At 39.8% G+C, this 274233-nt stretch overlaps 6 protein-coding genes across 20 annotated transcripts in view; 2 read left to right on the top strand and 4 right to left on the bottom strand.

The window, feature by feature from the left end:
- Positions 1-2453, top strand: part of LOC131356851 (uncharacterized protein C9orf152-like) — a 6767-nt gene extending 4314 nt beyond the window's left edge. Inside the window, exon 2 of the mRNA XM_058396076.1 lies at positions 1280-2453. Within this exon, the coding sequence (XP_058252059.1) occupies positions 1280-1797 (518 nt within the window). The 3' untranslated portion in view covers positions 1798-2453. The remainder of the gene's footprint in view (positions 1-1279) is intronic.
- A 1916-nt stretch (positions 2454-4369) lies between these two features.
- nub1 (negative regulator of ubiquitin-like proteins 1) lies at positions 4370-16362 on the top strand. 6 transcript variants are annotated; one of them, XM_058396049.1, is made up of 16 exons: positions 4513-4670; positions 4758-4919; positions 8142-8309; positions 8395-8459; positions 8565-8629; positions 9218-9385; positions 9975-10063; positions 10294-10400; positions 10520-10706; positions 12138-12245; positions 12347-12499; positions 13333-13479; positions 13603-13680; positions 13815-13998; positions 15451-15647; positions 15794-16362. In XM_058396049.1, the coding sequence occupies exons 2-15, from the start codon at positions 4803-4805 to the stop codon at positions 15609-15611; spliced, it is 1797 nt and encodes a 598-aa protein (XP_058252032.1). In that variant the 5' UTR covers positions 4513-4670; positions 4758-4802; the 3' UTR covers positions 15612-15647; positions 15794-16362. The 6 variants fall into 6 exon arrangements, with proteins under 6 accessions (XP_058252042.1, XP_058252044.1, XP_058252032.1 ...); XM_058396059.1 differs by lacking the exon at positions 4513-4670 and adding an exon at positions 4370-4506 and having other exon boundaries at positions 15451-16362; XM_058396061.1 differs by lacking the exon at positions 4513-4670 and adding an exon at positions 4478-4502 and having other exon boundaries at positions 15451-16362.
- crygn2 (crystallin, gamma N2) lies at positions 16360-19097 on the bottom strand. The gene is made up of 3 exons (XM_058396089.1): positions 17663-19097; positions 17359-17504; positions 16360-16565 (listed from the first exon to the last, which is right to left on the bottom strand). Exons 1-3 carry the CDS (start codon positions 17951-17953, stop codon positions 16430-16432), a joined length of 573 nt encoding a protein of 190 aa, XP_058252072.1. The 5' UTR covers positions 17954-19097; the 3' UTR covers positions 16360-16429.
- A 1587-nt stretch (positions 19098-20684) lies between these two features.
- On the bottom strand, positions 20685-45441 carry rheb (Ras homolog, mTORC1 binding). Its single transcript, XM_058392371.1, has 8 exons — positions 45164-45441; positions 35769-35840; positions 30997-31064; positions 30138-30220; positions 28171-28227; positions 28019-28066; positions 23904-23985; positions 20685-21490 (listed from the first exon to the last, which is right to left on the bottom strand). The coding sequence occupies exons 1-8, from the start codon at positions 45213-45215 to the stop codon at positions 21398-21400; spliced, it is 555 nt and encodes a 184-aa protein (XP_058248354.1). The 5' UTR covers positions 45216-45441; the 3' UTR covers positions 20685-21397.
- A 9558-nt stretch (positions 45442-54999) lies between these two features.
- ptprma (protein tyrosine phosphatase receptor type Ma) lies at positions 55000-250182 on the bottom strand. Of its 10 annotated transcripts, XM_058394863.1 has the most exons (34): positions 249677-250182; positions 205553-205675; positions 177266-177540; positions 171523-171601; positions 167086-167207; positions 165989-166163; positions 157035-157328; positions 130842-131150; positions 129894-130003; positions 125392-125593; positions 125153-125255; positions 116243-116516; positions 112463-112499; positions 109825-109899; positions 104757-104892; positions 103053-103082; positions 90532-90686; positions 88495-88569; positions 86915-86941; positions 84654-84847; positions 78329-78416; positions 77539-77615; positions 72865-72901; positions 69770-69867; positions 66840-66956; positions 66245-66399; positions 65924-66059; positions 63428-63577; positions 63136-63309; positions 61896-62027; positions 59984-60109; positions 59715-59878; positions 57666-57801; positions 55000-56185 (listed from the first exon to the last, which is right to left on the bottom strand). In XM_058394863.1, exons 1-34 carry the CDS (start codon positions 249747-249749, stop codon positions 56132-56134), a joined length of 4512 nt encoding a protein of 1503 aa, XP_058250846.1. In that variant the 5' UTR covers positions 249750-250182; the 3' UTR covers positions 55000-56131. The 10 variants fall into 10 exon arrangements, with proteins under 10 accessions (XP_058250846.1, XP_058250855.1, XP_058250865.1 ...); XM_058394872.1 differs by lacking the exon at positions 86915-86941; XM_058394882.1 differs by lacking the exon at positions 103053-103082.
- An 11292-nt stretch (positions 250183-261474) lies between these two features.
- Positions 261475-263145, bottom strand: lrrc30a (leucine rich repeat containing 30a). The gene is made up of 2 exons (XM_058395890.1): positions 262045-263145; positions 261475-261613 (listed from the first exon to the last, which is right to left on the bottom strand). Exon 1 carries the CDS (start codon positions 262925-262927, stop codon positions 262049-262051), a length of 879 nt encoding a protein of 292 aa, XP_058251873.1. The 5' UTR covers positions 262928-263145; the 3' UTR covers positions 261475-261613; positions 262045-262048.
- Positions 263146-274233: the final 11088 nt, after the last annotated feature.

The following is a 274233-nucleotide window of genomic DNA, read 5'->3' as shown; positions in this document are numbered from 1 at the left end:
TGTATGATTATTACATTTTGAACACGAGTATGAATGTGACTGGTTGATTCAGAGCACAGTCACGTGTCCCGTTATAAAAGGGTGTGCAGGCATATACAACCAGATTATGGTAAGTTCCTGTTTGTTTTTCACTTGAATTTTGTTGGTTGCTACATGAGAATAAAGGTGGGAAAAGATCTGACATGACTGATCGTGACTTAAATTAACCTTTCATATTTACATGGGTCTGTATACATTTTTATATCCGCCGTATGAACAATGTCACTATAGAAATGACAAACATTTTTTTTTCATATTTTTATTTTATTTATATATTTTATTTTATTATTTTTTAATTATTTTTGTCTCACACAGTACGACGTGCAGTGAAATGCCTTTTCTGACTGTCAGTGGCAAAAATAGAATTTACATTGTATTACATATTTACTTGTATATAATTAGAAAAAGGAAAAATATAATATAAAAGACAGATGGCATCAACAGTATGTATTATATGTGAAGTAAAATGCAGATTGTGTAGTTGTATATGCATTGTCGGGCTAAGGTATATAAATATCAACTGCATGTATGTTACAGTTGATGTACAATTGTGTTGCATGTTTATTCGTATTAAGGATCAGTTGTGTGTGTATAGAAGTAAGGAACACCGTGAAGGAACAGGAGCGGGGAAAACACTGGCCGACGAAAATATTGACCAAATATAGAAGGACATATAACCTACAGGGCACAAAACATCCTGGAAGAAATTCAGTGAAAATCTATTTCAGTCGATCTACAAAACAAAAACCTTCATTTAACTCTGTTTTCCAAACTATTCAACTGCAGCCTGAATGTTACACCAAATGAGTCTAAATGTGCAGTTATGCTTATGAGTAAGCTCAAAAATGTGCATGCTCAGCTTAATTTTTGTCTCATTAAACTGTTAAATGACTTTAGTACAGTTGTATTCTGTTTATGGTGACTCATTTTAAGACACAAAATGTGCAGTCACAAACTTTTATGCAGCTGAGTTAAATATCAGTGGGATTATGGGGGTAGAAAAAGGACCGAAAATATCATTTTAAAACCAGAGCTTAAAACAACTAATAGAAAAAATCATATACAGACCTAAAAACCTCTTATTTGCCATGATGAACTGCAAGTTTTACAGATGTTTCTTTGATTTTAAGTATGTTATGCAAACTTGCACTGTATTATTTAATCTGTCAGGACAATTTCTTGTTGCTATTGTAAGATTTCTAGCTAATTACATCTTCCTATAATCTGTTGTACAATCCAGCATCATCTACCAATGAGGAGATCTCTGGGAAGTCCTTGGTCAACGTGGTTCCCATGCGACAGGTCCAACATGCCCTTGTGAGGCAGGCATCTGTGAAAGAAACTCAGTTTGACTTTGTCAGGGACCCAGACAATGCCACGTGGCGCACACACCTAGGAATGTACCGCAGGACCTGCTCGATTCGACTGTACAACCACAAGACCAGCAACGGAGACTCAACATCAACCTCTACAGATAACACAGTGCACAGTGTGGAGGTCACAGATTCAAGTGATCAGTTATCTGAGCACTGTGAAGGTTATAACAATAAACATCATCTGTGTAATGAAGTGCAGGAAGATTGTGGATCTGAGGGTTTCAGGAAGTTCTCTGCACCTGCTGTGCTGTCCAGACAGTTGAGCTGTGGGAGCTACCGGTCCACTCATACCCCTGTGAGCCCGTATTACCCCTTCCCACAGCTCAAATGTCCTAAGAAGTCTGAGGCGGCACGCAGGCTTGGGCTTTACTCTTCATTCTGACAAATTAGTTTAAATGCAAAACCAAAACACCAAGGGCTGTGCAATATTGCTTTCCTACTTATTCATTTACAATATTGATTTCCCTGCAGCAATAAAGTGGTGATAGCAGTGAATTCTGTTTACTTAGTTTCAGCCATTTTGGTGAATGCATCAAATCATAGAAATGTGTTAAGTCCAGGTTTCATGAGTGATCTAGATGTGTCTTTTTTGAATATTCTGTAATACAGTAGTGGCTTAAAAGACCCAGTGTCCAGCATTTGTATTGTTTGTATTGTTATATATACATTCATATTATTAATTTTATTATTATTAGAAAAATTATAGCACTCTAAAAAGCTGCTCTGTCTGTGTAGTGTGTGAGTCTGTGAGTGTGATTTACTCAAATAACTGCACACTTGGTCAGTATTCTCATGCTTTAGTTTCATAATTAAAGTAAATGTGGAATTGTGGAAAAACAGATGCAAGAGGAGCATGAAAAATTACAACACCTTCACCTCCTGTTGTTTTGAAGGGAAAAAAAAGAGAGTTGTATTTCTTGTATACTTGTTCATCACAATTTTTACAGGTAAAGTTTTTATTTTTTGCATTCCTTCCATCAAGCCTTAGACATCCTTTAACTGTACACATGCTGTGAAAATAAACATGTTTTACATATTGTTTGCTCTTTTGCCTCAACGCAGTTAATATTAACTGGATGTAGCCTGTAGCGTTTCACAGAGCTGCTTTTAGTGAAGGTCACCGTCAACTGAATATTGGTTACACAGTATTCAAGTTATAGCCCATACAATTATGGAAATACAGTAACTGTAGTGTCCTGTGTATGTCCACAGATCTGCCAGCATAATTATTTTAAAACCTGAATCAGTTGGTTCCAACACATTTGGTTTTCCTTCTAGGCAAGTAATCACATATTTCTCAATACTTCAAGTTTCAGTTCAGTGCTGGGAATAAAGGGGAGTACTGTGACCTATGACAATTTGTACATAAATTATGTTACATTTGGGTTGTACTAAATAGAAATTTATGCATAGCATAGTATTGCATACTACATGATAACTCAGCAAATTAGAAAAGATGTAAATGTTAAACGTTACTGTGGAAATGGGTCATTTAATTATCTATTTTTTCCTTTTTCTTCTTATTATTACTACTACTACAACACCATTTTACATTGAATCTGACTTTTTTAATTCCAACTTGGCCAGTATCAAATTTATATAGCTGTATATAGCTATATTATTTATGTGATAGAACGTAACCTCAATCTGAGCAGCCTGCTCAACTCTGTAGATTGGTATGTATAAATATTTTGGTAGATGTTAAAATCTGAATAAGTCTAGTCTTGTAGGCATCAGGATTTGAATCTGAATGCAGGACATCTACATCATGTGAAGGCATGTTGGCATGCAGACACCATATGCGAAGGTCTTGATCTCAATCGCCTGATGTAAAGAGCATTTAATGCAATTTATTTGTATAGCGCCTTTTAAAACGGACCTCATCTCAAAGCCGCTTTACGAAATTAGATAAACGGGGAGAAAATTATTAATATAATATTAAACTATTATCCCTATTTTTTCCCTAATGAGCAAGCCTGTGGCGACGGAGGCCAGGAAAAACTCCCTTTGATGATATGAGGAAGAAACCTTGAGAGGAACCAGGCTCAGAAGGGAACCTCATTCTCATTTGGGTGACACTGGACAGTAAATAACAGTGGTGGGCTGTCAGGCCCAGCAAGGCCTTCTCTGCTGGCCTAAACAGCAGTGATCTGAATCACTGACTTGCATTTTAATATATTTAACATATTTTTCCATTATTCCCAATAGTCTATTCTCTACATTTCGCTTCTTGGTTGCGCTGCTTCCAGTAGTGTATATTTATGATAAGAGTAGTTATCCAATCATATTTCAGCCAGTGGCTAACAGCATGTTAGCATGTGTTGCCAGAGTAAAAGAAATCTGCCTTAAGGCCTTCAGTATTAATAGTCCAGGCGCCCGAAGCTTAAACTAAGTGGCAATGAAACTGTTACATTAACCAATCAGATTTCGAGTTGGCGTCACTAGGCAGGCATCTAGCAGGCATACACAATTTCCTGTCCTTTGATTGGATAATTGGAGTAGTCAGAGGCAGCGAACTGCACAAACTATAAAAATATAAATTTTTTAACTCGCAATGGCTGACAGGAGAACAAATCGATTTGGTCGCAGACATCCTTACAAATGCATTTTCAAGGCAGACTGTAATAAAATTGACTATTCCTTGTGAGGTGTGAAATACTGTAGCCTAATTTCTTTTTCACTTTGCTATTTAATGGTTGATTAGTATCCACTGCCGTGGCATCATAATGATGCTATAGAGGTGGCTTAATTCAGGAAGGACGCCAGTGAAGGCCTAGGTGTGAAATGCACGGCCCGCCACTGGTAAATAATGTAACTGTAACTAACTGATGTCCTTTCTACAACAGCAATCAATGTTAAATGTTTTCATGTTTGTGTAAAGACTTTAACAAAGTGTGTACAGGCATCTTAAAGCGGCCACAAGACATGCATTTAGCGGATCGTGCTGCGCAGTCTTGTCTCTTTCATGAACACACCTAAAAGTGCAGGGAATCTGCGCAGACACGAGGGTGTGCGCGCGAGCTCGGAACACATCCAGGAAGTGGAGAACAGGGACAACAAAAGTCACGTGACGCAGAGAGAGCGTTGGTAGGTAGGTCGAGAAAAACAGCACTGAAAAACAAGCGTTAGAAATAACAGGAGACGACAGGTGAAGATCCACAGTGTGAAATGACAATAAAATAACAACGCATTATTAACAAACAAATTAATAATGAATGGCGGGTAAAAATCCCCTCACAGAGTGACTCAGCAACGGTATTTGAGCTAATTATTGAGCTAGTTAGACTAGGAATTCCCCTGCACTGGCTCTCACTGTAACTCTTCCTTTCGTTTTCGTTACAGTTTATAAATTAAAGCTGCTTTAATACCACAATCTCAGTGTGAACAATGGCCGAGCAACACATCCAGTCGAAGCTCATTACTATGCTCAAACAGGACAAAATTCAGCTCTGGACTCCTCCGTATACAACAGATACTAATGACGCTGGTCATAAAGACTTACAGGTAAGATCATGAAGATCATTTCTAGAAAAATCCATTTACCAGCATCTGTTCAGGTTCATTTCCTGATTGAACATGTTTTATCCACACTCGAGTTTCTATCAGCTAATTCTGCCTTGATCCTAAAATCAGGATATAATGTAAACCAGGGGTTTTCCAAAAGGACCACGTGAGAAATTGGAATGGGTTTTAGAGGGCCGGAATATATATATAATATATTTAGTATATACTTATTGCTTATAATATACATAAGTGTAAGTTCCAATATATATGATGTCCCACTATAAGAAACAGTAAATGAAACAGTGAGAAAATATGGAAGATAGAATTATATATATATATATATATATATATATATATATATATATATATATATATATGTATAGGTGTTTGGACACACCTTTTAATTCAGTGTTTTTTGTTTAGGGATTTATTTTCTACATTCTAGAACAATACTGGAGATTTCAAAACTATGAAATAACACACATGGACTTAAGTAATCCATATGTAATGACAACAAAAAACAGTCAGTTGTTATTTTAAGACACGAAGGTCAGGTGTTCTGGAATAGTTCTTGCAAGAACAGTATTGTCAAGTGCATTTGCAAAACCCATCAAGCACCATGATGAAACTGGCTCACATGAAGACCATCCCAGTAAAGCAAGACCAAAACTTACCTCTGCTGCAGAGGAGAAGTTCATTTAGAGTGACCAGCCTCAGAAATCACCAATTAACAGCACCTCAGATTAGAGCCGTTATGAAGGCTTTACAGAGCATCAGTAGCAGACATATCTCAATATCAACTGTTCAAAGGACATTATTGTGTATTTCGGCCGCCTTCAGCATTGTTTTACAATGTAGAAGGAAATAAACATCAGGAAAGACCAGGAAAGACCAAAAGTGTCCAAACTTTTGACTGGTAGTGTATATATATATTTAATGAATAATCACAAAAACAGTTTAGAAAATTTCAACTTTTGCAATGTTTAAAAAACTAGTATAATAACTTAACGTGAAATAGCAGCATCAACTCACATTGATAAAGAACAGTGAAACAAATATGTCCCGCAGTCAATCAAAGGTTAATAAAGAAAAACAAGTGGCCTTCAAAATAAAAGCCATGCAATTGTATTTTGTGCACCTATCACAAATTAATAGGCGTCACTGTTACACCTTTACTACAAACTCACGCGGGACAGTCAAGGGTAGTCAGTGGGCCGGATGTGGCCCGCGGACAGTAAAATGCCCAGGTCTGATGTAAACAGTACAATGAGTGACTACTATGTTTCCTATTCATCACCGTCTCTAACGACGGCTGAAGACCAACTTCTTCCTGAAACACTGAAACTTTCCTTGTTTTTTTTATGTATTATTATATGTTGTATGTTACATATAACTCAGTTTTTAGGCTGATGGTATCCTAAGTCTGTGACCTATTGAACCAGTGTTAATGTTTTCATTGATAGAGACTTTTGTATGTCTCTCTGGATAAGAGCGTCTGCCAAATGCCAGAAATGTAAATGTCCCCTTTCTGGAAAAGGACCTCATTTCCAGACCGAATAAACTATTTTCTAGTGTTTTTTTTTTTTTTATCTATGATTAAAAGCCAGAATGTTATCTGACTAGTATAACCTCACAGTTGTTGACAGTCTTTCTGTTTGAGTCATTCCCTCACCATCTGAGACAAAACAGTTCTAACACTGAATCTTCCAGCCTGTCTAGATCACAATACAATGCTTTGACTTGAACCTCTTGCTTGGGAACATTCAACAAAGATAAAGCAATAAGTAAGCCTGGCACAATGCTCTCTGTCCTACTCCCATATTAAGGTAAATAAACCCCATCTTCCATACAGCAAACATGTTGCTGGAAAGTTTCTGGAGAATGTCCAGAGCGAGGATATTGATAGAATTCGAGTTATATTGACACAGCTGTGCTGTTGGGGATTTTGTACACTGGACACGGTGTGTACTAACTTTAATAGACACGCCTCCTTTTGTTAAAACACCTTGTCGGTGTGCAGAGACTGTACCTTCTGCATTCATTGGAAGTACACTGATATATTGCTACCTCAAAGATCTTGGTTTAATTCACACTTAATTGGCCCCTGGTTATGAATTTATATGTGAATATGTGTAAATGGTGCCTTGTGATGGCCTGGCATCATTATGCGACACGTATTCCTGCATTGCTCCATCTATTCTTGTAATGGGCTGTAAACCCACTATGATCCTGACCAAGATAAGTCGCTTACTGACGATGAATGAATTTTCATTAATTGGACTCTACTAACCACACAGCCACTGGTATTGGCTGGATCGTGACCACAATTCTGTTGTATATGGTTGTGTACAAACACATTACTCATGAAAATCAGAGGTCCTAAAGTGTCCATTAATCGACAGGAAAGAGAGGGGTGACTGGCATAGTGCATAGAGTCAGTCTGTAATTATATACACTATATTGTGAAATGTTTTGGGACATCTGCGTTTACATGCACATGAATGTAATATGGAGTTGGCCTGCTCTTTGCAGCTATAACAGTTTCAACTCTTCTGAGAAGGCTTTCCCTAAGGTTTAGGAGTGTGTTTATGGAAATTTTTGATCATTCCTGTAGAAGCGCATTTGTGAGGTCAAGCACTGATGTTGGACGAGAAGGTCTGGCTCGCAGTCTCCACTCTAATTCATTCTTAAGGTGTTCTGTCGGGTTGACGTGCAGGTCAGTCAAGTTCCTCAACACCAAACTCACTCATCCATGTCTTTATGGACCTTGCTTTGTGCACTGGTGTACAGTCATATTGGAACAGGAAGGGGTCATCCCCAAACTGTTCCCACAAAGTTTGGGAGCATGAAATTGTCCAAAATGTCTTGGTAAGCTGAAGCATTAAGAGTTCCTTTAACTGGTACTAAGAGGCCAAGCATAACTCCTGGAAAAACAACACCTGAATTCAATGATTTGGAGGGGTGTCCCAAAACTTTTGCCAATGTAGTGTATGTACAGCTTGCTCCTATAAAGTACATTCCAGTTTAAAGAGTCAATGGGAATAAAGTTTTTTAGTACCTCAATACTAACCACCAAGAGTACAAATTTTTACTTGTGCTCTATTTGTATTTATTAATTTTCCTGTGTATTAGTCATTGCTTGAAAGAGCCATACAAAGTGAGTTCTTAATGATGTTATACTGTGGTACTGGACCATCACATGCTTATGTTATGTTTTTTTAGGAGCTAGCTGGTCGATATTCCCAAATGGTGGGATTCCCCCAGGTTGATGTGGAGATTGCTCTGGAAGCCATAAGATCACAGGCAGTCAAGAAAGGGAAAGGAAACAAAACCTACAGGGAGACAAATGTTGCAACTCTGGAGCTCCATCTACCAAAGGAAATTATAAAGGTATAAACAATATAAAGTGTGTGTTGTACTTGAAATAACATCCCATATGTTACAATATACAATATTCCTGTGTGTCACTGCATAGAGTAATAGTAGGAAACAGGATTTCGAAACAAAACTGGATATTACCACTCAGGAACTGATGGATAGGTAAGTACAGCTTTCTTTTTAAAAGTGCTTTATCATAATATTTAATTGCTATAATCGTCACCATTTGTGTGTGTCCTGATGTATCTTGTGCTTTTCATCTTTTAGGATCACAGAGAAATTTGAGCTCAAATATATCAAGCTGATTTTGAATGGAAGAATCCTAAGGCCAGGTGTGTGTAGCGTTTGTCTCATAAATACACCGATCAGCCATAACATTATGACCACCTGCCTAATATTGTGTTGGTTCCTCTTTTGCTGCCAAAACATCGAGGCATGGACTCCACTAGATCCCTGAAAGTGTGCTGTGGTATCTGGCAGCAGATCCTTTAAATCTTGTAAGTTGGGAGGTAGGGCCTCTATGGGCCCCACCTCGCAACTTACAGGACTTAAAGGATACTTTTAATAGATACTGACCACTGTAGACCAGGAACACCCCACAAGAGCTGCAGTTTTGGAGATGCCCTGATCCAGTGGTCTTGCCATCACAATTTGTTGCTTGTCAAACTCGCCCAAATCCTTACACTTGCCCATTTTTCCTGCTTCTAACACATCAACTTTGAGGACAAAATGTTCACTTGCTGCCTAATATATCCCACCCACTAACAGGTGCCATGATGAGGAGATAATCAGTGTTATTCACTTCAGCTCTCAGTGCTCATAATGTTATAGCTGATCGGTGTATATGAACCTTGATGTGTGAGTATTAGGGAATTTTGGAGAATATGTTTTTGCACCACTCTGCATCCTGCTTCTTTCAGATAAGCGACTTGATGAACAGAACGTAAAGAACAACAGTAAAGTCATGGTGATGAAGTTGAGTGAACCGGAAAAGAAGAAAGAGATGATGGAGAAAGAGAAATTGCAGCGTTTCCATCAAGAAAGTATGCAAAGAACTCAAAAAGGTTTCGAGATCCTCTCAGAAAGAGGTGAGAGCGAATGAGCAGTTGGTATTACATTATTATCCATGAAGCATCATGGGTCATGTGGAGTCAGCAGTTGCATTAATATGAATGTGGCAAAATGTAAAGATGTTATATATATTGTATGATTGTAGTTATAAGCTTGATTGGCAGTCTGGTCACTTAAATTGTAAATGTTTATATTGAAGACAGAGAAACTATTGTGAAATTGTCATTTCAATTAAGAAAAATAAGCATAATTCCTCCCACCTTGAATATTATTACAATATTAATGAAAGTGATAATAGTGCTGTTAATGTTATATAATCCTCTATGTCCTATGGGCAGAAAGTAACCTGTAAATTTTCAATTAAATGAATACGAAGGTACAGTTTTGTCTAAGTACCTATTAGGTAAATTTATAAGTATTCGTATTTATAAAAGGGTCAGTGGATTGTTCCCCTTAAAAACTGTCTAATAATAAATAAAGCTTACCTTATGGATGCATTGCATCAAAGTGTACTTTATGGTAAAATGTTCTTTCTGACTTTTGCTTGTAGGAGGGTATTATTTCTGTACAGTCCAATAACATACATGGCTTCTTGGCACTTTTCAGATGGTAGTGAGGATCCAGCCACCACTCCGTTTCTGGAGATTGCAGATCAGAAAGGCAACCCCATCCAGATCCCAATCATTGAGAAAAAGGTGACAACTGTGCCGTGTTTTCTGTGAGGGTGTGCACAAATACATTTGGCAATACTCTTACTGACAAAAAAATATGGTCAGATCCCTCCTGCTAACTGTATAAACATTGTTGTAATTTATCCAGGTTCAGAAACTTTAGCTAGTTACTCAAGGAAGGAGTGAAACATGCATGTCCTTTTCCGTTGTGCCCTAATCTGCTTTGTGTGTGTGTTTCTTTGGGGATGATTTAGGCACTTGTCCTAGCCATGGGCTTCCATGAGAAGGGCAGAGCCTTAATGAAGAAGAAGGAATATGATGCAGCTCTCTGTCACCTGCTTCTAGCAGATGATCAGTTCAGGTACTGCTAACTACAGCTGCTTTACAGGGAAGGAAATCTAGATAGTGTTAGTGTTATGACTGACAAATGGATCCTGTGTTTTTATAGAAATTATTATTATATATATATTTTTTTTTTAGTAAATGTGACTCTGCGCTGTTGAACACGGTGGATAACTATGCAGTGCTGCAGCTGGACATCGTGTGGTGTTACGCTGCTCTGGAGCAGCTGCCCTGTCTGCAGGATAGCAGACAGAGACTGCAGCAAGCTGAGAACTGCTTCCTCAAGTGTTATGGAGAAAAGCAGCAGAGACTGCAGACAATCAAGGTTTTTACCTTTAATCATCTTTACAGTGTATTATCTATCAAAAGTGGTCCAAGGGGAACACATGGCACCCAGATGCACTATGGGAAGAAGGCAAGCAGGATAACACTGTAAATATAGAATATAAAGCAATTTCAAACTGACAACAGGCTCATTGAATCAGTCTAATATAATTGAACACAAGGCACTTACATGAGGTTTTGTAGTTACCATGTACGATTACAGCATTTGTGTGTCCTCACTGCTCTGCGCCCTTACCTGTTCAGTAATGACTGTAAAGCATGACTTCTTGGGGCGTATTGCTCTAACTGCAAAATTTTCCAAAACTGTCATGTCTGACAGCAGGAATTTATCTGAAATTACACATACTGATGAATCTCTAAAAGTATTCAATAAAATTGTTTCACATAAAATTAAATTTACTGCACCATTACAAGTAAAATGTGAATAAGCAGTTTTTTAACCTTCTTTTCTCACTACAGAGAAATGTCTTAAAATTATTGTCCGAAGTTATTGCACAAACATGTTTGAAAACATTTGGAGTATTTCTTAAAAAATAAACATTTTACTTACTACTTTTCACTCACATGGAAAGATGTCAATTACTGTCATAGTGCTATGAGCGATAATGATTTTCTTCATATGATATATTAATTTCCAGCAATATATTAATTCCCAGCTAGCGCTAATTTGAAGATTGTGACAAATCATTTTCCATATAGAACATATTGTTATAGATATTATAGTTTTGTTCATTTCTCCCATATCTAAATCTTGTTTAATGTCTCGATAAGTGAGTGTATTCTCTATTTTTTTATATTAATGTCTAATCCAGGGGTGACAAACATACGGCCGGCAGCACAATAATGGTTCTCGTCTGGCCCGCTAAATTGAATTGAAAGTGTTTAAAAAAACAGCTCTGTTATTCCACTAGGGAGCATAATAGAGCAAACATTAAAACATTATTTTATTGCGGAGCTGAAAATACTTGATGCTACAACCATGTCTCTTGCTAAAATGATGAGTTTCAGTAACAGGTGAATAGTTATGCAATTACATCTTGTAAGTTTTTAATTTGTATATAATTTCCCCCGTTTCAGTATTATGTGCTCTTTTGTGGAGATTGTTACATGTTAAAATTCCATTTTAAGGGGCGTGGAAACCATAATATGAAATTGTACATTGTGAATTGCAGTGTTTTTATCTGTTTTGTGGGTGATTATAATATATTATCTAATAATATATCATATCTATTAATAATACAACTGTCAGAGGAGTTGTTGCTATTATTGATCACTAAACTGATTTTTTTTTTTGTCCAGCTCACTGGACATTGGACTAAGTTAATATGGCCTGTAACCTAGAATGTGTTTGACATCCTTCACTGAATTATCTGGTAATATTTCCTGCTTATTGAATGTTTCTGATTGTCAGGGGAATACAGGTGGAGAGGATGTTCTGTTTCTCAGGCTGTATCTCCTTCAGAGTCTGTTGGCATACGCGGATGGCAAAGAGCATCAAGCGTCTCAGAAACTCAAGCAGGTGTTTTAACAGTTCACACATCATTGTCTCTGCTAACATGCTGGGTAGCTGTTTATCTCACAGAAGCTGTGCTGATCACTGTTCTTTCCTCTTTCTGGTAGGGTGAGGAGCTCTACAATCAACTGTTCCTGAACCCAGAGAAGATGACCCAGCTGCTGAGTATTGGCTTCACAGAGCAGGACGCTCGTCTGGGCCTGAGAGCCTGCAGAGGCAATGTGGAGGCTGCTGCGTTGCACATCGCTCAGAGGATAAAGGTCAGAGATGCACACCAAAAAATCAGGTTGAACGTCCACTGTATTCACAGCAGTGGGAAACTCCCGGCAATTCAGTTCAACCTTTGATTTCATTTTAGGGAGACGCTATGAAATTGTTAAACAATTTTTATGCATCTTGAAGCTTCCCATTTGTAGGGCTTACATAAAGATTTTTTCCAGCACAATTATTTGCTGCTCCTAAGACATAATGATACCATTTTCATCCATCATGATAATAATTAAATATGTGGCCTCCTGGTGGTCCAGCGGCAGGATCCTGTGCTCTCATTGCCGCGGCCCGGGTTCGATTCCTGGGCAGGGCGCCACCCCAGCCACTGAAGAGTTAACTCTCAGTGCCGGTCCCAAGCCCAGATAAAAATGGGAGGGTGGTGACAGGAAGGGCATCCGGCGTAAAACCTGTGCCAAATCATGTACAGCGGACCCTGCCATTGCGCGGGAATAATGCTAGGATAGAAAAAAAAGATAATAATTAAATATATCTTATGCATAAGATATTAAGATAAGATTTTATGTATAAAGGTTAGACTGTCACTGCAAACAGAATTCCTGTAATAACACACTTCTGTTTGAAACCACTGATCATGATCATTTGAACAGTCAACTTTTATTCATCTCAACAGCCTACTTTAGCCAAAATATTTTATAAATGCACTGCTATATGTATATTGCCCCCATTCATAAACAAAACTCTGCCAAAGGTTGGCTTTTAAGGCACTAACACCTATAGTAGGACCAGCTGTCACTATTTTGTACACATTATAGTTAAGGACGCTAACTGTAAATTAATACTTAATTATGGTGCACTCTACTAGGAGCGGGATGAGATAAAGCAGAAGGAGAGAAATAAGAGAAGGCAGCGTCTGGAAGCCATAAACACCCTCGTCGAGCTTGGCTACAACAAGAAGGCAGCAGCCGAGGCCCTTCATAAGACAAGAGGAGACGTGGATGAAGCCTACAGGGTGAGCTGTCATCATATTATATTTTTAACATGGCAAAACCTACACCTTCTGTGCATTTTGTAAAAAATAATAGCAGTTCCATTAAAATTTATGTTTCTTCGCCTATTTTGTTTTCCCTTATAGGTTCTCCTGGATTCATCTGAACCCAGCAGCTCTGGGATCCCTCAGCCAGACACAGACAGACAGACCAAAGTGGATCAGGTAAAGAGCATCTCATAAAGAAAAGATTAAAGACTGCTTACTAATGGCTACAGTCATTCTTTACTCTGTCAGTTTTTTGTTACATTTTTTTCCGCGTGTTTCATTTCCTGCCCTTACTGTTTGTGCAAGCGTAGCTTGCATACCTGGGTTTCCAGAGGGAGGAAGTGGAGTTGGCTCTGAGTTTGGTTGGAGATGATGAAGCTCAGGCCACTCAGTTGCTCATAGATAATCAGGGGGTTATTCCGTCAGAGCTACGCTCCCCATCAGCACCATCCTCCTCGTCAGAAGAGCCCAGCACCTCATCAGATGACCTCACAGGTGAGGACCATTGATCGATTTATGGATTGAATGGTTTCAAGACGTTGATTAGTGTCTTAAAGTTGTTAAAAGAATGCTTCAGAGCATCAAGTCTAATTCCTTCCTCACATTTATGGTATGTGCAATTATTTAAAAAAGTAGTCCTATTTTTGAAAGGAGGAACAATACGAATTTTCTTTAAACAAAGCATTTATTACTGGATCAGATAAGAGTCATTATATTTGACCCGGTACACTTGCATAAATTTGTCTTGGTAGCGTTCGTGCTACGTTCTTTCCTCTTCTTTAAGTACTTTATCCTGGTCAGGGTTGGAGGAATTCTGGACCATATCCTAGAAATACTTTGTGTGAGGTGGAAATACACCTTGGACAGCATTTACACACACATTCATACCTGGAGAAAATGAGCATGGAAGAAAACCCTATATAGATATGAGGAGGACAGACAGAATGCTACAGACAGTAACCTAAGCTCAGGATCAAACCACACTTTTTTTTAAAATCATGTAGACAGATAAACATGTATTAACTGCTTTACCATGTATTTAAGTGTTCTTCTGTTGTTTTGATTAAAAAGGTAAAGATGTTAAAACTAGGAAAGAATATTGAGCTACTCAGTTACGTGTTTGTTTGAATTGTTTTACGTAGGAAAAATATTACGGTTATAATCATTAGTGAAAGCCGCAGTAAGATCTTTGTGATTTATATATTCTGTGATCTCCCAAGTGCCACATTGACACCCGGTTACTTGGAGATCACTTTAATTCCAGACGAAGCCTGATTCACACAATAATGTTTAAACGTACAGGTCCACTAGTGCTGGGCAATCTGAAAAAAAATATCATATCATGATATTTGGACATTTCTACAATTTCTATAATACACAGTATTTACTGTATATGTTTGCTAGAAGAGGTAGTGTTGCATGAATAGCATAAGTGCTTGTATTAAATTAAATTTAAAGATTTCTTTAATATACAAAAATGTATTTAACACTGAAAATTGATCTTATTAATTTTTAAAATTAACATAAATTCAGCTGCTTCCAAATTCCATTCAGTTTGTAATAATTGTGCTAATACAATACACAAAAAAGTTATATCACAAAACCTATGATATCCCAGAAAAGTATAGTGTGACAATTTAATTTTTGTATAGCATTTTCTACATTGTCACAAATCAGCTTTAATATAATATAAATATTATATATAATATAATATTTATATATTATAATATGATATAAAATATAAATATAAAAATTCAGAATAAAAATTATTAGGTTTAAAATGAAAATTTATATTTATCCTTTTTTTGTCAATTGTCACAATATCAATATCATGTCATCATATTTTAGTAACTAATTTTATTTAATTTCATTTAGTTGTATTAAACACACCAGATTTGTTTAGTTAATCTGTTAAAACTGCATCAAAAACCCTGTGGTTGTGTTCAGCATCCGGCTCGAGCCTCCCTGATACTGAGCTGGTGAATGAGGTGTTGGAGTACATCCCCAGTCACGAAGAAGATTATCTGGACGTGACTCTGGAGGAGGAGGGTCAGCTCATCGGTCGAATGAAGTCTCTTCTAGAGAAGAGATCTACACACTCCCACTGAAGAGCTGCTCATATGTGATTTCTACAGTCATGTGAGGTCAGTTTAGAGTGTTAGGACATCATTAGCCCCTGGATCTGAGCCTGGACCAGCACTTGGCTACAAGGCAATAACTAACAGCATTTTCAAATGTACTTTGAGCTTTGATTTTATCCCTTAATTTTTTCTTCTTCTTTGCATTACAGTAACAGCTTAAGTCTGACATGGATGCTGGAAGAAAAAGTGCAAATCGTATTTGTTTATACAGATTCAAACTTATTTTGAATGAAGCTTTGCTCTTTAAAACATTATCACCAGCAGATATTTGGTTTGAGTTTTCTGTTGTAATCTGAAGTAGATTTTCAGTCCTTTATATTACGGTGTACCTTAAAATCTTCATCTGTGTTCATTTTTCTTTTAGTTCAAACTCTTTTAAAATAAATGTCATTAATGAAACCAATTAGTGATCTGTTATTAATGTCCTGAGTCCATTTATAACATAGTTATAATAATTTCTGACACATTTCTGATTTATATGATTGTTATTGTTTTTTTTTTTCGCAAATTCCTAATCAGTTTGGTGTTCGAAGTCTATTTATTCTGACTGTACGTAGTGTTATGTAATGTATTCGTATGAACTAATGGTATTTGTATGGAACAGCTCATAGATTCTCATTTAGTTCAGCGTAATGAGACACAGACACACATTTAATAAAATTGTTGTCTTTTTGTTGTAGCACTCAGTCATTTATTTTACATTATGTGAGTGGGAATAGTAACAGTCTGTGGCCTGGTAGAAGGAGGTATGAATGAGAAGGGGACAGGAAAAGAGAGATGGAGGTTTAGAAGTAGTTAACAATCCTGCGGATGGACTGGATGTTGGGGGTCTGGGCCTGCCACTCGTTGTGGCTGCAGTAGTATCCTCTCTCCACAATGTACATACGGCCACGGAAGTTAGGCTCTTCGTACATCACCCAGCTTCAAACAGGAAACATACATTATAAGCCTGAACTGCTCAGTTAAATGAAAACATATCAAATATAGAAATCTGGTTAAATATAATATAAAAATATATATATATAAAACTTGTTAAAGAAAAGACTAAAGAAACACTTCTGTTTTTCTTGTAGCAAAATAAAAGTGAAGGAAATGAATCTTTTTTTGCTCTGTGTCTACACTACCGGTCAGAAATATGGACAATGAATTGCATATATATAAAACGTCATGGTTTGTTTTTACAGTCTATACAAATAGTGAAATTAATGAGCATGTATAACTTTAAAGTTTTTCTTTTGAAGTAGTGATGAGCTCAGCCTCAACCTTTTTGTGTGTGTGTGTGTGTAAAAGCTCCCTGAAGCTGAGGGAGTGTGTAATGCTTCATCAGGAACATCGTGAAAAATTTCAAACCTAAAATAGTTTTGATTTGTGCCGTAAAACTTCATTTCTATTCTAAAATGCTGAAAAATAATAATCTCTATCATGTGATTAAATAGAAATATAAATGTAATCAAAGCGTTGGGATGGCTTACACGATAAAGTAATCACTAGCTTCCGTTATTTACTTTACTTATTGATTATTTACTGCATCTGGCTGTAAGACTGTAATGGAGTATTATGTATTCCATCTATTTAGAGATAATGGTTTAAAAAAAAAAAACATTACAGTAGCCTAGTGCATTCACTTACAAAACAAATAGAGAGGTTTTCAGATTTTTAGCGTATGTGAAAGATGATGAGATCGTCGAAGCGTGTGTTTTTAAGTGGCACTTACGCTCCATCTCCGAATACCCTGACAGAGTTGACGCAGGGCCTGCCATAGCCACAGCTCTGCAGGAAGGGACAGTCATCACACAGCTCCATACAGTGACCTGAGTAGTTGCCTCCATCGTACAGCTCGATCCTGTAGTGCTCTCCGTGCTGTGGAGCAGAAACAATGTGTTGCTAATGGTAATCCTTCTTTAAACACAATTTGCCATTTGAACTCTTGTACAGCAAACTAGTTTTAGGTCAAGGTCAGCATATTCATTTTCGATGATATAATTTAATGAATTTCAGTTCAAATTACAGCATCTCACCATCCTGACAGGCTTGCAGGAGCCCATGTGGTCATTGTGGGAGTTCCAGCGCTGGAACTCGGGGTACTCTCCACGCTCCAGGATGTACTGCTGGCCCTTAAAGTCAGGGTGGTCATAACAGATCCAAGCTCCGCTCTCCACACGGATAGAGTTCACCCTGTTCATGAAGCCACGGTCCTGGAAGTTATCGCAGTCTCCGTAGACCTCCAGCTTCCTGCCGGTGAAGCATCTTCCCTCATAAAATATAATCTGAGAGGAAGGAGCAGCAGGTAGGACAGGTTTCAGTATCATTTTATATTAATTTACGGCATTTGGCAGACTAGCAAGGTTAAACAGTCAAGGAGTGGACAGGAAAATGTATCGTATATTCGATCAGATCTTATAGAAAAGAGATTAATCTCACTGTGCAACATGTAACAACATAATAGCTGGACAATACCTTATAGGACTACTGTGACACTTTGCTGGTTTTTTTGTTTTTTTTAGCTGAATCCCAAATATACAGAGTGCAAATATATTGCAGTCATGCCTGAAAAGTTCCAAAAGGCTTGTCACAGCAATCAAAACCTCAGTTACGTCAAATTCTTTTAGTCTTCTTAATAAAACACAACGGAAAATCGGCTGTTTTTCAGTTTGTTTTCTATTTTTAGATCTTCAATTTTGTGATAATGATGACGTGAAAAGTGTCAATCATTTCAGGAACCATTCAGCCATCTCCAAATTCCCAGCAGTGCTCCTGTGGATGCTGTGTGAGACTGCATTCTGATGACATGTGATGATGTATGTGCTCCTAATTGGCCTGGATGCTTACCTTTCCAGAATACTGTGACATTTTTCCACTGGAGATTGTCCGACCTGACCCACACGAAAGAAAGTGTGACAGTGAAAAATTTGGACACCCCAATATATATGGGTTGTCGTGTGCCTCGCTGTATCGCAATGTTTGCCCAACAAAGGCTCCACAATAGAGAGCTTATGGCTTTTGCTTGCTGGACATTTTCTGTTCACTCTTAGCACTGCTGATTCTGGGATTTGGCTCAGAGCAAGATGAACAATAGATTTTGCTTTGCTTGACGTTGTGCCATGTGCGCAGGCCAACACTGCTCTTTACAGCATTCAATACAGAGTGCTGTATCCTATATGATATTGCTTGCTGTTTGCCCTTTGTGAGGGGCTTGTGTACGGTCCCCGTGTAACCATGGAAACCAGGTGAAGGGACGTTAAAAAGGTGTTAACAGAAGGAGAAACAGAAAAGCTCAAAGCTCTAATTGCCATGACCTTTCTTCTCTCTTCGACTTTGTTCTGCCTGTAATACACTCGTAAGCTATACAGGTGCAGGAACACAGATTCTGTGTATTTGGAGTTTTCCTTTTTAAGGAAAAGATCACGTGCTAAAACAGATGGTCCATTCGAAAATTATGCTCTATTCAAAATAATAAAATAATATTTTGACATTCCATATACCTTATATATTATAGTACCACTATTTCATTCTACTGTGTATATATATATATATATATATATATATATATATATATATATATATATATATATATATACATATAAATATATATATATATATATATATATATATATATATATATATATATTTGTATATCAGTCATAACATTATGACCACTGACAGGTGAAGTGAATAACACTGATGATCTCCTCATCATGGCACCTGTTAGTGGGTGGGATATATTAGGCAGCAAGTGAACATTTTGTCCTCAAAGTTGATGTGTTAGAAGCAGGAAAAATGGGCAAGCGTAAGGATTTGAGCGAGTTTGACAAGGACCAAATTGTGATGGCTAGACCGCTGGATCAGAGCATCTCCAAAACTGCAGCTCTTGTGGGGTGTTCCCGGTCTGCAGTGGTCAGTATCTATCAAAAGTGGTCCAAGGAAGGAACAGTGGTGAACCGACGACAGGGTCATGGGCGGCCAAGGATGCACGTGGGGAGCAAAGGCTGGCCTGTGTGATCCGATCCATCAGACGTTGCTCAAATTGCTGGAGAAGTTAATGCTGGTTCTGATAGAAAGGTGTTAGAATACACAGTGCAGGACGGGTCAGGGCTTTTGGCAGCAAAAGGAGGACCAACACAATATTAGGCAGGTGGTCATAATGTTATGCCTATAGTCATCATTATTCCATGACTATTATTCAATGTATAATCTGTTATTATTATTATTATTATTATTATTATTATTGTAATAATCAGTATTATTTGTGGTATAGTTCCCATGATCTTTAACTAGGCCAAGGTAAAAAAGCTGATTTAAATATAACTCATTTATTCATTCAAGTTCAGTAACTGCATTATCATGCTTAAGGTCGTAGTAGAGCCATCAGCTGGTAATAAACCCTGTATGGGATGCAGCATACTGTGCACACACACACACTCCTCATAAATAAATGCTAGTAGTTATCCTAGTATAGCATCGTGGTATGAAACTACACACCACTGCAGTGTGTGCACGTGTGAGGGGTGGGGTAGGGTGGACAGGACTCCCTTGCACTCTGGGTGAACACTAGCTGCTGTGCACTGCAGTGTCTTATTGAATTACACATGCTTAAAGTGAAAAAGCCAATGTGCTGTATCAGGTTCCAGGGCAGAGGTTTTTGCTCCAGCAGTATTCAGACATTTATTGGTGGTGGTGATTTTTCAAAATGGAAATCTTATTAAATCAATCTAACCGAAAATATCGGAACATCCCCAAATTGGGTTTTAGTCACTGAGTGTTTCATGTAAATGTCGACGCTAAATACTGTGCATCTTCAGATGATTCCTACACCTTCCTAACACCACAGTCACTTTAGCACCTTACATACTCAAATATGTTATTGCTTATTACACCCCCCCATCTCAGTCTACTATCAGAACACTGAAAAATGTATATCTATAGTATATATACCATGCTATTAGATTATAACAGTACATCTGCATTAGATTTTAATTTTACTGATTAAAATCTGTAAAATTGTTTATGAAAGACCAGCAGAGGAAAGAACTCGAGATGTAGTGAAACAAAATGCTGCATTTAATGATTACAATCAAAAAAAGTTAAACATCATTCATTACATAGGAGAATGAATGCTGGAAACTTTATTGGCCATTATTACTGTTTAAGAAATACAATATACAAATTGATAATGATTTGGGAGTAAAGAGAAGGGTAGAAAAGAGATGAGGGGAGATGAGCGGTGAGAAAGTAAGGCTCAGTATTTCATAGGGGTTTGCTTGTAGTGGAGAAGAAGGGATGGCTGGAGGGAGAGAGAAAGAGAGAGATGAAGAGAGGAGTGCAGCTGAGGAGTCAGTGTATTTTCCAAAAGAATATTAAAAAAAAAAAATAGACAACAAAAATTAAAATGAAATGAAGTATAAAAAAGAAGGTTAAAAAGAAAAGTCAACATTTTGATGGAGGAAAACAGGCAGTTAGCCACTTCAAGTAGAGGGATTTCCCAGTGTCCAGTGTTGTGGTAAGGAGGTGGGGGTTGTGGGGAGTTCGGGTGGGGTAGTGGACTCCAAACAGACTTTTCTGGTGAACATTTATCATTAGCTGTGCTTAACTCTAACTGTTAAACCCAATCCAAACCCTCAAGCTGAACCCTGACACCTCGCCCTGACCCAAGCCAAAAATTCAAGTGTTCCCTTAACTAAAGGACTGATAGAAAGCGTTCTCCAGAAAGGTCCGTGTGTGTCCTCCAGTGGTCAGGACAGGCAGGGAGTGCGAATCTACATCAGCGAGCAGGGTGTCCGGCCCGGAGGGGCTCCCCCATCTATCTTCTCGGCTTCCAGGATTATCCTCTTGAACACCTCTACTGCAGTCTGACGAGAGGGACCGAGAGAGAAGCGGTTAGTCATGTCTTTAGGATTTAACTAAAGATAATGAATAAATAAGATTATACTATATATGATTGCACTACATCATTAGATATTTTTTAATGGACACAAAATGTGATGCGCCATGTGACTGGAGAGCAGGACCACTTCTGTTTCACTCCAAGCAGGCTAGAGGCAATACAGGTCAAAAAAATTCATAAAAACGTCCAAGATCTTCATTCAATCTTCTTTCATCCAAAATATGTCATCAAACACAATCAAACATAACTTTAACAAAACCATTTATGATGTAGTTTCATTATAGATAGAAAATTCTAATTAAAGGCATATTAATTTATCTCTTCCATGTCACTCATGTTAGACCTTTCTCCCCGAGGCAATCTCAATAAAAATATCTTACAGTCTATGGCCTTCAATTACTAATCATCCCTGCAAAGGGAGATTTTAGGTATCTTAAAAGGGAACCAATTATCTTTATTAAATAGGCCAAAAATAAAACTAGTGGTTTTTTTTTTGGTCTGTCTTGTGGACAGCCGGCTCGGAGAGAAAGTAGCCGTGTCCTCATCTTGGAGTTGGATGGAAACTGGGGATCTGATATTCAATTAGGAGCTTCCACACTGTCTGCCTCTGTGGAGTTAGTGGATCTCCAGGGAGATGCTGCAGCTCAGAATGATGCCCGTGTGGACAGGAGGAGAGCACTACAGATGACCGCCTCTGCTTATATGTTTGAGCTTTTGTAATGCCACAGGGCCAAAGGGCAAACTGAGATTAAGGCACTGTCACTCTTATGCAACTGGAAAGATGTCAGGGGAACTGTCATAATGAAAAAAAGTCCAAACTAATTTTCTTTTCTTTTAACATAGCTCAACAGTGTTAAGTTCTAAGACTCGTCAAAAGCACAGGATATTACGTGTATAATATCTGAACTGCAGGGCTGGCAAATCCCTTTAAGTGCAGATATTAATGGATATTAATTATACTAACCACAAACACAGCAAATCATAGCAGTAGCATTAAACTAGGCACTTAGACCACATACTTTCAATCAACAAGGAACGGCAACATAATTGTTTTTTCTCCCTAAATTATACACTATATGACCAAGATACATATGACCATCATACCCACATGCTTGTTGAACATCCAGTTCTGAAAGCATGCTCATTAATATTGAATCGATTTGATCTTCTAGGAAAGCTTCCCACTAGAGATTTTAGAGCGTGGCTGTGGGGATTTGTGTTCATTCAGCCATATGAACATTAGTGAGATTGGTGCTGATGTTGGATGAAGAGGTCTGGGTGCAGTAAAGTGTTCCAGTTCATCTCAAAGGTTTTCAGAGTGGGTTGAGGTCAGGGTTGTGGTCAGGACCCTTGAGCTCTTCCACAACAACCATGGAAAACCATGTCATGCTGGAACAGGTTTGGGCCTGTTAGTTCCAGTGAAGGGAAACAATCTGCCATCTTCAACTCATCTTCACGCACAATCTTCTTTATTATTTTAAATGATATGTGCACTAACAAAAACGGTGAAGTTACAGAACCTAAATAAGGCTTTATAAATAAAACACTATTTGAAATTTAGACACAAAAAAAAAAGTGAGATCCCAAAACGTCATGGTAATGTCATCTTGTATCAGTATTAGGAATATAAAACAAATGTGATTTATTTATACAGAACTAATTTGACTACATCAAAAACAAACAGACAAAAAAAACAATGTCAGCTAAAGAAAAAGAGTATCAATTATTATTATTATGGCTTTGCGTATACAATGTAATTCTGAATAGTATTTGACCAGTGAAATATGTTCAGACAACCATGCCATGCTTATTAAACCACACAGACTCTGATAGTAAAATAATACGAGAAACCTGAGCACTCAGTCACATGACCATCCATACTCTCATCCGTAGATCATAATCTCATCCATACGTCCATACTCTCCACTCCAGGTACTCGTTCTCCCTCCGCAGTGCATCTCATAATGCCAACACATGACCTCATTGCCATGGCAACTGTGTCGCAACCAATCCTTGCCCTACAAACTGACTCAGATAGCTCATATGCCCGAGAGTCACATACCACAGGAAGGGCTGATGCAGCCGTTAAGCACAGAGGAATAAACTCACTCTGGTTGAGAATCAGAAAAATCAGGAGTTCTTGCCTCCATTTGCTGAACTCGGTCCGGTAGAGCTATGTGCTCAGCAGGGGAGTGTGTGTCTTTTGAGTCAACAGTAAAAGATGAAGTTGAAACTGAGTTCAACTTTAAGCTGAATGTCTTCTAAAGATCATTAAAAGAACTTGAGTCCTGCCAGAGACCGCAGTATCTGAGAAAAGCACTACATCACTGAACGACAATGTAATATAGAGCATATGTGTGCTGAGGATAGCTTGTTACCTGGTTCTCTTTTGCAGAGGACTCCATGAACGCTGCATTCCATGATTCTGCCAACGCTTTGCCTTCTTCACAGCTGATGACACTAAAGGAGAAAAGTGTATATAATGTTAAGAGATTGTGATACTTATTGAACACTTTTCTGGCCACAAGCTTCTTGTGAAGGTTGTAATCAGGCTACAGACATTTCCGTGAATGTGTGCTTAAGCTTTCTGGAGAAAGATGGATTGGAAACTAGTTCCTGGAATCAGATTTTTAAAAGAACATTTTGAGTTTGGATATCAAGCAATATTAAACACAATAAATGAGCCAACATGATGCAAGCTTTTCTGGTCAGGCTCTGTCCAAAAATTTGTAGTAGTTGATTGTAAAATTAGCTAGAAGTCTTGGCACACTGGTCTTAGTCTTATGGCACACTGGAATAAGCCATTTTGTTGAACTATATAAAACTTGTACATGGTTGATTAACAATAAAGCTCTGTAATATCTAAGCATAATGCAGAGTTGTAGAACAGATCAGTTTTCTCTTACAGCATATGTACTGATAAATGACGCAAATATACATGTTTTTATACCGACTTTCTCTAAAAAAGAAAAAGGCATTCTTCTAAATTAATCAGTAGGCGTCAAGGAGCTGTAAAGCCACAGGGAACCTAAATTGTTGATTCCTACTAATGAGATCCTGTAAAAGATGTTAAATCAAGCCTGCTCATCAGAATACTAATTATGGTCAGGCAGTTCTGAGATCAGACTGATCAGCACTGTCAAATGGGTTTAAGCATTTCCATCTATTTTTATTTTATCTACATTGGGTTAAATGTGATCGTTATGCGATTTACTACATACCCAGCAACCTGCATGTGTATTCCACAAAAGGGACTATTTTATCATAGTAAAATGTAATATATTAATAATGAAATAAGAAGCTACACTATATTGCCAAAAGTTTTCGGACATCTGCATTTACATGTGCATGAATCTAATACAGAGTTGGCCAGCCGTTTGCAGCTATAACAGTTTCAACTCTTCTGGGAAGGCTTTCCACAAGGTTTAGGAATGTGTTTATGGGAATTTTTGACCAGTCCACTAGAATTGCATTTGTGAGGTCAGGCACTGATGTTGGATGAGAAGGCCCAGCTCACAGTCTCTGCTCTAATTCATCCCAAAAGTGTTCTATCAGGTTGAGATCAGGACTCTGTGCAGGTGAGTCAAGTTCCTCCACACCAAACTCACTCATCCATGTCTTTATGGACCTTGCTTTGTGCACTGGTGTACAGTCATGTTGGAACAGGAAGGAGTCATCCCCAAACTGTTCCCACAAAATTGGGAGCATGAAATTGTCCAAAATGTCTTGGTATGCATTAAGAGTTCCTTTCACTGGAACTAAGGGGCCGAGCCTAACCCCTGAATTCATTGATTTGGAGGGGTGTCCCAAAACTTTTGGCAATATAATGTATGTTTTTCAACATCTCTGCTATTGCTGTGAGTGTAGAAGTGGCTACTGTTCATGTTCCTACACTTCCTCAGCTGGGAGGCTGGTCTGCAGATTGGAGAGCAGATAAAGCTGAATGTACCAGTCAGTATGGGAGAGTGCCTATGCCTATTGACAGAACTCTAATGGAAGTATTGATCCTCTACGGCTTCTAGACTTCACACACACACACACAAAGATTTACACTACTGCTGACCTGCAGATGGACTGAGTTCACTAATCAGCAGCATATTACCATAACCTTTTCTGCTGTACACCATTTCTAGTACATTTAAGAAATAAACAGATCAGGCATAACATTACAAGCAGTGACAGGTGAAGTGAATAACACTGATTATCTCCTCATCACGGCACCTGTTAGTGGGTGGGATATATTAGGCAGCAAGTGAACATTTTGTCCTCAAAGTTGATGTGTTAGAAGCAGGAAAAATGGGCAAGTGTAAAGATTTGAGCGAGTTTGACAAGGGCCAGATTGTGATGGCTAGACCACTGGATCAGAGCATCTCCAAAACCGCAGCTCTTGTGGGGTGTTCCCGGTCTGCAGTGGTCAGTATCTATCAAAAGTGGTCCAAGGAAGGAACAGTGGTGAACCGGTGACAGGGTCATGGGCGGCCAAGGCTCATTGATGTACGTGGGGAGTGAAGGCTGGCCCGTGTGATCCGATCCAACAGACGAGCTACTGTTGCTCAAATTGCTGAAGAAGTTAATGCTGGTTCTGATAGAAAGGTGTCAGAATACACATGTGCATGACAGCTCCCCTGTTTTGGCAGCAAAAGGGGGACCAACGCAATATTAGTCAGGTGGTCATAATGTTATGCCTGGTTGATGTAACCTGAAGTATACAAATAAAAAAAAAAGAAAAAAAGAAAAGAAAATCAAGCGATGGACTACAAGATCAGAGTTAATCAGGATAAGCTCAACATTATTCCATTGTATGTATAACATAATGAAAAAACGATAGAAGGAGGGCTTTTCTATCCAAGGTTATAAAGACATGAGTGTCCCCTCAGAGCAACACTTTATCTGGTGTGACACTACAAACTTTGGGCATCTTTGCTCCAAGCCAGTAGTGTGACGGTGTTTCTCAGTCCATTTACAGCATCCTGAGAGACCTATTTAAACAGATAAACCACTCTGTCCTGTTCACTCATGCTGAACTGTATCCATGTGCACAAAGGGAAGCAAAGCATTGTCAGCTCTCCAAGCCTTTTACTTCCTACTCTAGTGCAAGAACCTAAACATTACATACTTATTCATATCGTTTGAATTTTAAAGTATAGCTTTTATATTTCTATGAATGTCAAGTGAGCAGACATTTTCATACCCTACATTCAACTTAAAAGTGCCTTTCACAGCATGCTGCCTTGAACTGCGGTAAGAAACCCCAGGCATTATGCAAAATGATCTAAATAGGCCTCTCTCTCTTTCTAACCGCCTCTGATCTCTTTATGCCAAAATAACTTGAAATTTGTTTTTGAACCCATTTCACCAAACAAACCCTTTTGCACATCACAATTTTTTTTTTTTTACACATCAGCTGTAAATGTACGGAGCCCTGCATTGATGTTAGGTAAAAGGATGGCTACAAATACTGAGAGCCAGGATATTATGTCTCTAGGGTGTTGCTGCTACACCATAGTAAGAACTATTTTCTCCTAAATAAACCATTCTTACAGATCTCTAGGTTACAGTAACAGCTTTACACACCTCTACTGTAAGCACCGCAAGCACTGTGTGCGTGAGAAAAAGAAATTCGAAGCACTGGTGCAGAATGTAAATTAGCCTTTACAACAGACTATCACAGGCTTCGCTAGAATAGGAATCACAGGCAGTTGTGCTCAGGGCAAACCAGCATGTGGGGCTTTATTGAAACGAGCTGTGTGATTTTCATAAGAGCATAAATGGAGAGGAAAAAATTTGGATGACTCAACTTGGTAAAGCACACCCTGTATTCTTTAATGTGGGGGAAATTTTCACCCATGCTTTCATATCCTGTGGAAAAGCATGCCTGGCCAAAGCACCATCAATTCTATTTCCTGTTTGTGTCTCTGTTGTAGTTCAGCTCTATGGAATGTTCAATAGTATGTCCCCTGAAGCATGACAATAACCCTTTCTGTAGTAAGGTTCTACTGTACACAAAGGTCTGCAAAAGTCTTATTCTCTAATAGATGGACCGCTGCAAACCTTTTCTCATCTGATTGCGTACCATCACAGTGTGTGTTCTGAGAGCTGACGACGTGACTTAGATTGACCCATTTATCCTCCTTGTTCTCTGCTGCTCACATCTCTACCCCTCCTATATGGCTCTGTGTGCTGATGACAAACTGAATCGCTAAGCTGGAGGACTGGAGTGATGCGAGGGTGATCTGGGAAAACAAGCTTGCTCTCACGGGGTTGCGCGAGTTGCAGCTCATCACATGCATTCATGATTGCAGCTCATCGTTTTTGCCACCAGATTGCAGTTACTTTACTACGCGTATTGTGTATTAGACAAGCTTAGTGTCCACTCATCACGTGAGAACATGTCACAGGTTCTTTAGAGAAGGCCATTTGAGCTGGCAGTGAGGAGAATATCTCCTAAAGAATAACGGTTTATCCTCTCTCATGTTTCACATGCATCACTTACCGCTCCATGTGGAGATCTTTTTTATTTCCCACCAGCATTATTGGTACTCTGTGTAACAGACAGAAAATGGCATGACCTCAGTTGGAAAAAAAGCACTAATCAGTCTCCATGTTGTCAAAATGTCCCTTTAAAGATGTGCAAAATATACTTACTGTACTTTCCCCACCATATCCAGCAATTTTTCATGAATAACTTTTACTACTTCGAAACTGCAAGAGAAAGAAAAAACGATTTAGTAAGAGCAGCTAGTGAAAATTCCTTCCAAACATTTAATGCTTCAATATTATTGAACAATACAAAATAATCCCTTGCATGTTTAATGGCACAATGGGGGGGTGGTCCAATTCTCTATTTGGTGCATGCCAATCTGCACTAATATGCAAGAAATTGAGCTTATTATGTCTAACTGGCATCAATAAAATCGAGCACATCTGAAAAAGTGTATGTTATTTAGTGTTGGTCAATCTATATAAACATCATATTGTAAATCCCACAATAAGCTCAAGCAGAAGGCGGGAGGCTTATATGATTCAGTGGGGGTCATTCAAGCGATTAATGTGTAGTAAATGGCAAAATGTCTGCAATCCCATTCGCTCCCATTAAAAATAATTCCACAGAGATCTCCATTTAGTTTGACGTTTCGCTTCTTTAATAGAGTTCAGATGCTCATATAACAGCGTGCTGTAAACGTTTCCTCCAGAGAGAATTTTGACTTCACTATAAAGCCTAGGGGACTGGGATATGTGACAGTTTTATGTGGAATGCAGTCGTGCCAGAGACTAGAAGTCTTTTCCAAACATGTGGCATTGGAAGAAATCTCTTCAGAGCTAGAGAACCAGTTTAAAGAAGCTTGTGTGAAGTTGTGATGACTGTGTCCTGTATCTTTCAGTACTGTCACCCAGACCATTTTGTGATTCAGCTACGGACAACTAATTTCGTACTCCAATACCTCCGCTAGCCACTGGATGAGAAGCCCAGCAGGAAGTGACATCTTCATCTGGTGCCCACTGGAAATAGTGCTGTTGCTACTCAGGTGGTTGGCGGTGCTGATCCGAGCTTGTTTTATTACATTTTATCATCGAGTTTGGGAGCTAGGTTTGAGAAGCCTGAAAGAGTCTGACTGGGAAAGCTATTCACTGAGGCTTCACTAAGTGCTTTGATTAAATCAGTGTCTTGAGAAAGTTTGATTCTCTATTAGTGGTGATAATGAAGGGTGGATACAGGAGAGGGTGATTGAAATAAGAGCAAAGAGGAGGTGAAAGAGGGATAGAGAAAGACGGAGAGGCAAGACATCTGTGCAGCAATACACTTCTACTTAATCTTAAAAACATATCCATGTCCTTCTTCCTATAGCATAATGTCTTGAGTAGCCCAAGAGTGGACAGATTATAAACACCTTAGCTATCCCTCCAGGCAATCTCTAATGTATGGGTTATCACATTTTAATTACCTTAAGCTGTATTAACTAGGTAAAAAGCAGCAATTAACATAGTATTTGACTCAACAAATGCAAGACTACCAGCGTCGGTGTCATATAGGAGGTTTTTGCACTGCACTCTATATTTTTTTGCCAATTTCCACGTTGGTCTTGAAACATGAGAATAATACATGAATAGAACTATATGGAGAATAATACATGGAGAAGAATACATGAATGGAAATATATGGAGCAACTGGAATGGGTTATGATTAAATAAACATCAAAAGAAAAGTTATTTTTTGTGAAAGAATTTCTCTCCTGGCTGTCTGAAGACTGAAGAAATGAGGCGCTTGTGACTTCTATCTGCAGCATACTGAACCTTCTTCCTTCTTCTTCCTACTGAACCTCCGGGCAACAAGGAGTTAAAAGAAAAATCCTAACAGTAAAATAAACCAGACACAGAATCTGCCTATCCCCTGCACTAGTGATGTGGCTATCGATTTGTCCACCCATGTAGTCCATTCAATAAGCCACTGCTTAAAAAGAAATAGAGGGATAAAATACTGAAAAGAAAATACTAATCAGGTAAAAGAAATTAACGTTCACATACAGGGTCAGGATTTGACAGCTTCACTAAACTGTACATGTTTCATTTTACACAGCAGTTAAGGTCTAAAAATCAATAACATGTCAACCTACCTTTTATTTGACGTAACAGAGTACACCAAAATGTAACCGTTGATGTCTATGGAATAGGTCTGAGGAAAAATGGAGTACTCATCCTGTGGAGGAAAACAAAATTAAGACAAATGAAAAAGGACAAGAACAGCTATCATATAAAGCCATCATATAAACCGAATGATTTATAAAATTATAACAAAAGGTTATATCTCTTTATAACCTAACACTATATAACAATCTTTCAACATAAATCCTCTGTATCTTACTAATACAACTGGTGTAAGAAGCAAAAGCCTGGATAAAGATGTGGTTGAGAAAACACAGACATCATTGTACAAGATGGAGGACAGGATTCAGACGCTCCATCCTCCCTCTTTGCAGTGCACTGCATATGCACAGAGCTTGTACACATCAAGCCATTTTCTTCCCAGCTCCGTCACTGGCTACTGCCTGCGTCACTGATTGTCTCTACAATGTGTGTGTGTGTGTGTGATTTGAGTTAGCAAATCAAACGTATCTGGACACCCTAATCATTCAGCAAGGCATTCAGAAAGCGTAAACTGGACCGATGTGCAATTTGGCATCATCTGATCACAGAGAACTGCAAATTCACTTCAAATTCTGAAAGGGCAAATAAAAAATAAAAATCATAATGAACTCCTGATTTTAAATGAAGCTGTGCATCATGGATAATCAGCTGAAGCATTCAGTCTGAATGCAGGAGTCACAGAGTGCACTTGCTATCAGAGCTTAATAACAGCAGTGTGACTCGCTCACTTGTGCTACTTCTATTCCAGCTCAACCACGCCTAATGGTATGTGTGTGTAGGTGTGAGTGTATATCTATTTATATATATGTATGTGTGTGTGTGTTCTACCTGCCCTGCTGTGTCGACCAGCTGCAGATGATACTCTTGGCCATTGACTGTGATCATTTTAGTAAACGCTGCAAGGGAAAGAAAAAAACAATAACGTTAAAGGAAGCCGGGGGAAAAAAAGTGCGTGTGAGTGAATGAGAGGTTTATACATGCTGCAGTCCTCAGCTTCTACTCCGTGGAGAATCGATACAAGGACAAATGGGGGTGGGAGGGTGGTGTGGTAGCAGGGAACAGAGAACAGTACCAGACCAGCGGCTTTTCAAAACATTCACTTCCTTTATAAGCTCTCTGTAACTGGCGTCTAAACTCACAACACAGTCGTGTCGTTCTTCATCACTGCAGCTGCCACAGAAACCTAGAATCGGAGGCAGACAGACGGTGATGCTAATTTTTTAGGACGTCGGTCTTAAGTCGAAGATGATGCCGTAGTACAGAAACCTAGATTTCACAAAATGGATGTGAGACCGAGCTAAATACAAGATTGGCATTGATACACACTAACATTGAGGTATTTGTAAGCCAAGGAGTACAGCTAATACATCAGCAGCACCTCACTGCAGCCTTGAAACTGTGTGGCCGAGATCTCATGGGGCTAAAAATCTAAGACACAGTCACACACAGCAATTTGAGGACGTGGAAGATCCCCGGGGACATGGGGAGCCGCCGAGCCGAGAAAGAAAATAGCTCAGCGTGGAGCCGGCACGCCTAGCACTATTACTCAAGCATTCAGACGCATTGAGAGCACAGTGCCTCTCCTACCACCCTCCTCCTTCTTCTTCTTCTTCTCCTCCTCCTCTTCCAAAGTCAAACAAGCAAGTAAAATCACCAAGGTAGGAGAGGAGAGGAGGAGGTCATTCGTCAGCAATAATAAAGTCACACTGTCGTCCAAATAAGCGAGGAATGAGCAGGGAGAGTGTTTCACGGCTTGAGGGCATGGAAAAGATAATCACATCTAGCTAAAGGACAATTAACTGCTTCACACTAGGTGCGTTTCCATCCGATGTTTGCCAAAGAGCACCAGCCACACGTTAGGGCTGGAAATCTTTAGAACCACTAAGATTCAATTTACACACGGATATTACCGGTAAATAATTTTCCCATCTAAATGCTTGCCAGAGGTGGGCAAAAAACAACTACACCTTCATGATTACAGAAAACAAGAATCATGCAAAATTTGACCAGGGACTTGAAATAATAACAAGATAATATTTAATTTGAGATTGTGTTTTAAACATTTTTAATGGACAATCTTTAAAGACATGCCAAATATTGCCAAGATGGAGGTCTGCCAAATATTACTCAGATGATCTTCAGAAGTGTCTCACGAGGCAGTGCTGGATAAGAAATCTTTTACCTCTGGCCTAGTAAAATTACTTAAGTGCCTTTTGTATGCTGGAGTCATTTCAGCCACTTTAACACCACACCTAATGCAGGTCAACTGGATAATTACAGTATCTGGGCATTTGCGTCAATTTTGTTGAACATACTGTAGAAAATACAGCAGTCGGTAGTTGATTGGCGGCAGGGGGTGGTGCCAAACCTGATCTTTCTGGGACTGGGAATGAAAAAATATATATAATATCACAACATTAAAGGTACAATTTGCAATATTTAAAAGTGGTCATTTTTATAATCGCACATTGCAATTGTATTTAGTTAATATATTGAATGCACTAAACACTGGTGTCGTTATTTCATTTCAGGGTTGTTTACATAGTTCTGGTCTAAGAATAAGCTCCACCCACACATAAAACAGAGCAGCTCAGTTTTCTCCCTTTTCCTTGAAAAGCAATTTGGATGCATACAGACTTTCCACCAAGGTCAATTTTGTAGAAAAGTAAGAGTAATTAATCCAGCAGCATTTGCCTTATGAGCTGCAAACGGCTCTAAAAATGACACTTTGCTCCTTTAACACAACTGTGATAGGCCTTTTTCTTAACTTGTTCCCTCCATCACCAAAGGCTACACCGAGCCGATTAGAAAGAAAGAATTCGATGTTCGGACTTCGGAGACAAAAGCTCAGGTTACGTTAAGCTGTTCGTGTGCGTGACACAGTTTCTAGCAGAGATTTCTGTGTCCTCTGTGCACCAGAGAGTCTCCGAGCTGAGCTGAACCTCGCTACGAAAACTGCAGCCTGCATGCTTCACTAACACACAGAGAAACCGATTAAATTACAGCAAGACATACTCCACAGCAGTCTAATATTCTACATACATCTAAGATCCCGGCCATACACTCTGCAAAAAATAACGTTCATATTTGAGATATATTACTCATTTATTGACGTATTGTTTACATGCTACCGCCTTCACAGTGATCTGGACTGAACCTAACTGAACACCCACAGGAGACTCTGAACAGCTAGCTGAAGTTTGCCTGATAGTTTGTTGTTTGGGATTGATACGAGACATACTGACTAATCTTTGCAGACTACCACATACAGCTATCATTAAACAGAATATTATTAAAAGGAAAACGTAATCCCAGCCCTGCTCATGTTTTCTATTGCAAGCTTCCATGATTGGCGGATAAAAATGAATTTGGCACAAATCTAAAGTGGAGAAGGTAGACATGCAAATAATCAAAATTATGATTATTATTATCCCATCATTTTTCCACAATTCCCACACACCAACTCAGAGAGGTGTGCAGTCAGCCAACCAGACCTTTTCAAACTGCCCATGCTGTCTTACAGCTCGACTTCTGTTAAACTCCACATGCTACTCTTGAGAGATCAGTGATCCTAACCTGTTCTGCTTTCTGGACCTGCCTAATCCACCCTGATGCCCTACTTCTGAATGGAGTTCTCATCCCTCGCTGCTGTTGAGGATGGCCTCACTGATGGACAGCCTAAAAATAAATGGGATTGCTGTGGATGATTCAACTTAAAAACCATGAAAATGATTTCGAACTGCAACTGGCACGAAACGGTTTTGCACTCAAGTCTCCAGCAGTGACTAGTTGATAACTTCAACAAGATTTTAACAAGACTTCAAGTCTTTTTTTGACATTTCAGTACACAGTTATAGAAGGAAAAGTATTTATAATCACACTTTTGGGCTGGTGGTAGCTCAAGTGGTAAAGGTTCTGGGTTGTTGATCGGGGTTCAATTCCCAGCACCGCCAAGCTGCCACTGCTGGGCAACTGTGCAAGGCCCTTAACCCTCTGTGCTCAAGGGGCACTGTATCATAGCTGCCCCTGCACTCTGACCCCCAACTTCCTTAGCTTGGACATGCAAAGAAAAGAATTCCACTGTGCTATAATGTATGTGTAGCGATAAAAAAGGCTTCTATCTGGCATCACACAGATGAGGTTTAGTTTCCCTTCTCAGTCTGGTTCCTCTCAAGGTTTCCTCTCCTAATATTAGGAAGTGCTACTGCTATTCACAAGGCAGACAGAATTAATTAATAATAATTCAATTCAATTCAATAATTTCTACACATCATGTCTATGTCATTCTTGGGCTTTTTTTATGATAAATGTTCAGGATGACCGCTACTTGGACGTCACTCTCTAAAGCCATCAGCACATCATTACCAAAAGGAATATCTGTCATGCTTCCTATACATTTCCAGAGACTTGCAGAATCTGTTCCATTTGAGCTGGTCTGGTGGGAAATAATGGTCCAACACTTCAGTAAGATAGCTGTTTTTTTTTTCTTATATATTTCCAAATGGAGCTCTCTTTATGGGGTTTGTGCGTAATATGCAACCACATACAGTTGGCACATTTACCTATAAAGCTAGGTTTCATTTCCATCAATCTATACTGAGTCCATGGTCTCCTAAGTGCAAGCGGTGTGTGTTTTTCCATTTCTGTTAAGATATAAAGGCTCTGAGTACTGACCAACACCTGATACTGATCTGATACTGACATCATTTAAGTAACTGACATCACCATGAGTGAAGTTCTGGTGCTGAGCATTAGTCTGAAGACAGTTTCTGTCCTGTAATGACATACAAGATCCATGATGAGTCAGTCAGCATGACATTAATGGTAAATAAAAAAATAAATAAATAGGTAAAGCTTTGAAATGAAAAATGTGTCAAATCTGATATAGGTCCTACCAGTATCTTTTAGAGCTTGTGAGAAAGTCTGAACAAAAAGCTCCTAAGGTTTGTATGATTTACTTGCAAAGGATGTGTTAATAAAACAAATAAATCAGTAGCTAAATATGGCCTGATTTTACCACTCACATTTTTCCATTTGGAGGAAGCCTAAAGAAACTGCACTACTCGTATCAAGTATCTCAGCACAAAAAGCTGGAGGCTCTCGGTTTCACTGTCTGGTATGTTTCGGTTGTTCTATGCTGGATAAAAATGTCATTGAGTAGACGGTGCCTGTGGCATAGGTAGATATGAGATGCCTCTTAAAAGTCGAGGTGTCAGCAATGAACAGTGCTTTGGCAGGCCCTTGCTGTACCGCTGCTGCCGAATCGCATGCAAAGAGCCGGCTGTGTAAGCGTCCTCTCTGCTCCCTAATGAGAAGTGGAAGTGCTGATTTTGAACAGAGTGTCACACTGCCATCACATTCACACTACAGCTTTCACTGAGGAACAGAGAACTGAAATCTACCTGGTGCCTCTCCAAAGATTCTCACACACAATCACATCATACAGCTGAAGGAGAGAAATGAGGTCTAATTGTCTAATTCTACTAATAGCCACACACACACACACACACACACAATGAAGCAGAGTGCAGTTACTTGACAGGGCCTCTCTCTGTCCCGGACTCCATCTCAGTCTGCTAGATTAATTGAATTGCACTTACTGTTTTCTATAGTCGGGTCATACGAGTCCACAAACTGGCCTTCCACAAACTGTATTGTCAAAGAGGACTTCCCTGCAATAAAAAAAAAAAAGAGAAATGTGAGAATGATAGACAGCATTATATTAACCGCATGCATCTATTACAGCACACTGCATTCACACATGGCCTAGAGAGAAACTATTTACAGCTCAACACATAAAATGTCAAGCATTCCTTAAAGACATCAGCATTAGTGACCCACTTCTTATTACTCCCTAGTAATTTTTCCATACAGACTCAACGTGCCGTTAATAGGCCAAAAGACGCAATTCACCTTAGATTTTTCCCCGTTTCAGGAGATCTATGATAAGTGGACTTTAAATATTTATTTACTATGTACGGAATAAAATACAATGGGAAAATGCTGTTATGGGGTGGTGGTAGCTGAAGTTGTTAAGACTCTGGGTTGTTGAAAGGAAGATCAGGGCTCAAGCCCCAGCACCGCCAAGCTGTCACCGTCAGGCCCTTGAGCAAGGCCCCCAGTCCATCCTGCTCCATGGCTGACCCTGTGCTCTGACCCCAGACCCCAAACCCCAAGGAATTTCACGGTGCAGTAATGTATGTGACAAATAAAGACAATTTAACTTAAAGCAGAGTTACTGTTGCCCCTTGAAAATATAACACCTCAATAACACCCCCCCAAAATGTTTTATTTCTCTTACACCAAAGCAATGTGCCATTTCTTATTTATTATGATAACATTAGCATACTTTATCTGTCTTGTGTCTAGGTTTTAAACAAAAATGTCCGTTAAATACGGTCATAACAAACACCACATATATTCTATAGCTGTTTAAAACGTTATATTTCTGAGTTCAGGGGTTCTGATTTTAGGTACAGATATCAACAAGGACAACCTCTGTGTGTGTGTAGTAGAGAAGTGTAGAACTGGAGTAGCAGCAGCACGAGATGTCCGAGCGCGTGGGCAGCCATGTACCGCAGCCTGTTGCTATAACAACCGCTCAATCCCGCCAGCATGTGTAAAATGCGAGCCCTCATTCAGAGGGAAAAGCCCAAAGGACGACGTGACTACTCGCACAGGAACACACAGCTCAGTGAGAGATGAAGCTAATTTTTACACTGCGCCTGAATGGATGCTGCTGGAATCTATTATCAGGTTATGTAACCACGATCGACCTCCAGATATTTCAGAGCTGAAAGACACAATGTTCTATAGAGTGTGAAGAGAATTCTAACAGAATGGAAAAATGGTGTCATGATATTTTTTTGAAGAATATATCGAATACAAGAAAGACAAATGAATGATTGTGGCTGTAATGATGGGATAATTGTTGAGAGATGGTGGAACTAGTTGAGCAGAGCTTAAAGATCTGAGTGAACATAGTACACTGCTGTGAGTGATGAGAGCTTTGAGGTAAGTGGGTGCTGGTCTGTTTTTGGCTTTGTAGGCAAGCATCAGTGATTTAAACCTGATGTGGGCAGCTACCAGAATCTGGTGGAGTGAGTACAGCAATGGAGTGGTGTGGGAATTGAACTTAAGAAGGTTCAAAACAAGTCGTGTAGCTGCATTTTGGATCGTATGTAGTTGGACTGCACTCAGAAGAAGACCTGCCAGAAGCGAGTTGCAGTAGTCCATAAAGAAAGTGACAAGAGGCTGAACAAGCACCTGAGTGGCCTGTGTGGATAAAAATGGCTGAATCTTTCTGATATTGTTACTGACAGGAGCATGTCAAGTTAGCAACATGTAAAGAAATGGTCAGCTGATTGTCTGTGGTTACCCCGAAAATTGTGCGCAGTGGCCAAAGGGAAGATCAGCGAGTTGTCCAGGGAGCTCACAAGATACTGACATGAAGATGAATCACCTGGCATGACCAACAGTTCAGTTTGTGATTATGTTTCAGCTAATGAGCTGCCCGCCATGATGATGTCTGCCAGAGATGCTGAAATCCGAGCTAAAGCAGTGGCGTCTGGAGGCGAGAGGGAGAAGATAATCTGAGTGTCACAGCATGGCAGTGGTATAAGAACCCATGTGAGGATTTCCAAAAGAACGAATATAGAGGGAGAAAAGAAGAGGACCAATTACTGAGCCATGTGGGACACCAGTAGAGAGTCACCTGATATGAACGACCTTCCAGGTAGGGACTACTGCCATACTGCTCCACGAATTCCAAGACTCATGAGGGTGGACAAAAGAGTCTTGTGGTTCACTGTGTCAAACACTACTAAAAGGTCAAGAAAGACGAGTATGATCTAGCATTATGTAGTGTCTCAGCGACAGCCAAAAGGGCAGCCTCTGTGGAATGTGCCACTTGAAAGCCAGACTGGTTGGGACCTTGGAGGTTGGAGAGATGGAGTGACAGTTGATTAGTGACAGCACATTCAGGGATTTTAGAAAGAAGGAAGTGATACCGGTCTAAAGTTGCTGATGTCTGAGGGTTCCAGAGCAGGTTTTTTTAGGATGGGAATAGCTCTAGCTTTCTTCAAGGTAGTTGGTACATGGTCTTGTAAGATGGTCTGGAGGTATTGTGGAAGAGATTGGACCCAGTGTCCAGGTAGTAAGATGCCAGGACAAGATGACTTGGAAAAATGTGCCAGTAAAAGAGAAGAGAATGTGTAATGTAAAGGTAATTGAGATAGAAGAGAAGGTCTGGTAGGTCTTTTAAATCTCCTTGTCATAGAAGCAGCAACGTCTTCTGCAGTCAGTGAGGACAGAGCAGGGGGAGCTGGAGGGTCAAGTATTGAAGAGAAGATGTGGAGCTTATGAGGACCTTCTGCAGAAATTTCCTTGTAGAAGGCAGTCTAAGCAGAAGTCACTTCTGAGGAGAATTTGGACAAGAGTGTGCGGGAAGATGCAAGAACTATGTCAAGTAATAATTTCTTTCACTTTCTCTATGCTGATCTTAATCCTCTCTGATTGCTGTGCAGCACATCCGATAGCCAAGAAACAAGGCAAGTAGACAGTTAGGAGAACTGGGTTCCCTTTTGAGTCTGGTTCCTCTCAAGGTTTCTTCCTCATACAATCTAAGGGAGTTTTTGCTTGCCACAGTCGCCTCAGGCTTGTTCACTAGGGATGATTTTGTCTTTTTGCACTATGTTTTTTGTTTCTTATGTTCTGTAAAGCTGCTTTGAGACAATGTTCATTGTTAAAAGTGCTATACAAAAATAAATTGAATTGAAATTGAATTGAGGAGACAGAGGACAGAGGAGAGCCATGGTTGAGGAAAGAGATGGAAGTGTGTGTAACCAAGTTCAAGGGTAGGGAGGAAAGGGAGTCAGGGTCAGGAAGAGACAAAAGGGTGCAGGAAGCTACAGAGGAAGGAGAGATAGAGTGGAAGTTATGATGGGCTAGAGAGAGATGTTGGGTGTAGGCAGGACAGGGAGAGTGATTCTGAAGAATACCAGGTGATGATTGGCGATGTGAAGTGGGGTATCAGTCATGTCTGTAGCTGGACAAGGACGAATGAAAACCAGATCCAGGGCATTTCCTCCCTCGTGTGTGGGAGAGCAGCCATTGAAGAGGAATGAAATTCAGAAGATGCAGAATGCAGGATGACACCAAATGTAAGACAGGTATGGGAAATAGGTAACATTTTCCACAATTGTGATTCACCTGGCAGGAAGAAAAGGTCTTTAAAAATGACACACTGCTCCTTTAATAGAAAGTATGAATCATACTCTACAATTCTGTATGACACTACAGTTGCTTCATTTATATAACGCCTTCTGAGACCGAAAGGTTTTGCAAGATAGCTTTACACAACATAAACAAGGAATATAGACGTCTGCAGGAGCTTTCCCGAACCCTCTTGGCTTTAATGAAGACGCATGGAAATTAAAGTATGGTACCAGCTATAAATAGGCACAGCGACAGAGTGGGTAGGGAGGATCACAGAGCTCTGAATGCACAGTGCAGGAAAAAGAGCAGATGTGTGAGCGAGATTACACAAAAGAACACACAATAAAATAAACACACATGGAGCTAACGATGCTGAGATTCCTAAAACAAGTGAAACTTGCCTGAATTTCAAGAATCTCTAAAACAATCGATTGGTACAAACTTGATAGAATTCCTGAAAAGAGATCAGACAGCAGTCCATATTACAGCGCCAAAAGATGATTCATTTAGAAGAGCAAGTGGAAAAAAAATCAGAAAAGCTAGGTGGTCCTAAAACAGCATGTGCATGGTGAATTAATATATTCACACAAAAACAAAACTGACCACTGACGTTGGAGATGATATGGACAGGGTGGACCTACTGGCAGGAAAGCACATGCTTCTGAATGTGTGTGGTGGGAAAATCCATCAGACATGACAGTGATTATATTCCAAAAATTGGTTTCTCTGCCGATATCCGACTTCTCAGCTTTAACTAATAATCATCTCAACTTAATGCCATACATTTGAGGTCATATTTAATATATTTCATTTTTATTCACCTTATAGTTTCACATATATGGACTATATTATAGTCTTATATAATATTCTTCCTGCAAAAATCATGCTGGGAACCAGTTTAACAAACAAACAATTTAACAAACACTGAGGTGAAAGTCAAAGATGGGCTCAGATTGTTATTAAGAATGACCGGCCAGATACTGTGGCACTATAAGGTCAAAAGTGTGTGGACATCTGACCATCACAATCATGTGAGCTCGTTGAACATCCCATTACAGATTTAATTCCCCTATGCTGTCATAATAACGTCCACTCTTCTGAGAAGGCTTTCCACTAGATTTTGGAACAGTTGTGTAGAGTTGTTCATTCAGCCACAAGAGCATTGGTGAGATCAGGCACAGATGTTGAGTGAGGAGGTCTGGGTTGCAGTCGGTCTTCCAGTTCATCCCAAAGCGGTTGAGGTCAAGGTTCTGTGCAGGTCAGGGCTCTGTGGAATTCTTCCACACCAACCTTGGCAAACCATGTCTTCATGGACCTTGCTTTGTCAAACGGAAACTGTAAAGCTATAAAAGGACATTCTGTACAATTGTGCAATGTGTATTTCACACTATGACTCAACAGTTTAGGGAAGAGCCACAAATGGGTGTGATTATTAGATGACCACATACTTTCAGACAAAGACACAGAATTCCCAGAACTGACCAAAAGGTATGTGCCTTATTTATTTATTTATTTATTTTACTATGACTGGAATCTCACAGGGCAGCACTGTGGCTTAGTGGTTAGCACTGTTGCCTCACAGCAAAAAGGTCCTGGGTTCAAGTCCCGGGTTCGAACAGGCAGGGGCCTTTCTGTGTGGAGTTTGCATGTTCTCCCAGTGCCTGCGTGGGTGTACTCCGGTTTCCTCCCACAGTCCAAAAACACGTACATCAGGTTGATTGGTAATTCTAAATTGCCCATAGGATTGTCTGTCTATATGTGGCGACCTGTCCAGGGTGAACCCCTGCCTTTCACCCTATGTGTGCTGAGAGGCTCCAGCAGACCCCCGTGACCCTAATTAGGAATAAAGCAGGTATAGACAATGGATGTCATCTCACAGTGTCATGGTATTTTAAACAACAGCCCTGAATTAAAAAAAAAAAGAGTGCTATAAGTAAATACATTTAATTCATGGCTTACTGTTAAGCACTGATAGTATATCGATCCACTGAGCCGTTAATCCTGATATGGATATGAGATTGGCAACTCAGAACATTGCTTGTAAAGCTCATTAAGGTAATTGAGTATTTTTTTTTATGTTGGGTCTATGTGGACGTAAACAATTTGACAGAGCTCATAAAGCACAAAATCTGAAAAGAAATTCAAACAAGGAAACATATAAGGCAACTCCAGGTAAAATACTAAACTACAGAATTCCAGCAGTTATCTAGCACAAATAAAGTATTAAATACTTTCACTTTAGTCATGACTTCTTCAGCTTTTGGACTTGGATATTGACTGTCAGCCAAATATGTATTTCCATATTAAGAAAATGTCAACATTTCCCAATGTGCAGGGTTTTCCCAGACAACCCCACACTCGGCAAGACTCCCAGCTCCACTGTCTTCAGTTCGACCCTGAGCTGGTGTTACTGTCTGTGTGGAGTTTTATAGGTTCTTCCTGTGGGTTTTTTCCCTTTCTTCTCAATTCCCAAAAATATGCTGGAAGCCGGACTGACTATTCTAAATTGGCCACAGGTGTAAAGGAGTGTGTGAATGTGTATGCGAATGGCACGCTATTATCCACCTTACACTCAGCGTTACTAGGATACTGACCAGGATGCAGTGTGACACTTTCTAAATGTGTTGTTGAATGCATATGGATGAAAATGTTCCACTTTACAGGATGGCAGAGGCCAACAGTAACTGCACCTTGCAGAGAACCGAAATCAAGCTTCTATAACAGCTACATATCAATGTCGCAGATTCAACAGTGCTATTTTAAAAAAGGAGCATGGTAATAAAGCTTGTGATTTTTTCAGCAGACATTGGTACCGGTCCTCCGCTTTATATGATTCTCCAGCTCACATCACATACACTATATTACCAAAAGTATTCGCTCACCTGCCTTGACTCACATATGAACTTAAGTGACATCCCATTCCTAATCCATAGGGTTCAATATGACGTCGGTCCACCCTTTGCAGCTATAACAGCTTCAACTCTTCTGGGAAGGCTGTCCACAAGGTTTAGGAGTGTGTTTATGGGAATTTTTGACCATTCTTCCAGAAGTGCATTTGTGAGGTCACACACTGATGTTGGACGAGAAGGCCTGGCTCTCAGTCTCCGCTCTAATTCATCCCAAAGGTGTTCTATCGGGTTGAGGTCAGGACTCTGTGCAGGCCAGTCAAGTTCATCCACACCAGACTCTGTCATCCATGTCTTTATGGACCTTGCTTTGTGCACTGGAGCACAGTCATGTTGGAAGAGGAAGGGGCCAGCTCCAAACTGTTCCCACAAAGTTGGGAGCATGGAATTCTCCAAAATGTCTTGGTATGCTGAAGCATTCAGAGTTCCTTTCACTGGAACTAAGGGGCCAAGCCCAACCCCTGAAAAACAACCCCACACCATAATCCCCCCTCCACCAAACTTTACACTTGGCACAATGCAGTCAGACAAGTACCGTTCTCCTGGCAACCGCCAAACCCAGACTCGTCCATCAGATTGCCAGATGGAGAAGCGCGATTGGTCACTCCAGAGAACGCGTCTCCACTGCTCTAGAGTCCAGTGGCGGCGTGCTTTACACCACTGCATCCGACGCTTTGCATTGCACTTGGTGATGTATGGCTTGGATGCAGCTGCTCGGCCATGGAAACCCATTCCATGAAGCTCTCTGCGCACTGTTCTTCAGCTAATCTGAAGGCCACATGAAGTTTGGAGGTCTGTAGCGATTGACTCTGCAGAAAGTTGGCGACCTCTTCGCACTATGCGCCTCAGCATCCGCTGACCCCGCTCCGTCAGTTTACGTGGCCTACCACTTCGTGGCTGAGTTGCTGTCGTTCCCAAACACTTCCACGTTCTTATAATACAGCTGACAGTTGACTGTGGAATATTTAGGAGCGAGGAAATTTCACGACTGGATTTGTTGCACAGGTGGCATCCTATCACAGTTCCACGCTGGAATTCACTGAGCTCCTGAGAGCGACCCATTCTTTCACAAATGTTTGTAAAAACAGTCTGCATGCCTAGGTGCTTGATTTTATACACCTGTGGCCATGGAAGTGATTGGAACACCTGATTCTGATTATTTGGATGGGTGAGCGAATACTTTTGGCAATATAGTGTATCTTGGTTTAGTCAATTTATACTTCTGTGCTTGTATGTTCCAATGACTGATCCCCATTATTTACTGTGACCATTTTTTTTGCTTGCTGATTCACTCCCTATCCCTTTTCTGTAAATTTCCCTTTGGGATGAATAAAGTATCTATCTATCTATCTATCTATCTATCTATCTATCTATCAATCACATCTGGACACAGCAGGAGAATTCACCTTGGATAGTACACCAGTCCACTGCCATTCGGTTATACCTAGGACAACCTAGCATAGCCAATCCACCTCCCTGCCTCTTTATGGAAATCCATTCAGGGAAGAATGTGAGAACGTCCAAAACCAGGACTCTGGAGCTGCGACACAGTCATTCTACCCACCTCACCACCATGACACTTCTTTGAACTCTGTAACACCTACACAGGGTCACAGGGAGCCTGGAGCATATCCCTGGGGATAACCCCAATCTATTGTAGAATCACATCTACACTCATGCCAATCATCCTACAACATGTCTTTGGAGTGTGGGAGGAAACCGGCGTACAACCCCTAAAGCAGAAGGAGAACAACCCCTATAGAGAAGGTTTGATTCCCACCTCATGCACCAGGTTGCAGAGGTGGGAATCGAACCCCAGCGACCCAGAGGCGCTAGGCAATCATGCTAACCACCACCATGCCAACGATTATTTCCCAAATAACTATCATCGAGTGCTTTATTATTAGTGCGTGTTCTTGATAGTAATTTTAGTTTGCAAATAGTACAGCGCCACCACCAGGTACGCATTTCTTTAAGAATATCATTGTCTCTATAAATGATAAAATTGCATTCGTTTTGATATGCAAATGAGCGCGACAACGTCATGAATATGCAAATGACGTCACCTGGCGACTCCTTACAACTTTTCGAGCAGGATCGGAATCTATTTAATCTCACTGAAACACTGCTCCTCACTCCCTGGGCAAATCTCACGCATTCAGTAGGCTAAAATCTGATCTGATCACACCTTTATACACCAGTTCAACACCGAGAGATCCGAGAACATCTCCTGCTTGACAAGCAGCATTAGCACTACTTGCACCTGATGCCTTCTGCAGGAGTGATGAATGAAGATTTACGTCATGCTACTTTTATTGTCTTATTATTTTTTGGGTATATTCTACGTATTAAATAAACATACAAAAGAAGAGGAATGAAACACACACATTTCCACGCAAGGTCACGAGCATCATCGCATCCCAAGTTATTTTAGGAATGTACCATTTCTTCACTCTCTCTCTCTCTCTCTCTCTCTCTCTCACTCTCTCTCTCTCTCTCTCTCCCTCCCTCCCTCTCTCTCTCTCACACACACACACACACACACACACTAAGGCAAAACTAGCCACAATAGCCATAATCCCTAATAGTAGCTATAACCATTACATCAAAAATCATTTCAATGCTTGATATATACATATAGAAGTTTGTTTATCTCTTTAGCTCTGTCTGGAGGCAGTGAACTCTTCAATGAGATGACACAGACACACACACACTGCAGACATGATTTAACCGTGCGTAAGCCGACGTTAGCAAAACATAAGTGACACTTAGCCACGTTCCCCATCCAGCTAGCCCAGGTGCAGAGTCAGAGTCAGAGTCAGGCCGGATATCCGACCCTCATCAGCAGCAGCAGTGAGCTCGTCTCCACTTACCCACGGATCTGTAACCCAGCACGGCGATTTTTCGAGATTTGGGCTGCGGCATCTTTATTTTCCCCTAATCAACGACACCACACCAAAATCGACATAAAGAAGCGCTTTCGCTTGACCAGCACACGCTTTTACATTTACTCGAGCTGACACGTCGATGCGAAGCCTCGCGATAAAGAAATAAACGTGCGGTTCGTCCAAACTGCGCGAATTTCTAACAATTTAACGGGAAAAGTAGTCGAGCATCTGTATCCCTCTCTGCGTCACTGCCCAAAGCAATCCAGTGTGAATTATTCAGGAATGCCGTTCTGTGATTGGTTGGGCGAACCCTGAGAGGCGGGACTTAGCCCTTTCTTCGCATTACGATTGGAGCAGGTTCTCTCCTCGTTTCCATTAACGATTCATTCATTGGCTACTCGGAGTTGTCATTGATACACTACAGTGGTCTGTACATCAATAAACGTACACAGGGAGTAACTTATCTATTTTTTTTAAAAATATATATTTTTATTATTGATTAAACTAGGATCGAGTATTTTTTTTTCTTTTTTCACATTTGATTTTATAGCAAAGATTAAAATGTGAAAAAAAAATCCCACATAATATAAAATTAACCGTGAATCCTGTCCACCGTAAAAGGGTCATTGAGTACAGTGTTTTTAACCCTTTAGTGTACAGACTGGTAGAATAACGTTATAGCGGATTGTACAAAGCTTTTATTTCGCATTCATTTTTTTGTGTGTTTATTACTGAGTTTATTTACTGAGCTTATTGTACCCCCCAAAATAACATCAAGCACGTCGAAAAAAATACATTTATTTATGCTGCAGTGTATAGTACACCAAAACCAATAATTTAATATATAAATCTTTAAAAGATGTCGTTTAGAATGTGAACTGGTGTCTGCTGCCATCTAGTGGATGTTGTCTAACATTTATTTCTTTTTCAGGTGATAGATAGATAGATAGATAGATAGATAGATAGACTTATATATATATATAATATATATATATATATATATATATATATATATATATATATATATATACACACCGGCCAGGCATAACATTATGGCCACCTGCCTAATATTGTGTTGGTCCCCCTTTTTCTGCCAAAACAGCCCTGACCCGTCATGCACTGTGTATTCTGACACCTTTCTATCAGAACCAGCATTAACTTCTTCAGCAATTTGAGCAACAGTAACTTGTCTGTTGGATCGGATCACACAGACTAGCCTTCACTCCCCACGTGCATCAATGAGCCTTGGCCGTCCATGACCCTGTCGCCGGTTTACCACGGTTCCTTCCTTGGACCACTTTTGATAGATACTGACCACTAAAAGCTGCAGTTTTGGAGATGCTCTGATCCAGTGGTCTAGCCATCACAATTTGGTCCTTGTCAAACTCGGTCAAATCCTTACGCTTGCCCATTTTTCCTGCTTCTAACACATCAACTCTGAGGACAAAATGTTCACTTGCTGTATAATATATCCCACCCACTAACAGGTGCCATGATGAGGAGATAATCAGTGTTATTCACTTCACCTCTCAGTGCTCATAGTGTTATGCCTGTTCGGGATATATATATATACACTATATTGCCAAAAGTATTCGCTCACCCATCCAAATAATCAGAATCAGGTGTTCCAATCACTTCCATGGCCACAGGTGTATAAAATCAAGCACCTAGGCATGCAGACTGTGATAGGATGCCACCTGTGCAACAAATCCAGTCGTGAAATTTCCTCACTCCTAAATATTCCACAGTCAACTGTCAGCTGTATTATAAGAACGTGGAAGTGTTTGGGAACGACAGCAACTCAGCCACGAAGTGGTAGGCCACGTAAACTGATGGAGCGGGGTCAGCGGATGCTGAGGCGCATAGTGCGAAGAGGTCGCCAACTTTCTGCAGAGTCAATCGCTACAGACCTCCAAACTTCATGTGGCCTTCAGATTAGCTGAAGAACAGTGCGCAGAGAGCTTCATGGAATGGGTTTCCATGGCCGAGCAGCTGCATCCAAGCCATACATCACCAACTGCAACGCAAAGCGTCGGATGCAGTGGTGTAAAGCACGCCGCCACTGGACTCTAGAGCAGTGGAGACGCGTTCTCTGGAGTGACGAATCGCGCTTCTTCATCTGGCAATCTGATGGACGAGTCTGGGTTTGGCGGTTGCCAGGAGAACGGTACTTGTCTGACTGCATTGTGCCAAGTGTAAAGTTTGGTGGAGGGGGGATTATGGTGTGGGGTTGTTTTTCAGGAGCTGGGCTTGGCCCCTTAGTTCCAGTGAAAGGAACTCTGAATGCTTCAGCATACCAAGACATTTTGGACAATTCCATGCTCCCAACTTTGTGGGAACAGTTTGGAGCTGGCCCCTTCCTCTTCCAACATGACTGTGCACCAGTGCACAAAGCAAGGTCCATAAAGACATGGATGACAGAGTCTGGTGTGGATGAACTTGACTGGCCTGCACAGAGTCCTGACCTCAACCCCATAGAACACCTTTGGGATGAATTAGAGCGGAGACTGAGAGCCAGGCCTTCTCGTCCAACATCAGTGTGTGACCTCACAAATGCGCTTCTGGAAGAATGGTCAAAAATTCCCATAAACACACTCCTAAACCTTGTGGACAGCCTTCCCAGAAGAGTTGAAGCTGTTATAGCTGCAAAGGGTGGACCGACGTCATATTGAACCCTATGGATTAGGAATGGGATGTCACTTAAGTTCATATGCGAGTCAAGGCAGGTGAGCGAATACTTTTGGCAATATAGTGTGTATATATATATATATATATATAATTGGAATTTACCAGTAGAGGTTGGTTGCAGAGGGTTTGCTGGGCAGCCCTTGGGCTGCTGGGGATTGGGGGGATGGCCAGGAGACAGCTGGTAGGCAAGGTCACTGAACAGGCCGAAAAAGCATCTCAGTGGATTTGGATACAGCGGGAGGTGCAGTGGCAGAGCCAACCTGTAGAAGGATGAATTATGATATAGAGTTGGGTGGTGGTCAGCAGGGGTGTCATGGCCTTAAATCGATGAAACACCAAGGAAGGGGGGGTGCCCATCTGATGACCGGCTGTAACTACCAACCCTGTACAGTTGAGGGAAGTAGCCAACTTTGATCTGGTGCTTGAAAGGAGGAGAGAAGGAAAGGAGAAGCGAAGCCACTGGATCACAGGGTTGAGTACCTGTAAAGGTGGGCCAGTTTGCGATGGTCCCATCGTAATTTGCATATATATATAAAATAAGAAAGCACTGCAAAATAATCAGTTTCTTATGTTTTTTTTCTTCCAGGTGCATGTATTGGTGAGATGAACAGATTTGTTTCATTTTTTGTGAACTGCTGACAATATTTCTAAATTTTAATTTTAAATTATAATTTAAATTTAATTTGAATTATAAATTCAAAATATAATTTAGAGTGTATATTTAAAGGAAATGACAACACATCAAAATAACCCAAGATCATGCAGTATTTGCAGAGCTTTAAAAACTCAAATAAAACAAAATACAAATAATTTGTAAACAAATTATTATTATTATTAACAAATTACTTTTGCTAAATAACATTAAGAAATCAGTATTTGGTGGAATAACCCCGATTTGCATAAGTTTTGGCTCCATGCTCTCCACCAGTTTTTCCACATTGCTGTTCGGTAGATCAGCTTTGCTTGATGGTTTGTGACCATCCATCTTCCTCTTGGTGACATTCCAGAGGTTTTCAATAGGGTTCAAATCTGGAGAGTGGGTACTGGTCTCTTATTTTTTCCAGAGCTGTATATATATATATATATATATATAGATATATATATATATATATATATATATATATATTACATACTTTACTGTGCAGTAACGTAATGTGGTGTGGAAGAAGATCTCAAACCCTCTGAACACATTTGGGATAAACTGAAATGAAACTGTAGCCCAGACCTTCTCACCCAACATCAGTGCCTGATCTTACTAAAGATCTTGTGGCTGAATGAACACAAATCCCTGCAGACACACTCCAAAATCTAGTGTAAAGACGTAAGTAAGTAAGTAATAATAATAAGTAATTATAAGAGGAAGACAAAATCTGGAATGAGATGTTGAAAAAGCATACTAGGTGTCCATATACTGTATATTTGGCCATAGTGTGTACTGCAATGCAATATACAGAAGAAGGATATCAAAGTGTAGAGTTTTGTTCTAACACCAGATGTTTTGTTAGTATTCCCCATTACAGTCCACATAATACAAAGTGTTATTACTGCTTTGCTAAAGTTGTGATTCTTGCGTTGATGCAGTTATAATGCAATAAGCAACGCTTATTATTAGAGAAATATACACATCCTTTAGTTCAGTTTCACACCTAAACATGACTCAGTGAAAGTCCTCATGTATATATCAAATTGGTTTACAGTGATCACTGCAGTTGTGGTGAGCAATTTTATATACAGTAGATACAGGCCTAAAGTGCATGTTTAGGAGTATTTTTATGTGTACAGTCACCAGTTTATATGCTTATTGATGCCTCAAATACATCAAAATAAATCTCATAACTCAGTAGAAATAATATAACCTAGTTATGTAGGTCAGAAAGTTTTATGCCATTATTTTTAAAGAAAAATTTAAAGAATAGCTGAAATCATTTATATTTGTGTTTGTCTCCATCTGCTGGTCAGACTCAATCCTCTAAAATGCACTAACCTAGTTTGCCTCCAACTATTCCTGATCTTTCAGGAAACTTGAAAGCTCTCTTGGTAGAGAGAAAATACCAGGTGGGACTCAAACTCTTCTTATTAATACACCCAGCCACAAGTGTTAACAATAGCCATTAATTATGATTAACAAGATGCTCTCTGTCTCTATCTGGTGGCAGAAGCTAGTGTTACACTGATTCTAGTGTCTCTCTGTCTCTCCCTACTGATGGCACAAGGCCGAGCCAGCTGTTTCATCACAATTTAAAGACTGTGAATGTCAGGGTTTTCCAGAATCTAAATATCAAACCTTTCTCATGTTCTTGTCAAAGCTGATGTGGATCTGGAGCCTATCCTGGGAACTCTGGGATAAGGCTGGAATAAATGGCATTCTATCACAAGACACCACACACACACACACACACACACACACACATCTAGTGGCAATTTAGCGATAGTTTAGCGATGTTTTCAGGAGTTTGGAGGAAACTGAAGTACTAAGACATGCACAGACTCTCCATACAGAAAGTAACCGAAGCTGGGAGCATGGAGATGTGATATAGTTATGTTAATACTGTGCTACTATACACATATTACAATAACAATGTGTGTTAAAATAGGAATAGTTTGATCCTGAGCTCAGCTTACTCCTTAAAACATGCATGTAGATGGACTGGATAGACTAAATCACTCCAAGTGTGAATGAACTGTCACCCTGACCAAGAGAAAGCAGCTACTGCAGATGAATGAATGAATGAATGAATGAATAAGGGAAACCTATTTGATCTAGAACACTGTTGACTGTGCAAGAGTGGGATTAAACCAAATATAATGTAAGTCTCCATGGAAAATGCCTCCATTTACAGGATAACATGCAAGTTGTGTAATTCAGTGTTTATTTCAGTTAAAGGATATGGTAATGATTTGAATACAGGAAACTTGTGTTTACTCAAACATTTCTTTTTGGATGTTTGAATTGTAGAATTCATGCCAGATATGTCAACAGGATTCTCTGGCTTCCTCCCAACCCCAAACACATGCTGACAGGAGCTTTGATGACTCCATAAAAGCTCCTGTCAAAATAGCCCATAGATATGAATATGTGCATTGAGTAGTTTGCAATCCTGATGTAAAATTTACAGTTTAAAGTATTTTATGAGTGAACACTCTGGGAATTGAACTTGGAGCTGGTGGAAGTTTCTTTCTAACCCTTTGCTAATCTAAGAAAAGTTGGCAGCAGATGGTAGACACATAAATAGAGCCACTGTTGAGAAACTGAGCAAGTGTGGACTGTATCAAACTTCACTTGCAAGTTGTTTTAAGTAAAAGCGTCCGCTTTAAGCTTTATAAATAGTTTTGCTTATTTTCCCAAAACTGTTACAGCCAAAATTGGTCGATTTGAAAGGTGGCCAAAACACACTGCTGTCTTTTCTGTATACACTATATATAGCCAAAACTTTGTGGACACCTGACCATCACACCCATATGTGACTCATATAGCCAGTCCAGATTTAATCAGCTCACTCGATTTTGGAGTGTGACTGTGGGGATTAGTGAGTTCAGGTGCTGATTCATCCCAAATTCATCTCGAAAGTGATCAGTGGGGTTTAGAACAAGCCACTGGGTTCTTCGCTAAACCATGTCTTTAAAAATCTTGCTTTTTTGCTGGAGTAGGTTTGAACCCTTTAGGTCAAATGAAGGACAATCTTAAAGTGACAGCATACAAATACAATCTATTGAATTGTGTGATTCCAACAATGCAGCAACAGTTTGGAAAAGACCCACAAATGGGTGTGATAGTCAGGTGTACACATACTTTTGGCCATACAGTGCATTTCTGTATTATTATACTGTTTGTCAGACACAAGAAACACTGTACTGCTTTTCTGCTCTTCCAACACCACCTAGAAATGTAGCTATAATATCAAAACCATGATATCCACTATTCCTCTTGGTGCTATATTTAACCAGTCTGCCAGGGGGAATATGAAAGCAACATCCATGTTCAGTCTGAAAAAAAGAAACAAGCACACACACACACACACACACACACACACAAAATACCAAGATATAAAACTGGAATTGCTCTGTTGGTTTTGGTGTTTTATATTATACTGTTGCTCAGCATGCACTCTGACAGGAAGCAGCTGAGAAGGTTGTGAGACATTCAGCTTGGATGAGGAAACAGTTATCACATGCTGATTTTCAAACTATTGATTTTTCTCCAACCTTTTTGACAATAGCATTGTTATGTTCTCCCATGCAGTGCCCTCAAATGGCTTTTGAATAAAATGCCATGTGGAATTCAAGCTTTATACAGGAAACTTTAGTATCTTCTCTGAAGTTCTGATTCATAAACTGGTCATGATGGATTGAACAATTCGGCTAGTCCTACTGCAACGTTTAATAACCCTACTTATACTACTACACTATGGAATACCCTAGATTGATTGGTCAATCAGGCTTTAATTAAGGTCGCAAGATTTAGATAACATTATTCCCTCATACCAGCTTAGCCAGGGACTTATATGGTGCACAGTCACATAACTAGTTAAAAATGTGCAATTCTTAATATTATGGAAATTTATGTGTGTTAAAAATATTCATTTTGATGTTTTGGAAGTAGTCTCATACAGACACCCCCCCATCTACATCAACGGGTCTGAAGTAGAGCATGTCTCCAGCTTTAAGTTCCTGGGCATCCACATCTCTGTGGATCTTTTTCTTTTTTTTTGGCATCAGAACACCTCTACTCTGGTTAGGAAGGCACAACAGTGTCTTTACTTCCTGAGAAGACTAAAAAAAAAGTTCACCTACCCCCCAGGATCCTGACCAACACCGCCGCATCATTGAGAGCATCTTGATGAATCACAAACTGTTCAACCTCCTTCCATCCAGGAAGAGATACAGGAACCAGGAAAAGATATCGCTCTATATCTTTGTTACTGTTGTACACTCAATATACATAATGCACACATACTGCACAAATATATAATTTTATTTTTCTTTACAAATTATGTGCTGTAAATACAGTATGTACATACTTTTCTATGCACATATTCACTGACATTATTTATTGATTTGCACTTCTGGTAAATCGATCGATCTATCTATCTATCTATCTATCTATCTATCTATCTATCTATCTATCTATCTATCTATCTATCTATCTATCTATCTATCTATCTATCTATCTATCTATATTTCAGAACTGTGTAAAACTGTAACTTCATGTTTATGGAGACAGGAACATGTCAGTATGAAGTGCTTTGTATTCATCAGCATTGACAAACTCCTGTGGTGTAAGAGAAATAGAATACATGTTATTGGAAAATAATCACTCTTGGGATGGGAGATGCATCACACCACCTTGTCGTCTGTTATTCCTTATTTAATGAATGCAGATTGGAGGTCAGTACTTCTAACATTATAAACCAATGACCTCTACCATGCTTTTATTCAAGGTCAGTTATATCCTCTTTAGAATGTCACTTAAATAACCAACCCCAAGAAACAGCAGAATTGAAACCTTGATATTACCCATGTTCCTTTAAAGACATTCTCTTTATTTTCTCTTCACTTACCTTGCATTGATAAGACATTTGCATTACTTCATAGGTTGATTTGATTTATTTGGATGATTTATGGCTTTCCTTAACTGACTTTCATTCGTACAGAACCTGAGCCTTTTATGTACTGCACTGTTTATAATAAAAACAGTGGCCTCTTTGACCACATCTAGCACTGAACATTATTTAGGTTCAAATATTCATATCTATCTTAGAAGTTAAAGCTGAAGTTTAAATCTAAGGTTTTTTCTGTGTGTAGACAGTTATTATATCATGCTCTCACAGTCATCATTTTTGTTTGTACCTGTTCATGATATTTTGTACCTAGCAGCCTAATTTACATTACTGTGACCCTGATAAGAAGGTTACTAATGAGTGCTGTAAATGCATCGCTCACACTATAAAACAACTAAAAGTGCACCTCTTAACATCTGTATTTGTTTCAAATACAATTATTTTTTTAATATATGTATATGTATATATATTATATATATGTATTATGTACATATATATATATATGTATTTAATATATGTATTTCTATATTCAGTTCAGACAAGGAATGTCACTCATCCCACATTCTTTAGGTTTAATGACAGAAAGGATCTTTTTTGTAAGATGAAGTTCAAGACCATGTCTTTTGAAGGCTGAAGTTGAGAAGTTTGTGTAAGCTGGAATTCTACAGTAGGTCCATTCTAATCCTTATTTCCGGATAAGACCGCACACCCCTATTCTACAGGTTTCATTCTATGGCTGTTTGCAGTCACTGCAACCCACACACCTCACCTGGTAATGGCAGCGTTTTATGATGTTTTAGATCCTTTCTATCAGGTTAATCTGTCCACTTATCTCTTCTTCTTCTTCTTCTTTCGGCTTTTCCCTTCAGGGGTCGCCACAACGAATCATCTCTCTCCACCTATCCCTATCTTCTGCATCCTCAACACTTACACCCACTAGCTTCATATCCTCAATTATTACATCCTCTTTGGCCTTCCTCTTTGCCTCCTGCCTGGCAGCTCCATGTCCAACATTCTCCTACCAATATACTCACTCTCCCTCCTCTGAACATGTCCAAACCATCTTAATCTGTCCTCCCTAACTTTGTCCAACATGAGCTGTCCCTCTGATGTACTCGTTCCTGTTCACTTATCTCTTAAGCTTTTTAAATGTACTTTCTCCTATGTTCTTTCAGTTCTCTTAGTTTTTTAACACTTTCCTTTATACATAGCTCTCGAATCAACAGTTTTTGTATCATGATTTAAGGTACCTTGGTACGGCTTTATCTTTATAGTTTGCAAGACTATTTTATTATTTTAATCTCTTGATTTTCTACACTTCGTTTGTTTCCAGTTTCATCATGACCTGCTGTTTTACTCTCTCAAATATGAACAAATACCCAAGAAACATCTAAGCAGGCAGTTGTCCTGTGACTAATAGTCCTCGAATTAATGGTTAACCTCGAATTAAAACTATTTTTTATAACCAGTATGCTGGAGTTAGAAAGGAAAAAATACAAAACAAACCACTTACAGACTAAACTGATCCATAGTATATCCAGCTCTGGGGCATAAAAAGTAGAAAGAACCAGTAGCTCAGTATAGATATGTATGTATTTGTAATTTTTTTTCCATATAAGATAAATAAAAACATAACATCACATCCTGGTCACCATTATTATGCCAAGCCTGACAAAAGAGAAAATAATAATGACCAAATAAAAACATGATTGTCACTCAATGTGCTTCACAAAAATAAAATAAAATAAAATAAAAACAAAACAAAAATAAAAATAAAAATAAAAACAAAAGCAAAACAACAACAACAACAAAAGAACAAAAATAAACAAAAACAAAAAAAACCCTTCAATGAATAAATAATCTGCCAACCTTCAAGTATTTACAGTATTAACAAATGGTCACAAATATAAGCTTTGGATCTTTTGACATGACATTAAGCTTGCTTGTGGATCGCTTCAACAATTAACACAACAACATATCACAAGCAATCACAATAATGCCAATGCAACCTTTAGGATCCGTGCTCTTAATGCCATTTTGAACTTCAGCTACACGTCATTCTGCCTCGAATTTCATTTACAACAAAAAAAAAAAAATCGAATAAAAAAATCAGTGATTAAAAATAAACACAGCCACATTAGCCATATATCGCATTCTCCACAAAAATGGAAATGACAGCTATCATCCACCGAGGATAAAAAGGCAAGACAGAGGTGTCACAGGCAAGAGGAGGGACCATAAAAAATACAAAAAAAAAAAAAGAAGAAGAAGAAGAAAAAAATTCCGAAACATGTAAAGCAGCAGTGAGACGTGGACAACGGGGAATAAAGTACATCGGTGTGCTTGTGGAATAGAAGATGCATCACGTGAGTGCGGGAGTGTGTGATCTGTCCAACTCACGCTGAAATGTACATACAGAGAGCAGAAGGGACAAGCGAGGGAATAGGGTTAGAGTTCAAAGTTCAACTGTGGACAGTTCAGCCGGGCAGTGCAAGCGTGCGGTCCTCTGGTTCGACCCCGAAAACCGTTTTCTGGCCACGTTCAGCCAACAACATGGCCACAGTGGTCCAAGCAGCACACCTCCTCACATTTCCAGTCCAGCACTTCAACATTCATGTGTGAATAGTCTCTATAGTCTCTATCCGAGGAAAGAAGGGGCCGGGGGAACAGCGAGGGACGGGAAGGGGGGCAGCAGCATCTGGAAAACTTAGCCTGAATTCAAGTACTCCAGTGCCACTTCATAGCAGAATTTATACTGATCCTGAAAATACAGAACACAATGATCAGTGGAAATATAAGTAGTCATGAGTCGATAGATTTATTTATTACACACACAAAAATATTTCATATTTAGAGAAAAGGTTGACTGAATAGACATTATTGCTACAAGGATTTCATCCTGTTTTAATACAAAAGCATGGAGTCATCCACAGGTGATGGGACAGTGTGTGTGTGTGTGTGACAGTGTGTCTCAATCTAAACATTTCCTCTGCTTGTACTCATGATAATTGTGCACATGCACGTAATGAGTGAATTATTCTAAGAAAGAAAGAACAGTTGATGAAGTGTCTGAGATTGAGACAAACCTACTGTTATCAATAATTCTTCCAAACTTAAAATAATAATATAATAAAAGCATCAAGCCTTATAGATAAATCCCTGAGTGGCTAAAAAGCAACAGGCCTACAAAAAATCTTCGCGTCAAAGCTTACAGTCAGCTACAGAATTATTGGCACAGTGTTTAAATAAGACTACTATGAAATGTCTTTGTCTTTTAATCTCGCGCTGAAAAGTAGCTCTATAGATCTACTTGATAGAGCTAACCTTTGATTGAAGTAATTAAATTTTATTCTAGGAAAATCTGAAACCCTCATCAAAGATTTATGTTGGAGCAAAGTCATAATTGTGTGTCATAATTATTGTAGCCAGAAATTCTTAAAAAGAAGGAGGTTTAGAGAAATAAGCTCTGTAACGTTCTGGTGCTGGTTTTTCACCAAAGTCCCTAAAAACCTAAGGATTCGGATACATGACATTATGGACAAAATGCAGTATTAGAAGAGTTTGAATGAATATCTGGCTGTCTCTGGGGTCAGAAAAGATATAAAGCAAAAAAATGGAATCAAGCTTTTGAGTCTCCTGACCTACACTCCACTGAAAACCCATGAGGTGAGCCGAAAAGGAGAACAGAAGAAAGGACTGAGGATCTTAAGATATGGTGTATTGAGTAGTGCCTCAGATTCCTTACTCTGTATTCTACAATTTACAAAAAACTAAATGCAGGGTGCCGATATTTGTGACATATGTTTTGCTGAAAACAAAACGTCAATCAAAGGATAGACTCCACTCACATTTTCAGTGTGGGATGAACCACAAAGGCATTTTTCTATAACAATTTTACCCATATTATATACCAAGGGTGCCATTAATTACAGAACTAACTGTTTACCAATCCTGACAAAAAAGGACAAGACTAAATGGGAAAAAAATCTGTTATCTGTTATATTTTTCACAAAAAGATTTCAAATCCATATCTTTTACATCCTGTCCTTTTCGTGTGTATCTTACCACTCCTTTATTTAAAGCATGAGGGAGGAATATGGTGTCCTGAGACTAGTAATTCCTACATCAGAACCATTTTTTGTGATCTGTCTGTCATCTGTATACAGGATAATGAGCTGGAGATGTGTGAATTGAAGCAGTTCTGCATAAAATCTGCACTGGTCCCCAGTGATGGCGCTTACCAAGAGATCTACCATGTTGGGCTTGTTGTTCCTCAGTGTTTTGACAGCGTGGAACACATCCACAGAGCGCTGGTGCCGTAGCATCTCACACACAATACTGATTGCACAGAAAGTCCCACTTCGTCCACCTCCGTTCCTAAAGAGAGACAGAGAAAAGAAAGAAAGAAAGAAAGAAAGAAAGAAAGGTTACCTACATTACATCTTCCATGTACTCACACACATTTGCTCATTTCAGTCAAAATGACATGAAATTGAGACAGGAGAGCATTTATGGCTTAAAGTCTCAATCACAGCAGCTTGGTGATGTTGGGATTTGAACATACAACCTTCAGAGGAGTAGCTCAAAGCCTTAAACACTGAAGATAAAATACTCAAATGTTTAGGTACATCTGAACATTTTATATAATAGTTCTGGGCTTAGTGGTTAGCACGTTTGCCTCACACCTCCAGCGTCCTGGGTTCGAGAAAGGACTATTATTTGCAGGTCTAATGAACGTGTCTCAGAGCTCAGAGCTTCATCAACATACAGTACTAACAAGTTCCTTGGGGTGACCTCTAGGTGGTGCTCTTCTCCCTCTGATCTCCTGCTCTTGTGCAAATCCTCAAAGCTCTGACACACAGCAAGTTAAAAGCTTCAGTGGGACTGTTTCCTGTTTCCTATTACATGCCAGAGCTCAAGTTTCCATGCCTCAGAAGTTAGGAGTACAGATACTGGCTTTCAATAAGCATTACCATTTAACTTGTGTAGCCTATTGTAATCCCCAACGACCATGAAATGTTGTAGATTGTGGTTTAATCTGGTCCCACATGGACAGAACGAACATTTCAGTATGGAGTGTTAGAGCAAGCAGCACTAATTGGGTCAAAAAGCATTAGTTTGCTAATGACTTGCACTTCTGTCGAAGGTAAAGTGCACAACATCTTGCTGTGTTTCTGCTGTGTGAATGTAGGAATAAAAACGTGTATGTGTGTGTGAGAGGTTTCTGAGATTGGAATTTGGCCGGGAATCTAATGAGAGTCACATGGATCCTCTTTTGGTGGTGGTTCAGTGGATGGGAAGGGAATGGAGGCCTGGTCTCAGGAGTGCTGGGCCAGATTAGCTCCACCTCAGCCCAGTCCACACACACCACACACTCTCTGTCGAGCTAGCTGATCTCATTTCCTACCTAGGCAGGGCCTCGGGGAGGCAGGGTTCCACTGAATTTCCCTACTATACTGATCCCTATGAAATGGGAGGCGAGATAAGGTAGTGGTGTGATTGCACACACACACACACACACACAAAGCCAAGCCTGAGGGAACAACTTACAGGAGAGGCTTGGGCTAAATCTGGAGAATAAGGTTTGATTTGAATTTATGTAGTAACTCCACCACATGACCTAAGAGCAACTCTGCCACGTGCCATCCTATAGCACACTGTGATTCTGTCACATATTTGGACTAATCTGATTTTGGGATGATTCTGGAATTGTCATTTATAAAGGACTGAGTAAAAAATATTACATTACTATTACATTAACAGATCTTACAATGACAGACACAAAACACTCACTAAAGCTAGGTTTGAGCTGTATTTGTGATTTTTTAATCCAGTTCCAATCTGCAATTCAGTCCCTTAGTCTGAAAAATCCAACGACTATAATTACAACGTAAATGATCTTGGGTAATACGCTGAACACACGGCTCTCTCTGATAATAATCTTGTTCAAATCAATCTCACGGTAATATAATCACTAAAGCGGGTAATAGACATGGCTGTGCACCGTGTTATTACTGTTATTGAGTGTTATGCCTGTCTTGTAACCCTGACATGTACATCTGGGCTAAAATGTGGCAATTTGGCAAATTACACAGATACTTACACAGATATCATCTCCAAATCACACAGTCAAATCCCTTATAGCTACATTAGCAAACCTCCTACAGCTCAAACAGGGCTATAGATGAGTTTCATAATTATATTTGAGTATGTAATTGTCCCCTTCGATATGTCCCGCTCTGTGTGTGAACGTGTCCGGTTATGTGTGACAGAAATTGATAAAGACTCACAGGCAGTGCACCACAGTGCGTCCCTCTCCTCCATCGTACTCCTCCTGCCACTTGTCCACCTGCCGGATTAATTTGAGGAATGAACGCTTGGACACAGGTGTGTCTCTGTACATGGGCCAACCCAGGAACTGAAACTGCTGGACCATGCGGTAGCCATCCTGTGGCTGACAACAACAAAACACTGAGATCAACAACTGTCACATACGTCAAGCATTAAGCAAATCGATATTATCGGTCATGAATGTGTATGTATTTGTTAGTGCATGTACCCGAGCAGCGTTATAGATGCGGAATATCCTACTAATAATATCCTCTTCTAAATCGGCAGATACAAACTCCACCTGGATAGGTCCGTGTCTGTGTACACCGTTCTCAGGCCAGTACTGTGGACACAGCTGCACAAAAACATGCACATTAGCCTCATCATAATACAATCATACTTTTATGATAGCAACACAACAATGCAGCATACACTCTATAATTGTTGAGAGAACAAAGCTTTTAGACAATGCCATTACACAGGAGGATGTGGTAGCTTAGTGCTTAAGGCTACTGAACAGGAGGTTCTGAATCCTAGGTCTACTAAGCTACCACTACTGGGCCCACTCAACTGCTCAGTTGTATAAATTGATATAAAATCTGGTCTGCCAGAAATGTAAGTGGATGTTATAAGCTGAGGAACAAAAGGATGCTGTTATGCTGAGTGGAAGGTTTCTGAAGAAAACTCACATCATGTAACTTGGATCTAAATTTTATCCAGAAAATTTTATGAATGCTCTGTCATCCAGGAACTCCTTTTCCCAGAATTCCCTGCCAGCAGCAACACCCACTATTGCTTCCCAGTAGTAATTCTTGCTCAAGCGCTGAGCTGAGTTCCTTTTCACTGAGTCAGATTATTTGGCTCAGCTCGGCGAGAAGAGCCGACCCTTTCGGCTCCCGAATGCGATTTTCCGTGTTCCAGTTTATAACTCTGACTGAAATTGCTTCATAAAATCTTACTCTACCATCTAATTAACAAAACAACATCACTTTGCATTGTATTTTATACGATCATTTTGAATAAATGTAAAATCAGCAAGACGCTACAAGCATCCCTGCGTTCGTGTTATGGTGCTCGCTGTGTCCCTGCTTCATTTCCATTAACACTGATACACTTGATTACATACAGTACATCTTTAACAAGCAGCAGTGCAGTGGATCATCTGTCATGCTGCCTCGTACACACAGCTGAGAGTCAAACACACGTCTCACTATTCATGCTAACAAACTGCTCATAGAAGCATTTTAATTAAATTTCCCTGCAAGACAAAGATTGTTTCTATCCTCAAACATAAGGAATGAAAATAAGAGAACAAAATCATTTTCAAGTCCACTAACACAAATCATGAACACATATCTTTGACTCATTCACTTTAATTTATCCCTCCTATTGCTAAGTTCGCTGGTCATCACCGACCTCATTTTGAGTTTTTAATTTCTGTGCTATGTTTGATCTCTGTCTTCTTCCTGTTCTTCCATCTTGTGTCGCCCTTTTTACAAACACTGAGCCACCACATGTGCACATTTACATATGAAATCAAATATGTCTCTGTTATCCAGTCTGAAATTGGATAGCTGCATTAGGCATTCTTATACACATTTGATTCTTACACTTGACCACGATCCTCCTGTTGTTTGCAATATCACCACATCAAAAATTGTGAATTTGCATGTTTTTAGTTTCCTTGAAGGTCCGCTAGTCATGAAAGCAGATTACAGTTATCAAATGCAGCATGGAGGGATGTGGCTGCGACGTGGCTGAAGTGCCAACTTCTCGGGCTTGATGAAATAGTTCAAGCCATTAGATTTAAATCTGCTCTGAAAACATCTTTATGTAAATGGTTGCTCTCCAGGTTGGATCCACATGCTTGAATGCTGAAATAACAGCGTGTAAACAGGACTATAATCTCTTTATAGACATTAGTGTTCATGATGTAGTGGGAGAGGAAACTGAAAGGCTCTCCCTGATAGTGCAATGTGGATTAGGTGTGAGTTTGGACTTTGATCCTGACCAGATTGTCCCTTGGCTTTCCATAATGAAGTGAGAGAACACCCCAAGACAGAATGTAACAGATGTACATGTAGATGTACATGTAAATGTACAAAAAAAGCAAACGAAACAAACAAAAAAACACACTGTACCTGGGCAGGATCCACATCATTCAGCATTACTATAGATGTGCAGTGGTAGTCCAGGACCAGCCTCCAGAAGTCTTTTACAGTGTTGGGCAAAGGATGCTGGGTAACGATGAAAGCAGATGGTTGCTTGTAGCTCTGAAGAGTGATCCAGAGACAGAAAAGGAGGAGCACATGAAGAAAAGGAGAGTGTGTGTGAAAAATAGAGTGTGTGTCAGCACTTTTTCCTGCAAGATTTGCTGTACGCTGAGAATATGAATGTCTTTAGTTAACTAATTGATGTAAGAGGCTTTTCATTTCCTGATGTTTTTGCTTGTTATGCCCTTATTCCGTGCTACAGCTACTGACATTTCCATTTGCTCTAATGAAAATAAATGCTCTGTTACTGGTCTTTGAACATATTTTCCATAAAAGCAATCTAGATGAAGTTGTATGGTGGAAAAAAAAAACAAAAAAAACATCCACGCTTGTGAATTCGTTTTATGCATTTGCATGACAGTGGAATAAATCAAATCCATCTGTTTTTTAATCATTCTCAATAAGCACATAATTGTGCATGGCATATTGAGCGAAGTAGTTCCCATTTATCATCTTTGCCCCCCCCCTCAACACCCCCCACCCCCACTGATCTGCTTTGGCTTCTCGGAAAAAAAATACAAGTGATTATTATAGGGATGAATGTGCAATTTATTGTCCCACATGGACAAGCGAGTACTGCTGAATTGAAGAATCTGATATGTCCACTGCTCTCTCTCGCTTTCTCCATATGCCTCTCTCACTGGCTTCCTTTGCTTTCTATTCAAATCTTTTTGCTGTAATCTTTTCCATTCCCTGCTCTCCTTTTTTCATGCTCTTTGGTGTTGTAAGATCACATTAAAAGCATCCCGGTGAATAAATGCACTTTCGTTGCCACTATACTCTATTACTGTTACTGGTAACACTTTCTTAATGTTGATGCAAAGGAACACATGATAGTGACACCCTGTCAACACTGTAGGTGTCTTGGTAAGGTTGCCTGTGTTTCAATCATGTTCATAAAAGCTCAGTGTTTCACCTTTTTCACTCTTGCCTGTGCCTACCAGTGTCTTGCCCTTGCCTATGATTTTCTCCAAACTTCCCCAACATTCAATATATGCATACAAAAACCCCTAAGGTAAACTTTTTCTTATTAACTCATCAGACTTCCAGACTAGGGAATCACTCTTATTTTAGCTGCAGCAGGTTGTAGCAGTGTTTGTGTACTTACATCCATCAGGGCAGCGTTGATGTAGTTGCTGCTCTCACCATCGATGGTGATAAGGAATGGCAGGCAGCGGTCAGGTGGTAGCACATCCATGCACCGGTTCTTCTCATGGTTCCTCGGCAGCAGAGCGATGCTGCAGTCCTCCACACGCAGCGTCGGCGTGACCATGTTCAGAGTCTGCGTAACAACACAAGCCAACATTCACACTATTATTAACACTGTGACCTTTCAATACGCTTTAGCATGTTGTCATACTCACTGGTGCTGACATGAAGTCGAACACAAACACACTTACTCTGAACTCCTCTTTAATTTGGCTGGAGTTGGTCTGAGGATCCAGACGGTTCATATCATAATACACTGAACGCAGCTGATTGGCTGGAATGGTGGTGTCACCGCACAAACACGCCTCCAAGATGGCGTCATGGATGAACACGTACTGCTCCTGAACACGAAACAAAACAAAACACGAGTAAAAAATGATGGGAATATTCATTTAAATAAAAAAAAAATAAAAACCAGACATTTAATAATTCTGATTATAATAATTAAATGTAATAACATTATATAAACAATAATATAGAGAACAGAACATAATGGGGCATAATGTTACCACCTCCAGGTGGATTATTTTACAAAAACAGCTCACCCCAAAGTGTTTTATTTGTCTTATGACAGTCAACTGTTACAATTTATAAATAAATGATGCCATTGTTAACAAGTGTAAAAGTTGCATTTAATTGTAATGCCCATGTTATTTCCTGTTGTCATAACAGATATAAACATTACTCCCTCACCAGCCTCTCTTTCTACTCTCTCTGAATAGTGCAACTTCCTGTCCTGAAAACATTCCCATGGTAGAAACCTCTGATCATTGCAAATCAATGCCAATGGAGTCTCCTTCCTTACAGAAACTTCCATGACATACAGCAAGTCTCTGTATATAGACTGTTACTATAGAAACGATACGATATTAAACTGAGTGCATTCATATAAAAATATCAGTAGAATTATAGGCTGAACCGCTATCAGAGAACATCCTCTGTCCAACATCACTGTGATATACTGGAAATCTGCGGTCTCACATGAGCAAGAGTGGTGTTGTATTGATTATGAGCATGGCTTAGATTACCTGGAATATTCAGTGCAACAGCACAACTGCGAGAGTGATATTGATTTATACAACAATTTAAGTAAGTGACACTTCAGACACAATGGCAAAATATTTCTTCTGCTTTTCTTTGTGAACAGAAAATAGTTAAGGGCTGAATAGGGGATGTGGTAGCTTAGTGGTTAAGGTGTTACTGATCAGCAGGGTGTGAGTTTGAATCCCAGGTCCACTAAGCTGCTAATGCTGGGCCCCTGAGCAAGGCCCTTAACCCTACATTGCTCCGTCATATAAAAATGAGATAAAATGTAAGTCGCTCTGGATAAGGGTGTCTGCCAAATGGCGTAAATATAAACAGATTGTCGTGAGTTGCCCTGCAATACACAGACTGGCTTACAGAATATGATAACTACAGGAAGTGATTTGTTGTGTAAATGAATATGTGATTATTTATCAATATATTTGAACGTCTTTTATCTGTAATTCGATCCAACATTTCCAACAATTTCCGAGTGCTACAGTGCTGGTTTGGATGATCACCACAGGGTCATCAGTCACTCCTCCATCTTACTGCCTTTCTCAGACCTGGCTGCCTGAAGTTAATCTTTCATGAAGTGACATTTGTGAAAATGTCTTGAGATGTCCTTTTTGACAAAAGTCCAGGCACCAGGGTCAGACGAGTCTAGTGTAGCATCACCGCTGACTCTCCTGTCCTTGGCACGGATTATCGGTCAGAACTGATTCCGAGTTTGCTCATATTGAGAAATCCATGTGTAATACCTGCTGTTCTGGTTTTAGAGAAAAGCACAGATCTCTTCCCTCAAGTACCTTTCTAATTTAATGATATTTAGTAAATTATTTAATTGCGCCTTGGGTGTTTCAACACTCTGGGAAAATGGCAAATTTCCTTAATTTTTTTAATATAAACTAATACATATGCACCACAAATCACTTTAGTAGTTTCTGAAACTACTTTGTATTTGTATTTACCCATCTGCTTCCATTAGCAAAACTAATTAAAAACTAATAGAGTTTTATATGCTGTCAAGTAATTAATTTGTTTTTATTATTTAATTCATCTAGGCTGGGGCATACACAGATTTAACAAAATAAGCACTTCCTTGCTTACCAACGTACCAACCGACTATAAGCTACCAGCTTTTATGCTCCATTTCTGCACAACCTGTGACATGCAACGAGAAATCATATTTGTAAGACGAAATGCCACTGCACTACTGATTAAATGAGAAAGCACAAGTCTTAATTGCAAAGATTATACTTGGGAATCAGTTGGCAGCTGGCCAGCTGTTCGTGGATTGGGGAAATAAGTAAAAAGCCCGGATACAGAGCAAGCACATGACCGTGTGTAGCTCGGTCCAGGACAACATGTGAAAGTGGATTAAATCTAATTTGGGCAAAGATTTTATTTAAGCCAGGTTGAATCTTGCTTCCTTTTTACACTGATAGCATCTTGGATCATCTCTTCAAACAAAATAGGTGAAATAAAAATTTTGACTCTAAAACAAATACATAAATAGCACCACATTATTGCAGAGTGACTGGGAAATTGCAGTTTGAAATGCTGGGTGTTTCTGTGTCTAATGAGTTCTAAAGAAATATGAATGTATTAGTGTGTGTTCATTTTCAGGGTGGAGTGAGCATGAGGTCATTTGGCTGTAGTACCTCTGTCTGGACCATGTTGACCCTGCGTGAGCGGAGCTCTCGCACGCAGTTATAGATGTCCACCACACCCTCACGCTCAGCCATGTCCAACATGATGTCGATGACAATAAAGCAGCCGGTACGGCCAGCACCAGCACTGCATGCCAGAAGGAGGATGTGTGTGTGTCAGAAAACCATTCACATTCAAGGACAAATGAATCATACAGAATAACATGGGATTTTGAGGAGCATAATACAGTAATGGACTTCTGTTCATCTACTGATTAAATGCATGTGTGAGATCCACACAGCTATGGAACGGCTGTATCGTTAACTTCTGACCTGCAGTGGACAACCATCGGGCCGGCATTAGCTGGGCTCTTGGATTTGACTCTGCGAATGAAGCCCAGCAGGCCTGTAGCGTGGTACGGTACTCCATGGTCCGGCCAACCAGTGAAATGGAACTGCCTGATCTCCCTGATCTCATGAGCTCCTCGCTGCAGTGAACAAACAAGCAAACACACACACACACACACACACACCAAGAGAGCTTAAGACTGAGGTCTGTTGGCACACTATTCCATTCAAACTCCCACAAGTATCATCTCTAAGCATCTGTGCTGTTTGTGTGTGTCAGTATGTGTGTGTGTGTCTTAAGGTTTGTGCAATTGTGGGAGGATGAGAAGGAGTGAAACACAGCTAGAGGAAAGAAGGCCAGTGATTCACACCCTCACACACATACACACACTGTCACACACCTACACAGGCCCTCTGGAATATAGTTACGCAAAAAAACAGGAGCTGAATGCAAAACTGGACAGATGTAACAACAACAACAACAACAACAAAATGTTTGTCTTGTTTTAAACTCATCATGGAACTCCAAGCATTTCATTTCACTGCAGTCTTCTAATATAATAAGTTTCCAAGACCGTACCTTTTCCACAGCGAAGGTTCGAATGACATATTCTGAGAGCAGCTGTGTCTCGATCAGTGTCACCTTCATGTCCCGGTAGATCTCTGTGTCATCTGGCCAGTACTTGCAACACTTAACCTGAAAAACACCACGCACACACACACACACACACAGACAAATTCACGTTAGTAATTCTCCATTAACCAGCTTCCAGTCGCTGCCAAATTACTCAATGGTCCGGTAATATCAGCTCAGAGAACCAGTTACTCTACGGTGAATAGAGATGCATACTCCAGAACTCATATGCAGGATTCAGTATCTTAAAGATTTGTAGATATTTTGAACGCAGAATTTACTGAGATCTTTAAAGAGGTAAACTATGAAGCACAAAAAAATGGCTTTGTTTCCTTTTGGCAAGCCAGCGCTCCCATCTTGAGTGCCCCAGATACGTGAAAGCTCTGAGCCTGATGATCCCCTGACTAATTACCCCCAGTGGCTCGCTCTTGAACTCTCTCATTACCTGGTCCACACTCACAGGACCTGAACAAGACTGCTATAAATCAGGCCAGGCTTTTTCACTATGAGAAAAACAAAGAGCACAGTTTTATACCACAGCACATTGTCTGTATTATTTCCTTGATGTTGCAATGATCAATACCATTTTGCCCCGAATGCTTTTGGGAGCCTTGGGACCGATTCCCTTGCTTTCTTTCTGTTTGATCATTTACTGCCCTCTTTTCTCATTCACTCACATTATGCTACACTTCCCTTTCTTCTTTATTTGCCTCTGACACTATTATCATTTCCTTGCCCCTCCATCGTCTTTACTACATTTTCCTTCTTTATGGCCTTATTAAGACTGGACTAATTGGTGAAATAATTATGGTTTAATGGGTGGTTGGAAACAGCTGTAGTCATGCTAGCCTACCGGACAGATCTTATCTGAAAAACCCCGGCAGTGAGATTATATCTGCATTTCTGTAACTGTCAAAATATGAGATTATGTCTGGAGAATCTTCTAAAAGAGGAAGCATTATTCTGGTAATAATTCATGCTCGTGGCTGTCAGATAATGCAGCACAGTTTAGGCTTGTCCATGCTGAACGTCTTTTAACCTCTACACAGTTGCATATGAGGACCAAAGGACCTTCGGAACAAACTCTCACACGTAAACTCTTTAACACGTGCATGTTTTTTCATCACGAGTGAAGTGGTCTACTATTTATCAGCGCTTAAACTAAAATTCACTCTGATTTCAAAAGCATTATCGTTCTGTTTGCACATTAATAACTTATTAATGAGTTAAATGCGATGCTGTGCCGAGCCCGGCGGAGGCCCCTTTTGTTCTTGTCAGATATTGAGATGGGGTTTTAGAAATCCCATTAGTTCCAAGCCACAGATTTCCACTGGGAATGTTAGGGATTAGTCTTCCACTTGCCATGGGCATCCTAAAGCACAATGATATCACTGTGGTTCAGTCCCACAGTGGATTTCAGCTCCTTTAGCAGCCACCAGATATGCTAACGTCGACAAACCAGGGATAAACAAGAGGAAACCAATATCCTGGATTAAAGCATTAGGTATAAACCAAGGATGGCTAGATTCTGTGGCTAACAGTGTAATGTAGGATAAACCGTTGCGAACAATCCAAAAAAAATTACCTAGAGTAAGTATGCTAGTGCTGACACTTCCATGGTTAATAATCCTCACATTTAATCAGCAATCTGCATGTAATGCAGTTTAAGACTACATGTCTAGTATTAGCATGATCACAGAAAACATGAGCAGGCACTATAAGATGAAAGCACGAGCAGATGCGTTGTGTAGTATTAAACCACAGACCTTCAGAGTGCTTGATTCTGATTGGCCAGAAAAAGTTGATCAACTCTACATAATAGTGTTTATCAGTAATAGAACAAGATGTGTTTTTCACTTTAAAAGTGAGAAAAAAGTGCTGCCATGTCATGTGATAACAAGATAACAAGTTTCATTGACATTGAACACAAAACATGGTTATGAACTGATAAAGCGTATGATGTATAATCATAAATCACGGATAATCACTGACTATCACATTTATAATTTGCCCCTATCAGCCTTAATGATTACCCATATCAGCCATAATGAGCTCCGGGGAGGTCTAAATTGCGTTATGTATGTGTACACACTGTGTAGAGATATGTGTCGGATATATGAATAAGCTTAAGAAGCTCATTAATGAGGTTAACAAAAATGATTGCTTCTCTCTTCCGGTTGCATGAGGTGTTTGTGCGTTTGAAGGAGTAGAAAGAAACTGTCCAGCTGATAAGCAGCTTGGTGTGAATATGGAGGACATGGAGAGGGCCGAGCCCAAATCCCAGAGTTCATCAGCAATGAGACACAGCAGATGGTGGCAATGATGAAAAGGGAGGGACGTGATTCGCTGCTGCCGAGACGGATGGCTACTCAGTTAGGCTTGATAAAGAATGCAACAGTCTGCTGGGATATTAGGCACAGCATTTTAAACAACAGAAGCAGGGGACCAGATGTGAAGCCAGTGAAGAGTGGCAGAAAATTTGAGAAATGCACTCAGATTTTAACTATGGCAGAGTCTGAACATTGTTAGATCCCGAGGGATCTTCAACAGTATAAAGTTGGATAGATCTGTTTGTCTGGCACTGTAGTTGGTAAATGATGCACACGGATACTTATAGTTGTCATAAATAACAAATACACACAGGGAGATGTGAGCAGTATGTAGTTAACAGTATGTTCAATCAATCTAAAACACTAATGCTTATTATAGACTACAGCGTTCTTAATTTTGCTTATAGATAGAGCTCACTGGTGGCTAAAATGATGATCATGATTATATGAAATCATACATTTTAGACAGCTTTTTAATAGCGGTAATGCAAGAAAAAAAAAACAGCTTTTCTATTTAGTAGATAGGGACGCTACTGATTAACTTACCCTGCCAACTTCCACCAGGTTAGTCACCATGACGATGGTTGCCGTGTTTTCTTGCCACACCATTCTCCAAAAGTCATAGACTGTTTCTTGCATGGGTCCTGATACCGAGAAGCCAAGACAGAAGAAAAGATGAGAACAAAACATCTAATGCACTTACAATGCTTATATAAAAGAGATCAGACATTCCTGCATCTACACCAGGTGACTCATCTACAGCACGTTACTCAGAGCACGAGGACTTTAAATGGACATATTGTGTATCATCACACCTAGATCCACGCAAATGAACGCTGACAAGCTTGTGTATCTACATTTCCATTAAGCTCCAAAACACCTTAATAGACCAACAACCCGCAATAAGGACGCAGTGCAAGGAATTAAAATCACACAGTTAATTAATTCTAATTAGCATTGTTTTTAATCAACAGGCGCATTACAAAATGACTTCTGACGAGCTAATTAGCTCATGCAAATCTGTGTGCGCTTCCTCTACTGCTGATGCTCTACCTCCAAGCCAAACTAAATTACATCCACCAGAAAGAAATTGAGGGAAAAGAGATTTGACGTTTTCAGATCCACAATCCCCCCCCCCCCCCCCAAAAAAAACAAAAAAACATCTGCATTACCAAACCCTAGGCTTGCTCTGAAAGCATCCGAAATTATTACTTGTTCCAGAGAGTTTTTCCTCATTATTGGACTTGTCTGATGTTGTTTATGACATGTATTTACAGCATGAGGTGATTTCACTCTTTAATTGCAGAATATATTATACATCATTACACACTGTGTTTAATCGTTTTTAATATATCGCTCATTCAAGTGTACTGTAGGTGGAATTTCTGTATGCTTACAAAGAACACCAGGAGACACTGACAGTGCAAACACACGCACACACACACACATCCTGTATACACACTCTTTACACAATCTTGACACGTGAAAAGCACAGGGTGCAGGCCAGCCAGAAACAGCAGGGACAACCTGACAAATGCTGCTATAATGTGCCGATACACTAAAAAAGCCCCGTTCACCTATAAGTGAAGTCAGGCTTCCCCAATTAGACTGGGAAAGTTCCTCTAGCATACAGGAAGGGAAGCACTACAGCAGAGAATGTGATGGCCTGTCAGACAGCTGCTCTGTCACCACAGGAAGAATGTTCCACTCAACAAGACTTCAGAGACAGTGTGCAAAAATCTCCCATTCTTATAAAGGAATTTCATACCGTGGGACTAAACTGTTGGAGGAGACTCTTATTTCCCAGTCTACATGCACGTAATTAGTGTACACCGCCACGTATGTGACTGCCTCTGTGACTCGTGTGAGACAAAAATATCACCTTGGGTGTGTGGTTTGAAATCTATTCTCCCTGTTGTTGCTGAATGCAGAATAAATTTACTACAACAGAAGCCCTAAAGATAGCGACTTGAACCCCAGGTTAATCACACAGGGTTTGGACATTCCATGTCAATTTATTAAACACGTGCTTATGTGTTGGTTTTGGGACATTTTCTGAGAGGAGACATTTATTTATGGAAGGAGTCTCCAGTCTCAGCAGTTTGTAACAAAGGTAAGGCTGGAATGTTGGAATTTTCCAGATAAAGAGCTTTGTGGTTTTTCAGTAATGTCTTATTAACTTCACATGAAGAGAGAGAGAGAGAGAGAGAGAGAGAGAGAAGAGAGGCTGGTGTGGGATCTACAGTTGCTATAACGTTAGTGACAAGGGGAATTGTTTCATGGATGATCTTCAACATGAAAAACAACAACAGAAAATGACACTCTTTAATAAACAAAATGTTGTTTAATTGCTGGGGTATAAGAAGAATAAAACACTTTGGGATGCACTGTTATAGGAAAATAGTGGGTGGTAATGGCCCCATCACCTCACCCCATCACTGATTATTTCCTTTAACAGTACATCCTGTCGTGTTTTCTCTCCCTTCTTGTGTCACTATTTATGTATTCTGTACTTTATCTACTCCGCACAGTCATTATTTATTATCACAGCTATGATACCCTCTGATAATCTCTGATGTTCCATCAGTGATTGCAAGTTGGAAAAAAAAACCGGGAGAAATAATGGACACAATTAAGCTTCTTTAGATTGAACTTATGGTCGGGAAAGAGGGAGGATGTGCTGTGAAGCCTGAAGAAAATGTGTCTTTGATCTAAAAAACTTCTGAGCTTTTTAACTTCTTTCCCCACCATAAAAAAGCCTTTCTTGTGAAATCTGCCCACATTGAATACAAAGAGTGTCATCAGTGGATGGGTCTTTAGTTCACACCACAAGTTGTGTTTTTCACATCTTTGCATTTTTTCACTTCAACGAAAGCTGTAAAATGTCCAGACATACATTCACAACATGTATACATATTTTACTGTTCAAGCTGTTAAGACCTCTCACGATAAATGCTCTTTGTCATATACAAATGCTGATACAAATGCAACTCCACACTTTGCTGGCTGGGGATCGGCTTGGAAATGAAGTCGGGAGAAAGCGTAGAAGGGTGAGGACTAAGCAGAGAGAGAACTTAAGAGGCCATTTAGACACGGAGCCGTCTCTGTGGACAGGCCAGGCAACGCTCCAATAAACAGGTAATTATGCAACTCCCAGTGCCACTATACCAGCTTGTGAGTCTATTAAGAGAAGTGATTGCGTTCGGCGCTGTTTCCCGTCACTGTAGCACCTCCACAAGCCGCCAGCATGCGGGAAAAACACGGCCTCCAAGAAGCTCACAACAATTAACTATCAATCAAACACTGCCTCCAGGGGCTGCTGGGAGAGCGGGCACTGACCGCCAGATTAACTGAGCAACAGAGTGCGCAAGTACGTACCGACTAATCCATTTATTTATTACTCACATCCTTTAACAGCCATCCCACTCCACCGCCTCTGCCAACACTAAGGCTGATTAATTGTTCCAAGACGCTGCTTCAGCACAAGATGGCTCAATGAGTCTGAGTGTGTGTATGTGAGTGTGTGTAAATATAAAGCAAGAAGTCTGAGATGAAGCCATCCAAGAACTCCACTATACATCAAGGGTCATTTAGACAGCATAAGATAAGATAGGACAAGATAAAAGAATGTGTATTCTTACCTTGGGTAGCAATGTAGTGATTCGGTCGATGGTATCCCTGTAATTCAAAAAACGAGAGAAATTAAAGTTATACAATTAAATTACGGTAAAAGATTCAGGAACTTTACAAGAACTTTTTCTTGTATAATGTAAGGTATCCTGTTCTCACAGATGCTGCATTAGGAAATAGAAATTTAAATCAAAGCAAATAAAATAATGAAGAAAATAATAAAGAGAGCCTTTCCAATTGTTTCAAATTCTCTGCAATGCACTGAGGGACAAAATCCAAACAAAATTATAACTTAAATTACTATTAGAAAATGAAAAACTGCAGTTGAGCTAGGTTTTGTTTCTACGCTAATAAAATCTTGCATTTCCTAAAAAATAAACAACCACAGCGTTTAGGTAATGATACATTCTGATATGAACACACACACACACACACCATTCCACACTACTGTTTACTACTGCTGTAATGGTTTTGATATAGATTGTGGAATTATATTATGGAATAGGCTCAATCTCTGTGGGATTACGCTAATCCCCTCATTTCATTTGTCGAGCATGGTGTGTCCTAGCAAGGGCTCAGTGTGCAGAAACTGAATGTTAACGAAAAAAAAACTGTAGCTTCCACTCGTTCACAGTCTCCATTGTTGCCGTCAGCTTGTTCTTGAATTCTTATATTCTTATCTACGCCATATTTAATGCAGAAAATCGTCTGTAATTAAAGTTCCGAGCTGGAATAAAAGGCCTGACAGAGTTTAGGAGACATCCGCCGGTTCATCATCAGTGTTCCCAGGTTTTGTAATGACTTCTTTATCTTTGTGCATGCTGCCATGAAACATGTTTATAGCCACCCTGCATTTTGGTCTAGGGTGATTGGATATGTGCTGAGCTATTGGGCCATATCAAGCAGCTTAAATGGTTGAGCAGCTACTATTTAATAAACATGGGAGAACTACTGCATAAGAAAAACTAGTTTACCACCAGGCAAGGTTCTGTAGGCAAAGTAGACAATTTTGCTTAAATTAACAAATATAATAGAATAAAAGATAATAATACGAAGAAAAAAAAAGGAAACTTCAGGTTCAGGAAAGATCTTCAGGTTTAGACACTCAGCCCAGTGACTACCTCATACCATTGACCTAACCTAATGTGACCTAACAACTACTGGCAATTAAATAATGAAAATACAATTGTTCAATTAAATACCCAAATCTTTAGAATACAGGCTTTCCTCTTTTCAAATCGTCTTAGTTGCATGCTCTTTGAAAGGCTTGCTTGGTTAAGAGTTACTATAAATCTGAAGATATGGTTTTTAATATAATTATATTAATCAGTGTAATGACAACTCTAACACATAAATACCTAACTGGAGTGATCCAGGTCAGCCTTTTCCAATTTGATTTGGATTTAAATGATTTAACTTCAACCTATTTATTGACATTTTAACCAAATGTATGAATACATGGTATTCAAAAACTTTTAACTGGCCTTTTAATGTATTGTAATACATTTAGGGTAAAGTATTTTAATATTATACTAGCTAACTAAGAAGGAATTCTGAAGTCATGATAGTCTGGATAGCACTTTTCATTAGTGTGGTATCTTAAGTGGTTAAGGCTCTGGATCGTTGACCGGAAGATGGGAGCTCAAGCCCCAGTGCTGCCAACCAGCCAAAGTTGGGCCCAACCCACCCAGCATATCTGACCCTGCACACTGACCGCAAGGATGGGATATGTGAAGAAAGAATTTCACTGTGCAGTAGTGTACATGAGACATATAAAGACAACTTAACTTAAATAAATATATATCAGAAACTTCTTTTAACATATTTCCATTATTTGAATGTTGAGAACTTCTTATAATAAGATATTTTATAGTTGTCAGCACCCATAAGACAAGCAGAACTCCTCCACCTCATAAATATCAATTAAACACTTGTCCTAGAATGGGCAGGAGTGGGTCAGAAGTGGTAACTCAGTCACTACAATCAGATGGTTAGGGGTTCAAGCCCAAGCTGCCAATGTTTATCCCATAAGCAGTGCTCTTAACCCTGTCTGCCCCAGGGGTGCAATATCCTGGCAGACCCTGTGCTCTGACCTTACTAACAATCTTTACTGTATTGTAAAGTATATGGGACAAATAAAAGCTTTCAAATGGGTGTCAATAGCAACAATTTTGTAAAGTGTTTATTAGACTCCTCTATACAGTATTGACAAGCCCGAAAAGAATCAATCCGAATTGCTACATGTTGTTTAACTTGACTGCTCACTTTAGCCTGCCATGAATGTTGACTCAAATCAAGGGAAAAGTCTTGTCCTCATTATAGTTAAGTTGAGACCCTCAGGTGGCAGAAACAAAAACCAAGATGTCTTTGTCTTGATATAAAGTTCGCCTCATTCCAGGTAAGTGGATGCACAAATACCACACAGTTTGACACCTATTACCTGGGCTCTGTGTCCTATCTACGGTAAGTCAATACTGCTTTGTTTCAGTACTAAACAAAACTGCAAATTGTTAGTGTGGCTGAAATGGCACAATAAATGTTGTAAAGCATGAATAAATCACTTTTAAGAGGGCTGGAATAGAGCAGACATGCAAGATTAAACCTCCTTCACATATCGCTCCTTTGCGCACGCACAATATAATAATGGTGTCTGACAACGAGACATGCTTTCACTAATCGTCCTTTGAGATGCAAAGTGTCTTGACTGTATCGCGGCATGTGCTAAAAGCTGGCCAGGTAAATAATTCAGCATGTGAAGAGCTTGTTCCTTCTGCTTCGAGCATCCACGGATCTGTTTGAAGGCAAGCGTAAAGTGTCCTAATGACAAGTGAAAAGGCATGCTAAAGAGGGGAAATAGAGATGGAAAAGAGAGTGGGAGGAGAGGAGGCGATCAGTATGTGTAGGGGCTGGTAGGGCATGTTGATCCGAAGTGGGTGGCTGACAGGAGGTGAAAATAACATTTACTTGGTCCACAGCTTCAGATGGAAGTGGAAACATTAGAACGATTTTTTTCAGGGGGTTGGGTCCAACCGGGAGATAACCCAACACACCGACAGACAAGCACAGACAGGTGGCAATGATTATTCTTTTTATCCGTTGACTCTCATGACAACAACAACACCCAAAAAAAAATCGACAACAGTTCAGTAAACATTCAAAGTCACTCCAGGTCGCTGTGCTCCTCCAATGAGACCGGACGCTGAGAGCAGCCCCGAGCAACCGTGAGACTACAGCATGCCTCTATTATTCAAAACAACTTCCTTTGAAGTGTACCCACTTTGCTCTGTCAGTGAAATTACTTTAAAAAAAAAGCCCAATGGAAAGAACAAGGACAATGGTCTATGCTACTCTACATGTGACCAATTTCATTAGACAGTGTTTGTTTGATGGGAGCAAAGACATGACAGAGGTCCTTTATACTGAAGCAAAGGGAAAAAAAAGACACGCTCGGGTGTTTAGTCATGTTTAACCATGCCTTTGTCTCTAAACGCTAAAACCATGACTGTATCTGAAATACAAGATTGCCTTGATGCTCTGTTGCCTATGCTGGCTCATGTCAGTTGTCTTATAAGACAGCATTTCAACAGAAGCTACCAGTAAGGAAATGGCTTGGGGCTTCTGAGGCAGCATACTAAAGAAAATAACTGATGTACACTAACCCTGAAATGTGAAAAGGTGAAATGAAATAAAGTAGAGAAAACAGAACAATATTCTATGACTACTGCAAAAAAAAAATAATAATAAAGTGTTAAGACAATAACGATTGCACAAATGGCTCCCTCGCTCCTCAGTGGTTTTTACCACGATTTTTGCACGCTGGATGCCTCACAGGGTGACAGCAAAGATACATGTATGCCAGATACATGAGAAGGCACCGTTCTATGCAAATATTCAAAGCCTACTGTCTTTGAATAAAACCTTAGCTAGCTGCATGTTTTCCCCCCTGAATAGAATGCAGAAGAGACATATTTTAGGATAAATATAAATTTAGGGATAAATATCAAATTTAAATTTTAAATGTTCTGAATTTTTATACTCCCATAAACCTGTTTGCAAAAATGCCTGGCGCTATACAAACACAATTGAACTGTACTGAATAGAATCGAATGGGTTTTCACAACAGGGTCACAATTTGTGTGAAAAATTAGAAAGTTTAAAGTTTATCTACAAAAATAGTGTTAGTGTTACCAGGTATTTTTCATCCAAATGAAATCAAACAATGAACATTAAACAACCCCCTCCATTATTAGAATTAGTATGAATTTCTCTTGAGGTTGGTTTTCGGACTAATCCCAGCGTTAATGACTACATCAGTACTGTATACAAAAGCTTCATCCTCTTCATATCCACTGAATCCACAACGCTTCCTCAACGACAGACAAGCAAGAAACGTATACTGGCTTCGCGTTAACTAGACTAAATTACGATTCACTTAATTAGCCTAGCTAAGAGCTCAAGTAATGAAAGGATTTTTGTCTAGTCTAGAAAATCTATGCTAAATCTGTCAGCACTGTGTGGATCAATGACTGATTTTCCTTAGAATAGTGGGAGGGGTATAGAAGGGAGGAGGGGGGTGTAATCCTTAACCACTTCCATTAGACTGTAGAGAATCACATTTATACACAAGCACAATGACCGTACACACTGACCTTTGTGTTTAAGCCTTGACAAGTGTGCATACTTACATCAATATAATTTGCATTAATATAATCTGAGCTTTGCTCCCCCTCTATGGCTTGCAGTCGGACACGGGAGTGGTCATCTGGGGACGAAAAGAAGAGAATGAAAGAACGTGAGAAATAAACAATAAGTCATTACTAGTCATTAATGCTGGATATGAGCTTGTAAATGTTATATTAGCGCTTAAGAGCTAAAGATGAATTTTAAAATATGTAATGTTTTTTTTTTCAGCTTATAAATATGCAACCCTTATGAGATCTCACAATGTTTACAACGGCATTGCCACTTTATGTCAGAAGATAATAACCCATAACTGTCGCTCTGCCAGCTGCTACTATAACTAACTAAAACCAATCCATGTGTTGCAGCTTTTCGTTGCTATTCGTATCGGAGATACTAGGTTGTTGTGAAGGATTTCCACTATGCAACTCTGCCAGTCCTTTGGGAGTGTTCTCTCTATCAGGTCTAACATGGCCTAGGGCTCATGCTCGCCTGGGATTGGCTGGTGCCTCATTAGCCAGAAACAGGAAGTGTGTGGAGCCAAACAGAGTGAGCTGTTTCCTCTCAGAGGGAGTAACGGTTTGTAATGAGTGTGGTAGAAGTGGGAAAGGTAACTGATGTAGAACTCCGGTGAAGGAAAAAAAGAAAAAAAAGAAGAAGAAGCGACTGTTGCACCGAAGGTCTCATCGTGAACAGCATCCTGTAAATTCTAACACTTTAGTAGCATGTGTATGTGTATGTATCACAGTAAAATGCTGTTAGCGAGACCAAATTCAGATTATTATCATTACATACATGCTATGATGTTTCCGTAACGGTTCTTCATCCTGTTCTCGTCTTTCTTTGCAGAGTCCCAGGGTGCAGCCTGCCCTTCGAAGAAACTCTGTAGAGAGAAATCAAAACAAGCAGAGACAAGTGTTAAGAAGCAAAAGCAGAGAAGGCACAAAAAGGTCAAAGGTTACCATCTTAAATGATGGCTGAGTTTGGACTTCAAACAGAATCAGTGGAAAAGAAGACAGTTGAACTAACTAGATTCACATCATTATTTGACATCAAGGGACAGGAGCAAGGAACCCCGGGAGCAGAGTCAGAACTAAGGGCTATTAGAGGTGCTTCGGCTCAGAGTTTGCAGCTGAGACAAAAACGACTTCGCTGCCTGTCTCTCTGACACCACTAAAGGGCTTCGAATGGTAGAAATTAAAGTGTAAAAAAAAAAAGAAGCAGTCGGCGACAGAATTAAAGCTGACACCCTTCTGAACAGTAACTGATGATGAAATATTAATGCAGTGTGGGGAATCTGCCCATTCAAAACTACTCAGCCACACAATTAAAGCTAATTATGAAGACAAACTTCAAAAGCAGATCTAGTTTGTTAACGGGGGTGGGTGGGTGTTGGAGTGCTCATGCTCGCAGACTTGTCTGCTCATAGTAGCTTCTTAATGCTGCCAGCTGCCTGCTTCCCTCTCGATAAAGTGCGGCTCTGAGGTATAAATAGAGCATAATGATGCATTATTATCCACAAACGGCCGCATAGACAATTGATATGATTGCTGGTGATTGCAAGTGACTACTGCTCTTTCTGTTAGGGAAGCGGAACATCTTTTGGCTGTGAATGTGATGATGACACTGGATTTGTCTGAAGAACAAAGTGCCTTGATCAGCCTCAGCATGGTTAATGACACCGGCAGAGTGATGACTCCCGCTTTCTGCCGAAGTTCCCCACAGAGAAAGCAGAAGGCAGGAGGGAGCACCTGGGGATGGGAGGCATGCTGTAGCCCTGTCTCCTGCTGAATGGGTGCAGCTAAAAAATTTTTTTTATTATGAACATGGTTTAAATGACTTGGCTTAACTTGAGTTCCCATTCACTAGGGAAAATGGGTTCCAAATAGATTCCAAATGTCAGATGTAGTTAGTAGCTGGTTTTAGGCCTTTCCTGGCACATCATTTAACAGTATGAAGTAAAGAAAATTCGACACTATTACTGTTTGCAAGGTTCAGAAATGAGCTCTGATACTGGCAAACCTTCTTAATAGATTAATAGAATGCCGTTTATCACATGACCTTTCTGCTGACCAGGCAGGGTCTTGAGATAGGTCAGTGAGGGACACTTTGAAGGGCAGGCATATTTAATGCAGATTGCCTTCCTTTCCGACGCATCCATTGAAGGAGGGTTAATACATATTGACAACAATGTGAAGACTTGGCTTCTCTCTCTCTATCTGTCTCTCTCTCCCTCTCTCTCTCTCTACACAGAAACAGTTTAAATTTTCAAAAGCGATGCTGGTTTGTTATTCATCGCAGCTTTGTGTCTTTGGAGACAGCTGTCCTTTCATGTCGGGTGAGTGACAGCGAGCCATGGCGTCTCTGAGCCTTTGGAGGGAGGGGGGGAATGACGAACACCTTTAGATGCTTGGTGTGTTTGGCAGGCAGTAATGAGATGCAGAGTCCAACAGTGGGACCGCAGTAGGGGAGAATAATGAGAGCACAGACGAACTAGTTCAGACACGTGTCGAACTTCTTACTGTGCCATGTCAGCTGGAAAAAAAAAGCCAGCAGAGATATTCATATATTCAAAACAGTATAAGCAGACACCTTAAAGACTGTTTATAAAGTACGAATTCTGTCAAACAAATACAGAATTTTTATTTATTTTTTTTTATGATTGCTCAATGCTTTACACGCCATGCAAAAATATAACGAATCCTACATTTGAATAGAAAACATTCTGAGCAGAATGAAGGGATAATCTCAGTACCGCTTGACTGATTTTTTTTTTTTTTTTTAAATAATGATTTCCAGACTTTGCTGCACGGGAAAAAATGATTGTAAGTATAAATATATGGAGAGAATCATTAAGATCCAGTGCAGCCTTGCAGCAGATGGAGACAGAATAAAAAGTCTAATGGCTGAGAGGGAGCTCCAGGCTGCAGCTGTCCCTCTAGGCCACTGAATACTATTGGTTAGGCCTTAAAAACTCAGTCAATAAGCTAACACCTAATTGGTGGGCTATAAATAATGAGTCCAAACATGTATACGGCTGTGTGCATATTCAAAAAGTCAAACACAGGTGATTTTTTACACTGGATTACTCCAGGAAAAAATCAGATGGCTGCATCAAGGGACCACATCAAACTCCAAGCACAAACAATAATTACAGATTCATCACTGCCATGCCTCAAAGCAACTTTTCAATAGATAATAATACTCAGTTTCTTGCACACATTTGACAAGCCCCCTTGTTATGTCTCACAACTTTGTGTGTTTTGTCTCACTGCCTTGGAGGGTTAAAGGGAAGGGTGGTTATTAAAAACCAGTCATCTGTTTCAGACAAAGCATTGTAATCTGCACCTGTACTTTCGGCAAAACACAAAGCCTTTGGAGTCTTTGAAACGTATCAAGTCAATGCAAACAAAGTAATAAAATGACAATAATAAATGCATCACAACAGCTAATGAAAGATTTCTTAAGTAGGACATGTTCCAGGATCAGCATCACTTTGTTGTTAGTGGAATATCATTTCTTTTAACAAATCATCACTGCCGTCACAAATAAAGTGTACCTCCTTTTTCTCTCTCACAAAAGTAAATTAAACATCTTCTGAAAATATACACCAACCAGGCATAAGATTATGACCACCTGCCTAATATTGTGCTGCTTCCAAAACAGCCCTGACCCATCATGCACTGTGTATTCTGACACCTTTCTATCAGAACCAGCATTAACTTCTTCAGCAGTTTGAGCAACAGTAGCTCATCTGTTTGATCGGATCACACGGACCAGCCTTCACTCACCACGTACATCAATGAGCCTTGGCCGCCCATGACCCTGTCACCGGTTCACCACTGTTCCTTCCTTGGACCACTTTTGGTACATATTGACCACTGCAGACCAGGAACACCCCACAAGAGCTGCAGTTTTGGAGATTCTTTGATCCAGTCATCTAGCCATCACAATTCGGCCAACTTGCTCAAATCCTTACGCTTGGCCGTTTTTCCTGCTTCTAACACATCAACTTTGAGGACAAAATGTTCACTTGCTGCCTAATATATCCCACCCATTAACAGGTGCCATGATGAGGAGATAATCAGGGTTATTCACTTTACCTCTCAGTGCTCATAATGTTATGGCTGATCAGTGTATGTCTTCCAAATCAGAGAGCTATTGTGTAACTCAACATTTCACTTGTTTTTATTTATTTATTTATTTATTTATTTATTTATTTTTAAGATAATGGTGCCACACCAGTTTCTTCATTTCATTAAATAATGTTCACAGCAGCAAGCAACAATCTGTTCATGTTGCTTGTAGATAGTTTGACCACTTAAATGAGAATTTATTGCAGGTAGGAACTACAAAAAAATAAAAAATATCAAGATCTGTCTGATCATGCACACCACCACAGACTTGGGCATCAGAATCATTTAAAGCCAATCAGTTGGATTTGTACTTCACTGCGTCATATCTAATTTGCAAAGAATTGAGAAAATTGAGGGGAAATTGAGGTCAGTCTTGTTGCACTGTTGCTTTGTTTCTTGCTGCTGTTGCTGAAATCGATGCTTCGTGTTGCACGCATACACAGTAAATGAATCTAAACCTGGCGCTTTTTCATTTGACAGTGTATACACTTTGTATGTATAGCTATCGGGCCTGCAGAGCTAGGTATTACAGTGCATGGCTAAACTAATGTTAGAAACGCTTTTCGGGGTGGGTACACTTAAATAAAATAAGGTTTCAATGCTTACTATAAATACAAAAATTTTGCGTTAGAAACTTTAAGAATGTCATTAATTGAAATGCCGAGAAAACCCAACATTGAACAGTGTATTCGAGAGAATTGTAGTTGGACGCATGCACATTGATCCTGAAACAAATCCTACTTAATGAAATCATGGTCATTATCAGTGCACATCCTGATTTTGCTGAATGACAGTTGCCTCTGAGTATAGGTGGAGCTTAAGTTAAATTTCATTAGCTAAAAGTTGATCCCAAATCTTAAGCACAAAGTTGATCATATGACATCACTGGAACATTTCACCTTATGCTAACTAAATTCCATATCCAATCATGACCCTGACCAGAATGGAACAATTACTAAAGATGAATGGATGAATGTTATCCAGACTGGTTATCAAATTTGGCTCCTAGGTTTTAATACACAATATAATAATTTGTGTATAGCTATACAGCATGTTAGCAGATTGGTTAGCTAGTTTAACATTAGGTAGCTGACTGGATTAGTACCTTGTGAATTGAAATAAGAATTTTGCTAGGCAGTATGTCACCTTGAAAAAGATGAAAATAAATGCCACTGGTGATATCATATAAACAAGCCTGTGGCTGGATGATAACATTTAACTTAAACTCCTTGTCAATCGACACAGTAAGTGACACACTGCAAAAGACGACATTCTGAACTCCAACACAACCTCCTGCATGCTGGTATGGCATGGTTAGCATGTACAGCTGTTAGTATGTATGGTTGCAGTGGATCTTCACAGCGAAGCATGACATGGTGTCCAGAAACAAACTGGCATAGTGTGCATTAGCATGAGTGACAAAAAGGTCCATAAGCAAGGCTGTTATTCAAAGTTATAACGATATAACTGTGACTTTCTTAAAATATAAACCTCCTTGTAATTTGGTTACTATAATGTAATCTATATCTCAATTCGTGATTTACATCTGGAGTATAACAAAGTGCTATAGGTTCCATGTGATTTGAGCTTGAATTTGTTATTTTGGAAAAAAAAGAGATTAATAATAATAATAAAGATAGGAATGAACTGCATTGAAATTACAGACAACATTGTACACGGTGAATTGTCACACATCCTCTACAGCCACAATATAGGACCTAAATGACAAGCTACTGGACAGTTTTAAGCTGGCAAGTTCTGGCAAGTCATAGTGCAACTAGCAAGCAGCTATAACAACTTATAATCACATCCAAAAATGTCTGCTTACCTCATTTAGCTTCCCAATGTTAATGTATGGAATAACAAGAAGCATGGATCAGGGAAAAGATAAGTTAAGAGTTTAGTACTCAGTTTTTAGACCTTATCAGCGCTAACGTTAATTTATCTAAGACAGGTGAGTGAAGACAGCAAACGAAAGCATACTACAATGACCTTGTGTTTTTCCAGCTTAATGGGCATTCAGAATGGAAGATAAAAAGAAAACATTTATACCAAGAAGAAGGAAGGTGGTGGGGGGGTAAAAGGGGGGGGGGGGTTGGTCGGTTGGATGCATCAATTATTTTTCAGACTGTATTTTTAACCTGCATAGCATAGCTCCTGAGCTACCTCTGCCCTAAAAAATCTTTATCCATAATGAATTGAGCCCTCAGGGTAGCCTGGAATGAGGGCTGAATGGGAGTATTTAAGCTGAAAAATTTATTTCATTCTGGTCTTATTTAACAATGAAGTGGCAGGTGGAGGAGAAGAGCATGAAACAAGGTTTGGTTAGAACTCCGCTAAAGGTGAATCGGTTCTCGGTTTATATAGAAAGCGGAAGATGAGATGGACAGAAAGCGCATGCACACATTCAAACGGTTGAGACAGTGGATGATGAGAGTGTGTGTTGAAAGAGCCGTTTGTTTAACGAGGAGAGTCTGTGGGCTCAAACTCGGGCGCTTGGCACCGCTGACATCTCTTAGCTGTCTTAGCTGTTAACAAATAGTCTCAGTCGATGAATCCCCATAGCGTGTCTGCCAGCGAGCGGGAACAGGGGACTTTCAGATTTAAGAGCTAATTTTTCCACCAAGATAATTTAGGGTTTGCTAGGTAGTTAAACAGATTCCTGTCTTAAAGAGCTAAGCAGGGTGGCATGGAGTCAACAAACTGCAGAAGCATGAACACAGAACTAGGGGAGTGGAACGATGACACAGGCACTAAGTGCAAGGACATAAATTTGTGCTTTTTGCATATTAAGCGCTCATGAAAAGTCCATTAGAGAGATAGAAAACACATTTATGCACTCCATGCACAACAACTAAATAGGAGACACAGGGTGAGGAAGAAAAAGAAACGAAAAGGGGGAGACTGTAGTAATAGATCAACTTAGACTGCAAAAAGAAAGATAAAAACAAAACAAAGAAAGAAAAATAAAGGCAGTCTCTCACCTCATACTCTTCCTTGAAACCGTAGCCCTCAGCACATTTCATCTGGGTGATGTGCTGAAGCAGATCTGCCACGCGGATGGCCGGGTGGAGCTGCCCTGTTTGGTAGGGCACATCCACTGCTTCCCTTTTCTTAAAGGAATGAGTGTGGGATTGAACCAAGCTGCTGGTCTCACTGGTCATCGTGTGGTTCTCATCTGCAGGAGGTCAGAGAAACAGGGGGCCAGAGGGAACTGGTCAGGCCTGAAGTAACATGCACATATCTGCCCAAAATTCCAACAACCCATCAGAGAAATGGATGAATACAGGATTTTACGATCGAGTTACAACATGAGATAAACATGAGGAAATGAGCATTAGTACGCATCACAGTAAGTACAGTACTTTGCAAAAGTCTTAGGCGCATGATAAAAAGATGATCTAAACCCCTTTCAAATATCAAAAGGAAAATTCTGCATGTAAAAAACTACCTAAGAAAGGTTAACAGTAAAAAAAGTCAATATTTAGTGTGTCTTATCTGAATGCAACATCTGTCTGAGTTCAGTTTTATAAGGACATTGGCTGGTTGGATTTTCCTACATTTTGGAGATGCTGATACAGTTCTCCTGGAGACTTTGATTGTTGCACTTATTTCTCCTCCCTTAGGGTTTTATGTGAAAATTGTTCCATTACTTCTCTATCATTTAATTTTCATGGAAGACATAATAAAAAAAACCCCTCTAAAACCAAAGAATGTTGCACAGTACTGTAAATGTAAGGCTAATAATACAATATGCACATAGAGCAGATTTAAAGTGAAATGTCGAATAGATTACCTGTTTAGATTTATTTCTAAAAAGCACAGTGTTATAATACAATCCTGTTCTGATAAGCTACCTGACAACTCAGTTCTCTACACAAACTTGCTATGCAGAGTTAGATCAATGGCAAAATGGTTGCACAGATGGTGAAAATGGTGAACGTCTGTGGTTCTCCATGACACATGGAATAAAAGAGGGTGACCTTAGCGATTACAATGACAATGTCAATGTCAGATGAGACACCTTCACAACAAAGTGACTGGGGTGTGGGAGTGAAACCAAAGAGTAGAATAATAGGGTGCAGGTGGGAGGGGGGGATGTCACATTGTCCACGTATGCATGAAGAGGACGCCCACGGGTGACGGCCATGCTAACTAATGGCTGCACAGGTGGACAGGGGAGGGCGAGATGCTACGCAAGGCCATGCGAGGCAACACAGTTTGGGGGAGAAGGTCCCTTCGGCATGACCCACATACATCTCCACCCCCAAAAACACAGGGCAGACTGGCAACTTACCATTAATTGGCACTTTTTAAGAGGATACATAACAGGTTAAATGTGAAGAAAAAAAGGAGAAGAGAAAGGAAACAGGGTATAAGCAACAAGATAGTTGAAACAAGAGCACCTAGACATATTTTGACTCTTGTCCATAGAAGGAGCCTATTCTGAAATGCTGGCTGGGTTGACCTACCATTTAAAATAGAGTCATGACAATTAAGTGTTGCCTTACTGTAAAACCAGAACTGCTTGGCCAAATTAATGAATTAAAAATTCATACTGAGTCAAAAAGCAATGTGTAGAGCTGCTCTGCTAAAGCATGTGTATTCCAGTCCTCTTCTAGCATAGTGGAATTGTGCCAAATGTCTGATTTGATGACACACTGTGAACGACAATGTTAAGATTTGCTTAAAACAAATTAATGCATTTTTTTTTTTTTGGTTCTCGAAACATTAATATAGAATATTTTTTTAAGGAAGCCTATGAGACGCATAATATTGAAGTAAGTTCTTCAAACTGCGCTATCTGGGCTTTGTACACTGTCATTAAGAGATGTCTAGATGGCCGTGGGCTGTTGTTTTTTTATGTGTTTGTTCATTTGTTTACTGCACCACACTGTCACCCCCCCTCATCCAGTCCACATTATCTGTCCATGCACATGAGAGGTCATAGACATACGTGACGTCACACGCACGACACGGAATGCGGATGGGATGGGGTGAAGCCAACCTGAGCTCGGGGAGAAAAAGACCCTCGCCTCACAGAGAAGAGGAAAGCAGGCAGGTATGGATGTGAGGAAGCCATCATCACTAACAAAAATAAATCTCTCTATTCCTTTCCTCTCTCGCTTACTGTCCATTATCCTGATGTGTCTCTTAAAAGCTATCACAGAAATGCACATGTAACAGCTCACATGACATAAAGCTAGGTATTGGAGAAACAGGAAGTGGAATAATAATGTCTCACCTAAGATAGCAGTTGGCACAAAGGGGTCTGCTCAAAACCAGTGCAGATTTTTGAAGGTTATAAAGAAGAGAAAAAAGCGGGAAGGTGAATAAAGACAGAAATCAGCAGCAGAGCACATGACAGTTAGAAGTGCAATTAAATAGAAGACATTTTTGTCTAAAAAGGAAGAACAATGCATATCTAATGAAATCTAAGAACAGGTGTCAAACTCGGTTTCTGAAGGGTCACAAATGCAACTAGTTTATTTACTTATTGATTGATTTTTAATAATATTACAAGTATATCTATTCTCTAGTCGGGTTGTGGTCATGATTCAGTTCATCATAGTTCATAACGATGACATCATTTGCATTTGTTCATACCACGACTGTAGTAGTAGTGAAAAAGCCATACAGAATAATCTTCACTAAGAGTACACCTATGCTCAGTCTCTAACCTATGCTGGGTGTGTTATGTAGTGTATGCGTCACATACACTACAGATAACTCTGCAAGTTGTCTGCAAAATGTAAAACCCATGTCTCCTATTGCTTTTGGCTCTACTTGCGTCCATAACAAAGCATTAAAATGCCACACTATGATTTTCCACACAGATTAGCTAATGTTGCTGTCCTTCGGCTGCTCCCTGTTCACGGTCGCCACAGCTGATCATCCGATCTGCATATTTAATTGTGGCGCAGATTTTGCACCGGGTGCCTTTCCTGAAACAACTCTCTTATTTTATCCAGGATTGGGACCGACACAAGGATTTAACCCCTCACGTGGCTGGGTTGGTTCCCTGCCCGGGAAGTGAAACCCAAACCACAGCAGTGGGAGAGTAGGATCCTGCCGCTGAACCACCAAGGACATCAATATGCAGTATCATGTTTTCACGTTAGTTTTATTGTAAATACAGCAGGCTCAGGGCTGACTGTCCCTGTCAGGTAGTCTGCTTTATAATAGTGAAGCTTGATGTTGTGCTGCTGGTGCAGACAAAAACATGTGAGCTGTGGGCTTGACTGACACTATACACTAGGTAGTAGTGCATTATGGGTGTTTCAATATATTCGTTTTTACTTTGTGTAGACTGAATGAAATGGAGGCCTTGAGTTTGACACCTGTGCTTTAGAAAGAAAGAGTATAAAATAACCAGTGCTTTGTGCACTATTTCCACATTAATCATCATATTCTGAACACTGCAAAAACATCTAAACAGGTGAAAATATTTAACACAAAAAAATGTAATATTTCTCAATATAAGATAAAAGACAAACAAACGAATCTAATATTAATTTTAATCTTAGGCAAATTTTAAAAATAAGTAAAAAAGAAATAAATAAATAGTGAAATAGAATTATTTTAATGCAGTTTTATAATCCACATACATAATGCTGTTATTGTAAACCTTAACGATTGGACATGGTTCTTCCTTATAGACGGCAGATTAATCTTAGCTGCGAAGCACAAAATACTGAATACAAGCTTTCTAGTACTTCTTTTTTTTTATTCCAAGCACAGAAAGATTATTTTCCTGACACAGACACATAATAAAATTAAGAGCGAGAGCATGGTGGAGGTCAGAGAGGTCAGAGCTGAGGTTACCTGGATAATAGGTGTTGGGCACCGAAGTGCTGAGTGTGTTAGTCTTCATGGTAAATGATGACGGTGAGGAAACAGCTTTTAATCAAAGAAAAAAAGAGAAAGAGAAGTAAATTTACTTGGGGAAAAAAAACACATTCCTGAATTTCTTTGTCAAATATCCCATGACCTCTTTAAAGTAAATGACATTTTCATATACCAAACATGGCTGTGTGCCTTCCTCTGTGTGTTATTTTAAGACTTAAGACATCCATAATTCCCCTGACTGTCAGTTTAATTCAGTCTAAGGTTGTCTAATTTGCCCTAAAATACTACTGTGACGTGAATGAAGAATAGCTCAAATATTTTATAGACAGCAAAAATAAAATAAACCCCTCCCTGAACAGCCATGCAAAGCCATGTGTGGTCAGAATGGAGACGTAACGTGTTCATAAGCCTGTAGGTGGTGAAGAGCTGAATGAGCAGCTGACAGTGAGGTTGGGCAGGTAGGTTCTGGCTCTGTGACAGCTGCCAGAAGGCACTGTCTGATGTGACCTGCCTGTCAATCACAGCTATGGTGGCTGACAGCAGGATAAGGTCACGCATGAACTACCCTGGCGTCCGCTGCACTTCTGTCCCGGTCGCTAAGAGCGCATGTTTATTTATTTATCCTTGTTTGCTGGCCACTTCGCTGGGTCACACATCAGCCATGTTGAGCGGAAAAGAAGGTGCAGCCTGATTGAAATATTAACTATCACTATAAAGAAGCGACTGCTGTTTCTGCTCCATTTTCTTATTCCCTGACAGACACATAGCTGCATGAGACTACTTATACACATGCCTCACAGCTTTATTCTACACTAAAACACACAGATTACAATCATCACTAACTAATTGTAATAATGCTTATCATAATTTGTGAATGAAATGGCCTGTGCTCTCATGACATTCCTGTGATATTCACTAATTGTGGACCTTATGATTATAAAGAAGAGGGCAGTTAGTGCTTTCCACTGCTGACATTGTACATGCAGCATGTGCAACAGGAAATTTTGGAGAAACAATTATATAAAATTAATACATTAAAAGGTGTACCATGTTCAGTGCTCCTTCCAAAGTGACCAACCAAATCCCGACTAGACTGAAGCGCCTGAAAGGTAACACTAGGGAGAGCTTTCTAAATGTACATGATGGACAGGTGGACCTATCTGTTCTGATTTGTTGGATATCAGGGGTCCACATCATATGTTTCACTTCCTGCTTTCAAAACCTGGACATCACAGAGGTCAGACACATTTTATTGATAGCTGTCAAAATGTCAGAAGAATGGACTATCCTGACATAGAAGAACTAGAGTCTGAGACTGTGTGGCAAGTAGACAGCATGGACTGATCTTCTAATCTGTATCTTCTGGACTACTGCAATCCATTTAAATGATAAGATAAGTAGATAGATGCAGATCCAGGAGCTGCTGATCCACCAATCTCTACCAGAGAACTACTGATGAATCCTATTTAGGGTTAGAAAAGTTCTAGTTTGAGAACAGAGACACAAAAAGCTTGAAGATCAGTACAAGGAGTGAAGCCCAGAGACTCCCAGACTCTCAGAGCTCTTTAGATCTGTTAAAGGGTCTACTCTTTAGACATTTTAACCACTTAGACGTCCAGATTATGATTCTGTTGTTCATTAAAAGCACATTATTTAGTTAGAACTACAAATGATTCAGTCACTAGAGAGAAACTAATAGTATACAGGTGTGAGAGGGAAAAATCTAAGTCTGGGATTATCAGTTGGTCCTGAGAGATAGCAGCAGCACCACTGTTTATTGTCACATATACAATACAGCACAGTGGAACTTTTTTCACATATCCCAGCTTGTTAGCATCAGAGCACAGGGCCACCTATGATACAGCACCCCTGGAGAAGATAAGGGCCTTGCTCAAGGGCCCAAAAGTGACAGCTTGGCAGTACTGAGGATTGAAATCAAACTTTCTGATCAGTAACCCAGAATTTTAAACATGGAGTCAACACGTGTATGATTTTCATCAGTAAACAACTCACTTCTTCCATTGAGATTGTGCGTGTCCATGAAGGAGATGGCCTCGTCACAGTTGGTGCCCTGCTCTGTGTAGCTTTTATCCATGGAGTTCACCATCACTGTCATCTCCTGCCTTGTGCTGCTGCTCAGGGTCTCCTTACGCTTCTTTGCAAGTTTCCTTTATTCAAATACAAAGAAATCATACAATAACTTATATAACTTTGGCATAGATTAAAGATGAAAGAATTATTAAAATGGATGAATGGATAAAAAAATACACAAATGAATGTTTTACAATTGCTGCTTTCATACAATTATTAAGGTAAAAATTTTTAAAGTTTTTTAAATAAAACCAAGTCGGCATACATCATGTTGTGTTTGCTGGCTGAAAATATGCTAATAAAACCACCAGACAGAATCCTGTTCTCCTTTCACATAATAGGACTGGTGATTCCTGACTAACACAAATATGCTCACATTATACGTCAAACAAGACCAGCACTCCTCCAGTGCTCAGAGCAGGAAAGTCATGGCCTTAAATACCTGCACAATGACTGCCACCGTCTCACTAATGCACCCTCCTGAGACATGTTGTCACTACGAAGAAGAACACACTCTATCTCCTTGACGAGAGATAGAGAATATGCTGATGAAGAAAAGAAACAGTTTCTGCGAAGAGCATTTCGCCTCAGGCTATGTGACGCTGCCAGGCTTGACTTAAGAGTTTTGAAGGGCACGAATGTGCACACAGCTAACTCGAACAACTCCACTCGTTCGGTGTCTCTGCTTTTTCATTTTTAATTGAAGGAGTCAGTAAAGCGTGATGTGGCAGCTTTGCTTATGATGACACATGGTTGCTGTGGGAATTGATGCAATGTTAGTCCTTATCTCCAGTAACCTTGCCAAGGTGTTGGTTCAGATGCAGCTCCATTCTGCGGGGCTGCCTCAAAGCTAGAGGCACGCATTAAGACTACAGACGTCTTTAAACCCTTCGGAAAACATTAAGCTTCAATTAGTCTGCTGGTCCATGAGCAGAAGGATAACAAGCCTGTTGTTCTACCCAAAACATATTGTCTGGTTGGAGCTAAAATATAATCAACTCTGGTGTTGCCAGGTTGGATGCTGCATGTCCATTGTTTTGTCTGACACAAGATATGAACCAAAGACCCTTTAAAAACTCAATCAGTCAACCTGGTAAACCAAACTTTTAATATTTGGCTCCAGTGTCAAAAAACAATAGCAGATTTGTTTCTCCCACTAGTGTAAAATTTTCACCTGCCACTGTTAATAACAGCCATGGAACAGCGAGATAAGTATGTCTCTTAGCTATTTCAACAAACTCAGGCAGCAACATAGGGATATCTACAGGCCTAAACACGGCAGCCAAACATTCTGTTGTGTAAATGAAGCTACACTGCCATTCTCTGCAAATGAAGGCTGCAAACATGATTAGCAGGCTGGTGAATATCCCAAATGCCCTCCAGGGCAATCACACTCTCCAGCATGTAGGTCCAGGAGCTGGAGGCCATTTTCATGCAGACAGTGCTGCTTGCCATAGCTGCCACCACCTGGCTGTTACCAGTACCTGACTGGGGACATGGTCTTATCACTAATGGAGGTCCCTCCACAGAATCTGATGGATCCTGCTCAGCATTAAGTGGTCTTAAAAAAGGGACATCAGCAGACAGCCAAACATGGCCCTGTAGTCTGCACATTAAACATAAATAAATGAAAGTAAAGCCATCTCTCTCTTTTCTCTTCACCTTCAAGCGTTTAGCAGCTGAAGGTCAGAGAAATTGGGGCTTTTTACAAATGGAAAAAAGAGAAAAGCTCTCCAATAGCCTGAGGGGATTTTTGGGTAAAATGCATCTCTCCCCTGCCATCTCATCTCATGGCTCCCTGCTCTGAATGTTAACTTTCCTGTAGCCCTTTTCCATCAAAGCGAAGTTCTACATTATACAACTCTGCTCAGTTCTACCATACGGCTAAGCTGTTGTTTTGAAACACCATTCGCTCATCTTCAATAAACCCTTTACCCTGTACAGGGTCGTGATTCTTAAACACCACGTTATCCTATATTTTGGTGTCTGGTGTATTCTGGCGACCTACATCGATAAGACACCCTACAGAAGTAGATAAATGATTAGCTGATGCTGATGTTATCACAGTGTGACTGTGGTGCTTGACCTGCACCTTCCTCCCTATGTACTGCATGGCATTTCTTATTGTCTGTTTAGATTACATCATATTAACCCAGCTGTTGTGCTGTAGCACTGCTGACCTACTCAGCACAAATACTCCCCTTTGGGAACTGCAGGCCTTCGATAAACTCTTACAAACCCTTTTAAGTCTTGTTATAACAATCTTTTATGCATTAATATCTGACAGATTAATAGAACTATTTTCTGACTTTAGCCAGAGTGCTTTATTCTGCCTTCCAAAAGACACCTGCGATATACATATGCTTGTCACGGCATCCACGGTAATTGATTTGATATCGGTTAAATCACGCATAAACCTCCAGCAGAAATTTACTACAACAGTCGAGCTGACAAACAGCATCAAGCCATTAAATCTAATGCGAAGTGTTTGTACTTGCAAAAACAACTCAGACCGGATGCATATAAATGATGCTTTGCTGTTTAAATGGCCATTTCTCAACTGTATGCTAATTTACATTTCCAATTAATCAAATCTGATTTACTACAGGGGAATTTCCAAGGTAGTAACACTTCAGTTACAAGTACAGAAAAGCTCTCTTTAACCGGCGACGCTTAAATCTCCCTTGCAGCACTTTACAAATACCGGCTTAAAATTTACAGGCTCTTGTCCTCATCAAAATCAGCATCTCGTCTCAGATCCTTGCACTGGCAAAGATTTGTCACCACGCAGTCATTCTCCTGCTGCACGTAAAAACAAATTAAAGTGTCTGCAGAAAGTGCTGGAAAATTACAGTGAGCATGATAATCACAAAGATGGCAGAGCTGAGCTCATTTCAAAGCATTCATGTACAGGGAAATAATCAGAGCTGTTAAATTGGGGACAAATTCCAGCTTGCACAACACTAATGACTCAAGAGACAGACGCAAGCTTAAGCGCTACACAGCAAACACAAAGAGTAGCAAACAATACAGAGTCCTGCCGTTTAAAATTAAGAAAACAAGAACAATATGAGCTTATTGCACATTTCTGTCATGATTCCTCCTCCCTTTCATCTCTTCCAAGAGAATGGAAAATATCACTACGCTGAATGACAGCAGGAGTTTAAATGCGAGGCCTTGTGATTCCACTGAAAGCCTGTGGTACATTTGATGGGTATAATTGTATCTCATGCCGTTACTGCAACAATTGAAAGGAGAAAAGCGGCAGGTGACCTTTAAACACAGCAGCACATAGTCCCCGCTAATAGACGGCCGTGAGCTAATGAAGCTCTCCCACAGTCACCCACTCTACGTAGGTCTCTGGTATTCGGTTCGCTTCCAGATGGCCGCCAGCACCCTTCACTCTCCCGACATTTCTACAAGTGGGGGACTCTACAGGAAGCTAATAGTTTAACTGTTTCTCTAAATTTGTTTGTTGCCGAAGTGACACTTAACGTACATTGTCATCTAATGTGTAATCTGTAATTTGGTGCCTGGGAATTAGTTCTATTAACACTATAAATACAAAAGGCACCCGAGGGGGAGACACATGAGTTCACAGAATTTACTGAGTCTCATTTAGACTCGGATTTACACAGCATGTTTAATGGTTCGATAGAATGCTAGTACCTCCTTAAAAAAAAAAACAACATTACCACCACAAATAAAAATGCCGTCAAAAAAATCCCTTAATGTCTTAGAGGACACAGGCCAACACTGCACTGATTATTTACATTATACACAACTACCTCTGTATTGCCCCCACTGCACTGCTACCTTATGTGTTCCAGGTGGTAGAGAGTAAAATAAAAATCAGGCCCTGTTTGAGTCCCAGAATGCACCAGCAGCAATCCAGACTTGAATCACGCGACTTACATTTATTCATTTGGTTGTTGCATTGGTTTATCCAAAGCAATTTACAAATGAGATATAAATGAGCGAAGAGGCTTAAGTAAATGGTCAGTAACACAGCAGTGCAGCTTGGTGACGCTGGGGTTTGAACTCACAACTTCGCATCAGCTTTAACCAGCGAAATGCTGCAGCGTAAAATGAAATCCTGAAAACAAAACATCAAAACCGCATTTATCGATTCAGTCAGGAATGTTTCTATTAAATCTGCTGTACTAACAGCACAAAGGCAAACACATGGCAGCAATAGTTCTTAAATACAGGCTTCTTTTTATATTCTACTCCTAGCTTTTCATTCTTGTTATATTTCACTGGTGTCAACATTGTGCTGTTTGCACGCATAGAAATGACATAGCAGTGATTCAACAGTACTGAATTAGCCTTTAGAGTTTTTTAATAAATCAAGAAGTGACATCGACATGTGCAGTGTGTGAAAGGATAAGTTCATAATCAGCAACAACACAGCTGACAGATAAGCCCTGATTGACAAAATGCAGTCCCTCAAGCTCGTTTGTTCAGATTTTATTTTCTACCTTTTGTAAATGATAATGTTTTCAACAATAGCAGATGCCAAAATCCATCTGGAGGAACAGTAACTCCTCTGTAAAGGAACAAAAAGTGATACGTAAATGCTGTTAGTTATAACGCTGCTGGAAATTTGTCTTTTGCTTTCTTGCCTTTCTATTAGAACGGTATATTCATTTTTTTTCTAATATGCAAACTTCATGGGCACCATATGCATAGAGCATTATATCCATTTTTTTTTTGTCTGAGATGTTTAAATTGTCTCCATTTCATGCAGTCACCTGGGAAGGAGGAGCGATTCAAGCACTATCTCAAGAAACAGCAGGGAATTTGACAAAAGCGAGAGCAGCCTATTTCCTTGCAAATATCAGAATGCACTTTGTCTCATGGTGCAATGAGGACAGCAAGCAGAGAGAAAATGGAAAACAAATGTGAAAGTGCTCTACGGAGATCCGCCGATAAGTGATGATGAAATTTTAGGGGCAAGGACAATGCCTGGAAATTAGATGCTACAGTGCCTCCACTAAGTTTAGATGAGTTATAACCCATTTATAATGCTGTCTACAATGTCTTTAAACGGATATAATAATAATTGCTTAGATCTAGTAGATTGTCAAACTCCAACTGAAAGCACAACTACGCTCAGATGAAAACTGTGACATACAATAAAAAAGCACTTTCTTAGCCGCTTGCTGTTGGGGAAAGAAAATGACACGAGACAGATGACATGGTAGTGCTCAGTGGCAAAGTCGGCGCCATCAATCCTGAGAAAGGAAGCCAATGCTGGAGAAGCTGCTGAGGGGCTTTAAGAGTATGACACCAGCTGAGGGTGAAACACATCACTTCAAATGAGCGATGCTTCTTTGTAGCCGGTTTGGCACCTTGGCAATCCTGCTACACTTCCACCAGTCTGGGTTTTGTGTCTCTTAAAGTGTAATGCTAATATTGCAACAACTACATATATTCCAGATGGCGGAATCTCCATGATGTGCTGTGTCTTTCATGGAAAGTAAGGATGTAGAAGTGTGACATTAGAGTTCGATTTCAGTATAATGCCGGGACGTGTTTGAGTTTATCCAGTGGCTCCCGGCTATGCTGAAATAGTGGGCACAGGGAGGACAAGCCGAAGCACACAACCACCCAGGAACATCCTGCTGTGCTTTTAACAGACACATGGAAAACACATCTACTGCCCATGCATACCTTATGCTTGTCACCGTCCCTACAGACTTCCTCTCTAAACCTTTCAGTTTCTCTTTTCTTTTTTTTTTCAAAACCAGCCAGAGCCATTTTCTCTTTCTCCTCTCCATCTGCCCTTCCATTTGTAGGTAAAACTTGAAACCATGCGCATGGAAAGGATTTAGGATGGAAGAGATGAAAAACAGTGAAAGATCCTTTTAAAGAGAAGTACGTTTCTTATTTTATGAGAGAAAAACATAAATAAAAGCCCCTGCCATGCTGTACGTGGTTGGACGCTGTGATGGCCAAGGCCTCTGGAGAGCAGAACTGCAGATGTACCCTTGAGCAAGGCACTCTGTCCAGACCAACACCGCAATGAGTCCCATTTTGTTCATCATTTACAGCTATAAATCTGGACACCAGACAGGGGTGCGCTGACGCTGACCTTGGGGTAAAAGCCAAGGCATTAGGCACAGGAGTGCTGGGGCATCTTCATCAATAATTAGAAAATACCCTTGGACAGAAATATTGCAGCTTTTAAGCAAAAAAAAAATGTTGGTAGAGGCTCAAAAGACAGAATGAGAAAATAATCTCGGTAATGTGCATAATGCATTTGTTTAACACCCACTGAGGAGCAAATCACTATTTTGAGTCTACAAGGATATTCCTGTGAAAAGGCAGATTTATTCTAATAGATGACAATTCAGCACAAATACCCATTTAATGTGCAGAAACACATGCAAAACATCTAGATGTTTTCCCGGTTAATATAATTCCAGTATGGTCCAAACAACATGTAAAAAAAAACATGACGAATTATCAGGACGAATGATCTATTAGTATGTACGGCGATGATGAAAGGCTTTTGGAACGAGCAGCGTGCGCACTGGAGCTTGGGATGAGCTGTCACTATGGCATCAACTGCACTTCTACAAACACACGCTGGGGTCACCTTTAGGTTTTCTCTGACACATTTCCACTGTGTGTTATTTCAGGATGACACTTTTGTCAGAATTCTTTATAATGAGGGCTTGTATATTTTGAGGGGCTTTGCATGGATTTTGCTTCGCATGAATTAGCCCTGTATGCGCTATGCTTATTTATTTTAGTGACTACAGTGAAATTAATAGTAATGATTATGAGGCAAAAATTAGGATGGAAATCTCACACTGCCATGATGCTGGTCTAAAAGCAACCCATAAGGAGGATGGTATAGAGGATGGATTTCACAAATCTCACAGGACAGCTAAAAATACAGCTGTGGCAATGTATAAACATAAAGGAGAGCGTATTGTCGGGATGTAGCAACAGGGAGAATATCTCTTATTTTTCAACTCCAAAAGTCTTTTCTTTGCCTTTTGAAATGTGTTTTCTGCATGAGCCTGGATCACAGAGATGGATGATGTAAGCACAACATTATAATTTTCTTTAATCGCAGGTCTATCATTAGAGGATCATCATTGTGTAATATGACATGGAGAACGCATTATCGTCTCCACAGCCAAACCTTTTTATGGTATCAGCTCATCCATTGTGGAAAAGAGTGATCTTAAAAGTCTGCTGAAAACGCACAACGAAGAAGTGGCTAAGATCTGGACCTGCTGCTGAGTTTGAGGAGTTTCAGAGGTCAATAATATCTGCTGTATTTAGGTAGCGTTAAAATGTGTGACATGCTATTAATTTTATGCACATATGTGATATCAAGGCTTTACTCCATTAACCCAAACAAACTTAAAAAAAAAAAAAAACAACTTTGTGTAACCATAAGTAATTATAATACATAAATAAGGCATAGAAATTAAGTAAGGAATAAGTTAACAATCCTTATTAGGCGTCTACTACACTATGTTTTCATTTTGCAGCTAAGACATCTGTGCAACATTTACAGATTCCCAAGAAGATTCCTGGCTAATGGTGAGAAGAGAAAAAAGAGAGACAGATTTTTGACCCTAATAAAGATTGACTGAAACAAATTTGCAATTATAATTTGCCTGTTTAGACGAGCAGGTAAACTCCAACTGCATTATGATTCAGATGTGCATCTCATGCATGAAGGATCAAACAGGAAGAGGAACCTTAAGACATTACATGTTGACAGCTTAATTACACTGTTACAGGTGATGCACACCATCTTCTTTCAAAACATCTGCTGCTCATCGCCAGACACTTGTAAGACCTTACATCAACAATCTGTCACAGCACAGCCTTATCAGCACCACTGAGGCTTTACAGAAAAAGCAACAACAACAACAAAAAAAAAACAGCTGGCACATACCAATTCCATGTAAAAGCCTGAATTATTCTGATTAAGGAAATGCCTATTGCAAAATCATACCTCAAAATGATTTATGTGTGATCAAAATTTGCTTTTGAGGCACCAAGTATCACCTTAATCCATGGAAAAAGACACCATAACCTGCTCCTAAGCCAAAAGATAAACCAGCATCTAATTCACCCTTAGGAAAGAACATACAGTTATTATTTTGGACCTGTTTCTGAACTGTTCTATGCTGATAAGGGACCGCTGGCAGCGGCTTGGTCTAGATCTGGAACCATCCTTCACTGACCCACACACACAGAGCTGATCACACAGCCTTGCCAATTCTCTGTGTACACACTCAGGATGTGTGTCTTCCTCTGTATCACCTCCTGCATGTCTGTCTGATCTGTCCAGGGTCTCAATAATCCTAACTGTATACAGTTAAAAGCCGATTAACGCTTGGTTAAGACTTTCGGAGCATTTTCCTACATTTGATCTAGAACTAGACATGCGTTTACATCGTGTTCTCTCGTGTCAGTGGCAGCCCTCTGAAGCTCACTCTCAAAGCTCCCAGTGCATGCGAGGCTGGATTCATGTGCGGCCTTGTAGCATTTAAAAAGTGCAGAACAGAGAGGGTTTCTCTGGAGCGTAATAAAACTTAATAATTGCAAGCTCCATGTTCTCAGATGTAGATGAACTGCTTCACGTAGCTGTTACATTTGATTTACAGAGGAAAAAACAAAGCCCCATCTTTTGTTTATTACTGTATGAATGACTGATCATCAAAATAACCAACTGTACAAGTATCTCAAGCTAAGATTCTAGGATGATTTAGAGTCTTCTGATACTGGAAAGTCTTCAGGATGGAACTCTCTCGATTACATGACAGGCCGCATTCTCTTCTTCAAGAGAGAGAAAAAGTGAGGCTAGTGAGTGTTTATATTTGCTGTTACTTGGACATTAACACAAGTTGTGTTCATATGTGTCACATTAGCGCACAACAACTCAGACAGCCATACTGCGCCTGCACCTTTATTTTAAAGTCCGACCTCGAACTGCGAGTTTTGCGCTGGTCCACTAAAGTACACTTAATGTACAGTTGATATTTCCCCTTGCACTGACTGTCGCTTTGGTAATTTAATTGTTTGCACCGGTTCACCTTTTTTGTATAATATAATACTGCACTATTACACCGTGTATATATTTATCTATATTTTCTACACTTATTATGTGTCAAAATTAATAAAAAAAAAAGTGTAATAATTGCTGTGGTGAAAAAGGAATAAAACATTTCATGATGCAGTGTTAGTGAAAATGAATCCATTTCTGCTTCACACAGGCCTGCATCATAGCACCAGGTCATGTTTTATTGCTTAGTATGGACTCTGCTTCACTATCATGAAAAATATAACTAAGCTCCTCATAAGAAATTGAAATTCTTGAAAGCAAATCAGAAATTTAGACACCACAGCAATGGCACCTGCTAACAAGGTACCACAAAGAGCTGCATCCTAAACAGACAAAACCTTTTGTTTCTGAGGCAATTTTTCCTCTTTCCTGTACTCCACTGTAACCTGTCAGTCATTCACATAAATACCGTCAAGCAGTATTATTAATAGAGTGATGTTTATCTAAAGCACCAGGGACACAGCTTTTCTAAAAGGGCACCTCTGTTAGCTGCAAGGACTCTCAGTGGCTTCTAATTTGGCCTTTAGTACATTTTTCAAAACGTATGTCTTTTTTTTTTTTGAGACTTATAGCAAGTTCAACGACTGGCCTTCTGCATGTGGAAGGTCTTGTTCTGTGCCGATTTGTGAAGAACTGGGTCATTTGTGTAGGAGAATGTGGCAAAAACAACCTTTGCCATTTATTTAGCGATAGGTTAGAACATACGCCTATTTTTCACTCTTAGTTATTTTCTTGCTGAAAGGCTGCTGTCAATAAAGAGCTCCAATGACCTTTTGATCCCAAAGAGAGAGAGAAAAAAGCTGTCTAATGCAAATGTTTGCAAGTGCATTGGTTGGGTTTTTATATTACTTTTCTACACCTATATCTAACAGAATCACATACCTCTGAGGATATCTTTAAAATTTGGCAATATGTCTATTTCCCCCCTGAGGGCAGTATGGGAGTGTGGCTGCTATGTGCAAATCCCCAGGTGTGCTCCCATCCACCAATTAACACTAATGAATTAACTCTGAGTCATGTTGGAGTGTCTGCTGCTCAGCCAGGCCCACTGAATAAATTAGTGTATGCTGGCAACTCATTTACAAAGTGTTACTAAGCTGGCTTATCATATCCCCTTGCTGTTAGAAAGGGTCAGTGGGATGAACTGCTAAACTTGATTGAGGGTTACTTGGCAACGAACAAGGCACCTGGACAAAAGGTGACTCTTGATGGCTCCCCGATCTATCAGGCTTGTGGTAAGAGGGTGCAAATTGCCTCGACTTCCCTCTACACTTCCCCTACCTGCTGCTCCTCTTCAGCACACAGACGCTGTCAAATGAGACAAATGTACATCCCCTTGTTGCAATTAATTTGATTCTTGTTCTGCGTGAGCTCTCGGTGCAGGATTTAATTAAGGCTCGAACACGCCGGGGCTCACTCTGTCGCAGGCCTGAGTTAAATGGGCCTGTCTCCCTGCCTTTCCTGTTAAGCACTAGCGAGTGATGGAGAGAGAGAGAGGGGGGGGGGATCCTGCCAGAGGCTGCCCCTTACAGGCTTTATGAATGCCACATCTGTGGCAGCATCTCTCTGAGGGAGTGATGGAGAATGCGGTGCTACCACACTATTTCACAGAAACGACAAAACATGCTTTACATTACAGACAATTGCAACTGTCTCCTAAAAGTCCAAAAATGCAAGAAAAAAAAGGGAAAAAGTCTAAAGTGAATGTTTGCCCTACATGCCCTCAATGTAGATGTACGTTTTTCTTTACGTGCCTATTTTTTAATATCTACTGTGTATAAATGTGAGACCAAACTGATCTCTGAAAAGAAAGTATAATATGATCGTACAACAGAAAATCTCCACCTAAATCAAATCAAACCTGTTAAGTGAAAAATACATCTAAAAGTGTTAATACTTTTATAATCGATATATTATTTTTTATGTTGGTAAATTGTAAAAACAAACAGACATTATCTAAAGCCAGCATTATCACACACACAGCTATATGATGTTGCTAAATGCATGGACAGGTTTGCTTTAAAAATGATGGGAAATAAAGGAATAAATAAATCTAACATGCGTTTCTATTTTTCTTATCTTTCTCTGTTGCTATGAAAAGACCCTGTTTGGATAGGGAGGCTGTACCAACATGTAGTAACATTAAAGCATGGTCACGGTTCTAAATATAGTGATGTCTAGAAATGAAAAAAGAAAGAAACCTGTTCTTTCCATCAAGGAATTAGCTACAGGCCCTGTAGACATTCTGCAGAGTCTTATTTAAAATACTAGCTCAGGGAACAGTGACAGCTAGCAATCTGGCAAACGCTGTAGCCAAGACAAATTCTTTCTAAAAGACAGTTTGGTACAAAAGAGAAACTCTGAACTGTTCGAAGGATTAAAGCATGACTTAGAAAGAGAGCTTGACGATGTGATACAATCTAATTATGACTGGAATATAAACTCGAGCAGAATCAAATGCACAGAGTCTTGACGTTAAAGTGTTAAAAGCACAAGACTGTACTGCTCTCTCCTCCCTCTGCAGCTTGCCTCACTCTGGGCCTAGACAGGGACGTCTGGCTCTTTCAGTCTTAATGACCGCAGTCTAATAACAGAGAAAACGCAGCTTTTTAAAGCATAAAGCAAAAGAAGGATTTGCATGCTGTCAGCAAGGCCATGCACAAACCAAAGCATAAACATGGAGAGGAGAAAACCAACTGAAGCTGTGAGATGAGATTTGGTTAAATTCGAATTAAAGAGTAATGAATAATGGCGGGGTGAGACGGGATGCAGAATAGGGTTAGGTGAACAAGCAGACACAACCGTGGCTGGTTTTGTGTCTGTATGATGTTTGTGGGATGGCAGAGGCTTCAGGTTAGTCATCATTTCACTGCATTGAGGTCTGAGCATCATACAGCTTTCCCTTTGTCTGCAACTTATAGCAAGGGGAAAACTAGCAGCTCATAATTCATTCATTAACTTTCAAGGGATCAGTAAAATAACAAAAATCACCCTTCAAACTGGAGCAGTGCAGAATCATCTCATGATAAATAAAGGCAATATTGCTGGAGGTTTTCATTTCGAAATGCACCACAGTTAGTGCTGGTGTATGATTTTTATGTGAATATAATTAGAAAATGTAACACTTAGATGGCACAAAAGATTGAAATATCAGAGTGGACCCTGAACGATAGACATCTTCAGACAGAATGTGTTATTTCAGTGCCAAACAGCAAGAACACTAGAAAGCTTGTGCTTCAGTTTGAAAGGAGGAAGGAAGCCACTGGGTTTCATGCATGGAATATCAAACGGTGTGGTGGAGAGAAAGCATGGCAACTAAGCGTTTCACAAAGTGGTTACTTACAGGTAATAAGTGTAGGAGTGATAGGTTCTTCTGCCGAGTGGGGTGGTGGAAGGATTAAAGCAGTGGTGGAGAGGGGAGAATGTAAATGGAAGGAAAGAAAAAGTAAAAAGATTAATGTCTGAAGAATAGAAAATGAACAAAACCTGATATGGTGACACAAGTGAGGAGCTACCTGAGTGGCTGTAAGGGCAAAGGCTCGTGAGTCCTGCCTCTGACTGACTGAAGGGGGAGAGGACGGGGGGGGCAGGGAAGGGCACTTACTGACAAATAAACTTCTTCAGGCCTTAAGTATGTACCACAAGAGAGAGGTAGGCGAAAGGAACTCTGGGAAGCTGTTACTCAAGCGAAATTGCTGCTGTCACATTAGATAGCAGAGATGGAAAGATCAAGAAAGACAGAGTTACAGGTAAAGCTGTTAGGATAGAGTTTGATTTCCCAAAAGGGTCCAAGCATAAACATTATCCGTAACACTGTATGGCCTTGGAGACTCTGTCTAGCAGTTAAAATCATTTTAACAATAAGACGCTTTTGGGAAAAAACAGGCCCAGTTTTTATTGGGTATAGCTAGACAGACAGACGAACAAGAAGAAAGTTTTCAATACGGCGATCTACTACATATTATATACACTGCGGGCTTTAACGCTGTACTGTATATCTAAATGACTAACACATATTCCAGGGCTTATCAAATAACTTTGCCACATACAGTTTATTATGTGTCTGTCTCAATCATGAAGTTATTCCCTTCCCCATCAAATCACATTAATTTATAACCTGACATGCCAAGCTCATTATGCTAAAAACTAAACTACTATTGCAAATAATCGATTTGATGTAATTGGCTATCTTTCTTTGTCAGCAAAATGAAGGCATGCCTCTTTAAATATCTGGCCATTCTGAAACTCGCCAGCAGAATCAATAGAGACGAATATCCTTATTCAGATGAGGTAATGACTCGGATTAAAAACATATTTTCTCTGTCTCGCTCTTTCTTTCAAATTACATCCTGACTATTCAAAGTCACTAGCCTACTTACACAGTGTGTGCGTTAGTGGCTCTTCGCTCTATAAAGACATTGGGCTATTTGCAGAGTTTTTCATCCTGAGGTTTTTTTTTTTTTTTTTTTTGTGCAGAACTCAAAGGGCTTTGCACTCCAGCTGAGGACGAGAGCGAATGTAAACCTCCCTGAAGCAACATGCCCTAGGCCTCTCTTTGGGGAAAAAAAAAGCTTTCATCAGATTTTCCCTCTTATCTTGCTTTGCTTTTTCTCTACTGCATGCGATAAACTTCAGAAATGTTTTCCTATTTCCTGTTTCAGGGTCATTAATACATGTTCATTTGTTTGAGTAAAGCATGGAGGAAAAAATATGAATATTTCATCATGTGTCATACACTGGTGCCACAACTAGTTTAATGGCGGTTATCAGCGCAATCAAATCAATTATTCTGTCTTCAGCTGACAAAAGGGCGTGTTTGAGAGTCGAGAGAAAAACAGCGCAGATTCACTAGAGTTCACTTTCATGTGATGGAGTGCACACGATCACTTAGCTTTCATTAATATCTGCTACAGAACCATTACGACAGGCTCGGCTAATTGATCGAATCCGGTATTTTAAAATCTAGATCAGAATACATTACACAGCTAGTACAACAGCACATGTGCATTACTGAGAGACTACAGAGCTATGAATCTATCTATCTTACCTTTTTTTCATGACCAGCACTACACCAAGGAAGATGATGACAAAGAGGAGGATGCCAGCGATGACTCCGGCAATCTTTACTGTGTGGTCTGCTGGTTTTCCTGGTTCCACTGCATCAGGTTTCCTGGTTGCTGCCCCTGAAAACCGAGTTCAAATTTTTAGTCTCTGCGTCATTGTTTACGTTAAATTAGAGACAGTCTTGTTTTGTTAAATAAGCATTCAGGACAGATATTATAGCTCAGATTAGTGGGATGTGTTAGAAATTGGCAGGAAGGGCTGGTTTTTTCTGTCATGTGGTTGGAAGCTCAGATATTAAGCTCATGGTACAAAGACAGGACGTGTTCATTAACATGGGAGCGTACTGGACCCAATAGCATATTTGCTGCGTTTTTAGTAAATGCTTTATCAAGGCTGCTTTAATATAAATTACTAATTGCTTTCTATTTTGGAAAATGGAAGTGGATTAGTAAATATCACATGCAGATATCACCGCAGGAGCGAGCAGCGTTGATCAAACTTTTTTGTTTTCTTTCTGTCTGTTTACTGTTACATTCAATATCTTGGGTCTTTCTGAAAAGCTAGCAAATAATTAATGTCATCTGGCTTTTTGGTCATCTCAATTACACCAAAATGGAAGTTAAATGTGTTGGCTTGCTTTCAGCATAATCCACCCAAACTAGATCTTCTGCTTTTAAACCATAAGCAAGGACATGGTAGCTATTAAAACAATTCAAGAAACACACTTCAGCCTACTTTCAGAGAGATACACTGTACATGTAAAAAGTGTCTCATCAGATATGCACCACTCGCTGCTTAGGGCACAGAATGATTATTCTAATAGAATTTTTAATGTGACCCTCAGATTACTTTTTTCTTCAAGGCCTAATCCGTTGCTCATCATCACCGACTGTGGAAACGTCACTCAACCCTTGGTGGTCCTGCATAGTTATTATACTCTTTATCGCTCTCTATCCTTCTTTTTCCTTTTTTCCTCTATCCTTTTCTCTACCACCTGAGAGGAAGCGATAAACCCATTAACCATGCTTCTACAATTCTATTGTTTTTATCTCTCCATTTTTTTTTCTCTCTCCATGGCTACAATTATAGCCTCTCCATTATAGCCTTTGGATATTCAAATCTGGGTCACATATGGTGAGTGGCAACGTAAAAGAAGCAAAAACAAGCCAATGAAACGCAGGGGAAAAAAAGAACGAGAGGACAACTCCTTCTGGAAATATATGTTCCCTGAGCAGGCAGTGATGGCTGATCACACCATGGGCACAGGAGTTTAATATCTGTTCAAGTAAGATAACCAGCACCTCTCAGCACCTGGGATTTGCGTCAGTGTGGAAGAACAGAGAGAGAGACAAATTGAGAGGCACACACATGCACAGTATACACAGTGAATCCTCATGTAAGAAAGAACTGGGGGTGATGAGAGGGGAGCGTTCACCTGTGTACTGTATAATGTGATGCCATGTCAGTTATGAACCGGGTGAAAAATCCATTTGCAGCACCGCAAATGAGTAGGGGATGAAAAATAGTCGGGACACGCTGTTCAATCCGACCCTGGCTGCAAAACTATTCCTGCTGCCAGCTTAACTTTTTTCAATCAGTGTGAGACAACATCCATCACTCCAGCCTGAGCGGTGTGGTTACCATAGTGGCACTGAGCAAGGTCTAATTTTGGGGAGAATTTCAGCTTTACTGCCGCTGATGACAGGGGTGAGACCATGAGGACTGCAGAGCTGCTTGTACCTTCTGCTTTACTGCTCAGAGATAACCATGTTACATAACATATAGCTGCTTGGGGACGATTGGGAATAGAATTCTGTAATATCAGTTAACAATTCATGAATTAAATTATTATGGGCTCTCATTAGCATTATGGGATGAGGAAACAGGCTTCCAGACCACAATGACGTGCATTTTGGCAAAGCTTTACTCATGACTACAGTGCTTCAACATCAGCAGGAAGAAATTACAAGAAATGACTAGTTATTCCTTTCCTTTCCTTTCTTTTCTTTTCTTTTTTTTTATTTGAACTGTATCATAACTAAAGCTTCCTTATTTAGAAATATAATCTAAGCTAGCCAGCTACCTAACCACTGCACGAATATTACTAATATCAGCTTTTCAGCAGTACTGTTTAACTTTCTGGCAAGCTATTTAATGTAACTATTATTTATTAAGAAGTTAGTTATTTAATTAAGTTAGTTATTTAATAAGTACTATATTGTCTAATAGAACATAAATAATGTGTAAACCCTCAGCTAATAGTACTCTCCAGCTAGCTGCACTGTAAAACCTGATTTGAATAAGTGGATGGAAAACAGGACAACCCAGAGGAAATCTGCATAGCAAGATGAGAACTTGCATAAATAATTGTATCATGTTATTAACTGTATTAATTATTTATATTCAGATAACCTCTGCTTTTCCTGAAACTTTAAAATAAGTATAGATACGCTTTACAATCTCAAGGTTGTTGTAGGCATATCATCTTTAGCTTCATCAATCCCAGAGAAAGCGAACAAGCTGCATCTGATAAATGGCAGAATGTCCTTTGCATGTTTTACACTCATTTCTGTGCTGTGCTTTATCAGGTTATGTGCAGCATGGGTAGTAACATTTCCTGCTGTAAACCACACATCCGAGTTATTACGGCTCAGTATCTGATTCAGGCATGGTCTGAAAAGAGTATACTGTTCAGCAGGCTTTGAAATCCAACACAAGATAAACGGCGTGGAGGAGTCCCTAATAAGGCTTCTATGTCATCTATATCCGATGAACATGAAAAGATATCAGACCTCGAGCACTCTGATTTGCGCTGCCTTTCTTTCATTTCCTCCTTCCTTTAAGTTTCATGGCTATGTGTAATTATCAGTAATTCACAGAGCAACCCACTCAGGGAAGATATACAGTCAGAGTAGAGAGCAGTTCCTCTCTGACTGCTGCAGAGGTGCTGACGCTTATGTGTACATGCCGGAGGGACGTGTGGCCTCTGAGAGCACTGAGTGGGAGGGAAGCTCTTTAGACAGCCTGCAGCCATAACAGCTGCTCCTTCAGCACACTGTAAACAAACCCCTCACTTCTAATGGCAAAAGGTGAACGACATGGAAACACACACACACAAACACAAGCTCAACTTGAGGCTCGGACTTACCCAGAGATGCAGTTTACCTCTGAATACTAAACAAGTTTCCTCTTTAGATTTCAAGTATTGCTATCAGCCTGAACATTAAAACCACCTGCCCAATATTGTGGAGGTCCCCAGAATCCAGAATCCTGGTGCAATCTCTTCCCCAGGTAAGCAACGTACATGCACATAGGCATCCACATAATGCAGAAGAAATCCTGATACATCAGACCAGGCTATTTTCTCCCATTGCTCCATGGTTCAGGTCTGATGCTCACACGCCCACTGCAAGTTATGGACAGGGGTCAGCGTGGGCACTCTAAAGGGGCCTGCAGCTACACAGCCCCATATGCAGCAAGCTATGGTGCACTGTGTGTTTTGCACATTTATATTATAACCAGCATTAACTTTTTCAGTAATCTGTGCTACAGTAGCTCTATTGTGGTATTGGATCAGATGATTAGCCTTCGCACCCCATGCACATCAGTGAGCCTTTTGGTAGGTACTAACCTCTGCACACTGGGAACACCCCTTAAGACCTGCTGTTTTGGAGATTCTCTGACCCAGTTGTCTAGCCATTCCAATTTATCCCTTGTGAAAGTCACCAAGATCCATAGACTTGCCAATTTTTCCTGCTTCCAACACATCAACTTTGAGAACTGACTGTTTGCCTGCTGCCTAATATATCCCAACCCTTGACAGGTGCCACCGCAACAAGATAATCAATGTTATTCACTTCACCTGTCAGTGGTGCTTAATGTTATGGCTGATGTCTCCTAATAATTTGGCTTCAACACCCTCCCAAATTCGATTCAGACATGGCAAGTATCCAAGCACAAAAACAAAGTAAAACTTCCCCAGTAACATGCTTTCTAGTCTAAAAAGTTTGCAATTCTTGAAGAACCCAGCCCCTCACCCACCACCCCGACAAACACCCCAGAAAGTTTCCATGACACGTTGCTGCTGAGGCTGGTAAATATTTAAATGTAATGTTCTGACAGCAGGTTGAATACAAGAGCTTTGCCCCACAAAGAGATGAGATTCACACGGCCTTGTAGCGCTTTATTGATTCCCTCTTTCCACTCTGCTCGGAAATCCTATTCTAATTCTGAATAAAAATGAGCCGGTGGCTCTTTTTTTGGCCTGAAAATGGTATTAAGTGTGCCTAAAGAAACACCAAGGCTAATCCAATACGATCTGACCTTCTCCATTAGATGAATATTAAATAAACATCGGGGCCTAAACCTGGATGTTCTCCAAGCACAGAATATCTCAGGCAACTGAGAATTGCTACAAAAAAAAACAAAGAATCAATTGCATGTAACATACTAATGACAAATAAATGTACCAGAAGCTTAGCAGCACAAAGATGATTGTTAAATAGTAGAGTGATGTTTATGATGAACGCTCTTTCTACCGGTTTAGAGCTGATGCTGTTTAGGAAACAATGCATTAAACATTCAAACAGGGAAAACACTGTCTATCAAAAGGGTGGAGCCATGTCTTATTGCATTTGTGGAGTACTGACAGCACAAAGCTGGAATATCTGGAAAAGACTGTAATGGAAGGAATGACTTTAACCCAACTGAGATGCTTGACATGGGTCGGATTGAGAGGTAGAGAGAGAGAGAGAGAGAGAGAGAGAGAGAGAGAGAGAGAGAAAGAAAAACATCACAGTGGAGCTTATGGGGTATGTCAGAGCATCTCTGGGGACAATGGCCAGAAAACAAAACTATTTGTTCTTTTTCGATGAATGTATAGCTGTATTGTTTATAAGTTATCATCATTAGTTTTAAAAAGTGTGCTCAAACCTTTGATGAGTAGTGTACACAAACACACACACACACACACACACACATTTATCCATTCGTGGTTTAGTGACACAAACATACACAGAGCTGAGAAGAGGCTGGACAGAGGAAGGTCTGACCTGTTAGCTGGCTGTCGCCTGCAGCCGGTGCGATGCGTACGTATGGCGTGGTGAGCTGGGTCACAATAATGGCAGCTAAAAGGAGCGTTCCAGGCAAACATGCACACAGGAGAGAGATACAGAGAGAAAGAAGGGCAGGCTGAAGCCAGAGGTTGGCCAAATATATTCTTTAGTCACAGTGCTGGGCAGACAGAAAGACAGACAAGCCTACTGTTATTCAACACATTTAAGAGTTATTACTTGATACATCTTGCTAGTTGTGTGACGCTAGTCTGCGTGTTTATTTTTCTCTGCGTGTTTATTTTTCTACTCGTTAGCACATTTTATACCACAGTGTTGTCGAGTTCACGATTCTGATTGGTCAAAAGGTGTTGATTCGTGTTCTTTACTTTCAATAACAACAAAGTATGTTCTGATAAGAATTATATAATTTTGCACTGGGTACCAATAACCTTAACGTTTCTATAGTAACAGCTAATTCACAGGGTCTTGTATGAAGGATGCTGCGCATAATCTCAGCCTCATAATAAATACATGAACATGCTGTTCCTTGTCTAATCATGATATCGTTTTCTGTGAGGAGACGTTTTTTTTATTGAAAGAGTCTCCGTAAATGTTAGTATTTTATTAAAAGTTTTCCACCACAGAAGAGTCTTCAGGACATAGAACACTTTCCCCGGATCATGACAAGCTGCTTTTGTTGTCTTACCTTCAAGAGAGAGAAGCTGCTGTTCATAGCCGCTATAATATAAGTGATTGCAGGAACGTGTTACTTGTTTTATGGACTGCCTACAGCACGAGTTGTAATTCTTTTATGCTATACAGAATAAAACATTACAGAACATGTTATCGTAATTAAAATGTAGGATGCCAGCGGTAACCTTACTTCCATCGGGGAAACATAACACCACCCTGTCGCTGATTATTTTCCCATAACGTCACTGTCCCATGAGAATGCTGAAAAAGTCATGCCTATATATTTTCATTTGAATGACATAATCTTCTAATAAAAAGAGAACAAAACATGTATTGTAATTGTTGCTCTGGGGAGAGGAGTATTTAGATGCATTTGCTGTCTGCGAATGTCTTGAAAAATAAAGTGAATAGGCCCTCATTTGCATAGCACAGCCCTGGCACCATTAAGGGAGATGGCATGTAGTAAGGAAAATAGATTATCTACCATCTGTGCTCAATTAAATTCCAAACGATGTTGAGGCTAGCGCCGGGACGAGCCTGTGGCTTCCTAAGTGCCTTCCGTGTTTGCTAATGGTCCACGGGAGGTCAGGACTGTACCACTGCCAAGTAGTTCTGGGACCAGAAATCAAACGTGCTTCAATATTCAGCAGAGCTATGATCCATCTGTCAGGAGGAGCAGTGTTTCCCGACATTACTGTTCAACTCTGCTCATGTTCAAAACGCTTGTCTTTAGAGCTAGCCCAGTGCTCACATTCATTTTCTTTTACCTCACAGTATAGAGTTCTCACTATGCCATCAAGCCACTGACGGAAGGCGTTAGTAGGAAGGTGCTGGAAAAGAAACCACGGGGCTTTTATGTTCATCTAAGATTAATTAAAAGCCTGATGATGCTATAACCATAGAAATGATAATAAAATTCATTACTGTTTATTAGGTTTACTGCATTAGCATTACATTTAATTTGTAGATAAAGAGGAATAGATGGAAGAGTGTATACAGCTTATCACAAACGTTTTTGGCATGATTTTAAATGCTTTACACAGATATCAAATGTATTGGCATGTGATTAAAGGTTTCTGTAAAAGAGCAGCTCTGATAGTTGTGTCAGCTGTAATACAAACCCTTGTGTTATATTATTGAAATCTGTTCTGTTTCTAGCCATTTTTAAACTTTTTCTCTTGAAAATAATTTTTTATTCCGTCTTAAAATGCTATTTAATGTGACGTTATATCATGTTAATTACAGCATCGTTGTCTTTAAATGTTCTTTATGAATAATATTTGACCTGACTTTTCTCATTTCTATAGTAACGGCTCACACACAGGCACGTCATCTACATTTTTATCATCTGACACTAATAATAAATGAATTTAAAATACATGATGCGGTTTCTATAATGATGCTTGGAAGGAGTCACGTATGAGTCTTCAGTGTCAGAGTTTTGTTACAGTCAGTAAGTTTTCTGCCACAGGAGAATTTTCAAGAAGAAAGCACTTTGCGCTTTGAGGTTTCTCCGTAACACGAGTAGCTACATTTTGGTAAACTGACAAATTGGTGAATCACTGTGGTATAAACGGAATAAAATAATTCAGGACATGCTGCTATCAGAAAAGAAAATACAATGGAGTAGTAACGGTAACTCAGTGTTGCACTTTTCCTATAACAGCATGCCTCATGGTGTTTTATTCCTAAGAGTATCTAAAACTAAAAATGTAAGCATAAGTGTTATTTTTTTTAAGTCAGTGCTGTTAATACGAGTTAGATATTGAAGCATTGAAGCATAGATATTGAACTGTCATATAAAAGCATCTGTAAGCTTCGGTAAGACACGACAACCAGGTGAGATGACAGGGATTTCTGTAGACATGCGAAAAGAAAATCTTTCACACATTTAGGGGCATGTAATTAAGCTTCACACATGATGATTGTAAGACAGTCCTACCTTTAGTGGCCACACGGACACAATCGATTTTTGTCTCCTGTGAAATATAGAGACAGAGAAACAAGGATGAAGAGAGTGACAGAGAAAATGAGAGAAAGAGACACAGACGTATAGAGAGAGAAAAGCCCAGAAAGTGAAAGAGAGGACAGAGAGAAAGAGAGAGAGAGAGAGAGGTTATTTTTTCTGTCACAAAAATGGCAACACATTAGCCTGTCTGTCAGTCTCTTTCTCTCCTCATACTCTGCTGAGCATCTTGATTCCATGTGCCTGATGGGCTCTTTGTGTACATCCACACATGATTAACGGATTTATTTACTACTCTCTGGTGTGTTTGGGGATAAAGTTTTGCTTAAGGAAAAATCTGCAAGTGGCCATATTGGTATTTGCAGCTGCTTCTTCCTTCCACACTGTAACTCCACTCTTAGTTTGTGTTTGGCAGTACAGCTGAGAAGCACTGAATAAAAAAAAAGAAGCTATTTCTGAATTCACTTGCAGGTAGTAACGCAACTGAAACCAGCAAGAACTGCAGCCAAGATCTAGTTCATCACTAGCAGCGGAGGTGTGAAAATGGTGGAAGAAAAACATCATCCATACACAAAATTCAGCAACTCCAAACTAGGATCTGTGCGCTGCTTCCCCTGACATTTCAAACCAAGACAAAACAATAGACGGAAAGCAGACAAAGCAGTGACAGTGTATGGAGCTGCATTCATTGTCTTACAAAACAGGAACAAACAAAAAGGAACAGGGGACATGAATATTCAAAAGGCAGCAAGTGATGGAAGAGCTGGTTTTAATCCCTTTAGCTTTATTACAGCAAAATGCACTTGTGAGGCCTGATGCATTATTGAAGAGATGACAAATTAAACTACAGCGCTGTGAATTATTGAGGCTGGTGGCAGGATGAGGAGGAGCAGGTACAGCAGCACTCAGGCCACAAGTTCTGATCATAAAAAATGATGCTCAAACACATCCCACATGGGCAGACAGAATGGGTGCAGACAGGACTGACGCACAGAGGTGAGGAGGAACATTGGAAGCAGGCCAAACATGAATAAAACATGCTTCCAAACATAGCCATTTGTATGATAGTGTGTTCAGACTCAGTATGTTATTGCCATAGCTTTCCTGGTAATGTTTGGGTTTTGCATCATTTCGGTAAGCACTTTAGGCTGTCGTAGTGGATCTGGAGCTTATCCTGGAAACACTGGGCAAGAGGCAGGGATGCACCCTGAACTGGAAGCCAGTCTATCACATGGAACCACATACACACATTCACACACTCATTCACAACTACTGGCATGTTTTTGGGAGGTTGGATGACCATCAAGACAAAATACCCGAGTCACTGTATGTCTTGCAACAACATCTAAAGACCTTTTCCTGAAGTACTTAATCTAGTGCTAAAAAACTAAAAGAAAATATAAAAAATGTGTGCTTTTCTTGATATGTTCCCTCCGAGCAAAGTTTTTAGACAGATGGTATTCTTAGTCCGTGACCTAGTGAACCAGTATTGATGTATTCATTGACAGAGTCTTCAAAGAACGTCTGGCATCTGCCAAATGCTGTAAATGGAAATGGAAATGTAATCCTTTTTCAGATGAACGTATCAACTTGATCTTGAGTTGTATCAGCAAGTTAGTCTTCTCTTTGCAAAAAAGGTGTGGAAAGTGATAGAGGTAGCTGCATGTAATGGTTGATGCTGAGACCATGCAGAATGGCACTGAGCTTGTCTGAGCTACTAGACTATAGACATTCACTTCCCTTGTTAAAAGTGGGCTATTTCCCAATCAGTCAGGGTCAAAGGGCATGAGAGGGCGAGTTGTTTGGCAGTAGAACCCAGAGACTTTACAGAGTGAACCAGGGAGCTTGCAAGCAATTTGCACAGAGCTGCCTTCTTTCTGAAATGTCACGGTGTAACAATTACTTGAACACACACACACAAAATCTTTTTGCACTTGTGTGTCTCCACTATACCCTGTTAAAAACTTAAAACAGTGACACAGTGGCAACATGTTCACATGAATACAGTCATTAAGGAGGGATGTGTGTCTGTAAGGTGGCATAAGGTGGGCAGCAACTAGAACACACACACACACACACACACCCACACACACATACACACACACACTCATACCCCGCAGGCCGAGTGCGTCCAATTAGAGTTGGTGAATTATCTAATGGCCTGAGCCTCGCTCTCTTTGCTGGCAGTGGAATAAAGGATTGGCTTTTCATTAAGGTCAATTTGCATATAAAAAGGGAGATGGCTGATAATTCTAATTTCCAATTAAACTGGAGTGTTAATAATGCAGCCGTGAATAGCCGCCTTGTACAGTACTACTGAGCGTCTCAGTATGAAAGCATTCCCCCTCACTGATAGTTTCGCCTGCCCCTCCCAAGCCTCTTCGACGTCCTGTTGGTGCAAAATTCCTCTTTAACGGTCAGAAATTCAATATTTCTAAATTGAGCATATCAGTCTGCTGATGGAAAAGAGCTTGATGGAGAAGCACGCTGGTGTGGCTAGTGATATACCACAAATCACCCTCTACCGGATACTAATCCATGGCTTGCTGTCTCTGATTCACTGTTCATACAGGGACAAATTGATTCCACAGTGGAACGAAGCGTTTCTAAAGCAAATGATCTACAAAATATTCGGAGTCATGGCATGCAGTGCCCTTTACTGTCGGATTCTAACCGCCATATCTAGCCCAACCTTTTTTATTTTATTTACACGACTGCAAACTCTGTTTCTTTAGGAGTTCCTGAGGAAATAGGAAATTTATACAGACAAAGGAAAGAAATACAATTTTAATTAAATGCTAAAGAAACAACAAAATTGGTGCAGGGTTGGAACTATAAAGTTTTTCTATTGAAGGTCAGAGGAACACTGCACAAACATGTACATCAGAGAAATATACAGAGAAATGTCATGTTTTTTTCTTGATTGCTCATTAAGGATACATTTAAGTGTAAAACTTATGATTTATCTAAAAGTTATATATTACATAAGCTATATATATTCTGTATAGCGGCTTTCTGACAGTGTCCATTGTTAAAGCACTAAACCGAACTGAACTGAATGCGTAATAGACTTAGTAGAGTAGTTTGAGAATTGAATTAAAGGAAGAGAAAATGCTGTTTTTAAGTGGTGGAAACCCTCTTTAAACAAATCAGTTAACAGATTTCTCTTGTAAAATCCTTTCAGAGTCAGAAACTAGCAACACTTAAATTATGCAAGCAGCAGTTGTTAACTGAGCGCTTGTGCTTATCAAAGCAGCAGTGTAAGTTCTGGTGCTCATTCATCATTTTTAAAGAAACAGCAGTCACGTTTTTCACAGTTCTTATGCTGTAATTTACTGTATTTTTGTACATTCCAGCAAGGGATATCCTGATCCCGCTTCTTTTTTCCTTTTTTGATGCAATGATTAGCTGCTTTTAGACTATGATCACGTCAATAATCTATGTCAAGTGTTGCATTAAAGGGACTCTTTTAACTGTACAATAAATTCTACAGATCCACTCAGAACAGATTTATTAGATGTACTTTGCTTTAAGATGATAAGTCAAATAGGCTAAAAACAGTAGGAACTTAAAAATAAAATAAGCTAACATGTAGTGTTTAACTAAAGAGGGCTCGACACTCCATACTTTTCAAGCTCAGTGAGATGCAGATGTGTCTATGTTAACGTGATTTAAGCTAATGTGTTATGATCTATCCTTCAATGAGTTGAGAGATTACTCATAAAGTCTGTGCTGATCATGACAGCATGCACTCACCCCGTTGGCTGTGCTGACAGCCTGGTAGTAGACGCTGTAGCTCTTATGGGGCAGCAGTGGGGCATTCCAGTAGCCCTCATAGGTCTTGTTGTCTCCGATGGTGAAAGCCAGAGAGTTTTTGATGCTGGAAGCTGGGAACTCGGCGCTGAAGTAATACGGTGAGCTGAGCAAAGTGGCATTCTGGAAGTGGATGGGGATGGGGTAGCAGCGCAGAATCTCAGCAGTGCGCTGCGCTCGGCGTGGGCGCTCTTCTTCTACCACTACCTGGTACACACTGGAAGAACACAGGATTGAAAGTTTGAAATCTTTCTTTAAAATTAGGAAAATGTGAAAACAAGGAAATTACATTTTTATATATTGTAAAATATCCACCCATTCATCCATCCATTTATCCATTCATACGTCCATCCATCCATCCATCCATCCATCTAACCATCCAGGGAGCCTGTAGAATATTTCTGAGACTTGGTGCACAAGGGCGAGGGGCTGGGTAAACCTCCATAGATAGACAGGTTGCCAACCCATACACACATTCACACACTACGGACAATTTAGAGATGCCAATCAGCCTACAAAGCATAGGGAGGAAACCAGAGTATCTGGAGGAAACCTCCGAAGCACAGTGAGAACATGCAAGCTCTACAGGACTTAACAGGAACCAAACCCTGAACCATGAACATGCTGACCACTAAGACATCCTGCCTCCTCTGGTAAAATAATGCATTAATCAAAACATAATTTACTGAATACATACATTTCATATTGTGATGATGCTTTCTAATATATACTGCACTTGACCTAAACATGCATCGTAAGATAATGGGCAGCAGTAACCAATGTAAGTGCAGCTCATCTGATCTGAGATTGTTGTGAGAAAGTATCACTGTTAGTCATGTGGTTTTCTCTGGTAGAGTCGATGCAGCTTTTACTAACTGGCTAAACCCTGAAACCAAGGGTGTGTTAAAAAAAAAAGAAACTTTTGTGAGAAGCAAGCTGCTTTCGAATTCTGATTGTAGCTATCCCAGGCCCAGAACCATCTATGGTGAGGATTTAAACAGAATAGAATAAAAGCCTCTGGTATGAGACAGTAGTCCTGCTTTCTTCTTTTCCAGATATTAGACTGCTGAACTCTGCCAGTGGAAAATGAATATTGAGTCTACAAGAGCGAACAAAATGAGCCTACAAAAGCAAAGCAAACAAATTCACATCGGGAAGCTGAAATGATGGTCAATGGTGTAAGAAAAAAGATCAACATGATCTTGTTCCCAGGAACAAAGAGAGAGATTGGTGATATGATATGTTGGATGTATAATAGCTTTATTCGCCCAGCGGATCAAACATGCCTGAGCCCAAAAGCCTGGTCTTTCCCACTGCAATAGAGGGGATATTGGCTGGTGCTGAGATACCGAGACAAAATGAAATGGAGGTGATTCTGTAGGCAGGTTGGACTCGGGGCATTTTATTGGAAAGGGGACAGAAAAGCAAAGGTGAACGAAACTTCAGTGGAGCCACGAATAAAGCGGCTCTTCTTCTCCAGCTCAGGTGAAAGAAAAATAAAAAATCTGAAATGGACCAGACCGTGACTTGTTTATTACTCTTTAACATTTCAAACAGATCTATTATCCAAAAAAATTGAGCCTATTACTAAACACATCAGACATGAGGACGTATTAACTGTGTACACAAATGCAGTGTAATAAAGGAAGCTTAGCCGGCTATAAAAAGGAAAACATGAGTTTTAACATTTCGCTTAGAAATGTAAGCATACATTTTTCACTATGAAAAGGCTTTTATTTATCTCTAATTTGATTATTATGCATGAATAATAGTTGCTGGTTTGAACAGTCTGTGCATTTACTCACTAATCAAAAAGGTTAAGCTAATGAATCTTTTGTCGCTAGTAAGAATGAGAGTAGCTCAGCCACAGATAAAAGACAATAAACTATGTAAATGGTCAAAGAATCTCACACAGCCTGCAATGGAGTCTTTCTGTTGTGTCTTAATTGTGTTTTTACACAGACTGCTCCATTACCAGCATCTGCTTTGTTATTATATTTCCCAGACATGTTTTCTCATTCCTCATAGGTCTGACAGCACATATATATATAGGACTAAACAAAACCTTGAAGCCATGTATATATACACAATATAAAAGACAGCGGTGATTGAATATCTTTACAGCAAATCCTTCTTTATGTTAATCAAGTTAATTATTTTAAAATTCTATATCTATTATTGCAGTTACTAAAATGTACGACTACGTCAATAAAGAGCTACTGTTCCATAAACATGAACAGTTTCTAATTCATTTAGCAAAATGAGCACAGAATGAAAACCTTCTAAATCAGAGATTTTAGTGTCTGCATTTCGGAAATGGCACCGCTGCACATTCAGCCATGGCTCATTATAAAAAAAATTCACTGCACTGAGCGCCTGTTGCCCTTTTGCTGTGTGATAACACAATGCAGTGTGCCTGCTTTTTAGTGATAAAATCTAATGTAATGCAATATTAAATACAGCATTAAGGGATAGTGAGAAATATGAAGTTAATTACTGTACTGGATTGAAGAGAACAAAAACCAGGGCAAAGACTATAGTAGAAGAGAATAAAGCAGCTCTCATGGCAAAGAGAGAAAGAGTAGCGAGGGGAGATGAAGAGACGAGTGTTTTCTCTGGATTTCGGTCCTCTTTAAAGGCCAGCCATTAGTTTAAGTCTGTCTCGCCGATGAGTTACAGCTCTTCCATCTTAGAGAGAGAGAAAACTCATGCTGCCTGATTATATCATAAACAAGTCAGGAAACTTGCGATAAATACAAAAGAAAGTACGGATTGGAATTTAAATCTGAATACACAATTATTATTTTAACCAGGTGGAAACCTAACTATGCAATCTTTTTTATTGTTATTTTTTTTAATATAACTTTATTTTTTGAAAGCTACTTTTGTGTACTAGACAAACACACCTGACATTTTCTTCAGGTTCTTCTCACAACTAAAAAAGGAAGCAATATGAGAGAGAGAGAGAGAGAGAGAGAGAGAGAGAAATCCCCAGACACTAATCCTACCTCATTTATCCATGTCTGTTTGAGATAGTAAGCCCTGAATTGTATTCAGGTAATTCTTTGCACTGTCTCTTTCTCAACAATCAATATGGGATCTCGAGGAGCAATCTGGTGTTATTAACAGTGCGCTTATGCATCTACCGTGGGAAATACCATTTCCAGAAACACTGATTGGTCTTAGCTTTACCTTATCATTTAATTGGCTTACAGGGGTTGGACAGGGCCTTGCAGCACTGGCTTTCCTCTCACATATTCCCATGCCCTCAAAAGGAGGGTCTCCGGCTTTGTAGCCCACTCTCCATCACAGTTATCCATCACCTTCATCTGTTTCGCTCAGCACATTTGGCCTTTGAGCAGCACAGCCTCGGAAACCGTTTCACTAATTAACACATAACAGACTGAAACCATGGGAATGAGAAAGCATCCAGCTAGCATGCACTGCTGTAGTCGTTACAAAGCGTGACAGAGTGTTTTGAGAGGGAATCTGTCCAGCAGACACAACAAACCCTATAAAACTAACAGCTACACTAAGACGTACCTGGTAGGCCATTAAAGTGGCTCGGTTCAATGAAAGGGGTTTAGAAAGTGTACTTTTGTTCCAGTGACCCCAGGACACACCAATTAATCCTGCTCACACCATTAGAGCTTTGTAAGGTCAAGTGACCAACTTCCAAACACAGGCTATTACCCAACTGGCACGGTTTGAACTGAGAGCAGGATTTCATCTGTGGAGTGGAGTAGGGTAAAAGATGGAGCAGACGATGAGAATAATGAGACTAGTTTTAAGAAGTGATGGAAGCTAATTCTAGCTAATTGTGGCTGTTAGTGATCTAGAGTTAGATCACTAACAGCCACAAAAAGATAACTATCACAAGCTCTAGAACTATTGGCACTCTTCGTAGACCTCACACTGAAATCTCATCTTTAATCATTTAAAAACATATCACCGTAAATCTTCAAAATGAGTTATGCATTTTCTTTAAAGAAATCCATGCCAGTTTGGGCAGATTACGCAAATGAATCCCAAAGTCGTTTTAGTTTTTTAAAAAATATATATTTCATAGTTGTGTTTTTTTTTGCTGGAGCTGACACTTGTACTCTTTGCATTGTCTCTGTCTATATGAGTTTTAATATATAGATCAAATCCTGCTATCCCATTTCACTCAGAAGAAAATGGGTTTCCTTTAGAATCTGATTCCTCTCAAGGTTTCTTCCTTGTTTCATAAGAATTTCTGTAAAGCTGTTTTATCTGCATCTCCACTGATAAATACTCTATCCAAATAAACAGAACTCTTTTATAACCAACTTTATATAATGAAATAGCTGTACACTGGATACCAATGTCCTTCGCTAGCTCTCCTGATTGAAAACATGTCTGAAGTGCCGTCTGCACAGAGAGACCCGAGCAGCCTGCTCTGATGCCTGTGGAACTTTATTTATACCCTTGTCCATAAATGCAACCATGAGACGTAAATGAAGGGAAACCGCTCGGATTAAACGTCACTTAAATCTTCACAATTGCTGTGCATCCAACTATGAATCCTCAGGAGGAAAGTGGATTTGGGAGGCAACTGACATGTAACAGGAAATGGGAACTTATAAGTTTCGAAATTAGCCATGTTTTATGGCGGGACTTGATTGAAAGGATTGGAAAAACAGCCCACTGTCATCCCATGCAGGGTGTATCCTGCTTCATGACCAGGAAACTGAAGATGAGTAAATGATTAATGAGCGCTGAATCATTTCTGGTGTCCTTTCTCTCTCCTTTCATCCATCCAGGAATCACTGGTTATTTCAGTAAATAAATAAAAAAACAACTGAATCCCTAAAACTCCCATTCTCATAAAACTCCCTCATACTCACATATTATCAGTTCCCCTGCAATTACTGCAACATATGCATATGCAGACCATGTAAAAGAGGTTAAAGCATCTCACCCTGCTTTTTTCATATTCTTTTGCCATTGCATGTCATTGTCTCCCTCTAGAGACTTCAAAAAAACAAGAAACATTTACTGTTTCCTGCAAACTGTTGCTCAAAACACTGCCAGGTTACTCTAGTGTGAAAAATATGCCTATTCTTGTGGAAAAAAGAGCAAAGCCAGGAACACGGTGTCCCGTGGGAAGAAAGTAGAAGAACAATCCAGAAAACTACAGGAGTAATTGTTGCCAGAAATAGGCGAATAAGCTTAGCGTACTCTTTTTCCATTTCTCCTTGGTCTGTTTTCCATTGGACTTGGCTGAAAATCAGCTTCCTTCAGCGACTGTAGTGATGCTAGCGCACGGCTTTATGGATCTTTTCTCTCCATCCTGCAAAGAGGACTGGGGTTGGCACGAGGCTGTGGGGGCGGTGTGAGGCCACCACGTGCCCAGCGTGGGAGACGGAAACATTAGTGTAGCGCGATGTGAGTGACAGACGTAAAAGCTAATCCTCTTAGACTACATGAAGAGCTTTCCCCCGCTGGTGTAGGCCATTGTACCAGCCTGTATGTAGTCCTGCCAGACCAGACATCAAAACGTAGCTCATCATCGGGCACTGGCTCGGGGTGAATTCCACACGTAAATGCAGCGGGACGGCGACATGAAGCCAAAACTGGCAAGTATAGTTTACACACACTAACGCATATTCAGTTAAGTCAGGAACATTTATTTTGTTCCTACGCATCTTTACTGAGGGAAAATCTTCTTAAAAGCTGACACATTATGATGAATGCATTCTCTGATTAGTATCATAGTGAAACATCTGTTATTTGAAATACAAACACATGGTCCCTGTAAGCCTTGCACTGTTTCCTATGAGCTTAATGGGGATTATGTAATTAAGAGTACTTACAAAGTATAAACAATAAAGGCCATCAGCTACACTGGTGCTGACATCCAGATTTATTAACCCTTGTGTGCGTGTAATGCACATCATGTGATTTGCAGATTTTTCCTTAGCATTATGTTTAAAATTAAGAGGAAATTTGCTGAAGGTTTCTGGGTAAACTACATATACAAATACGATAAAAGGTACAGCCATGCTGCAGATACTGAAAACCAGAATCTACTGCTTTGGATGTGTTAAAAAAATTGTCAAGGTTTTTATTTGTAGAAAAAAAAACCTTATTTTTTTAGCATCTTGAAAGAAAAATCAGGTCTAAAGGGGTTAGAGAAACTGTTTACAAATTTACCACATAAAGCTCTTGGATGATTTTTTTCTTCCTTTCAATTTTTGCATTTTTGGTTTACAAATTTTGCCTTCCATATACACAATGAAACTAACACATTGTATTTCTGTGCTTTGAAAATGCTGCCATATAAAAGAACCCTTTTCAAATCTGCTGCTTTTCATCAACCTCTACTTCCTTCCTTTTCCTCAGTCTTTCCCATTTTTTTCCCCTCTGTCTCCCTTTCTCTTTACAGTGTCATTTCCTTCTCTGAGCTCAATGAACCAGATTTTTTCATGACAACCCAATGAAAGTCTAATTTTAGTTGCCTTCTATTGTTATATATTTTTGCATAACATTCCCGTCTCTCGGCTTGCAGCCTGCTCTGCTAGTAACGCTGCTCACTTCACATTCATTTACTGACTACAAAACAACCAAACCGCAGAACCCTTTAAAATCCACTTGTCTTTCTTTATTCATCACGTTCTTGATCATCAGTTTGATTCTGTCCTCATTCTGCCACGTCAAAGACGGACATCATAACGCCGTGACATATTAGTTATTCAAACAGTCTGGAACAAAATAAGCTCCAGCCGATGTGCAAAAAACACGACTGGGGCACAGTAGCGGTAAACAAAAGCTGGCCTTATGGGGTAATTAACAAGGCCTGCAATTCATTAAGACGTGCTAACGGTAATTAAGACGACAACACTGATGCCAGTGACAGGGTGACAACATAGCTGATGACGGCTGAAACTCCATCCCCCTTCGATTAAGATCAAGTGGAACAGCGTGTATGCTCAGATTTTGTGGAAGATGCCAGAAATGCTTTATTTTAGCACGTTTCTAAGGTGCTATTATCCCTGACAGAAATAATAGCATGCGTGAATTTAACATTACTATAACAATATAAAGGAGTGCAAGGTTTAGAGTCACTTTCCTGAAAGGATCACAGCTATCTCAGAAGTGTTGGCACAGATACAGAAAGCAGCTCAAAATCTACCTTTATGCCTTTAAAGTGCTGTCTAGAAACGGCACGCCTTTAGTCAGATTTCTGTCTGTCTCCATTAAAACCACTGCAGACATCGAGGGAGTCCATGTACCACTTTGAATTCTTCATGACAAAGCACAAGGTGCAAAAACTGCATATGGGTTATTCATACTGACGCATTTCAAAGTGCCTTTCTGATCCAAGCCTAGCACCACAAAAAGCCTTCCACTGAAAAACAGTTAATATAAAAAAGTTCTTCTAACTTTCGGCTTGGTGCAAAACAGGAGAAGGTTCTGAGCAGAATAATTCTCAGGCTTCTCAGACAGGCCGAGTGTGGACTCACTGGATTGCAGGCTGTCTGCTGAGTGGCTAGTTAGCACAGCGACTAATCAGTAATACTGTTCATCAGAGTGAGATTTACGTCTGGGGCTCCATCATTGATTAAATCACTGGAAGCTTCCAATTGTTTGAATCGTGATTTCTTGAAGAGGAAAGATCCAGGTCATAATCAGGTAACAACAACAGACTGATAGAAATAGAAAGGAAGGCAGATTGTAATGTAGGAGACATAGTATGTTAAGACATAAAAGCAAGCTTTATTTCAAGACATCCGAATCGAGACACTGAATCGTGGTCAAGTAGGCAATGCAAACAGCTATATGTGGGGCAAAAAAAAAAAAAAGCAAGAAATAATAGAAGGCAGAGCACAATAATGGAAGCCAATCAGAATTCACAGTTGTCATAAACAGGGATAAACAACAGCAAGACTCTGAAATGTGTTTGAAATGATTTTGAAATAAGTGTTCGAGGCTCGGTTGTGATTAAAATGAAAGTTTCTAATTGAGCCGAGGCTGACTGAGTGGTAGTATGGTGACTGAGAGTGTCTGTGCATGCTCTAGAGACTGGAATTTGAGCATGTGATACAGATACACCACAATAACAAAGCATCTAAGATAATCACACACAACCAAACTGGTGAACTGAAAGCATATACATGTAGACTAATTCGATACAAACACAGGACATGCACATATTCAGGGAATTGTTAAGCACTAAGAAAAACTGAGAATGAAAGGAAACAATAGTCAGGAAAGGGATAACATGCAAAACCAATATCTATTATTCATCTCTTAAACTAATTATAGTAATATTTAAGTTTGTTATTCAGGCTTATACAGGCCTGTCTTGGGGAAAAAAACACTACATACTACAGGTGTGTATATAAAAACATCCAGTGGGGCTCCCGAGTGGTGCACGAGAAAAGTGTTCACCCTATCATTCCCATTATAAGTCAGAAACACGTCAATGCTACAGTCACTGGTTGCTGAAAATGCCAGAGAATAAAATAACTTTCTTTTTGGTTGGGAGGGACACATGTCATATCACGTATGTGGTAGAGGATAGTTAACGCTTTTTTGGAGTGTCTTGGGAAAAGACAGAAAAGATTGAGGAAGCATCCTTTACCTTCCAAGGCTGCCATGTGATTGTGAAGAGCTAGCTAGTGGCTGGGAATTTGCAGATGACCAAATTGAGTAAAATGAATTTAAATAAATAGTTCAGATGAATCAAAACTTGATTACTTGTAATGACATGTAATGATGTAATGCTACTCTGTAGATGCCCTTTTGGCACAAGCCGGCATAGCACTTTGTGATGTGAAGAGGCTCATATGATTAATGTGTTTCTGTGTGTTTAGAGGGTTGACCTACCTGACTGGTGCTCCTCTACTCTGTGCAGGCTTTAGCAGGACTGTCACGGTGCTGTCCGTCTGGTTGAGAGGTGTCTCCTGATCATAGCCAGGCATGTGTGGAGCTGTCAGAAAGTGCATGCACATAAACTTACACTCACAGACAGTTAAAAGCATGATGCTCTCATTCACACACACACACACACACACTATACAGATCTCTGTGGATGCAGCAGTCATATCCTTAAGTAATATTCTTACATGAGATTTTAGTAGTAAACTGGGTGAAGGTCGGAGAACCGTAGCCTTTGATGGTGCTGGCTCTGATGGTAAATGAGTAGGTAGAGCCTGGGTAGAGCCCCGTAAATACATGAGATGTTTCATTACTGGGCTTTAAGACCTTCCCACTCTGATTGGCCAGGTTGAACTCTGGGTCAAAGGAGCTCATGGCCTTGTAGAATATCTGTAGGTGGAAGAGAGTGAGAGTGAGAGAGAGAGAGAGAGAGAACTGAATCTTGACATCCTTACAAAAATGATATATGATTCAACACAAATTTTGGGATACTATCCAATGCCAGATTTAATTAATCACAGCATACTGTAATGCCTCATGGTTTTATAGTAATAGTCTTCTCTTTATTGAGGACATTGCATAGTTTTATGTAAGACATAAATCCTGCCAAAGCTACCCAATATAAAAAAAAAAACTTTTTTGGACAGGATAAGATGTCTGGATGAGTAAAGTTACCTGAAGAGATCTGTATTAATTATGATAGACAGGGGATAAGTGATCTCTGTTTAAAAAATACAGATAGGAATAACTCCATAATGTATGCATTCTTGTCACAAGAAAATTCCACACACACTCTCTGTAAACCTGATTGTAACACAAAGTGATTGTTTTAACCTACCCACTTGTTATCGGACTTGTTTGCTATGCAAGTTGTACTTGATGTCACATGACAATAACACTTCCAATGCACCGTAGCCTATGATTCATTCTTTCTGTGTAATTATAAAGATTTATTAATTAAAATATTTTGTCTAGTAGCAAAGTAGCAAAAGAATTAGTATACTTGTCTAACCTAAACCATTATTTATAACCACCGCTTTCATTTCATGTGCATATCAATCGTATCAGAAGCATCGACTGAAATTGGTGACCGGAGTTACATTAAAGGTATCTGAAATAAGATTACAGTGAACGCCTGCTAGATTATCAGAAATAGTATCTGCCATAGCTATAGTATACTATTGTATAATGCTGACTATATACACAGACATTCTTGCTTATATCCGATACCTTACTGCGAACAGAATAATATCTGACAGCAGAAAATGTAGCTAGGCCTGTCTAACTATAATTAGACACCTCAAACAACCTGTAAGCCCATAGCATAGCAAGTGTAAGGCCAAGAAGGAACAAAAACACCCAGGGGACAAACTAGTATTCAAGTATTTATAATAATAATGCCTTCAGGGTCTCTGGAAGCATCATTGTTCCTCAGTCTATATTGTACTCTTTTCTTTTCTCTTGAAGAAAAGAGTGTGAGAGTGAGAGAGTGAGAGAGAGAGAGAGAGAGAGAGAGAGAGAGAGAGCGGGTATGAGGAGTTACCCTCCTCAGTGTAACTTTATCAATGTGGTTAAAAGCTGCATTTAAATAAATCATTCCTCTTGCTAATGGGTGGCCTCTCCATCATGGTTTCATTCTGTTTCCAATTAAAGAGCACAAAGGGAGTTATGGGGCAGCATGGATAGAAGCTGTCAGGTGTAAAATGCCATTCGGCCTCCTTCCATTACACTCTAGTGCAGTTGTGCATCTGGAGGCATTCAAGCAGTCATTCATAGGCAGAAAAAGAGCCTTTTGCTGTAGATGCATCGGAACTGGGTGATGAATGGAGACTGGTGTGGTGATTAAAAAAAGGTCCAAAAAGACTTTCATAAACTCCAGCGTGATTTGTATGGAAGGCATTTGAATTATGCTTTGGCAAGGAAAGATGAGGAGTCTTGTGGAAATTCAGTAAAACACATGCTGCTATTCTGAGGGTGTTACAACAAAGAATCATTGAAAACCTTCTATTAAAGGAGCTTCTCTATTAACAAGTGTATCAGTTCCCAAAGCCCTAGAGTGCTATTGACTTCAATACAGATGACTAGGCTCACCTCAGAAGCCTTTCCCTGTAGAAGCTATAGCATAAAACCACCAAGGGAGAACCGTTATGTATCTATTAAAGCCGGCTTGTGACAGTGATTTTAGCAAATGCACTATTAGAAATAATCTCAATAATATCTTATACTACTACTACTACTAATATTTCTAAATATGATTAATAAAAATGACTATGATATGCTCACACCATGCAAAAATTGGGGTTGTATAAACAACCCCACTCTCAGTATGATGCATTTTTGAAGCTGTTGTGTACAAGTAAAAGAAAAGTGCCTATTGTTCAAACTTGATCACTTGTTCAAATTCAACAATTACACTAAAGGCCTTGCTTGTTGCGGTTATGTTTCTTCATTGTAACTAGCGTATTTATAGCTGCCCTGGAAGTTTCGTGTCAGTATATGCTGTCCTTCTGTTGGTGGCTTTTTGATTTTAATTTAATTAAAATATATAAATAAGTAAATAAATATGACATTGGCAAACGTTTGTCGTCAGCTGTCTTTAGTCACAATGGCACTAAATCAATAAGGACACTAGCGCTCAAAAGTTTGGGATCACTCAAAATTTTTTTATAGTTTTCCAAGGAAACACACATGAAATTAGAGTGAATAGAAAATATAGTAAAAGAACAGGACATGCTGACATGTCAGAGTTAGAAATAATGATTTTGATGGAAATGATGAATGTTTTCTACAAACTTTGCCTTCATCAAAAAACCACCTTTTGCAGCAATTACAGCCGGGGCATTCTAGCTGTCAATTTTTCAAGATAATCTGATGAGATTTCACCCCATGCTTCCTGTAGCATCTCCCACAAGATGGACTGGCTTGATGGAGTCTTCCTCCGTAGCTGAAATATGCAAGTGATCCCAAACTTTTGAGCGGTAGTGTATGTCGGAAGCTCACCAATCTCAACCCATTACCAAAAAATTCTTTTACAATCTCCAGCTTAAGATCCTGAAATTATTAGGAGTGCAGGGTGCCTCTCAGGGTGAAAGCCAGACCCAAATGCAGGGATAACAAAACAAACACGATTTATGAACAAAATAACAAAGATACTAGGACAGGAAACACTAGGAAAACCTGGGCATAACAAAACTTGACTAGAAATGAAACCAAAAGTCCAAACAGACTGAAGGAACCAAACAAGAGGAAAACAAGAACTCGAAGACGAGGATGTTGTGCTGCAAAACGCAACGCGGCAGGGATAAATAGTGGAACCAATTACAAACACACAGGGAACAAGTATGCAGAGGTGGGAAGAAATCTATGGCAAGGGCAGGGCAAAGACACGACCCCTAGTATTCCGGCAGGGAAACATCCAATCAAACCCTGACAGGAATGGATTCCGAGCTACATATTTTACAATTTTATTTAAAAAAATACAAACACCCAATGTATGTAGTGCATGCAGCCAAGCTAATCATCAATCACAGTACAATCAACTCTAAAGTAAATCAACTCTTGAAATTAGACCAAAAACAACAAAATGGTTTTTGGGCCAAAATATTCTTCAGTGATCAAACGAAAATGCCATGTGCAATATAGTAACGTCAGAAATCTATCAGACATTAATGAGGCAGAAAGCCTTGATTTATCCCTTTTCCTTTAAAACTGGAGCGGATCATGCTCATGACACGGTCTAACAGGCAAGAGACATGACAGAATGTAATTTCATAACGTGAACGTGACAGCTTAATTGGGTGAATTTTCACAAATGAAGTACTGCTACAATGGCTCTTTTGAATACTGCATTGTGTGGCGTTCCAAAGAGTGCATCAAACCGTATGGTCCTCAGATGCACACAAAGTTGAACATGACAAATAACGTACAATAAAGCCCACACTTTAAAAAACATGAAAAGCAAACTTTTACAATGAGAAGTCTGTACGCTGAAGAGAATAACACTTAGCTGTGCAACGTTAAAATCTGAGATTCTTATTTTGGGTAGCAAATGAAATGTGTTTTATCTTGCATGGTATTCACTCATGTTCCATTGCAGGAGGTCATGTGTGACCGTAATGCTCAGACATGCACTCTACACTCTGGTGTGTTTATGTTTTTATTGGAATGAAACACTAAAAACTCCTAGAGGGCAGATACGGCCATGGCACACCATCTCTACATGCTTTCACAGGAATAGTAAACCGTCTTCAATGTGCCGTGTGCTAGAACTTTCTTTTCTATAAACTTTTCTTTCACCTCTTTCCCTTAGGTATACTGCTCTGGCCCTAAGTGACATTTCACTCAGAGTCAGACAGCAGACGAGCTACAGGTAGATAGTCGGGTTGTGTTACAAGCGTGGGTGTTAGGTTGAAGACTTTAAAACAGGACGCACCGTAAATGTAACTCTGTATAGTTTATGGAGATGATATCTCTCTGGCAGTTTTGCAGTCGGATTAGCCCTATCCCAGAGCTTTAGCTGGTAATAGATTGTGTTAACAAGCTCCTGAGCATTGAGGGCTTATGGTTATTAGGTTAGATTTATTAGTCAATTAAGATCCTGGAGTGAATGAAGGATGGAAGTGCTGAAGGCAGCATGGCAGGCTGAAGATGAATGTGTCGTGGGAAGTGGTTTGAGCTACGGAAGACTTACTTCATACTGCTTAATGATTCCGTATGTCTGGATGGGTTCTCGCCATTTGAGAGCGATCTTCTCTTCGTATGTACTTCCCTGGATGGATTCAAGGGGCACAGCGCCTGGTACTGAAATGCAAAGTAAATGAGGTATTCATTTGGATATATCAGTTGGTAAAGGTGTATCTGGGCTCTTTCATGCTCTAAATACTAAATACTATCATACACCCGTATGCTAGACAAGCAACTTCACAGTTTTAACTTTTTTCAATTGCAGGTGTGATCATAGTACTACATATAACTGCATAAGTCATGGTCAAAAGGAATATTCAAATAGTGAAGGTTCTTTTAGCTCTCGCTCCGCTCTGAAGAACCTTCACTACATATTTACTCTGACCTTGGGATAACCTTGTTATCTTGTTACAGACTCTCAGTCTTAACTGACTGTTTCATCCCAAAGGCAATTGTAGAACAGGCTAAAATAAACCAAAGGAAAGTGTCTTGCTTGCACACCATATACAACACAGCAAAACAAAATACTGCTCAGGTCAAGGATGGATCAGAAGGGACAAATACAACAGAAGTGAAAAAATGAAGAAGCAGAATTTTTCATTTCCGTAATCAAAGGAAAAGGTCATTGTTCATTCGTTCTATCTGAATAGCTAAGATGCTCGACAGGGAGCTGCTATCGTAATTGGCACTATTCATACATTCAAACTACTCAATATCCGGCCATGATTTAGATGGAAAGCCGATACCCTCTGAAACCCTTCGGTGGATAAAGTTCAATCAATATAAAGTACATTAACTCAGGCAGTTACTATTAATCTTTTACAAATTTAATCTTAAACTTGTCTCTATTAAGGAGTAAGTAGTTAAATAAAGCAGCAGTGCCACTAAAACAGATAATCACAAGCTGACGTGAAAATTTCATAATCAGATTAAAAAGCTGAATTAAGATCTTCACCATCCTCGTCTGTGAGAACGTCCAGCTCCTGACTCTCCTTTTCGCCCTCTCGGTTCCGCAGCACCAGCTTGACGCTGACGTTGGTGTAAGGCGACAGGTTGCGGATGGTGTGCTGCGGGGTCGGGCTCTGCAACTCGTAACACACCTCCTCTCGTGTCTCCTCCTTGCCGTTCACTTTGTAGCGGTACTCCACTGTCAGGTTGTAGGTGTGGCACCGGGTCACGTTGTAGCCGAACGGCTCCCAGCGTACGGTGATCTGCCTGGATTTGATATCCACCACCTCCAACCGCCGAGGGCCGTGCATTGGGTCTAAGAGAGGAGATGATGGGAGATCATTTATTACTGAGCTACTAAAATACAACAGACTGGAGTGATAAAATAAATGCGGAAAACATGATGCTGGTTAAGGACGAAAATCAGATAAATATGCTTTTTTATTTAGTGTTATTAAATAGAAACTATAAACAGAATTATATGCATGCAGCTTTATCTATACTGTCTGGCTTTTGACTACAGCACAGTTATAATCAGCTTTTTTATTTATTTTTTTATCTTTCTTGTGCTGGAACAAAAGATGCAATGCACCGTTGGCCATGAAAAACCAGGTAGCTAATAATCTTATTATTTATGGTACAGTGAATGACAGAGATGATGGATATTGTTCCATGGCACACTCACACTTCCTGTGCTTTATATGCACAGATCAAATTGTATATTCATTCCACCATGCAGATGCAGATGTCATCTCATTTTTCTTGTTTTTTTATTTTTTTATTTTTTATTTTATACACATGGAAAAAATCCTTACTGGGCACCGCACACATGATTGACTTTCTTTTTTCTCACTTTTTATATATAAAATTCATGAATTTATATACACAATTCATTCATCTTCAGTAATCATTTTAGGCTTCAGTAACCATTTCATGTAGTAGGCTCCAGATCCGCTGGAAGTAGTTACAGAAGATAAAATGAATGAGAATGCAGGTGTGTGAGTTAATATACCAACAAGCAGCAAACGTTACAGTTTCTAAAAACATGTAAAGAAGAGATTTTCTCTCCACTCTGTTACTGTGCACCAGTGCAGATATACGTAAGTTCATATTGTCAGCCTAACCCTCAGCCTTTATACTGACACACTAAACAACCGTTCCTGATCTCACTATGTGCCTGAGTGCCGTACATGCACATTTACAGTATCTTTTCTCTGTTGGTTTAGGGTAGGCTGCTCCAATAAGAGCGTCTCCTCCATCCCAGGCCTGGCTGGATGAACCCTGTCAGGGTTCAGCTCCCATTTGCAGAGAACTTCTCCAGAGCAGACAAGCAGCTCAGGTTCTTTCCCCATCAGGTCTAATGAGAGACACATGCTGCCTGCACACACCCAGCACAGGCTCCCAGAGGAACTCCAGGTCTGGTAATAGGATCAATTTCCATCCCGGCTTCAATTTGTGGACCATTTCTGAGGAATTTAGCTTGGAAACACTACTTGCAGGGCATCTTGTTCTCTCATAGGTTGCTATTTCAAAGGACAATGGGATGTAACGGCTAGGTAATCTGGTGTGCTAGTAGTACACCCTGATGTGGACTGACGAGATCTAACAGCCTCCTGCTCCTGTTTTTTAAACAGTCACTGTTACAAACCATTAAGGCGAAGTGATCTCACACAAACCTTTCACAATTATCCAACACTCCATGAAAAGAAATAAACAATCCACAGTATGTTGTACTGTGCTGCCTCACATTCCAGATCATAAGGAGGAAAAGTTTCTTTTTAAGATTTTTGACATGAGCATGAATAAAAAGCATTACATCTGAAGAGCTAATTTCTCTCAGGGTCTGTAAAAACGTTTTAGTGCATTATATTTTATTTGGCACATGTATAACCTGAAGATTAAAACAAGAGGTTAGAAATTGGAAACTTTAATTAGTGTCCTTGTAATAAAGCTCTGAAGGAGAGTGTGTTACGGCATTGGAGGATATTTGCAGTGAGTAGGTAGATCGTAACGAGTGGACATGGCATTAATCACTAAAACCATGCACTCTAATTAAAAAGGTGAAGGTAATCCAATAATCACTTTCAAGGCAGCATTTAATCAACTACAAACCACCATCAAACACATCTAGAAAAACGTTCAGTGAAAGTTGCCTTTGTTTATTTTCTTTCCACCTTTCTTTCCACCTCAGGGGTCACTGTGGCAACAGGATGAGAAGGTCAGTCCAGACTTCTCACTCCCTAACGACAGATTCTTGCTTTTATGGGAGATCCCCAGACCAACTCTGAGATCTGTCCAGCAGGTTCTGTCTATGCAACAGGGTCTCCATGGAGTGGTATGTGCCTGGCATAGCTGTTGCCAGAGCCAGCCAGAAGACATACTTGTAGGGAACCACCTCAACTGGCTCCTCTCCATTCAGAGACAAGATGAAGTAGTTCTAGTCCAAGGCAGTCCTGGAATGCCAAGTTGTAAAAAGTCAAAATCCTTCTTTAGTTTTTCTTGGTACACAGTGCTTAAAACTTTAAGGCACCTGGAAAATCCTGCTGATCGCCCTGTCGTCCTGCTTTACCCATATCCTATAGTTATTTTTGCTATTTAAATCATGTAGTAGACATACGGGATAAAAAGAATGATGGAGAGAAACAGATCTGCTACAGTATCAGTGAAGGTCACATATTTCAAACACAGCTGCTTGCATATAGTCTGATTAACGTGACTGCCATAATCTGCGTACTATTAAATTTCAAAAGGAATGAAACATACGTGATATAATTCATTAAGAGCACAGTATTCAACAACACAGATCCCGAGAGAGCAGCGACATCTTTCTCAATAGACCCGTTTACGTTGAATTCATATAGAAAAGCAGTTTCCTCGCACAAAGGAACTCAAAGTTCCCTTGCCTGCTGTTACGCCACAAGGAAATAAATGTATCTGCTGAACTAAGTGCAACCGTGGGTTTACAGCCTCTTCCATCACAACAGAGACGTTGATGCTGAAAGGACGGAGATGGCTTTCTGAGCAGGTGCGTGATTGGAAGATGCAAACAATGCCTTTTCTGTTCCTGCAGCCTTTGATGGCACTCCACAAGAGCCCATGACTACAGTCAGATGAGGGTTTGAGAAAGCCTCACAGCATGAGAGGCAGGCCTTGTGCTCTTTGAAATGCTTTTGGCACAGAATGGCAGCAAACATCATCTCTGACTGTCAGGGACAACAACAGACATTATATTATATCAGACTACAACAGTGAAACAGGCTAAATGAAACAGCTGGCAAGAGATCTATAAGATGAGACGTGCAAATTGGTTGCTTGTTACTCTGCTTGCCGAACACTGAGCTGCATTTAAATGCATAATTCACTGCCACTGACAAGGTTAGGGGAAGCGTAGATTACAGCACACTGCCAGCAAAGTAAATGATTTCAGTTTGTCATAGTGGTGTGGGAGGATCTAAAAAGCAGTGCTTTACATGTAGATTTGGCTTTCAGGTGAAGTCAGTGGTTGTCTTGTGGAATGCTAGGTGAAAGGGGTCCATGTAAAAAGGTCTACAACACAGTCTTGATTCTTTATGTGTTTTTTGGCATCAGAGAGTGTATATATGCAAGAAGTAAGAAAAGCGAAGATAAAGTTTAGCCATTTCGATAATCAAAGTTCTCAGCAACATGATGCCGCAGGTCTGGGATCGGAGTTCTTTCTGAGCCTGCGTAGGTTTCCTCAGTGTTCTCCAGTTTCCTTCTACCTACCAAAAATATGTTGCACATGAACTGGCGATCTCTGAAAAGTTACCCCTATTTGCAAATGGGTGAGTCAGTAATTGTTTGATTGTTTGTGTGTGTGTGTGTGTGTGTGTAGACTAGCATCCCATTCAGGGTGTATTCTTGCCTCATGAACAGTTTTCCCTGTGAGAGTCTTTAGATCCATCATGACCCTGACCAGGATAAAAAGGTTACAAAAGAAGTATGAATGATGAATAAATAAAGGCTCTGCCTTTATCTATTAGAACCCAAAAAACCTGCTGAAGAATAGAGTGAAAAACTGCTTAAAACTGCTTGGATACGTTATTGTAAAAGGAGAAACTGGCGGATTTTCTTTTCAATGCAATGCACTCTTTCATTCATATCTCCATCTCGAACATCGATAAAAGCATAGCGCCATATCGCGCGGTGTGAGAGTGGAAATGAAGAGTGGGAATGTGAGAGGAGGTCGAACTGGATGCCCTGTAATGGCTGCCGGCTGCTTTTGTGAGATGATGGCAATGGGTCTGATTGAGAGGTGACTTGGGTAGAGGAAAGTGCTATCTGCAGAGCGAGCGGGTGAAATTCCACTGCTGATTTTGAAAAGCGGTGATGAGTCTGAAACACTCTGTGCGTTACAGAGATCCTGAGATGTGAGAGAGAGTTCACTGCTGTAGCAGACAAGAGAAGCATTTCCATTCAGGACAGAGTGACTTAGTAAATGAGTTACACATGGCACAGTTACTTATCTAAATCCAGATCTTTTGGTACCTTGCTTGAGTAGCTGTGTCTGTTTTCGTTTTCGGTATCGCAATGTGTAATGACACCTGTGAAAGGGGCAGGAGTTCTCTGGGGGATGAGGGCACTGATATCATTTCCCTTACAGAGGTAACACTCACACAAAATTGCTCTAATTTCTGACTTAGCTTGCTCTTTTACCTTTTTGTGTTCAGTGTTCTGTGAAGGGACATAAAATAGCAGAGACCACACACAGAGATTTGTGGGTTAAGTACTTAAACCATACTTTTTGGTAGTACAGTGATTCTAGCTAGCTAGCATTATATTGTTTTTGTGTGCTTTTATATGTTTTTTTTTTGTTTTTTGACCAATCAATAGCCTCAATTATTTATTTCTCCACTCTGTACTTATTCAGTTATTCCTGTTTCTACTCTGTCCTTATCTGGCGCTCTTGGTACTAAAAGAGTAGCCGAATTCCCAATTCAGTGCTTGGGTAAAGTGCGGGTCACATGATGAAAGAATTATTGTGGATATGGTGCTATATCACGCTATACTGCACTGCCCCTATACTACATTATCCTTCACTAAGAGGTATCATAAACATAATCAAGCTCTTAGAGAAACAATTAGTATTCACTGCAAATTCTAAATGATTAGTTGACAAAAGTTTCTTAGTCATAACACTAAAAACCCCATTTTTTAAAATCTCCCCTCATAAATGCCCAGTGCACTGAGCACACCAATAACTCACACTACTCTGGTGGATAACCTTCAACCTCACCAGAGCATCTATGAGGCCAATGAGGTCATCTCTATTAAAATATATCACAGAGGGCATTCATGGGGCCACTCAAAACAAGTTACACATCATAATTACACAAGAGAGGCCATTTGGAGGCCATGCTCCAGCCAGCAGCACGGACTGGAGCAAAAATGTGCCCTGCATAATGTCACAGGGGCAGTAAAACAAATTACTGTGCAATCCTTTGCCATAAAAGCACAAATATTCAAACAAATGACACGTTTTTATGAATCGTCTGATATTTGATTGCAGTAGAACGGACACGGTTAATCTGAAAATCCTGAGACTGTGATATTGTCGGAAAAACTGTTTAAGTAAAGTTGATTTCCCACTCTGCTTAATATTCTATGGAGAGATTGCTTTAAAAAAAAAACGAGAAAATTTGCAAAGCATTAATATGTTTCATTTCACATTTACATTTCTGGTATTTGGCAGACGTTCTTATACAGAGTGACGTACAAAAGTGCTTCGAAGTCTTTATCAATGAATACAACAATACTAGTTCAGTAGGTCACAGACTTAGGGTACCATCAGCTTAAAAATTGTGTTGTGAGTTTTTTTTTACACACAACATACAACAATATATAAAATAAACAGGGAAAAATAAGAGCTGGTTCAAGTGTTTCACGAAGAGGTAGGTCTTCAGCCGTGGTTTGACAACAGTCAGTGACTCGGCTGGACGGACATCTAGGGGAAGTTCATTCCACTACCTCGGTGTCAGAACAGAGAAGAGTCTAGATGTATAACTACCTCTTACCCTGAGAGATGGTGGGGTCGAGCAGTGCTAGTGGATCTGAGGGACGTTCAGTGCGAGGAGTAATAAGAGCTTTGAGGTAAGAGGGTCAATTTTAATTTTCTACATATAATCACTACAACACACCACCGCTCAAAAAAGTCATCAATCATCATTTGTTCCAAAGACAGGTACTGGGAAACATCTCAATTACATTTTTAAGCTATTGAATTCCTCCACGCTTTTTCTGCTGGTCATAACTCACAGTGACAAAGACTAAAGCGTGTAACAGCCTATTGATTAGCCTAAGCTGTGCAGCACAAAGCAAAAACTCTACCAGACAAACTGTTGTTTATTCGCACACATTATCTTTTGCTGATGCTCTCTTGTGTGTGTGGGGGGGGGGGGGTGGGAAGAGAAAAGTGAGAGATAGGGAACAAGAAAGCTTTGTGTTTATAGTAAGAAAGTCTAGAGACTAATGAATCTGGTAGATTGCTAACAAAATTACTTTACAATTTACAGAGAAATAGATCAGTAACTAATCTTCTTCAAATGCACGTGCACACACACACAAATGTGAAATGCTGAAGTCCTTCATTAAGAGGCACATGAATGCTGTCACATTAGACTCCTAAGCGTTTTAATGCAATTATTTATACAGATAAATAATTCTATAAGTAACACCTAACTTTAGTCTTAACTAAACAGTAACCAAACTAAACAAAAAAAGTCTTCTCAATCAACTGAATTAAATTTTTACTTTACAACAATGCAGTTTGTTTTGTGAGGACCAGCGATATGATCTCCAAATTTTGTTTTACTCTCATTATGGGGAAATTTCTCCTCACAAAAGTGAAAAACATACGCAAATGAACACACCATCTGCTTATGGAAGCCCGGTACTCTGTGTGGGTTACATGGAGTGAGTTCTATCAGGTGTGTGAGGATGCTCTGCCATGTGGTTCTGTCTGCTGAGAATAATGCAAATGACCATCGGGTTTCGGGGTGCAAAGCAATATGGCCAAAGCCTTAAAAACTACTGCTTAACACGATAAATACGCCCACTTTCCAACACTGGGAAATTCTTAACAATAACAAATTTGATTAAACTTTTTTCAAAACAAACTTTTTGATTAGAAACTTAGTTAAGGTTCAGACCAGACTAACGTTTTTGTATCTCCTTATAATTTTTCCAGGTTCCCATTCCCCAAATACCTACTTTCAAGAAGAAGCCTCTATTTCATTTGTGCATCATAGTACAGTGAAAATCTTTCTTCACATATCATAGCAGATGAGGAAGCTGGTGTGGACAGTGTTGGCTTCTGATCAGTAACACACAGCTTTTAATCACTGAGCCACCAAACCCAACTCCCATACAGGTAATAAACGCCTCCTACTAATTACAGGCAATACCTACAGTGCTGTAGACACCTAGAACATCAGTGCCTAATGCAAGCTTGTGTTTTAGTTGCTTTGCATTTTTGTGTCAGGTCTTGAGAACAGGATAAGTGGTTTAAAGCTGCCCATAAATCTTCAGAAAGGATGCTTAAGGCCCATCATGAAGGAGCTTGAATGACTTCAATCAGAAAAAGGACCAATCCAGGCTCTCGTTCAGGTAATAGCTTCAAGGATCTGACACTTTTCTGTCATGAAAATTGAGGGTGAGGGGTCAAGGTTGACTGAGAAGTGAATTTCATTATGCCTTAAGTCTCAGCTAAAGGGCTTTGCACAGATACCCATCATAAATTTCGTAATAGATAGCAAGGAAACTGGATTTTTTTATTACCCTGTGCTTAGAAAGAGATAGTGGACATGTAGGTGACAGATGATGTCCTCCATATTTTGCTGAAGATAGATGTGAGAAGATGCTAATAACCAAAAGACACGGTCAGTGTAGCGTTTTTTATTGCCCACATGCTTCAGCGCCGAATTTTCTGTTCGGGTTAAGAGCCGCTGATATATGGATTGCTTTAGTATTTCATTCAGTGGCTATATTACATTTCTCCTGAGTCCTGCCAATGCAATCAAATAATTCTAATTTGACATTTAGGTGGCACCTATTCACATCTACCAAAGGCTTGACATTTAAATAACGCTGCCTGTCATTAGCATCTCATTATGGCCTTTTTGAACAGTGGTAATGGGTTGCACAGGCAACCTTTTGTCATTGCAGCCTCAACTGTCCACTACACATGCCGAACGGATTCACACAGGAGAAAACTGGAGCTTCAATTGTAACATGAACATGCCTGAGTAGAAAGGAACGCAATAATCCTGACGTCTCTTCCGACTACCTGCTCTGAAGCCTCTGAATGGCCTTCCTAAAGCACGGAGAGCACTGGAACAGAATAAAGGTATTAGTCCTGGATGAAGGAGAACAAATTGGCTGTGGAGATGGACGTACTTTTTTTCTCCTGAATAGGTCGGTTGATTAAATGGGCGCGGAGCGATAGAGAGATGTTATCTGCTTTTTGTCCTCTTCAGCAAGCCAGAACGACACTTGTGGTCCAGCAGATCAATGTTTGCCTTATCAGTGCAAGGCTTTCTACAGGATAGTGATCTAGGTGTCTTGTGAAAGTGCTCTGCTAAAACAAATGCTAAAAAAATTGATCATATCCTTACACAAACAAATTCAATAAAGGAATTAAACTCAAATGTAGCTCTATATTACAAACAAACTGACCTAGGTTTAAGAGTGAAAGATCATTCCAAGCTTTTTTAATTGAAACTTTAATTTCTCTCGAACTTGGTCATCTGCCATCCCACCAGCCAGCCCTCTCTTATCATATGACAGCTATCAAAAGCTGGAGGGTGACACGTCCTTCCTCCAAGGCACATACTGCATCGTTTCAAACTGCTGCATCATAGGACAGCATAAGAAACAATTTCCCTGAGGGGATCAATAAAATATTCTGTTTCTGAAATACAGAGAAAAGTGCTATCTACCCCCTTAAGAAACACAGAAGAAAGTGCTATCTACCCTCTTCCACATACACAGATGCCCATGATTGGCTAGTGTCACTGTGATTGACAGGTGAGACAAAGTATTATAACATTATGTTTAAGCTTTTATTAAATAAAAAAGAGGTTAATGTTTGATTTTTTTTGGTATTTCTGAAGTAAAACATTATATCCATACAGATGCTCGCTTGCTAGTATTGACATCAGGAAGTGACATCACAACTGAGGTGTGGTTTTGTTTAAAAAGATGATAGTACCTGTGTCATCCTTAACACACTCTCTAGGATGGCTCAGTGTGCTTAGCTTCCTAAAGGATTTCTACTTGAAACTCTTTCTGATAGAAAAGCTTTCTCTTGTAGAGTTTTACATACAGCTTCTCCCAGAGGCACAACCCAAGAACCCTTGATGGGTCTATTTTTTCCCCCCAAGAGTGTACTCTTTCAACCACAGACCTTCATATACATTACAATTTCATGTCAGTGTGAATATATTTCAGCAGTAGTTATATCTCTGAGGGTTTTTTTTTTATGGTCAAATTATATTTTATTCCTAACAAGCCAATGGCATCACTTCAGCAGCAGTAACAGATGAGTGAAAAGAGCAATTTTGAGTTGCTAAGCGACAGTACACTGTGTGCTTGTTTTTGCACAATAGAAAATCATGTTTATCTTCAGCTGTTTAGTTTCACTCTGGAGCATCGTGTTATATGTGGAATAGGTTTGGAAAAGTTTGTGTGTGTGTGTGTGTGTGTGTGTATGTGTTTGGCCCTGAATCTAGTTAACAAGGTTATGGGAATAAATATTTGTGCCATTTTCAAAGTGAACTGAAAAAAAAAGAGTGTACCGCTACCACAATAATTGACATTTGTTATATTGATTGCATTTTTAGAAAACCAGAGCTCAATAGTGGATAGAAATCAGCTGTCTGCATGACTGTCTTCATCCAAAGCAATATATGTAATCTTATGTTACTGCTGAGAGAAACAAACTAAACCAAAATCCTAGCATAGAGAAAACTAAAATTCCAAGCAAATTCATTTGTATTGCGTATATGGGAAATAAGTTCTATTTCTGGCACTGAGGTTTTTGGTTGCATGTAAACTAACATCATACCATGATATCGGTTATATGCCACTGCCATACCAGATGTTAAGCCACTGCCACAACAGATGCGAGGCCACACCAGTTGTTAGGCCACTGCCACAGCAGATGTTAGGCCACTGCCAAACCAGATATTAGGCCATTGCTACACCACATGTTAGGCCACACCAGATGTTAGGCCACTGCCACACCAAATGTTAGGCCACTGCCAAAACCAGATATTAGGCCATTGCTACACCACATGTTAGGCGACACGTTAGGTCACTGCTATACCAGATGTTAGGCCATTGCTAAACCAGATATTAAGCCATTGCTCCACCACGTTAGGGCACACCAGATGTTAGGCCACTGCCACACGAAATGTTAGGCCACTGCCAAAACCAGATATTAGGCCATTGCTACACCACATGTTAGGCCACACATTAGGTCACTGCCACACCAGATATTAGGCTACTGCAACACCAGATGTCAGGCTACTGCCACACTAGATGTTAGGCTAGTACCACACTAGATGTTAGGCCACTGCCACACCAGGTATTAAGCCATTGCTACACCACGTTAGGCCACTGCCACACTACATTTTAGGCAACTGCCTGACCAGATGTTAGACTACACCAGATGTCAGGCCACTGCCACACCAGATTTCCTCCATTCTGTTTTCAAAGCTGGTGCAGGTATTTTGGAGAGAATTAAAAAAAAAAGTAGGCTAGTTAGCTATTCAGCAAAGAAACCATTCCAAACGTGACTGCTGTTTAATAATAACTACTCTATATTTTGACCAGAGGCAGCATAGTCTCATTCTCATTTTCAATTGGCTTACACAACAGAGGATTGAGAAAACAAGCTCATTTAGATAATGTCAGTGGAAAGTGAAGGTAAATTGTTACCAATGCACATCATCAACAATAAAACCGCTTTCACCTGTCAGGGTGAATTTTTCATTTGGTCTGATCACTGCTTTAGCTGCAGATGTTTGGAAGATTTGAGGACAGATATGAAGGTGTATCATGTATCTCTGCTGCAGTAATGAGAATTTAGAATTAGTACTTATGTTGTATTTGTATTCTTGCTATGTTATTTTTCACAAAACATCCAAACACACATGGTGTTTTGGGGATAATCAGGCCCAAACTGATTGTATACTGTTTCAACTGTCCTGGAAAGTTAGATTCAGGGATTTTGGAGCCGAACTGTGACAGCACTGATGTGCCTGTTAACACAGAGAAGCGACAGCGCTTCATGTTGACTGAACGTCCACTGACAGACATGTCTCTAGAACGCAGAAAGGAAGCACTAGCGCTCTGATCACAGAGGCCTGTCGAGGATGCTTTTATAGAAAAGGCAACAAACGGGGCGCTTATCAAAAGCACATCCTAAGGCAGAGTGCCACTCGAGGATGCATTTCATGCTTGTGTCAGATTCTCACCTGCCTTCAGTGTGATCTCTGTCACTTAATTTGATTGCTCTGGAGGCATGGAGCACTGGCCCAGCTGGGAGAGAGAACACCAGTGATTCAATATCAGCACCCTGATTTCTCTCTTCTATTATTAAAAAAAATCAGCGCTGAAAAAAAAAGGCCAGCAAGAGGATTTATGCAATATCAACACCACCATCTGGGTAATAACGAGGCTTTCATCCTTATCAAAGGCCTTTTCATAGCTGACGGAAGCAGAGCAATAATGATGGCTTTTGACAACCGACAATCAAACCATGATTTCTCTACCAAGTGTGTTCTGCTACACAATGGCACCGCTGCAAAGATGGCACACTCCTCACGGCACTGCATGTCACAGTGAGAGCTGCTTTCCGGCACAAACCCTCCCTGAAAACAGCCCAAGACTGGGGCACATCTGCCATTTTTTTATTCATAGAAGCTCGGGTCCCAAAAGGTTGGCTTTGATGCGTCTTCGTTCACTTCCTGTACTGATGTCTGTTTCTTTGTGAATAATGCGAGCTGATGTCACGGTTGCCATGGAGGGAAATTTGTTGGATGAAGTGTGCTTTTGCATCCACTAGAGAGCCAAAGTTATAAAGTGAATATTTTGGGACTTTGCGTATTATCTGCAAGACTGTAACCCACTTTAGGCAATAAAACATTGATATATTATCAAGTACATCTGTATTTCTGATGTAGGAAGGAATGTACTCAGTGTACGTTTATATAATGTATTGCTTTGGGGTGCACATTACAAACAAATATCATACAGTCATAACACTGTAATGGAGTGGAATTTTAATAAGTCCCACAGTTATATTTAAAGCACAGTGGTGAGGCCATGATATTGAGAAACGTCGTTTGTGCTAGAATGAATAAAAACTTTATTATCATTATGCAGATTGCACAATGAAATAAGGTATAACACAATACCACTATCTCTATTTGTTTGCTGCTCCAAGCAATAAATATGAACGCTACCACTATGCCCCTATTCTGGAAAAAAAACTATGGGGTGAATTCAGAAAGATCATGACAGTTCCTCAACCTCAGCTAGATTACATTTTGTTTGAACCTGCCAATGACTATCAATCCATCCATCCATTCATCCATCCTCTGCACCGCTTATCAAACTAGGAACCTGAAGCCTATCCCAGAAAACTCGGGGAACAAGGTAGGGTACACTCCGGACAGGATGCCAGTCTATCTACTGTATTCTAGTTAGATACAGACACTGAAAGAGGTTCTGCTGTTCTGCTGAGGTAATGCTGTGCATATCATCTCAGTTTCTTTAGACAACTAGAGCAATCATGCACTCTAGGACATTTTTTGTCTTATGCAATTTTTCAGTAGAAATGCATGTTGTTGAAGCCAGTCATGTGAAAATGAGAGATTTCAAGAGAATTAAAGCTCAGGTCAGATGAGGCCTTGCTTGAGCAGACAGATACATGTCTGAGGTGTGCTCTCATCAGCAGCAGTGCCTGCAGGTCAGTGTCTCTGGACATGAACAGAGGTGTTATCCTGAGAAATAGCCTATGAAAGCTCTATTTAAGGAATGTTCTGGGTTTGAACCATAGACAGCATAATGATGTCTGGAAGCATGCTATAAGACTCCAGCTCTTTGTGGGGAGTTGGGGGGATAAACATGGTTCCTGGGCATTCTGAAATCCTAGATCTGATGATTAATAAGGGCAGCTTGGGGGAGAGAAAGGGCAAGAGCGGGCCAAGGATTCCTGGAAAATGAGCTTTAGCTTTAAGGGAAGTGCTGATCTGCTTTAAAGAACTGGAGATGGGGAAGCCTTTCAAAGACTTTTGGAAGGATCAGGAGGCTACAAAGGAAGTTTTTCTCACTGTTATGTGCAAAAACACACAATTCACACAAACTCACATCCATATTTGCTCTAGACAATTCTATATATGAACGAACTACAAGGTTAAACCTTCATACATGCTATGCACATAAAACACACCCCATACACATAAAAGCCTTTCCAAACAGTGAAGCATGTTCCCTAGTGATCTGGGACGACAGTAGGTCATGGCGTATCAAGTTAACCTTGTTTGAAGCCCGGCATTCCAGTTGCATTCTCACCCTTATTTAATTACACATGGCCATGTAGTATATTAGCATCTGCTGGCTTGACATTCACCTTCGTAGAATAAAAAAAATCTGATTATCTCTGGGAAATCTGCTGTCTTCATGAAGAAAATTCAGGGCAAAATCAAAATGGTACCTGACTAAAAATGTGCGAACCTGTGAGACCTGTGAATTCTTAAAAAAAAAAAAAGGTCTCATTTAACACCCTTAAGGTTCTATATTAATAAATCTGCTAATATTAAGAAATATAAGAAAAGTCCATGGTATTAAAGCTGTGAATAATGGAAGAACGGCTGAAATTGGCTATAACGAAGGCCAAAGCGGAGCTGAATCTGTGCATATAGGCCTGATCGGAACCGCAGGCTATACGTTAATAAAATTCAGAGCTGCTGTAAATGAGAGGATGTTTCCTTCATTTCCTCCAAGCATTCCATATTCGATCTTCCTCTCATACATATTAGACCCCCCCGACCACCACCACCACCAGTAAAATGTAACCATATAACTGGACTTAGGGATGCCTGCATGCTGACTCCTGTAACTCCAGCGCTGTGTAACCCGGGGCACATCCATAAATGCGCTTAGTGTGGAAGCTAAAGTAGCCTCATGCTCCATTGGGTCATCCATTTGAGAAAAATGATGCCACCGGTTGGAGATGGCCCTAAACCTAATAAAGGGGATGAAGGAACGAGTGAACGTCCGGCCGCTAAGAATACCCCGGTCTCTATTGTACTCGAGACTGAGACGTAAGAAACATATTCTCTCTATTTCCCTTTTCTCCTTTAAGTCTTTCTATTTATCAGCATCCAGGGTGTTATTGTCAAGATAAATAACGGCATAACACTACTCTTGCAAGAGAAGATGAGTATGTCAGCTTTCATTTGGGCAGCAGTAACAGCTATTGAGCAACATATGCAGAGGAGCTGATGCAGGACAGACGAGAGGGAAAAAGAACAGGAAATTGCATTGCCTGTTCAATAGGCCAATGAGATTAGGCAGAAAGAAAAATTATCATAGAAATGATATTTTTGAGACCTTGTCAAAAAAAAAAGCTGATTGTATTCAGGACATGGAAGAATTGTCACAATAAAAACACAATAAAACATCTTTTTGTTCCTTAAAATGAAATGCATGCTTAAAAAAAAAGCCCTCTTCCTTGAAAATGTGATTTTCTCATTGTTTTTGTGTGGCTATTACAATGCACAGCACATACTGTGTGTATTCCTTGACTACGCTCAATGACATAGTGCATGGCTGTGTGCACACTGTACATGAAACAGGAATTTTATGCATTCTCTGGTACTCTAACAGAAGTTCCTCCAAGGCTATGAAGCTGCCAGGAATGTCATTAGTATTCATAGCTCACACTCGTTCCCCAGGTCCCTGCACATGTTTAGAAATGTCTTGTTTTCAGAGGACACATTGTAATGTGCTAAACTGCACTGTATGTAACTCGTTATATAAATAATAAGTTGAAACAGATAGGTTGAACGGACTTCTCTAGCAATTTTATCTTTACAGAAAAGTTGGGAGTGAATAGTAATAATGAATATGATTATAGGTATGGAATTCTATGTGACAGAAAGCGTAATATGTTACACTATGATGAGATGTAAAGCCCCAGGAAAAGCCGGCGAGTTCAATGCTCATATGTATGATTTGCATTTCTATAATTTCTATGGGCAGTACTGAACACACACACACACACAAAAGAAACATCTATCCATCCATTTTCTGTACCACTTATCCTACGCAGGGTCACAGGGAGCTTATCTCAGGGGATACCCTGGAAGGGGTGCTGACCCACTGCAGGACATAATCTTACACACATTCACTCACTCACACACTATGGACAATTTAGAGATGTCAATCAGTCTACAACGCATGTCTTTGAACTAGGGGAGGAAACCAGAATACACAGAGGAAACCCTTAAAGCACAGGGAGAACATGCAAATGCCACACACACAGGACAATGAAAGAAATTCTGCAGAGTTTTCCTGAGCAAACCATCTCATTTTGCTCAGAACAGGGACAAATCCAGGGACAAGGGACAAATCAGGGACAAATCCTTTTAGACTAATCAGTACATTTCTGAAATGGTTTTGCATTCTGCAGTTTCTAGGTAGCTTAGTGGTTAAGGAGTTTGACTAATAATCAGTGGGTTGTAAGTTTGAATCCCAAAACCACCAAGCTGAGCCCCTGAGCAAGGCCCTTAACCCTCCATTTTTCTCTTGTATAAAAATATATGAGATAAAATGTAAGTCGCTCTGGATAAGGCTGTCTGCCATACGCTGAAAAATAACAACGAGTAATAGCAGTTTAACCGGAATAATACTCTAAAGCAGATAATCTTTCTATCTTTATTTTAGTTATTTATAACCAAATTCCACAGCAGCATGTCCTGCTGTGTTTTATTCAGTCAATTCATTCATTCAGTCAATCTTTCTCATTTCCTATTCCTATATCAGCTACTAGTGTGAAGAGAGAAGAAAGAGTGTAGATGCCAGACTTGAAACAATGTACTCACTGGGTGTGAGTTTATATGAAATCCATGTTTAAGGACAACGAGAGCAGTTATCCAAAGTTATCTCCAGCAGGCGTGTTGTGTTTACAGGCCTGTGAGGGATTGGAGTTACAGTAATCGAGATGTCACTGTGCTTTATAATCCAATAATGGACAAGGCTTTGCTTGGCTATCTGTTTGGCTTGGGCTTAGGTTGTGGAAATAAACCACCAGTGGCACCAGTGGAACCATGTGTGTGTGTGTGTGTGTGTGTGTTTGCATTTCATGGAGGCAGGGAACTTTCTTCTTGTGCATTCAGCACAAACTCCATTCCTTTAAAGAGGCTGAAACCCCAGCAACTCTGGGTTTCCATCTGAAAGCGTAAGGCCTGAATGGTTTTACAAGGCAATCTGCACATCTCCCCCATGTGTGAGCGTGCACCGTCAGCAGCCTGTAGCACAATAATGTGCTTCGTGGTCAGAGAACAGAATGGCAAGGCGGAGAAGGCGGCTGCAGCAGCAGCAGCAGTAGTAGCAGTGTGGGGGGGGAGCTCACGATGATCATCAGAGGACGAGCAGAGTTGTTCTGCTTCTCCACCAATCTGTCTGCAGAGGACAGCTCCCTCAGGTAGTGATTGGGGTCAGGGTGGGCGTGTATACGGGTCTCATGCGCGGTTACCGCGGCCTGCTTTTGCCCGTCGCAGCTGTTGAGAGAGAGAGTGCCGAAACACTGTGAACATGAATTTATGGAGAGCAGACAATCTGTTCTGCCTCAACAGGGGGAATACAGGATGTCACGCTAAGCTCTGCCAAACTCCTGCAAAATGAAATGTGACAAATGGTGACAAGTTAGCGAGTCAGGTTCCCTTTATTATTCCCTCATTCTCTCTCTCTCACTCTTTCACACTTCCTCTCTGCCTTTCTCTCTCCGATCATCAGAAGCACTTGACTAGCAGAGCATGAGAACGGGAGGCTGTAATTGACAAATTTTGACGGCCAGCCGAGTGGCAAGCTCCCATGGTGCCTGGCAGGGACTGAAAAATACCCTCCAAATGCGACAGAAAGTGTATGACAGGACTGTATAATCTGACGTGCACACAGACACACAGACACACAGACACACACACACACACACCCATTTTCTCTGAACAATCTTGGTCAGAGGTCTGAGCCTTGATTACTTCATCTAAACAATGAGCGTCTCACAATTCTGAGAACACAATCACATCTACATTTGCTCCACAATTTATGTTCAAGGTGCAGGATTTTTTTTCCCGTCTGTGAGAGATATATGGCAGGCCCCGGCACTGAGGCACTTCAGCCACTGATAAGAGTCGCGGCAGCTATGGGGGCCGGATGATAGCAGCACGCCATACTTCTTCCCCTGGTATTTTCTCCAATCTGATCATTTTTCTTGTGGGGAGCAACAGTTTCATTTTGAAGGTGACTTTCAAGAGTGTTTTGCTCTCTCTTTCTGCACTTCTCTGGCTCTCTCCCTTGCAGTCAGGCCTATATGAGATTTAGTATTTCATTTCCACTGGGATCATCATATTTAATTTGCCTGCTGGGAGGAGTGAGGCAGGGAGGAGGAGTGTGTGTGTGTGTGTGATTGATAGAGAGACAGAGAGAGAGAGAAAGAGGGACAGAGAGAGAGCAAGAGAGAGGGGGGGGGCAGAGAGAGAGAGCGTGGAGGACTCTAGTGGTTGGTCCTAGCGGTTTCCATTAAACATCTTCCCATTGGGATCATTCATTTAAATAATAATAAATGCTAGATTTCTGTCTTTTTTTTATTGAGCACATGACCAATATATATTACTAACAAATATCACAGAACTCTATTAGGTCCATTAAATCATCATTAAACGAGGTATTAATGCCTCATTTTCAGAGACCACTGTGCTTCTGTAATAATCAATCATGTCTTAACAGACAAAGTCTTGCGTCCGTCAAAGTTCTCCTGTTAAAACACCGAAGCTTTAGCATGGAGATATTAACCCATACAGAAAACACAAGTGATCTGTACTAACTACTGCATAGAATTACAAAACTAATAAACTAAAGAATTCTATTTACATATATTTTTGAGAATGAATAATTAGGAAACTGATGGTCTACACTATAGATTTAGCTTTTTTATTTATTTATTTATTTTTCTTTGCTTTTTTATTTTGCTATACAAATATTTAGTCGTTTTCCTACATCAGCAAAAACTATTAGTTTCAAAGTGTCTGAATAATGACTACAGAAATACAAAAAGATTGTATGAACTTTATTTATTTATTATAGGTATTGCCTTATTCATGAAGGTCCTGGATGGATTCCTAAGCTCTTTTCTGAACTTACAGTATTTATGAATAGAACCGTGAACATAGATTAAATGTGGTTCATAAGAATTTTAGGGGTAACTGTACAAATGGTTTTGCTATCTATCTATCTATCTATCTATCTATCTATCTATCTATCTATCTATCTATCTATCTATCTATCTATCTATCTATCTATTTATAGATGATATATATATATATAATATTTTTTATTTAAATTGTATTGTCATTTTTGACATTTCTCACATTTTCATTGTTTATTACATATTAAAGACATTTTTATTACCTGTTTTTCCTACCCAAAAAAGGGGGGGTAGGGTGCCAATAATTTTTTTCCCTATATATCCACCTGATGACCAGCATAAAATTCAGAACAGATATGGAGATATGAACACGGCGCCAATATTCAAACTCCAAAAGCTCAAAGAAAAAACAACACTTTCTAAAAAAAGGCTTTTAAGGGCTTGTTGGGCTTTTGGGTGTGTAGTTGTCTTTGGTACCCAGAGGAGAGAGAGTGAGGGGACAATAAAACAGGAGCCGGAGAGAGAAATGGTTCGGGGGAGCCATGCGTGAAAATCAGGCGTGTTATGAGAAAAGGATATGAGGCAGAGGCTTGGGCGAGGAAATGGAGATGGAGAAAGAAAAAGAGACACCAGAATGAGTCAAATGTAGCAACAGGGCAGCAAAGTGGAAGATATATGAGAGTACATTTTCAAGAGACTATTAAAAAGCCCTTGAGATGTAGAACATACACAGCACAAGCTTTTAATACAGGGCCGTGTTTTTGCAGACAGATCACACCCAGTCATCCGCTACACGTTTAACTCTGACTCACTGAAAAGGGTGATCTATGGTATGAAAGATTACTGCCTTCCATTAGTTACTGTAATGGACAAATCTCCTATAAAATCAGTTTATAGTATAAGGAGATATTAACTAATAAAAGAGTATGTGTAGTGGTGTGGGGAAATCTTTTGGACGTCTTTGCGACTGAATCTGGGGTTTCTATCTACCCCATTTTTTGCCAAATGAACTAGAAACACTTTCATCCTGAAGATGTCAGATTAGATAAATAAGAAACCAGTTTAAAAAAATGTAGCAAAAACCGGAAAACGATCGCTTCATTGCTAGCATCCTAGCCAAGTGTGATTTCCTACCGCCACATGTCATGCGATTTGATCCAGTTTAAGATGTGTGCCATAGCGACACACTAACAAGCCTAAAATGTCTGTAAACAGCAGCTGTGGTATTATCTGTCATATTGTCGTAATGAGTATCGCCGCATACACTGTAGACAGACGTCACGTTGTGATTTATTTTTTATTTTTTTGCAATAATAATCAAAAAAATGAGCGATTTATCCAAAAGAGCAAAATTCACAGAATTACTCAGTGACTATTTCTGCACCGAGGTTAGAGCGAGCACTGAGCAGTCAAATCAAAAGTTCCTATTTGCTGTGACTGAATTTTACTTGCATATGATTTATAACCCCAGTTACGGTTATATGTGTTATTTTTATACACTTTTGCATATTCAATTCGATGCTAATTAAATCAACAAGCAGTATTTTTTTTAGACGTGTTGGTGTCTTGCGTTGAAGCAGTAATGGAATATTTAAACGCTTTTTCCTTTTCCCCACTTTCAGGACTACACTTTGAAGTTGACTTAATTGGTCTTCAGAACTACTAGATAAAGTAGTAAATGACAGAATTTGACTCGTGTGAAGGGTTTTTCTCATGTCCCCACACATATTTCCTGTCCAATTTTGTTATTATCTCAAAGGAGACTCAGTTGTTAGTGTGCATTTGTTTGTGTGTGTGTGTGTGTATGCACACATCCATACCCCCCCCCAAAGTTTCCTTTAGCCACACCCGACTCTGTAGCGGTTGTGCAGGAGTAAATAGGGTTGTCAGGATTGAGTGAAGCTTTAAGTTTGGCAGTCAGAGAGCTGCTACACTCGAAAAGTAGTACAAATGACCAGAATTAAACTGAGCAATGAGCCAACAGATCCCATCTCTCTCTCTCTCTCTCTCTCTCTCTCTCTCTCTCTCGCTCTCTTTCATACACACAGACATGGCTGAATGAAAACAGTCTAAAAAAAAAAGGTAATGAAGCGAATCTGTTCAGTGAGAAATTTGTCACAGTGATGTTGTTTTATAGATTTAATTCATGAAGTACACGGTGAAGTCATCTCATCTGTGCTTTGTTTCTTCATTCATCAGTCAAACAAATTGGTAGGCTTTCTCTGCCGCAAACTAAAATAATAACATTAAAAAGATTAATAGAAAAAAAAAGGAAATGGTAAACTTTACTCTAAGACAGGTCAGTACATGTTTCTCAGATACCGAAGACATTTTCCGCGTTACTCAGTAATGAGTAGCTGATCGGACACTGAAATCTATTTTTAGACTAATTAATTCATTTAACCTCCTTTTCTTTGTTAAGTCGTTAACTCTCATTTTCATTAAGCAAAATGAGATACTGCTCATCGGAGTGAAACATAGTGTGTGTTGGGAAAATGGCACATGCCCACACACTCACATGTACACACTCACGCACAGTCATTTAAATGTCTACAATTCACAGTACAGAATGTTGCATCGATATACTTAAGGCAATTTCAGTACATACAGAGGAAGAATAACGACAACAACAAAAAAAAGTCAAAGCCAACTTGAGGAGGAGGAGGCTGAGGAAAAAAAGCCAGACTCCAATCTGATCTAAAGTTTGTCATGTTACACAATGCAGGCTCTGCCCTGCCAAACACCAGTGTAAATGAAATGGCAGTAGACAGAAAGCTGAAGGGTTCAGGGGAACATTTCTTTCTATAATTGCTTTGGATATTTGTTTTCCTGTTTACCTCATCTGAGAAACTTGTCGCCTGCAAAAAAGTGCACTACTGGCTACATGCTCACTCACACTTTCACACACACACACACACACACACACACACACACACACACACACACACTGGAACAAACACACACTGGAACAAACACACAGGGTGTGACTGCACATATCAGCAAATTTTTTTAGACTTTTTTTAGTTTGTTATTTCCTCATTTCAAACTTTCCCAGCAATGAACATACTGATATCACACACACTCACACACACACATACACACACAATGTTTTCCAGGTTATCTACTGCCTCTGCGCACTAATCACTGACCTGCCCTCATCACACACACACACACACACCACAAAATTCAGACTAGCGCAGCTGATAGCTCGCTTGTTTCTCGTCCTAAAATGGACATAGGGAATAGGGTTTAACATTTTTAGTTCCATCTAGAATCCAAGTGACTGCAAGATCATTTCAGCACAATGGCACCAACATTGTCAACTAACACTGCTAGACTCAGGGCACAAGGCAGAGTACAGCCTGGACAGGAAGTCAAGTCTATCACAGTGCACAATCATACACACTCACTGACACACCCATTCACACATGACTAACAATTTAAATGTAGAGATGCCAATCAGCCTACGAGGCATATCTCTGGACTGGGGGAGGAAACTGATAAGCCACCTCATAATAAATGTAAAATTATTTACATTTCAACTGACTCTTAATGAAAACATGGCAAATAACATATTAAGGACATTTATCAGTGTATGAAAAGCCTGTATAAAACTGTCTTAAACAATAAAAATGATTATTACTGTTATTATTTTACTATTATTACTACTTTTTTTGGCTGACAAATTATATAAATTATATTATAGAGATATTATTCTGATATTTATGCCATGTAAAAAAGCACTGCTGTAGAAGTTCAGATCTTGCGGTATATACTGCCACAGATATGTTAAAGTAAACATAAACATCGAGAAGTCTGCTGTAGTTCCACACGTCGTTACACACGTCTGGTCAGTGTCTAGCAAGCCTGTGGAAGTCAAACATTAGCTCTCATAATGAAATATACACACTTCATTATAACAATTACCCCGGGTCGCTAGCCTGGGGCATGGTGTAATTACACCTATCACTACACCTGCAATTAAATCTTCTGAAATCCACAGACTGCTGAATCAACCAGCCTGCCGTCTAACAGCCGGTGCTCTGACGTCATGTTTGTAGCAACAGTAGAGTCTTCGAAATCCTTGGAAATGCAGGACGAGACTGGCAAATTATTGTAGCAAAAGTATCTATCAATTTGTGGACATTTTGCTTGATATCAGATAAAGTAAAGGTGTATATGTAACCTTGGTCATGACCCTTTGGTGTTTGGTGATTAGTTTTTGACCTGACATAAGTGTGATCACCAGGAGAAGTCACTGGCCAGGGCTGATGTGTGTGACACCCAGCATGAACAGAATCTCTGGTGTGTGTGTGTCTGTGAAATGTCATTCTAAGGTAAGGGGCATGTAGGCTGGATCCAGGGCATGTCTTGGCATGCTGTGAGGTGAGCTTGATCTCCGCTTGGCCTCTTGTAACTTCTGAAAGTTCCTCCTGATGGCATATGATATCCCATGCCTCATTGTGATCCGTCTCTGCCTCCTGTCTCCTAAGTACACCTCGTCACCTCTCCCAGCTCTAGACAGCGCCCGGTACGGCTAGGTGCTCTTGAAAGGGTTTTCCCCGAAGCCGAAACTATGACTTCATACGTCTTATCATCATTACCCTGTTGGCGAGATATCACTACAATCTGTCTTGTTTTTTATTTGATAGTAACAGAAAAAAGGCTTCCTAGCTGTTTTTGTATGGCTTGCTATCCCGAGGGGCTAAAAGCTAATGTTGAGCAGACAAGTGAATAAATAATGAAAGTGTGATTTATGTAAATGGGCTTTTACTACGCCCTTAGCATCTTTTTGCCCATTGGCTGATGCACAACATGGTGCGCTAATGGTTGGTTAGCGCAAAAGCAAATGGAAAAGCGATTAGCTTGGCATCAGAGAGAGATGCGGATACCCTTCTTCATTCCTGCCATTGCACTAATCACTGCAGTCATTTAAAAGAAGAGTCATTGCACCTGTTTAATTACTGTGATAATTGCGCACCGTTTGTTTGTAGCCCAGGGGGTCCCGAGCCATGTTGCTAATGTGCCCAGCGTTTTTGACGAGTCCTTAATAACATTAATGTATCTATGCCATTACGGGAGATGTATTTCCTCCCTCCAGGAGGGATACATGCACTGGACATTGTGTTAAATGGGGGGCTGTATGCCTGCTTACTATGCAGGGAAAATACTGAGCGAGTAAACAATGGCAGTGTTTATTTGATTGTAATGAACTTAGCATTAGCCTTCTCATTGCTCGCTGCTAATGTTGTTCCAGACAAGTCTTATGGATAGGAAACCAATAGTTGCTCCCTCAAGGCAAACTTCAATTTAAAAAAAAAAAAAAAAAAGGCCAGGACAGAGGCTATAGTGCACATTTTTCTGCATAGCCTGCTCTAACACACTGCTTTTACCCCCATGGTGGGTTGAGTCAGGTGTGTTGGGAGTAAGGAAAACACTAAAATGTGCAGTGTAAAGCTAATCCAGGTGCAGGACACGGAAATAATCAGGGGTCTGTTTCTGATTCCTCACATAAACTAAAGACGTGGAATTCAACTGATCCATGAACTCTCAAATCTATCAAGTGATTCAAAACCTTCAGATTAATAATAAATGTAATCTTGATCAGAAGAACACTACCAAAGTCATTTCTGTTATTTTCACAGTCCCACACCTTCTCTTTGTAGTATAAAGCAAACTTGAGTCCAATGAAAATGTGATGAAAGACAAAGCAACGTTCTTTCTGATAAACAACATTACTTGGCTGTATGACTAATTGAACACTTGCTATGACCTCTTCCTCAGATTGCTGTAGAAACAATAGATTTACAAAAGAAAGTCAGCTGAAAGGCATGGATGATTCAAAGGCTAGTCAACGAAAAGCACCACACATTCCTTTTATCACATCCTGTGTTTGTGCAGCATTTCCCCAGCAATTTAGTGGCAGACAGAGCTCATGCAGGTGTGTGTGTGTGTGTGTGTGTATATATATATATATATATATATATATATATATATATATATATATATATATATATATATATATATATATATACACACACACATATATATATATATATACACACACACATATATATATATATATATTCACTATTTTCCAGTAAATGCAAGTACCAAAATAGTTCATTCCATTAACACCACAGCAATTAATCAACAATTAATAACTGATTATTAGTGAACAGTACATTCTTTTTGTGAAAGGTCTGCAAGCAATGTTAGTTCCTGTTATAAAAGTTAACACAACACAAACATGCAGCCTGTCATCCATCTATACATCCATCCATACACATCTATCTATCTATCTATCTATCTATCTATCTATCTATCTATCTATCTATCTATCTATCTATCTATCTATCCATCCATCCATCCATCCATCCATCCATCCATCCATCCATCCATCCATCAAGCAGCTTATCCTACAGAGGGTCACTTTAGACTGGGGGACAAAACTACAGTAATCAGAAGAAACCCCCAAAGTGCAGGGATAACTGTAAACTCTGTGCACACATGACTGAGGCGGGACTCGAACTGCCAACCCCAGAGACATGAGGGAAAATGTGCTAACAACTAAGTCATGTTACATATGAATCTATAAAATTAATACCCTCTAACAGAAAACATCACCTTGTCAACCATCACATTTTTTCTTTGTTGATTGAAAAATATTTTTTATTGGTTTTTTTTATAATTAATAGATTATGCAAAGTGTTTCCTATAAATGACATGTTACTGCAGAATGTACAGTGTATTAGAATGACAGCATTATTCAAATTCTAGCTGGATTTACTGCCACTTGAGAATTGAATATTTATAGCTGTTATATCTATGTTGTTGTTGTTGTTTCAGCTGCTCCCTCTTTGGGGCCACCACAGCAGATCATTTGGTCTGCATATTTCGATTTGGCACAGGTTTTACACAGGATGCCCTTCCTGACGCAACCCTCCCATTTAATCCGGGCTTGGGACCGGCACTGAGAGTTAACTCTTCAGTGGCTGGGTTAGCGTTCTGCCCAGGAATCGAACCCGGGCCGCGGCAATGAGAGCGCGGGATCCTGCCGCTGGAACACCAGGAAGCTTACAGCTGTTATTTCTATATTGTGGCTAAATTTTTACCTCAGTGTAACTGAACACTGCTATTGCCTCAGCATTCAAAGCCACAGCTAGCTAGGTAACTAAATTGCTAGGCTATGCTAAGCTAAATTATTTTTGCGCCAAAGTGTTGGGCAGTTTAGCACAAATGATAAATTTTAATGGCGGTTAATCATTTAATACTTGTAGACATAACCTTTCCTCAACCAGGGCTCAGTGTCCTAGGACCATATCAGACTTAGGAGTTAGTCTGCAAATATTATGGTCAGTTTCATTGAGAGAGAACTTTGTGAGGTCAGTAGTTGAAAAATATTGAAATTACGCAGTGCAAATATTTTATATTAAATGTTATTTAAGCTGTTTATTATGAAAAAAATGAAACATTTTCCAGTCACTCGCTGAAAATATGATTTTAAAATCAAGCATTTTTAAGAGCGTCTGAAGTGTGAAATGGACAGGGAATAACTTATTGTGTTATGAAAATATCATTTTCCTTCCAGACCGAACAAGAATGAACTCCCTATTAAAGAAGCTTTCCAATCTGGTGTTGATTTAAACCTCACAGGAGGACCATCTTTTCATTTCTTCACAAATCATCGGGCAATGCAGCTCATGAATAAAAGACACAGGAGGAGACAACAGAGGCTTAGGAACTCACCAGCACACTTGGTCCTGGCGCGCAGTGGTGGACCTGGAGCTCCAGTGCCGCCCTCATTGGGTCTTGTTAGTAGAACACTGATCTCATACTCAGTGTCTGGGTCAAGGTGGCCGATCTTGTGGTTCGGCTTATCCACTGGCTGGATGTCAATCAGGCTCCCAGACATGGTGCGGTACTCCACCTCTTTCTCGATGATAGGGCCGTCACCGTTGATTGAGTTAGCGTTGAGCTGGATCCACAGATAGGTGGCACCCACTGCCGTCAGCTGAGGTGGTGCGATTGGGATTGGTGGTTCTGAATGAGAAAAGGAAGATCGTATTAATGACTGTTCATTATGCTTTTAACGTTGTTCATTGTATATAAAGAGCAAATCATTTAAAAACTGATACTTTTCAGCATAACCTAAATTTATAATGTTAACTTTTATCATAGTATTTTAGTCAAGGAACCTCTTTTCATACAAGCTAAAAAATAAAGGTTAATATAAATCTTATATATTCTTGTTATTTATGGCTGTTGGTTAAAAACCCAGTAAAAAGCGATGTATTAGGAATCAATAATTACTCATTAAGAGGTGTGATTTGATCATTTCTAATCATTCTGGTTCCATATCAATTTCATATCGGTATGTTAGTGGTTACAATGACTGCGCTGACTTAAAAAAGCTTTCAAAAAAGTGATGGTTCACATATCACATATTAAGTGAGATATTAAATATATAGTTTGTCATTTTTATTTATTTTTCTTCTGAATAAAATGCAGTAACTAACATTCACTGTAAAACATTTCAAGCTGGTTGAACTTGACTAGTCATCTTCACTCAACTTGACTAGTTAGTTTTTCAAACTTGAGTTCAATAATCAAAACGTGTCGCGACAATCAGAGTTAAAGTGAAGAAATAAGTTCATGTAACTTAATGGGGCTACTTAACTGTACCAATAGTATAGATTCACAAAGTCGAGTGGTAAGTACTAGCCCTAAAAAATCCTATTTTGTCTTTGTGTTTGTGTGAAGAGGCGGTCCTAATAGCAATGTTATTAACATTAACACAACTTTAAACCAATAGATTTTATTCTACTGGTGCACTGCATCACCCGTATCAGCTTAGGCCATGAAGTTATGAACCGTGAAAAAAACTGGAAAAATAGTAACTTACACCTGACCAAATACACAATACCATTAAACCCCTTACTCATATGATATCAGAGTATAATCTGTGTTGGTGCACTGCGCAGGTCTTTAGCCTGTATAGGGTGTGCTGGTGATAGAAGACAGTTTACACAGAGGCACTGACTTAAACCAATTAATTTTTGACCCTCATTGGTTTAGATTATGAGCTAAAATTCATTACTTATCACCCCTATGGTCCTGTTCTATTTCACCATTGACCCATTTTAGTGGGGTTTTATTATAACACACACACACACACAGAGGCACATAGAGCCACATGCACATTACATCACTGAGAAGGATTTGACTACCACGGTGCACAGCATAAAAATCTATTACACTAAACAGGAACATAAAGCCAATCTGATTTCTTGTCAGGGGGAATTTTGTAATTTTATAATGTCTGATTTGATGTTTTTGAGTGATGTTGCTTGTCTAATGGAAACCCGGTTTGTCATGGAAACCTTGTTTTGATGTTTTTTTCTTTCAGACAAAGCTGCAATTTCATATTTTGTTTCATTATGCCCCTGAGCCTCCTCATCTTTCATACAGTCTCTGTTATTTTGGAAATTGCTGCCGTAGATCTGTGCTGAACTGCATGGCCATGAACTAATGAAGAGATGAAATGGCTCCTTCTCTCACTGGAGCCTGAGTGCGGTTGCAGGTTTAGGTAACACGGCAGGTCTGTGGTGCAGAGCAAACATGGGCTATGATATTGATTTGGGCCGCCGAGAGTGCCAATTACAGCTGCGGTAATGGGGCATCCGTCTTCCTGACAGTTGTGTCCAGGTGTGACCAGAGCCATGTGGTACAGGATGGTTGTAAAAAAAAAAAAAAAAAATAGCACTGTTTCTCTCCATCTTCTTTTCTGATAGAATCAGGATTCCATAAGGTACGGTGAGCGAGTGTCTGGAGTGGCCGCACGATGACGGTGAGGAATCGGCGCTAAACAAGACTAGCTGAAGACATCACATCATGTCTTCTCATGTCCACTCAGGGCAATCATCTGATGGCTGACATGAATCCCAGGTCCACCAAGCTGCCACTGCTGGGCCCCTGAACAAGGCCCTTAACCCTAAATTACTCCTGGGGATAAGGCTGTCTGCTAAATGACAGAAATGTAATGGTTGTATCCTAGGCTCAGGTTGCTATGTGTCTGAAGATTTACCTCCCTGACTTCCTGGGGTGTTCTATAGTTTTCTCCCACCACCAAAACCATGCTGGTTATGGATTTTGATGCAAATGTTTATTTGAGTGTGTGAATATGATGCTTTGGGGCAATTATAGGGTTGGTAGTTAAGGCTCTGGAATGTTTATCCAATAGATGAGAGTTTCAATAGCAGTACCATTAAGCTGTAACTGTCGGTGTTTAAGTAAGGCCCTCATCTCTAATCTTTTGATAAAAGCATTTGCCAAATGAATAAATGTAGAAATGTAACAGAGGGCAATTTAGGTTGCATTTTCATCGCATGCTCAGTGTTTTTCACTGTTATTCATTATGAAAATGAATGAATATAAATATTCAGTGCAGTTGTATATGATTTGGGATGTAGTCAATCAAAGTAGCCTAGTTACCACTTTCAAGCCTCTGTGAATCTGTTTAAAAAGTCTTACTCAGCCGTTTTGTTTAAAAAAAACCCAAAACAACTAGATACATCAGATGAGCGGAAGTTGAGAAATGCTGAGCAGCTGAGCCGAAGTTGAAAAAGATGAATGAGATATTCTGTATGTGTGCTCTCTAGAGATTGCTGTTTGCTTGTTCTGTTCGCTAGGCTGAACAGCCAATCACAGACCTTGCACCACTGCCAGCTGATGATGCTGATGAGCATCGAAAACACAATACGTGGATGCATCAGGGAACCGAGGATAAAAGTTTCTAAGCAAAACAAGTCCTTAGTGTTGGTCATTCAGGTGTCAGTGTCATGCTGGTGACATGTGATTGGGAGAATATTACCAAATATAACACAGCTATTTAAATCAGTGCTGAGAGAAGAATCTACTTTGCTGGGTAGGTTGATTATGGTAACTTTTCCTCTCTCCACCAAATCATATCCAGTTGCATTACTGACAGTTGAAAAAGGCCGGACTTGCTGGTACAATAGGTCAGGCAAGATGCAAGAGTGCAAACAAGGTGCCCATGGTGTGAAAGTGAAAGTGCAAACAAGGGTAGACAGGCCAAAAAAAAAAATGTCCGGAAGCTCAGATTGCATCTTTATCAGCATCCAAACATATGACATGGTCCCCTTGTCAAAACACAAGCCTCCATGTCTGTCTCCACGGCTGTATAATATTGCATGTGGCAATTTAAATGTCTTTCTCTCTCGCTCTCGCTCTTGTAAGCCCACTCCCTGTGGCCCTGTCTGACATCTCAATTTCAGCCTGGCAGACACAGAACAGGTGTAGACGCCCACAGTGAGGGGGTAAGGTATTGTCTCCAAAAGAAACAAGCCTTCACGCCACATTCATTCAGTGCTGGGTTATACGAGATAAAGTGACATTTCAATCTGGCCGGAAAACACATTTTAAAGCAGAGATTGTACGGAGGATTGTACAGAGATAGCAATGCATCATTGGCTCCATTCTGTCCGTGTGTCATTGCGTTTATTTGAGTTTTGGCAGGAAGGGGCATAGAGGTCTGATTGATCTGACATTCTTCTATCTGTTTTTTTTTTTTTTCCGGTGCTATCATGTGATAACATAGCCGTTGATGCATCTAACCACAAATCAACATATTATAACTGATTATAACTCTTGGCTCATCTTTATGGATATCGATCATTTCTAGGATGGTTTAAAAAAACCCTTTGTCAGCATCTGAGCAAAAAATAAATAAGTAAATAAATCTGAGATCCATAAATGAATTGTGTTGAATTCAAATTCTGGAGAATTAAACATCCAGAAATATTCGAAATGCCAGAGAGCACTTCATCACAGGCACCTACAGGGAGAGGAAATACTACTTAGGTAGATAAGATTATTATTAAATTATTCTCATTGAAGCCTATTACACAGCAAGCATTAGTTATTCAGTAGTCTCAGCTTAAGACGTCACGCCCACAAACTGCCGGCTGGCTGGATTCTATAGGATTTCCGAGAGATGTGTGTTGCATTTTTTTAGCGGCCAGCCTGGAAACAAAAATTGCTGTGATACAGTACTGCCTTCATGGAAGAAGGAAGCTGTTTGCAGCTATGATTGTGAGATAGCTGAGGATTAGCTAAACACTGGATTTTTCAAATTATGTGAAGTTAATGGCATACACTCATTAATTATCATAAGTCAAGATTTCATAAATGAACAATCCATGGTTGCATGCCGGTCTAATTTTGTAGAGACATTGACATTACATTTTTTGACGCTGAACAAAAAAAATGTCACTGATAGCTTTACATGTCAGTCAGAAGCCCTCTTGAGCACTCCTTGGCCAGTAAAAGCTTCTATGGAGTCCAGACCTATTGCTGAAGGTCTGGCTATGTGAGATTCGGGAACTACAGTGAAAGTAATGTAGTTATGAGACTCTACAGTAAGACCGGACCAGCTGACTCATCCCAGGAAGTTAAGAGTTTACAATTTACAGGTCACTGAGAGAACCATTACAACCATGATGTGGTGTACTGGTTTATAGGCATGACTGCTACTGACCATACTGAGCGTGTGTTTTAAAGCACACAGCTGTGTGTCTCCGTGCCACTGCACCTGGAACACTAAACCCTATTTCACATTCGGATATATTTAGAACTATATGGCCATGCAACCTTAGCCCTATACCCACATGATCTCTCTGATATAATCCACTCTTTCTGTGAAACAGTGCCAGGTTTGCCATCTCCCGAGGAACGTATTTGTTATTTTGAGGGTCAGTGTTACTACTCTGTTATCTGGCTACCCTGTTATTTGGACTTGGTTTGGTCTTGGTTTCACAAAGTTTTCCAACGCAAGACAAGCTCTTGAAGATGCCACGAATTTGAGGTTGCATGCTAGACAGAGAAGATAAAAGCACTCCAAAACTTCTCTGGGGGTAAAGTCATTTTCTGAAAAGCAGCATGCAGAAGCACTTCCTACAGCACCTCAAGCACTCATCCTGTCTTTTCAAACCAAGACACACCAAGATGACTGTCGGCTGTTGTGTCTGCGACTTAAACTTCGGCTTAAAAATATCTCATCCTAGCTTGTGACAAAATTGGAAGAGCTTTAAAATTACAAGCAGAACATTTAAACAGATTCAAAGTGGTTGTAAACTGGTAGACATCAACACATCAAATGGTATGCTGCTGCACTAAATGTATGTCAATACAATGATAGATTGCTGCTACCATAGAATTTTGACGTAATGTTTTGGACTGTGTAAGTCTGAAAAAATTTATTGGAATTATTTTACTTTTATGCTATAGTAAGTAACTTAGATAAATAAAAAATCTTGTAGGATAAAAAAAAGGACATGACCATTACAACACAGCTTTCATTCATTCTTAGTATCTCCCAGATCAGGGTTTAAATCTAGTACTAGTTTGATTACATTTTAGGTTCTAAATTTGCTACATCATACAAATACTATGTAAATCTCAAATTCCAACACCATATATTATTTTGGAAACCCTATGAACAGTCAGAGCAAAAATTTTATACTGGCAATACTGGCAGTGATGCCATTTCTACCTCTGTTTTTGCCCAGTGTTAGGTCAGGGTAGAGTTTAGGACACACCCACTTAGGGTTTAAGTCCAAATCCAGATATGGATATTTGGAGCGCTAAACCTATACTGGTTTAGGACATTGGCACTGCAATAGACTCACAGTACAGTGAATATGATTTGGGACACATTCTTTCTCTGAAATGCTTTGACATCTAGCCTCCTATACCCCTCCAGCCACCTACCATGCAGAAAATATAAAACTAAATGAAAGAAAAACAGCAGGATACAGCACACCTGTGGCAGCTGCAGGTGTAGGCTACAATGCCAATACGCACACTGGTGGCTCATGGAGGCCCGTAATGGCCGTATGGAGGTGTGAAACAAAGTGTACGAGCAGAGTGTGAATGATTTATGTTAGCCATCATGCTGCCTCAGGAGGGCAGGTCAGCTTTGTTAACCTGCAGACTTTGGGCATGCTGTTATACATGTTGCCCTCGGCCAACTCTTCGTGGTACTGCACTAAGCACAGCCTGAATTAGCGCTCCCTTCAGCGGACGCTCATAATGAGATGCATCAGCCTTGAAATGCGAACAGGTTGTGCTCAATGAGCGCATCGGATACACGGCCGGGAAATGGGGTAATGTTTAATCGGGAAACGTGGCACAGCTACGGCGACTGAAAACACTGAGATGAATTCAGGCAAATAATAGGAAGAAGTTGTTGCCGATGTAATGCACTCCAATTACAAGCTCATAGAAGTGGCACCTTCTGTAATACCGGCTAAATAATGATGAATAAAGCGAGACAAGAACCAGCTTCTGCTGTGTGTGAAAAATCATAGCAAGATTTAGTGCTGAACACTCCAGCACACTTCAGCTCATTTACACTGACAGGGCTCATATATATCTCACATACCAATGACTGCACACACACACACACACACACACACACTGTATTTTGCACTGAGACACCCACTCACACGCATGCTGTTAAGTAGAATAAAACAACGGTGCAGAACATGATGAGAAAATAATCAAAAATTTGTTTACCAGCCCAAAGTTGATTCTTTTCCTATAAAACCAAAATGTTTTTCCTAGAAAATCCAAAGTGTTTTATTCACCTTATCCCGCAGAAATTTGTCAATGATTACATTGATTAAAGAACAAAACATCACATTTCATAATTGTATTTCATGTTGGGAAACATTTATAATGCATTCTTGCTGTTTCTGATAAGGCTAAACACATTTTTTAATGCAACACTTTCTGACATCCAGCTGTCCTTTCCTAACTGTTAAATAAACATTATTTTACCCAGCGCTAAGTTGTGCTAAAGTTTTTTGTTAAATATCATGATTAACAACACATTTAATATCAGCCATACAATTCGCCGTCACTATAGCAACAACGGATCATTAGAATAAGCACATTAGTATAATGATCTGAATTACAGCCAGCGCTGCCGCCTGAACGTCTCTTATTGAAAATTAATCACCACCTTCTGTCCAATCAGATTGCGTGAATTAAACAGGGTGGTACTTTTACTCTCATTAAAAATACCAGGATCTAGGAATATAGTACTAGCATCAGCTAATGTAGCCAATCAGCAAACTAACTGCTAAGAATTGAACATGAGTGGGATTTCAGTGTCTGTGACTTGATTCACTGTTATATTCTTAAATATTTTTTAGCAGTTACCAAATCTGTCAAAATATTTCAATTTACCATGGCTAGCTTACTGAGAGCGACTAAATGAAACACTTCCTGAATTATTTCCAGACACCGAAAGTCTCTGAACATAAAATGTGACTCTTGCGCCGTCTTAACAAATTTAAAGCCAAACAAAAATCCCATTTTTCAGTTCAGAGCTACTTTAAGGCCATGAGACCCAGAAAGACACAAGAGAGCAGCCTATGGCAAGCACACTGGAAAAGTGGCTGGGAGAAATGAAAAATAAGGAGTTTGTCTTCGGCCACACACTTCGCTGTTTAACAAAATACGGTACCACAGGGGAAGAAGGGTGTTTCCTGCTGTTCTATGATTTAAACTGTAATGATATTCGGGCTCAGATGGAAAAGTGTTTAAATGTAGCGCTCTTTTCTCTGTCAGAACCAGAGACAGCCGATCTGGGGTCGTGTGTTTGAGAAATGACCACACACACACACAAACACACACAGAGAGAGTTGGCCTGTTGGCTGTAGCTTGTTCTCTCCCACACAGAAAGACTGAACTCTCATTTTATTCTAAACATCAAAATTTCATTACACCACTGGATTCACTGAGCAAAACACTTTCCTCAGTAAATATACAGCAGTAACATTTCTCATCAAAATCACCATGACTAACTGCAGATATATATGAATTCTATACAGGCTTAATGACGCTGACAGTGCTGTTTAGATTTCTATTTATTTTGATGTGCATTCAAACCTTTTCACTGTACTGCAAAAATGACAACAATACTATTCTATTCTCTTCTATTCTGTTCTCTTCTATATCACATTGTTGAATTCTATTTCATTCTATTTCACTATTTTGATAAAATAATTTACTCCATTCTAATCCACTCCACACTATTCTGTTACTCTATTCTATTGTTGTTCGTTCTACTTTCTGTCTATTTAGCTGTTTTCCTCCAATGTATTGTGTTTTATTCTATCTCAATCCATTCTATCTCAATCCATTTTGTATTGGTTTATACTTTATATGCTCTATGCTACTCTATTCTATTCTATTACTGCATTCTATTATATTCTACCTCCATCTCTCTTACTCCACTCTATGCTACTCTATGTTCCTTTATTTCTAGTTCACTGTTTTGCACTGCCCAGTTCTGTAACTGCTACTCGATTCTGCTGTAATATTCCACTGTATTCTATTTTATTTCATTTCATTTCATTCTGCTTTATTAAATTTCATTGCATTGTATATTGCTGTTGTATTAATTTTTTCTTCCTTTCTCTTTTCTGTTCTGTTCTATTATATTCTTTTATTATTATATTCTATTATATTTAAGGGCTGAACAGTTGGCTCAGAAAATGAATGAAAGTTAAATGAGCTTACTGATGCTCTTCCAACCAAAAGACCTTGATTTTTGGTGATTAATTGAAATCCAAGTAAGGTTTATGGTAAGGTTTATGACATTTAACACTTACGCTTCACAATGAGTTCAGCATAGCTGGACACGCCCACTCCCTTGTCTGATTGGACGATGCAGCGGTAACGACCTGAATCCCCCTTGGTGGTGTTCACCACATCGAATGTTGCCATGTAGCGCCTGAGGTTCACCGGCTTGGTGTCCTTCATCGGAGCCTCTCGGCCTCCAATACCCTGAGAAGAATAAGAGGAATTTCAGATATTCCTGTAATAGTACAGTAAACAAACACATTCCTGCCTGTTAGAAAACATTCCTGTGACCTGGGATGTGGGACGGAGTGCAAGGCTGCTGTAAAATTAGCCAAAATGGAAAACATGAATATGAATAATTTAGGCAGTTCGAGGAGCTCAGCATCCCTGAGGGATAATTTAGAGAATAGTTTGAGGCATGCTTTTGATGTCTGATCACGAGGTCTGGACATTCCTCAGGAGTGTTTATCAGTGAATGAAGCAAAAAGCAGGCAGGCAGCTGCTGATCTCCTGGGAAAGAAGCACACACAGCCTTGGACTACTCATAGAGCAGGAACTTTATGGTGTATAAAACTTTAGAGAGAAAAGCAGTTCCAGCCAAACTGACTCAATGGACTGGATACATCCTCGCAAACTCTAATCTAAAGTGAGTTTCAATATCAGACTGTTCAGCCAAACTAAGAGCTCTGTACATCTGTGTGTGTGTGTACTTATTTCTGTACTCCTACTCTGTTTATATAGTGGAATGGTGGATTCTCAGAGAGAAAGAGAGAGAGATCTGTTTATTCTTCTCTGGGCACGCACTCATTTGCACTGATTCCCTACAGCTGTCACACACACACACACACACACACACACACACACACACACCACACACACTCGCATGCACTTCAACATCCACTAACACACAACTGTGTGTTCTTGTGCCTGCACATCCGCATGCTGTGGGCAGATGGGGACATTTATTCCTCGGAAATATTTCTTCATTAATGTCACGAGACGCATCTCTCTGATCGACTGTGTTTCATCTTCGCTGTTGCAAAAAGCCGAGTACGACATTAATAACCGGGAAGTTTGGAAAATAAAATAAAAATTTAAATAAAAGACAGCAGGCAGACAGTGTTACCTGTAACCACAGTTTGTAGTTCATATGGTCCTTGGGCTGGCCGTTGATGGTGCAGTGGAAATTAGCCGTTTGTTTGGCATTAGCCTCGCCACCTTTAATATGCAGGAAGTGTGGGGTACTCACTGCAACACAAACACAAAGATCTTAGTGGCTCCATTTATATTTACATACATTTTTATCATTACTTATGAACTTCATGATTATTGGATAATGAGAGCAGGGGATGAGCAGCAGTTTGTGTTATTTCCTCTTCTTACTCCAGCCACAAATAGATCTGAATTAATAAATTCTTATATTTATATTGTGTTACTTATACAGGAATCATAACATATATAATCCTCAATTTCAGTGGATTAAAAGTTATTATATTATATCCATCAGCATTTTATGTAAAGACATGTATACCATGGAGAAGAATTTCATATCACATTAATATTTCTTTTTTTTAAGAAAAAAAAACCTAATTCATTTATAATGCATGTCTAAGGGCAGTTGTTGACTTTTCTTAAACCCTTAAATCCCTTAAACAGACGTGAGCAAACGTCTGACAAAAACGGTTTAACATTTTAATTGTTTAAACAGAAAGTATTTTTAGTTTTAATCAACTTTTAAGAACTGAAGCATCATATTAAAAGACAATTTTAGGTGATTTACACAAATACAGTTTAAGAAATTTTCAGAAAAAGAACAGAAATAATGAAAAAGTGTACTCCAAGTGTACTGAGTTACATTTACAACATCAGTAATGCACAGTGACGGACATTTCCCTCTGGCAGTTCGTAGTTATATTTATACAGAGCTTAAGTTTCAAACACATTCGACTTAAGAAATCACAAACTATTAGAAATAAAGAAATATGAAATGTTGAAATCATTGTCCGATGTTATCGCTCATACCCAACAGATGCACTAGTATTCCTTTAACATCTTAAATAAACCCAGTAAAACATGAAATAATTCTAACTCAACCATGGCCTGTGCTCCCTGTCTTATATACCCCTCAAGGCAAAACTGTAAAGACTCGGATGTTTATTCTTCCAGGTCAGAAGTGTCAAAGTTTTCAATTAGGATACTCTGCTGAGAGGCAATGAGACCATGCAGCATTCCTGGTATTTATTCCAGCCAGTGAATGCAGCCTGTTCCCTTCAGCTCAGGTTCAAGGCAAGTGAGGAAGGTTTTACAGACACAGCATTAATATACACTGGGAAATAAAAAGAGGCAGGCTTCTGATGATGGCTTTGGGCTTCAGATGATTTTTTTCCCCCACTCTTAAGACCACACCATGGGCAGTGAGCTCACCAAATATCCTCATGAAAGGCTGATTATAGTTTAATGTTATTATATGTTCTGACAACAAAGGAAAAAATATTAAAATGGAATCTGGGTTGATGTGAATACATGATAGAAAGTTATATATAAACATGACAAAGAACACAGGTAAGGATGAAAGTCCATATTAATTGAATTAAGCTTGTGTGTGTGTGTGTGTGTGTGTGTGTAGCCTTGAGTGCAACACCGGAGAATTGACTTGTACTTAGCACACAGAAGGCAATTAAAGCAGGCTTCAGACCTCTGGCTTGCTGTTTCTCTTTCTCTTCATTCATATCTCGTTTGACGTGGACAGACTGTGTGACCCTTAGTAATGACCAGCAGCTACTTTTACTTTCAGCTAGAATTCAAAACGTGCTAAATTGGTGTTAAGGAAAAACATTTGGATCATGTAAGCCAGTTGTTATAAGATTAAAACTTGTCAAGGGGCATTTAGAAAAATAAAACAAAGTTGCACTAATGTTGTTGAAAAGATTTAACTTCAGTTCAATACAAATTTAATTTCATAACCATTTAAAAAGGAAACCAGCAGATCACTTTTCACTTAATTATTTTTCATGGAAAAGAAAAAGAAAACATTCTTTCACGAAAATTAAATAAAGACACACTGATTATTAAAATAGAAGTGAAGCATTTGTTACTCATTTCTCACTGTCGGAAATTGACAGAAAATCTGGTCAGTGATTAGCAGAAGTTTGGTTACGTGCGATGTTCTTAACACTGGAAGCCGCTGAGCATCTGGTTACCATTTATTTCACGAATGTTTGACTGCCTAAGTCAGGATTTATATCACGTACAATGTTGTCAGCTACATGGCAATATATTATCATGTTAGCACTTCATTAGCATTGTGGAAAAGGACCGAAGAAAACTTAATAGAAACACGTGAGGAGAAGTGTAAGTGTTTCAATGCATTGTAGCGGCATTGAATAAAAACTAATCATGTTTATTGCACTGATATTGACATCATATTTAACCTTTTTGGTACAGTCATGTATGGTGACCTGTACAAGATACAATAGCAAACAAAGTCACAATAGAAAATCAGTGAAATAAATTTCACTGATGTGTTCAAGTTGTGGATTTGCATGTTTAGCATGTTAATGTGTTTTTATCATTTTATTATTGTTTTTTCTGTTTTTATTTGTTAGATATTTTTGATCTATTATACTGGAATTATTCAATTGTTTACAGAGGATGTGGTAAATTTGTAATTAGTGGTTAAGGTGTTGGGCTACTGATGGGTAGCTTGTGAGTTTTAATCCCAGGACCACCAAGCCGCCACTGCTGGGCCCTTAAACAAGGCTCTTAACCATCAACTGCTCATCTGTATGAAATGAGATAAAATGGAAGATAAAATGATAAAAAAGCAGATACTTCAAGTAGACACTTTATACTTTAGTGTATAAGTGAGAGTCTATCAAAAAGGAAAATGCAATGAACTGGAGATACAAAAAAAACAGTGAGAGTTATAAGTAATGTGGAAAATATCAGGAGGCAGAGATCTGATAGGAAGCTGAAGGAATTATGGAATGACTGATGGAATAAGCGAAGGACCGACACAGCATGAGAGCAGAAGATGAAGGGGTGAAAAGTCAAACGCTGCGAGAGAGAAGTGGATTAGCAGGTGGAAGACAGAAGGTGAAAGCTGAGATGGAGTGAAGAGCGGTTGCAAAGAGACACCAAGCAGCTCAAAAAAGCTTTATAGGCATCGCTCTTCTCGTTTTCAAGCCTGAGCTTGACAGTGAGTAAAGCTTCAAGGTGAAATAATACGGTGAGGAACTTCTTACACATGACCACTAACAACACAGCCATGTTGCCTAAATATTATTATAAATTAAACAGCATGTGCGAGAAAGGAATGCATTATCTCATCTTGACAGATATCATAACAGATATCAGGCCACGCGATCAGAGTTAATCCTGAATGACAAGCCAAATGAAATGGAAATTATAAAGTTAATGCGTCTGTCCTTTCTCATTTCCGCAGCTCTGTTTTATGGAAATCTGATTTTATGAAAGCTTAGGATCAGAGAAAAACACAAATTTGGTGTTTTGTGTCTTTAGTCAGTCAAAGCGTACATATAATTAGTCTACAATTGGCCCTGGCAAGCTAGTTTCATGTTAATAATAAATTAGTCATGTGTGGTGTCCAGAGTGATGTGTCAAAGCATATTACCAAAACAAATCCCTTATACCACTTATTGTCATTATTTCTTCTGTCAAGTGACCGGTCTCATAACAAAGTGCCCATGCCCAGTCTCCAGGGAAGCATGCGTACCATACAGGGGAATGCGGGCGGAGCCGTAAATAGTGCAGAACACTGATGGCATAAACAAAGCCATCATTCAGCTGCCATTTTTAGAATAAAACACACTAGGACTAGTGCAGTGATTATTTTCTTTCTCTTTTTTTCAGTGTCTTTTTGGTGCATTGAAAAAGGCAACGTTACAATTTCTCATAACATCAGTTTTATTTGTATACATTTACCAAATGTAATATTTTCTTGATTTAACAGATCTTGTCCTATCCGTTATCCGATAACAAAATCCACTGCTGTCAAGTTTGGCTCAATCTCAGCTAGCTCCTTCTTCACTACATATGCTCACTACATAAGATATGACATAACAGCCTTGTATAATATGTGTAGTGTTTTTGAGTTTTAGCCACAGTAAAAGTGTCTTTTATTCATTTTCCAAAATGATTTGCACAGCTGCTGTATAGATCTCTGCCCACCACTGAAAAAAAACCTTTTTTTGTGCTGAACACATTAATGTGAAATAGCTCATACTAAAAAAAAAAAAACAGTGTCTGATGAATCCAATGGATGTTTACTTTTACAGTTACTTAATTAGTCCATCACCAGGGAATGGTGCTGGATATCAAGCCTCAACACAATGCCATGTGAAAAAGCATCACATGACCTACCAACTAATTCATTTCATTAACACAAGAAAAAGTGATAGGTTTGAATTGGCATGTTTAAGAATAGTACATTCTTGTAATATTCAGACTTTGGCATATATTACATACAGATATTTGGCAGGTACAAATTGGGAACAAAATGCAGAGTGCATTAGAATGAAAGAGTGACAGAGAGAGAACTTACTGCACTGATGTCCCTGGAGTGAAATGTCCTTAATAGCCAACAACCCGGGCTGTCCTGAGGTCACAACTTCAAATATGAGCTAGAGAGAGAGAGAGAGAGAGAGAGAGAGAGAGAGATTGAGTTTAAATGACTTAATATTAAATCAAATCAATTCACAATAAAGTGCATGAAGAGCTCAGGTTAACGTTATGGAAATGATTCAGATGTTGATGGATTTTTTTACTACAGGTGTGCATTTCACAGGACCCAACAAAAAAAAGCCTTTTTTCCTGTTTGTATTGTGTGAAAGCAGGTGGTCACAGAAGCTTGCAGATCAATAAAAGGCCACAAACATTAACATGACAGTGTGCAGGTTGCCGTTTTCATCCATTCATCATTAGTAACTGCTCTGTTCTGTTCAAGGTCACAGATTCTGAAAAACAAGTTTGTCAGAAAATTTCTCAGGCAATAATGACTACAAGATTGATCAGTAGGAGTGGGTAGGAATCTCTTGCTTGTACCTCAGTGCGAGTTTCCTCTCTGTTAGAATAAACAGTTGAACAGTAGAAAACTGTAAAAACAGTGAACAGCTGGTTAGTTTTAAGAGGCCCAGCATGTTTGTGCGCCCCTATGTTTTCAGAGGAGGCTCTGTGAGTCTGTTCTGTCCATACGTTCATCAAAACCAACAGGCATCTTGCTATTGCGAGAAAACTGATTTTCCATAAGGCTCAGCGGAGTCAGATTTCCGTGACCTCTTTACATTACCGATTTCGGTTTTCTAAAACAGCCGCTCTGAGTCGTCTATCAGTTGATCTTTTTTTACAGGCAACATTGTCACTCTCTCAGTCTGACCACCAAACCACACAACAGATGGATGGAGAGAAAGAGCGACAGAGGAAAGAGGAAAGGGGGGGGGATGTGAGCAATGTGTCTCACTAACCCTATCACTCAGGAAGCAACTGGTTAAAACACACATGCTGCCTTTTCCTGTGGGATCAGATTTCTGGAAGCCTGCTACAGACTCGGTTTACATCAGACTTGACGCGTGCAAACAGCACCCACTTATCCAATCATTTCCACTCAATGTCTCTATGATTGTTATTTCTTCTCCCATTCCTTTACTAACTCAATAACTCTTGAAAGTGGCTTGCCAACTTGCAAGAGGACAGAAAAAAGTTGGTTTGATGATTTTTAAGGTGAGTGTCAAGATGGAAAAGAATGTGTTCTTGAGAGTGCTGATAGGAAGAAAAGTGAAAAGCGTGATGGAAAGAAAGTGGAATGATGCGGGTTTATAAATCTACAGAAATATTTACACATAATTGAAAGTCTGTGGAATATCAATGTTAGTATTCACATGCATTAAATTATTTTTTGTATATAGCTTTTAACAATATTTTCTTTCAGGATGTGGATTTGGATCTCAGTGATGGCACAAATGCCAAGGAAAAACTGCATGAGATGACATGAGATAGAAACCTTGTGAGGGACCAGACTCTTCATCATAAGATAAAAGATATGCCAAAAGTCTGTCAATGAAAATGTCCTCTTCTTCTTCCTCTCTCAAAAGAAAGGAGTAAATTCTTTTACAACCATTTAGGCTGCCCTTGAGTTAATACAAAAAGACATCTTTTTAAATACAGAAGAGCAGGAAAGTGGTCAGCTTGTCTAAAACTTATCATTCTATTTTATAAACCATTATTTCGGCTATTAAAAAGGGATTTGTGGATCGATAATAACAGCAGGTGACAGTTTTTCCTCAAACCCATTTACGTTGCCTAGTAGATCTCGAGTGTGTCATTCCAATGAACGCTGAACAAAGATCACCCAAACAAGTCATTAGTGCTAGATAACACTGAGAGGCCGTTCAAACGTGATGCTTTTTAGGTCATTCAAATGGGTTTAAATTGATTTCCATTCCGCTTTATTCTGAGCAACAATTGTAAGTGGCCTGGCCGCTAATTAGCGCTTTATGAGGGGCTAATTTAAAAGAAAATGAAAAGCCAGTCTTGGGCATGTTAAATGTCATGGTGAGCTGGAGGGAGATTAAATCTGTGGTGTTGATGTGTGTCACCACACTGCACAGTAAAAACCTTCTGGTCCCCAGAGGTCTTTTAAATATGGCCAATGCGCCATGGGTTCTCTGTTGCTGGACTGTTTTCATTAGCTGAATGTATAATTGCTCAATTACCGAGGCCATTATGGGTTCTTACGAATCTGCATTATATATAGAAGCAATCATTGTGAGACAAAAGGCTTATACAGACATTTATTTTGTTTGCCTCAGTAGTTATTGGATTCTATACATAGCAGAACAGGTTGCCTGAAATGTATAAGAGGCTGTGATAGGTCTGAACAATACAGTGGACAATTTAGACAACTGTATAATGGATCAATTAGTGTATCACTACAATTCGTAAATGCCTCATAGAAAGTAAGCATTAGGCTTCGGCTCCTTTCGTCATCTTGATCGATGCATATATATATATATACTTATATATATATATATATATATATATATATATATATATATATATATATATATATATAGCTGTTCTTTGAGCTCCAAGCTCTCCGCTTTCATTCGGAACTGATCACGCACGAGTGGTCTTTTCTGCACACCTGTAATTGTGATCCAGATGCTATAAATTGAAGCACAATAACATATTTCAGAACCAAACACCACAGTATGTCAGTGAAGATCAGAGAGCACCAGGCCATGGACATTAGCATATTCAAACTGCGTACTGTTATTTATTAAAAGTTTTGAAACGCGACCAAACTGGAGGAGTAATTAGAGCCGGTGGTGTTCTCTCATTGTACAGCAGGAGAAAAGTGCAAAGGGAGATGAGAAAAGGATAAAAACACAAACCATGCAATTACAAAATAAGAGACAAAGTAAGTTCTCAGTACCAGGTGGTTTCATTTTGACAAACACTTAAGATACTGTGCAATTATACAAACCCATAATTACCTCTCCATAGCTAATTATCTACAATAACATAGACTGCGGATTCTATTGTTAATCATTGTAATATTAAGAAGTCGTAACTGCAGTCTTCACCAATAACACCTTGCTGCGGCATAGAGAAAGAGAGCTGAGAAGATGAAGAAATTTCTCCAGCCTCCCACCCCAAATACCCAGCAGGTGGTGGTTATTTCTCAGGAGACCTCAGTTTTCATTTAGAATTCCTTCTTCTTTCTGGAGTGCTGCATCCATATGATAATATATTACATCATACGCATGTCTACATGCTGCTTCTCTGTTGCTGGGAAGCAATTTGACTCTAAATCGGGGATCGTCAACTGTATACGACCCCTGTATATTTTTTATCTACTATATAACTGTCAGACCAGACTAGCTATAGAACAGGAGAATTTCCAAAAAAAATTTTTTTCAGAAATGTAATTGTAATTGCTTATGTGTAAGAAAGGTATTTCAATAAAATTGGACATTTTTGCTAGTGGAATAAACACATAGATCCAAATCAATACATCTTCTTAGTTTGGAGTGAATTCATAGAGAAATTGATAAAGACTACCAGACATGGTCGAGTACCCCTAATTACCCCCAGTTATTGTGATTTTATACTGACGGAACCTGGAAACTGCACAATCTCACATGTTCAAACTGTAATGAAAACAGAAGTAATACTAAGTTAAAACATGTGTCAAGCACTCCATGGCCATTTCATGGAACTTCATCCAACTCTCTATCACAGGGTCTCCACTTTTGTCTTCCAATCAAATTCTCAAACCGGAGTCTTCATTGCATAAAAAACTATAATAAAAATGTTGTTCCATACCTAGGACCCTACACCATATGTAACTTTAGATGGGTTTCAGGATGTACTGAATCTTACAGCACACAAGATGAAGTGTATTGCAGAATTCAGAAATTAGTAGTGCACACTTTTCATACCCCATGTAACAAGCAAGCATCTTGTTTAAAAGGTCGATTATCATGAAGTTAAATCAAATTAAAAATTTCGAATGATCTCCCTTCTGAATCAGTTTTGTAAAAGCCATTAAAGCCATTTTGAAGTCTACGTACTAAGAACCAAAGAAATAAACACTTCTCAATGAGTAGCAGTTCTCCTTTCTGTCTAAACCTTGATACATTTGCTGCCTCTTTTCCTCCGTTTGTGCTGAAATGTTCATCTCCAGTTGAGTCAATGAAAGCTCTCCTATGGTGCCACTTCTTTACACAATGACTTTTCAGCCGTTAAAGGTGCATGCTGGGTCCTTACTGAACGACTGAGGTTCAGAGACTGGTTCTTATTCTGCCTCTATTCAGTCAAACCCAGAGGAACAGTCCAGAATCAGCTGCAAGAGCACCAGGAGTCGATTTTGCAAGAAGTAATTGGGACTTTCTCTTGCAATTAAAATAGATTCCCTACGAGGATCAACAGGCAGTGCTACACCAGCATGGCAGGTGTCAAATCAGGCTACCTGAGCAGCTTAGTGGTTACATGTCAAATGTGAATGAGCTCTTTATGTGAACTGAATTCATTAAGATTCTCTACAGCGTATGATGCCAAAAAAAGCTTGTTCTGCTGTTGTGAAGATGGTAAACACCATGAACCAGAGTCTAGGAATTTCAGAATCATTATGATGACAATAGCAACATGTTTCTTTTCCCCCGTTAAGGTCAATTATGATTCCAAGACCACAATTAAGAACCTTTCTGCAGCCATTTCCCAAGATTCTGCCATCTCAAATTCTTCATTTTTTTTTGATAGTTGCCTTTTAAGATGGAAACAATTTAAAGCCTTATTCCTAACAGGAGATAGACCATAAAGGCTGGCTCTGACTATTCTGACAGCACCTGTGTCAAGTTATGTAAAACATCACATGTTGGAACAATGTATATTTGCAGCTCAGTAATACCGATGTGTTATGTGTATTTTCTCTGGCATTCCGGCAATTTCTATAATACTCATAATCATAAGTTACTCCTGCTTAGAGATTTCTGCACTTGTGACTCCCCTTCTGCTGTTGGATCTCCACTTCCCAAAAACAGTTTATGCCCAAGTCCCATAATCAGATAATCTTATCTGGATACTGTAGCCTTGTACTTAAGAGCTGTGGTAATGATAAAGAGCTCGTTCCAGGACTCTTATTCACTATATCCTCACACTAAACATCTATTCAGCACGCTTAAGTACTGTTTACCTTTACTTTTCCCCAGCTATATATAGCAATGATTTATAATCTCACTGTCCAGTGTGACCCAGAAGATGATGGGTTTCCTTTTGGTTCTCTCAGTGAGGTTTTCATTGTCATCGTTTCCTCTGGTTTGCTCATTATGGGTCTCTATCTATTTCCAGATTCTGTACAACTGCTTTATGACAGTAACTCTAGTTAAAAGTGCTATAAAAGTACTGAAATGGATATCATGACACTGTAGTAAGAGAGTATATTTTCTCCCACCTTGAATTAGAGTTAATGAGGTTTTGATGCTTGGCATGTAAAATTATCATCATTATGTGGTTCTGATAAAGCAGAAGCATATTGCGCTACAGCACTAATTGTCATAGCATAATACACTGACATGTAAGCACAGAAAGTGTTAAAAGAACCATATATCTTTTGCAATAAACCTTTATTAGCATTCATGTAGGTTGATGCCAGTTGTCATGTAGCACTTATGTATGCGTCATAGCATTGTGAACAAAGTCCTGAATAACATATCACTGATAATTATACCTCTTGCTGGACTATACAGATTAATAGAAGTATACTGATGAGCTAGAAAAGTTCTCACCTGGTAAAAGTTGGGCCAGAAAGTGCTGACTGCCAGTTCAACTTGCTTCCATGTATGAAAAGCAGGTCCGGATGAGTTCCACACAGGGAGGCCCACTGGACTGTTGTTCTCTTTGACATAGATGTAGAGCTGGCCAGGACTCGAGCCTTCACCGCTGGCTCCATAATACTGGAATATAAGGCAGTGTGTATCGTTTTCCTTTAGCTGAGGGACAATCAGTTGAGCTCTCTGGCCAGGGAACCTTCCAGAGGTGTTCACCATCATAAAGGCTGAGCCTGCACAGAGAAAAAATGATATTTAAGTACATCTACAGGGATGTATGTAGTTGTAGCATGCTATAGGATTCTTTCATATGAGAAAACGACAAACAGGAAAATATGCCACTGAAATTAGTTTGTATTTTTTACATATTTATACACCACATACAGTATATATAAATATGTGTGTGTGTGTGTGTGTGTGTGTGTGTGTGGACAATATATTGCTCAGAAAAATCTTGATCACTGCTGTAAGCAAACTTGAGCACACACATCAACCTACACAGCTGTTTGTCCCGGAAAGACAACCCTCACTAGACACATTGTTCTCTGCTCTACCGTGCGGACACACCAAGGTCACCAGATACACACAAGACTTCCTCTGTCCCAGCAATCACAGCGAAACACTGTGCATATTTCAAATCTTGAGGTTCACTATGAAATAGGCGTAAAACTATTCGATCACTTAACAAAGTCAAGTCTCAAGGTTTTCTTTCCACATTCACTCATTAACTGCAGTGAGAAATTCAAGATACGATCAGTGAGCAAACTGAAATGTGCCAGTCAGTGATCTAAACCATATGCTCCAAAAAGCCCGAATGTGTGAACAGTTTGCTCGGCTAACACCATGACAGAAGGAAGGGTTCAAAACACACAGAGGAAGTGTGTCTTCAGAATGGTTAATGAATAACCTCTGCATAACATTAAGAGCAGCTTTTTTTTTTTTGTTTAATCCTAGAAACCTAGCTATTGACACTGGAGGCTGTGTGTTGACACAACTCAGAGAGAGAGAGAGAGAGAGAGAGAGAGACAGACAGAGAGAGAGAGAGAGAGAGAGAGAGAGAGAGAGACAGAGGGAGATAGACAGACTCATCAGGAGTCATTTTCACACATTTTAAGTGCATGAAATTAGCTTGGCATGTTTGTTATGGTATGTCAAGTGACAAGATTGCGGGGAGTTGCTCTGGCTTGCATCTGCCTTCACTCTTTATACAGGAATGTAGATTAACCCAATAGTAGATTAAACACAAACACTGGAAAGCGTATATATATATATATATATATATATATATATATATATATATATAAAATGTGTGTGTGTGTGTGTTTTATTTATTTTTTCATCCAAAAATCATTTTCTACATGTGTGCACTGTGTTTCTTTCCTTACAGTTATTACACTTTTTACACTTGTATCGATTTATCTTTTATTTGATCCTGGCCATTCTTTCATTTTTAACTACTATAAATGATTCACTACCTACATTTAACCTAATACAGAAGGTGTGTGGCTACAAGAGTGCAGAATTTACATTTAAGTGGTTATGAGAGAAAATTCCTCCACATTCTCCACTGCGGTCCTTAATGCTGGGCCTAATGCAGAAATTCACAACAATTCCTCTCTTGACAATGTTTCTTAACCACACAAAAAAGGTACACAGTCTCCATAGCCTGCAGACATAATCATACTACTGAAGTGTCAGAGTCAGACAAACACCGAGCATATTCACCGCAGCTCCTTCAGGCAAGGGTTAAGTCAAAGCACATAACACACATAGCATACATTTATCATAACATAAATCTGAAACACTTCAGATCCCTGTGTAAACAGATGAGAAATAGAGACTACAGTGATGTTATGTTGAGTCTCAGACTGCTGGAAGCACACATGTCACTGTCAGCACTCAACTCTGCCCTCACATTCCTTCTAATCCCTTTCTAACATTTGTTTTCTTTTCACTGCACTGCATATATGATATAAAGGCCTCAGTCCAAGCTGAAACCTGTGGTGTTTATGTTTATTTCAGTCTTAAAAAAATCCTATCATTTCATATATGATTCAATTTCTGAACGTTAGAAAGGATAAAGTTGTCGTTATTAGGATATTTTTGTGGTCATTTGTTCATTTCCAGTAACGAATATTTAGCTAAAATCCTATCCCAGTGAATACCAAAGCCAGATTTGAATGCATCATCTGATCACCAGCTAACAGTGTGTGTAAAGACTGATAAACTGTTAGTGAAATGCAACGTCTGTACCCCATATGCCACAAGTCATCACACAATGAACTCATTACTGAACTGCTGAGACGGCACTACACTGGAGCCATCACCTCTTAGTAAGTAACCCAAGACATATGTGTGTGTGTGTGTGTGTGTGTGTGTGAGAGACAGAGAGAGAGAGAGAATAAGCATGAGAGACTACAAGAATTCCACATAACTACAAAAAAGCCATAGTCTTCATGTTACCTGGATTATTTGTGTGTTCATGACTGTTATTTGTGAATAAAAATGCTTATGTGCCATAAAATCTTTTAACAGATTGAATCCACAAAGACATGTCCAAATCTCTACCCCAATCCCAGCTCACTTTAATGGAAACCCTTTACTGTGTCAAGACAGATGATCCATGTTCCTCGTCTAGCTCTGGACTCGTTGTTTGTTCCACTACAGGGCCGCTGTTTAGTTTGTGAACCCTGTTTTGGCAACCTTTAAACTGTTTTTTTTTTTTATATAACAAATAATTTCTCTGTACAAAACACTTCTGGAAGTCAGACATACAGAGCAGAGGTCAGTCAGTATCCGGTTCACTAGAAAGAGAGAGCGGGAAACAGTATGTTGTTTTAGTTTCAGGCCCTCAGCTGCGTTCCCGTCCTGCAGGGCGTACCATGGAAACGAGGAGAGTGGAGCACGGATGCAGCAAGCAGGTTAGTCTGAATTAGTCCATTAGTATTTCATGGCTACCTTTGAAACGTGGCCTTGAGCTGAGGCCTAGAGAGAAGACGGATCAATAAGACCACAATACTTTCTCAAGAGCAGTGAGGGGCAAATTGAGCTTGAGAGGCTCCATGCCAGCTCTTGACAATCACCACTCTGTGGGTCAAGGGTTATTACAGAGGCACTCCTGTCTATTTCTGGATTATAAATCCCTAATCATGGAGCACAACTTTCTAAAGATGGAGATAAAGATGGACCTTTGGATAATGGATACATGATGTCCATTTATATGAAGAAAAAAAAAAGTGTGTACTTGCAAATAAACCCAGGCGCAATTTAAATAATACAATTCAGCTCCAGTTGATTGCTTCAACATGCTTTTGAAAGGTAGTCTTTTTAAAAGTCTAATCATGAGTCATGGATCTCAAGAACAGAACCAAAGAGACTGACTGAAATAAGCTGAGGGTTAATGGTATTGCTCTGGCAGGCCATGAAAATCTGAACTTGTAATTTATTGGTGTTTCACTGTAAAACATAATAGCCTGGTTGAGTTATTAACACATTTCTCCTCTTTAACTCCATTTGCCGTGACAAGCTTTGGATTTTGAACTCAAGTTTATAAGTTTCCGAAAATGAAAAATTGTCTTGACTATTTGTGAGATGAAAGGTTGGGTTTACTCACATTATCAAGACAGTAGGTGAACTTCCATTTCTAAGTTTTACCACGTTGAAATGTTTGAAATATTTAACTAGCTTGAAATGCTTTACAGTGTGAGAACCTTAACCACTTGTAGCCACCTTTTTCTAAACCATCAGCAATAGAAACAAATATATTGTATGAAGTTTCATAACATCATTAGTCATCTCCATCACAAGAAACTTAATATCAAATTCATGGTTTTGAAAGCCATTTCAAAGGGACTAATGTATAAATCAAAACTGTGCTGTGTTCACACAAGCAAGGGACAAGTCATTTGTGATATTTGTAATTTGCCTTGTGTGGGTGTGTATGGTAACCACAGCCACTGCTGCTTGTGGGTGTATACTGTCTGGCTTTCTGACATGAAATAGTACTCCCCAAAAATGTGTGCAAAAGAGAGTAAAAATTTACCTTTGTTTAAAATGTATTTTGTGAAAATAAAAGATATGGTTCATTTTAAAGCACCGGAGTGAGGTAGACACTAACACTGTGAGAGTAGAGGATGCTGGGAACGATGGAAAACCTGTGCTGTGGAAAGGACTGGAATAAATTCACTGGAGATGTATCATATCTATACCATGGTCATGTGTAGCTTTGTTGTGTGCTCCATTTCCATTCTCAATAAATTAACAGTGTATTATTATTTAAGCATTTTAAAACTGTCAGAGAGAAAAACGGCAATGGTTATAACCAGTACAATGACACAAAACGCCTACTGAAGGATACACTGGCATTTAAAAAGCACAGAAAATTATACCGATGGACAAGCTTGTTCCAAACATCAGCTGTCTGGTTTGTAGCTCATTCTGGAGCAGCCTTTAATCAGTGGGAGATTTCAACACTCTGAGTTTCCTCTGTTAGGGTCTGTACCTGGATTGAGCATGTCTGAACCTGCACTCAATACACATGTAATTACAAGGGGGAAGAAGATTGCGAACAGACACCTTTACATCAACTGAAGGGTTTCTTTGTGGTAGCAGCTGCAAAACAATGACCAAGGCATGACAACATGCTCAGTCTTGTCCATTTGTGCTTTCCGGTATCTAGCTGAAATTGAAGGTTGGGGTGTTAAGTTTCCCCTTTTGGATGATTCATTTCCTAGACAATCATATCGTTGATCTCTTTTAGCCTCTGTGAAATGCAACGGGTAGTGATTTGATCATTCAAAACCACGGAAATGCTGCAGCTTCTTAAGAAAGCTGAAAGGACTGGGATAAAAAAAGGGGGGGGGGCAAGGCAGGGACTGACCCCTCAGTTGAGATTGAACCTCCCTTCGAGATCATTCATTAAAACCTTCTATTAAAACCTTATTGCATTGAACTAATTTAACTGCGCTTTAATTATTGACCCCCAAGAGAAACAAAGAAGAAAGAGAGAGAGAGAGAGAAGGAGAGAGCATTTAATCCAGTGTCTCTTTCAAAACCAGCATGTCTGTGACATTATAACATCAGCTTGTGTCCATAACGTTTCTGGGGCTAAAAGAGAGACACCGTACTTGATTAAACTGTTTAACCATCAATTAATAACCAAATCTGATACTTTAGTTTAAGTGATGCCTAAAGGAATATTAATGCCTGCTTTGAGCAGCTTTGTATTGTACTATATGTTATCAATATTGTGATATAGACACGTTTTTTCATTCCTATCATGTCAGGCATATTTTTAGTTTTTGTAAATGTTGCACAAAAATACACCATATTGTTGGTGCTTTGTTAGCAAAACCATAGACGTCTTCTGGTATTGTGGTACAATATTCTTCCCCCGTCCCTCACGTGTGAGCCCTATGCGAATGACATAAAATAAAAAATAAAATGATTTCTATTTGAAGTGTCTGAAATATATATTCACGTACTTCATGTAATTCAAAGAGATTTCATTTTAATATGTAAAACACTATAAATATAGAAGCAGAAGTCTTTCATGTACACACTTTCAACATCCTTAGATTGTTTTCAGGTGAAGAGGGATCACCACGTTCATACAGCTAAAAAGTCTGTGAAGTGATGAGAATACTTTCGACTGTCACCGATCCCTTTAATCTCACTTTCATAGCTTCAATAATATTCTTATACAGAAAATAAGATAATACATTAAGATACAAGACCATTTGATTGTCATTGGAGTAACATCTATAAGTACTGGCTTACAAGCACAAAGCTGAAATTTCTCTGTTATCTGTGGAGCGCACACGAACACAATAGCCCGTTCTCTCACCAGGTGGTGAAATACACTCTATTTCTATCTTCTTGTAGATGCCCAACAATGCGAGCTGATCAACAAGATCTGAGAGAAACGCAGCGGTCCGCTCTCTCCCCAATTCACATTCAGCTGCCGTATGATGTTTAAGCGGGAGTCCAAAACAATGAGGTGACTGACTACACACGTTACTGCCATGAAAAACGGAAGACCTGCAGTGAATGGTAATAGACTGGGGATGAATATAAAAATAAAATAAAATAAAATAAAATAAAATAAAATAAAATAAAATAAAATAAAATAAAATAAAACACGATAAAAAATAAAAAAAAAATAAAAAATAAAAATAAAAAATAAAATAAAATAAAATAAAAAAAAAAACGCTCACATTTATTCAGATATCATTTGGCTGATGATACGTTTTATATTTCTGTGGCAATTTCGTGAAACTTTTGGCTGTACATATTAATGAGCACTTTTTTTGACAGAAAATGCATTATCAAGAAAGTGAAGCTGATAGGCAAACAGTAGATTGGCGTATAATTACACCAGATTTTCATCCAAAAGTAGTTGATAAAATTACAGAAAAGCTTTGACCCACAGATAAAGTTTCATGACTTGCCTTAGATTATACAGCATATAGTGAGCATATATGTTTGGTCAACTCAGAGTTTGGGAATAAATCTGAAGACGTAAAAGTCTTTAATGTATTCTGTAACCGACTTGGCTCCATCATTCTTCCATTCCCTTACTCACGTAATGTCTCATTTCAAAATGGCATGGAAGCTTTGGCTGCTCTAAACCCGACGTGTATAATCTTACATTTCTCACCTAAACTAATAGTGATAGTGTAATGTATTGAATTGTGAGAATTACAACTTGCTGGACATGGCGGGCTATAAAAATGCTGTGCTATAAATTCAATTACAATAGCAGATGTGCTCATGTTCCTGGTACCTTATTGTTTTATGGCTCAGCTAATGTACTACAACTGCTTTAGTGGTGCTATCAGGTATCACCGTCTGGAGCAGAAGTATTTTTTGTTGCTTTCCTGAGGCCTCTGATGGCCTGCGCATTCGGGAGGCATGAAGAAACGCCAGGCCCTTGAAAAATGCAATTACGGTTGCATTGCGAATAATGGAGTTGGCATCATCTGCATATTACACACCTGCCACGTGCCATTTTTATACCTCATTAGACTAACAAAACCATTTTTCCCCATACCCCCAAACTAACAGAAGCAATCTGTTGGTGATTTGTGTGGAAATAACTTGCAGGACCCCATCGTCTCGGCGCGTGGCCACTTCTGTTCATGGCATTGTTAACAGCAGGTGAGCAGAGGTGTTATGCATACATTATAGCTGGCCACTCTTAAAGTTTGCAGAGGGTGAAAACGCCAAAACAACAGAGGCTGGAGACAGAGGGCTAATAACAGAGAGAGGCTATCTGCTCATCAAATGGAGAAATTAGAGGCTGCTGGCGTGTGCTGACAGTGAGCCAGGCAGGCACTGGCAGAATGGCACTGCCTAAGCATCTTCTGACAGGAGAGAGCTGAGTGAACACCCTCATTACTCCACATCTGCACATCAACAGGCTGTGCGAAACGCTATCTACAGCCATGGTGATCTCAGATCAGCTGTAGTTCCTCGGGGAGATGCTGACATCCAGTCAAAGAGTCCATTGTCTCTTCTTAAAGAAGATATCGTATGTGTTTTCTTTGTGCCATCAATACAGCCTTGTGTGTTATTTATAACGTCAACAAGAACAGTCGAGAAGCTCTGAGAGGAAAAGAGAAAGTCTGCAGAGACTGAGATGCTCATTTAGCTCTGATCCCAGGTGTCTTATTCACAGGATGGGAGTTTCCTGTTTGTGATAGCAATGGCCTCAGAGTATCGTTTCCCCCGCCGTCCAATTTAGAAGATGCAGATAATATTCTGATGTTGATTGCCATCAGATTGTTTTTGTCTTCCCTTTGGGATTTGACCATTTCAAACGCTCGCACTGTGGTTTACAATGGAGATGAAAACCGGTGAATGAGAAGGCAATGAGCTGAATGACCTTGGCCCCCACTTGCATCGTTACAGTGAAAACATCATTAGGTGAGTCTGGCTCTCCCTCCCCTGAACACCAAGAACCCAAACATTAGTTCAGCTTTCACAGGCCTCGCCCCATCATGCTTTCCACTACAAAATGGGTCGGGTAATTTCAGTGGTGGCATGCAATTTCCAAAGTATTTTAAGAGCAAATGGCTTTTAAAAGCAAGTGAAGAGCTGTTTGTGCATTTCCATAAAGCACACTTTAAAACTGTACAAATCACACACTAATTGGTTTGTACCTTTCTGATGAAAAAAAACAAGATAATAGAGATGTATTTCCATTAATGGCCAAAATGAAAATTTGTATATCATAAAAAAATTGATAATGTTGAAGTAAATCATACTCTTTTTACATAGTCCTATGAGTAAGACATTATATACAGTAGCAGAAGTGTTTAGCAGTATCTGCTAGCTAGTCAAAGAAACACTTTGTGTTTGAATAACATAAAAAATTTCATTAACAATTAATTAATTAAAATTAACAAATTAATTTAGCATACGTCATCATATAGAGCGACTTACAATTTATCTCATTTTATACTGAGGGTTTCATACAAATTGAGGGTTAAGGGCCTTTCTCAGGGGCCCACAGTGGCCTTAACCACTAAGCTACCACATCCCACATTTCCAGGTTGGTTAAGCAAGAATGAGAGTAATAAAGAAAATGTCACCATTAAAGTCATCTGCAGTGACCTTGTCTCACGCTTATGCAGAATTGGTGCTTGAACTACGTCACCCATCAGCCACTGTGCACGTGTCCTTGTTGCATGTCTCACTAATTACTCAGTAACTTCTCGTTTCACCTTAATTTGCACCACTAAGTAATTTACTAGGTGTTTTGTTTGCTGCCTTCCATAGCCTTGCTAACAGTCTGTGTTTTGCTATTCTGGTTTATATTCACTCTTTATTTATTCCTTTTACACCTTCTACAATAAAAGTCTACTCTTGCATCTGTCACCTCCCAGAATCCCTTTCACCTTAATTCATTCGTTGGATTACTGCTAAAGAGTTTGCTCAAATTTGGCCCTCAGTCTTTACTTAAGAACTGGCACAGATTTGTAAATTTATTAATGAAGTAATAAATGTTGAAAAACATTCAAAAGCAGGCTCCAGCAGGCAGTATCATCCAGGTGATGACCAAAAATGTAAGATGTGTAAAGATGGTGTGCACCAAAAGATTTTCGCTTTTTTACCCCCATTCATGACATGCAAACTCTTTTCAGAATTGATTTTAGCTAAGTGCTGTGTGGCTCTAAACGGAGCAAGTGCATAATGATGGCTTTAATTTCAAGTTAATGGAAGACACTGTTCTGATGCATGTTTTAAAAAAGCATTATGCAAAAATGCCTTGCCCTGCGCTGTCTACAAGGCCAAGCTCGCCAGTGCACTTAAATATTTTAACGAGTTACATGATTGCAGAGGTTAAGCGTGGAGACACAGAGTGTACGCTGTGAGGAAGAGGAGGCAGCATAATAACATTGGTCATGTTGTACAACTGTTTTGCTGGTTCCATTCCAGAAAACTTGTTATTGTATGTAAACACCTCCTCACGAATGAGCGCCATTGTTAATGAGATTTTTCTACTTGGGAGGAGACACCAGCTCTCACATTCACACGGATCAATGATTCTGCATCAGACAGAAAGGATGAGAAGAATAGGTGTGTTACAATCAGGGCTGTTAGGCAAAGCACCGCCTTTATAACGGTGATGGGAAAAGAGTGCAAGATCTCTGTGCGTTATTTAAAAGGAAGATCGACGCGATGCTACAAAAGTCATCTTTTCAGTTTGCAATACAGGCTTTTGTTTGATCGCTATTGCCTAGTACTTACTAAACTGTGGAGGAGAATTAACTATTAACATTTATTTTTTAGCAATAATTAATTGTTATTGTTTATCACCTCCACTAATCTCAGAAAGCCCAAATGGCTGTGATGAATGAGGTGTCCACAAACCATAATGTATTTTAAATAGAACAAAAATAAAACCAGAACTAAACATCAGAGTATTCATGTGACTGTTGGAACATATTCTAGAATATTCCAAGGTTTTTTTTTTTAAGTAAGATACACGGCTGACGTGTATTTCTCTCTTTCCGAGTGTTCTTTTAGATAACAAAATGTTTCCTATTAAATGGAGAGCCGGACAAGGACAGATGACGGTTGAAGTGATATTACTCAGTGCAAGTGCTGAGGGTCAAAACAACCATACACTACACGGGTCTGTTCTTAGCATGGAGCAGGAGAACACAGCTGCATGTATTCATGATGGATAACAGGCATTGACAAGGACTGAAATCTAATTAAACTACATTCATAAAAACTCAATCTCGCTTTTCATTCAACTGATTAACATGAATGGTCCTTCACCTGCCATTTTAAACCTCTGTAATTATATCAGAATAGAGGCGAAGCCGGATACGTGGGACAGCAAAACCGGAGCTAACCTCCATAACACAAGCCCCTTTATTCTTTATAACTTACTGTCATTGCAAAAAATACTTGGAATCAATAGCATTTTGTAATTCCCAAATTGGAAACCGCGACAACAGAAGATGCACACGACATACCCGTGTAAAGTCTTGCAGCTTCATGAACATGAACAAGAATGCACACACTCACAGAACTAATTTGCCTCCATGGCTCAGGGGATGCTGATGAGCACATTTGTTTGTAATTAGATGGGTGTTTTCCCCATTTTTTCATGTGGGATTAATGGCTGCGAAGAGGTCCCTGTGCACATGTTACAGGACATTGCTGCACCTGCTTTATTGATTAACCTTCGTGTGTAAAGCACTGTGTAAATTGAAGCCGGGCTTATTGGAAATGGGATTTTGCATAAAGCCGAGGTGACAAATCATTTCCATGTGCGGGATGGGACCGTTCGGATCCATGGGGCTTTGGAGGGAGGGGTGTTTGCCTGAAGCGGGGTGTGGTAATTGAGTTGATAACTCATTTCAATACTTGCTTCATGTGTAAACATACACAAGCTTCTGAGTCCTATTAGGCAGAGTGCTTTGCATACAGAGAAGGCTGGATAGTTCTAAGCTGACCTTTACTGATCTCTGCCCTTAGTTTAATGCGCAGCAAATAACATGCTAATGTTTCTCAGGTTCCTTGCGAAGCTACAAGGATCAGCAGATTGATTTTAGTCTGACTCCAAGTAACATTCATTCGAACAAATCCATTCTTTGATGCCAAATGATTTATGTAATTATTTTCCCCCTCTCAAGTGTGTTGCTTAAAATCCAAACTCTCTGGAGATGATTCCAGCCAACAATTGCACGCTTCCTGATTTATGCGTCAAATTAGCATGGCTTTGCTCATCAACCAGTAGCTTTTCCATAGCAATGCTGGCTGGAACCGTCCGCTCTAGGAGACCAGCTGCAGCTGTGGGCATCTGGGTGGCGGTGATTCTAAGCGCTCTTTATGGAGGCTCCCTGATGGAACTCAGAGATGGCTGTCTGCATTGGCTGAGCTCCACTCCTAGCGGGACACCTGTGACATGGGCTCAAGGCCTCAGCCTGCGGAGGAGCTGTAGCTTCACACTGGAAACAGAGTGCCAGCGATGCTCCACTGTGCTAGTCCAAAAAACGAAAAGCCATTTTCATCTGAGCTCCATCCAAGCCCTCGATCCTTTCCAACTGCAGTGCCACATCTGATACTAGTGGTAACTGAAAATGTTTTTTTAAACACTATAGTACTGTTCAAACTACTTAGACATGCGTTTCCCTAACCGGTTGCTGTACAGTATATTCAGCAGCACCATCATGGATAATATTGTGGTATATTATATTTGCTGCCAAAACGTTGGTATTATAAGTTTTTTAAATCTGACATGACCAATTAAAATAGCATTACACTGGCTTCACAGCTAACCCTTTTAACACTCACCTTTTTAGTTGGTTATGAATCACTACTAAAATAATTATCTAGTAAAAATACAATGGAAGGAATGTACACTGCAAGACATTTCGCAGTGGTTAAACTTTATAAATTATAAATTTTACCTCCTGAGTAAACTCAACTTGAACTCAAGACAACGGATTCCATTTTGAAAACTTATAAACTGATATCGAGTTCAATATCCAAAACTTGTCATGACAATTGAAGTTAAAGAGAAGAAATAAGTTTACAGAGCTTAATGGCGTTATCATATTTTACAGTATATCTATGAGAATGTTACATGGCAGGACAGAAATCAGGAGTTTATCGTCAAAAACAGGATTAGTTTCTGGGATCGGACATCCACCTGGCTGGTGGATCTCAGCCCATACTCTATACATGCTTATACAACATTCTTGTTTGCTTTCGATTATTTCTTTTGTTAGAATGAGTATTCATATCCATGTGGGTGGACTTCCCCCAGACGCATTAGCGCCCTGCAGCAGGCAGACGGTGGACCTTGGTGGGTATAAAAGTCTCAGCTGCACAATGTGGAACCCCACTTAACCACACAATACAACTGTTGACTGACTGCTTTTAAAATAAGCCTTTCTGTTGATTGAAGGAAGTGTGACGGTAACAGTGAATGTACACACGCCGTCAGAGATATTGTCTTTCGCTATTTCCTGCATGTGGCCCAGTAAGAGTGCAGGAAACCTGATTCAATGGAACAAATAAAGAGCAGCCTAATCAGGTAAAGACAAATAAATCCAGTAGATGTGCTACAGGAGAGGCTGACTGACCGCTCCGGTCCATCACAGCATCATAACTATGTGAACGTAATATAATAATGAAAATAAATCATCTTTTCTTTTTTTAAAATAAAAGATAGCGTAACATCAGCAAAATTTGTTGCATGTTAATATAATGTGTTGTTGTGTCACTTGCAGCACTTTGTGTAGTCTGTGCCTGGTAATGATGCAGTAACATTAATGCAGTAAAATCTCCTCCATAATAATAACAGATCTTGATCATGTTTAAGAAGGCGCAGCCCCGGTAATTACGCACCCAAATATGCGGTATAAACCAGTGAGCAATAACAAAGCTGGACCTTTGCTTTACACAAGTTGATAAGGCTCTGGGTTGTTGATTGGAAGATTGGGGTTCAAGCCCCAGCACCACCAAGCTGCCACCGTTGGGCCCTTGAGCAAGGCCCTCAACACCAAACAACCCCTGAAAAAACAACAAACATCTCCTCACACCCTGTGTTCTGACTCTAAACTTCCAAGCATGGGGTATTATCGAAGAAAGAATTTCACTGTGCTGTAATGTATATGTGACAAACAAAGAGTACTTAACCTAACTATGCACTATCTAATAATCTAATGATGGACAAAACATGGATTATTTGCCAGCATACTTCAACACATTTCATTACAGCATCAATAACAGCTGTTTATCTGCACTGAGTACAGACTTTCCCTTTCATTTCAGTAAACAGGACACCTAAATATAAAACTATGGGAGAGATTTAAGATTAGGAAATGGGGCTTGCACAGACTATAGATGAGATCCAACCTCAAATTACAATAGCCTGAGTGTGGTCCAAGCGTCCTTTCATCCTTCCTAATAATAATAATAATAATAATAATAATAATGATAATAATAATAATAATAATAATGATAATAATAATAATAATAATAATAATAATAATAATAATATTACTATTATTGTGTCACTGGACCTAAATGATTACTGATGGAAGGATTGTATGTTTTCAAATGTGCAGGACGCAAACTCAACAGCTTCATTTGATTTCTACTTCCTTTTTGCTGTCGACATCAAATGTTAATTAGGGAAGTTTGGGCAGCTGTATATTTTCCGTTGCATACACACAACCTGCTCTTTCAGCACTCTGTCACAATGTTTAGTGTGATTGAAGATGGGGGAAAAATTTTCTAATCAGGGAGCAGCTTTACATGAGAATTAACAACTCAACCACTGTCCATTAGTTGAGACTGCAAGCTGAGCTGAGGAAAATGACATGAAATTAAATGTTTACGTTTTCAAAAGCCCGGCAGGCTGATGATCTCGAAAATAACCGTGTCGACTCAGAAAGCGAACAGGGCTTTTTGTATTCACGTGGAAAAGTGATAGCCAACGGCCTACGGGACATTATTTCAGCGCTATTGTTTGAAATTGGTAGAAGAGGTGTCCTTGTGCGAGGAATATAACTGACATGTCTTGGTTTCTTTGTGAGAAACTTACCATTTTAGCCCTTTGTGCATGAATACCTCATTCTAATCATTATATTCAATTTGTAAAGTCTGTGTTTTTTTTCTTGTTTCATTCGTGACATGTTTCATTTTGCCCATGCCGCCAACCAATCGCCCTATTTGCACGCATGCACACGCACACACACACACACACACACACACACACACACAGTGTTGAACTTCTGCTGCCAAATTCAAGAAGTACCATCTGCTTCTTAGAGGTGACAAGCTCACCATAGACTTGAGGTACTGCAATGAATGCATGTGGGGAAAAAAAGAGAATTCACAAATAAAAAGTGTGCTTTTCCTCCTAGTGCCCTGGAGGTATAAACTGTAAGATGTCTTCAGCTGTCTCCCTAGTGGATTCCCCCTATTTACAATGTAAACAGGCTAACTAGTGCTGAAAGGGGAGCGGCTTAGGAAGGAAGCCCAGGCCATGACAAAGACTGCCTTTATAAACTAGGCTCAGTATGCCTAAAGGCAGAGCAGAGTCTAGCCAAACCTGTTTTGTTTGGGGGTATCATTACTTCATGATGCTGCCGATAGAAAGAAGATATCAATGGAACTGTTTTTGTCTGGATTTTATCGACACAGAACCAGAAAGAAAGCATCTATACATTTCTTTTGAATGCATACACATGAGCAAGTCAATGGATTAGGAACTATTTTTGCTCCTGTTTCTGTATCATGCTTATCAGAACATTCAGTCCATGATTGTCTCTCATCAATCTTCCATCATCGTTCATTTTGGCTCAGTAACAGGTTCTGGCTTGAGATCAAGTGGACCCTCCCCTTTAAATAGCCTCTGCTTTAAAAATCAATCGACGAACACTTCCATTTAGTCTTAATCCTCTAAAAGCATCCTGGTCACCTCTGGGCTCACCTCTGGCTGCAGGTGAACATGGAAAGGAACCCGAGAGGACCACGAGTCTGACTTCTGTCTGACTTCTGTTGTCACCTTCAGCATCACCGCTCTCAGCTTTTTGCCCTGACTCCATTTCAATCTGGATTTGATTTGTCCTTTGAATCCTGAAGCTCTCTCTCTTACCCTCTCCTCTCCTCTCCTCACCTCCCCAGCACTAAGTGGATCACTCCAAGCTGGATATATGATCACTTATGTCCGATCTCATATACACACGTACACCGTCTCTAGCACAAACACACTTGCAGGTAAAAGAAAGTGGAGGCGTGACAGAGATACAGATGCGCTGTTCCTTTCATCATCCGAATGGAAAAAAATTTGAACCTGATGATAATTAGATGGTTTTTCTTGAACCGCTGTGAATTTGTTGTCGTTTCTTGTTTGACGACAGAGCCAGCTCTTTTTCTCCAAGGACTCACTTTCAACTCTCTGTCTGTGATCCATCATTGTCTTATTAAGCACTAAACATGGAATTATTGCTGGTAATTGTGCCGTGGCGATGGCAATGGCGCGAATGCCAGCTGCAGTGGCGGGCTCGGCTCAAACAGCATCTCGTTACGGCCTTCTGATGAAAGCCGCTCTTTACTGGCTCCACTCATTACTGTTAAAACAATCTTACTCTTGAAAGTGATTAGAAATAATTGGTGCAGGTTGTTGCTCTTTCCAGATTCAGACTCTCAAATCAAAGAGACCAAAAGAAACTAAACCTGAGCTCAGATCAGACTGGGTATATATATTTGTTCACTTATGTTGTAATTATACAATATGCACCGTGGAATATTAATGACCTTAATAACCTTTCTCTTATTTAAAAGACTAAGCACACTACAATATATTCAGAAGTAAATGGACATTTCATCTTGTTTTTTCTTTGTACTCCAATACCAGCAGGTAATATTTGAGAGTGTTTATTTCTAGCTCAGATTCACAGCCATATTGTCTAGTGTTACTATATCAACAGACCAAAATTAACATTCGATCCTCAAGCATCTTCTCTGGCATAAGTCATTTGCAGTTTTTACTTAATGAATTTTTGGTATTTGGCAAGAAGTTCTCTGAGGGGCATTTTAGAGGCAACACAGCTGGAAATGAACTTGTAAACATTTTCATTGGAAATATGGCAATAAAAAAAGTAAACAAATCTTTGTCAAGTGTGTTTAGAAATCATTGAATATAACCAAACATATAAAGCATATATACAATGATAAATATGGTTAAGTAATTCTAATAATAAGTCTTTTATAACACCAGAAATTTTGTCTGGCATGTCCTTTTCTGTTTTGTGTGTGTTTTGGTCCAGACAGAAAGAAAGCTCTGTCCTCTGGCTCATATCAGCATCCCCATTCACAACTCCAAAAACATAACTAGCAACCCACAACACACAGCATATGTGGTTCGCTTCCTGTGGTTTGGTTGAATGAGAGCCGAATCACGTTCTCACTGCAATCCAATCACGCTAGGGTTTGCTTAGCTGATGGCTGAGACCACATCTCTTAGGCTGTCTCGGTTATTTCGGTCCGCACCGAGAGTGATTTGCTGCTTTCTCACCTGCCTAAACAAATCTCACCAAGAGGGTAAATTGATTGGCCTATATGCGAAGTGTGAAAATACCCAAACAAACCACTTGTATGAGGTATATAGAGCGTTCCTCTGTTAAGTGTAGTGTTAAGGCCTAAAAAGGGGCCTTGATAAATTCATATAAACATGACCTGTGTGTGTACTGGCTCCTGACTGAGTGTCTCTGTTCCACTGCAGGTGACTTTAGACTACTTTTATTTCAGTATAGACATGACCCTGCAATAACTCAGCACTAAACACAGTGCGGCTCAGACTGCCAGACCAGCATGCACTGCTGCTCTTTATATTGCTACAGTCACTCATACTACTCCAGCCCAAATGCCAGCTCAGGTGTGTGAAGAGTTTTGTCCTCACATGCATTTACCACAATAGAAGCCATGAACTGATAATGGCCTATGACTAGATACTTTAATTAATAAAACTGTGAAAAGGAGGGATGGAACGAACAAACAAAAGGACACCTGGAGTAGAAATGTCCATCCATTCTGTCCAGAGCATTACCTTCCTCTAGGCTGCAACACTCCTGGGGCCAGAAATCCAATAAAACTAAACAGGCTGTTGCTGCCAAGCTGCACCTCCTATATGAAGAGGCTTGAACTGGATGCACAAAGTAGAAAATCAGACAAATTTTCCCTGCCTCACATGGCCTGACCGCAGCCGGGTGCCTGCTCCACACCCATGCACACTGCACTATTAGCAATTTAATTCAGTTTTGAAATTCCCTATTCGGAGCCTCAAAAGGAGCCTGATGATGATAATTGTGTTATTTTATATAACTTGGCACTATTACCCTGGATATAATAGTATCATGGATATAACAGCTGACAAAATAATGCCATTTTATATCTGAACCTTGCAGTATGTCTGAGTGAAATGAATCAAACAGATCCCATTGTGTGGGCTTCTATGTCTAAAAAGATCTTCGCTTTCTTGCTTTATTCTCTCACAAATTCAAATAAGCATCTTCCAAAAAAAGGGAGATAATGGTGAGAGAAGGCATTGCTTATTATTCAAGCAATGTCTCCTGTCCCATCTGCTCTGGGGTCTGAATGACCGTTTTATATTCTGGCTTCGGAGAGATATAGAGAGCGACAGATACTAAAAGACAGGCCAAAAGAGAGAGAGAATGTCTTTCAGAGCATAAGACAAGAGTGAGTGATGGGTGTGTCCTGACTGCTTCATCATTCCCGATGAGGTGCACTAGATACTCCACAAGTAACAAATGCTGTGAAATATTTTAAATGCATTTTGCCTGTTTCTGAATCAAAACTGATTGACCTAGCAGGGATGTAGGCAAGGCCCTAGGCAAGTAAAAGCTCTGGTGTGCTCTCTGGAAAACCTCATTCACTATGCTAGCTAAGTGGTAGCTAACATAATAGAAAAGCCAACTATACAGCCATAGTCCTTCTCCTCTCCTGATTCTGACCTCAACAAAAGGTCACATGTTTTGTCTATGAGCTACTTGTGTTGCAAGTCAAAATGTTATTTTGAGTATGGCTAGCATAATTATTTTGGCTCTACACATTTAGCCATAAGGTTGCTCTACATTGCTCTACACTTCTTTTTGGTTCAGCTTTCATCTGTGTTTCTGTATACCTGTGTTCCTGATTGTGAAATGTCATCTGTGCTTGCTTATTAAGTCGCTTAGTAAAAAAAAAATAGCACTGTGCTATTGTGCTTTGGCTGATGTGTTTAGTGCAGCAGGTGGTGCATCACACCACCATGTAGTGCATTATATTTAACCATAGCATATTTTCTTGCTTTGAAAAAGCCAATAGGAAGTACTGACTTTATTTTCTGAGGTTATTTTCTTTCTCTGGTACTCTGTGGACATCAACAAATAAAAAACCTAACAGCCAAGACGCCCAGGCTAATGATTTGTCCACCCTTGCCTAATGTTTCGAATTGCATTTTAGCTGCATCTATCAAATAGGGTGACCAGAGCATAACTGCATGTTTTTGTATGTTTCTGGCCTTTCTCCATCTTCGCACTGTCCTCTCGTTTTCTCCTGATATGGCTCACCCCAAGTCCCAGATCAAATCAAAATATGCATCCTCCCTCCCTGAACCCAAATTACATGCTGGCTGCTGAAGGGAAAAGGTTTCTGTCAAGGGCCAATCTTGCACCTGCTGCTGATGTTAGCGTTTGCTCGATGGTTCAGTCGTTCCTGCGCTATTAGCCATTCCATTAGGCCACTAACCCCCTACTCTGGTCTCAGTGCCTGTCCTTTTGATGATGAGCTCCTCGGGTGAGCAGGGTGACTTTCACAGAACATTATAAAGTGATAGAAGACATGCTCAGTTAGTTATAAGCTTGGGCGGTGAGGGGGAACAGTGCAATGGCAAACTCCATGCAGTAGACGGGTTGCCAGGGACCCTACAGGGTGCTCATCGCGTTATCAGTGTTTGTTTGCGCGGAATTAGTGGGACTGGGTTTAATTACTGCCATGTGCTTGCTGATTGGTGACTATGAAAATCAAAAGGCTGGGCCTATGGCATCTGGGTGAATTAATCCGCTCCCTCATGACAGACATGCAGCTTTCAAAGCCACTGCCGTGATAGAGGGGTTGCACAGTCATGATAACGGGCTTTTGACACGGAAAATTAACCCCAAGTTCCCAGCACCCAGCAGACCCGCAAATAGGTTTTCAATGTCGCACGTAAGAGCGAAGGAAACAGCTCTCGGGTCCAGCATGCCTAGGATACATGTCTTAAAATGACACGGATGAGATGATATAGAGGAGGAGAAGTTGCGCTCATCTGTACAAGCACAACTTAATAAATTCAAGATTAAAGCCAACCCACTTTGGTTTATACAGGTACAGGATTAGCAATTTGTGAATTGAAATGGAATAAACAGCATATAAACTTTTGATCTTGCAGAACAAAGCAGAAATAAATAAGCCTGTGAGTCTGATACAGGTTTCATTATTTCTAGAAGAAGGTTTTGGGTTTGGATTCATGCTCTGGTTTGCTGATCTCCATGCACCAGTGAAGCTTGTTCAACCCCAGGTGTAAAACTCGAGATCCAGCTGCATAAAACAGTTGTGTGTGTATGTGTGGTGTGTGTGTGTGTGCACCAAGTACTGTAATCTTAGTGAAATACATATCCAATCAGGCAACAGGTAGCTAATCAGATCTTTCTTAAACAAATCCCACTGCCTTCTACTAAAGACGGAAACTGTGCTAGGAACAGAAAAGGACACGTGTGCAAACAAAGGCATGTTCTCCTCTCTATATTGCAGTACATAAACTATGGCATTATATAACGCTTTTGTAAGCTATTTGGGTTGTGTCTGTGTTTCCTTTTCAGTTTGCCATTTGGTGTGCATTAGCAGCTGTTCAGGAGACAATGGGCCAATAGTTCAAGCTGAATCCTGTGCAAATACATGTTATGTTAGCCGTTTAATTATCTAAAACACTATGCCATTAAATTTTCACAAGGATCCACACACATATGCAGGGGTTAAGTACAGAATTGGAGCTCTGGCACTGGTGAGGTATGTGACCAGCAAGTGGAGCTGAAATCCATCTAGCCATTTCATATGATGAACTGAGCTGACCTTTAGACAGCTACAAGTTAAACACTAGCTGCACTAACTCCACCAAAAATGTTCCCTGCTACCGTTTCATGATTATTTAAATCCCTGACCTCCCTATCTGAGCCGTCCAATTTTATAATTGCGCAAGTACGGTCCTGCTGTCTCATAGTAATTCACTATGATCATATAATCAGAGTATTACTTTCTAGGATGTTGTGCTTTTATTCCGACTATAACATTACCCAAAACACTTTTTGTTCTTATATACATAGCTAGCCTTCTTTCTTTGCCAAAGGCAATCAAGCTTGTTAGACAAATGAAACATGTAGGCATATAGTATATCATGTGAATAGACATCTGTTATGCTAGTATTTCTTTGCTAGCTCGAGGCTTTACTGTAAAAACTTGTCTGTAAATATTTAAAATATTATTTTAATACCAAAACAAATAAACATGCAGTGTCGGGAATGGAAAAGCCTGGCTATGCAAAAATAACCCTAATTATTTAAATTAAGCTAATTGATTTTAGAGGATGAGAAGTATCACAGCTAATAACCTGCAGCGCTAAAAAATCTGATGCTGCTAGAACATTTTTGGCATCTATGTAAAAGGTGAAGTCTTAAATCCCAATTCCACTAATCAAATATCTAAAGTGTGCTCTGTGCCTTGACAAACTACAACCTCCTAGGACACAGTCGTTGATTCCAGCTTCGTCCTTCTACTCATATCGTAATGACTATTATAGAGATATGGGACAACTGGTCCGACGTCAGTGCTTTTACTGTCAGTGATACTCTGTGTAATACACTTCACTATGTGCTTGTCTGTATTCAGGATAAGCTTCTGTACAGCAGGTCAGACAGAACAACTCTCCCCTCCTCAATTCCCACTAATATAATAAAAAGCATCAATGGCAGCATTAGCCTGGCAGATGTCAGTTATTTGGCTTATGAAAGCAAGGTCTTTAATCACAAGGGGCCATAAACAGCAGTGTGTTGCTTTTTTTGTACAGGTGTGTACGTGAGCTTCTTTCAATGCTGTGTGCGCGGCACTGTGACATGTCGTAATGTAATAAAGTCATCTTTATTCACTTGCTGCTCCCAATTATTCCCCCAGCCTCTGATGGGCTATCGTGTCATCTCATCTCCCCTGGGAAGAATCTGCCTTGCCACTTATACAACACATATATATCCCACACACACTTCCACCCCCCACCCTCCATTTTTGCTCCTTTGCATAATTTGCACTCTGAAACCTTCCTAGAGGCCAAGTTACCCTCTCTAACAAATATTGTATGAGCAATTAGCCACCCCACCCAGGCTGTCTGGGGTGAGTCAGGTAGTGGCTGGAAGGATTCCTAGAGGAATGGATAAAAAGTTCGAGGTCAAAGAAGAGAGCCGATGGGAAATACAGCAGCTAATCTGATGACCTCTGTGGAGAAAGCTGGACAGAGGTCACAGAAGCAAAGTGTGCTGGTGACTGTTGAAAACACTGAAGTATTAAAGAGAATAAGAGTGGCTGGTAGCCCTTTTCCACAAGAAACCAGCTAAAGAGATTGTTCTCAACAGCAAAATTGGCTCCAGGACCATCACGCTGCTGATCTGGAACCATGAACCGGTCATGTCAGTGGCTTTGGACCGGTCCCTTTACTCTATGCACACTCTATACAGCAATAGACCACCATTGGACAGACAGGAACAAGATGGGAGAAATGACAAATTGAAAATGACACAGTCTGCAGAGGAGGCAAACCAGTATCACAAATTCTCTCTTTCAGCATGCATTGCCAGTTCAGTGAGCATTAATTTCATGCCTTGTGTCTTTGTTTTGGGGTTTGTCATGTGCATTATTTCTTATATGACCTCTGCCTGTGTTTCTGTTTTAGTCTTGTCTCCACTCCTATCCTGTCATTGGTTTGTTACTTGATAGTGTTCACCTGTTCTATGTTAGTCCTTGATTAGTTTGCCTGTGTATACCCTATTGTTTGTTGTACTGTTGTTAAGTCTTTTTGAGCTATTTGTATTGATAAGGTCAAACCGTGTGTTCTTGTTTACACATTCACTCTAGTTTTACTTCAATACTGATTATAGACTTCTAGCTTGACATTGCTTATCTGTATTTTGAGCACAGCTACTGTAGGGCTAGCCAGTTGTTGAGTGTAATCTGTTGTCTTATGTGTAATCGTCATCTTTAAATGTGTCTCTTTGATACACATCAAAAACATTGCTTATGGAGGGTAAAATACCTTCTCAAAAAACTGACTTAAACTTTCTGTAGTTATTATCCTTATAATATATATGGGAAAAATAAGTAAGAAGTTCTTAAAATTATCTACTGGTTCCCAGCATTGGCACTATCTGAGTTGAAAAGGACTGTTTACTAGAGTAAAAGGGTGTTAAAGTGTGAGTCTGAGGGATGTGTGGATAGGTCTGTGCTTCAGTGGTGAGTGAAATACATTATTCTGTATCTGGCATTGGTCACTTTAATTAAGTCCTGTAAGCAAGACTGTAGCCAAAAACATTAGCTGTCAGCATTTTTGCTGATGTATTGCAAAGGATGCCAAGTACACTGCTCCAAGGCTTCAATGGACATGTTTATCAATCCCGTCTTCCTAGGGCTCTTCCAGGGAAGCGGTCCAATAAGAATAGAACATGCACGGCAAGCATGACACATAAATAGGCAACAGCAAATGGTGGGCATCTATATATAAATCTGCATATGAGTAAATCTATTTTCATATCTGGCATCCGACATCATTCATGTCCAGTGCCTATTTTGTTGCCGGGTGCTTACATTGGCCGGCTCTGGGCGGTGCTCCCAAATGATGTGCCAGAGCGCAGTTTTGTGCTGCCGTTATTGTGCAGACACATAAAAGGGCCACTGTGTCGGACTGAACTGCAATGTTCACTTTATTTACTTGTGAGCAGCTGTGCTTGCCCTGATAACATGGCAGATTTAAAACATTAATAAGCGCGGGCTCTGAGCCGAGCACTTCTACTCTGCACCACCCTCAGACATCTAGCCTTGCTTATTGCATAAGTACCATGTCTTCTGGCCAGATATAAGAGATCCATTTGGTCATGCTGCTGCACTTCACCATGATCGTGAGTTACGAGAATCATTATAAGAATAAAAGGTAACCTGAAAAACCGATTACCTCGTGTAGGCAAGTGTTTGACACAAAAAGGTGAAGTAATAATGTGATAAGATTTGAAAAGAATAACAATTATCTGGTATTAATAAGACCTTTCAATTGATATTTAAGAAAACAGAAACCATTCGAAAGCACTATGAAGCAAATACATGCTGGTACTGATCATGTAACCCAAACTAAAAGACTATGACCAAAAACAGGTTCCAAAAAACATGATGAAAAGCATGGTGCGTATATTTTTTTTAGCATTTGTTTCTGGTTTCTTGACAGTCCACCCACAGAGATACTGTAGATTCCGTCCCCCAAAAAAGTAGTGTCTTTAGAGAAAAGATATTTCCTCTCTATCACCACAGGGGAAAGGTATTAAATACATATTATTTAACTAAGGAGACATGCTCCCTTTCAGATGAAGTGGAGCTGGTGGAAAAAGAGACTGATTTCGAGAAGCTATCAGAAGCTATCAGAGTTCAGTCGGCTTTGGATCAGGCTTGGCCTGCTATAGAAACACTAGAATGGACATCTGCTATAGTGCCTATTACAGTTAGTTAGCAGATGTGTTACTATAATATATATAATGTAATGTGATAGGGGCAAGCCCTGTGCAGATAGTTGTAAGAGGCCTATCAGATGTCACTAGTAGGACATAATTTAGTCCAGTGTGTGGTAGTATCACATTCTACACATATTCTACTAATAAACTTCATTACAACATATGCTATGTAATACAGTCAGAATAAAGCCTTAAGATGGACCATCTGAAGTATCCTAGTGATGCTTCTATGACTTCCATGATCTATGAGCCATGAGCTACTTAACTGTAGTACAGTAAGACCTGCAGGATCTGTGAGCTACGTGATTGAGTCGCTTTCTCTGATGAGTAGGAAAGTGATAGGTGAATGTTGAAAACATACCTATTACTGTATGGCTTTGAGATGATTGTTGTATTCTGGAGCAAATCTCTTTGCACCTTATCTGTATTGCGTAAGTGAAGAGGAAATATGGGGAAATCACTAGCATTACATTCTAGGGATTTTTTTTTCTCCATACTTTCTCATTCACTGTTTCTGCACCAAGAATACAAACCTGCGTAGGTCTGTACCCGGTCCAAACCCCGTAATCATAGCATTTGGCCCACAGTCATTTCAGCTGTCATAAATGGCATATTTTTCACATTTATGACAGCTGGCTTTCTCCTTTAGGAGGTAGGGGAAAACCAGATAACCCAAATGAGATCCACACAGGGAGAACATGCAGAACAGGACACTAACAGTAACCTGAGCTCAGGATCAAACCTGAGCTCTCTGGAGCTGTAAGGCAGCAACAAGTACCACTGCCCCCTTTCACCTTTAATGAGCTCTTCATATTAAAGCCATAATGGATCTTCACCTCAGTGATAAAATGTTAAATCTCTACACTCTTTGGAACCCACGATACTACAGGTCTGATACAAACAGCTCCAAACCAGCTTACTAAGTTTAATATACAGAAAAGGTCAAGAGGATTTACAGCAGTCCTAACTTTAACATTTTAATCTTTCACATGCATGTGTAAGAGGAAAAAAAAGAGTGAAAGTGTGTGTTAGGGGTTGTGGTGTTCACCTGTTACAAGAGCAGCATGACTGTTGGCATGTTAGCCCGAACCTGACACCATACCCAGAACAGGCAAATCAGAACCACTGAGAATCCAATGGAGATGACCTCCCCCCAATCAAAATGGGGCATTATTTGGCAGACGCTTTTATTTAAAGCAACTGACTAGTGAGGTGGGACCGAATCCAAGCACACGTCTGAGCAGCTGACAAAGTCTTGGGGCTCACTGGTAACTCACAGCCTTCCGGTCACTAGCACAGAATGTCTCGTTTGACCATGTGGGCTCTAAGCTTCAGGTCAGTGATTGCAAAATCTCTTTAATTGTGAAGTCTAAAACTACAACTATGTTGAAGTTACATGTAGGTTTAGACTGCCAGTCTTTTAATAGAAGGTAAGAGGCCATAGAAAAACCAGGCCACTTTTCTGAACACTGACCACCTTGTCCTGTTTCTCCCTCACAGTCCCTGTCCCACATTCCCAAGCAGGGCCATTTGATTTATTATGTGGCCAGGGGGCATGCTATCATCAAGAAGCTAATGAGAAATAAAAGAAACCTTAAATGTTCTGCCTTCCCTTGGAGGACATTACTTTAATGGTGACTAGAAGGAGAACCATGCCAGCTGCTGTCTTTTCTTGTAGAAAGTATGCAATGTTGGGACATGCAACAGCAAGAGGATATTGGTGCTTTCATGGACTCAGTCCTTGTAGCCATGGCTGATATACACCAAATGAAAAAGACCAATATATCATATAAGAGTCCTGACCTCCCAAGCAGTGAAATAGAGTCAAATAGATAAGGCCTGTCATATATATTGGGGAGAATGAACTATTTCAGACTGACTTGCCACGCTTATATGAGCTTCAGGTATTGATTACCACCAAAAACCACTTTCATTACGTTGCCATGGCATTTCATGGCTAGAGCGGGTGGAAAGTGGTGGGAGAGCTGTCATGGTCACTGAATCTCTGGAATGAAGAAAGTGCATCCATTCATTGCTGGACTTCTTAAAGCACAAAACACACTGGACATAGTGACTAAGAAGAAAAGCAGTGAGGGGAGACAGCAGGGTGGAAGCATCTATAACTGTCCCCATTTCATGCCAAAAGAATCACTTTCCTAGCAACAACAATAACACATTCAAAAGCAGCATCTCTTTTGGATGCGGGATCAGTGATATGAAATGCATGGAGCAGCATCTAACATGTAGGTCACTGCCCCACCACCAGGCTGGGATTTAACCTTCTGCTGCCTCCTGGCAGGGAAACATAAATCAATTATGGCAGAAAGGTAAACACTTCCCATTTTTTTTTGGTCCTCTCCTGCCTGTTCTCTGTTGTCAGGTAATTTCTCTGAGAGTCAGTGGTACGTGCTGACAGAGGCGAGATGAAATTAGCCAAGACCTCGCAATTAATTCTGCAGCTGCAATTGCTTTGGAGGAGTCAATGAAGGTGGTGCTTGCGCGTGGTTAGGCATCAGATTTAAGAGCTGGAGCAATATTGCGGGGTCTAATGGCCAAGTTTATTAGGGTGTGACAAAGTGCATCTTTGATCAGTCATGTGCCTCAGATTTGAGCTAAGGGGAAAGCACTTGCCCTGATGCTTGAGAAATGAGTCATGCACATGTTGTAAAAGTCTTCTGTGGTATTGCATAGTGCTTCACAAGCTGTTTAATCTATTGGGCAAATTAATATAATAAAGGAGATAATTAGTAGAATATAAAATTCTACTGAGTATCATGATGGAAAATTAATATTTAATTGGATTGATTTAACAGTGCCCCAGAGTAAATGCACCTTTGCTCAAAATACAGTTCATTTTCATTTTTACTTACCCTGATTCACAGATGAAGCTTTTAATTCTTTAACCATTTCATGATGTGTGTAGTATTTTCTTTATGTCGTATGTTAATTCGTGTACGCTCAGCTCACACATGAACCACTGTGGGTTTATCTTTTGTAGCCTTTTATAGTCACAAACTTCAGGATCTTGAAGGCTCTCTGCAGTGCCATGAATAGGCACGTTCGTGCACCATAACGCAATGAGCTCTTTAAAGCAGCATAGTCACTGGACTGAAAATGTTATTAACAAGTACTATTTGAACGTGCTAGTGTAGTTTAAATTAGATAAGCTTGCAGGTTTGCAGATAGGCTACGGTCTAATTTAATGTAATGCCATTTTGATGAATACAGTGGAATGTTCCACTCTCCAGATTTTGCCATTTTTGACCACATTAGAATTTGAACTTTAAGATATGGAAAGCCAGGTATGCTGAGATGACTCAGGAGAGTCACAAAACACAACATTTACCCTAAATGCCACAACATCCCAGGCTCCACAGTGCTAATGAATTAAACACCTAACAAACCAGAAGGATTGATGAAGACACACTGAGCCGAGATACATACCAGTGAGGAAACATTCAACCAGACCCTTCTTACGCTCAGCCACTAATTTGGTACTGGGAATGAGGACAACATATGTGAGTCTAGTGGAACTGTTGGGATTTTTGTATTTGTGTATCTATGGTGTACACATGTTGTACTGTAGCAGCTTGAATCTTGCATTTTATATTTAAGCCTCAACATCTGATGAAGGCACCTGAAGTGATGAAACCATAAGTCTACACAGATCCTTAGATTCCAAACAAACTGGATAATTGAAATACTTTTTTTCTTTAGCAGAAGCACATGCAAATGGTGTGTATAGCTGTTTTTACAATTGACTGAATCCAGGATCAGTTTTGATTTTGATGAACTACTTTTCAATCAGTGCATTTTAGAAGTGAACATTTTTTGGAAAAGGGAGAAAACATGACTTTTCCCGACCTGTCTTAACTTTTGCTTGAACGTTTGGGTGAAGCTTTTCAGTTGAAGATGCACATGCACTGTAAATACGAAACAATTCACCATTTGAACACATTCCTGGCTCCGTTTCATTTTGGGCTTTTAGCAGACACCCTTATCCTGAGTGATTTATCACATTTCCACAAGTGAGCACTAGGGGCCCCAGCAGTGACTGGATTTGAACTCATGTTCTGCCAATCAGAAGGTGTATAGCTTAATCACTGAGCTACCACCGACCCATTTCTACACCTTTAAAGACCACAATAAACTTTTTACTGCAATTGTAATGTGATAAGTCCAACCAATGTAATGCTTTTCACTGCCAAGTAATGTAACAATGTCCAACCAATCACATGATTTGGCTCCATAAGTGTACTATTTTCATGGGCCTCAGACAACCATTTCTGGTGGACCACAGCTCAGATTCCTGTACCATTTCCCAGTTTGAAGGAACCAACTTGTGCAATCATACTGAAATGTCCTCAGGTCTGGAAAATGGTGCAAGTGTGAACTGTGACTGCTAGATTTAACTGACCTGCTGGTATCCAGGGGTCTGTCGATGGCCTCAGCTTCGTGTTGACCTGTTCCCAGTCAAAGTCGTCATCTTTGCCTTGGCTGTAGCCACACTCTGAGTAGGGCCTTTCGAAGTTACAGTCTCCTGAGGAAAAAAATGAACACATAGCGTTGATTAACTGAGGGAAAGCACACACGCAATTCTAATAGAAGAGTCATCATCAATCTCTGTCAGCAGAAAGAAGTCCACTAGTGTTCAAACATGGGGCCTGTCACTGTGGAGTATTAACGCTGTATAAGCAGCAATTAATCTAATTCCCTCTCTGCAGGTTCCCATGGTAGAGTATAATCACCGCTTACTGGCCTGAATTCAATATCTCTGTCACTCAGAGCACCTCAGCATGAAGATGAAGAGCAATACGACCCAGCCGCAATGTTAACAATAGCTTCCGGGTATGCACAAGATCTGAAGGTATCTACAATGCGGGTCCTTTAGTTCATTAATGAGCAGGGAAAGATGAGCAGTGGTGCAATCTTATGGACCTCTAAAGCTCGTTCAATCACAAGGATACAAACAGACCCATAAAATTGCTTTTCATTGTGGGTTGTGATTTGAATGTTTGCATTGCCGGTTCCATTTGCATTACATACAGCAGAGGAATATGACCCAGTTATGATTGGCATTCACTTCATTCAGATTTTTATATCATAACCACGTGAGGGACACAACAGTGAGCCGTAATAAGACACAGCTTTACTTTAACGCCTCAGAGAACTCCTCAAATATTGTTCCAAACTTGGCGTGACTTTCTGCGAATTGGACAGAGGATTTGAAGAATCAACATTCTTCCCTGGAAGGCATAAAGTCTTCAATATAGTCAAATCTTTATGAAATGCAAAAATAAATCCTTTTCCGGTTTTGCTATGAATATACCCAAGAGCACTAGGCTGTATGTTATTTATCATCCTTCTTCAGTCTAATGTTATGATTCCTTGTAAATATATATGTTTCCAAGTCCTACAGGCTTTTGACACCTTGTCAGAATTTGGATGTGATCACTGCAAGATGCATGTAATATGAGCACTTGTAGGGGGAGAAAGCTGTCATCACCTACACGACTGCCACAACAGAATCGCAGCAAGACTCTGAGTTCTACTTTGTTGACAGTGTCGAGCGTTTCCTCCACCAAAGTGAAAGAGAGACAGAATCTTATTAGATAAACTGCTTTCCTGAAGAGATATCAAGTTTCATCCACTGGCAAATCGCATTCATTCGGCGGGATTATAGTTGATCTTTCACTGTGTATACACTTGAAAGGACTCATGTGGCATGTAAGCCCCTGGCCACCAATCAAAAACACCAATCAAAATGAAAACTTATTTTGCTTTTTTCTAAAGGTCCTCCGGGATTTTTGCCTTTCAAACTAATGAATTCCAAAAGCTTTGCTGGAGCGGTAAACAATCTATTTTGTTCCACGCTACATGGTTTCTGGTTCAAATCTCTTTATGGTGCATCTCAGACATCTAGTTCTAGAGGACTGCATCTCAGTTTTATCATATTCTAACACGTATGCCAACCTGATAATGAATTTAAGACTATTGAAGGCTCAAAAAACACCTCTTTGTAATGTGATGGCTTTCCACTAAAGTTTATGAGCTATGTTTTAAAGCCCTTAGACATTGTAGCCTGTAGGTCAGTAGAATCAATTGTGTAGCAAGGTGTCTGTTTGTCTGTCCAGCATAGTGAATCACTGCAGGAAAAGGAAAAACGGAATCAACAAAGAAAGCACACCAAGTATTACTTTTGTTCACTCATCTTCAATAAGCACTTTTTTCTGGTCGGGGTCATGATGGATCTGGAACCGATCCCGGGAACACTGGGCATGAACGCCACTCGATGCGCCACAGTGCTGCCCTACTTTTGCTAATCTACTTACACCAATCATCCATAACATTAAAACCACCTGACTAATATTGTGTAGGTCCCCCTTGTGGAGTCGAAACAGCTCTGACCCAACGAGGCATGGACACAAGGTATCCTGTGGTATCTGACACTAAAATGTTAGCAGCACATCCTTTAAGTCCTGTAAGTTGAGGCCTCCATGGAAAGGGTCCAGCACATCCTACAGATGCTTAACAGATTGAGGTCTGGGGAATTTAAAGGCCAAGTCACTAACACGTTCCTCAAACCATTCCTGGACAATTTTTACAGCGTGGCAGGGAGCAGTATGCTGCTGAAAGAGGCCCCTGCAATTAAGGCATACTGTGGCCATAAAGAGGTGTACTTGGTCTGCAACATTGTTTAGGTAGGTGGCAGGTGTCAAAGTAAGATCGACATGAATGCCAGGACCCACGGTTTCCCAGCAAAACATTGCCCAAAGCATCACCCTGTGCCACTGTAACAAAATAATCAGTGTTATGCACGTCAATTGTCAGTCATTTTAATGTTATAGCTGATCATTGTATTAATTCTAAACCTCTCCTCAATGTATGAGCTGCATAAGCAGACTGTTTAAAGAGATTTACAGAGGCAGCTAGGCTAGTTTGTTTGGGTACATCCCTAAACAGTACTGCACTAAACAGTATGTCGGAATACCAAAGGTCTATATGGACCATATGGACCATAATTGGTATCAGTTACTCAATATTTAATAAGTTACTCAATATTTAATAAGTAATTATATATTATTACAGCTTCATCAAAAACAGTTTCTTCTGGGTTCTTTTTCAAAATATGAATATAGATCACTGCCACCTCCTGATACAGACAGAGACTTGTCTTTCACTCAGGAGCAGGACGCAAGTTCGTGTTTTCTGTAGATATCTTTCCGGTGTGCTTGAGTGCATGATGTGAGGTAATGGTGAGGCAATGATGAGGCAATGATAATGCAACGGGAGATGATCGTTAGCTGGCCTTGGTTGGCGCTGGTTTTTTGGCGATGCATGGTGTGTCACAGCCTTTACAACATCTGTTAGGTAGTGTCAATAACTGGCAGATTGTTTCATGAAAATTACACCATTTTTTTTGTCAAACTAGTCTGAAGATTGCAGTAAATGTGCATTAATATTTTAATTGCAAATAGACATAAGAGCCTTTAGACAAGCTTTGAAGATAAGGAACAAGGCCTACATTATGAGAAGCTAGAGAAGAGCTGGTCAGTGGCTATCAAAGACCACAGCCATGATAATTAGACATTCCTGAAATAAAAGTTACTAATTATCTTGTCAAAGCACACTCTGAACAATGGCCTTTCTCTCTATATCCACATTTCAGGTCCATTAGACCAGATAAACACCATGATTCTCTATTCTATTACGATGGCGAGTGCCTGGTGTGTGTGTGTGTGTGTGTGTGTGTACGTGTGTGCGTGTGTGTGTGTGTGTCTCGCCTGTACGTGTGTGCGTGTGTGTGTGTGTGTCTCGCCTGTATGTGATACGTGGAATGTCTGAAATGAGCATGGCAGTAACACATTTTTTCTTTATCTTCTTCAGCCTCTCATTCCATTCTGATCAAATCAATTTGCTCTGACCTGCACGATGCCATTAAATCCTTCAAGTGAAAAAAAAACAGTGTGTAGAAACAGCAAGCTAACACACAGGGATCATCCACACATATCCGCTCTCTCTATCTCTCTCTTGCTCTACTTTGTTTGCTTTAGTAATCTCGCTCTGACTTGGGTGTTCTCAGACTGATAACCTTGTCTGATAGCCAGGATAATCTTGAGCCAATATCTTCACATACTGTATTATTGGGGGAAGGAGTTTAACTGAACTGGATGTTGCTCAGTAGCTGACAAGCTGAAACTGAGAGAAAGTCTGCAAAAGGATACATATTTTAACATACATCTGTATTAGGCATGTAACTGGATAAAAATACATTGTCTGAATGTACAATGCACCAATGTAGTAAATGCCTAGCCAGGGCTTTGGTGCTTCGAACTAGTCTGCCTGTTTGTTCCATATACAGATAGCGCTATTGTATTATATCCATATCTTTAATGTTTCCCAAAACCACAAGAAGATTTTAGATCACTTTGTGGCATTGTGGCATATTCATACCTGTCTATACTCTACAGCCTGTCTGCCATTGTCTTCTACACATATAACAACCTCCCTTCCCCAAGTTTTCAGTTTTGCTTGGTATAATTTAAATAATCACCCACAACTGGAGCTACATAGTACAGTTCCTCACAGCGTTATCAGAGGACACAGACAGTATTGGAGATGGCTCGCTGCATCTGGTCTGAAATGATGCCAACATTTCTATCAACCCCTGAGGTTAAAGATGATTACATCTCTACGAGGGGTGCAGAAGCATTTCTAGTTAGACGTAGCAGACAGACTAGAGGAGGGTTTTGAACTGCACAGACCCTGCATCCATCTAGCGTCTCTTAATCAAAGCCAAATCAAAAAGCAAAAGCAAACCTGTCTCATGGGAACGTAATGAGGAATATATCCCTTACAAGAGATTCTGCTTTCTTGTAAAGACGCATTCTATTCAGCTCATTAAGAGAACGTTTTTCTCTCTGTACTGTCACAAACAGTCGTAAGGTTGGGTATTGTGTTTTGCTGCCCAGATACATTTTGTTGTGTTTGTGTGATTTGCTTTGTGGGACCTGGTGACATGTCAATAGATCCGTGCCTCTTGGCAATCACACACAGTGGTCGGCTGCCAAAATCAACAACGCTGATGTAAGTGCGGTAACTAGCTCATCGTCTCAACCACGTGGTCAGGAGATGGTTTAATTCAATTGTCCATGGATGTCAATAACATGCTCATCAGGTGTTGGATGAAATCACAGAAACAATCTTATCTATTCAACAAAAAATCAGACATGCACATGTGCACACCCACATATTCACATCAGGGGCTTCTGTTGTATTACTTTCTAAGGGCCTGTATCTTGCTGTGAACAGAATCTAAACACTATAGACAGCTGCTTTAAGTGATATCTAGCAGAGAGATTGAGCTCCACTCTCTGAGACATTGGGCTTTCACATGAAAGGCTCTATGAGAGTCTCCATGGGACTTCCTCCCTTCAGCATCTCACCAATCGATACTTTCTACCCTGTCATCTGTATTCTCTTGCAAAGAAAGAAAAAACGGCCTACCAAATAAAGCCAACACGAAAGCCCGTACAAAATGCATGCTGTAAATATTTCAAACGATTCCAATGTGAAGAGAGCAGGGCCGTTTTCTTAGACTTGACGCACTGTGCATTTTTAAAAATCCATCTGTCTTTTTTTACAGGCCACAATCAATACTTCTCCTACTCACCTACGAATACATTTCATCCAAACATTTCCAAGACCAACTTAAAAGAGATTCTATTGTTGCACCTGCCACTAGAGTACACAGAAGTCCACTGGGGTGAAGCACTTTCAGGCTGGCAAGTATAAATAAGTTGGGTTTAAAACGTCTTCTTCTTGTACACTTTCGTAGAGTCTTCCAAAGCTTAGAGTAGAGTGTCAAAGTATTAAACATACTGTGAGCAAATTGCATTCATTATCTTAGGCTGCTTCCACAAGTTCTAGCCTGAATCAGAGTGAAATCGATAGTTTCGCTTTGTTTACGATTAGGTTTTTTTGTTTTCACAGTGCACATTATTGAAGAGAGAGAGAGAGAGAGAGAGAGAGAGAGAGAGAGAAACATTGACTTAATGGCTGAAAATGTGGTCCAAAAATGTTTTTATTCTTTGGTGAGAGATACGGTGATGAAAAAAAAGATAAGAAAATGTCTGCCAAGTGTGTGTAGAAATCAACCAAGCACGGACAGCACAAAGGTACAAATTATAGAAATAACTAGTTTTTAAATCATTTTGTGGATCACACGCATCCAAGCCCAAGTTTAAGCCCAAGACCGAATCACTAGGTTGTTTTGTTCTGCACCTGAATGTGATTGCTCTTCTCTCACCTTCCTAAATGAACCACACAGAGGGGAAAAACTCTCCAGGATTCAATTCAAGCAGCTAAACTAAACGCTGCATCGGTGAAAGCAACCTGAGTGTTCCAAAGCAGAGTCTAAATTGCTATGAGGCAGAGAGCTAAAGCTGCTACAGCGCAGCCTGACACCCTGCCTTTGGATTATTCAGTGTATTTATTGTGTCTCCCACCTTGATGGTATTGCTTTCCCGTTGCACTGACACCACTAACAGGTCCTACTGTTATAGCTAATGCAATAGAGATGGCTGATAACCTTCCTCGCTACCAGCTCAGCAATTGCATCCTCGGCAATAGCTATTCTATGCAGCGAGGAAGGTTTTGTTGTGCATTATCATCCCACAGGTCTTACTGTCTGGGATGCTCTTTTATGAGCGTCTTGTCTTCTGCAAGGACACAAGCTATAAAAGTAATATTGGGTAATTTGACCCAGTGGCTGCAATTCTTTCCCGTTCAGGTAAAACCGTATGGAGATGACAGACCTATTCCCTACTCCAAGCTTCATCAGATTACTTATCAACACTTAAGAACAAGGGGTTCTGCACAAGGGTTTTGGTTTCTGAACATTAAGCAGTGTTTTAGATCCAGGGTCAGGAGCCGTTCCCAAGGACTGCACTCTGCAGATACTACTCCACCAATCCTACATCGGAGGAAAAAATATAAATCACATGACCAGGGCAACACTGCCATGGCTAATCTGTATCGGTAAAATGAAATGCCAGCCGTGTACACACGCACGAGAGATAACGGAGCAAAGTCAGGAAATGAGAAAACACACAAATGCCCAGGAGGAAATTAGATCTCTCTATCTTAGTATTGATGTATTTATGACTCCTTAGCCTCGACGATAAACTGCCATACACACCCTGCTTTCACTCACCAAATAAAGTTATAACGCTTCCCGAGACAAACAAGAAACAAGCTCTCACTGCTACTCTGGTGCACATCACCACCTCATGATGATGTGTTCTGGCACCGGAACAAGACATTACTGGAAAGCTGATGCCTTCTCAATTGCTCAACTGGGTATGAGTATAGTGCATGTTTTGAGTCAAATCTTCTTATATTGGCAGATTATTCAACTTGGAAGTGAATCATGCATTCACAAAGTGTTTCTCTAGTACAGTACTCAGGACACTGATTCTGGCATGTACAGTTTTGTAATCCTTAACACACGTACATTTAACTCACAAGCTCGCCTCAGTAACTCCCTTGTGTGTTAACGTTCCTTGTATTAAAGTTTAAATTGTTTACTGCCCACAATGTCGACAATCTATCAGGTCTATTCGATTAAACTATTATTTAATATCGCCTACAACATAACTGGACCTTTCCGGAGACCTTGTAAATACTGCTTTATGTGTAAGTGTATGTATTATAGTGTAAATATAGTGTATTGATTGTAGGCTAGTAGGATTTTTTTCCCCCTATACTCTTTTTCTCTATTGTCTCTGATAACTATTGTTTTCTGCCTGGCAAATACAACAGTCAGCAAGAAATAACCCTTTGTAGAATCATCCCTGAATGGACGAAATATGAAAAGCAGGCACTGTGTGGAAAAATCATAAAGGTGGGAGTATGTTAACATGATTTTATACTAAGACTCCGAATTTGACTTTGCCATATTAAGTGGCAGAATAAGCAAACATTTTTATTATCCAGTTAGCAAAAGTGTGCAGATACACTGTAAAAAAAAAATTTTTTATGTTTTTCACAGAGATCCATCTGTCGAGTCCAGTTTGCTGGTTATTATTAGCACCTAGTTAGTGAAAGATAAGTAGTTTTCAGGATGGCTAGATTTAATTTAATGACTGTGTTAATTTTGATAATGCTAATTTGATTTAAAATAAAATTCAGAGGATGGTGATCCAGAGCAGGAGGAAAAACAAACAAGAGTATTATATTTTTAAAAGAATTCTTGTCCAGCGTGAGAGTGTGATTGTATATGTCAGAAAGTCAAAGTTTTCTTCAGTTCCACACAGTAAACTTTCTCTACAGCAAAAACGCTTTGTACAGAAATAATTACTAATAATTCTGACAGTAAGGTTTACTTTTCATAAAGCATATTGTACGTGGTCTTACATGTGTCTTACAGTAAAGGATATATAGTGTAGGTGTATCAAATGCAGTACACACAGTAATAATCACTCAGACATAGCTGAAGCACTTAACCTTTCTGCACCTTATTTGGACTTGTAATTTAAATACTGGTTTTCTGACAAATGCTAGCATTGAATTTCTTTGCTATTTCTGACTGCAAAGGCGTGGACGATAAATGATTTGCAAATATATTCCCTGACCCGATTAAGAAGTAAGACCAGTAATGTGGTGGAAGAAACAAGAGCACTTTGAGCGTTGTAGCAGAGCGCAAGCTAAGTGTAGACAAATCAACAGAGTAGGAATACTGATGATAAAAACTGCTTGCTACTCGCTATCTGTCTGTCTGTCTTTTTGTCTCTGTCTGTCTCTTTTTCGATCTTTGAGTTGCTATCTCTCTCTCTCTCTCTCTCTCTCTCTCTCTCTTACACATACACACACATACACACACACACACAGTCCTTTTCTCTCTCTCTTTCTCTCTAACACACACACAAACACACACACACACAGCCTCAAGTTCTATTAGTGCTTTATTATAATCTTAAAATAATTAGAAAAAATAAATCTTGTAGTCTCTACAGAAATCAGTATAAAAGGAAAGGGGCTTTTTTCCTCATTCATAATCACAAAATATGCTATTTTCTTCTAACACTGAAACCTCAACACAATGAACAGAGCCCTGGGAGCATATGCCGATCCTTGCACTCACATTTACACTGTTAACAGCCCCCATGAGCAGCTCCTTGCTAGTTGTTGCTCATGTCTGCAGAGTACCTGTGGGTAAAAACTAATCACTGAGTTATCGACAAGACGGCATGGCTATTCATGAGTCAATTATCTATTCATCAATAAGGGCACATAAGGCTTGATTTCGTTGCAGGGCATGTTAGGCCTTGACCCTTGAAAAATGCTTAATTAATCATATTAAACTCATATTGAGCACATGTCTCCTCATATTCATGCAGAAAGTGTTCTGTATATGAAAGAAAAAAAACATTGCTTTTATTGGGTGCCATGCTGTCACTTCAGTAATAAGGCCAGAGGGGGTAAGTAAAGGAATAAAAAAATAAAATAAAAAATTCTATAAATGTCTATGAAAACTCAGCTGCCTTCAGTAAATAATGTAAATAAATGCATTTGATTGGCCACAGCAGAGGATTTGATACAGAAGCCGCAATTGTTCATTTTTTTAATAAACTGGAACTAAACTATTGTCCACTGTGAGCCACTGAAATACTTTATTAGGTCACAGCTCTGCAATGTAGTGACCAGGACATTAAGCCGAAAGGTAAATTTGCAGGAGAACTGGTTTCCTTCTTCTGATATCAGTTGCGACAAGGATAAGTGTCAAGAAGAAGCTAAAGTTGAAAAACCTTTGGCTTCCTTATTAAACTGACAGACACCAACATGGTTTAAAGGGTTAACTTAATATATCATTGATTAAAACACATCTTTAGTATAGGATTAGGATTTTATATGATAATCAAACTGTCAGGAAACCCAGAATAAAGAAAGTGGTAAGTCTGCTTTACTGTCAGACAGGATCCAGATAACAGAGCTGTTGAGCTCGCGTTGTCATCTCACAGGTTATCACTACAGTCAGATTATCAGACGATCTGAAGAACGCTGAAATATGATGAGTTGGACGAAAATGTGTAAGGCTCAGTAGGTGATCAAGGCGGCTTCCTGAAAGCACGTAAGAAGCCGTGAGAGATGGGAAGCCGTCTTTCCAGCCTTACCATTAAATGATGATGGATGAGAGCGGGCGCTAAGACAGAGCTCGCTACGTTTCCCCGCTCTCTCTTCCATGACACTCATGAAGAACTTCCACCTCATAATTATGCCAGATCCATCTCCATTTGTACAACCTGACACTGTGCAATTAGAATGAATCTGGGCCTCACTGGTGTGGCTCAGAGCACCAGCGTGAGGCCAGGCATGAGCGCTCAGAGCTACACACAGACACAGCTGTGCAGCAGGCAGGGACAGGCCTGGGACAGAGACTAATTAGATTACGCAGAGAACGGAGGTTTCTAAGTGAATAGTGAATATGGGAGGCATGTTCAGGCAGTATATCATAAAGCTGCTCTCCAGCTGAGGTGATGCTGTGAACACCAGGGAGCCATTCTCACAGGCTTAAATGTACCAAATGCTCAAATCTGTGTGCTTTACACATTAAATGCCACTAACTACATTTAGAAGCCTGTACTCTAAAGTTAGAATTTACAGATTTAGCTTAAATGTAGTGGCGGTGCTGTTGGACTCTCTAATCTGACCGGTCAGAAGGCTGTTTGTTGGGTTTCTATGACAGCAGCTCCGACAACTGTGCCATCTGTCAAACCCAAAGTTTATGTTAATGCACTCATTACTGCTCCTATAGTAACAACTCAATTATAGGCACTGGTATGGCAGACAAAATCTAAGCCTAATAATAAACGGATTTAAAATCTGCTGTTATTTAACAGGGCAAATTAGTTTAATTAGTGATGTTGTGAAAGTCAGTAGTCTTCAGCAGTAGCGCTCTGTAGCAGGCAGTGTGGTTTTGGCCACTGGGAAGTTTTCAGGACTGTATTTTTTTCTTATTCACTTTAGGAAAACAATCAGTTGCAGCTGGTGAGGGAATGATTGTATATATCTGCTTTAACAGGAACTTGTGTTATGGACATTTGTGGCACATGCCCATTTCCAGAGCAATTCCCATTTATTTCAATTATACAAGTAATCAATTGAGGGTTAGGGGCCTTGCTCAGGGGTCCAGCAGTGGCAGGTTGTTAGTCCTGGGACTCAAACTCATAACCTCTGATTAGTAGTCCAACACCTTAACCACTGAACTACCACTTCCCTTGAGAACATCTATATATCTTTGAATCTCACTAATAAATAAATAACTGTAATCTTTGGAAACCTGATGCAGTACAAGAAGAATAAAACACTTCAGGACTGCTGTTATTAGAAAACAATCAACTTTGTAGTGCTAAAAGTAGCACTGCTGGGAGGCGAGTCTTGAGCTGTTGATTATTTTCCTGTAACATTGATCCCATCATGGTTTATTCCTTCCATATTTCAAGCCTATGTCTCTGCACATGGTTATTAATTACCACATATTGCCACATATGATACTTTTAGAAAGGCTCCCTCATTTCCTGCCTAAATGTCTAGAAGTGTCAGGTGTAGCCTCGATTCTCTTTATTTGTGCTCATACATGTTTTAGTAAACGTTGTTGTGGTTGCCCAGTGAGTTGTTGCTTATGCTATCATGTCTGATGCTAGCATCGCTAATATGGGCTAATGATATGGGCTAATGATCTCATACAGCTAGTTCTGTGTGATAGCAGCACTGAGGCGCCACAAAAATAAGACCTTGCACCTCATATAGTGCAAATTACACCCTAAAAGCTCTGCACATAAAAAATGTGATGCAAGATAATGCTAACATAACATATGTTTTTCTAGTTAGCTCCACTTATCCATTACACACAGACACTGGCATGAAAATGAAATTGTCAGATATTTTAGCACTGGTTGACCGAAACTACGAAGGTTTAGCCACTACACTTTAACAAACAGTACAACTGGTGTATTTTTCTCCCCGAGCTGCTTAAGGCGTTTTATCAAAATATCTAACAAAGTGAGACAAGGGCTAAAAGAAAGTGTACATGGATGGAATAGAAGGAATAAAAATTAGACACAAGGTTTCAGCTCGCTTGTTATTTGCTCTCTTACACAAGATTTCACACAAAAACCTGCTGAGATATAGCAGCAGAATAATGGATAATGTATATGTATATTGAATAAAAAAAAAAAAAAAAGAAATGCAAATCCTCGACTTAAACCTCAGCTCAATTTTCTTCCATTAATGCAAGCAGGGCTTTAAGAAAAAGCCGGGCAAGGACAGTCAGTCTGCTCTGCCTCTTTCTGTAGAGTGAATACAGCAGTTCAATGACCTTATAATGGACTAATATTCCTGAGTTGAGAGTACAGCACACCAGCCTTGAGTTCCTCATGGTTCTTAGTCATTAATGTTTTTGAGTTCAGATAGGTGCACATGTATGCAGGAGCTTCGTACAAGCTCCCTGCAGTGTCAGAAAGATGGGAAAATAACCTTTTATTCTGTATAAATGCACTTTTCAAAACCCTGTGCGGTATATGCATTGTATTACAACTCTCTGAAATTAAGACTCAAATAAGAAATTTTTGCTCAAATAGTGAATGGAAAGCTTGCAAAGTGCTACTTGACCTCTACATTTCCTGGAGGATACTTTTAATTTATTTATGTAATTTGTTTCATTCTTTTATTTCTGTTCACTGAGTGCCAACCAAATTCTAGTTCTTTGCTCTGGTTTCCCTACTCGTGTTGAAAGGCCACTGGACTCAGAAATTGCTCATTCATTCATTATTCTTCAGTAAGAGCAGTACACTGGGGGGAAAAAAAGAAATATGTGGTCTGTCAAATGTAAGAAAAATTATTATGTATAGTTTACAATACAATATTACATTTCACAGTGAAATTTCATTGCTCGTTTTAAACGTAATTTAAACAAGTTTCTAATTGCTATATAAAATGATGTAGAGTGAGGGTTATCAGTGTAAACCAGTTAGGATGAGGATGTTGGAACTGATGGAAACTATAGCTATAGTATTATATTTAGGAATGCGTTGTGGAATAGTGCAGTAATGTATTTGTTAACAGTTTGCGACTCAGCTCATGGGTAAGCTTGGATTTTATTCAGCGATTTGAAAATACAAGCTCAAATCATGTTAGATGTAGGAAAACTATGTGTTACTGTACGCGATATGAAAAATATATTAATAGTACAGAGGTACACATTAGAATTAAGTAAATTCAATTAACCTTTTTTTTTTAAAATGCATCCTAGTCTGGGAATCCTAAGTCTATCCCGGAAACACTTAGCATGAGGAGGGACTACATACTGGATGTGGTGCAAGCCCAAGCACACACATAGTCACATAGTCACTCATTCAGACCTAGGTGTAATTTAGTGCAGCCGGTCCACCTACTCACATGATGCTGGGAGGTGGGAGAAAACCAAACAGTCTGGAGGAAACCCACGTGGACATTAATAATGAATGTAATTTGAGGTCAGGATAGAACCGGGAACCCTGCGCTCATAAATTGTGCAGATTAAAATGCAATTTTCCAATATCATTCATCGTTCGTTTTTTTCTCACCTGTATTACTGTGCCTTACTTTGCAACGTATGCTTAAGAGCAATATATCAAATGAATAATTCTGCACACTGAATAGTGTGGGGTTTGATCATGAGCTCTGTACTGTATGTGGGGGGGGGCTGTCTCTCGGTCCGTGACCCTGAGCCGTGACTGATGCTGAATGAATGAACTAAGAATAAATGTCTTTTCTCCTTTTCGGTGTAACACGTTGAACAATGCCCGGTGAAGCATATAAACCATGTCAACAAATAGTAAAAACTCAACTGCTCAAACAGCAGCAACCTTGATGAGCAAACACTGAACAAAAGCCTCACAGCACACACACAGTTGTGCACCAGATACCGTCTGTTACACTCATCTTGTCCTATAGTGCATCTTCCACTGCGCAGTGTAACAAACAGGCCCAAACAAATCAAACGTCCCACCAACGCAGCTGCACTTCCTGCTGCCCCGGCCTCCCTGTAGCTCTGGCAGCCAGGAGCATGATGGATGGTTATTTTTGTCGGGGCTGATTCACTCGCCGGTGACGGCTCAATATCAGGAGGCTCCCAAGATGATTTATTCCCGGCCCGCTCCCATTCGATTAGCCGTAGGCTGTCGTGGGGCCGCCGGGGCCACGGCGCTCCAAATAAGAAGAGGGCTCAGTGTATGATGTGGAAGAAAGGACTAGGATGGCACCACACTGACCCTCCCTCCTCTGCCTGGCGAGTAAAACTGAAATCTCATCCCTCCCACCTGGAGGCAATGAGGCCTCTCATTGCTGCAAAACCCACACAAAGTCACAGAGATAGGCAGAGCATACCAAGTTGAAAGGAGGGGGAAGGTGGAGCTGCCGCTGTGTTTACACATCTTCTCATTTACCCCTCGCTATGCTAGGCCTAATTTGTCCAAGCCCGTGTGTTACTCTGCCAACAATTACTCTGAGGAATCAAGCTTTTCAGATAAAGCAGCATGTTGTGTTTGATCTCATAATCAAGAACGTAAACAACAACAACACTAAAGGGCTTTTTTGCATTTGGAAACTGAGCTGAGTAAACTTTCGCATAAAATCCACAAGGTGTTCCACACTGACAAAACCACAGGTTACTTCAATTATTTGTAATTAAAAAATATATAAAACACATACACACACACACACACACAAACTTACAAATCTGTCTGTACCTCTTTGTAAATGTCAGAGATAAATGCCACAGTGCTGTATGAACTCATTTTCAGGGAAGCAGTATTCATTTGAGCCTTGTTTAATATTTGCTTAATATGCCTCTAATTTGTTTACAAGGCATGACTTGTCCTACGCAAAAATGAACGCCTTCGATCATTTTGCCTGTAATCTTTGAAAGGGGGTTAATAGGAAGACATTGTGTTAAATTACCCTTTAACTAAAACACAGCTGAGACTCAAACTGAGTCAGATTTGTTTCTGACAATTTCATTAAAGCTGCTTCAAATGAACACCAGCATCAGCAGGTGGCTTCTTTTCTTTTTTTTCCCTCATTGAGTCATCACAGATCTGAGCCATAAGGCTGATCATCAAAACATTATTTTGGTATTCCCCTAATTTTCATTCACCTCAATTTCCTGGCACTCTAAACATGAATGACAATTCTATCCACCAATCCATCCATCCATCCATCCGTCCATCTACTGTTCAACCTATACTTCACAGGGTCGCAGGGAGCCTGGACTCTCTCCCAGAGGACTCTAGGAACAAAGTGGGGGCCACCCTGGATAGGGAGACAACCCAGTGATGCAGGGTACAATCGATTTGGGTACATTTTAGAGATGCCAACCATCCTATTATGGATGTCTGGGGGAAGACTAGGGGAAAAATCCAGCAAAGAACAGGGAGAAAACGCAAACCCTTCACACATGAGAGGGACAGGAATCAAACCTCATGCTATACAAACATGCTAACCACTAAGCCACTTTGTTTTGGCTAAAGCCCTCTAGACTGAAACCACAGCAATGTGCTCAGGTAGGTTTTAATAAAAATGTGATTCAATCGTCTTTCTGCTACAGAAATGAATAGACTTGTTATATTAACCTTAAACCCACCGATGAGTTATGAGAAACAAAAGCTCGCTCTTTTCTCTAGTGGAGTAAATAGCATCCAGTCCAATAAGAGTGCCCTGATACATTTAACTACAAGGACAGAAATTCTGAAATGAAATTGGAAAACATGCTTACAAACACTTCTTTCTTGTATTTCGCATTAATTTATAATTTAGGAACAGAATCTTTTATTCATCTGTCTAGCAGCAGCAACAAGGTTATTAATTGCGCCTGATTTGTTCTTAAGACCCTAAAAACTGCTTAAGGTCATAACTGAGAGCCCTTCCTTGACCCATTTTCATCTGATGAACTGACAGTCCATTCTTCATCGAACCCCTCCTACTAGCCATCTGCCTTTACTGGGAGAATTTTAATAGATTCCCGCACATTGCCCTCACTGCTCAATCAAGAGTTTAAGCTCCGGGCACCATCTTGGCGATCCTTAGGGATTATAACAGAGGATTTATGGAGAGAAAGCAGCTCTCTGTGAAATATCATTATGGCTGGAGAGCTGTCTTGTAAATTGCTGTATTGGTGAAGTTTAGTGTCAGTCACACTGCCAGGCGGCCTGATTTATTCACGTGTAAAAAAGCGCCAGCTCTCAATCTCAGGGATGACTAGACTTCTGGGTAATCCTTTGGAATCGAGCCTTGACTGTATCATGTGTTAAATATGGCACACGTCGTTTTTAATGGGCTCAGTGTCAGTTTTCATAGCATCATAATTAAAATATTAAGCTTCATTACATTATTAGCATGAGTAGAACAGATTAGTACACAAGAGATCTGTCAGCATATTTTGTTGTTTCTCATTAATTGCATTAATTCCTTTTTTATGTGAAGTGTAAAATTGCCTTGGATGCTCCGTGGGGATATTGTTCACGAAAAAGAAATGAAAGTTTCCCCTTCTCAGATACTCACTAGAACTATCCTCCTCCTCTAAACTTGTGCCAAAGGTCATGGCAAGGTTTAAATTACAGGGTGAAGCAAAGGGACAGGTGTTAAAATCAGGCAACTTTACAATACCAGTTAACCTTCATTAAATTCCATAGTAAAGAATCTATCCCTTCTTCATATTAAAAAAATGATTGCGTTGTTAATAAGGCGTTAGGACACCATTTTAGCGGCCATCTTGCTGGATTAATGACTGGTTTAATTCTCCATCCAGCACTAATCACAATTGATGGCTAATATATGTTATTCATTATGAGCATATTCATCCTCACTGACATCAATGTCTTCCTTATTTACTGCTAGCGTTGAAGAGGCTACTTAAACTGACATATCGGTGTCTGGGATCTTCTGTCTGAAGATCGACTTCCACAAATCTGTGATAGACCAACCCTCCTGCCTCGTCCTGCAGGATTTGTGGGGTTGGACATTAGAAGTTACAAACTGCATATGAGTGCGTCATATAACCTATCCATAATATCTATATATACACTGCGTATTGTATCTTTTTTGGGTCATTTGGCTGGTCCACATGAGAATTTAACTTTTTAATCTGTAGCTTTATCTTAAAAAAAACTGAAAAAGGTTACTATGGTTAGATTTAGGTAAAGGCAGAGAAATATTCCAGGAATGAGCTCCCAGTTGTTCGTTAAACAGATTGTAACTGAAGCTCTTCACAAGCTGTTTGCTTCATACTAACAGGTTTTCTTTTTTCTCTCCCCGATACCTCCAGTATACACCTGTTGACTGTGGAGAAGTTCTGTTTTATTTACTGTTGCTCTATAATATTATTATACCAAGCCATTCCTGGGGTCACTGCCAGAGAAACCCTAGGCACTAAGTCCTGGAATAACCCACTGCACTACCTACAAGCACTTGTGAAGGTGTTAAAAGTTAAAAAATGAATGAGAATGCAAGGCTCTAACTCTCTCCTTCCCTCTCACGACCTGCTCATGCCTCTCCCCACCCCGGTGACCTGAGCATTCCAGAGAGGACTCACTTCAGTGTGAGAATGAATCTTCAAAACCCCCCCACCGTGCTCGTAAATTTTCATTTAAGCTTCTTAGCCAAAGTTTACAACGGTGATTAAAAAGTCACGGCTGCAGACATGCAGAGACCGTCTCCGCCCACTGAGTCTAAATGAGGCTTTTCAAATGCCCCCTTCCTTAAGAAGTCACAACTCTCACCTTTGTGTGAATGACAAAAAAACATTGGAGGCTATGTGTCAAATATGTTTCTCAGGGTAAAAAAAAAAAGTCGGGAGGGCTGAGGTAGTCTGCTAATGAGGTAATTGTCTGGGGGTTTTGCTTTATACATAAATGAGAAGGAAGAAAATGTCTTTTTTAAAGTTAAATGTAAATCACATAATCAAGTTCCCCACCACTTTATTGACTGGATTATTGAGCTGCTACCTTGTAGAAAATCAACAGAAACGATTGGTCTGGGCCTGATTTTTCCCAGTCCAGTTTCACGTGACTGAATTGCAAATTTCAGTGCAAATGTCCAGTCGAGCTGTGTCATGAAAGGCCCACTGTTCATCCGCCTGAAACCGAAAACACGCTCAACGTGTCTACTGCAACCCTAAAAAGCCAATCGTAAATTTTTGGTCTGTGCGAGTCATTTTGATGCTGTATGAAAATACACATAGTAGCTTGCTTTGTTTGCTTTGCTTCACCCTTTTCACACTGAATTTTCAGCTATCTCAGGAATACCCAGTGTTTCTCAGGAAGAGTATTCATCGGTTCGTTAAAATCAATATACAGACTTGATCAGATAAGAAGAGGTGTCAACATTGCTAATAAGAAATTCCTATGAAGCGGAGAGGAAAAATATTTTACCACAAGTCATTGGACAACAACATTAAGAAAGAGCAAGACAAAATTCCACTGTAACCACTACTCCTCCTTTTTATACTGTCAAAAGAGACTACAGGGTTCTAGGTTTCTACTGGCTCATGAATTCACAAGTCAAAGTGAATCTAGATGAAGTCGACACCAAGAGAAATTAAACGCTGCCAGAAGCAAATGATCGTCTTTCATGTCTGCACAGACATGTCAGATTTCTGTTTATTTATTGTTTTGTTTTAGCTGAAAAAGTAGAAAAAGCATCATAGTAAAGAGCAGCGAGGAATAAACTATGATAACTGCTACGACTAAACACCACATGCTGCCGCCTCTGCAGAAAACAGCTAAATGTGTGCCAAAGCAATCTTGAAAGAGAAAATCTATGTATGTGTGTTTCTCCAGATGCTTCCAGAGGATTTTCTTCCAGATGATTTTTTTCATGTTGGATTGTTGAGAAGCACCACACCCATTTGGCCAGACTGGGAATCGTTATTACTGACAGAGACAGAGTGCACAGAGAGTAACACAGCGATTCCTACCAATGCTCAGAGACTCCCACACACATTTCGACACAGACACACTCGTCTCTTTCCTCCCTTCTGCGTTCCAAAGTTCAGGAGGTTCCCCGGCCAGCTTTCTCACACCCACACAACCTAAAATCACACTGGCACTCCACGTTCTGCACAAATCTCTCCCTTACTGCCAAGCCCCACAGCTCCGTGGCCTTGACTGGCATCTCTTGCTTGCTGCGTATGTTATGAGGTCATTTCTGGTGATTATTTGGAAAGTGTTACTCAGGACGTGATGGTACCTCTTTCCGCCCTATGAAACCCATTCCTCCCGGGCTCACTCCCTGCATCCTGCAGATAGTCCACAGGCGAGAGCAACGGTGAAGAGAGGAAAGGGAAAAGCCTGGTGCAGTCAGGCAGAAAATACCACGCTTGACAACAGAGGCCACCTCATTTTTCACCCTCCCCCATACCCTACATATGTGTACAAAAAAAAAAATAAAAAATGTTCCTCAAGACATAACTGCTGCATAAACACAAAGCTAACGAAATTAAAAGTAAAGCTTGAGCAATTAACTGTTTCTTACTCCGACACTAAATTAATTTATGGCGTCTCGCAGAAGCACAATTTGAGGAGGAGGAAGGAGAAATGAAGTGCCTTGAAATGTAGGTAATAAATGGATGACAATGCAATGGACAAGGTACGGAGCGGTGATTTATGAGCAGACAGATTTAAGAACACAGCAGAGAAAATGAAAATGAGGAGGCTGCTGCTGAAGTAGAACACTTAAGACGATCTGACAAGCAAATACAAAGATGAATATGTAAGAGGCATGTTTTTTTGATTAAATCTGGCCCTGGGAGGAGTCCCTGAGACGGGATTAAATTTTACTAAATCCTAATGGTCTTTAAGGAGAGCATAGATTTGTCTGAAGATTTGTGTTCTTTTTTTGCCATATGCGGCACCAGAAGTTGAAGGAACTTTTACTCCCTTCCCAACACCTCATATTCGCTCACTGTGGACATCACCAGATTACTCACAGCCCACAGAGAAAGGACAAAAATTGCACTTCCTGTAGAAAAAAGTCTATGCCTATGCACACACACAAGAAGCCCTGACTGAATAAATTGTGGGAGCATTATCTACTCACCTCGACCTTACACACATCTGTTTTCCACATTGATTTGGTCATATGCCATGCCTGTTTCTGGAAGTTAAGCAATTTAATATCTAAGAAATTAAATAGGGAGTGCAACCTGCTTGCTGTGTACTGAAGAGAAATATTTATGCCAGCATTGCGCAGTAGCGGGTCGCGCGCCCGACAGGGTGCTCCAAACCTCAAGAAACTAATATCCATAAACACCAGCTCCAGGGGAAAATAATTGCATTATTTCAGGAGGACTGAGCAGCAATAAAGGTCTCCTCTAATTAGCGGGAGGCATGCGGCAGTGTTTGGAAAGTGTCACTCGTGACAGCAGATCGAGTGTGACACGTCTCTGGTTGGTGACATGCGTTAGCGGCGTCTCCGTCCTGAGGGAAAGCTTGGCACAATCGGCGCAGCTGGAGTGGATACGCTGTGACAGCATGAGAGGGACAGCAGCACAGCGCCATCACACACTCTTTCACTCTCTTCCTCCCAGTACACACCACACTGTGGCCAGCCTACGGGCTCATGCACTGGGGGGTACAAGAGGTCTGTGACAATAATAATATAATAGTTTCACGTTTATTTGAGATTATTTAAGTTGATTCCTGTTAATCGTTAGATTCCACAATCATGTGTTTTTATTATTAGATTCCGTGATACAGTTAAAATAGTAAACATGGTTTGTCATGGAGCACAGTTATATTTAGTAGATATTATATTTAAATCTGTAATGCATCCAAACTGTCTGTACTGTCTGTGCAGAGTTTTGCACGTCCATGTGGGTTGCTGCTTTTGACTAAAGCTCGTAACCCGGAATTTACGACCTCTGACCAGGAAAAAAAACAAAGGAAACACCCCCTCAATTTGGAATTCCCACTAAGACATTCTCCATAAGCCAGGCTGCAGAACATGACCTCAAAGCAACTGCTTGCAGCATCAACAGTCATCATAATGCAGTGTTTTACTTTTAATACAGTTCTGAAGAGGAAAATGCTAATCACTCGTCACATATTGTTGCTTACAAAAGGCCTCCATGTTTTTTCCCCAGTTCTGATTTCCCATGTGTGAGCTATTAAGTCATTAAGTCATCGGCGTTCCTCCAGGTTCACTGGTTTCCTCCTATTTTGTCTGAGAAACATGCTTTATTCCTAATTAGGGTCACAGGGATCTGCTGGAGCCTATCCCAGCACATATTGGGCAAAAAGCATAGTTAAATCAGAAAAAGTTAATCAAATAATTAATTCACATACAGTTATGTGTATGAGACTAGGTGGTTACCTAAGTATCATCAGTGTGAAAGGTCTAACAAGAAAGACGTGACTCAATCATTCAGCAAGCACTCAAATTCAGCCATGTAGTGAAAAGACAGAACTAACAAACTGAATTAATCCCAGCCCAAAGCAGAGTGTGCTGGACAATGGGTGACAATGGTGGGATATGAGGAGTTGGTTTTGAAGTCTGAAAGGCCTCTTTTGTCAGTGATAGTGCATGTTGTGACATACTCTACAAGCTTCTGCAGATTCCTTTCAGCACCACCACAGACGTGAGCTAAATGAAGACAATGGTAACATTTGTGTTGAAGTTGGTACACACACAAATGCATAACTTGAAAAAGTTGAGGCAAAGCAAAAGGCAAGAGGGGGTACAATCCAAACTAACTCCTGCAATACTTTCCCACTTTCCCAGTATGAGAATAGTGACACTGATGACCCACATTCCTACCCTCTGTGGCTTTGTATTGGCTTTCCAGATCTCATACTTTTTTCTCATGCTCGTTCTCTTCCTTCATACTTTCTATTATCTCTTCTTAGCGCTGTTATCTGGTTCTTTGTATCCCGGACATGTTTGGATGGAGCCAGTGCAGTTGGCAGGCCGCTGTGTGGAACAGAGGTTCACGTTACAGTAATGTGCACACACTGTCTCAGTCCAACCCACTCCCACACACTCCCTCACACTCGCCTTCTACATTGATTTCTATAAACGGAACATTGATTGCGAACAAAGTTCAGGAGAGAGAGCCAAAATTCCTCTCTGCTAGTTCCTCCCCTGACAACACTCGCTACACACATGCACACTACACAGGACCAGAGTTTTCCCACTGTGCGAACACTTTGCTTCAACGAGTGCCACCCTATAATGAGGCATTTATGTGTGCGTGTGCATGTGTGTGTGTGTGTGTGTGTGCACATTTCCATGCTTCAGTGCACTGCTTAGGCTGATACTCATCCTTTGCACTTTTCATCACTTGAATGATTGCGTAGCCACAAGTTACACAGGTTTGGAAATGTTCGGAAAAAGGAATGGAAAACTGTTGCCTAAGGCCTTCAGTGAATTCAGGCAAAATATCATAAGTATAAACTTTTCTGCTGACTTGCTTTACTTGATCCAGTGATCGAAACAAATGGAAATAAGCCGTAAAAACAAACTGCAGTGTAAAGGTGGTCCGACTCTCTCCACACAAGCGCATGTTTAAAACTGTGTCCTTCGTCTCAAACACACAAACAAATACATTCACAAAAGTCCTCTCTCTGTCAGATCTTTGCTTTCAAGGGCATAAGAGTAGACTTTTTCAGCCAGTCTCCTCCCATTTTTGTCAGTATTGGCTAAAGGAGGAAATATGTTCACCATAAACAAGCACTAATTGGTAGCTAATTTTGTTAGCTCTTGCCTGACTGATTTATTGCCCCTGGGCTGGTATGAATAATTCATTGGAGTGGCATGCAGCAGGGCGTTTGTGAGCTGGGAGGGTCTGGATTCATTACGCCACCATGTCGAGCCTCTTCTGGCCTCACTCCGTTGCTATTTAAATAATATGCAAATAAACAGCCTCTGTCCTCGCCTTCAACATTTCCTCATCTTCGTCCCACTCTCTTATTCCTGTGCTTGATCAAGTTATGGTGTAACAACCAATATCTCAGCCCCGCTGGCACGGCTGGCAGAGTGAACCAAAAGGCAAAGGATGCAGGAAGGGGAGCGGTGTGTCTGTGCTCACTCGTTGGTCAGAAAACAAGAGCCGGGTGAAGGAGAGACTCGTCTCGAAAGACCAGTTGACATTTTGTTGGTGCTCGAGTGGAGGGAATTAGGGGCACACTGCTCAGCATGGGAACTAGCTAGTTGTTTGGATGCTTGTGGCCAGCACGGATGAATCCTCTCGGAGAGCTGAATTTGTGTCCAAGATCACTATAAACAGCCGGCTCAATTCGGCACTTGCTCAGGTCATGAAATCCCTAGCCAGCATTCTGCGGCATGGGCTAATCAGTACTATGCTGAAACAGCCCACAAACATTCTTCAACAACACTGTCATCAAGTTTGGCCAGAACAAAAGGCTTCACATATAAATGAAATGATTGAAGCAGTAAATACAGATGCAGGGTATGCTGGCCAGAATCTCAGTGTGATTTTTTTTTTTTTAAATAAGCAAGTTGTCATGCACGAAAGCTCAGAATGTAGACAATCGAAATAAAAAATTAAACAAAAATTTCCTTAATTGTATTTTTCCACTCTTCAGCTGCCCAGTTTTGATGAGCCTGTACCCATTGTAGCATCAAAGTCCTCTTTTTTGCCTGGCTAAAGTCGCCTGGTTTTCTGCTGTTGTAGTTCATCCACATAGAGGTCTGATATGTTGCGCTTTCTGAGATGCTTTTCTGCTTACCACAGTAGTAAAGCGTGATTATCTGAGTTGCATAGCTGTCCTGTCTGCTCAAACCAGCCTGGACATTCTCTTCTCTCGTCAACAGCATGTTTCCACTTGCAGAACTTCCACTTGCTGGATCTGTGTAAACTTTAGTAATTATTCTGTGTGAAAATATTAGAAAATTAACAGTTCCTTAACCGTTAAGCAAACACCATGTTTAAAATCAGTGTGATGAATAATTTTTTTTAATCTCAGTGACTATGATTTGATATTCTGCTTCACAGTTCGCCTCAAGTTACGGAAACCGCAAGACTGCACGGATGAGTGAAGAAGGGTGATGAATGATAGAAATATCAACAGTGAAAAAGTCTGTTAAATGGCACAGAGTGCCCAGTCGAGGTATTTGCACCCCCTGAGTGTTGCTTGTCTCCCTCAATATGTCAGAGTCATGAAGACGCACCACCGTAGGAGAAAACCTGCTGCGGTCCCTGGCAGCCACAACTAACCTTGCCCTTTTTCATCCCCCTTCTATCTTCTTCTCTCAACTCCAATCCTCTCTCTCGTCTCTTCTCTTCTCCATTTCTAATTCACTCACTCTATTTCTCTTCAATTCCCCTCCTCTGTCCTTATATGCCTCGAGGCCATGGCGCTATTGTGTGTGGTCTCTAACTTCGTCTTTCTACCTTGCTTAGTATCACACAGTATCAGGCCAGCAGCTGAGAGTCCACATTGGAGACCTTATGACACAAGCCTAACGGTGCATCACCACAAGTGACAGCTGATACTCCCTTTCTCTCTTTCTTTTTCTCTCTCTCTCACACACACACATAGAGAAACACACACACATGCACACAGGAGAAAAAGAAAAGTGCTTCACACTCATAAGTATTGCCCCAGGCCTTGTTTTTCAACTGTGTAAACATACCATCCTGTCTTTTTTTTAACATGTGATATCTTACTGTCTATTCAGAGGTACACTCTACTCTAGATTTGAAGAGTGTTCTTCTCTGGTGATAGATGGAAAAAAAAATGATTGCCGCAGAGTCATTTTCATATATCAGGCAGATTGAGATCCCCAAGACAAGCCTCCTGACCTCATCCCGAGGATCTTGCAGTAGGATTAGCGAACCCACCACCTGGCAATCTTCTCTAGCCCCGGATTAAGACATATCATAAATGCAGAGGAGAAGGACAGAAAATTAAAATGTAATGTCAACTCTTTTCTTTAAAGAGGATCATGTGACCCTGCAGCCTCGTCCTGAGTTTTATGTCTTCATGGAGATAAAGAAAGACACCTACTGGCTTTTCTCCTTGATCTTAATCTACCAGCTAATGAAAAATGGCCCGTTTAGGAATATTAATGACATACTTTGGCCTGGAATGTGCTCGCAGATGCAGATTAAATGCGAATTTCCTGCAATTTCTTTCCTTGAGACGAGATAATACACAGACGAGCAGACTAAATCCCAAGGCTCCTAATCCTGACCTTCATTGAGTGGGCCCTTATTCAATAGGCAGACAATGAGGAAGACACTTCTCATGAATATCAAATAATTATTAAAAGATGCATTTCACATCAACCGTCTCTTCCTCTCCCATGCAGCACGCACGACAAACAACAAATTACCATTCAAGTCTCTGAGAGCTTTTCCAAGGTCCTTAGACAGGACAAATTGCAAGCGACTGCTGAAAATGCGAAGAAAGGACCTAGTCGAAATTTGTAATAGGAGAAGGGTATGTGCTAAACATCCAAAAATTAGCACATTCTGTGGTCTCTATGTGAGTAATGATGCAGAATATTTTAACTGACTGTGTCTTGCTGTTTTCGTTGGCCTGCTCTGGTTATTAATGACTTGTTCAAACAGCGACAGCACAGCACCAGAGAAATTCTGCACCATGTGAAAGCACAACAGCCCGATCAATAGGCCATGCAAAGCACAACAGAGCAACCCGCAGGGTTCGTAGTCATGTTTGGCCTAGCAAAATATATCTATATGTAAAATTTGGGTTCGTATTTTTTTCTGTTTCTGCTATCGCTACATGAAGGTGCTGTTATGCCGCTGTCATTAAAGTGACAGTTACTGAATAAATGCTGGCATACATTAAAAAGAAAAGAGTGCACTGAATGTGTTTTCTTGTACAAAGTGGTGATCTGTGACCAAAAATCTATCAATTTGCCCTTAACCAAAAAAAAAACCAATTCACTGATTTTTCTGACCACTTTATCCAGGTTAGGATTGAGTTGCTTAATCTGGGAACACTGGAAGTGAGGAGGGAATACACCCTGGATAATGATGTTTGACTTGGAAGTGGGGAAGCCTAACCTCAGAATTATGTCATTTTCAATTAAGCATGAAATGAAAGTCATAAGGGTGTAACAAGCTAGCCAGCTAACATTTGTGATCACTTTATGGTGCACTTAATTTCCAAAAAACTCTACGGTCAATGTTATAAATGTAACTAAGTGAAGTGAAGTGAAGCTGAAATGACATCAGATGTTGAACTCTGGGTTGAGAACACTTTTCAGAGTTGAGATTCTTAGGACATTCTGAGTTGCAAGCTTTATTTCAACACAGCATGAGGCACCTAGGGACAATTACGAGAAGCCAATCTATCTACCATCATGTTTATGAAGGTGTGAGGAAACTGGAGACCTTAGAGAAAGCTCTTGGATGACATGTGGAAACATGCAAATCAGCACACAGACAGTAACCCAAGCCCAGTATCACACTGGGAAGCACCAGCATATAAAACACAGGGACTATGTTTGTCTTCATATTTTTATTTCAGTTTCTAGTTTTTAATAAGCAGTGCCACTCAGTAAACCTACAGACAGTAGGAGGAAGTTCACTATTTTAGGTTCGAGGATGATTGCAACTTACCCTGAATAGAAATAGTTTAAAAAAGTGGTCACAATTTGCAGGCAGCAAGCACACTACAAGCAGGTAGTGTGTCCACGCCAACTCCTACAGACTCAGGATCGGTTTTCAATGCAGCTGTTGCCATTTTGGGTCGAAATATTACAGCAGCTGAAGGTGCAGGAGAAAAGTATCATTCCAGCTGGGACACACTTGCAGGAGTGCTGATTCAAGCCTTTCCTCCTGCTCAATGGGGAAGGTTTATTAAAAAAAAGTAAGAGACAGCCATAGCCCTGGAGTCCGTGGGGAACGTGACTGACCTGTGAGCCTCATGACCCTGTTCATTCAGACAAAGACATACAGCCATCCAGCCCAAGAGCTTTGGACTGATGTAACACTGAACCTCTCAAACACGACGACACACATGCACATGTACACACACACTCACTTTCACTCTAATTTCCCACTGAGGTTGTTCACCAGGCACTCTTACAGGCTTTTCTCCCCTAGAGGGACTTTAACTAAAAGCCTCCAGTTCTCTCAGTCCGAACGCTGCAATCAATATGGCAATAAATGAAGCACGGCAATTGACTCCAGTGCATTCATCTATTATTAAAATCTCACACTAAATGGACTTGATTTAAAGCACCAGGCTGTTGACACCGAGCCTCGGGTTTACTGATCTATTACAAATCTTAACACACAAAAGAAAATTGGAAAACTAGTAGCCTCTTCAAGCCAAAACTCACAGCAGCAAACTCTTTGCATTCAGGACATGCTGACTCGCTGTTTATCTTTCATTTTTATCTTTCTGTTTTTTTTTACCAAGCATGGAAGGATGCCATATTGAGCTAATTTAAAAAGACAGCAAGACTAGGACTTTTTCAGCGCCGCATCCTTTAAACAGCAGCGGGTTTAATCATCATAAACTCTCCATTTCACTGACAGAACACATCGACCAGCTGTAATCAATATGAAATAAGACTCAGTGGAACTTGGGTGCCATGTTTTAGTGCTTCAGCAGAGTGTCACTAAATCTCTGTGCGGCGAGCTCTTCCCTCAAGGCTCCTGTCCCCCCCCCCCCTCCCTGTTCTTTCCTCTGTGAGGTTTAACTAGGCTCCGTCGGATTAAGGTCACAAAGGCAGGAATTCAGAAAGGTGTATAAAAGACATTTTCGGCTGTATCATTCAGAAGCCTAATTGATGCTCTCTGCTACATGTACAATTCCCTGGGGGGACAGAAGTGAAACACTGTCAGGGATTAGTGCTAAGGAGGCATGGGCTATCCGGCACTCTGAATACACTCTCAGTGTTGGGCATTAATCTGCTTGCACACTATCCGACATTCAAAATCTCCAAATCGCTCAAGCGATCGCACTACATGCTACATCACTTGGGATCAGTTGTTTTCTAGCTATAGGAGTGGGCACAGTACACGAGTGATCACAGATGCGTATCATACACTACATCGTCGTTCACTTGGAACAATCCACAATGAAGCATCTTTGATTCCCAAGCCCTGCTTTCTTACAAAAATAAACAGCTGTCTATCACAGAAACTTTGGCTGTGGTGGTTGTTGTTGTACAGAAACTATAAAAAAAAAGAGAGATACGAGAAATAGATGATATTGATGAAAGATTGATTGGAGAGACATAAGCAGTGAGGACTGACTGTCCTGTTAAGAGAACTGGAGATACAGGAATTTAGCTATTTATCTATTATGCACCACCAGGAATCATGTCCATCCATCCATCCATCCATCCATCCATCCATCCATCCATCCATCTATCTCTTTTCTCTACCACTTAACCTACACAAGGTAGAAGGGAACCTAGAAACTGTCCCAGAGGGCACAAGGCAGGGGGCATCCTGGATGGGGTCCCAAACTATCACAAAGCACAGTTACACCCACACTCATACACCCACTACAGACAATTTAGAACTGCTTATCAGCTTACAATCAATGTCTATGGAATGGGGGAGGATAGCGGAGTACCTGTAGGAAACCCCCAAAGCCCTGGAGGTGAGAGGCACCTTTGCTGATCCTAAGAACCATTTGAATATAACATGCCAAATAATTTCTTACCCATGCTACATAATTGGGCTTACCTATATTATTGCTCTCACCTTCTCAAAGAAACGACTGATGATAAACTGGAAAAAGGAAGCAGTGCGCATGAAAAATGAGTTTGATTTCCTCTCAAACCTTTGTTGCTTCTCAGCGCTGTTCTTCCTACTTGTAACAAAGGTGCTCACATTACAGGATTCATTGCAAAACTATCAAACATGCTTGAAAATATTCTCACATCGGGGACAAAATTAGCAGGTGACTAAAATCACGTAGTGTGTGCTTAGCTTAAGCTGGCAAGACCTACTTCAGCAGGTAATTAAAACTGCTATTCTGATTTTGAGTGAAAACAAGAGCCTGAGTGCAGAGGAAATGTTGACACCCTTTTGTGAATCTGTGTGTCCAAATGATGGTGTCAAGCTCTTGATTTCCACCGCATGAGCTCATGGCCTGATGTGATCTGCACCGCTGTTTCTCTGCTGTGTTGTTTCCTTTGGCTGGCTTCCTGAGTCTCCCTGCTGCCCAGAGAGAAAGCTGATCTCACCGGGCACCAGCGTGCACTCACTTTCTGCCACTTCCTGTAGAGCTGGAAAGTCTGACAGAGTGAGAGAGAGAGAGAGAGAGAGAGAGAGAGCAGTGGAGGGGGTCACGGGCTAAATGAAAGATAGAAAAGCAAAGTGAAAGAAAGTGCTTGGTGTGTAGGAGTGAAGAAGAAAGAATGAATGGGGGGGGGCAGCAGGCAGGATTGAAGAGAGACGACGAGATGATAGAGAGGCCGTAGAGATTTATCTACCTGTGTAGCATAAATCCCCAGAAAGTCATGATTCCCGCAAGCGTGAATATATCAGCACATGACATGCTTTTTGGGCTGTGTTCTAAACATCAGATGTATGGAGAGAGTGGCACTGCGTGGGGTCTCGTTCTCAGAAACATGTAGTAGGTGGTTTGACAGTGTTCCATTAAAACGCACTTTCATGCATGTATACGCATCCAGGCAAATGTCTGTAAAAGGTCAGAGCTGCCACCCTGCCTGCCCCAGCGGAGACACGATCCAGGAGAGCCACAGCTCTCGCCTTTTGTTGGTGGAGTGATATTCCTGCCTCGCTACGGCTGTGAGAAGGTCATCTCCAGCCGCCAGCAGGAGTCTGGCTGCCTCCAAAGACCTCCACCTATTTGCTGCGACTCACAAAGGTCTCCTCCCGAGCTGCTTCATTGTGAATCTGCTTCTGTATTGCTGGCTCATACTGAACAATGTTGTCAAGCAAATGCAGCTCACATGTGACAACCGTCAGCCTTGTGGAAGTAAAAGAGGTAAAGGAAAAAGTCTACATGTGAATCATAAATATGATAAAATTGGTCTTTTCTGGGGGGAAAAAAAAGTATTGTAAAATGCGTCAGTCGAGAAAACATTTAATGTGACGGTTTTCTATAAAACATTGAGCCGTCACTAAGAGACTGAAGTATTTCACCATGAATGCTGCGTATTACGCTTTGAAAGAACAACCATTAAATCTTTGCTAACCGTCAGACCTGATTAGAATGAAAGCATCTCCCTGTCTGCTGTAATCTCCCAATATGTCCTGTTCGCCTACCTTGCCAATTTCAACTGTTCGAAGCTTTTTAGGGGATCTCTGTATCGAGTATGCCTCTGTGACTAATCCGTGGACGTTCTGTGGTTAGCGGAAAGCTGCAATATGATCTGCGCTAAAGTAAACACTGGGTTATAGAGTATACAGACGCATGCCACGCTACACCAGGCAGACAGCGACATGCATACACAAAGACACATAAGAATGTAAATGCTGAAGTCTGTAATGTCGCAATTGCTTTGCTATGTTCCTGCAGTGTTTATATTCTCAGTACTGACTCTGAAGCCATCCATCTCTGCTTGCCTAATAGAGTGTGGCCCTGTAAAGCCGACACTAACCGTGGCGTCCTCGGTCTCGAACATATTTGCATTTTAGCCGTTATCTGGACGTTCAAATCCATGCAGACACGGACTTTGCCATGACAGTCAGTATAGCATCCTGTGTGCTGGAGAAAAAACGGCACAAAAGCCGTGACACTTGATGGCTATACTGGAGTGAGGGAGCAGCAGGGCCATTTTGTGCTGCCACACTAGTGACAGGCCATAACGGAGCTCACGGCCCTCTCTCTACTCTCCAGCAATTAGTAGTGTCACAGTTTCATTAAAACGTCAGCTATCAGCTTAAGCCTGTTCTTTAGAGTACAGATAATAGGGAATCTATCCTTCTATGCCTTTAGATGTAGCCTTTGTTGAGGAGGGAGGAAACAAGGCAACAAGAGTGACGGCTGAGAAAGTTGAAACGTCTGCAGTGAGGCAAGCAACTTTTCATTTATTAGCTAAAGATATCAGGCTGGAAAACCAATCAATCCAAATAAAAAGAAGTCTCTTTCCTGTGTCTCAGAGGGGCAGTGAACCCGGGAATTGCAACAGTGTTTTTTTTAGGACTTTTTCTTCCGAAATATGATACTCCTGTCTCCCTCAAAGTATTTTTATTTTTTAAGAAATTGAATTCCTAAACTCAAATCAAGGCCAGTTTTATGATAGGTCCAAAAAACAGCAGAGATCTTCAAAAAAAATTTTCCAGCAGCTTAAGTGTAGGATTCGGATGATAAAAGAGAGAATGTTTAGAAGCCAGAATTAAAGTGCTGACCATGTTGTATAAGCCATGACTGAGTATTTTTAGTTTTTAACCTCTCATCACTCCTCACAAAAATCACCTGGTTCCTAAAGGTACAATGTTATGGAGTTAGCAGTTTATAAAAAAAATAAAGTAGATCTGAATGTTCATCACGTTTCTGCATGCAAGACTGGGAATGATTTAATAAGCTATATGTGTATTTGTGTATGTGTGATTGTACACTGCACCGCTCCCTCTGGGCAGGCAGATTGGTCACCCCTGCTGTTTGATACCGCCTCTCCCCCGGTGACTAAACAGAGGAAATGGAAAAAAGAAAAAAAAGTTGATGGCTGAAGTCGGCTGCTGAAGTCTTATTAGCCGTGAAAGAGCACTCTATTCAGCTCAGCTAAGTAAACCCTCCTCGGAGGCCCGGGAATCGTTCACGCTTAAAAGAGACGCTTAAGAATCTAACAACAAGCCAAAGCTCTCCAATTTTAATCCATCTCTTGCTTCAGGAAAATTAGGCATAAATATCTGCCTTAATTACTCGCCTGCTATATGACCACATATACACAATAGGTAAGGCTACAGCAATTCTTTCAGCAATTAGATTTCACATTTCAGAGTATCCAAACTACATTAAGAAGTTTAGATAATAAAACTTGCTATAGCTGATCCGCAGTATTAAAAGATGACAGAATTATTCTCTTGGGATTTATAGGATCATGTAATCTCCTCTACGTGTTTTAAGATGTTGCAGATCGCTGCATAAAGAGCTGTTGATAAAAACACAGTGACACGCTTAAGCCGTCCTGATTAACGTTGGCCTTTAATCCGACGTTTTATCATTACGCACGCTGCCAAGTGAATTCGGTTCCTCTGTCTGACAGCAGGTTTGCCACACACCTTTTTTCTTTTTTACAAATTTCTACAAAAATTTTCTACTCCTACAATAAATGCCTATATAATAACTTAATACATGCAAAAATAAGAATGCTGAAAGTGTTTCTCTCTTTTCTCTCATATCAAGCCACTGCTATTATGTAATAATAATATTAACCCATATTATAGCTGATTTTTTTACAACAAAAGACCTTTCAGTGCTTTTCCTTTAAACATCTGTGCATCATCAGAGTGCTGCTATGAAAGGCATCTCGCTTTGTGCGTCTTGCTTTGTGCATGATCACAGCACTCTGAATCACACAACGGCCAGTTTTGGAAATAAAAAAATCTTGTAGGGAAATATCTCAAACTTATATACATATAGTCCTACATAGTATTACTACATATTGCAACATATATAAGCGTTAGTGTAGTATATGGTTGTAGATTAGCTTATTATAATCACTTTTCTAAGCCTCATCTTCTTCCTCATTGACAGTTTTTGTTACGTTGGCTGTCATGTCTCTGTTAAATTCTAATTCTAATTTTATTTGTCATATACACCATTGTTTTTGTCCGAACACAGTAGGACATGCAGTAAAATGCTTTTTATGACCGTCTGCTGTATAAAAGTAAGGTCGAAAATAAACATTGTCATGAACTGAATTGAACATTAAACATAAAATGGATTTAGCTGTACACAGAAAAACAAATAGCATGTTAAAGACCTTTAAGCTTCTTTAGAGTGGCTACTGGTGTTAGCTTTTGATGTTAATCAGCTTCACATGGGAAATGAGCTACACATGAGGGAAAGAGACAGCAGAGACTGTTGCTCAGCCTGGGTATGGACAGTTTTGTCCAGTGGATTACAGTGAATTAGCTCAAAAGGCATGCCAAAGCCTTCACCATTCCCAGCTTTACCCCTGACAAACCTATTTCCCACATATATTTGGGTCATTTTTCAATATGGCAGCCCCCATATGTGCAGTATAGAATGGATGTCTGCACTAGAAGCTATGTCAATACAGAGATGAAAGCCTGAAAGGCTGCTCCTGGGCCTGTCCCTGTTAATGTAGCGCCTCTGGACAAGCCTGCGGCTCAGTCACTCCTACAGCATGCATGCCGGCATGTCATCTACCTCCCTGTCTGTCTCTGCCAATGGCTGTCACATTGTCCCCAAAGTCACTGTCTCTCTCTGTCTCTCCCTCACACTCTCTATCCTACTCTCCCTCAAATTCTTCCACCTGAACATACAGACAAGCCTTTACCAACCTGTCTGCCTGTCTGTGTGAGTCTGCAGGCAAGAAAGAATCCCTAACAGCTAACAGTCAACCAAAACCACTACAAAACAACCTCAAGCCGAACTCACGATACAGTACTCACCAGTTTGCCATAAAATGACAATTCTGGCATTTTTTTATAGCTTGTGCTACTCTACAGTGGAACAGATGAGCAAACAGATCCTTCAGACTCAATGCTTACATTGAGGCAAATTTCACTGTCTGTCCTCTCTTCTGAGATTTGAAGTATTGGAAGGAGAAGTTGAAGAAAACGAAGCCAAGTCACACACACGACACATACAGACTTCCTTTTTCAATTATCTAAACAGAGAAGGGATTTGGCATCAAGTAGCCTTTGCCACTGGAGATTTCACTCATTTATGGTCTTGGAGGGTGTATTTCAGTGTTGACTTTCTGCTGAAACTCTTCTGAAATGTTTCGGAGTGAGCTATGGTATTAGTGATCCTGTTAGTCTGTTTACCACAGCAGTCCTCTTCAAAATAACCCTCCAACCCATGGGAAAGCACTTCATAATAACAGTGTTCAAGCAGCGCTAATGCAAGGTCTGTAGGCAAGATGGCTGCAGAAATGTGTCTCCATTCCACTCTTATTCAAGTCTTGATTTTAATGCCATGTCTACTGACCTCGGTGCAAGCTGGCCAAACTGTTATGTTTCTCTTGGGCCCAAATGGATGAACTTTTGATAAAAAAATCATTTGATATTTAGTTGTATTGTGTTGTCTGACCAAACCTCCAAACAATTCAGCCTCCAAATATGTTAACCACTCAATCATGAGAAATGAAATAGACTGAAATATATATTATTATTCATTCTTTTTCCGCTATCCTGGTCAGTTTGCTCCGGCGTCTATCCAGGGAACATTGACCATCAGACAGGAATTCACTGTGGATGGGATGCTAGTTCATCACACCATAAACAAACACAATCATTTATACCTTGGGCCGATTTAGAGTCACCAATCCACCTACTTTACCAGCATGTTTTTAGTTGGGAAGAAACCCAGAGGAACTCACATGTGCAACACTTAGGACAGGGATTAATCCCAGAGCTGTGAGGCTGCGTCATTATTCACCATTCCACCAAAATCTATTATTTATTATACTGTATTTTATTTATGTAATGTTTTTAAATGTTATATAACAGCGATGTTAATAGCATACTTAGCTTGCTTATCTTGCAATGGCACCAAAGTCAAGCATCTTGTCCTGTTTTCCTTTTTGAAGGCCCTCCTTTCGATAACAAGGTTAGCGCCTAAAATGGTCATCTGCTCTAATTTTAAGCGTTCTTAACCTCACTTAACTTTACCCATCCCACTAGAGACTCTTCCTGTGTTTCTTACAAATATCCCAACTATCTCTCTCTCTCACACACACACACACTGTCACTATCTCTCTCCATCTCTGATCTTCTCTCTCATTTAAACAAATGGCATACATACAGGACTTCATCAATCACACACAGATGAAATATGGGGTGCAAATAGGAGCTGGCAAAGCCCCGAGGTACTTAATACATCCATAAATCCTCTAGTTCCAGCGTGGTGACCCAAAATCCAAAAACAGACACATGTAACACCACAAATACACATCCCACACGCTAAACCTGGCATTGTGACACAAAAGTAACAAATGACAACAAAAGGAAAATGGAGCATTCAGTTAAATATTCCCCCATCCTCTTCCTCATCCTCTCCAGCGGCAATTCCCTGACAGAATCCAGATTGACTACACTCTCGGTTTGAATATAATATGTACAGTATACTGTTAGGAACATTTACTGTAGCGACATGGGTTAAGCACATTTCTCACAGGGACGACAACACTAACCTCTGTCTGCTAAGCTGCCTTTTATTGTTTTTTTAATACACTCTGCTCATTATTGCCGGCGGTGTCCGAAGCCCTCTACCTCTTTCCATCTAATGCACACACACACCGATCCGCTTGGACAGACTTTGAGAACGGTGGGAATAATGGGTCATATGATGCTAATTAAGAAGTAATGTACGATATCCAATGAAATTTTTACACCCATTTTCATTTAACTGATTATCTGAAGAATTTCTGGGATTTTTCCAGATTACTGACTTATTAAATCTGCATTTATTAAATCTATTCAAGACAAGAATGATGGTCCACTGGATGCAACTTCAACTCTATTAAAATAGATATGGCAATCCTTTGTTTATCACTCCATTTTAAAGTTGAGGGTTTCCTGTTACTCTGATGAACAGGAAACACTTCCTACCTGCCAGCATCTATGGATCACCTTTTTTTACTAGGTTTATTATAAAAAAAAAAGGATCAAAGCACCAAACTAATCACATTATGCATTTCGTTATCATCTATGCATAATTTTACATACTGTATATTAATGAATACGAGCAAAGAATCTGACCTCAGCAAAACAAGTTCAAAGAAAATCCGCTTCCCAAAATAACCTGCATCTCAGCGCGTGTTCATGTTTGGTTATTATTTCAATAGTAGCCTAAGATCAGTTAAAACCCCGACGCTGGAACTCCAGCATCTCGATGCTTGGAGCAGCAGCTGCTCTAATGAAAAGCCATGGCTTCTATAAGGGCATCATAAAATACATCATAACTACTAACTGCGTTTTATTGCAATTCATTAACTGTTGTTTCATTATAGAACTCTTTTCATTATCTATATATGGAGACTCGGTGGTGCTCCCTAAAGTTCTTGTGGATGAATAATTAAGGAAGACGGAGAACAGTGGGAGAAAAGAGGCCTCAAGCTGAACTATACTGAACTCCATATCTATTTTCTTCAGCTGTAGTGTTCACAGTGTTCCTGTGAGTAGAGATTAGGGCTGCATAGTATATTGACTATTTATTATTAGTACTATGTTGACAATCTGATATCCAGTGGTAGAACTACAATGTGTGTGTGTGTGTTACATTTGGACTCGTTGCATTTCCAAATAAAGGGTTTGCATGTGAATGCTCCGACACTGTAAATCTTTCATATTCAGTCAGTACCGTGGTAGATCTGATATAACCAGCAGCATAGGAGAAAAAAAAACAAGCATGGCTACTAAGCAACAAGTCATTCACACATATATATATACACACACACACACACACACAAATAATGACATTTGCACCCACTGCACTATTTTGGCCCTGCTGCCTTAGTTCAAAGCAAAGCCAGTTAGGTTACTCACTTATTTGATAGCCATTTATCCATGGGAGGCTTGCCCAGTCCATTTCTTTCTCTTTCCTTTTTTGGTCTCCACATTTATGTTTATAATCAAAAGACATTCTGACACTTTTGCCAAGTAGGCTGGCAGCTGCAGCACTGTAAGAAATTAATAACTCCAAATAAGCAAAGCGATGTAATTAGACCGACCATTACCAATATCTAAATCACCAGATGACATTAGAAGTATCCGACTGGATGTAATATGTATTTCCCAGGCCTCCTGGCTCTCTACAAAATTGGGAAAACCATGGATTATATTTCAAAATTCTACACCATTTGCAAAACAATAATGCAATAGCAAACAGGAAATGTCTCTGAATATGAAGTGTAATGGATTAGGTACAATAGCAAAGTAGATATATTTGGTTTTATTTGTCTACTTCTAGGGGCAGCAATGTGGTACAGTGGGTAGCGCTGTCATCTCAAAGCTCTAGAGTCCCTGATCTTATCCTGAGCTCAGGTTACTGTCTGGGCAGATATTTGCATGTTTTTCTCGGGGTTTTCCATTTTATAAAAACATGGTTGTCCAATCTTATCTGCAAATGGGCAGAATGGGTGCAGATTTTCATACCAATCAACCAGGAGCCACACCTGATTCCATCTGTTTAATCAGCTGATCTCATGTATGAGTTCCGCTTGGTTGGAATGAAAACCTGCACCCACAATGGCCTTTCCTAGATAAGATAGGACACCCCCCTTCTGTTATTGGTTAAACTAAGTCCGCTTACACTATGTGCCGTGTACTATGTACTCTACCGTCTAGTGTAGGAATTTTAGAAGGGTGTTATCGTCTCAAATGGAATACTAAACATTTTTTTCCACAAACAGACAGTGTTTCCCTGTCAATTGCAGATAGCAATAGATTTTTATAGATTTTTATACCAATGTGGGCTAATATGTAAGACTGGCATTTTTGTCGACCATCTTGAAAATGATTTCTCATCCATTTCTCATAATGCCCCTCTTCCGGTACATTAGCAAAGCTGTGACCGTTGAGTGCATGATGTGTCCAACACTTCATTTTTTTGGTTGAAGTACACTTCTTTATTTTGGAATTTTCAATCTGAACACAATACTCACACTAGTTATACTACAAAATGGTGTAGAGTCGAGTAGTGTAGAAGTATACTACTTGGGAAGCACTTTAAATCGTCCCTGGGTGTGTGGTGTTCAGTGATGGACTGATGTCCCATCCAGGCTATATTCCCACTTCAGACTCCAGATCCACCATCACCCTGACCAGGAAGTTACCTGAAAGTGAGTGAGTGTCTAGGCAGAAGGAACAACCCTAGAGTGGTTAAAATGGAGTCATTTAACTGTTGGATAGTGCTGTTATTCACGCTTCCACAGATCAGAGTAAGTAATTAGCCACACTGTGGCATCTGTGCCTGGGCTGTCCTGGTGCAAGGGCACCGGCTGCAGTGAAGTAATTCCTCTCCTGCTGATATCACAGAAGCTTAGAATATATAATTGTATAAACCATCAGGTTATAGTATTTTGATATTTTGATAAATAAATCACTGCAGTGGATGTGTTTTGGTCAAATGAGCATTCCAGTCTCAAACCATGATGCACCAAGAATTCACCACATGGCTTAAATATTTTTAAACGCATCTAAAAAACCAAAGATAAACCAACAGAAACATTTCTAGTGATACTGTGCAGCCCTCACAGAGAGTAAAATTAGCACTATATCAGCAGCAGATTTGGAGCAAACTGCAGAGAGAATTATTGTATCTGGCAATGCTGATGTAACGTGATCTTCTTCGCTATATTTATGCTTAAGTACAATAAACCTAAAACAGTTTAAAGCTGCAACGCGTTTAGCAGGCGCAGATAGAGAAACAGTGATTATCAGCATCAGCCCAGAATATTCTTATCAGTGAATCCCAAATGAGGAGGTTATTCCAGGAGCAGCAGGAAGCTCCAAAACAAGATGAGACGTTATCTGATTTGAAAAGGCCTCTTTTTTGGCTCTAGCTGTCTTTCAGCGGGACGTCTGGATTGTAAGAGCACAGACACTTTCTCCTGGCGCCACCTCCAGAGAGCAGACGGCTTCAATATCACCACTAAAGGACTAAATAATAATAAGAAGAAGAATAAGAAGAAGAAGAATAATCGTCGTCATCGTCATTATCAGTGTTCTTCAAAACTGAGAGTATCCTTGTACTATGGATCTAAGTGAATATGGATAGATTTTTTTGGAATTAAACGAAAATAATGTGTTTAAAGTAATAAAAATATATTACAAAAATACAGATAGAAATATGAGGAACTCTAGAGGTTCATGGGGCATGAGGTTGAGAATAGCTGCATGGGATTCGGCGAGCTACAACAAAAAAAGCCGTGCTAGCAAGAGGTTTTTAATTTCATGCCATTGCGAGTGAGCGCTCAGATTTGAAGCTACAGGAACAAATACAGTCCCCGTGCATTAATGTAAAAGTACAGTGTTCCGTCATTCATCCTAGGTAACTGGCTGGTCAAGGTTGTGACTGATTGAAATAGACTGTTATTACAGTTTAAATACAGGAGCATTATGCAGACACGGACAGTGGCACTAGATTACATCCACACCTTCTACAACAAAAAATACATGAGGGAAGTTTAGAGGGAAACTTGTTCATTTATAACACATGAACTGAGGCATGGACAAAAAATGTTGGATGACACAAATTAATAGGATAGTGCAAATTTTGATTGGCAGCGTGAAATTGTAAAATTCATGTGTAAATATGAAGCAGTTAATCATGTCTTGGACAAAGAGCCTGCTGACGTCCTCACTGCTCTCTCTTCCACTGTCTCCAATTAGAACGACTAATAAAGAAGCATTCAGAAAAGGTCCTCTCAACTTCATCTGCCACAAAATACCACAAGCATGATGAAAATGCATGAGGAAATAATTAGAACATCATTAAAAAAACAATTTGGCCCTGCACGGTCTGTGCATTCAGAGCAAATATTTACACCTCCTCGATTTAGTAGACATAAATAAATCTCAGGGATTAATGCTCGCCACTGATGCTTGGCAACAATTAAAAATGTCGCTGGATAGGCAAGAGAAAAACACACAAGCCTGAATTTACAGACTCTTCCCAGGCTGCTACAGGCTGGCCAGACAGAGACAACTATTGTTCCTGCACTGTGTTGTTTAGCCTGTGCAATAATCGAGCTCGCCGCGCTGAGGTAGGCCAATTTCCTGTCTAAAACCCGTGCCTACGTGCGCCAGCCAGGGTCTTTTTTACAGCTTCCTTTTGTAAAACAATGGGTCTGGTCACAATTAGGTCGAACAAACACTAAGACAGCATTGTGGTAGAGTTAAACTAGGCCTCCAAAGTGCTAATGACTCAGTGGAGAGCCGTATTGAGTAATAGAGATATCCGCCTTTGCTGATGTTCAGGGAGGAGAGACAGAGAAAAGCAGCCACCTGCCCAGCATGTCACCTGGTTCCACCTCAGCGAAAATAAGATGTCAGCATCACAACACAAGCTCCGATAACCCAGGCAATTTAAACCACTAATAAAACCACCTTGGAAATTGGGTCAGCGCTGGCCCGTTGTGGATTAATTAGCTGTTTTCCAGCACACTTGGTTTGACACAGTCACCTACAAAGGATTCTCACTCTTGTAAACAGCTGAACAGCATAACAGCATAATCACTGCTATCCTGTTATGGCTGCTTAATCGCCTCTGTGTTGGTTTATTTGCGAGCATTAACGGGGCGCGATGGTATCGTGTGCGGCACTAACAGGCCACCTGTCCACTCTGCACTCCTCAGCAGGCCTCTGATAGGGTAAGCAGCTGATCCATTAGCTTTTATGTTCGTTTTTTGGCCCACTTGAGGACAAGACCCACTTTAATTAGTGTGGCCATGTTTGCTCAGCATCTTTCACAAAGTCACAGTGCTGAAGGGAAAATGGGAATTGCCACTATACCCAACAATTCTGGGGCAACACTATCCTAGGACTTCACCGACTAGAGATGAAAGCTGTTAGATAAGCATTAAAAAAGGCCAAGGTACAGGATATGCTTGTGTGTGCATGTGTGTTCTCTGAATATCCTTACAAAATGCAAAATAAATGCTTTTACCTGAAAAATGGAAAGAACAAAAAAAAGCCTGAGCATTACTTCAGTGTTGCAGTGAAAACAGATGTCATGCTCATGGCAGCTGTGACTGGTCACTACAAACAAGGTGTGACCAAACTGATTCATTCCAAGCATGGCGTAGGATAAGCTTCATCTTCTTTGTGGTCCATCATTTATTTATTTCCAACAACTCAGCGTAGTTTACGCTGTCGGCACTTTGCAGCAGTCAAACTTTTTCCTGAAGTTGTGGAAATCGCCATGAAATTTGAATGGTGCCTCCTGCAATACCATAGCACGGGCACATGAGAGCCAGAGAGAAACCACTGTGAATAGCGTATGCAACTTTGAAAACTCAGCAAGGTAGTTCATCGAATTCCCAGAAAAGTTTAACCTGCATTAAGAATGTTGAGGCAATAAGTGTTTGCATTTGCTTGTGAAATATTATTAAAATAACATTTGCACGTATATGTGCTTTTGAAAGGCTGTGTTAGACTGTACCTTTAAGTGAATGTGTGTGTGTGTTTTGGGGGATGGGGTAGGGCTTGGACAGGAGCAGGGTCACACAGCCAGCGCGAGGTGTTTACAGAGCTCAGCCAGTACAAATACCAGGCCATTGGAATTCTGTAATAGGATGCTAAAAATTCACATAGCAGACCTGTGACGAATGAGAGGTCATTTTCACAGCATATACCCACTGCACAAGTATGTGTGGACACAAAACAAGGCAAGTCTTAAACAAGAAGGCGACTCAATATCAATATTCTCAGTTAATACTACATTTTAACACTGTTATTACCCTGGCTGTTATAATCTGGCTGACTCGCATATAAGGGGGATCCAATTTCATTCTCCATTGACTCGAAAAGATCAACTGCGAACATTATATGGTACAATTAAAGCATGCTGACAGCTGGTCTGAGACTGTCGTTTCTTAGACACTAAACCTCTGTGATTACACATAAACCTGACTGATCACCCAAGACTGCAGAATTACTCAAATATCATTTCGAGTTGAAAACATCACTGACAGACAAGACGAAGGAACTGAAACCGGTTCAGTCACACTACTCTCTCTGGGCCAAAAAAAAACTTTTCCATTGGTCAGCTTGAAACCAGTTGAAGTCAGAGAATCTATAACTATCTTGAGAGTTTTAACAGTCTATTATTAAGCTGACTCTGATATAATTTAACAAATAAATTAATATACACTATAGCTAATACCTAAATACTGATGTGAATCATCACCTTGGTATATGTTCTATTGTAATAATAATTAAAAACATCTAATAGCCATGATTAAATAGAATAACAGTGTAATATCAGGCGAAAGGCCAAGTTGCTTAAAATGCATACACTTGTAATCAAAAGTGGCACTTTGTAGGGTTAACAAAGATGCAGCCCTTCTAATACGCCAGCAGCCAGCTTCTGGTAATTGTGTTAATTATTTGTAAGCAGTTTATCTCAGAAATATACAGTGATCAGTCAGATCCATGTCGCTCTGTGGTGGTCACGAGACTAAATACACCAGTAGCAGAGCTTACAGAACACAATGGGACTCAAACACAATGTAGAGAAGAGCGAGTGTGTGAGTAAATCCACGGAAGAGAGTGACCCAGCTGGGAGATTCAGACAGGATATCCTTTAACGTCAAAAAAGCAAAAAAGAAATAAAGAATAATAATGCATCAGTGAGTGCATCAGGGTCACAAGTACAATGATATGAATGTGTTAGTAACCGACTATAGGAATTTCAAGCAGAATAAGGATGTTTTCCCTGAAAAAAACAAACAAACAAAAAACAAATCAACTATAAATTTCTGACCCGTGCATTTATAAATAAACTAAATGCCCAGAAAATTTTCATGATAAAAGTTCATGATATAAATATTTCTGATGAAAGAAAAAAATTTGGTGTCTGTAAATACTTCCAAGCGTCACAGTTCTTTAAAGACAGACAGTATCAAATGACCCACACTAGGGCACGGGTTCCAACCCCTGTTCCTGAAGTGCCCCGGAGTGTCGCTCTAACACACCTGATTCAACAAATCAGTACTAATCAGATAAATAGCTACCCCTCCTAAGTTGGAGAGAGAGAGAGAGAGAGAGAGAGAGAGTGTGTGCGTGTGTTAGTACACGAACAATTCTAATCTTCGTAGAGGACAAGGCTTAGTCCAGAAACAACTGGCTGTTGGGAACTTGTATGTAGTGTATGGTGGAGAAGGCAGTATTTTATCATCAATGTTTGAAGTAACGGTATGAACTGCTGGAGGTCCGCGTGTGCGATGCTGCCCCCATCAGGACACTATGAGAACTACAAGACACACGGTGACCATGCCAGCTGTGCGCCATGTGTAAAAAAAATAAATAAATAAATCACGCAAACACAAAAGAACAGGACATAATAACAGGATATGCTTTTAATGAAACGAGTTCCAAGAATTATGACTGACAGATAAATTCCTTAAGTCAGATGTCTTTCCTTAAAGAGTTTTAAAAAGCAGTTTACGCCCAGCAGATTAAACAGCTAGAGGAATGGAGATGTTATAAAGGGAGATCCGCAAACTTTACCAAGTAATGAATAACACCGCAGGAGATCAAAACAAAAGTCTGTTTGTTCATTCTGTCCTAAAAGCAATGCAACACATGTATATGAAGAGCAAAGGAAATAAAAAAAAATAAAAAAGGACGAGGATGGGCATAAAAGTTCAAGCAGTCTGTACGCTGGTTATTAAACACGTTGGTCCTAGAGAATAGTTATACTGTAGCCCATGGCTGTAGGTTCAAGTCAGCTTGTAACTGGAGTCTAACGCTAGAGGGATGATCAGCCTCTATAAAAAGTAACGGCTGTTTTGATAAGATTAAAGTTCTAGCCGGTTAAAGCAGTACAAACAAACAGCCTGCGAGCTGTGTGTGTGTGTGTGTGTGTGTGTGCTCAGACACGGATTATCCAATCCTCTACTGGCCATTTGAATGCCTAGGGGAAAAGTTTGGGGAAAATAAATGAATGGAAAAGTTAGTCCCATTTGCGCACTTTTAACTTCTAAACCAAAAGGTTCAGGGACATCTTTAAGGGCTTTCTCGGGCTTGTTGTACCGGTTGAACTTGCAGAAGTGCCTCTAGATATCTTGTAGCGAAATATCGGTTTCATGGAGGACCTCTAAAAAGTAGTACATTTGTTGCTGCTGTTGTTTTTGGAGTACAGCCTCGCGTAAATCTAACGGTTACTAGTCATTTCTTAGGAGCCGACTCCCAAAAATCCCGCGCGCGCGCACACGCGCGCACACACATTTTAACACATAATGTTTGGAATGGCAACGCCTTATTCACCTATGTTTCTTTTTGTATCCTGAAGATCATGTGGACGCAAATGACCCGAGCTGATTGTTTGAGACGTTGGTGCCCGGAGAGAGTCAGGCTTCCACACAAAGTTTACACAGCAGTATATAGCTATAAACCATACCGAAAACACCACAATCGTGTCCAGTGCGCGAGGAAACCAATCCCAGCTGACCGCTCATGAGAAACAAAAAGAGTTTCTGTGAAGTTGGTTCAGGAACAGGAATGTGAATCTGGACATCGCCTTATCCGGGTGATAAAAGTTCACCAATTCGTTTGCTTTGGAAAAGCAACTTCAGAGCACATCGCCAAACACCTCGTGCAACAACAACCTAAACACGGTTTGCAAACACCGCGGCGTTATTTAGAAACATCAGCAGGACCTACCTCTGAATACTTGTCCTCGAACTGAAAGCAGTAAACTGAGTACAGCCAGGAGACAAGTTAAAACTCTATCCATTGCAGGAGAATAGCGGACGCTAACCCCCGAGCTCCAGGGGGAAACAACGCAAATGTGTCGGTGTGTGTGGTGTCCCGCACTTCCACTGTTTCAGTACTCCTGTTTTTAACGGGTTTGCGCGGAACAACTAAAGTCGGCTCCGTCTCTCTCTCTCTCTCTCTCTCTCTCCAACTCTATCTCTCACACACTCTCTCCCTCTCTAGCTCGCTCGCGCTCTCCCTCCCTCTACTTTGTTAATTGTGTGTGTGTGTGTGTGTGTGAGCGGCTCCACACAGCCGGAGTGACTTCTATCCAGCGCAGCGAGGTGTTGACGTCACCGAGAGCGCACAGGGCGAAGAGAAGCACGGCTGCCTCCTAGAAGTGCTCACTATGTGGTACTCATTCTGTGTGCGTTTTGGATGGACTTGGGAGTTATTGCAGACGAAAGAGTTATGAGCACCTTTTTGTTTTTTTTTTTCATTTCTTTTGCTCCTACAAGTCCGTGCGTCATAAGACCTGCTGGTCGGAGAGCTGAAAGCGGGGAGTCTCGCGCAACTTTTACGCCGCGGAGAGTGGTTAGTGGTCGTGTCGCGCGCTGGTTCGTGAAGCACGGCGGAATGTGTGGGTCGTGGTTCGAGCCAAACGTTAACGAAACAATGTAACTGGTGACAGAAAGCGTGCTGAGCTCCAGATCAGACACGGAGAGGTGTGTGTGTGTGTGTGTGTGTGTGTGTGTGTGTGTGTAGACGTTAAACAGAGCGGGAGAGAGATGAGGGTCTGGTTTGTGTAACGCTTTTCCCACCAGCTCTGATAACGGCTTAACATACTTTCACCGTTTACGTGAAGCAAAGTCTTTCTGCTAACATATTCATAAGAAACCACAGACTGTCAGATAAAAAGGGTATAAACTGTACCATTCCATGTCGCCATCATCATCATCATCATCATCTTTTGTACCTTTAGTGCTATATAGAGTGAATCCAGATTTACTGGAACAGTTTCTTCAAACTTTGTTGCTATTAATACAACAAAATTCTCAACATATGATACATTTCTGAAATCCTCAAACTGTTGCCTATCTACATGTATTCATATTATGATTTAAATAAAGCGGCTTTATTGTCAAGTGTGAATGAAAAGCTATTTTTCAATGTCATGTTTGTTCATTTGGGACACATGTCCACTGGATTATAGTTTTACTCTCATTGGCAATGACATTTTCATGTTTCATCTTAATATAAACGCCACTATCTAAGTAAAATGATAAACTGGGTTGTTGTGATTACTTTCATCATTAATTTCTTACAGCAATTATAACAATAAAAGGGTTTTTATTTCATTTTAAACCCGAGCTCAGGTTCAGTATGAAAAGAACAAATGTGCAATAGAGTTTTTTATTTGTATAAATAATCAGTAATGTATGCAGAACATCGTTAAAAAATGTGTTAAACCCATGTTAGTTAATTAAGTTAGTAAGAAAACACCTTTGAAAAAGTTCCTGACCAGAATACGCATTTTTTGTTAAATTCCACCTCCTCTCACTCCTTTCACTGCATTCTGTAGACCCTAAGGCCACTAAAATCTTGGGGGCGGAGCTTCATGAAAATTTTTCATTAAAATATCAAACCCAACTAACTTTTAGTGATCTATAAAAGATGAATCTTACTTAAGGCACCTTGCAATAGAAAACCACCACTGAACAGGTTTATAATTGAATTAATTACCTAATAATTCTTACTTTTTATATTTTATTTCTTGTAGAAGTAGCATAACATAAAAATTACAGAAATAAAAATAAACTCTCAGACTCTCAGAAAAAAGAAAAAGAAAAGAAAAGAAAATCTCTACATACTCAATAGCAGGCCTAAATAACATACTATTTCCCAGTCTACCTTAAGCACTACTTTATTATGTCATTTTTCCTTCCTCAAACTTTTTGCGGTCATCTTCCCAGAGCCTATTCCAGGAGCCTGGGCATGAGCTGGGAATACACTGCAGATAGGATGCCAGTCCATCACAGAATTTTATGTCATTCACACACTCATTCACGCCTACAGGCAATTCAGCTTAGCCACCTACTGACATTTATTTGGGTGGTGGAAAGAAATAAGAGAACTCATATGAACATGGCAAGAACATGCAAAACACTATAGAGACAGTAACCTAAACTTAGGATAGAACCAGAAATGTGTGCTGATTTGTTTTTTGCAGACAAAAATAATAATGGACCCCTGGCACTACTTGGAGAACCACTGCTTTACACTAGATCTACTACTCCTAGCACTTGTTCTACATGGTACTTTGGTGTAATGTCTGACAGGTAGTGTTAGTATATCATATATTGTACACACCGTGGTTTGCGGACACCTGTCCATCACAACCATATGTGCTTTTTGACCATTCGAAATTTCCACTAGCTGTGGGGATTTGTGCTCATTCAAGCAAAGAGCATTATTGAGGTCAGGCACTGATGTTGGACAAGAAGGCCTGGAGCACATTCCAGTTAATCCTAAAGCTATTCAGTGGAGTTGAGGTCAGATTTCTGTGCAGGACACTCAAGTTCTTCCAATCCAACCTTGGCAGAACAGAACTTTGTGGAGCTTGCTTTGTGTACAGGGGCATTGTCATGCTGGAGCAGGTTAATTGTAATATTATAGCATACAAAGACATTCTGGCTGGTGGTAGTTCAAGTGGTTAAGGCTCTGGGTCGTTGACTGGAAGATCGAGGTTCAAGCCCCAGCACCTCCAAGCTGCCACTGTTGGGCCCTTGAGCAAGGCCCCCAATCCACCCTTCTCTGTATCATGGCTGACCCTGCGTTCTGACTCCAACCCCCAAAGATAGGATATAGTAATGTAAATGTGACAAATAAAGACAACTTAACTCAACTTAAAGACATTCTAGACGATTGCTTGGTTCCAACTTTTGTGAACAGTGTGGTGAAGAACCACATATTGATGAGATGTTAGGTGTCCACAAACCTTTGGCTATAGAGTGGCCAAAAGATACCTTATATCATAGGTCGCTACAAAATACAAACTTAGGTAGCTTACTAAAAATCACTAGAGACCATTTTAAGTTTAGGTAAAGAAGTTTAGATGATAATATGTTGTATTATTCTATTCTGTTGTACAGTACCATCATCCTATAAGTGCACCACCTCTCTCCTGAACAGCATTTAAAGGTCATAGATGCCCTTTTGAAATGTTTTTAATGCTAAAACAAAACCCAGATGCAGTCAGATGGATATACACATACACTAAATCCTGACACCAGGCAGACTGCAACTCTCATCTCATCCCCCTGAAACACTCTTCATCTATTCATCTTTAAGTCTACATGTATTTCATCCTTTAGTTATCACACTTCACTCTGACTCGCCATTAATTCCTTCTTACTTTGATTTTCCAAGAGTAAGGGACAATTTTCCTGAGAGCATCACATCCAGCTAAGTTTAAATACTCCTGGATACATGATTCAGACCTGAGCTCCAGGTTCCTCCTACATCCTGAAAACATGTTGGTAGGTGGTTTAGTTTCTCAAAATTGCCCCTAGGAGTGAATGAGTCACTGGCAATAAAACTCACCTGCAAGATGCACTGCATAAAATCATATGTGTCAGTTTGATTTTTATAAATAATCTGTTGTGATTACTCCTTCAGTCGAAAGTAACATTTGGTTATTAAGGTTGGGATGTCTTTACGTTATTTATTTATCCTTAAGTGTTTAAAGAATTTGTCTTTCATGTAACTCAATATGCTTCCAAGAGCTCAAAATCCTGTGTGGAGATCCTTAATCTCCCCCATCCTCTTATTATCATGTTTGTTTTGCTTGTTTATATAACACATCTGAATCACATTTAAGCTAATGCAGTAACTCCTGGAAGGTCATCAATAAATTTATGCTGTTTGTGCAAAGATACAGTCTACCCCAGAATTATTGTCAATGCAAAAATGCTAAATGAACATTCTTCTAACTTCTTTCTCTGTCAGTAAGAGCATTTTCTCTATTATGAGTGGAACATTTAAGATAAATATAAATAGTCATCCTTGAGAAGAAAAACATTTTTTAGCGCTGCTTTCAGTTTACAGGAAATCTAATGTGACCTTTGGCTATTTCCTGTTTCCTGAGGTATGCACACATGTAAAATCCTTTTGTCATCAATCCCCATGAGGAACACCAATGAACTTTGTAACACAATAGAGACAAATGGTTGTGGAATGCACAAATTTGGTTTTTAGTATTAGGACCAATGTGTATATACATATAACTAAGCTCAACATGTGTCAGCTTGCATGCGTTATTCATATCATAGATTTATTTTCCTTATGTTCATGAAGGGTGTCAGTAATATGGGTTTTACTGTATACATGCACTGGATAGAGGAAGTTTCCTAAGATGTAATAAAGTAGCCCCATATCTCTGATTTGTCCTCTGGTAGTGGGTGGGGGTACCACAGTATAAATGAAAAGGACTTTTATTGGCTTTCAGATATAAATTACAGCAGGCAATGTAATACATTTAACTGCAGATGTAAACGAAATAGAGGAAAATGTGACTGATGTCAGATTGTCAAGAGTTTTTATCATTTTTGTTTACAAGGGCCACACAGACTGATGTGGGCAGACAGTATTTGACTCTGTGATATACTCTCTCAGCCACATAAAGGCTGCTCTGTCCAATAAGACGAGTACATTATGAGGAGTTCTTCACGTGTTGGTGCCAGTGATCTTAACATTACATAGAGGTCATAAAGAAGGGCAAATACTACAAACTAAACTGCATTGAGCTACATACAGATGGAAGACTGAAAGAAAATAACAACAGGAGGGTGCCAGGAACTCTAGAAGAGCTGGACCATGGTAGAAGTTTCTGGAACTGCACTGGAGGGATGAATATCATTGTCTTGCAAAACATATTACCTCAGTCTGATGGTGGTGGAGACTGATCTCTCAGCAACTGTCTTGAAATCTGATTACTGCAAAGGCCAAAGCATATGACTTGCATCATTTCCATCCTTCATTTAGTGAACACTTGTACTCTGTGGATGTGGGTGTGGTCATCCTGGAAGAGACCACATCCTGGAAGAGACCAAAGTTCTTCTGATCAGTCTGATTTGCAGTGACTTGCCTCTAATGTTTCAAGTGGACCCACAAAATTGTAAACACATTCACTTCGAAGCAGTGTTCTTGGCAGATTTTGGCTTTTAATATGCAGCAGTCGTCCGCTACAAAATTCTGACATGCATTAACCCTTTCATGCATAAATTATTCAAAGATATTCAGACTAGTTTCTTTTTTAAAGATTACTTAAATTTGCATGAATAAACTTTTTTTTTTCTAAATATTTCTTAATTGATAAGTAAATGCATTGGCCATGTATTGGGTGAAAAAGGATAAAACATTATAACTGGTGGGAAAAAAATTAAACATAAACAAAATTGTTCAGACAAGGAAATATTTCTAAAATATTTTATGTTGGTGACCAGTATTTTTAGAAAATTGCACTATAATAAATGGGAAATATTTTCCTAAAAAAAATAAAACAAAATTGTCTGTCCATCGTGTGGCCACTCGGTATGAAATTGAAGTTCAAAGGTAATTACAATTATAAGGAAGCCAGGTGGTCATGGTCAGCCAGGAGGATGGAGAATCATGCTACGGTCAAAGTATTATTTTATCTCAGTCTACCAAAGCATTTTTCCTTCTTCTATTCTATTATATGCAAGTCATGAAGGACAGCTATCCCCTTCATGTTCATGCAATTTATTTCCCCTCTTTAGTTCTGAAAAAAGAGAGCTGTGATTGTAGCTATGTGGTTAAATCTATAGCCATCATTTCCAGCATTCAGGAGCAGTTCATTAGAAAATCGCTCCTGGACACAACAAAAGTAATAGGGGTGATGAGGAATTTTATAATTGGGTCATCATTTCATAAACATCACCACAAAAAAAATAGAAAATAGAAGAGATGTTTTATTTTAGTTCTTCACTTTGCTATTTAATATGACATTTCTATTCGGGAAGTGAATTGTGTAGTCGGAGATGGAAGATGAAAATGTACTTCATTAATCAATGAATGTTTTTTTTTTTTTTTATCAGCAAAATGGCTCAAGGCTACCCCTTACCAGAACATTTTATTTATTCATCATAGTCAGTTTGTTATAAGTGCATGAACGAAGATGAGTGCAGAAGATGACATGAAGGAGAGCACTGGTTCATAAAAAAACATTTTGCACTGGACTGCTTTTCACTGCAATGATGTCTTTTGAACAAAGTTGCTTTTTCCTTTAAAACATACTATTTTAGTGGTTTACCCTTCAAGAAATCCCGGTTCCTCTCTACACTCTTTCGTTCTCTGTGCTTACTGCAATGTCTCCTATTGAGCTACAGTAGGTTACGCTATGAACAGACACCATGAGATGGAAAAGACTCATTTGGTTCAAATGCAAAAGAACATGCAGGTTTGCCCTGATGAGAACTGTGGCCTTTTCATACACTTTATAGCAGAATATGAGCGGGTTTACCTTACCAGCATGGAAATCATGCTTCTAGATTGCATTTGATTTGTGTCTGAAGATTTTATATTGGGTTCCAGCATGTGGCTTTAGGGGATAAAACACACCAGTGAGTGAGTTCTTGGGAAATCAATGTCTCTCAGTGCCCAGGCTTTGTCCAGACATGTTATATATTGATTGGTGGAAAGGTTACTGTGTCCACATTGCAGCATGCTGGGCTCCAAGAATACAAAATCTTTTATTCCTGTAAAAAAGGCATTAGGCCTCTGTTCCGTTTATCAACATTCATTTGTCATCTTCAGTGGTCTGGATGGAAAAGCAGGTGGGTAGGAAGGATACAATATTGTGTTTGTTTCACAATATGTTGGGGTTTTGGTGTCCTAAGACCCTCTATTGTCCAATCAGCCTTGGACTTGCCATTCAAGCTGTTTTCAATCTTGTATGTGGCATAGTGCGGAATAACTGTTCCATCATCTCAGACATGGCTAGAGGACCACAGCTGATTTAACCAGAATGGTTATTAAATGACTAGCTATTAATTGATAACCATGAGATGACTACAAAAGCTTGCATTCATTTGGTCAAGAAGGTGCGGGCACATTAGAATGACTATTTTTGAAGATCGTGGAATGTCATGGAACCATAGTGTCCTTCTTGGAAGCTAATAAGTAAACAAATAAAACAAAATTTATAGGCCTGACTTCAGAAGTTTGTCCTAGAAATATTGGTGTCTTAAAAATATGTGTCTTTATGAATGAGGGGACTTAAAGGGAATAAATTGCATGCACTTTGCAGTGTTTTTAGTGAAAAGTTTACAAAAAGGACAACAAGAAGGAAAATCCCAAAATGAACAAAACCAGAAGAAATCCAAAGTTTTTAGTTCAGTGGGGTAAAGTATTACTAAAGTAGTACTGGGAAATATGGAAATTTTGAACAGAAACTGATTAAACATGTTTTGCATTATGCAAAACACTTGCTATGTGTCATGTGAACTCTGTTAAAATGTAAAACTAGGAATGTTTTTCTGTGTTTTTGAAATAACACAGAGCATCTTAATGGCTTCGTTGGGAGAGCCCTTAAAAAAGTCTGTGGATAATCCCAGTCTGAAAAGGTCCCAGTTAGAACACCATTAGAATGCTTTAATCATCTAAAGAACATCTGAGGAAATGTTTTCTTATAAAAGTGCAGACCGTTTGTGGTGTAAAAGCAAGTGTTGATATCTCCCCTTATTGATCATTATTTTCCATCATTTGAAATATAAACTGGCGTTCCCATGACGACTGAAGTATTACAAATATGACAAATGCAATATGACGATAATCAATTCAAGGATGATTAAATGACTTAATATTGGAACCTCTCCACAGGCCCATGACACCGAGGTTGAACCTGAAAAAGCCAGAAGTCATGCTGACCTTGTTATCCCACCACTAGAGGCCGCAGTCATGCAGATGTATGGATTAAAGATAACTATAATGTATGTGTTTGGGTAGTATTTTAAGTTCAGTAGCTTATACTGGTACATTTTAATACCGATAGTGTCATGAGGAGTTTTGTTCACACGTGTTGTTATGCTCTTTGACATGCACCAGCCAGGTGCTTCCTCTTCACTGAGATAAGCTTAGTGTTTCTGTCAATAAGTTGTCAGTGTGCCCTTCTTCTGTATGAAATGAACAGTTTACATTTCAGGATGGCGCTGCATTGAGCAGAGACAGTCAGGGATTAAGGAGTTACTCACATCTCCCAGGCCTGTCATAGCCATCTGAAAACATTTCTTATAATATACAAGTTTTTATAGATGAACTGATCTGAGTTTAAGTCATTTGCATTCTCAAAAAGCATTATTAGTTACTTAGTGATAGTAATATTTAGGCTTGCTCTTCTTAAGCCTGAGTCTTTTCCATGCTGAGATAATGTAACCTATCTCTGAATAGATTCCACTTAAATTTCATAAAAACGCTTCTGTCCTTCCTCCTGAGAGTTCAGGTACACTACAGCATCAGGAGAGGAGACACAAAATTTACTGCAAAGGACACAAACAAGAGAGAAACGGCCCTAACAGGACCAAATCTGCTCTGAATGGATGAGTGGAAGTGACAGAGATGAAGTGGTTTAATCAGCATCCAGAGGGAACCTGGGAGTAAGATACAGCAAGAGAAGCACAGAGGCCTGTTATTTCAGTGCATATAAAGATAACTGCATTGTTCAGAGTAAACAATATCCTCTGACTTCCAGAAGAAGTGAGGTCAGTGGCACACACTGGTCAAGGTAACCATGTTTCTGAGATGTAGCTGAAAAGTCCAGTTACAGGATCAGTGTGTTTATGCCTACAGGGAAATATATATTGATATATTGATGGTAATCATGCTGCATCCAAATTTCAAGCCATTTAGATTGTTAGCATCCATTTAGTCATAAAGCACCGTTGAACTAATTTTTCTTTTTTTCTTTTAATGCACCAACTGACTACAAAAACACATAAAAAATGAACAAGAATGTCCTCAGGACAATGGCCCCTAGAGCAATGGTCAATATAATTCAGTCCAGAAGGACATAATTATCTCGACAACGTTCACCATGCCTGCAACCCTGATCCATTTTGCTTGATAAGAGAAAGATACTGCTCTCTTGAAAACAGCACTGAGTATGAGATGGAGGGAATTAGGGGGGTTCATGTGGAGGTGCTCAGACCCGATGCTCCTATTCACACTGAGACAGTGGGGTCTGAGGTGATTCTGTCTCGCTAGCACATGAGATTTTCATTCAGCCTGTGCACAGAGCCATGACCAATCTCATCATGTCTCCAGTGAGAGGCAGCTATTGCTGGATACAATCATAGTATGAATGTGTATGGTCAGTGTAGCTAAATGTATCATTGGGTGTATGGAAATGACTCAAGTGCAATATGAGTCATATTCATAATTTATTACTCTGTTTTTAGCTTGGATGAGGCCGTGATTCAGACACTGGTTCAATATGGTAAATCTCTTTTCCATTTCATACTATTTTTTTCACTGTTTTTTCCATGTGTTCACCCATTTTAAAGTTTCTCTGTGTTGTGTGTGTGTATGTGTGTGTCTGTGTGTGTGTGAGTGAAAGAGAGACAGTTCACTGGCTCATTTTCTCTTTATATCATATATTAAAAGCAAGACACACTGGTGTATTAGATTAGGGGTCCACAGCCTCACAAGGCATTGATTGCTGAGAATACACCCTTCATTAAGCAAATAGCCTGTCAACAATTCATGCACTGTTTCATATTTACATTCATTCTAGCCACAAGTGAATCCGAAGACTATCCCTGGAGTACTTGGGACATAGTGGGTATACTCCATGCATGTATCATAGGGCATCATTTACACACCCATACACACACTAATATGTGACTTAGTGTCACCAATCAACCTACTGCTATGTTTTAGGAAGGGATAGAAAATCATAGAACCCAAAGGAAATCCTTGATGTTCCTGAGCTGCTACACCACTGCGTTTATTAATATAACAATATTATTAACGTATCAATTAAACAACTTCATAGTTCCTGTATCTGAATACCTACAGACATTGTTTTTGATGATATATTCCCCAATGTAGTGCCACCAACTCAGTTGTGAGCAGCAGAGGTCACTCTTCTACCCTCCCTCAGTGAGTTTACTACTTAAATCTAATGATATTAGGTTTACGCTCCAAAAAAGATACAAATTCACTATAGGACTAAAAGTGCCAGAAAACTGCAAACACCCAAAATGGTAATTCTTTCAGTTATCTATTACAGATGAATGTTTACAAAGCACATTTAAAGTCAGCGCATTACTGCCCTGTTTTATTTAAATGTGCACAGACAAATGACGAGCATAGAACATTAAGTCTAGCTGTAAAGCAAAGAAAAAGAGGCCAAAGTGGTTGTACCTGCTTAAGAGTGCTAAGTACTTTGTTTGTTTGGCTTTGCAGAATCAGTGAGCTGTGGTATGTGAGACTCTACTGCGAACTGACTTTTCATCACAAACCTAATGAGACACAAGCAACTGATGGGCCACAAAAACTAATAGCATACAAATAGCCACTTGTACATGATATCAGGGGAAAGAAAATGGAGAGATTGATACCGTTTTCAGGACTGTTGACTCTCTACTTGGAAATCCGGTAAATGGATATGTAAAAGTATAATCAGTTACAATCTTTCTTGGCGGTTTTAACTCTGAAATATTACAGGAAGACTTAAAATGATATATTAAAACACAATCCTTGATTAGGAAAAAAAAAATACACATACAGTATGTAGTACAGAAATAACACAAACACACTTGTCTTGCTCAACATTTATTGTAGTAATAAAAGTCTAATTATTATTATAAACTTTTTAAACATTAAGACAATTATGCAGAGATGGGGACAATCAGTTCCCCAGACATACACTTCGAAAATTCAGGACAAGCAAATGATGATATATAAAAGCAAGCTTTATTTTGCAAATGTGTGCAAACTAGATGAACTGAATCAAGTTCCAGTGTAGCACTATATGGTGAAAAGTCAGACTAATTTGTGAATCCGTACTTATAAAATTCACTTTAAAGTAAGAAAACAAGAAACACCGTTCAAGCTCCTTGAGTAAAAGATAAGATTATAAGGAGAGAGAATAATGGGAGGAAGTAGGACCTTAAATTAATACCAATTTGAACAAAATGTAACTTAGACACATTACTGGTTGTGCTGGAAGTGTGCAGTTATCCAAATGCTTGAAGGTTATTTAGAGAACAACATTTAATGACATTTAAACTTTCTAAACTAAACAGTTAAATCGTTGAACTGATTGAATGAATACAGCCTTTGTCACTGTTTATTGGGTTTTACATAATAAAAATGAAAATTGTGACCATGTGTTGATAACACACAAGAATACTCGCTATAGAGTATTCAGATGTACCGAAAATAGACAAAAAAATATATATATTCTCATGACGCTGACTGAATCAGTTCTTATTGCTGAAATGGTATAGTACATAAAGTTCAGAAAAATAAGCCCAATGCCTTTCCAATAAAAGGCCCTGTACTTTTCAACCGGATGCACCACTGACCTTTCTTTTGTAGTAATTGAAATGTCTCTGCTTTGCACTCCAATGCACGTTCAACACTTGTAGAAAATGGTAGAGGCCAGGTATAATTGCAACTCTTCTTCTCTTGGGGCGTTCAAGAAAAGATTGTGGACAACAAGGGTCAACGTGACTGAGTCAGCAGGTTCACAGACAGTTCCAAATGAACTCAGTGCTGCACAAAAGGAGAAGAAGTCCAGTGCTTGTTTAGCACAACTGCCAAGCTGGTGCCCTTTGTTTAACATGCTCCTGGGAACCTTAAACATGCCCTCAAGTCCTGGCACTGCAGAATGAAAAGATTTCAGTATCAGCAACCTTCACATACTCAGAGGGATCTTTTTACACTTTAATAACCCAGTCGGCAAGCGCTTACACACTGTTCTCCTCTTTTTGACAGGAGGTTTACGTCGTCTGTTCATGTTCTTTTGTTTCTACCATTAGTCCCTATAGCGTTAAGAATAGAAATTGTAAAAATGTATGTTTTATTTTCATTTCACTTTTAGCATGACTTCAGGTTTCTCAATTGTGGTCGTCCTAATATAGACATTTTTTTATGTTATAACGGTATTTTTGTTATGTTCATAATATAGCTATGAAAAACTCCATTAGCTAACATAAACCTAGAGCGAATTATATATTCAGAAATAGATATGAGTGGCACCAAAGGGAAAATGCTCCAAATAATCAGTCTATTTTTAATCTCTCGTGGCTCACCATTTCAGTTGGCCTTGAGATAGTTATAAAGAGCTTGGAGACCTCCATCTAACACCTCTTTAATTGGCTTGAGCAGAGGGTTATGTATGATATGAAGTCCTTTATCCAGGGGATGTGAAGCTAGTTTCTGTAGCCTGTTCAGTTGGTGCATTTCAGCAGGAACATTCTGAATGTCATTATAATCCACATTAAGCAGTTCTAACTTGGTCAGATAGCAGAGCATTTTTGGCAGACAGTGAATACAGTTCTCTTCCACAATGAGGATCTTTAGATCAGCCAGTGCTTGGATATGCTCTGCAATGTTCTCCAACCTATTGCAGGCCACATGCAAGAAGACCAACTTTTTCATGGCATAGACACATGCTGGGATATACACAATATTGTTGTGGCTTAGGTTGAGCTTCTGCAGGTTCGTGAGAGCAGACAGATTATCTGGGAGACTTGTGAGTTGGTTGTTTGCTAAGCTCAAGACCTCCAACTTTGTACAAGAGCCAAGCTCCTCAGGGACATCGGTCATGTGGTTGTGATATGCAAAGAGCACCTTTAGGTTCCTGAGTTGCCCGATCTCAGGAGGCAGACTAGTGAGCTGGTTACCCCACAGGTTAAGTACCACCAGGTTCTGAAGGAGTTCCACAGAGGAAGGCAAGAAACATAAGCAGTTCAGGGACAAATTAAGCTTTTGCAGTTCTGTGAGCTCCCATAGCTCTTCAGGAGGTGCAATCATACCTTGTCGAGCCAAGCTCAGCACATTGTAACCAAATTGCATCACAATGTGCTTGCGAATCCTGTCGGATGATGTCAGGGTTTCCTCACAGGCTGCATTCTTTCTTCCTACAAGTTTCATGTCCTTGCTTGTGGGTTCCTTCGATTTCTTTCCTCCCATCCTAGCACAGTGCCTCAGCTCAGCTCAGCTCTAACGGTTTTATGGCTTACGGCTCCCTAAGCAGCTAAACAACACAAAACATCTTCATTGCTTTTAATCTCTTCAGAGATAGCAGAATCTCAGCTCTGAGCAGTGAACAGGAGAGCTGAAGAAGTTTAAAGCACATTCTTTGGTCCAGAATTCCACTGACATCCAGATAGAAGTGTGTGTCTGGCAGACTGAGTCGTAAACACACTTCTTTGTGTGTATGAGGTAGTAAAGATCCTGTTGTGTGTCCAGAACATTTTGAAGGAGTGGAGGGAGAGAGGAGCCAGAACATATCACAGTGTCAGACAACATAGCTGGAACGACTCATACCATGTTTCACTGCCTGTGTCTTCAGCTGCCCCTGTCACTTCAACGCTAATAACTAACCTAGATTTTGGCACAGGCATGGGGCAACCATTTCTGAAGAGGACATAGAGTATAACAAATGATCATGCCTTACCTTTACAACTTCTTCAGCCATAATTGGGCGTTTTTGAGGTGCAGGCTTCAAAACACACACGCAGTTACTAGTTGCCCTGCATGGCATATGAATTTATACATAAAACTCTGATAAACGCTCAGTGAACGCTTAGTGCCCCTTCTTTCCATGCATAGTTGTTTTTACAATCAGAAATGTTTCATAACCGCATACAAAATTTGTATATTACAGATTAATATGTACATTGAGTTTGTTAAGCATGTTATATATAATATTAAATGTCATGTTCAGACAAGTGAGCTCTAAGATTTCAACACACCAGCTATTTTGAGTAAGTACTGTAGCATCACGCGGCCCCAAGGACTGGACTGAAGTGATATCAGTGCTGTTATTGAAAAAAACAAACATACTCAAGTAGAAAGTAGAAAAATAAATGTTACTATATTAAAACGCATTAAAAAAAACTGAGTCAGGCACTCAGATGGTCTAATAGCTCCAGTGCTCCTCATGGAGAAGAACCCATTTACGGTGGTCAGGTCCATTAAGGATATACACTGTAAATAGCATGGCTTCTCATATATAGACTCTCAGCTGGTATGTGTTGACAATCTTAATGAATTTACTACTTGCAAAAGTTTTTATGCTCTTAGCAACATTTGATTTGGTTACAGTGCTGGGATAAAGTCCACTAGGTCTGTCATAGCACATCCGGATTATGGAGAATATTATGAAAATAGAATAGGAATTCAAAACGTAAACGTCATATTTATTACAGATTGCATAGAAGATATTTCGGGTTTTAAACTCCAGATTCGGCAAATGGAAAGGGCTTGTATTAAAAATATGCAACTGAATTCCAAAATTTCTGTCAGTATTCACCCGGGGAATGTTATGTGTTCAGATATAAGTTACATACACAAGTCAATTTTCTGTGCCCTTCTTTCATTCCTCCAAAGCTGTCTGATTTTTCGTAAGTAGAGGTGTCTGAGATGGGTTTCTCAGCAGTATCTAGACCAGCACCTTAAAAAACAAGTACTTGTCTTATACCTAGGTCCAAAAAAAGCTGACATGCACACTGAAGAAGGAAATAGCATTGTTTCTTCACGTTTAATACGATGCAATTAATGCGAAGGGATGATTCAAAATTGAAACATAAAGAAAAAAAATGAAGCTATATGAATGAGATGTCATATGTTGTAATAAATATCCAGCAGGAGTCTAGTATCATAGCATGAATAGTCCTAGCTCTAATTACCACATTAACTACTGCCAATTAGGTTTTCTATACAAAATGGATTTAAGTGGATTTATGCATAAATCTATTTTATGGATTAAGATGTTAAATATTGACCTCCAAATGGCATTCCATAGATTTTTAAAAAATATATTTACAGACTAAAGCGTAACATATTGCGGTTATATAAAAATGTTGGATGAAATTTATTGCTCTTCATTCAAAATGCCTCAAAATGCACTGTAACTTATACACAGCTTGGTTTTTGGCACACTTCACTAATTCTCACATACCTCTGTGAATAGTACTTCTTTAGTTATGACTGAATACCATTGTGTACAATTTCAGTATAAACTCCTCACTATATGCTCTTAACCCAAATCTCACTAGAAGAATAAGGGAATATTTTAAATAGCAGCAACTCTGTTGTTATTATTATGCATGGTTAGTCTTAGATGATTTCTGCAAATTAATATATACAATCTTTTTAAAAACTCACGCTGGTATTCGCATTAAGTCATGGGTGAGCCTCAGCTGTGTGAACTTTGCACTCTTTGAACCTATTTTCATGTTACAGCTTTAGCCGAGACAGGCCATCAGAGACATCCATGGCATCTCATATAAGCATCCAGAGAGATAGTCTGCACGTGAGCTTCAGTGTGTGAAACATGCAATAGTAAAACTACAGGGAGTCTGAAAAGTCAGGAACCAATTAGAGAAATATTGCATGCGCTTAATTTTACATTTATTACTTACAGCACATGTTCACCCTTATACTCTGTGCATTTTCTCAGCCACTGTAGCATGATGTTGTTGATGTTGCTGTTTGGATCAACATATTTGCTCAACATATTCCCACTGGATCTTGACTCTTCAGACACCCCATGTAGACACAGATGACACAAATGGGAAATACAGGAAAAAAAGTTTTCTTTTGTATGCCCTCTTGTCTGTGTTGCCTTCAGGCTCTCCCTTTTAGTTGGGCTTGTCAAAGGTAGTCTTGCTGGATTCCCTGCTTGCACTCTGCACACAATATACATTTTCCTTAACCATTACGTGACAACAAGGATACCTAATAATCTATGTTTCTCTCTCTCTCTCAAACTCCACATGCTACTCCTGAGATACCAGTGATCCTGACCCCTTCTGCTCTCTGGCTCTGCCTGTCCATCCTAATGCCCTACTTCTGGTTGGAACTTCATCACTCGGACACCCATTTACTGTTGCTGATTATGGCCCCACATTGACTTCCTAAAGATACAAAGATGCATGAGATTGCTGTGGATGGTTGTTGTCGATCTTTCAGCTGCTCCCTCCATGTGTGAGGGGTCGCCACAGCAGACCAATTGGTCTGCACAACAACTTGGCACAGGTTTTACGCAGGATGCCCTTCCTGGCACAACCCTCCCATTTTTATCCGGACCAGCACTGCATCCAGTGGCTGGGAATCGAACCCAGGCCTTCTGCAGCAGTGCCCTAGATTGCTGTGGATGGTACCACTTAGAAACCATGAAGATGCATTTGGACTACAACTGATACTTTTTGAACAGTTTTGCACTCTAGTCTCCATTAGTGAATTAGTGATAATGTTAACAAAACTTCATTCAACTAGAATGAATTTCCTGGTTAGACAATTCCACTTATAGAAGGGAAATGATTTCTTCCCTTATATCATCTCAGGAAGTTTTTTTCTTGCCACCATCACCTCTGGCTTGCTCATTAGGGATAAATTTTTACATTTAAAATTGATAACCATAAAGCTGCTTTGTGACAATGTCCACTGTTAAAAGCGCTATACAAATAAAATGGCATTGAATTGAATTCAGTACATATGTTGATGCTGTAAATGTACAATTTGTCATAATGCTGAACTTTTTATATTACATGGAAAAAAACCGATGCATTATGTATGTATACGCATGGATTTATTTCACTGAGTATATCAGATAATGGGGTTATTATGTGCAAGTTAAACGTTTCTGACCACCTTTTTATACATAATGACATCTTTTTTCTTTTTTTTTTTACCTCACACAAAAGTTCAAGTTCTGCCCTAGCTTGTTTGCTGTGTTGGCATTGTAAGAGGACCTGTACATGGCCGCTGGTATGATGTTGCTGGTAATGTGAGTCACTTGACAATCTGACCTGTAAAACTCCAACCTCTATTTAGCCTTAAACAGGACCCCTTCTGGGGTAAAAAAAAAAAAATAACCCCTTACTATTTGACTTGCTAATTTTCCTAACTTGTGCATGAACAAAGCTGGTCTGAGTGAGGGCTTTAATGTATATTAAACAGAGGAACATGTAGGAACAGAGGATGCTGACCTTCCACAACCTGAACTCAGTAAATGTGGGCCATTACATCTACATCGGTATGCTTTTCCCTATAGCAGTTACATTTTCTTAGATTCGTTGTTTTGTTAATGACAAGCCACTTAAGTAATGTCAGATACATACTGTTTTCCCTGGTTAATAGTATGGCTTCAATTTTCACATATAATAATCTGAATAAGAAAAATGTCATGTACTTGCTTTGTCAATGCATGACAGCCAATATTCACACAGGGCAAGGACCACTGAATGTCCAAAGCTGTTCAAATATAATAGGTTAGGTCAAGGGTGTCCAATATTATCCAAAAAGGGCCAGTGTAGGTGCAAATTTTCATCCCAACCAAGCAGAAGCCTCATAGTAATTTGAAAAGCAAGCTGGAATCAGGTGTGGGTGCTTGATTAGAATGAAAAACCTGCACCCACACCGTCCATATGAATATAAACCCCTGGATTAGACATATTCATTCAGATATATTCCTTGATACCTCAGAAAATAATGTAGTGCTGAGAATATGACTTCCAAAGAATTACAGCCCGGGATTTGCAGGGAATAGAATGTGGAAGTGACTAGAATATGGAAATTATAATCAGAAGTCACTACTGAACTTGTGCTTCACTTATTGCATGAATATAAAACTAGAACCAACTATCTTGCTAGAGATGGCACCAATTTTATCAATTTTATCGAATTTTATCTTATCCTGTAACATATGGATTAGATGGATTATGGATTATGGATTAGATATTTTTTGGAATTATATATATACACACATATATATATATATATATATATATATATATATATATATATATATATATATATATATATATATATATATATATATATACCCAACCCATTTTTCCTTAAATTACATACTGCTTACATAAGCCTTATGGATAATCACCAAAATTATGAATATGCTACTTGGATTATTAGAACAGACAATATGTTGTGCACAGAGGCACACCAAAAAATTTGCCAGTTCTCCTCATGCTTTGTGGATGTCCTCTGGGTACTCCGGTTTCCTTCCCCAATCCAAAGACACAACTGGTAGGCTGACTGGTATCTCTAACTTGGTTGTGATCTGTCCTATGCCTTGTGCCCTGAGGCCCTGGGATAGGCTCCAGACTCCCCGCAGCCTTGCACAGGATATGTGCTTCATAACATGCATGGTTGAATCAATGTTCTAAACAGATACAGATATGACTACATATTATGTATGATTTCTTTTCTTTCTATTTTTTTGAGAAAGCTTGTTAGAAACACACTGTGGATGATCTGGATTGGGAGTCCCACAGAAACATTTGTGCCTGCAAGAGGTTTTTACCTTCATATGGCACAAGCAGATGGTAAGATATGAAGCTTGCAGAACGAGCAAAACCATGTTCATTAACAGTGAATATATAGTGTTTATTCATTCATCCATAGTAACTGCCTGATCAGGGTTGTGGTGGTTTAAATCAAGTTACTTTAATGTTTACTGTATATTTTAGTTAATAGACCTAACTAAATTTGTGTTAAAAAAAAAAGTACTTGAACGAGTGGGAATTTTACAAAACAAAAACGTCCCCTGAACATGATGTTGAAGGATGTTGAGGAACTGTCAGGACCAGAATTCACAGACTATACTGGAAGATTTGTTATTTTGTACTTATTTTGTATTTTGTACTTATTTGATTCGTATTTTGTAATGATTTGGACATTTGTACTATTAAAGTATGAGCAGTTATTATTACAAATATTTTATCTCACAATAGATTAAGAGCATGTTTTTGTGGGGTGCTGTATTTTAATAGTCAAACCCCAGATCAGTCTTTCAAGAACTCTATATTGTGTGTGTATATACAGTCTTATGCAAAAGTTTAGGCACCCCTTGATAAATAACAGATTTTGGTGATTTTTTAATTGAAAAGATGTTAACAGAGTCTCTCTTGGAAATGGAAAAATGCACAATATTTTCAGCAACCATTGATGCATAGTTACTTCTTATGCCATAAATTGAACAAAAATAAAAAATAAAAACATTATTATGGCACTGTGCAAAAGTTTGGGCACTCTAAGAGTTCCAGAGTCTCAGATTCTTTTTACAAGGTTTCAGACCTTAATCAGCTCATTAGATCTGATGCATGGCAACAGCTGTCATTAGTAAATGCCAATTTCAAAGCTTTACAAATACTTTGACTCTTCAAAAGTCAAAGTGCACACACTTGCGGACACTCAACAACCATGGGTTCCTCTAAGCAGCTGTGTAAGACTCTGAAAATGAAAGTTATTGATGCCCACAATGCAAGAGAAGGCTACAAGAAGATAGCAAAGCATTGTCAGCTTGCAGTTTCCACAGTGAGAAATGTAATTAAGAGATGGCAGTTCAGGGGAACTGTGGAGGTCAAGATGAGATCTGGAAGACCAAGAAAACTCTCGGAGAGAACTGCTTGTATGCTGGTCAGAAAGACAAATCAAAACCCCCATTTGACTGCAAAAAACCTGCAGGAAGATTTAGAAGACTCAGGAGTGGTGGTGCACCATTCCACTGTGCAGCGATGCTTGCACAGACAAGACCTTCATGGAAGAGTCAGCAGAAGAAAACCTTACCTGCGTCCCCATCATAAAATCCAACGTCAGAAGTATGCAACAGAACATCTACAGAAGCCTGATGCGTTTTGGAAACAAGTGCTGTGGAATGATGAAGTTAAAATAGAACTCTTTGGCCACAATCAGCAAAGGCATGTTTGGAGAAAAAAAGGAGCAGCATTTCATGAAAAGAACACCTTGCCAACTATTAAGCATGGGGGTGGATCTATCATGCTTTGGGGTTGTGTTGCAGCCACTGGCACAGGAAACACTGCACGGGTGGAGGGAAGAATGGATTCCACTAAATACCAGCAAATTCTGGAAGCAAACATCACACCATCTGTAAAAAAGCTGAAGCTGAAAAGAGGATGGCTTCTACAACAGGACAATGATCCTAAACATACCTCGAAATCCACTATGGAATACCTAAAGAGACGCAAGCTGGAGGTTTTGGAATGGCCATCACAGTCCCCTGATTTAAACATCGTTGAAAATTTGTGGGTAGATCTTAAAAGAGCTGTGCATGCAAGACGACCAAAGAATATTACAGAACTAGAAGCCTTTTGCAAGGAAGAATGGGAGAAAATCCCAAGTACAAGAACTGAAAGACTTTTAGCTGGCTATAAAAAGCGTTTGCAAGCTGTGATATCTGCCAGAGGAGGTGTTACTAAGTACTGATTATGTAGGGTGCCCAAACTTTTGCACAGTGCCACAATAATGTTTTTATTTTTTATCTTTGTTCAATTTATGGCATAAGAAGTAACTATGCATCAATGTTTGCTGAAAATATTGTGCATTTTTCCAAGAGAGACTGTGTTAACATCTTTTCAATTAAAAAATCACCAAAATCTGTTATTTATCAAGGGGTGCCTAAACTTTTGCATAAGACTGTATATACAGTATATACATTTCTGTTGGCATGGTGGCACAGCAGGTAGCATTGCTTCTTCACAGCAGTGCTAGTTTTTTAGCCTGAGCTGTGCTTACTGTTTTGACTCTTGCACGTGCTTGTGTGGGTTTCCTCTGGGTTCTCTGTTTTACAATCCACCTCCCAAGAACTTGCAGGTAGGTGGATTGGCTGTAATATATATATAGGTTTTTAAGACCATAAGAGAAAGTATAGTATATAAAGAGAAAGCAGAGGGCAGGTTGAACAGAGGAGAAATTTTGCGTGGGCAGTGAAACTGAAACCATTAAGTGATGGCAGTTTGGTGAAGAGGTAATTACCATGGATGGTTGACATATAAGTAGATCCTTCCAGCTCTCTTGCTTATTCCAGACAAGAATAAGCACCTGATTGAGAGTAGTTTATAACTAATGACCCTCCTCTCTGCAGAGCACAAAACAAGCTGCGACTTCGATTCAGAGGTCATGACAGGCTTTGGAAATGCTGAATGCCTTGTGCTAACCCGGTATAAGCAGCCTCTGCTGAACTTTCCTCACAAACTTCAGGGTGTTAGCAGATGGAGGCCTCAAGAAACTCGAATGACTCAACCGCATTCATGGCTGTGACATTTATTTCCAGTAGCAAGGTGGGCAGGTGGCTGTTTATGGAAGTCCACCTACATTTCTGCTCTTTTGAGCATGTTCAGGGTGCAGTTGTTGTATACACACCCTGACAAAAGATGAGCCAAGTGTCTCCTGTAGATATATTATCACAGCTGAATGGGATGTACCTCCTGGTTGATTTATCTGTGGTTAATCAAGTCACTTGACCAAATCAATACTGTTGCAAATTGCAGTCATTAGGGCTTATTGACAGACGCTCAGATGGGTGGACAACATATTACCTCGTATTTATGAGGAATTCTGACTTGAAATAATTGATGAATTCATTCATTCATCTTTGCTAACTGCTTTCTACTGGTCAGGGTCGCAGTGGATGTGGAGCCAATCCATCCACATCCATGCCTTTGGAGAGTAAGGAAACCCACACAGATATGGGCAGAACCTTGCAAAACTCCACACAAGACACACAATACCAAGCTCAAGATTGAACCGCAGCCCTCGGATCAAACTGTGTATGCTTGCTGTGAGAACATTGGGGCAAAGAGAAATTCAACACTGTTCACCTCCTTTTTGATTCACCCTGAAGTGAAACCTGTGGGAGAAGTAAAAACGAGCTATGACTGATGACGGTACCTTTTTTTGTATCTTCACCATCTTACCTTAGAATACAAAGAATATAAAAAAAAAAAAACCTCTGTGGAGTTCACTTTGTTTAATATTTCAGTAAATTCTGATAAGCCTGTTGTGTGCCGCATCTGTAGTCCTAAACCAATCTAATATCTGAGCTGCGATTTCTTTATTGGTCTCCCACCATATCAGGAGGAGGAAAATGGAAAGCTTGGAGTAAACAGAACAATAATCTGGAGATGAAGTAGAGCAGGATGATAAATAGATGGCGGGATATCAGTACACAGACTATTACGTAGGATAAAGATGCTATTTGTAATGTCTCTTGAATAGTGGGGGGAGTAAAAAGAAATTGCCACGGCAGACGGCTAATGTGGTTACAGAGTACCCGAATCAAGTTTGGCATACCGAAACAGTGGCTGGGAATAAAAAGCAATCAGCTCTCTGACAAGATCATGGGTACAAGATGAAGCATTGCTGTACAATATAACAAGATACCACCTGAAAGAAATTCAAGTAATTCACTGTCTCACCTGAAGATGGTGCAGTACACTAAATGTATACTTGTCATTGTAAACCTGCTAACGTTACACTTTTGTGATAAAAGGTCAATATCAAAGAGTTCCTGACCTGTGTGTGTGGTTATGGGATGGCCCGGATTCTTACTCATGGTTAAAATGTGTTGTAGGCTGATTGGCATCTCTAAATTGTCCATAGTGTGAATGGGTGTGTGAGTGTGTGCAAGTATGTCCTTAGATGGCCTCCAACACTCCAGGCTTCCTGTGACACTGTGAAGGATAAGCAGTACAGAAAATGGATGAATGGAACTTTTTTATATTCTATACCAATTCTAAGCCCAAAATATTCCCATTATTCTGATACATGCATATTATCTAAATACTATATGTATAATATATACTTAAAAATATAAATATATTAGATCCAGCTTTAATTATGGCTATATCCTAATCAGGTTTGAAGTGGATCTGTCCCAGGAACACTGGGTAGGCAGGAGAATTCATTCCAGGGTGGATGTGCAGGGCACCATGTACACACATGTACAAGTTAAGGAAGTTAACATACTGTAAATGGCAGGTAATCCTAATTCTAAACCTAAGGAATACATATGGACAGTGGTTAAACGTATGAAATCCTAGTAACCTGAGCTCAGGATCGAATCAGGGACCCCGAGGTGTAAGATGGCAGTGCTACCCATTCTGCCACTCGCAAAATGATCATTTAGATTCATTTTTTTCCGAGACCCGTCATTTTAACATAATTCCCCTCTGATGTTCTCAGGTCAAAATGAGTTCTCTGAAATAGAAATGTGATTCTTAAAATGCTTTGGAATGAGTAGAGCACTTTAGATTCCATGTTACAAAGGTCATTTTAGTATTGTTCAACTTTTAGTAGAATATAAGGATTAATCACGCCAGCATATTTTTTTTCCAGGGTTTGCTTTCAGATGTCGGGCCTGATCACAGTTGGAATAAAATGTTGTATTCTGCTCGCTTTCATTTCTTCAATCTGCTTTGCAGTCACAGTTAATTGGATGCTCACAGCGCACAAGAGCAATCTTGCATTAGGCTGCTCACTTACCCAGCGCTCCAGGTTCCAAATCAGTTTTGAAAATTGCATTCTCTCAGTAGTTGGTCAGAAAATAGGTTGTGGATTTAGCCCAAATTTCTCAATAGCTGGAAAATTAACGGCCGACACTTGGGCAGCCATTACAATAAAAATAAAGAGGTTTTTATCAAGTGCATATATTACAACGGGGCACTTTTAATCTCAGGAGGTGTTTAATTTCAGCCCATGGGGCATAATCATTGCACTGTTTAGTGTCTTCCCCCACAAATATCTCTGACTCACTTCACAAGTATTGGTAATTAGCTGTTAAGTATACTTTCTAAAACAATCTAAATTGTATAATGGCAACTCAAAGCAGTTTTCTTTAAGCTGCATATATATATATATATATCTTATCTATTCCATCCACAGATCCATTTATCCATCCAACCATCTGTTCCTCCATTTATTCACCAGAACATACATATTGTAGCTTTCCTATAACTATCTTTTCTGCGTAGCTCCCTAGAGTTTTCCCCAGTTCTGTTTCTGTGTGTCACCTGCAGTTTTTCATTTTCATCATTTTTCTCATCTTCTGTGTGTGGATTTGATTGGCTGCACCCCATCACTTTCTCTGTTCATTGGCTCCCGATGCATTCCACAGCCATTCTCAGGCTTGGCGCTGCTAGCATTGGAGGAGCAGCTGGAGCTCGTGCCCGCTATTGCTCGGGGCATCCAAATGGCCAGGGTGTTCTGCCAGGTGGACCTGCATCCTCCTAGTGGAGGATGTACACTGCCAGCACTGAACATCTACTAATGGGCTTCAGCTGCTTCCACCGCTAATGGAGGCTCAATGTTCGACTCCATCTCTTCCATTAGTGTTTTGGGATTTTTATTCACAGTGTGATATAGAAGGAAATGAGGATGGGTTGATGCGGTCACGTCAAAGATGATAAGATGGATGTTTCTGCAGTAAAATGTGAGAGTGGGTGTGCATTAGC

This window comes from Hemibagrus wyckioides, linkage group LG01, assembly GCF_019097595.1.
Source record: "Hemibagrus wyckioides isolate EC202008001 linkage group LG01, SWU_Hwy_1.0, whole genome shotgun sequence".
NCBI classification, from domain to species: Eukaryota; Metazoa; Chordata; class Actinopteri; order Siluriformes; family Bagridae; genus Hemibagrus; species Hemibagrus wyckioides.
This window is presented reverse-complemented; position numbering and strand designations above follow the sequence as displayed.

Excerpts from the sequence above, each read along its gene's own strand:
- nub1 (XM_058396059.1), top strand. The coding sequence starts at position 4,803 with ATGGCCGAGCAACACATCCAGTCGAAGCTCATTACTATGCTCAAACAG. Across the intron at positions 8,460-8,564 it reads ACTCAGGAACTGATGGATAG|GATCACAGAGAAATTTGAGC; the intron begins GTAAGTACAGCT and ends TTCATCTTTTAG. Across the intron at positions 12,246-12,346 it reads CGTCTCAGAAACTCAAGCAG|GGTGAGGAGCTCTACAATCA; the intron begins GTGTTTTAACAG and ends TCTTTCTGGTAG.
- crygn2 (XM_058396089.1), bottom strand. The coding sequence starts at position 17,953 with ATGATACTGAAACCTGTCCTACCTGCTGCTCCTTCCTCTCAGATTATA. Across the intron at positions 17,505-17,662 it reads CCTGCAAGCCTGTCAGGATG|CACGGAGAGCACTACAGGAT; the intron begins GTGAGATGCTGT and ends TCTGCTCCACAG. Across the intron at positions 16,566-17,358 it reads AGGGTATTCGGAGATGGAGC|CTGGGTGATGTACGAAGAGC; the intron begins GTAAGTGCCACT and ends TCCTGTTTGAAG.
- rheb (XM_058392371.1), bottom strand. The coding sequence starts at position 45,215 with ATGCCGCAGCCCAAATCTCGAAAAATCGCCGTGCTGGGTTACAGATCC. Across the intron at positions 35,841-45,163 it reads GCTGGGTTACAGATCCGTGG|GGAAGTCCTCTTTGACAATA; the intron begins GTAAGTGGAGAC and ends TTTTTATTGCAG. Across the intron at positions 28,067-28,170 it reads GATATGGTGGGGAAAGTACA|AGTACCAATAATGCTGGTGG; the intron begins GTAAGTATATTT and ends TCTGTTACACAG.
- ptprma (XM_058394863.1), bottom strand. The coding sequence starts at position 249,749 with ATGGATAGAGTTTTAACTTGTCTCCTGGCTGTACTCAGTTTACTGCTT. Across the intron at positions 112,500-116,242 it reads CTGTCAGCACAGCCAACGGG|GAGACAAAAATCGATTGTGT; the intron begins GTGAGTGCATGC and ends TATATTTCACAG. Across the intron at positions 86,942-88,494 it reads GCCCAACACCTATTATCCAG|ACCCCTTTGTGCCAACTGCT; the intron begins GTAACCTCAGCT and ends GGTTTTGAGCAG.
- lrrc30a (XM_058395890.1), bottom strand. The coding sequence starts at position 262,927 with ATGGGAGGAAAGAAATCGAAGGAACCCACAAGCAAGGACATGAAACTT.